The 288,358-nt window shown below is 37.9% G+C and overlaps 2 protein-coding genes and 1 pseudogene across 2 annotated transcripts; 2 read left to right on the plus strand and 1 right to left on the minus strand.

The window, feature by feature from the left end:
* Positions 1-8,741: 8,741 nt before the first annotated feature.
* Positions 8,742-9,587, plus strand: LOC145983748 (histone-lysine N-methyltransferase SETMAR pseudogene; annotated as a pseudogene).
* Positions 9,588-20,873: 11,286 nt separating this feature from the next.
* Positions 20,874-195,388, plus strand: LOC145984176 (nucleoporin NUP188-like). The gene is made up of 20 exons (XM_083117667.1): positions 20,874-21,075; positions 38,365-38,583; positions 48,515-48,775; positions 49,244-49,371; positions 50,083-50,275; positions 56,949-57,236; positions 66,691-66,912; positions 90,225-90,382; positions 92,570-92,831; positions 100,974-101,268; positions 108,415-108,548; positions 113,032-113,187; positions 121,480-121,767; positions 130,189-130,340; positions 141,583-141,721; positions 149,745-150,001; positions 156,548-156,708; positions 165,245-165,489; positions 185,812-185,894; positions 190,565-195,388. The coding sequence occupies exons 1-20, from the start codon at positions 20,890-20,892 to the stop codon at positions 190,566-190,568; spliced, it is 3,831 nt and encodes a 1,276-aa protein (XP_082973793.1). The 5' UTR covers positions 20,874-20,889; the 3' UTR covers positions 190,569-195,388.
* A 2,978-nt stretch (positions 195,389-198,366) lies between these two features.
* Positions 198,367-217,142, minus strand: LOC145983749 (uncharacterized). Its single transcript, XM_083116798.1, has 4 exons — positions 217,016-217,142; positions 212,219-212,326; positions 207,682-207,795; positions 198,367-198,714 (listed from the first exon to the last, which is right to left on the minus strand). Exons 1-4 carry the CDS (start codon positions 217,140-217,142, stop codon positions 198,569-198,571), a joined length of 495 nt encoding a protein of 164 aa, XP_082972924.1. The 3' UTR covers positions 198,367-198,568.
* Positions 217,143-288,358: the final 71,216 nt, after the last annotated feature.

Genomic DNA, 288,358 nt, shown 5'->3' on the forward strand with positions numbered 1-288,358 from the left:
CCCCAAAAACTAACAAAGATGGTTAATTTTTCTGGAATATAACTGACTTGCATAGTCAGTCAAGCATTTGTGCTACTTTAATGAGTAACGAAGTTTCTTTTTCAAGCTATACCTTGTAGTACGTGTAACATGCTTGATCTGAGGCAGGCTCTCCTTGACTTGACTGGATGTGACCCTCAAAAGTGAACACTAATTTTAAGTCAGTTATAATAAACGTCTATTTTTAAATATTGAAATATAGAGATAAAATTAATATTGATCCTCTGTAGTTGAAATACGACATCATACAAAATATTTCCTCATTGCAAATGTACACACATGACTATTAACTTTTCAAAAACTTTTTAGTAAATAATTTTTGTTCATTATTAGTGAACTTTTTACCTGAAGAAGTAACAGAAGCAGAGTTTCTTGTTTCACAAAGTAGTTACTTACAGATACTTGACAAAGTAACAATTATTTGTAACTTGTTACTAATAAAAAACCATGGTTGAACTTGCTTCAGTGAGAGTAAATTTGTACCATCAAACCTGCACACACACACACCTACAAATTTGGTCAATTTTGAAATTTTTAAACACTACGTGGATTAGATTTTTGGGGATCTTACAAAGGGAAACTCACAGGAGTGTTAGAATATTACTCGCACTATACATTTTGGCAATAAGACAAACAGTTTAGATGGGGTGTGTGGCTCTAAGGCTACAAGTCACCAATTTTGTGCCCATGATAACTGCAGTAAATGTAGATTCTTTTAGCTGGAATTTTCATGGCTGTTAGATATTCTGTACGATGATTTGCTACTGAATTTTGACAAAATCAGTTGAGACGTTTGAGGATGGCAGACTTTTAAGACCTACCTAACAACATTTTGGAAAATATGCTTTGCACGTTTGATGCACAAGACACACATTTTTGTCCATGAATTTGTTTTCCGTGTCTCAAGAAGAATGTAGCAGTCTGATCATGACCCTCAAATAGACAAATCTTTCTACGCTGGTAGTATCCAAGCATAAGTGCCAGCATCGAATAACATGGGTACCTGGGGGAAACCCTGGGGGGTAAAGGCGGTCAGGGGCATGATGCTGATCACATCACCCTGACTCACGACCGGATCAAGAAAGTGTGGGGCGTTACCCCCACATCCCCTATACGCCTTCATGGCGTGGTGCTATGCACAGGGGAGCACTTTACCTTTTTTTTTAAGTGAAACACTGGGATAAGTGCATTAGTGTAGAAGGTCAGGAAAGTTAAAAAAGTATTTTCTGTATGTCTAAATGTATTTCGTTATTCTGAAAAATCAAAACTCCCAGTTTGACGTGAACACCTCTTGTAGTTCATAACATAATTTATTTACGAAAACGTAGAGAAAATGGAGTGCAATATAAAAACAAAAGTAAAGTGCCCCCCTGTGCTTTGCACCATGACATGAAGGCATATAGGGGGTGTGGAGTTAGTGCCCCACACTTTCTTGATCATGGTGAAAGGTGGGGGTGATGTGATCAGCACCATGCCCCTGGCCACTGTTACTCCCCAGAGTTTCCTCCAGGTACCCATTTTATAAGATGCTGGGTGGGTGCCGGAGCTGCTTGAACAGTTGGAAATGAATCTCAGTTCTTCCCCACTGCGGATCAAACCTGGGTCTCTTGCATGGCAGTCAGATTCCCTACTGACTGAGCTACTGCGACTATATGCAATATGTTCTTGTCATTTACATATTATAGTCTCATAAGTACAATTTATAACACAAAATGTTCATGCTTCCTACACTAATAAGTAAGCCATATTTTGGTTGACAATAATCAATAACGCCATTCAAAATAGACTCAACTAGTCTCTGGTTCAAACCGTGTGTGGTTTTGAAAGGTATTCCATACATCCTGAACAAGTGTTTTCCTTGGATACATATAGTGACAAAACGAAAAGTAGCTTTGGTTTCATCTCTTCTATTTGTGCCTCATCAATTCTTCTTCCCTGTCATATCAAAGTATAAATATTCATCATTAGCGAAAATCAAAAGTAAAGTATTCCCGGTGAAGAGCCACTCCTGTAACTTGACAATTGTAGGTCCAGTCCCAGTTAGCCTTACTGTGCATAAAGTAGACTTAAAACCAAATCAATCAATCAAATCAACCTACCCTAACCTAAATCTAACATGACTCCGGATCCCATTGACCCATTTTTAAATTTTGTATTCTTATTGAGTAACAGTGTATGTATGACACGTAATTTTTTGAAAAAAAATTATGAGACCAGTTTTTGAGAAAATGGCTACCAAAACTTTCTTTACACCACCTTCAATTGTTTTTTTTTACCCTGGCATAGGTATGCTATACTTGGTATGGAAGAGCCCTTCAAAACCCTTCCAACACCATCTGTATCACTTCTAAGGGTGCCCTGGTTGCCGAAAAATTGCACTTGAAAGGAAACAAGATGTTGGAAAAAATGGTCAAAATCGCAGTTTGCAACACTGTAATTTCGGAAATGCAAAAAATATGGATTTGCAAAGTTGCATATTTTCCTACCTGAAGTGGCCCTTTCAGTATGCCAAATTTCTAATGAATCAAAATATGTGAGGTTGAAAAGTGCCACTTCAATCTTGCTTTCTCTACTATTGTTACAGAAGTGAAAACTTTGCAATGCTAAACACAGGGGAAGGAAGTGGCATGGGTTGATGACTCATTGTATACACAAGATAATATTCTCCTCTTGGTCTGCATAACAACAGTTGACTCATTGAATAGGTATTAAGTCATTCACTCTTGATCGACATAGCAAGAGCTTTGGAATCTACAACTGAGATAGCCATGTCTTGAACATGAATTGTACTGCGCATAATATACTAGATATAATTGTTTGTTGCTTTTCCTAATCATAAACCAGGTGCACATTATACATGTGTAAGTACAGTACTTCAGACTTTTAGTGGTTACTTACTTACTGTGTCTTGCCTTTCTTTTCGGTGTTTAGGTGATTGATTGATTTGGTATTTTAAATTCACTTTATCCACAGTAAGTGTAATCGGGACTGGGTGTACAGTTTAAATTGGGATCTGAATCAACATGTGCATCCATCGGGTATCGAACCTGGAACCCCTTGATTACAGGCCGATGATGCAACCACTGTGCCATCAGGGAGCCCCCACCCAATAATGTAGAGCAACCACTATTCACACAATGTTCCAAAATATTTATGATGGCACTTTTTGCGAAACTTGGTTCGTACTCATTTACAGGTGTCAGCAGTGACGTCGACTAGGAGGGGGGTGGGTTGAGCGAGAGTGGTCAGTTGCCCCCCCCCCCCAACACTTTTTGCCATGTTTGCCCCTGCACCATACAATGTCCTTGCCCCTCCCCCCAATTTTTTGTACATTGTCCCCTCTAGTTTTGGAACCAAATCGCTGCCACTGGGTGTGCATGATACAAATGTTTTCTACAGGGTATTCCATTTACAATGCAACCCGGAGTTGGGGATAGTACAACTTTTGAACTGGAAGTGGTACACATAATCCTTATATCAAATTGAAGCCTTGTTCATGGATATATTTTAAATCTGGGGAACAATGATAGGATTTCATTAGTGTCCATGCAGTGTTGCCAGATATAACTGGAAATGTAAATTAATTTTTTTACAAAGCATGAAAAATGGCACATAATTTTCAGTTTGGTTAGGTGGATTAGCTCTGCATCTATGGCAGTGAAAAAAGAAATGTTCATTTCTACCGATAGCCAATCGGATGAGGCATCTTTAACCTCTTGAATATTGAATACCACTACGTACGGCCCGTACTTAGTCGAGCCTGCATGCTCACCTACCACTATGTACGGCCTGTTTGTAGCTGATACTATTGGCCGACAAGGAAATATTCTTGCATGGTAACGGCCAAGAAAACGTATGAATGCCTCTGGTTGGGAAGGAACAAATTCTACATGTTGCTGCACTTCATTTGAGCACGTGACTATCGCAAGCAATGAGCAAAGCACACTCATTACGCTATCTGTTGCTGAAAGTACAACCATGCTATTGAGGAGACCTGTGTGTTTTTGTTTTGTTGCATATTTTGTAAAACAAAAGCAGAAAAATATGGAGCAGTAGGATAGTAGTTAATCGGATTATGTTCCGGAAGAAGAGGATAGTGACTGTAGTGAGTCTGAATATTCAGGTATATCCTGATGTGGAAGACGAGGCAAAGTTTGTCGGAGATTGGACATGCGTGAATGATCCTTTCAGTGACACACGTGAAAATTCGTCATGTGTTTTTTTAAGACAGAAGAATTATATGAATAATAGAGTTAAAAAGAAATAATTGATTGAGATTTAATTTATTTTACTTGCCTTTTCTGCTATTTTTGGCGAATTGCGTAGATTAGGAGGAGTGATAATATTGACGAAGGGACGCTCACAAAGAACACTTATGGCCAGGTGCAGGGGAGGCGATTGGTTCCAAAACCTAGGGAGGAGGGGGCAAAGACAGTATATTTCCCTTTGTATATAAGATTTAGCATAGTGTTTCAGAAAAAGTGGAGAAAATGGAGGGGGAAACTGTCCCTCCTAGTCGCCGCCACTGCCCAGGCAGGGAAACTGTCCCTCCTAGTCACCGCCACTGCCCAGGCAGGGATACAAACCTGGGGCCCTGGTCATCGTTGTGTGCTGTTATAACCAATCCGCAGTGGAGGTTAGGATTAAAGAGAAATAAATACTAAGTGATGATCATGTTATCCATTTCTTTAATGTGGGAAACATTTACGAGATTGTTATTGAAGTATCATGGTCCTGCTCTCTAGCTACAAACTGGGATTCAAGGGGTTACATGATGTATACATCATGCAATTACTGAAAACAATAAAAAAGAAACTTGGAAATTTTCTTGAAAATAGTGTTACTTACATGCACCTGGCAACCATGTGATGCATCAGGAATGGAATTTTCAGCTTTACAGCAGATACTGGAAGTGCCTGCCATTTTCATCCAAACACAGGTTCACCCGTTTCACCATATTGGCAGCAACTGCACGATGAGTAGAAATGTTAATGTTCTCAATGGCTCCGCGAATGTTTGTTTCTAGGTCTTGTATAGTTTGAGGATTATTTTTGTATACCTCTTGCTTTAACTAGCCTCAGAGAAAAAAGTCCGGAGATGTTAAGTCAGTGGCCATAAGTCTTTACTTATTATCTGGTCACCAAAAAGTCTTTCAACATGTCTAATGTTTCATTTGACGTATGAAATGTTGCCCTCATCTTGTTGAAACCAACAATCACGTTCATCAATATCCAGCAAAGAAATAAATTGTGTGATAAGCTGAGCTAGGAATTTTAGGTGCAAAAATTTGCCAATAAAGGTGCAAAAAGGGTGCCAATTTTTGTACCAAAAAGGTGCTAAAATAGGTGCTAATTTTCAGATGTAAACTTTATTGTGAGCAGTGCATACATATATGATTCAACTTGTCTGGATAAACACATAGAGTATTCTCTGGTTTTAAATCGTTTAATATAACTAAGCAAAGAAAATTTTCTGATACATTAGAAAGCGACATAAAGGAAAATATGCTTCTTCTTACTTGTTTAGAATTAGTCATCTAGAAAACTGTTAAAATAGATTACATTCAAAATTTCTATGTTCTTCTGAGTGAGGCTACATCTGCGGTCACTAAGCAGATACTTGTAAGTTGAAAAAGAACGTTCAACGTCAACAGACACAATGGTGCATATTTTGTTTTCAACCGGTAATCCACATCCTTGTTGTAGATTGTAGGGTTTGAACAATTCGTAAACAATACAGCATAGGACAAAAAAGCACAACTTCTAGCAATTGTAATGCCTCATTGTTGGCACTGTTTAAAGTCCTGTGCTCTTACTACTTTAACGTCCAAGAATTGAAGAAAGCGGATTCATTGTTGTGCAGTAAACAAGAATCGCGTGCCTCGAATGTGGGTGGGGTTAAACAGCGTGCGAGTTGTATTTAAAAAAATGATAAAGATGCAAAAAGGGCGAAAAGGTGCAAAAGGTTCTGAGATTGTGAAAAAGGTGGAAAAGGTTCTGAGATTGTGAAAAAGGTGGAAAAGGTTCTGAGATTGTGAAAAAGGTGCAAAAAATTCTGAGATTGTGAAAAAGGTGCAACCTAAACACCATGAGTAGAGTTCAATACATGCTTATTTTGGAGATGAGTTACTTTTTTACCCATTTTCACACAAAATAATTTAAGGTGCAGCACCTAAAATTCCTAGCTCTGGTGATAAGTTCACGGTATGCTGTGCCATCAACTGTAGTGTGGGAAAAAAAGATTGACTATTCGGCGCCGTGACATTGCGCACCACACACCTACCTTTAGAGGATGCCTGTTATTCTTGCAGTTGACTAGTATCTGGAATTCTGACTGCTGTTGTAACCATTAAGATGAAACCAAGCTTCATCGCTGAAGAACACCTTGTCCAATACATTGATTCCTTGGTCTTGAATAAAAGATTTGAACAAATGGCAATATTTCCTTCGGGAATCCAAGTCTGGCATCTTAAGTTCTTGAACAATCTGTACCTTATATGCATGAAGGTGCACCATTTTTAAATCCCTGTAAGTCGTTGTTGGCAAATTTGCTTGTGCCACAAGTTTATGTACAGATTTCCTTGGTGATTGTGAAATACCATATTTACTCATGTATAATGCGCACTTCTTTCCCAAATTTTTACCCTCCCCAAAACTGTGGTGCGTATTATGCACGGAATAATTCAGACAGCCAACATGAAACCGAACAGGGTCATTCCATGATTTTGGGCCACTTGCATTGATTTTTCCTGTTTATGGAACCCTATCATGTTATATATCGTTGCAAAACTTTAATCCTGCAGTTTCTGAATATGGAAACAGTATTCCATTCAAGATCACAATATTAATGTGAAATGTGATTGAAATAAGTTCATCAAAAAATGAAGAAACGTTCTGATTTTTATGGTACTTTAGATGAAAGAAAACATGAGGAAGAAGATAATAAAAATTAAAATGTATTACTGGCCACATAATATGACATACATGGAGTGTGTAAATTCCTTAATGGAAGAAATCTTGTGCTGCTAACTGCTATTTGGAAGGTCCTGAATGTGCCTCATATAAATGTTACATTAGTGACTGAAAGAGAAAGTATATATTTTGAAAAAGAAGGAATGAGCTATTGAATAGGTACGATGTCATTCACTCTTGATCAGCATAGCAACAGCTTTACAACCTACAACTAAGAAAGCTATTTCTTGAAACTGGATTGTACTGCGCATTATATAAGAGATATAATTTTTTGTCACTTTTACCCATCCAAAACCAGAGTGCGCATTATACACGCACTATACACGCTTAAATACGGTACGCTGGTGAACAGTTCCAAGAACCTCTTTGTGTAAGAATATACCTTTGTTTATAGTGTTTTTTTCATGTACAGATCCCATCTGACTAAATTTTGAAACTAGTCTACATATTGTTGACTTATCTGGAAGACTAGCATTGGGAAACTGTTCTTGAAATTCTTCTCTCACTGTAGTATATGAATTGGAAAGAAAATAATGTTCAATAATGAAAACAAGAATAACTTAACAGTAAATCAATAAACACAAAACACAACACAAAATTAACCTTACAAGGAGACCAACAACACTCAATAACAATAGGCACTGCCGACCAAACACAGCTGGCCTTTCCTCTCTTTCCTTCCAAGCGGGGGAAAATGTAATCTCATCGCATGGTTGCCAGGTGCATGTAAGTAACACTATTTTCATGAAAATTTCCAAGTTTGTTTTTTATTGTACCTTTTGTGGCACTGAAACACCAGCAGTGTTGCCAATGCACAGTCTTAATTTCTAAAAACAATGATTTTCCTATTTCCTCCTTAAAGATGCCTCATTCGATTGGCTATCGGTAGAAATGAACTTTTTTTTTCACTACCATAGATGCCGAGCTAATCCACCTAATCAAACTGAAAATTACCGATGTCATGTCCGTACATGTGTGTTATGTGCCATTCTTCATGCTTTGTAAAAAATTTCATTTACACTTCCTGTTACATCTTGCAACACTGGGTGGACACTAATGAAATCCAATCATTGTTCCCTGGTTTAAAAATACCGTGCGTCTATTTCGACCTTCAGCCGAGAGATCGGGAGAAGCTTGGCGGGCGGCGCTGATGGAGATGCCGACATTTGCGGCCTGTTTTTATAGACAAATGCAATCATTTATATAAATATTGCAAAACGAGCACTAACCTGTGTTATAACACACAAAAGTTCTTCTGTAATTCATCCAAGTTCTGCTCTTATATACACAAATAAATACGCTATAGAAACTATGTTAAGAGCCACAGATAATAAATCATTTTAATCATAGTTTTGACCAGTAACGTCCTGCTTAAGTTTATATCCCTGAAAGAGTTTTGTGGCCATGGGAATCGTTTGGAGGTTTTGAATGTGCAACACTGTATCAAGATAACGCTGCAGACGAAACCGTTAAAAGTGAATGGTTTTCGTGAGTTTCCTTGCAATCCGAAATATCAGAGCTAGAGGTTTTTTGTTCCTTCGCAACTACCAGGTATCCAAAAAAGTTTGTGCCGCTGGAACGAAAAGTGAAAGTCAAACGGCATGTGTCGGCAATCCTGTCTTGATGACATCAGAAGTTTACATTCCCGGTAACCGTCAGTCAGTGCAGAGTTGGGAGGCGTGTCGGTCGCATAGACAGCAGGTCTGTAGAAACTACAATCCTGAAGGGAACATGTCAGTGTCAAAGGACGTTTTACAGCCGTGTTTACTGTATGAGTTCAAATTTGGCAGCAATGCTGCAGCCGCTGCTCGAAAGATATGCTCCGCGTTTGGAGAGGCATCAGTGAGTGAGCGCACAGCGCGAAAGTGGTTCAGTCGATTTGCATCGGGCATTGAGAGCCTCCAGGACAAGCCTCGAGCTGGACGCCCCGCCACTATCGACGAAGCCCTGCTGAAGGAGCCCATCGAGCGTGATCCACAGCAAACGTGCAAAGAACATGCACGAGGGTTTGGAGTGTCGGAGGAAACCATTCGATTGCATCTGCACAACCTTGGGAAGACTTGGAAGCTCAGTAAGTGGGTTCCTCACGGTTTGTCCGAGGAAAACAAACGGCAGAGGCTCACCATTTGCGCATCATTGCTGTCACGCCACAAGAAAGCCCCATTCCTGGACCAGATATTGACATGTGACGAGAAATGGGTGTTATACAGTAACCGCAAAAGAAAACATCATTGGTCGTCCCCTGGTTGTGTTGCATTGACCCCCAAAGAAAACATTCATGAACAGAAGGTACTGCTCTGTGTTTGGTGGACCAGCGCTGGTGTTGTGCACTTTGAATTGCTAGAGCATGGCAAAACCATCACATCGGAGGTGTACTCGTCCCAGTTGCAAAGGGTTGCAGCTGCACTGCGTCCGAAGCAGCCAGCACTAGTCAACAGGAAAGGAGTAATCCTTCTTCAAGACATCGCTAGACCTCATACGGAGAAAGCGACCAAGGAGGTAATCAACACACTTGGTTGGGAAATTTTACCTCTTCCTCCTTATTCCCCGGACATTGCCCCATCAGACCATGGATAACCATTTGCGTGAGCAACAGTTCCTAAACCGAGATGATGTCACGCAGGTCATAGGACAATTGTTTTGCTCCAAGGGACCAGAACTTTTACAAATGCGGGATTTATAAGCTTGTATCTCGTTGGGATAATGTAATTGAAGCTGAAGGAGCTTATTTTTCTGAATAAAATACATTTGCCAGAAATTACAGTGTCTTTATTTCTCACTGCAAAATACGGCATGAACTTTTTTGGATACCTGGTAGATGAAGACAGAGTTGTGAATATAGTGGCGAGCAATGTAAACCAAGAGCGTGTTAATTTCGTACTGTGCGCAAGAGTGTTATTCTTGGTTACTTGCAGTTACTTGTTTGTGTTATTGCAGTGTGTATGTGTGTTGTGTCAGTGAGATGATTCAAATGCCAGCCCCAAGGTTCACGTTTGAACAAAGATTTTTTATGCATGACACGTACATGAAAACAGACTCGTGTCGAGACGTGTGTAGGCAATTTGTACAGAAATTCCCAGACGTTTCAACTCCTCACAGAGATACGGTTAGACATCTTGTCCTTAAATTACAAGAAACTGGATTGTTAAATTTTAAAACACCTAAGCAAAAACGACGGATTCTAACCGAAGCAAAACTCGATGATATTGGTGCAGCGTTAGAACGTTCTCCAAACAAACCTCTATGCCATGTTTCACAAGAGGTGGGAGTGTCAAAATCATCGGCACATACAGCCACTAAGCTACTAAAGTTAAAACCGTACTCAGGTTAGTGCTCGTTTTGCAATATTTATATAAATGTCTGCGTATGTCCATAAAAATGAGCGGGCATTACAGACCACAAATGTCGGCATCTCCATCAGCGCCACCCGCCACGCTTCTCCCGATCTCTCGGCTGAAGATCGAAATAGACGCACGGTATATGCATGAACAAGGCTTCAATTTGGTATAAGAATGGTATGTGTACCACTTCCAGTTCAAAAGTTGTACTATCCCAAACTCCAGGTTGTGTTGTAAATGGAACACCCAGTACCATCGATTAAATCTCTGCAATTTCATATTAATAAATGTGATGGACATTTTAAGTACTCATTCAACAGTTTAGAATCTATTAGTTATCAATAGTAACTGCTTGACTTGTGTATCTAGAGATGGTGCAAACCTGGAATGAGTGTTCGCTGCAGATAAGCAAGCTGGATCTTACAAGGTCTGCAAGTTACCCGTGGACTCTCTATACTTCATGGGTCAAACCCCAGGCTTACAGTTTTACTTGCTTACTCGCCAGCCAAGTGTGCCTAGTAAGCAAATCTTGCCTATGTGCAGCTTTTTTGTTCCCCACCAAGATTTTTTTTTTTTTACCAGAAATCCACCATGTTTTTAAATCTTTTAAGCAAGATAGCATTGTTTGATACAACAAAAAGCTATATTTTGCATCATTACCATTATAAATTCCTTGCTGGTAATTGCAGACCAGGATCTGTAGTGAAACGTTACATCAGAAATCTCTACTGTTTTCTTTAAGCAGAATATATTTCATCTACAGACACCAAATTTCGAATTGAATTGTATTTGATTTTTGACGAGTTTTTGGAAGGGAATATTTAATCATCACATCAAGATTTCAAAACTTTTTAAGTTTGGTGAGGTGTGCTTCATATAGCCAATCAAATAAGTTGTGAAACTATGAACACATGATTATTGAAAAGCTGCCTTTTGATCCAGAACTATTTGTAATTTTTGTTCAGATGTGTAATCAAAATTTCCTCTCATGCAACATTGATCATAACAACTTCATTTACAGAGTATGATTCATGGTAAGCTCACATTTAAAGAAGTCCACAAGTTTATGAATGCGAAGTCTGCTATGGGACTTGGGCATGGGAAGTGTAATATTAATAACTTGCTTCTCTGTTCAAATTCCATTCCAGCTAGCAAAAGAATCGTCTGGTGAGCAAAGGACTGAAAATAAACGTCTTGACAATTAGCCAAGTTTGCGAATGTTGGAAATATTTATTTAAACGTAATGTGTAACAATATTTTGAGATAGAAAATAAGGCAGGTGTGATTATGATAATATTTACATGTATTATTATGTATGGACATCAACACAACCACACAATATGTGAAAAAGAGTATCATCTCAAAAGTTTCAGTTGTCCACAAGGAGTTCAACTTGGTATTTGCATTGTTTTGGTGCATGAATGAAACAATCGAAAAGCTGCTTATTGGCTCGTGAATATTGGGAAAATGCTTATGTTGTGTTAAATATTATTTTGCTCTAAGTATGCATGATGGGTGTAAATAAATGTACAATGCTGTTTTTGCAACTCGTGATTCTCAACCTTAGTGAGACCGTGGCCTGGTAATTTTTTTTTATATATAAAAAAAGGGTCCTGGTTCCAACAAATTTATTCATAAATACCTTTCCATTTTTAAATATTAATATTGTTAAGTATTCACAATTATTTACATATTTTATATATTGTATAATACATATAATTAATTATATCATGAAATCTGACAAATATAAAATTACATTTACATTAGTTATCAATCACTGGACTAATGTAATAAGGTATCGTACTGTACTTTCCTGAGGTCAACATCATTAAATTAATTTGTGTTGATTTTTTACATATCCTATTCTGATCAAAAATTTATAATATTATTCAGTGTAAAATTTTAGTGATGTTGGTTAAGAAAAACTATACTATGAAAAAATATTTAGGCATTGAAACCCACCAATGGAAGTCAGTGGAGAACGGGAGGCAGCAGAAGAATACAAACTTTTCAAGCAAGACATTTTTTTTCATCAACACACACACAAAATATTTACATAGACTTAGTATGAAATTAGTCGGTAAACACTAGTCCCGACACCAATTAATACTTTGAATTTAAAGTGAATCCAATTACATGGACCACATAATCAAAGCAGTTATCCACAGAGAAAAGGAAAACCGCAACAGGGACACAGGGCTCGAACTGGACCTGGCCTGGCTGGTGATAGAAGACTGGGAGCATGGATGTTGTGGAGATGACCCCCAATTGGAGCACCACCCACACCAAATACATAAAGACGATCTCATACACATTTCTTCATCCCTGATGTAAGAGTGGCATTTGCTGTCAATAGCTTGGAAGCATATCTGGAACTGACCTGACTGATATTCTACTAGAATCTCTTCATTCTTAATTCTTAGTTTTACAAATCCTACGTCAATAACCATACATTACCACATTTCATAAATTTTATATATAATCTACAGTTGTCAATACAGAGGATTTTTTTTTTGCTGTTTATATGTAACCACATATGAATTACTTTAAAATTGTTTTTAATTTATTCAGATTCACTTTATGATATTTATTTCTTTCATTTTCAGAACCAAGTTATTTATCATATGTGAAGTGGGGAGGATATAATGGCATTGATGTGAGTATATTTTAAAATATTCTGATATTGGCTGGAATCAAAGTAGAGTAGTGTATGTTCAGATATTGGCTGGGCACTGGCTAAGACATAAAGAATGGTTAATGGAGAAAGGATGCAGGGAAGATGATGATATCGGATAGTACATAATATTAATTCAGTGGATCCTATCCTGACATGAAATGTAAGGTGCAAGATCAGAGGGCCTGAAGGTTGTAGTGAAAAACCTACCTTATTAATGAACTACCTTTGTGTAACAGCATAGATTATTTTCATTTCTGCTTATTTTTCTTCTCTACGTTAATCCAATGATAATGATGAATGAAATACATGAAAATAAATACAATGAAAACATCTGTGCCTTACATAGTATTTACCTAGAACCCAGTTGTGTATTCTCCCATGTTATCTGCAGAGTGGCTACTCACGGGGAATTACTTGAATTCCGAGAATTATGCATGTATTATTGGCTCTGGGAATAATGCGTGAATTCTACTTCAATTTTTCTTCATAGACATGAAAAATTGCAACTCTCATTAAACCAGATCCCATTGAATTCATTCGTGTTTATTAATGCCCTGAGGCAAGTTTTTCACAGTTTAGCTTTTATTTTTATCAAGGAATGAAAAGAAAAAGCTTCGTGGAAAATAAAACAGACTTCTCTCAATCCGTTTGCCTTTTAGTGCCCATTGCAGAACAAGCAATCTTTCAGACAGACGGAAGATTATTGCAAGATAGCTTAGAGTTAATTAGGTAAATTTGAATTTTGAATTCTTATAATATTAACTAACAATTTTTCGTAGATCAATATATCCCGTAACATTTGTGACTTGTGTTTGTAGATGTATTTAGAGTTGGAGTATGTTAAATGGCAAATGTAAAATCTGCAATTTAAATTAATTATTACATACACCCACCGTTTAATTGAATTTTTTTTGATAAACTGGAATCACACAGACCCTTTATATTGTCAATATATTTGTATGTGTGTGTGTGCGGGGAGGGGGGGGGGGGCGGGTTGAGAGGCGGTAATACATAAGGTTGAAATAGAGAAAAATCTACTTGCACCCTTGAATTTTTGGAAATTTCTTGATGTTGTCAGAGTTCTGTGTACTTGCAAGCTTGCATTGGTGTTATATTTATATTTAATTAAATAAATAAATATGTGCAATCTATGCAATGAATAAGAATTGTTATGGTAAACTGGGTCAAGTCTTCAGGCTTCATAGCACACTATGGTAACCTTTTTGTGGTGAAAATGGAAATTCCCATCTAAGGTGATCAGAAGTGTAGTATCATGTGTCCTGGGTGAATGGTGGTAGGTAAAATGAATAAAAGAAAATATCACTGATGTATCATTTTTATCAGTTCGATTAAAATTTAAATTCTTTGTTTCCTTTCTCAAGGTATCCTTTGCTTGTCTGCATTAATCCAATTTCACCTTTTGTCAGTGGCATCTCTTGGCCTCAAATTTGGCCGGGGCTTATTTTTTAAAGAATTTAAAATAGGCTATGACAATTCACATGAATTACAAAAAATAGGTATTTTTTTCTTCTAGACTACAAAAATGGACTTACTTTTTTGAAATAATTTAAAATGTAATGACAAATTACATGAATTACAAAAAAACGGGTATTTATCTTCTAAACTACAAAACTGGACTTATTTTTTTTAAAGAATTTAAAATATAATGACAATTCACATGATTACAAAAGAAACAGGTATTGTTGTGAAACATACCTTTCTACGAACGTTGACTCCTGTTCTTCTGCTCAGCAAATTTTGTTATTACTTTTTCGTTGAAGCCCTCTATGTTTGAAATGTATTCTTTCTCTATTGTAAGCACGTGCCAAGGCATTTGGTCTGTCTTGTCCCATTGCATTTCTTAAGCAGGTTTTAATACGCTTCAAGGTGCTGAAACATCGTTCAGATTCAGCTGTTGCCACTGGAGTTATTAAAACTATGTTTGTCATTTTTACTGTTTTGAAAAGGTACCCTCTAAATAATTTTAAATAAAAAATGAATGCAATCTACTGATAGAGTTTATGTTTTTCAACTCTTCACTACAATAAAGAACACAAAGTTACCTCTTCTATGAAGGGGTAATAAATCTGGAAGATGCCTCTGTTTAAAGATTGTTCTCTTTCATTATGTCCTCATAGAGCAAGTTCATGTCGACCACAGAATTTTAAGCAATCAATAATTATATTTAATATATGCCTATTTTTCCGGACAAATTCATTGTGTCTTGTAATTGACTGCCTATGTCCTTCATCAATTTGTGTTCGAACATCAACCCTGCCAAACTCACTCAAACATAGCGAATGAAAGCCACCACAACACTACAGAACAACACGTGAGATTGAACGCGACGCGAAGGAATTAGCCCCGAATCAGCACTCAAATCCATTGGACTCTCCCCCTCTCTCTGCTAGCATGTGACCTTCACTGTAGGGTAGGTGGGTGTAGGCAACGCCTTCCTTTGCGACGTGCCCCAGAAAATGATAATTGACATCAATGCCGCTAGGAGCGCTGTCGTATCCATTGCAACAGACGATGAATTTACGTTGTTAAAAATCGCCTTTTAAAAGACTTGTGTGATAGTTATGCATTATGGTGATTGATAATTACGTGAATACGTCCGTTTTTCTTTAGGGTCTAAGCCCCGGAAGCCCCAAGGGACGAGACGCCACTGCCTTTTGTTCCTTCTTCCTTCTTGAAACTAAACTGCTCTTCTAACTTGGTTAAAAACAAAAACACTGTACATTACACAGACAAGAGGAATAAATAAAGCCAAATGAATGTTATGTAGCATATTAACTTTTTCCAAGGACAGTGATCATTTAGTGAACTTTGCTACAGTTAGGAAACAAAGTTTTTTTTTTTAAATTTTGAATTTTTTGTTGTTACAGAGCACTTGAGCTTGAGACAAAATATCATTTTTGCTGTGAATTCCTTATGAGGTCAGGTTGGGGAATTGTGCATGAAAAGTAAATAAATCTGAGCTCTCTTTAGCTCCATAACTACATTGACTTAGCCTCATAACTACATTGACATATACCCAACGTAGTGGTTATGGATTTTTAAGGAACTGCTGATGAGCATGATCACACCATTGTAACACTTGTAACATACTGTGAAGGTATTAACTGGATGCCGCACACATTCAGAATCTCAGCCATTTCTGAAGGTGATGTGGTCAGCTCTTCACTCCGGCTGACTTAAACCTCCTCCCTAGGTTGTCTACAGTACCTATTTATCAGAGGTTGGATGAACCCCAGAGTCACTCTATGTTGTAACACTCCTAGTGCTGTAAATAACAAAACTGATTAACTTTTTTTTAATATCTTACTGGTATTTTACACAAAATGTGTATCTGCTTTTGTTTATTAGCAATACATCACTATAATGATTGCTGTCAACTGTTTGACTCCTAAATCTTCCATTATACTTAAACCTGCTCTTACTTTGATCCCATAAAATTATATTTTTGTACCTTTTATTTTCTGAGTAATCAGCAGATATTGAATGGTTCAGTTGTAGACCTGAGCAGACAAATAAATGGATCAATCTGATGTTTTGTAGAGCAGTAGCGAAGCATAGTCTTACGAAGGAGGCAAGCAATGTTTCAGTACAACAAAACGTGTAGTACAACGACATGCCGAGGGGAAAGATTCAAGGTTTATAGCCTCATTTACCCAGTCGCTGGATTTGTCAAAATATCGTAATAAAGTGACTGTACTAAAAATATACCATATGATCCGCAAACGTCACATTTACTTTTTTAAAAAATCCAGGTAACGTTATTCATATGATATTAAATGTTTTGCATATGCGAACTTTTCGCATACGACTAAAGGGAGACGGAATTTCTTACTTACTTATTAGTACCTTTATTTGTTCATTATTATTTAATATGGTCAAACGGTGACAAAACCAATTTAGATAAAAAAAAATGGGAATCATTTGTTTATTTTATGCTGCATGATGTAATTTAGTATTTTTGGGCACCCTAAAAACTGCATTGGAGTAACTTAAACACTAAATAAAAAGTTAAACACAAACAATAAAAAATTCATTTCAAAGCAAAGAAACACATGCATAGACTATGTACTCACCACAATAAATTTCAAACTCTTGGTGTTGGTCGACCCCCTTCCACGATTTTCATTTTAACACTTATCTCTCTCGAGCTAAACGAAGCAATTTTCAGTTGCTCAATAATACACCCGCACTTCACATCAACCGTTCCTAAATACGCGTTCATTCCGATAAATTCACAGCACAAAACACGAAGCAACAAACACTCACACTATCCCACACGCTTTCCACAACTGCAAATGCAAGCATCCACACAAGATCACTTTGAAAATCTCTGAAACAACAGAAAGTGATACCAACCTATTTCCTTAATTTTATCCGTCACAAAGGAAAGATATATCAGTTTGGAGATAAAAATTACGCGGAGGAATCAGAATCATTTCAGCAGAACGAGTATGTACATTAATATTTAAGTAATAAAGTGTCATTCAATGTCGTGCCCGGGGCGAAGGGGGGGGGGTGGATGGTAGACATAACCCCCTTTTGGCCCAGTATATCTAAGAAAAAACGTCAAAGGAAGGAAAAGATGACAAAATGGGGACCGTAAAAAGACCCTGGGAACACCACTTGCGTCATAATAATAGAACTTAAAACATATTCGGGCCTCCCCGATGGCGCAGTGGTAGTGTCGTCGCCTTGTAATCAAGGGGTTCCGGGTTCGATACCCGGTGGAGGCACAAGTGTTTCAGATCCCATTTTAAACTGTAGGTCCAGTCCCGATTAGCCTTACTGTGCATAAAGTGGAGTTAAAACAACAAATCAATCAATCAATCATTAAAACATATTCTTGTGCTCATAATATGCAGAATGTATACGATTTACTTCTATGCCATGTACAAATATCAGTAGATAGTTCTTTCTCAGATAGCTTTATTTTCACCCCAAGTTTTATTCAAAAGCAGTCAATTTATTGATTGTAAAATTTGTGAAAGAGCTCACTTGAATTACTGCGTAAATAATTTGGCAGTTGCAAACACTGGTAGCGGTCAACACTTCTGGCGTAATTTGAGCTGGACCGACCAGGAAGCAGGGTGCAGGACCAAGGTCCGTCCAATCTTCCCTCCCTCCCTGAGAAAACTCTTCACGGGGGTGCAGAAATTCCACTGCCCCAACTCCCAATGTCAACTTTTTTTACGCGTTTAACATTTCGCGAAATCTAAAATAATTTGTAATATAATATGATATATATGGAATTTAGAACAGTGATAATAACTTCTTTTAGTTATTTTATGACTAACAATTATTATTATATTTGCGATCTTGTTTACGTGTTCATGAAGACAAATATTCGTTACTAGTTTTTGCTGGCAACGTACCCATAGATGAATCCTTCTGCTTTCGGTTGAACTCGGCTATTTTCGGGAATCACGCAAGCTCGGAAAGCACAGCTTTTTGTAGAAGCTTTGTGGACGGGTTCCACCAGAATTTCACGCTTCGCCATGTGACTCCTTCGGAGGCCTTATTTTCCCGCAGAACGGCTGCAAGCATTGAGGCTGGTGCTTGCTACAGAGCTGCTGGGGGAGTTTGCGGCCGCATTTTTTCGCGAAATAGAGTGCGATGGAAAGTAAATACGGTTAGAACATTAAGTACATTAAATGATATTCGAATTATGCAAGCAGTGCTTGCATTGCTTGTACTATATCTTCGCCTCTGTTGTAGAGTTCATTTGATATTTTTTATCATTGTTTTGGTGTAAAATTCAGTGGTGGAGGCACCAAAATCTGTTCTTGGCTATGGTGTAGAAATATTGAGCTACAGCTGTGGTATACCACTCAACTCTCTTGACTAACAAGATGTCTGTGTGAGACTAAAAGAAAATTTAGAAGAAAGTTACCTACTAGGGTAATGCAAGGGAGGCTGGCTAATTAGTAAAGAATACATACTTTTTTGCAGCAGTGTTAAAGCTCATGAACAAATTGAAAGACAATTTCTGTTCTTGACAAAATTCTTTAGTCATTTTATGTCGTACTTTCCAATGTATGTTTTATAGGTCCCCTAATTTTTCTAATATTTTTTGGCTCATGTATTCGGAGGATGGGTATGGCCCCATCAGCAAACCCCTTTGTTACACTCTTGTGTGAGATTTTGTATTTGAGTTGCTGTTTTAAGTCCACTTTATGCACAAGTAGGCTAATTTAGACTGGACCTACAGTTTAAAGTGGGATGCAAACCACTATGTGTCTCCACCTGGGACCCCTTGATTACAAGACAATGACATTACCACTACACCATGTGGGAGTTCCACACACTTGTCATAACTAAGAGTTTGACAGCATTACACTATGGTCAGCATGCATGCACGGACACACGCATACACACAAAACGCACCTGATATACGCATCATTGTCAGGGCACAGGAGTCTGTATCACTCACGAGCAAAACAAGCCTATTTACTTAGAAGAAGCTACCTCCCTCCTTTCATCCCTCTCTTCCTCCCTCCCCCTTCCCCCTTCCTTGTTACAGATAAAATGGAAAGCTTCCTTCTTTCATTTCGTGTAGATATTGAGTTCAACATGTCAAATCCATATGCATGCTTGTACCCTTTGCATTAATGTGATAAACAAGTACAGATCTTCCTCCCAACCTCATTGGTTTTGTTTTATTTATTTATTTATTTCATCTTGTTTTACATGGCGAAGTTAAGGTTATGGAGCCTTTTCTTGCACTTGACAATGTATACACAGTTTTTGAATATGTAAGTAGTATACTTGGTGACATGATTAATTTCTGTTTCTGTAAATGTAACAAAAATCCATCACAATTCTTATGTTTTATGTCTTTCCTTAAAAGTGTAAATTAATACCTCGCCTCCATGACAGAGTGGTTATCACAAAGCACTATGATACTAGGGGCCCTGGATTTGAATCCCAGGCTAGGCATTGGTGTTCTTTGCGAGTGCCCCTTCATCATCGATGCCATCACTCGTCATGATTACCCAGAAGTGGCAGAAAAGTGATGTAAAAGAACCTAATTTAATCAATCCATTCTACATCCATGTTTATGGTGTGGCATATGTCATTAATTTTGTTCACAAGAGAGTGAATGTTTACATGTTCAATACGTGTACAGTACAAAGAGGGTGGGGATGGATTATCCAGGGTGGATTTTTTTTGGAAGTAAGCAAGGATGTGACACACTTGACTGTGCAATGGGTAGTCAAGGCAATGGAACACTGAATAATTCCAAAAGTTTATTCACTCAGGAACAGCAACATTTGACATAAGATACCTAATGAAATCTGACAATGAGAAAATTCTGTGAATTGAATCCAGATCTAGTTTCTTTTCTATGATACTGGTATGCATAGCAAAACAAGCACTACACATATTATTTTCCAGAAAATAAAAAGTTTGGTGCAGGGGCACATGAGGATATTGATAAAGTAATATATTGATATGTACACACATTTCGTTGCACAAATAATGTAAACAGAAAATGAAACTGGAGCACCTAGAATTTTAATTTCCACACTTCAATAAAAATAATGCACTTCCTGTGGATAACATAGAAGACACTTGGTGCTGTCCCAAAGTTGTTTTAGCTGCTGCTAATGTTTGGCAGATTCCATGTGCCATGACTTCCGTTTTATCCACATTCAAAACAGATGTTTGGATGGTATCAATGCATGGAGCCAATAATAATAATTGAAAATACATTTTTTCCAATGCCCCTTTGGTTTATTTCAATTGTTGTAATTTTTGTCCACTTAATTACTATATGGTGCTTATTGATTTGGTACAGAAAATATTTTTCCTCTTTTTCAGATACGTTAAGGACCTATGGTCCATGATATCCAACAAAAACTCTTTTGCTTCAAACAGTACAGTTTTTGAAGTACTGAGTGCTGCAGAACAACAGATAATTCATGGTTTGAATGCGTATCAGCCTGCTTCAGATGAATCAGAGAAGAAGTTGGAGAAATCCTTGAACGAAACTCAACTGACATTTATCATCAGATTTGCTAAGTATTTGGTAAGATCTTGGCACATTCTTACTGCATCACAAATTCTCCTTATTTTAGGAAGTCATTGTCAAGGCCATCACTGAAATAGTGAAGAAAGTAACAATATAAACCTGCATTATGGTATTGTAGGTGCTGTTACTTCTTCACTGAAGATTACTGTAATTTATTTCTCCCTTTTCTGAATTTCCAGTGGTTCAGGCAATATATTTTTAAATTAATAATTATACATTGTGAAATATCAATAGGGAAGGATTGATTTAAGAAGATGTAACCATTGGCTAGGATTATGTGTGTAACTAATCCATGTAATGGTAAGTGGAAAGTTATCTCCCACATGTGGTGATTGTGATAAACTTAACATTTTTGGTGCTTGTAAATTATAAAGGTAAGTACAAAGGAGATTTATTTCCAGTGTACTGGATTTGGAATTTTTCAGTTGACATAAACATAAGAATTGATTAATTAGGATCCCTGCAAAAATAAATTGTAGTTTCACATGATTTTTTCAATTACATTTGTATGAAATGAAATGAACTTTACAATAGAAGAAGATTGAAACATGCATGAGAACTTCAGTTGGTATGCAAATTTTAGAAAAATATCTGAAGATTATTTGACATTTGACATTTTTAGACATTTATAGACATTTTTCAGACTTGCTTCTTCCTACTTATAATCCTAATTTGTGTGCTGCTGTTATGAGACTGAAACTTGTTTGGATACCTCTATGTAATAAACATTTCATTATCAAAACTATCCTTCATATTTATTATTATTACAGATTGATGTATGACTTCTCTCAGACAAATTAGGTGACTGGTTTGTGTATATTAATCATTGCTAGATTTCTGGTTACAACTCTCTTGATTTCTCTGATTGATAAAACAATTTTTCTGTAGGCTACACAAAGTTATACCTTAAAGAAATATGCTTTCGTTTTTTTAAAAACTAATTCTTTCCTTAGAATTTTGAAAGAATATATAGTCAATTCAAGACATTACTAATAAACATGCCAAAACAGATTTTGAACTAATGTTAGCTTCTTATCCTATCTCTATGGCATCGGTCATCTTCTACAAATATTCCACAGCTTACCATCATGGCCTACATTCCATTGAATCACTTCAACAGTAGACCCAAACCACATAATCCAAGCACTCATTCCTGACTTAACTAACCCACCTCATACCAACATACAATAACTTTAGTGTATTATTTTCTGGCTGCCAAAAGGCTGGTCTTACAATGGAACTTAACCTTCGAGCGGGCGCGCCTGTGCAAAATTTACGTCAAAAGTAATTTTCTTTAATTTTCTTGTGTTTCCTTTGAATTCGTTGACCTATGCTTTTTATGTATTCCTCAAAGAGGTATTTTGTGTTGCATATTAGCAGTCATTGTTACTAATCCATATGTTATACTCTGTCAATTGTTGTTTATTTCAGATCAGAACACAGTGTCGTAAAGTTTGCACTTCGCGCCTGTTCCTGTTCTGTAATTTTTTCGTCCTATTATTGTTGAAAATGAGTCGACAAAACGTAGACGTGAGCGAAATTCAGTGAATCCTTCAAGTTTCTTCTGATGAAGAGGGATCACATGAATTGGACAGTGATAGTGACTTAAGTGACGAATATATAGAAGTCAATCAATATGACAGTGAATCATTTAGTATCATTCATTATGAGCAAGGATTTTTATAATATAAACATAAATTATTTTGGGTCTACATTTATTTATATATAATATCTGAGGTTAATATAAATGAAACATGTTAAAATACAAGTTAGAATGCTGGAAAAAATAACTTGTAACATTTAGGTTTTCAGCAAGAATATATGTCGTAAAAAGTACGACACGCGCCTGCTGATGAAAAGCGTGGTGCGCTATAAATATGTAATAAGTTACGTACTGTATTTTTGCTATTTGTTTCAGCATTCTAACTTGTATTTAAATATGTTTCATTTATATTAATCTCAGGTATGATATAACTAAAGGTAGACCCCAAAAAAATTATGTTTATATTATAAAAATCCTTGCTCATAATGAATGATACTAAATGACGTAAAAAATGCGTCACGCACCGCTAGAAGGTTAAGAGGGGACTGGAGTTTGGCGAAGGGCACCGCGAAAAGCTCTCATATTTAACATGGGCTTTTACACATTAAGTAAGATATAATATTGTAAGGCACTTATTTGAAGAAAGGCACACAGTACATGCTTTAAAATCAAGTTAACCTTCTGGAAAATCACAAAATTAGATACTCTAAATGTGTGAATATGTCGTAATTCCTTGCATATTTTTTAAAATTCCCTTAAGGTAGTAGGTAAATAAACACAAAATGGAGAAACGATTTGTGGAAATTGCAATTGAAAAATGCAATGATGAATCATACAAAGGAAATGCTCGATGCGTCATGCAAGCATCTAATGTAGGGTTTTCTTTCAAAGTATGCTACTACATCGGCAGGTGTCAATGTAAAAAAGTAATGTTATTTCCTTAATGAAATCACTGCAAGGGCAGAAGAATTGCATGTGGACTGAGTTCAACGTTCTGCCACCAGATGTCTCCCTCTGATTTTTGAAAACCGCCTTACATCCCTTCCCTTCTCCAGATCTCGGACCCTGGCCACTACCTGCCAGCTGACCGTAATAAATCTATTGGCATCAACCTTTTTACCCTCTGGAAGGCAAAGACTGAACACTTTCCTTCCAGTGCAGTTAGAGAAGTTGAAAACACTGACTTCATTATAATTGCAGATAGCAATTTATCTTTTAGCCAAATAGGCTATTATTAGTTGTGCAATTTATTATTTTTTAGACCATCACGCATGTGTGTATGAAGAAATTTATAGAAACAATTTGTTCTATTACGTTGACGTAATATTATTTTTGTGTGTAACTGTAGTTGTTGAAAGAACTGTCTGTTGAAAAGAGTACACTCATTCTCGTTGCAAGGTACAATCAATGTGCGAATTAACATGGGGGGGGGGAGATGTCGGGGATTTCCCCCCACAAAAAATATCCCCCGTAAAACAAACTTGCCAAGGATGTTTTCATTTTCCTTAGTATATTTTACTGGCTGTTAACATATACAAATTGGCATACCCCCAAAAATGTACCCTACGAAGTGAAATTACAATATTCTTCCCCCCCCCCCAAGCAAATGCTTAATTCACACAGTGGGTACAATGTCTCCATCGAGAATCAGACACGTGAAAGGAAATCTGATGAATTAGAAATTGAAAGTAACGGGAGTAGAGGTTAGTACGTTACCACTATGCCATCAGCAAGGGTCAGTATATTACCACTATGCCATCGGTGAGGGTTGAACATAAACTTCTTACTTCAATGTTCGGTTACAATGTATTGGTATTCGATTTATCATTTCGCATCAAAGTTTATACATAAAAGTGCTCTTAATGATTCACAAACAGAAATTCACCTTTGCGGGGAATCATCAGTTAAAGTAATTTTTACAAAGAATTTGTGCTAACAATTGTGTTATTTGAGGAAATGCTCCTGCGTGCACAGTTGTTGACTAAAAACAATTTGCACTCTTTTAACCAAAAAATTATTTAAAAGATGTTCCAATTAAAATTTCTCTGAAAAAGTAAACTTTCAAATTACACACAAATGTTTCACAAACAATTGACAATATGTAGTTTGAATTAAATCCTTATTTGCAGGGAAGCTAGAACAATATAACCTGGTTAATTTAAGTCATTTGCATTATTTAATTTTTGCATGAGTACATGAATTATTTATCTATGAATGTGCATGCAATTTTAGAATAAATAACATCGTTTGACTTAGTGTAAATTCTCTCTGTTTACAGTGCAAGGCCATTCAACTAGGTTTTTAAGATTAACATTGTTGTATTTAGAGCTGAGGTAATGTAAGATGATGGCTCATCACAGTGTTCATTGTTTACCATTTACCCTTTTTTTTTTTTTTTTTTTTTTTTCAAAAAGTGCAAGAGGTAGAAAAATAATCCTGTCCGGGAAACATTTTTCACAGTAGCCAGAAATCACATCAGTCACGTAGTTTTGAACAGGACCATTATGTAAAACTTTCTCATGTGGGAAAGGAATATTAAATTGTAAAGTAATTAAAAGTTAATATTATATCCTTCATATAAGCTTGATAGTTAAATTACTTTTTCTGTCAAAGGCAAGACAAGCTACCCCAGCAATCAATTGTTCAATTAATACACATTTGGTCGCCTTGTTCTTTTGCATTTTGAAGCACATGGTATCTTCACAGATAACTGCCTTATCCCTTTCACATGCACAACAAAGAAAATGAGCTTCCAGGTAGAAAAAAAAAAGATGGGGGCTGTTGTCGTTGTGACAGAGTATAAAGCCAGCTTTAGACTAAAGCATTTCCTTTAACATTTTTGCTAGCATAAATGCTACGTAAATGCTTCCAAAAATCTTATAACCGATAGTACTTTACACGAAAGCATTTTATGGAACATTTCAGTTAGCTGTTTCAATTACAATGTACCATACATACAGCACAAAAGGCATGTAGAGTTACACCGTCAATGCTGTGTGCACGGTATTTACAATTGAAAAAGCTAAAATATTCTTCCATACGTGTTCAGTAAACATTGTAAAGTATGTATTTAATCAGCGCCATTCTTTTCTACCTAAAACCATTTAATACAAAGCGATATTCCTCTTGATTAAATAGTTATAGTCGTTTAAAAGTGTGATGTGATACGTTGTTTACATCTCAATGTGACCGCCATTACATTTGCACTCATGACCATGAGGTCACTTCTGATTGGTTATGCTACAAAAAATGCTATGGAAATAGAGCCAGGTCTATCCTTGTGAAATGCAATGAAATATGCCATGGTATCTGAAATGCCATAACATTTCTCACTTTACATGGTAGCTTTTTGGTCATGGCATAAATATTAAGAAAAATGTTAAGAGAAATGATTTTGTCTAAAGCGGGCCTAAGTTAACAACCAGTTGTCCAGTTTGCTTACCATGATTAAGTGAAATTTAGAATTTCCAATGATCTGACATTCCTTGTGACTCTCAATCTGGCGAATACCTTCAATACAAACAAAGATTTACAGTACATTCTTCAATGTAGGGGAAGTAACAGGTGCATTAACAAGTTGAACTAAGGGGAAATTTGCAGAATAGGTAGTTTTAGGTACGATTAAGCAAAATAGGCACTAACCCTCAAAATAGACATATGAGGGGCATGTAAAAAAAGAAGGGCTGATTGGTTATTACAGAGAATAAAATCAAGCGAGAAAATTTTTATTTTGATGCTATGCAAGTGCATACCCTGGCTGTTTTTCTACATAGTCACCATGATGCTCTAAACATTTTTGGTACCATAGAACAAGTTTACGTAGACCCTCTGCATAGAAATCTGTTGCTTGGGATCTCAGCCAGTCTAGAACTGATGTCTTGAGAACTTCATTATCATCGAAACGTTGCGAAGCAAGCTACTTTTTGAGGTGATGGAACAGAAAGTAGTCACTTGGGGCAGGGTCAGGACTGTATGGTGGGTGATTAAAACGTACCCATCGGAATTTTTTAATTGTCGCAACAGTACGGTCAGTTGTGTGTGGGTGGGCGTTTTCATGAATAAACAGAATTCCAGACCGTAACATTCTTCTTCGCCAGATTAGGATGGCACGTTCCAGATTAGAAAGTATTTGGCAATGCACACCTGCTGTGATGGTTCGTCCCAGTTTCAGAAATTTGATGAGAATTACACCTTTTTAGTCCCGAAACACGATTGCCATGATTTTGCGATGTGATTGTGTTTGCTTGAATTTCTTCGGTTTCGGTGAACTGGAGTGACACCATTGCATGGATTACTGCTTCGACTCACCAGTGACGTACGATATCCAGGTTTTGTCTCCAGTCACTATGTGAGAAGAGTCCCACCCTTCTCCCAGCGGGGCAAAAAATCACGTGCTGATTTCATTCTTTCATGTTTGTGAGTGTTTGTCAACATTTTTGGCACCAACCTGCACACAGTTTGCGATAATCCAGATTGTCCGTTACAATTCGGTGCAATGTTTTATCAGACACTTCAGGAAACTCCTTGCCTAGATCAGTAATGGTGAAACTGTGATTGGATTGCACTTTCTCATGAAAACGTTGCACAAGGTCGTCCGTCTGAACACTAGGTCTGTTGCTCCGCTCGTCATCATGAACATTTGAACGTCCTTCCCGAAAAGCACGACACCATTGTCTTACCTTTCCTTCACCCATTACTGTTGGTCTGTAAATGGCACAAGATTCCTGATGAATGTCAGCTGCACTCAGTCCTTTTCCTTTGAGAAATCTAATCACCGACCTCACCTCGCATTTGGTGGGATTTTCTATTACGGCAGCCATTTCAACTTCCTACTACTCGCACGTACACACCCTCACACTGAGAAATATACCTCTGTTGCAGGCACAGAATACTAAAGCATTCTTCCATGCTCACGTAGCTTTGTCAGTGTTCCCAGACCCAAGTAAAAAATTATCGGCCGCTTTTTTTGACAGTGCCTCGTATTATATAGGCACTATAAAAATGTATTTTAGGACTAGGAACGCCATGATAAGGACTTGAAACATTAAAGCCTAAAGCCGAGGGAGGATGTCTGTTGTCAATTGGAAGGTAGAAGACAACCAAACAGTTAGTGATCACAATCTGATTAGTTATAATATCCAACTTATGAAAAGACACACACTTAATAATGATAACATCAAGAGAATCTGGAGTACCAGAGATCAAGACCTTCTGAGGTCACTGGTCACGAATCAGCTTCAGCTAAATCCTATGAGTAAAGGAAGACTGGCTGAGGATATTGCAAAAACTATTACAAATGCTATTACATCAGCAATTCGATCAATTCCCAAATCCACCAAAAGCTCACCCAAGCATGAGTGGCCCCAGTATATATTGACACGTAGGAGTGTCACCCGTCGATTGAGAAAGCGCTACCAAAAGGCTGCCACAGAAAGAGACAGGTTGTTCCGTTTGGAAAAATATCGGAATTCCAAGCGCATCTACTCTTCCCTTATTGAACAGTACAAAGTGAAATCATGGTCAAGGTTCGTTCAGCAGGAGATTGAAAGAAATCCTTGGGGGAAACCATACAGAATGGCCTCACAGAGGAGCAGGCAAAGGTTTGCTCCCGTCCCAATGAAGAAAAGTGAAACTAGTTATACTAAGACCTGGGACGAAGCCGTTTCCTACTTGATGGAAAAGTTACTTCCGTTGGATGATCCTCTTCAAGACACTCCAGAACAGCGGATCATAAGAGCGAATGCAAATAATAACTACAACAATCAACTGATGGTAATACCCTTCGCTCAAGAGGAGATTGCACTTATTATCGATAGATTGAGAAATAGGAGTGCCCCTGGTCCTGACGGCATTTCAAATGAAGTCATCAAGATTTTGAAGAACAACTTACTTGGTGACCTTCAGCTACTTTATAATCAGTGTTTACTCCAGGGGATCTTCCCCAATACGTGGAAATTGGCCAGACTTGTGCTCTTTTTAAAGGATGCTAAAAGGGACCCAGTTCTCGTCAAGTCATACAGGCCGATATGTTTATTGGACACCCTGGGTAAAGTTTTTGAGAGACTTATTGCCAAACGCTTAAACGAGAGATTAATCCTTAGCAACAACTCTGAACGGCAGTATGGCTTCCAGAAGGGACGCTCCACTGAGGATGCAATCAATATGGTGACACAGATTGTACAACAAGATCTCAGGAAATATGTCCTTGCTATAACTATTGATATAAGTGGAGCGTTCGACAACGTCTGGTGGCCGTACTTGCTTGGAGAACTTCAAAAGCTTCACATACCAATGGCTTTATATAATGTTATAAAGGATTACTTAAGCAATAGGAGTGTCCAATACACATGGGGTACAGCCAGTATAAATAGAAATATCAATAAAGGCTGCCCTCAAGGTTCCGTATTGGGACCCATACTTTGGAATGTCACGATGGAGCCAATTCTGGTGGAGCTCATGCACATGACTGACGTAACTGATGTAGTTGCATACGCTGATGACCTACTAATTATCTTCAGTGCCGACAATCGTAGAGACCTTGAAACGAAGACGAACAATGTTATGTTAAGGCTTGAAGAATGGTCATCGAAAAGTAAGCTAACAATAGCTACCGAAAAAACCCATCAGATATTGTTAAAAGGTAAACTACAGAGATCTCCAGTAATAAAGCTTGGAAATTGTTCTATTCGAGCTGCCTCGGAAGTCAAGTACTTAGGAATATTAATCGAGACACAACTGTGTTTTCGCTCTCACATAGTTAATGTCTTGACGAAAGCAAAAACCACTATGCATAACATTATGAGCATGGGTAATTTGGCGTACCGGCTGCCTTTTGACACAGCAATGCTATATTACAGAGCGGTGTTCGTGCCGACAGTATGTTATGCATCCTCTACCTGGGCAATGATGACCCTCAACCAATATGTGAAAGTCAAGTTACGGGCAGCACAGAGGAATATCTTCCTGAGAATATTGGGCGCCTTTCGGACGTCCGCTACAGCTGCTGTAATAGCAATTGTCGGTGTTCTTCCACTCGATTTCGAGGTTCAGAGATATGCAGCCAGATACTGGCTGAGGAAAGGGCAGCATAATAAGATCGTAGCCCTTCTTGGTCAAAACCTCAACACATTTCAGGACATCGATCAACACTTAGAAAATGCCTGGAAGATGGAATGGGAACAGCATCCCGGTTCCCGACGTACCAAAGGATTTCTGCCGTTGGCGAAGATAAGACCTAAAAACTCCTTCTTCCGACCATCAAAGGGTATTACTCATTTCATTACAGGGCATGGCCCTTACGGTTCCTATTTAAAGAGGTTCGGACTAAGATCTGATGATAAGTGCCAGAAATGTGGAGTAATAGATACACCGGAACACGCCCTTTTAACTTGCGAGAAATTTGACGACGTCCGAATTCGGCGTCTGAGGACCAATTTAAGAAGAGGCTCATTCCAGCAGATGGCGAGCTGCCAGCAGACCTTCAATATCGTCAACAAGCTTGCGGATATAATATCAAGCTATGAGCATTTCGAGTATAGAAGATCAGACCCCACAGAAAGAGATACCACTCCTGGCTCTACTATACGTGGGACTGTCGCAGTTCAGGATGTACTTAGGAGATCAACTCGGGTACTGAGATCAGCCATTACTGTGACCACTGAGGAAGATCATCAGCAAGAAGAGATCAGGTACTACGAGACAGGACAACTTCCCTTAATAGAGGACGTTTCTTCATAACCTCCATTAGAGGAAAACAGTCGGAAGAATTCGAAGCAGATTCGTAGTGCAGACCTGATTCCAACACTAGAGCGGATGTTGTGGTCTTCATTAAAGGGCACTCCAGTTTTCTACGGGCCCTATTGGACCCTGAATTATTATTCTCTATATTTTATATATTATATATTATTCTATATTTACCATTTGGATCTTATTCTATATTAAACCTATGCATGCTTCTCGAAAACTTCTCTAGATTCTCAAACTCTAATTTCAAACATCTCGGTTTTATTTTAGGTACCGAGATTTATATTACTCGCTTATCTTCTTATTCAAACTGGTGTAGAAGCGGACATTCCCAGAACCTAGTTAACCACTCCAAAGTATATCCTTCACTCCGGGACACGAAGAATACCGTACTCAGCAGAAGCACCAACGACAAACGATAGCTGAGTGAGAGGGTATAAGAAGTGAGAGTGGCGAGTGGTGGCGGAGGTTCGCACCTTCGTGTCCCCAAAAAAAAAAAAAAAAAAAAAAAGTCTAATTAAAGCCTATGATTTATTACACAGGAATAAAGAAGGTAAATAGGTGGAGGTTGGTCATTGAAGATAAAATACTGTGGGTGGGGAGATTAGTAACCGAAATAATAATTACATGTCGGGGGTTAGAAATTTAAAATAACGGGGGTAGGAGTTAGTAGTTGAAATTAATAGGTTGCATGGGTTAGGAATGCCATAAAATGGGGTGGCAGGGGTTTGTAAATTAGAATAATAGAGTGGTGGGAATAAGGGACATTCACAACACACATACGAATGATGCAACAGAGTTCCACAGAGGATTACACTGGCAGTGGGCCAGGCACCAGGCCCTCATTAACCTTCAAAATTGCAGTCACTTCGGTGTAGAGTGCAACACACATATCTTTGCCGTTGCGCAGATCCCAATTTTCGTTCCGTTTCTCTCTCTCTCAACATCACATGTTCTACCCTGCTCGCCAACCTTCGCCATTGTTGCCATATTGTCATTCCATTCCTAGACACACTTGGGCAAACATCATTGAAAACAATTGAATAGCACTCCAGTTCGTGGTTCACACCGTTCGGCAGGGATGGTAATGTGGCAATATTGCATGGCATAGTGGTTGCTTCTTTTATGCAGTCCATTTTCATTGGCTAGCTAGTGACTAGTGTTGCGAAATGTAAACATGAAGCACTATTTCTGTTACAGAAGGAGAAAGGCAAAATGACTGTGAGTTTTGTTGGATTGTAAACACCATATTTTTATTTTAAGTATTTGACTGGTTTGACATTGTGTGCGTGTATTGCGTGTGTGTAAGTGAAAGTGCATGTGTTTGGTTAGTTAACGTTAAATTCCATAATGCCTAAAGTACTATTGTTCACATTTCATCACTTTAGAATTGCTCAAAATAAATACATTATATGGATGCATGAGCATTTCAACATTCGGCTCTGGCACCGGCATGTATTCTTGTAGGAATTGTATGATGGATGCTGTTATTTTTGCTGCTTAATGCAATCATGTTTTTTTTTCTGTTAAAATTGGCATGTTTTGATGGTTGACAAGGTCATAACAAATGAAAAAGCCATGCGGCTTATTGTCTGGTGGCAATATATGTACGTCTTATTCTTGTTGCGGAAGCCGGCATCGTTTGTAAATGTACAACAAAGGCAGCCAACTGTCGGCCATCAGAGATACAATAATACTGCTTAAGGAGGAGTGTTTGTTGTCCAATTGTCGCTGTTTAACACTTTCGCAAGTTACACTGTTCTACAAATTTTCACTTTTTTCTGTTACAGAAAGGAAAGTAGCTCTTTCTTACTTAAATTGACCTCCTGAACACAAATACTAATTTCATTTTCTAAGATTGGCTCTTCATTTGAGTTACAGCATAATTCATGTTACCCATAAGCAATGCCTTGGCTCTTATTTTCAAGATAGCATAATTCATGTTACATAACAATTAATCATAATCAATGTGGGCATAACTTTATAAATATATTAAGAGCGCCCACAAAAGGAGGCCAGGGGGTCACTTGGGAAGAATTAATACAATTCAAATTTTGAAATTAAAGCGTGAAAATATAGATGAGAGACGCCGTGAAAGACAGATGCAAATTAACTTAATGCTGGTGATGCTTTATGATAATTCTCTTAACCCATCCGAATACCATTTCATTTCAATATTTTGTCCTGTGAAATACCATTTAATTCCGGCCTCCGACCATGGAAGTTGAAGGACAGTACGGAACTTTAAATTTCTTAAAAACTATTCAACTAATTTACATGAAATTTTAGATTGTTACAGTGGAAGACCATTAGTACATGTTAGAATAAACAAATTAATTGTAAATCTAATATAAATTACCTAATAGTTCTGCTTTTGTGTGGTATAGCTTGAAACATTCCGGCATGTGCAGTGCAACTTTACATTTCTCACACTCCCAACGGCTACTTGACTTCTTGTTTTGTGCAGAACACACTTTGCACTGTCTTGGTGGATTCTGTTTTATAGCATTTGGAGGGATTTGCTGAGGGAAATGTGCCCAATTGGCACACATAGTCTCATAGGTATGTCTCCGGAAGGGCGTCCTCTTCGGGCATATTCTGGCAGGGCAAGTTCCTTCAAGATTTGCTCTATTACCAGAAGTCTGAATTCATTAAATTTGAAACCCTTGATAGATGGCCTAATCTTCTTGTATATGACATATGCATTGTAGAAAGCTAAGTCTAACATATAGAAAAATATTTTCTTATATGCCTTCAAGTAACAACGCATGATTGGAAATGATGCCAGCTGCTTCCCCTGCACTTCACAAGACTTTCATCAATTGCAATGTCTTGTTCAGGTGTGTAAACATGCTGGAATCTACTACTGATATACTCCATAGGTTGTCTGATTTTGGCTAGCTTATCTTCTGGATTCAAATTATTGTTATTTACAAAATGTAAGTACCTCATGATTAAAACAAATCTTTTGAATGGCATGACAGTAGCAAAAAATGGAGTTTCTGAGAGTTTTCTAGTACTCCAGTAGCTTTGCAGGCTTTCTTTTTTTACCTGGGACTGAAGGACACACAGACAAATAAATGCTAAGATTTCATCTGGTGTTGTGTCAAACCATTTAGATTCAGTACTATTAGATTGTTGATCACCATTGAGTTCTGCATTGTTTATTTTGCTTTGAGCATAGATGTTCGTTTCCCTAGATATACTAGCCCATAAATCATCCTGAAGGAACTTTTTCACTACATCGCAAGCTCTGGGAGAATCCCCTAATGAACGCAGAAAAATGTTATTTACACCAGGCTTACCTGAAAATGGTAATTTCTTTGGTATTTCATTTTGGGGACACGATTCCGACCATTTCCAGTCTTCGAACTTGCTTCTCTTGGGGGTTTCAACAATTTCCCCCTCACTTTCACTACTTTCACCAGAAGGACCACTATCACTACTTTCACCAGAGGGACCACTTTCACTTTCACTAATGCTACAAGAATCACTCTCTTCATTCCCCTCATCAAAATCCACATTTTCATCTTCGTCACTATCAAAAAGCAAATCTTCTGTCAACGAATCTTCAACAAATCTTCTTCGCGACATGTTTCCAAGACGTAACAAACGAAGGTTTGTTTATATGAGAAATTACTGAAGAAAGCAAGCTTGAATCGGTATGAAAAATTTAGCATCACAAACATAGACGTCACAGATTCAACAGATCATACAACCTCTGCCATCTATGAGCAAAATAAGAAAGTACGTGATGAAAATCGGGAGGCCGTCGATTCGACGGCTAGGTATGGCAAGCAAACTTCAAGTCGGGCTGTCGAATCGACGACTAGGTATGCAGATGGGTTAACCGGGGGAAACCATAACTCTGTTTCTTCCACTTTAAACACCAGTGGTAGTGTGAGTCGTGTATCACATGTCATTGCAGTTCCAGTACCAGTGTGGACGGCCTTATTGGGAGAGAACAGTTAAAATGCCACCAGGTTTATTAATGCAATGAAAAAATAATAAATTGTTTAATTTTGTTTGAAATCACTATGAAGAAGTCTTCTTTACATCATTTTGGGTAATTTTACACAAGGATTAGTCCACATTTAGCAGTTTTAGTCCATATGTATGTACATATAAAGCCACTTGTTAGCACATATAAATCCCAGCCCTAGTTATAATGCATGGCGTTTAAAACTCGACGTTAGATAGAGCTGAGTTCTCTAATTTCCTTGTTCTATGATCAGCTGTGCCTTGGTACACTGTAGCGATTTTTCTATCGAGCAGATTAGCAACACTGTTTTCCTGTTTTTCATTGCCTTCTCAGAAGAGCACCCCATTATACCCCATGTGGTGGGAAATAGCATTAGGCAGTAATTGGTGGGAATTAGCAACTGATCATAATACGGTGGTGGAAATTATTAGTTGTGAGTAATAGGGTGGTGAGGATTAGTAACTGAAAACAATGAGGTGGTACTATTGATTGATTGATTTTGTTGTTTTAAGGCCACTTTATGCACAGATACGCTAATGGGGACTGGTCCTACATTTTAGAGAGGGATCTGAACCATTGTGCCATGTGCCTCCACCAGGTATCTAACCTGGGACCGAGGTGGTACGAATTATTAATTGAAAGCAATGCAGGGTGGTGAGGTGAGGATTGGACTCATGATAATGTTGTGATTGAGATTAGTCATTGAAAGTAATAGGGTAGTGGAGAATGATAATTGGTAAGCAATGGAAATGTTGAAATTTGTTAATTGAGATATACAAATTTGTGGAAAAAATCGAAAATGTACTTGTTATAATGATTATTTATTTATTCCTTTGTTTTGCACCAAGTCTGTCTAAGCGTGAAGGAAATGTTATAAACATTTTTCATTACATTTTATACTTGCCAATTGTGTGAGCAGCAAGTTAACGATAAAATAGTGTGTCAGCATGTCTGAAGGTTAGAAGTCTTCCATTGTATAAATATTCTATCGCTTTCACTGTTAAATATTGACCTGTAGTCAGTGGTCCCCAGTTGTGCTCTAGGCCGGGCAGATTGGAATTTTTTCGTTTCCAGATAAAACTGGTACCATGTCTCGAGTGACCTACATTTGAAAAATGTGTAATTTGTAAAAAAACAAAAATAAAACAACTGAAAACGCCAATTTCACTCTCATCTTGAGTAGTTGAAGACAGGTTTGTGTTTAGTCTGCTGCTTTTGCGTTTGTTATTTCTACACATATAATAAGAACTTTAAAACCCTTCCACAGGCTAATTCTGTTGCTCATGTTCTCCGGAGTCCTTCCCCTACTCCAGGTCACTAATAAGATGGATAGAAATCCCACTAGGAAGTTAGCTATTAACAGTTTGAAAAACCGCAATATTTCAAGAATAAAAATAAAATACAGTAACTCAAAGTTTGGTATAATGTTAGAAAAATCATTGTTAGCACTCATCCAAATTATAATTATTCAGTTCACTGATAACCGAGATGATCGTATCAAATTTGGTATTTAGACTAAAGGAAATCTCTCAGCGAGTCATATTATGAATTTATAATGCACGTTAATAACTGTAATGAATGATAATCTGATGAAACAAAGGCCACAATGAATACCCGAATTCTACCAGAAGCTTCACAACACATTACAATAAATACTATTCACATGGCTGGGTAATTTTCAAATGGAATACTTGGTTTTTGAAGGAAAAATACACAATTTAGGAGAAATTTATGGTGGCATCAGCCTCAGACCATCAAATATACATCTTATGTCGAAACAAAATGTTTGTCGTTCAAAATGTTCTCAACACGATGTATTGTATTCATTGAATTGATATTTTTAGTCCACTTTATGCACAGATAAGCTAATCGAAACTGGGCCTACAGTTTAAAGTGGGATCCGAACCATTATGTTCCTCCACCAGGTATTGAACCGGGGACCCCTTGATTACAAGGCAACGTCACTACTACGCCATATTATGGTCATCACTTATATAGGGATACACTATTTCCAGTTTTTGCTAATTTCTTACCAATTCAGTATCCAGTCCCAGTGCAGACTACATTCTTAGTGAGTACAATTCAAAACTTACAACCATTTTAGAGTGTTGGTAGGGGTATAACTTTACATAAAGTTATTTAATTTTAGTGTGTTTAGAAGGGCCATGGAGGCCAAATTCAAATTTTGTTGCCATGGTATTGATAGTTAATTTATAACTTTTGAGCTGCATTTCTTATAGCCATTACATATCCTTCTTGACTGATTGGATATTACATTTCAGCAAAAATCAGGTGTCAAGATGGCAGAAAATAAATAGATTTTCAATGTTTTTTTTTTAGCAGTTAGATACGTTTGAATATTGATCCAAATTTCCACTTCAGTCTATTTTAATGCTACTGACCTACTCTAATCAGAATTCGAAAATACACTTGGTGTGGTTGATGCACTGGTGAGAGAATCATAGTGGCAATGGAGAGAAAACTCCCATTTTTACCAGAGTTTTTTCTTTCACCACTGCCGAAATCTGGACAGGGGCAGTTGAATGAATCGAGGAGAAAATGATCCTTTTCTTGCCTACGCTCAGGTTGTTGCAGGGCAGAGACTGTGTACTGGGAGAGGGTGACACAGGACAAGGCTGATGGGGCTTTCTTTCTTTCCGAAGGAACTGTTTTTACCAAAAATCCCGCTAGGTGGCTTGTTGTCGAGTCAGACGGCAAAGCACAAACCTTACCAACATCCAGTACATTCTTAACTAGTCAGGTTATCTAGCCTGATTAGATTAGATTACCCTTGAATAAAATCCTTTGCAAGGTCCTTGGTTGGGACAAACCTTGATACAGTTAATAAATGTAGGCTAGGGTAATAGCGGAGTGATAAGTTCACATATTTCAATAGGAAAAAGAAATACACACTGCAGTAAGAAACTCTCATCTTTATTCTACTGAAAAGAGTAAAATAGACACAGTAAAACAAAATTCAAATGATAGATCACATGGTGGACTAGGTGAAATTCGCATCTAAGAGAAGTTGGATAGTTGTTATTTTTCCTGACCATTCCAAACCCCAAAGGGAGAAGTGCCTACTGATAATGGTATTGATAGTTGAATAATTCATATTACTCTGAATGTTCATGTTAGTTTCATTATCAAAAATAAATTGATTCGTGATTATGATTTTGGCATGGAGTTGCTCAAAGTTTGCTGCATGCCACAGGATACCCTGACTTCAAAATTGTATAGACTCTTAGCAGTGGCAAAATTTGATCTAGAGTTGAGCCAACACCAATACCAATTTATTGGTCAGACACTTTTCTGGAGTGTGGATATCTCATGGTATCCACAAAAGTACCATGATTCTAAAGAAAAGTTCAGTTATCATTTATTTTACACAGGTATTTTACTATTCCAATGTAATTCTATGAATGTTTTAAAGCAATACTTTAGTAAATTGAGATATTGTTATGAGATTATGAGTTTTTGTTTTCAAGTCCACTTTATGCACAGATGGGCTAATCAGTATTACTGGACCTACAGTTCAATGTGTGATCCAAGTAACTTTGTACCTCCATTGGTTATTGAATATGGGACCCTGTGTTTACAAAGAGGTGGCATTTCCACTAAGCCATTGGGGAGGCCTTTAGTAAATTCATGTGTAATATACAGTAGTTTGCTTACTCAAGTAAGTAAAACCCTACCTAACTGAAATGTAAAGTTAGACATGTATGTAGGGAGGGCAAAATCCAGATAGAATTTTATTGTGATTATTTTTCATCCAGATATTGGATATTTGCATTTTCAATATTTAAAATTTTTGTAGTTATCTGGAGAATATGTGTCATCTGGATTTGAATAGGTTTAGAATATTCTGAACAACTTTTAATTGCTACCAACAAGTAATGGCAAGAACATTGTCATGGGTATGGGTGGTTGGTTTAAAGTGGTATTTGCTCATCCTTAATTTGAACTGATTCATCCTGATTGACCAATACTAATAATGATAATAATTTTTATTTTTTAGGGTGTAGATCCTGTTCAATTGTGGTACTTCGTGCAGAATTACTTTCAACATGAATTTCGAGGATCTTGTGAAAGTTTAGAAGAGCTCATTTCCACAGACGAACATTTCTTTTTCCTAGTGAAAGAGATACATTCTTTCTACTTGTCTGAACAACTCTTCCTTTTGCAGACAATCAAGATCATTTTGAGCAGTGTTGAAATTAACAACCATCCATATGAGGTGAGATAATCATTTAAGAAAAGGAAAATTATAATTTCATAAAAAAAGAGAAAAAAATTGCTTCTTTCATGTATGTTTTTTTTCTTGTTAACACAGTAGAACTCCATTTCATTCATGAAATGAGACATGGTAGTAAATAGATATAATGAGCTGAAGTACTCATTTATTCATGCAACAAGTTTTGGTTAGTGTTCTACTAATTTTGGTGGCCACCATCCTCATTGGATCTTGCTGCACTGATGCTTCGTGATGAGCATCTATTGTCTTTGGTTTGCAGAATGCCACTAGCTAGGTATTACTTACTTGCATTTGCATCATCTACTCATCCACTTGCATTTGCATCATCTACTGTTCCTTGGTGTTAACTTGAAGTAGTAGGGGGATCCGCTTGTTTGCTGTCGATGATTAATTCATGTGGGAAATGCATGATGACATGTGTTTCTTTGATTTTAGTGTGTCTGAGAGTTTGAGCTGTGTGTCTGACATGTACTTTCCAATTTTGTGGTCATTGTATCTGATGAAAAAAAAGAGGTAGAAAGGGAAAAAAGCCCAATTCACCACCAGATTTTGTAAGGATATCAAACAAAAAACAATAGAAGTTAGCCAAGCAACCGTGCATCATGTTCTAATGAGGATGGTTGCAGAGGCCACCGAAATTAATAGATCACTACCAAAAACAGTTGTGCAGATTAGCGAGTACTTAAGCTCTTTAAATCAAATTTCATATTCTCAAACTTTACACTATTCTGCATTATACATTTAACCTTCCTGATACTAATACAGTGGCTGCGGTACCTCAGTCGGTAACGCGTCTGACTACCATGCTCGAAACCCGGCCGGTTCAAATCCAGGAACTTTCCTAACGTTTGAAGCAGCTCCGGCGCCCACCCATGACATGGGTACCTGGGGGAAACCTGGGGGGGGGGGGGGGGGGGTAAAGATGGTCAGGGGTGTGATGCTGATCACATCACTCCCACCCATGACCGGATGAAGAAAGTGTGGGGTGTTACCCCAACACCCCCTATACTCCTTCATGGTGTGGTGCTAAGCATGGGGGAGCACTTTACCTTTTACCTTTTTGATACTAATACAATGAAATCGCAATTATACGTTTCGTGATAGTACATTTTTCTTGTTAGTAGGTTTTTTCTGGTGGTCCCTGCCAATTCCCCTAAGGCTGCATGCTATTATATTTGTTATACAATTTTCAGATATACGATTATTCCAGTTATACGTTCAATGACGTTCAGACTCTCGACTTGGAATTCTATTTGTGTCGCTTGCATCGGAGGGCATGGAATGGTCAATGCACTCTTGAACCAGATTGGCCTGTGCTAAGTAATCCTACTTTTGTTCTTTGCATTGTGGTGGGCAAATCGTATCTGCCTAAAGCAGATCGGAGATTGATATCTTTCAAGCTGTCAGACAAGTCACTGGTGCCACACTTCCCTGCCTGTCATAAACATTACAAACAAGCTGAAGAAAGGGATTGGGAGTCAAGAGCAGCCAGCAGAGGTGGGGTAGTTCAGTTGTGTCTTATTACTGGGTCATTCCATGCCAAACCATCCAATAATGATTGCATGACCATTTTAGAAAAATTTCATTTTTAGTACATAGATTTGTACATGTTTCTACATATCAAAACCAATGTTCAAAAAAAAATTATTTTCTTTAGTTCTCCTGGGGCAGACATTTTTCCAACATGGCGCATGACTTTTTTTGCTCATGTAACAGTATACAGAAACCTTAATATCTCAAAAACCATTAAAGCTAGAGTCCTGAAACAAAATTCATTTTGTAGCTAATGAAGTATACTTCCTATGATATTCAGGTATGTTTTGCTTGAAATTGCATCGTAAGTATGAAAATTATGGTTGAAAATGGGGTAACAATAGTTAAAAAATTGCATTTTTAAGCCCGATTTTTTTTAATGAAGGGGTTTAGTCTAAGGCTTGATTTTCTTTTCATGTGTAGACCTACCTGCAGGGTGTCTGTAAATAAAATATCATTGCCTAGAAATGCACCCCTTTTTCACAGCATGGGCTCAAACATGGCCGTTCATTGAATTTTGACAGTTTTCGGGGTTAAATATCTCCCTTTAAAAATTCTGAAATTTGGCACATAGGAAGCCCTTCATGAAACCTAACTAACAGTAAAAATCTCAACTTTTAGATTCAACTCGTTTTGGTCAATATGAGGTAACCTATGTCACCTAATTTCTGACGTTGCAAAGTGAGGTTAAACTACATCTCATACTTAGAATAATGAAGTATTTTCTTTTTCTTTTTTAAATTTGGGTTAAATAAAGCCTCAGGAAATATAATAACATAAGGTTTTAATACTTGACTTACCAGAAATTGAAATTACAAGATATGACAATTGAAAATCTGCAAAATTTCATTGCAAAAGGTTTGATTTATTAGGTACCCACGACCAAGCCTTAGACTAAACTCCTTCATTAAAAAAATCGGGCTTAAAAATGCAATTTTTTAAACTATTGTTACCCCATTTTTCACCATAATTTTCGTACTTACGATGCAATTTCAAGCAAAACATACCTGAATATCATAGGAAGTATACTTCATTAGCTACAAAATGAATTTTGTTTCAGGTCTCTAGCTTTAATGGTTTTTGAGATATTAAGGTTTCTGTATACTGTTACATGAGCTAAAAAAGTCATGCGCCATGTTGGAAAAATGTCTGCCCCAGGAGAACTAAAGACAATAATTTTTTTTGAACATTGGTTTTGATATGTAGAAACATGTACAAACCTATGTACCAAAAATGAAATTTTTCTAAAATGGTCATGCAACCATTTTTTAAAGATATGGTTGATTTGAAATGGAATGACCCTACTGTCATATTTAAAGATAATATGGTTGTTGAAGACAGAGAAGTTGCAGATCTTTTTTTGTGTAAAATGAAATTGCAAATAAACGAATTATTGAACACTGAGACTTATTTTTACCATTTGAATGGTTCTGAAGAAAAGCAGCAGTTATACTAAACACTGTGTGCAATTTTGTTCTGCAAGCACCATTTAAAAAAGTACTTTGTTTCCCTTTTCGTTACTATGGGATAAATTGAAGATTAAAGGCTATAAGTGCTCAACTACTGCATCTTTTTGAAAAATTTAAATTCTAAATGTGAGAATGAACATAAAGCAACAATTTAAGAAACATCCGAGAATTAAGGGTCCAGGGGAGAAGCGGGGCAAAAGCCCCAAGTTAAGAGTTATTCCAAAATTATGCAAAATTTCTGAATGCCGTAATTTTCATCTTTTTTTGCAAAGTTGTGGTACGAGCATTACAAATCCTCATAGAGAGGTCTTTTGTCATACTTCCTTCAAAATTTGGTCCATCTAGCATCCATAGGTCCGACACTAGAAGTAAAATTCATTAATTATGCAAAATTTTCGAATGTCGTAATTTCATCCCCCCCCCCCCCAAAGTTGCGGCACAACTATTACATATCCTCATAGAGCGGTCTTTTGTCGTGCTTCCCTCAAAAATGTGGTCCATCCAGCATCCGTAGGGCCAACACTAGAAGCAAAATTCTTTAATTACTCAAAATTCCGAATTCCATAATTTCAGGGTTTTTTTTTTTTCAAACTTGTGGCACGAGCATTACATATCCTCATAGAGTGGTCTTTTGTTGTTCTTTCTTCAAAAATTGTTCCATCCAGAGCCCTTAGGGCCGACACTAGAAGCGAAATTCCTGAATTATGCAAAATTTCCAAACTCCGTAATTTCATCCCGCCCCCTCCCCCCAAAGTTGCTGTGCAAGTATTACATATCCTCATAAAGCGGTCTTTTGTCATGCTTCCCTGCAAATGTGGTTAACCCTAATTATTGGGAGGCACAATGTATAAATTTTAGCTCCATTATAAGCCCTATTGAGAAAGAAAACAAAAGCAATTTACTTCTCTCTGCGACAATCTCGAGTTTCGATGTTTTTGTACGTGCATCAATTTTGAAAAGTGCATGCTTGAAAAGGCACCGGCTTCAACAGGAATACAGGCATGAGAGACTCTGTCTGCTAAAGGTTTAATTCAACTTTATGCACAGAATGCTAATCAGGACTGGACGTACAGTTTAAAGTGGGATCCGAACCACTATGTGCCTCCACCAGAACCCCTTGATTACAAGGTGAAGACATTACCACGATGTCTTCGGGGAGGCAAAAAAAAAGAAATGTATACGTAATTTCACCTTGAAAATCCTGGGCATGCCACTGGCTCTAGTGTTCAAAGGGATTAATCTTGTGTTATGTGCAAGATAAGAATTATGGATTTGTATATCAGAAGGCAGGGCAAGACTGAAAAGATGCATCCTTTATGTTGGATGAGTCATTGCTGTCAAATGCGATATCTGCAAGGGACTACTTTGGAAAATATAGTCATAACACTGCCTCCGGTAGCAGCCTCCTTCCAGACAGTCTGGCACCAACATGCAGGTGGTGGAATAGAAGGTCCAGCAAGTTTTAAAGATAAAGCGCTTGTTGAAGGCAAGAAAAACTGAACTACAGCATTCATTTTTTATTTTTATTTTGGGCAGCAGGGTGCTTATTCCTGAACGAGCAATATTTCCTATGCAGATATCTGCATTAAAAAGAAGGGTGCCTCATGAAATTATTGCACATCATAGCTCTGCACAGCAGTTGCAGATTAATTCTTTCTAGTGAAAGGAAATTAGAGACTTTTTTTACTCATTCATAAACCAATATAGGATAACTGGGGTTGGCAAATTCTCCTTACTTCCTTCCCTGCAAACAAGAAGAAAGGAAAGTGTTCCAAGCAAGTCCCCCCCTCCCTCTCCAACATACTAGGAAGAATTAAGTAAAAGTGATTGAGCCATGTTCTCAGTTGTCCACATACTTTTTTTTTGTGGAAGGGAGAACAAAGACACCTCAATCACACATTTAGAATGTGTCAAAACCCTAGAGAAAGCAGCATTTAGTGACTATCGTTTTGACAATTGTGCATTTGTTCCCCGATTGTAAGGCAGGAGTTCAAGGTTGAGGTTCAAGGTGTTATTCCTGACAGTATTTCACAATGTAGTGGGTGGGGAAGAAAATACACTATTGCACCGGAACCTTTTTGTATATGTAAACTCTTTTTATACTTCTCTGATTCAATTGGGCCACACTCAGTCTATCATATACAAAACTTTTTATGCTGCTTTATGTTACACTTGAATATGTGTGTATCAACCCCATTCTGTGAGAAATCCAGTGCAGCCAGTAAAATTTGTTTAATTTATTTAATAATTTCAATCCATGTGCAATACATTGATGATGATTTACTTCATTCATGTAGTTTATATTAAAATGAAAAATGTGTGGTAGCATATTACCATATTTTACCATATAATTGTAGCAGATTTTATGCCAATTTTCTTTGCAAAGAAACTAAGTGTGACCATTATGTGATTTTTTTTTTTAAAAGAAATACTGGTATTACCAATACTTAATCATTTGTCATTTTACTGTCTTTGGTGCAAGATTAAGATGCACAGAATACTCATGAATATATGTTAAAATTGAATAGTCCAAATTGACACACCTCATTTCTTCAAAACAGTTTAATGAACATTTTTCTGGTGAAAGAAAGTTAACAAAATAGTTGTTATTGATTTTTGCATTGTAGTAAATATTTTACACTTCAGAAAATTCACTACAGTGTTGTGAAGTATGGACTTTAAAAAAATCTAATCTTCTGTGTCTAAAGATTCTGCACGACTGTCATTGTTTTTGTTATCTGATGCATGATGCAATGATTATGCAATGAAAGGTTATAAACCAATTTTTCGACTGAAAGAAACAGGATGTGATAATTATGTGGCTAACATAGTGATAATGTGCTGATTGCTCACAATTAAATACAAACTAAAGGTTAAAAGATTAAAAATCAGTAACTTACGTGTGTGAGCATGAGATTTATCAAACTACGTTTCGAAGGTTATACTACCTCCTTCTTCAGGTTGAAATGATGTTTTCAGACACTGACATGGTGCCTCGTGGAGAAAGTGTTGGTTGAGGATTTAGGTTAAAATGGTACAGGAAAGACACTTTCTAAAAAAAGAATGTAAAATACACATACTAAAACTGCGCAATACTCCTAATTTGACTTGTGTCGCGCCGAAAGACTGTGCAATGACGAAAAAGAGAAAGAAGAAGAATGGATAAAGAAAGTGGGTATAAAGAATGGGTATACTATCCGCGACATGGAAAAAGTAGCTAGGAAAGCAAAAAAGATTGTTAGACAAGAAATATCACAAAATGATAAAGATGAAGATAAAACGGAGGTAGGAAATGGTGAAAGGAACATGTATTTTGTCGGGATTCCATATTTTAAGGGTGTTTCCGAGAAAATTTAAAAATCCGTAAGGGTGAGAGCACCTCGGAGCATTGAAAAACACTTCACGTCTTATAAGAAAGGGAGGGGAGATAGGCACAATAACCCTGAAGAGCAAAAGGGAGTGTACAGGGTTTTGCTTTACTTTTGTCAGCCAATTTATTGTTTGTAATTTGTGTAGTTTTCTCAGTGTTTACACTGGTGCTAACAAGCAAGGGAGGGGAAGGGAGAACAGGGAAGTTACAATTATTTAGTGTAATTGTTTTGCAAGTGACAAAAAAAATGCAAGCAATTCTTCTTGTTTGTATGTTGACAAGTCTTACAAGCATTGTGATTATTTCATACTATGGGAATGAGAGATGCAGTAATAGATAATTAAGGTACTCACGTTTTCCACGAAGCTGTTTTACATTATTTTCTATTAATCTCGGTAGCCACTGCCACCATCTTCGTTGGAATTCGTTGTGTTGTTGCTTGGTGCATTTCTGTTTTTTTTTCCTAAATTGCCACTAGGTGTGCTGCTGTTGCCTGTATGTCTGTGTATATGTCATCTGCTGTTTACAGGTGTTAATTACTGCAGTAATGGAAGCCAGGTGTGGTGTGCCTGACCACTATCTATGTTCAGTTCATGGTTGTAGTGCATGATGGCGTGTGTTTCTTTAATTTTCTATGAGAGTGTGTGCTTTGTATTTGACATGTACTTTCTCAATTTTATGGTTGTGGAATTTGATATGCTTGGCAAGTCCGGTGGTGGGTTGGGCAGTTTTTGCATTTGATAGGTGCTGCTGAATTCTCTCACTGATGGACCTGATGGATCTGCCGATGTAATGAGCCTTGCACTCGCATTCAGTACATACACCTGGATTGTTGAGGGGGAGAGGAAGTACCATTTATGTTTGTTTAGTTGGTCAGCTATTTTGGAGGTTGGTTTGTGTGCTATTTGTATGTTGTAGGGGCAGAGTGCTTTGCTAAGGTGGTTGGATGTGGTAGGATGGTAGGGAAAGGCAAACCACTTGGTTTTGTTACTGGGATCTGGTTGCGATGGTGGAGCGGGTTGTGTTGAGGGTGCAGGTTGTCTGACTTGGATTTCAGCTTTGCTGCACAATGTGGAGAGTTGACATTCAGTATATCCATGTTTTAGTGCCAGTTCCATGATGGTTGCTATCTCGTCCATCAGATCTTCTTCTCTGGAACAGTAGGAGAAGGCTCTCTGGGAGAAGTTTAGCCATATGTTGGCCTTTTGCTTGGGTAGATGGTTGGATAGGCATGGATACATTGGTTGCCTGCATCTGGTTTTCTGAAAATTGTGATTGTGAATTTGTTGCCCCCGCGGCTGATGGTGAGGTTCAAGAAATTGATTTTGCCCTGCTTTTCATGTTCTATGGTGAATTTTAGTCTGGGGTGGATGCTATCTAGTTTTTCCAACAACAGGTTGATCTCTTCAGGTTTTTTGTATATGGCTATGGTGTCATCAGCGTATCATCCATATCTGATGAATTTGAGTTCTGGAGTTTGGAGTATGCTTCTTTCAGCCAAATGAATTACTATGTTTGCTATGGGAGCCGATAGTGGCAAGGCCTTCAGATTGCTCATAGAAATTATTTTGAAATTGAAAATAATTGTCTTAAGCACACTTCTAGCAAATTGGCAGTTTCAGCTACTTCCAGTGCGGGGACTTTGTTTATGGTCAGCCACCTTTCAACTGATGTTAGGGCTAGGTTTATGGGTATTGAATTATACATGTCCACTATGTCGATGCTTGCGATTTTAGCACTATCTGCTTGCATTATGGATGTTATCAGGTTTTTGACATCGGCACTGTTGTGAAATACATATAAGAGCTTGTGGTTGAATATTCTGTTTTTGAGCCAGTTGGTAAGATGTATGGTAGGGTGTTTGAAGCCAGCTATTGTGAGGTGCATGGGAATTCCTGGTTTGTGTGTTTTGGGGTTGCCATAAGCAATGGCAGGTGAGGGTGGGGGTGAGGAGAAATTTGTGGTCTTCCTGTCTAAGCATAGCACTGCTTTTCACTGCATGTTTCACTATTTTTTTGTATCTATCTGTGGGGTCCTTTGCAATGGTACTGTAGGAGTCACTGCAGACATACAGGGGACAGCAGCACACCTAACGGTGATTTAGGAAAGAACAACAGAAATGCGCCAAGCAACAATACAAAAAATTCCAACGAGAATGGTGGCAGTAGCTACCGAAATTAATAGAAAATTATGTAAAACAGCTTCACGGAAAACGTGAGTACCTTAATTATTGTGATTATGTTGTACAAGCTTGTTTAAGATGTAAAGTACTAGGGAATATATTTTTTCACCAATGCTCATGATTTTCTTCATAGAGGTATGTGCAGCTACCATTAGGCCATATATTTCTGGTGCAGCAAATTAATACCATATCTAACTGAAATGCAAAATTGATATTTATTGTACATGGATATAGGGATGGCCACATACAATTTTATTGTGATAATTTTTCATTCAGATATTATCTATTTTTTTTTTTTGTTAAATGATTTGATTAGATTAGATTTATTTTATCCATTATTCACATGTTTGCATTTGGTGTGATCTCGGACATGTCAATTTGTGTTCACATTACAATATAATAATAAAATGAAATACAATAATATAATATAGTGAGTTAATGCAATGGAATGATATCTTAGCATATTTCGGTAACACTTTACTATACCTGAGACAGATTTCTTCAAATTTACAGGAGAAAGTACTTACGCAAATCATTTTCTGTAGCGTTGTTGATGTTCGGGAATGTAATTTTGATTCATTTTAATGCGAATGCATGTGTTTTTGTACGAAAATCTATTTCCGACGCGCTATTGCTGCTGCCGCCATTTGCTTCCTGCATGAGAGCACAATACGCTCTCGTATTGTCCGTATATGCTAAATTGAACGAAAGGAGTGCTAATGGAACCAAACCTAACAGGCCTAACCTAACCTAGTAGGCATACCTCATCCCCGTGATGGTTTGTGATTCCCAGGTGATTCCCAGGTGTCTCAGGTATAGTAAAGTAGTACCCATATTTCAGTTTTATTCTAGGAGTGTACTTGTATTAGTGATACAGTCTATTACATAAAAGTAACACCAGTAAAACATGTTGAGGTTAGAATATAGAAATAATGTGTGTGTTCTGTAATGGATTAAAATATTAAATGGAATGTTGTGAGACAATATAAAGATAAGACTTATAACATCATAAAATGATACTAAAAATTTTATTCAAGTGACCTAACAGGTATGACATGTGAGATGGCATCCAGCCTATTGTAGGTTTATGTTGGAACTATTGATTACATTTTCAATTGGACTCTTGTGGATGAATCCGTGAACCTCCAATCCATGAAACCACAAGTGGTTGACGGATTAGGGAATGTTATTTATCTAGGTTCCATGAATATCTGTCATCTGGATAGGCAGATTTTCATGTACAGACATTATATTTTTTTATAGTATGTAAATGAAATGCTAAGTGATTAAAGTTGTGTTTTCTCCGGTATTGTAAAAATATTTTCACTGATGTTAATTTAATGTATCTTACTTTTTTAGGCTGCTTTCAAACAGTTTTTGGCAGGTATTGACATGAATAAGTTAAAAGAATCACTCATCCTCCAGCTGGATAGTGCTGCATGTAGATCTGTGGATATTGTGGAAGGAAAGCTAAGTGGTATTTCTGAGGATTATGTAGTGGCATGGTCCACTTACACACTCCAGAAACAGTTAGAATTATCTCAGATACTACTGTACTACTGCTACCATAATGATGGAACCACTGTGATGGATGTTTGGCATATTTTGGAAATTTGCCGAGTGAGTGTGTATATAATATATGGTAAAAAAATATATACAAATAGTAAACCATTTGACAAATTATAATCATATTATTATTTAATGCAATTTTTTCCTTGCCATATTATCTTTGCTTGTGCCAACATTTTTGAAAATCATATTTTCCTTTTCAAAGAATACTGTTTAGTTACATATTACAAAATGTCAGATGTTGATCATAGGTGTTGATAGGGGTACTTCATAATGAAAACAATTAAAATTACACTTTCAATTAAATCTTTTAGCTGTGTTTTTATTATAATAAACAGGTCTGTATTAAAGTTGGCTACTCGTGACCTAGTTTGAATAATGAATAATTTGAAAATGTTTTAAAAAGTTCATACTTCAGTGGGCGGCTATTATTATACATATAATTTATTTTTCCATTTCTCACACCAGTATATGTATGTGCATGCTCGTGTGTCTAATCATGATTTTTTTTTTCTGCAGGAGTCACAGAATGGACATGATGAACTAAGCAGACAGGGTGGTAGCATTGAGCAAATGCTAAGAATTTGCTATGTTCAGACACTCCTGATGTTGTATGCGATTGGCTTTGGAGTTAATGAAGGTGGAATGTGAGTATGTAGTTGTCAATGTATGGTGTAGAACTGTGTAATACTTTATGGAATACATCCAGTACTTGAATTGAGGGGGATGCAGGGATGGCATTCCCCCATCTAGCAAATTTTTTTTTAAAGCACCCCCACCCCATCCCTCTTGCTGTCTCAATGTCACCATATTAAGGCTCGACTGGACCTTTGGCAGCCGAATGGGCGATTTCTTTTTCAAATTCTCCTCTCCATTCGAAAAACAGCTGTGATATTCCAAAATCTGAAAAATTACATCAGCTTAGAATTCCTTCTAGAGCATTGATGTGAATTTTCGTGTAGTTTGCTTTCACTGCTATCTAGATATTATCAATAGTTTAATAGACTTCCATAATTGTGAAAGTGCAAAGTTTTTTGAAACATAAGTTTTCATTGGAAAATCAAGTTTTTAAAAAATGACTAGTTAATTCATACATGCAACTGCTGGGAGGATATACTTTTTTGACAAGGAGCCAGACATGAAACAAGTGAACATGATATGCTATCTTCCTTGCTTTATTATGTAGCATTATACATTACTTGAATTATTATTGTTTTTTTTATCATGTTACATTAATTTTCCATGTTCCTGTTTTGAATAATTTTTGTTAATTTTATTATGTTATTTTTTTCACTTGTTTGTAGTTTTGCAATAATTTTAGTGGTTGCTAATGCACTAATCACTACTTTTAATTTCAGAACCATGGATGAATCTGATCGAGTTAATGCTGCAAGGCAGTGCTTAGCTGAATTGAACTTGAAACCTGGAGTTCCAGGTTCATTCAAATTAGTTTGGAATCTTGTTATGGCTAATCAAATTCCAAGCAGTAACGAAGATACAATTGCTTCACTAGCCTACTTGCATGCAATGATAACGGATTCTTTATTTATGGTGAGTGGAACAGCAGTAACAGAATGAAATTAATAATAAAGATCATACTTTGTGACATTAGTTTTTAACTTAAGTTAACTTAAGATAAATGCACTAGTTCAACCCCTTAGTGATGAAAATGACCGTCTGTGCTTTTTATGTTGGGTTTTACGTTTGCGGTTTGTTTGCATACACCCTGTCCTTCAGTAAGCCTCGTGTATGTTACTAGCTTTAAAGGACAACATTTCAGCTGAAACCAAGAACATCACCGGAGAAACACTGTGGTGAGTCACTGCGAACATACAAATGCAGGTGGAGGCATTCCTTCTTGAAAACGGCAGACACTTTCAACACATGCTCTGATTACAATCAATGGCACACTATCCAAGGTATGTCATGTATGAATTACGTTAATATCGATATGGTATATTGTATGTTACAGCTCATTTTGTCAAGCCAGTTTTATAAGAATCACCCTTTATTTTATAACATTGCTGTTTAGGGCATTAAAAACCACTGAAACTGTGATTATCTCGTAGCAAGTTTTCATTTTTCCATTTTCAGGAATAGGTAGAAACGCACTCTTAGGTTGGTTTGTTGGAATGGCAGTCTAGTTTGAACTTCAATAGAGATATGCTTGTTTAACTCTCCTAACTTTTAATTGTAAATCTTTAGCAGAAAATGATGTTTGTAAGAGCTCATTAAAGTTGACAAGCTACGTGAAAGTGGGGGACTGACTCTGCGCAGAGAGACTGCAGTCACCATCTACTCACCATTCAGGGTTCTCACCAGCTCTTACAAAATATGAAACAACAGTGTACATTCGAACAATTGTAAATCTCTGCATGCCTATTATTGCAGCAATCAACACCATTTCTGCATTAGTCTTTTACAACACAATCCTTCTGGAAGGTGAGATAAGGCAAAGTTTCCCATGTATATAGCACCATGCCAGGAATGCACATTTTGGGGATGTAGGGGTAGGGGACCACACATTCTAGATGTCTGACATTTTGGAGGTGATGTGATTAGCACTATGCTCCCGCTGCCTTTACCCCCCCCCCCCCCCCTCAGTGTTGTCCTCCAGTATCATTGATTTGAGGCTGGGTTAGCCTCAGACACACTTTCTGCAGGGACAAGGCCAGAGAAATTCCAACCTCAAATCATCCACTGTGGGAATTGAACCCAGGTCTCCCACATGGAAGTTGGATACCCTACTGACTAGACCAACATGGTCCCTCTTTTCTCACTTTCTATTTCAGCAATTTTATGTTATTTTCCTTCCTCTTGGGTTAATAGTTGCAGTGGCAATGAATGATGAACTGATGGGATAAACATCATGGTTATGCCTTGCCTGGCCTTCTAACCTGGTACTTCTGGCTTTGTAGCATGTTACATTGACCACTGTACCACTTGGGTCAGCATTAAGATATTTAAATCCTCTGGGAACACAATGAATTCTGTACTAACTCAGGGTGGCTGCTCACCAGGAATTCCTTGAATTCTGGGAATTCAGCATGAATTATTGGCTCCGGGAAGTATGCATGAATTCTGCTTGAATTTTTCTCCATAGACGTGAAAAATTGCAACTTTTATTAATCCAAATCATATTGATAAATGCCCTGAGGCGAGATTTTCACAGTTGAGTTTTTATTTTTATCCAGGAAGGAAAATAATGTGTGAAAAATCAAAACAGAATTCTCTTGATCTGTTTGCTTTGTTACTGTATTTTGTAGAGCAATCTGACAGATAAGATTTCTTGAAGATTATTAGGTAGATTTGAGTTTGAAATTCTTAACACAATTAACAATTTTTCACAGGTTAGAATACATACCATAACATTTGTGCGACTTGTGTTTGTAGATGTATTTCGAGTCTGAGTGTGTGAAATGGCAAATTGTAAACTAAGGACCTCAAATTAAGTGTTTTAAATATACTGTTTATATATTCCTTCTTTTTCTTTTTCCTTTCCTTCTTCTTCCTTTTTACTTTTCTTTTTCTTTTCTTCTTTCTTTTTATTTTTCTTTTCTTCTTTCTTTTTATTTTTCTTTTTCTTCTCTTTCTTTTTCTTTTCTTTCTTTTCTTCTTCTTTTTCTTACCACCACCACCAGGTGGTTATAATTAAAGTGACCATTTTCAGAGTGGTACAGCACGGGCTGTAATGAGAGTAGTAGTATGCTAATGAAGCAATGCGCTCACTAATTATGCAAAAAAAAAAAAAAAAAAAAAAAATGTACCAATTCTTGCCACCAGGGTAAAAAATGGTGCTGTAAGCAGTCAAGATGTGGTATAGTTACAGGTGCGATCCGCGAACAAGAAACGAAAGGCGAAAGACGTTGTCGTCTACGTGGCTGGTCCAGGGATCCGTGCCTCCAGGTTACGTTGCCGCTAACAGGATAGGTGAACCTAACCTACTCACCACCTTTGGGCTTGAATGAATTTATAACCTGGCTATGTAACCTGGACGTACTTATCCCCATGCAGCTCTACGCTGTCCTCCCGTGACCATATACATGGAGGATGTCCCCAGTTGACCAGCATCCATTCCGAGGAATGATTGCTGGTTTATCATAGGGACTTTCAGCCTATTTAATCCGGAGCGAGAAGCACGCTTCCCGGACTTATCCACCCAAATATGAATTAATAAACCAAGATGTTGGAAAGACACATTTAATAATCTTGGATTTCTCACATTTAATTATATACAAGCACTGAACAAACTTATAAGGGTGTTTTTACATATATAACCAACAAATAGGTAACAAGAGCATGGTACTTACATAGTCTGCTTCCACTTCATCACACATGGGCCTTTGTGCACTTCACTTACCACTCCAACTATGAATGGGGGGGGGGGGTTTCCTCAGAATTTACACTAAAATATGACCGGGTCTTAAGGCAGATGGTTATTTACTTGCAAATGCACTGTTCTAGGGAGATATTTGACAAAGGATGTCCTGACTAAATGTGGATGCTTTTGGATGCCAATCCCCTTGGTTTTCTGAAGGCCCTTTGTCCTCACCATGTGGTTTGGAATTGTTCCGATTTTTCATGGATTCTGGTTCCATGCACTATAGGCCACTTTAACCCTGCAATTTGTCCATTTTGTACACTATTGGACTAGTTCTGTGCACTTAGTAGGTATTCCACACTATTGGACACAATGGCCTACTCTGGCTCAAACTGCTGGAGCGATGTGTACTGCTTCAGATCTAAACCACAAGTGAAGTTCAAGATGGCGTCCTCTCCAGGTAAATACTATCTCAGTTCTATTGTCTGGAAGCCACACCCAGGAAGCCATCTGATTGGTCCACAGCACCTTGGGTTACTTGTCTTCATCAAGTACCTTAAAAACTCCACTAGATGGCAGTCTAGTCAGGGCTAGTTCCACTGGCTCTCACCAGATGGCACTGATGCTGTGAGACGGATTGTCTTTTGTCAAAAACATCGATTTTTTTATGTTTTTGGGGTTTATTTGTGCTAATAATTGTGACTTTGGGTTATTTTCAGGGAAGGCAAGTTAATTTGTGCTTGCACAAATGTTATCCCGAAAATCTATCTATTAATAAAAAATTTGCATGAAAAGCGACATGTGCTCATTGGATTATGCCTACACACAAAAGGTTGTCATTTTGATAACCAATGAATTTTGGTCAGGGACTTATTCTTTACTTAATATTTTGATGTTTTATCATACTTTTACTACTTAGGCCTAATTCCTGCTAATCTTAATACATCTGGGAATGTCTACTCCTGTTAATTTTATATGGAGTGAATTAGCCTTGTACTTTGGTTGGAGTGGAGTGGTGCCTGTATGTATTGGGGATGTATACCCAACTTTTGGTTGGTTATTCAGGAGAAAGGCAGGAAAGATCAAACACATGAGAACAATGTTCTGGTATGTTTATTAGGAACTATGGTTACAAGACATGGTCGACGATTGCTCGCAGCATGTCTGGTGAAATCTGAGCGACATGTCGTTGTATGCTAGCCTTCAGATCAGGCAGAGACCAGACATGTCCCTGATAGACACGATCTTTTAAATATCCCCACAGCCATAAGTCACGTGGATTAAGGTCGGGGTATCTGGAAGGTGGGAAACTGCCTAGAGATGATGCGGTCATTAGTGAAGGTTTCTCGCAGCAAATCTTTCACGTGGCGAGTGACATGTGTTGCACAAGGAGGTCCCTATAACGTGTAGATGTCACTGTACACCTACAGTGTCATCTCCTCAAAGAAAAATGGACCAAGAATGAAGGAGCTAGTGAACCCACACCAAGCAGTCATGTAAACTGAGTGGGATGGTTGTTCCTGCACATGTGGACAAGTGGAACCCCATATGCGACAGTTCTGAGTATTCACTGCACTGTCCACAGAATATTCCCCGGCACTTCCATGCGTGCCAAAAACCGGTGACCAAACTCAGAGCATTGTGGAATATCTTGGGGTTTCAATTGGTGCATAGTTTGAATCTTGTAGGGATACCAGTGTAAAATGTATTGCTCCCATTCTGGTAAGAAATAGCCATTGCTTTTTACACGAAAAAAATCAAACTTTTAATGTTCGGTGAACATTCATATCACTAAAGGAAGAAAAAGCAACAAGAGTTACCAACAACAACCAGGGAGCTCACAATGGTTAGGCAATGTCACCGACTTTGAACGTCAGAGTTATGGGAAATTCCACGTTTTGACTGCTTACAGTGCCATTTTTACCCTGGTGGCGAGAATTGGAACTATTTTTTTTTTTTTTTTTTTTTTTGCATAATTCGTGTGCACATTGCTTCATTAGCGCTACTCTCATTACAGCCCGTGCTGTACCACTCTGAACACCATCACTTTAATTATAACCACCTGGTAGATTCCAAACCATCATTTGAGGAACATATAATTGAAGTTTGTAAAAAAGCTAAAAAGGTTTAATATTTTTTATATTTTTTAATTGGACTTCTTTTAATAAAATTGAAAGTTTTAAATTTCTATTTATAGTTTTGGTTCGTCCATTATTGGAATATGGAAGTGAATTATGGAACATAGCAGCAAATAGTCACACTGAGAAAATTGAATCAATTCAGAAATTATTTATTAGGTTACTTTGTATAAAAATGAAGAAAATTTACATGTCACTAAAATATATGGAGTGGTTGGAAATTTTTAATTTAACAACCTTGAGCTTAAGAAGAAAAGATAAAATGAAACATCTTGTCAAATAGGACTGATAGTGAATACTTTAGAAATGCAATAAATATAAAACAAGAAAAAATGCATTATTATCAGTAAAATTGAAAAATGGTGATGAATTTATGAAAATATTAATTGATGATTTCAATTATGACTTCCCTTAAAATATTATATTTAGGTATAGCATGTGATTTTATGTAAAAACCATTATGAGTTAATCCTTTTATATTACTCTTGGTGACATGGTGCTGCATGAAGTTTTTGTACACGCATCTGGTACATGCATATGAGTGTTGAGAGGTGGTAATACACAAGGTTGAAATAGGGAAAACATCTGCTTGTGGCCTTGAATTTTTTGAAAATTTGACTTGAAAACCGGGAATTATACTTGAATTTTATCGTGGTCCTAGAGTAGCCACTCTGTAACTGTACTTTGTATATCTTCCATTCATCTAACAACAAATTTTCACCATCATTCACATTTATCTTCTCAATGTAACATTTTCTCAGATCTAACATATTTTTTTGTTATTTCTACCAAAAACGTTAGATCTAAAATTCACTGTTACATTAACATTTAGTGGCCAGCTGTGTACCAGCACCATGAGGCAGCAATTAACATTCCATATCTTGAAAACTACACAATGATATTTCTGTTCTGTCTTTTTGGTTTATTAGTATACATATGACATACTTGAATGACAAAACAATATATCCATTATTACTATTATTAACAAGCACTGTTTGAAAAAGTCCTTTGTTTCCATTTTGTTGCTATGGGATAAATTGAAGATAGAGGGCTACAACTCCTCAACCACTGCATTTTTTTAAAACTTTAAATTGTGCATGTAATAATGAGTAAGGAGCAACACTTTAAGCAAGATGCAACAATTAATGATCCAGGGGAGACACTGGGGAAAAGGCCCAAAGTTTGAAGTTTTCGGAAATTATGCAAAAATTTCCCTACATCGTAATTTCCACTTTTTTTTCCAAAATTGGGGCACATGCATTATATATCCTCAAAGAGTGGCCTTTTATCATGCTTTCTCTAAATTTGGTTCATCCAGCATCCATAAGGCCAATTGAAACATATTTGAAAGGAGGTTATGTGTAGTTATTTTTGTAATTTTATATTATGAATAAATATGTCAGACTTGTTTAAATAGGATGTAATGACATGTGATATTACAAATTTTAACATTTCATATGTGTATGTGTGTGTATACAAAGTACGTTATGAACCAAAGCAAGCTGTAAAAAGAGTTGGTGAGTACCACATTCAACAAGTTTGACATGTTTATTGTAGCGGAATTAGTTAGTACATTTTTTTATAGTTAGTGTTTGTAAAATTATCATAATATTTTACCAACTTTAATTCCTCAAAATGAGAAGGTACATATTTGTAAGAGGTATTCTGTGTCACTGCTTGAAAGGGAAAAATTAAGATAACATTAAAAATAAATTAAGATAACATTAAAAATGAAACAAACTAAACTTTTATATTTTATTTTCAGGAGGAAAGCAAACTCAGGGACATAGCCTATGAAATAGTCTCCAATATATTTACAATATTGCTCACCAGCTTAGATGCAACATTACTGCTGAATACTCCAAGTCTGTGGAATTTAGGGAAAGCACTGTTGAAACATCCCATGGTTGCAGCAAAATTCTGGAATAGTGATTCCCATTTTGGTCTGAGGTTGCTTTTTGAAGAATGCAGGAAGGTTTTTCCTTTACATTCTCATTACTTCATGAACTTGTGTGCAGCACTAGCTGAAGCTGGAGCACATAGCATAAAAACGGTATGCATCATTTTTTAACTTTTTAAAAAATAAAATATTTCGTAGGACTGAGCCAGTTACCACATTGGAAAATGAAAGACATGATAGCAAATTAATACACTGAAATGAAGTATTCACTTATCTGTGAAATTGGAGTTTTTTTGTTCTATTAATTTTGGTGGCCATCTCTTGGGAACTTCAAGTTCATCATTCACACTATATATACAAATTGATAGAATCCAAACACACAGACAGACACAAACAGTTTCACAGATAAGTGAAAGCACTTTCTTTTTATGTATAAGTTACTTGTACACATACCAAAATTTGTAAATTTTATCAAATTAAAAATTATTCTAAAATTATTAGTTTCCCCATGAAACCCAAATTTCAGTGTTGACCCAGTATTGTGAGGTCAATGGAGATGCTACTTGAAAAGAGGTTGTGGGTTCTGATCAAGAGTGCTAGATATCAGTGGCAATTGCACTTTATGTGCAAACCATGTGTCATCGAATGATAAGCTGATTGGCAAACCTTGGCTCCTTAGTGGTACTGTGTACTGTGGTACCATGATTGTTAGATAACTTTTTTGCTAGTATAATTAGAAAAAGACAAGCAGTATTTTCTAAGATTTACTGGTCAAAGAAAAGGAGCAGGAATTTGGGTGGCCCAGTGATGCACCAACACTTACCACCTGATTCCTGGTGGTAAAAGTGGCTGCCTTGTTCACTTATACAAAATTATCTTGTAGCAGTCCTAGTTTATGTAGCAGCCCATGCCCCATCCTTTTTGTAACCACTGAGATAATTTGGTGTTTAGACCAATATTTAGTATATTTGGACTCTGTGAAAATGTTCCATGATAATTTGTGGATGCCACATGACACCAGAATTCTGAAAAGTATCTGCTGGTATAGATGATTAAATTCCAACTGATGCTGATACCATTGATTCAGGCAGGGGTCAAGGAGGCGGAGACCCCCCCCCCCCCGCCTTGCATTGTCGACTATTGTATAATTTGTTTGCCATGACAAAGTGAAAATTTATAAACTGGAAATTATTTGCTCATAATTTGAGGGATGAGCAATTCACAGAAGAAGTGCACCTTCATTCATCTTGCTTATGAACCAAAGTCTTTAGAAGTATTTAGAAGGTTCTCTAAGAGTTTAGAAAGTTCTTACATTGAGAAGCTATATCGTCGATGTTTTCACGAACTGGCGAATGTCAACTCCCCTGCATCACGAACTGGCGAATGTGCAAAATTTGACATTTTGAGTTTTTGACGCTGTATATGTTGGAATAACTTGTACTTTGCTCTCACAAAGTTTCAAGTTTCTATTAAATATTGCTTAGGAGATAAAGATGGACAACGTTTTGATGAATATGAAAACTAGTGTTGTGATAATTTCACGAACCGACGAATATGGAATTTGCTGCTTCGTGGAGAAAAACATGATATCATTTTACAATCCATTCAGGATGTGTCAGTTTGACTACATTTTGCCTAACAGATGCCTCTGTAATAAAATGTTTTATATTTAATTTTTTTCATAAGAAATATAACCCATTTGTAAGATATCAGAAAACATGTAAGGCACAGTTTTTTGTGTTTCTATTGGAACAATGTACAGTCTATATTTTGAGACTTTCAATGAAATTGGCAATCATCTGGTTTACTTCTTGCAACTAAATTATTTCAAATTGTTTATAAATGAAATGCCATATTTCTTTGATATTATTTTGAAGAATAGCCTTCTAGTGGTGTGGATCGTTGTGTAATTATTCAGAAGATATGAATAAGGACATGCTTGTGAAGTGGACTGATGGCAGTACTAACATCGTCAGAAGCCAAGAACTTACACTCCCCCATGGAATGAAGAAGTTGCAATATGGAGCGAAAGTAAAAGTGTGGTGGGATCCTGAGCAAATTTATTATGAAGGTGTTGTGATCGGGATGGAAGAAGATTCTGAAAGTGGTGATACAGGTGATGAACTTCCTCTGTCAGTGCCAAAGAAGAGCTCAGGTGGTGTGATCAATGACTCGAGTGCAGTAGTTAGTGACGTTGACAGTTCTTCAGAAACATTAGCGGATGATGAGGACAAGGATCCTGATTTTCTTATATCTTCCAGTGATAATGAATCGTCTGCACATTCCTCACCGAGGAATGTTCACGCTGTATGTAGTTCCTTGCATTGTGAAGAAGAAATATTTGCTGTATGCGTAACGTGTCAGGATTTGGTTTGTTACAATCACTTCATTTTGGATTGCGCCGAGCACAACAGACGTGTTAGTGTACAAGAGAAAAACAACCCTCCGGGATCAAGCCACACAGATTTTAAAGTAGATGGTTCTCAAAAGGAGGATGTTACTCCAGTAAAGCAAAGGGTTCATGAAAAGGAAAAGTAAGAAAAATGTAAAAGTCTGTCGTTCTTTGGGTTATGAGTAGGGAACGGAAGTTTAGGTAAATAAATGTTTTTTCTGCGATAAGACAGAGACCCTCGTTTTTGCCAAAATTCTGATCATAGCCTTATATGTCAACTCAGCAAATTTTATTTTACATAAAAACACATATTTTCCAGTTTTCCGTATGTAAATACATATTTTGCGAATTTTTATTTTACATACATAAAATCGCTCATTGACTTCAGCTACCTCGAAATCTTCCAAGGAAAAATGTTTATTATCCGCACCTCTTTCATATCGAGAGTGCTAGGTTTGTTTTGTCTTTGAACAAGCTCGCTGGCAGACTTTTGGCACCTCGTCTACGATTTTACTGGGGGAAAATATTACCCAGATGAGGCAAATGCACAACGTAATGCAGAGCTTCGAGAGTGTTTCTGCTTTTGTCATGTCCTGATTCGGTGCTTGTGCAGCAGTAGGTGTTTTCTCGTACGATATGCCAAAAGTTAAGGCAAGTGTTTCATCTCGTTTGCAACAGTTCTGTAAAGAATATAAGGATGTGTTTTCAACTGATGGCAAAGTGTTATTTTGCCAACCGTGTGGTAAATCTATTGCAGCTGACCAACGTTTGCAAATTACGCAGCATTTAGGTAGCAACAAGCATGTTGTTGCTTCTTCACGTTTGAGCTGCAGACAGGCACTTATCGGGCAACAAACACCATCTACTTCTGGGGAACCGTCGAAATTGTCCGCGTTTTCAATGGACTTGTGCAGAGCTTTTGTGTCCGCAGATATTCCACTGTTCAAATTAAAGAACCCTGATTTACGAAACTTTCTCTCGAAATATACGAACTTCGAACCGCCTGATGAATCAACGTTGCGAAAAACGTATCTGCACAGGTGTTACGAGCAAACCTTACAACATATTCGCTCACAATGTGCGAATCAAAATATTTGGGTATGTATTGACGAAACTACAGACTCCACCGGTAGAAAAGTGGGAAATGTGAATTGTGGGAGTGCTACATAATGACGTAAATGTCTCAACGATAAATTATTTGCTAGTGTGTAGAGAGCTAGCTGGGGCTACACATGTAACGATAGCAAGGCTTTTTAATGAAGCAATGCAGCTATTGTGGCCGGAAGGCATAAAATTTGACAATGTTCTTCTCCTAGTGACAGATGCTGCAGCTTACATGAAAAAGCTGCAGTAGGCCTTGCCGTTAGCTACCCCAAAATGGTGCACGTTACATGTGTGGCTCATGCGTTGCATAGAATATGTGAAAAGATAAGAGCTCTTTATCCCAACGTCGATAAACTGGTTTCAAATGGGAAGAAAGTTTTTATCAAGTCGCCTAGAAGAATAGACATTTTTAAACAAAAATGTCCTGAGGTTCCCCTTCCCCCTACACCTGTAGTTACGCGGTGGGGCACTTGGTTGGATGCAGCTGTATATTATGCCCAGAACTTTGAAAATTTTGTATCTGTTGTAAACGATCTCGACAAAGAAGTCTATAGAAATTCTGCAAGAACTGTTGAAGGATCCCTCCTTAAAAGTCGAATTGACATACATCTCAACAAACCTATCCTTTCTCTCTAATTCCATACGAAAGCTTGAATCGTCCGCGAACACTTTGGCAGCTTCCGTGGGTGAAGTCCGTATAGTAGAAACGAAACTGGAAGAACTCACTGGATCTAATTCACAAGTGCTAATGTCTAAATGTACGGAAATTTTTGGGAAAAACCAAGGTTTCCAAACTTTGTGCCAAATTGCACGTGTTTTGGAAGGTGAAGTAGAGGAAGAAGAAGCTTTGGAAAACTTCAGCGTTAGTGACATTTCGTGCTTCAAATATGCAAGAATTGTTTCTTGTGACGTGGAGCGATCTTTCTCACAATATAAGATGCTGTTTAGAGATAATCGCCACAGATTTACAATGGAGAATTTGGAGAAAACTATGGTGATTCACTGCAACTCTTCCAAAAAATAGCTCGCTAAGAGGTAAGCATTTAGAAACTGATTTTAGGTGTTTAAAATGCATGTAATATTTTGTTTTTGTTACCAAATGTTTTTCATTTTTATCACATATTTTCCTGTTTTTATCACATATTTTCAACATTTATGACACATAAAAAATAAATATTTCTGAGTTTTTTAGCACATAAAGTTCCGTTCCCTAGTTATGAGTGTGTAAGTGAAAAGAGTCATCAAGTTATTCCTTCTCGCAGATTGCTTCGTCCACGTTGTCAGTCACGGACATGCCAAACAAGAGGATTGAAGTGCCACAATTTTGATGACATCACAAGAATGAAAGTTAATAATGCATATTATAATTTAGGAAATGTTTCCCGACAACGAGAATGGTTGAGTAAGTTCATCGCTTCCAATGCTCCTGTAAGGTCAACGAAGTCAGAAGACAAAAAGAGGAGGGAAAGAATGCTTCATTATTTTTTACCAGATGACCATAACGTAAGACAAAATGTCGTAAAATGTTTCTTAACACACTTGCAATTGCTGAGAGACAAGTAAGGACAATGCTAATGAAGTTAAAGAACCAGTGCATGGTAGAAGAAAAAAAGAGAGGTTGACGTCAGACAACGTTAAAAGAAAGAGACGAAAAAATGCATACAGATATTAAAAAGCACATAAATATGTTCCCTAGGATGGAATCTCATTTTTTGTCGCAGAAGTTCTAGCCAACAGTACTTGTCGTCCAACTAAAGTATTGCAAAGATGTATGAACTATTCAAAAAATAATTTCCAAACAGCTCGGCATGTTACTCCTTATACAGATCAGTTTTTAAATGTATGAAATTAAAATTTCGTTCTCCAAAAAAAGATTTTTGTGGTTTGTGTGAGACGTACAACTCATTGAAATCAGCTAATTGTTTATCTAATCATTCTGACTTGATTGAAAAATATAACAGGCACGTACAGGAAAAACAGAAGGTGAGGGAAATTAAAGGTGCGATGAAAAATACAGCTGTACAAAATCCACAGGAGTTCGTGGCTGCTTGCTTTGACATGGAGCAAGTCATAAATCTACCACAGAGCAAACGAACTGAACTGCATTACAAAAGAAAATTATCAGCCTACAATTTTACAATTTATGAATTAACTAGTAAAAGCGGTCATTGCTACGTTTGGCACAAAGGATTAGCGAAACGTGGTCCGAATGAAGTTGCAACAAACTTAAGGAAGTTTCTGATGATGAAAGATGAACAAGATGTAAAACAGGTAGCGTTCTTCGCTGATGGATGTGCATCTCAGAACAAAAACAGTATCCTGCCTTCTATGTTCATTTATTTTTTAAACAATGAAGAACAAAAAATCAACACCATACATGTTTTCATCTTCGAAACGAGTCACGGACAAAGTGAAGGTGATGCTATTCACAGTACAATTGAAAACGCACTTAGACGGAGTGAAGATATCTTCATCCCTGCCCAACTCATCCTGGTAATCAGGATGGCAAGAAAGAAATAACCATATGCTGTTCATGAGTTGCATACTAAAGACGTCTTAGATTATAAACAATATTCACAATACCTTCATATCCTAAAAGTTAGAAACAACAAATGAGGATCAACCCGTGGACTGAACAAAAGTCGTGCAAATTCAAGTGCGCAAGGGTAATCCCAATATATTTATAAAAACATTGCATAACCTAAACACACACTCAAGTATATCACTTCCTAATCCACGCAGTGCTAAAGAGGACAATTTACCACCAAGGGCTTTTACTTCAAAGCCAAAACTGCACCAGGACTTTCTATCATTTTGTCAAGGAGTAATACCAGTAATTTCTCATCCTGATTATAAAGACTTCTATGTCAGATTACCTCACTAATTGTACAACCATTTTGCGTCTATTAACTTTGTATTTGATAACAGACTAGTGTTGGTCAATGTATTACTATTTTGTTCCTTACATTTTATTTCCTGAATTTTATTATTCTTGAATTTTTTTTGCGGCTACGTCTAGTGTTGTGTGAATTTCTGTGTTTCTCACTGTTACGTATTAAACTGTTATGGTGTATGTTATGATTAGTGTATTAAGGATTGGCCTAATATTTAACTCCGTATAAATATCCAATAAATAAGTTGAAAGTTTTAGCCTTGAACTGTAGAATTCGCAGTTTTAGTGAAAATTACAATGACGAATCAAGCTAAAAATATTCCATTTTTTTTTGTTTTCACAAACTGATGAATAGATTCAATGAAATCCTTTGTTCATTTATTGTTCATTAGAATTCTTTCTACGGTGTTCTTTCTCATGTGAACTACCTTCTCACACAGCATTTATTGTTATCTCGAATATTTTTTTTAATGATTCGCAAGTAACGCAAAATTGGCTACTTTCAACTTTGTTTTTCTCAAAATCAATATTTTGCACATTCGCCAGTTCGTGACGCAGGCGAGTTGACACATTCGCCAGTTCGTGAAAACATCGACGATATACCTTTGCTTCCCCTGTTTCGGCCTTACCTTGTGAAAGATCCTTCCACATCTGCATCACAGGTCAACAGCTCCCTAGTTTTGCAAATGAAGGGGAGTTTTTTTTTTTTATTATTGTCCTGGCCGGGGATGGAATATAAGGGCTTGCTCATGCCTGTTGGGGACAAACATTGACAGAGACACTTTGTTTAGTTCTTCATTCGTGTGAAGAAAGATTTTGAGTTTTCACATGTGTTATGTTTATGTTCTGCCATTCAAAAATACAGTTTATGTACTTGTTTTCCATTATTAATTAATGTGAAATTGAACGTTCAATTTCGAAGAACCTTGTTCTCTCACACAAACCTCATGAGGATTTTCAGAACCCCATATACTACAATTGTGTTGGTTAACATGACCGCTAACATGGAAGGTGGCCTCATCCGAAAAGCAAATACTATCCAAGAATATATCATTCTGATCAATTTTCCTAAGCATTTCGTTAGCAAATTGAACCCTGACAGGCTTGTCACCAGGTTTTGCATTGATGAAGTTGAATTTTGTATGCATGAAGGTGCAGTCTGTTGTGAAGTACCCTGTGTATCGTACATTTAGGAATTTGCAGTTGCCTGCTAGCTTGGCTTATGGATTTCCTCAGACTGGCTAAATGAGGCACAAACACGCTCCACATTCTCATCAGACACTTTCCTTTTTGAATGCTCACCTCTTATCAGCAACAAAGAACCGGTTTTGCATAACTGTTTTTCCCATTTCTTCATTGAAATGCACGATGGAACTTCTTCTTTAGAACCCAAACCATAACGTGCACGAAATTTTCTCTGCACAAGTGTCACAGACTTCACTTCAGACAACGTTAAAACACAAAACACCTGACGAATGGCTACTGAGAAACTGATAATATCAGTTTTCAAGACATTCTGGCTACTGCGCATGCACAACTAGGAGTGTGCGTCAAATCTTCTGCATATGGCGATAGCCAATAGCAACGCACTGCAGCGGTGCCATGTTGAAATCTCGCACGGAAAAGAGACAGCGTAGTTGAGCGGAATAGGCAACGCCACACGTCTGTGATTCGCTAGTGCTGTTCAGCCATTCAAGGCCATATGCAGGAGATTTGACGCACACTCTACCACTGAATGTGTTGCTAAAAAAAATAATTTTGAGTCATTCCTTAAAATGAAATAACAATCACATCATTCTGACAGTTTGTTTGAAAGTTATGAATTTTTCTTTTATTATACATATAAGCGGGACACGCTGTACATATTTATAAATGTTCTGTGGCAAGTTTTTCACAGTTTAGCTTTTATTTTTATCAGGAAAGGAAAGGAAAGCTGCATGGAAAATAAAACAGAATTCTCTCAATCCGTTTACTTTGTTAGTGTCCTTTGCAAAACAATCTATCTGACAGATGTAAGATTATTGCAAGATAGGACATCTCGAAGTTGATTTCATAAATTTTAGTTTGAAATTCTTTTACAATTAACAATTTTTCGTAGATTAGTATATATAGCCCATAACACTTTGACTTGTGTTTGTAGATGTATTTACAGTCTGAATGTGAAATTGCAAATGTAAACTCTGCACCTTAAATTAAATATTTTAAACATAGTACGAGGTACCGTTTAATTGAATTAGAATTTTTGGATACATTGGAATCACACAGGCCCTTTTTATTGCTAATATATTTGTGTGGATGATGAGCATCGGTAATATGTAAGGTATTGTATCTGCTTGTACCTGTGAATATTTGGAAAGTTTGCCTTGAAAACCGGGAATTATACTTGAATTTTATCATGTTCCTAGAGTGACCACCCTGTAACACCAACACCTTGTTCTCAAGGGACTCACGATTCAATACCTGGTGGAGGCATATTGCACAGTGGTTTGGATCTCACTTTAAACTGTGGGTTTAGTTCTTATTAGCCTATCTGACCATAAAGTGGATTTCATAAAACCTTTGCCAGAATAACATTAACTGTCCAAGAGTATCTAGTAGCTTTATTTTTAAAATGTTATTATAGAACTTTAGCCCTATAAATACTGTTCAAGTATTGTGAATTTAGTTCCTTACACCCACAAAATATATTCTAAACTGTCTTGGGTGCATAATGTAGTGAAAATCTGTTTTTTTTTTGTCACCATCTTGAAACATATCATCTAATTTTGCTCAAATGTAGTGGTGTACTTCTTTTCAAGGTATCATGCTGCAGATACAGTTTTATCTAGCTAACTCTAAATTTCCAATCGCTATCATGTTCACAAAACTGACAACTTGCCTGCTTGTAACTGGCATAGACTTAGATGGCATCATATTTTATATGAAGATGAATTTATTCTTAGCCAGTTCTCATTCATCCAAGCAGCAATAATGCAGCAAAATTATGAGCAAATTGCATATTTAATAAGAACCACATTTACCTTTCTTATTTGGTGGTAAAATAAATTATTGTCGATGTACAAATTTTAAGTGAAATATTTTGTTTGCTTTTTTTCTTATAGCACTGTAGAAACTTACAATTGAGGATTCCAAAATGTAATTAAAGTCAGTTGAGATAATATCACCCCTTACTGTTTACAGAATACAGTATATAATAATTATTTTTGTTTTTGTTACAGCTTCTTCATGAACTCAAAAATCAGACAACTTACTGTGAAAATAAAACTGACAGTGTTATGTGTAATATCCGTTTTGGAGACATGGAAGGAATTGGATATTCAATAAGAAACAGGAGCGTCTTACCATTTGAAGCACTGATCATTCCTGAACATACAATGTGCAAAGTAGGCACAGAGACTGATGACATCGTGGCATGCATTTGCTGGGATATCAAATTTGATGTATGTCTAGTGCTAAGAAATAACATATTGGTACTCCTGAGTAAGGTAAAAATGAGTTGAACGCATGTACCATTTTAATAATATCAGTGTTCTTTAATTAGCTATCCTTTGTAATTTTTAAAACAAAGGAAAATATGATCCACATGATCCAGAAGTCAGTCACATTTGTTGTGACAAGAGTTGAGTGTGTTAAATGTTCCAAATAATAATGTCCTAAACATATTTGTTGCTTACATGTGAAGACAGTTCCTTCTGTTCTGATCTTTTGGCATATTCATTGTTGTTTCTGTTGAAATGTTGGTCTTCGAGAGACTTCTTGAAAAAGAGGAACACTCAACAGTCTTGGATGTAGGGGCAGGTTGAATTTTCTGTTCTCGTGAACTTTTGAGTCTAATTATAACACCATTAAGCCTTGATTCCATGATATGAAAAACTCAATATGCTGACCAAGGCAGAAATTTATTTTATTATAAGACATAAACTAAACATAACATTTCAACCTTCTAGCAAGGTCTTCTTCAGACTCTGCACAGTAGTGGAAGTGCACGGGTTCTGCAACAGAAAATGAGGCTCGCCTTAATGGATTTCTCTCGTAAGGCATGAGCCTCATTTTTTCGCAGTGTTGCCAACTTCTTACTCGAAAAAATCACCAAGGTTTTTTTTAGTCTAACGTAACCTAAAGCAAGGAGCTGGCAATCTTGCTTGAGGCTCGTCTTAATGGTTTGTTTTTGTAAGGCATAAGTCTTATTTTCTCGCAGTATTGCCAACACCTTACTCGAAAAAAATCACCAAGGTTTTTTTTGGGGGTAACCACCTAAAGCAAGGAGCTGGCAACGTTGCTTGAGGCTTGGTTTACAGGGGCATAAAGCAAGGTTGCCAACCTGGTGGTTTTGCCATAGCTTTTTACAAAAAAAAAAGAGTGTGGAGAGAAAGAGAGGGAAGAGATAAACAACCGACAGCTGCCAACACCCACCCTAACCTAACCTAACCTAACCTAACCTAACCTAACCTAACCCACTCTAACCTAACCCAACCCAACCCAACCCAACCCAATCCAACCTAACCTAAAGCAAGGAGCTGGCAACTTTGCTTGAGGCTTGGTTTACAGTGCATAAAGCAATTTTTGCCAACCTACATATACTAAACAAGGAGAGTTGGTACTGCCGTAAAAGAGAGAGGTGGGTGGGTGGATGGCAACACAAGCGCGCGCGCGTGCGTGTGTGCGTGTGTGTGTATAATATGTAACATTATTAACTAGAGTGTGTTGGCAATTTACTTCCAACTAAAAAAAATAGAGATGCCAACGTTGCTGTAAGATGAAGAGAGAGAGAGAGATTTATGGCTGGCAACAGTAATAAGCGAATGCGCCATATCGTAATTTTCCAACTTCGTATATCGTGATTTTTGTAAACCTCTCTCGGGGAAACGATGTGCCACACACACACACACATGCGCGCGCGCACACACACTTATATTATAACACAAACAAACAAACAAAATAATAATAATTGTTGTTTTTAGGATTCCTGTCCTCCATAACCCCGCCAGGAGTGCGTGGTGCCCAACCAAAAAAAAAAGTAAAGGTTTACAAATAGGAATTGGCAACACTGACGAGGCTCGAATTATTATTTGAGGCTCGAAATTATTATTTGATGCTTGTTGGTGTTGCCTACCCACAGGAGGAGGGGGAAAGAGGGGGGAGAGGAGAAGAGGGGGGAGAGAGAGAGGAGGTACTATCAGCGCCATCTATTAGCAAACAATAGAAATAAAAAATAGGTCAAACTTTTTCAACACCCAAACATTTTAAACGTCTTCACGTAGTAATACGATAGCTGAAGATGTTTAAAAGAGTACTCTTAGTCGACGAAGCTAATTGCTAGGGCTCTTATATTACTAAAATATTTTTTGATTTGCATATTTCTCATACCGCCATATGTTGTTCTAGTTGACTTCTTCCAAAAAAATGCTAATTAGCGAGAGTTAATTAAGCAAGGCAAGTAAAAGAAGCAAAATAGAACATATGTGCCGGCGTGAAAATATGTAAAAATTCGATTCAGAAGTGGATCGAATTAAAGTTGGGGGGTATTTTGTATTTTTTCCCTATAATGTACAAAACATTTACCGTACATAATTTTTTCTATTTACAACAGTATAAAATAAGAGGAATGTGTGACAATATCCATATTAATTAGGAAAGTATGTTGTATGCTAGGTTAGCTAATTGTGTCTTCTACAGCTTCACTGTATAGAGGGAAGATGGAAAAGAGAGCTCTACGGAAACTGACGCTCTTGACAATATTGTACGCCCGTGAAAATTATATATAAATAAGACTTAAGCGTATTATCTGCTTTCATGTCAGATTTTACCAACCTGTAAACTGTAGTGTTTAGGTGACAAGCGACCTGCTCAAATATGATACTGTTGACAATATTGTACGCCGCCGTGAAAATTACATATAAATAAGACATAAGCGTATTATCTGCTTTCATGTCAGATTTTGCCAACCTGTAAACTGTAGTGTTTAGGTGACAAGCGACCTGCTCAAATATGATACTGTTGACAATATTGTACACCCGTGAAAATTATATATAAATAAGACTTAAGCGTATTATCTGCTTTCATGTCAGATTTTACCAACCTGTGAGCTGTAGTGTTTAGGTGACAAACGACCTGCTCAAATATGATACTGTTGATAATATTGTACGCCTGTGAAAATTATATATAAATAAGACTTAAGCGTATTATCTGCTTTCATGTCAGATTTTACCAACCTGTGAGCTGTAGTGTTTAGGTGACAAGCGACCTGCTCAAATATGATACTGTTGACAATATTGTACGCCGCCGTGAAAATTACATATAAATAAGACTTAAGCGTATTATCTGCTTTCATGTCAGATTTTACCAACCTGTAAACTGTAGTGTTTAGGTGACAAGCGACCTGCTCAAATATGATACTGTTGACAATATTGTACGCCCTGTGAAAATTACATATAAATAAGACTTAAGCGTATTATCTGCTTTCATGTCAGATTTTACCAACCTGTAAACTGTAGTGTTTAGGTGACAAGCGACCTGCTCAAATATGATACTGTTGACAATATTGTACGCCCTGTGAAAATTACATATAAATAAGACTTAAGCGTATTATCTGCTTTCATGTCAGATTTTACCAACCTGTAAACTGTAGTGTTTAGGTGACAAGCGACCTGCTCAAATATGATACTGTTGACAATATTGTACGCCCGTGAAAATTATATATAAATAAGACTTAAGCGTATTATCTGCTTTCATGTCAGATTTTACCAACCTGTAAACTGTAGTGTTTAGGTGACAAGCGACCTGCTCAAATATGATACTGTTGACAATATTGTACACCCGTGAAAATTATATATAAATAAGACTTAAGCGTATTATCTGCTTTCATGTCAGATTTTACCAACCTGTGAGCTGTAGTGTTTAAGTGACAAGCGACCTGCTCAAATATGATACTGTTGACAATATTGTACGCCCCGTGAAAATTACATATAAATAAGACTTAAGCCAACCTACACACACTAAACAAGGAGAGCCGGCAACAAACATGCACTGCCGTAAAAGAGAGAGATGGGTGGATGGCAACACAGTATGTGTGTGCGTGTGTGTGTATAATATGTAGCATTATTAACTGGAGAGTGTTGGCAAACCACCTGCAACTAAAAAATAGAGATGCCAACGTTACTGTAAGATGAAGAGAGAGAGAGACCTATAGCTGGCAACAGTGGTGAGCGAATGCATCTTATCGTAATTTTCCAAGTCCCCGGGGGACCAAATGTTTATATATTGTAACTTTTGTAAACCTCTCTCGGGGGAATGATGTGCCACACGCGTGCGCGTGTTTTTTATTATTTCTGTATTGTGACGCAAACAAACAAATAATAATTGTTGTTTTTTTAGGATATCTGGCTTCTATAACCTCGCCAGGAGTGCGTGGTGCCCAACCAAAAAAAAAAAGTAAAGGTTCTAACGGCCGCGGTTAGATAACTACATACCTCTGTAGAGTTTCATGTGTTTTTTTTTTTTTTAAAAAAAATCCTATGGGATACCTCTGTTTATCAAAAATTCGAGATATATTTGCAATTTAATGCTGTGGACTTGGAAAATTTTCGATTGACGAAAAATATTGGTTCTATGACGACCTATGTTTATTTTGGTATGGGAGGACAGAGGACACCGAGATTCGACCGACACACTAAACCCGACCTCTCTACGCGTACTCTACGTCACCAAAAAAAATATCTCCTCTTGTCGATAAGTCGTCACGTTGTAATCAAAGGGCCCTGGGTTCGATACCTACTGGATTCCGATTCTATTTTAAACTGTACGCCCAGTCCCCCGATTAACCTATCTGTGCATAGAGTAAACTTAAAAAGTCGGTCAATTATTGTCGCGATTAAGGATTAAAAAAAAAGAGGGGTGGGTGAAGTTAGATTCAAAGAGAATGCCACGTGATCACTTTGATTCAATAGCTCCGTCTAGTTTGCTGCATTTTTTGACTGCACTCACGCGTCTAGTTGGTTACACGGTGCAACCTATCTTGTTGATTTTGGGTGTCATGTAGTGTATTTGGTGTCTGCACCACGTCTTGGAGAGGTGTAATATGTGGTGTGGTGTATGACCACGTGGTGAGTGGTTAACTAATCAAATGAACGTTTAAAGCAGCAGACAGGTATTTGTTGAATCTTCTGAACTTGAACACCACTATTCGTCTACTTGGTTGAACGTTATTTATTTTCACCAACCTGACACCGGGATACACCTACACTGCATCTAATGTCAAAGAAGTGCAGCGTACTAGACGAGGATATTAAATTGCTCTGTTGTAAATGAGATGCATGATGTTCTCTTGTAAGTTGTTAATATGAATTGATGTTACTGTGAAAAAACTGAAGGCAGAATAATGCCAACGCTATCTGGACTCGCTTAGTTAATTCAAGATAGTCGCGACAAACGTAAACGGGCTGTACAGGACTTGGAAATTTTTTTCGATTGATGAAAATTTGGTTTTATGATGATGACCTATACTAAATTTTTGGTATGGGAGGACAGAGGATACCGAGACTCGACCAACACACTAAACCCCAGACCTCTCTATGGCTACATGTTCGGAAGTTACGAGTGATTAAAAGTTTTGGGAGGGTGTGTGCAAACATCTCTTACCCTTGAACTCAGGACCACCAAACTTTGGCATACATACGCTACATCACGTTTCAGACATGGACGCGAATATAATGCCATGATAATTAGCTGCTGTCCAAAGTTATTGCATAACTTAAAATATTTATATATAAAAAAGGATATTTATTGTACTGTGTTTTCTAGCGAAGGTATTATTGTAAACGATATTGTTTGTAAATGTGGAAAGTTAGAAGCTCAGTCCCCGGCCTATCAATGATAAAAAATTTCATCACGGACAACAACCAAAAAAAAAGGGTGTGCACGTTACAAAAGTATTGTCATATGGACTGACGATTATTATTTTTTTTTTAAAAAAAACAGACCTAGTTACGATGGGTTATAACCTGTGCTGTCTTGCAATTGTTTTTGCTTATTTCAATGTCAGCGAGCGTGATATGAAACATGCATGCGAAGAAGGGAGGGAGATCATAACAAAATAATTCACACTTCGATTTCATTATTTTTGCTAGTCATGTTTCACCTCCTATCTAGAAGGATACTGGACGCTATTTTATTTGAAGATGGCTAGAAGTGAGGGAAGGAGAGAAATGTTATTTTTTATTTTTTTGCCTGTGTGTGACGAAAATAGTTTTACATGCATACGGCTGTATCGTGATCTGCTTGAATTATTATTACGTCTGTGAGTTTTCAGTATTGCTGAATATATTTACATATCAACCAACGGTTATGAATTGCGTAGAAATTGGCTTTTGTTAACGGTCCAGTGGCGAAGTTGGAAACTGAGAGCGGTCACATCAGACAGGTGCTCCTGGTATCTAAAGAAATGCCCCCTCTTACAGAAAAAAAAATGGAGTGTTAGAAAGGAAAGATGTTATACCCGAATGAACGGGGAGTCTCGAGCATCTTCCAATCCTCATCTTCGCGTTCAGCTAACGAGGAAAAAAAAGAAAACTTTACATATGGGGGACTCAACAGTTGCTGTACGGTATTGTCCATGGATGTTAAAACTTTTGTTTTTTTTTCTGAATAGACGGACATATCAGTGTTGTAATCTCCAGATGAGACCGGAGCTTATTATTATTATTATTATTATTATTATTTTGGACAAGGGGGATCAGATCAATGTATGGACTAAAATTTTTTTTTACATCAAAATAAAACAGAGGATTTTTTACTCCACTGCTTACTTATTATTGTAAAGAATGAGGTGCCGCGTCTTATTGTATAGTCTTCCAACAGCACACCTCGGGGCGTAAATTTCTGCTTCTTCATGTATGCAAAATGCACTTAACTTCTGTTGTGAAGCGAATGGAGAGTTTGTTTTGCTGCTGTGATTAAATACTAAACCAAAATCTTATTACATAACTTTGAAGTATATTTGTTAATACGATCTATATTATATCATCGCTATAGGTGGTCCATATTATGCGCAGGAGAATTTTTAAAAAATGTCTTGTTTCTCGAACCTGTGACCTGCAGATTTGCTTTTGCTGGCAACAGAAACAGAAAATGGAACTATGTTATTCTATACTGATACAGGTGTACTGTAATCATAACAATTTTCTAGTAACAAAACAACAACTATGTCGGAAAGAAGGGGTCTTATTAACTACTTCACATCTGTACCCGCACAACTCATCGACTACAAAGCAACAATGTTAGGAAGTGTGTGCATGGTCCCAAAAATACAAATTTAAAATCACTAATAAGACATGAACTCTTTTCACTGGTGTGTATTTGAATATGTGAAAATGAGGTACTTTGAATAACCACAAAAAAGCTTGCAACGGTATAGAGAAGGGTCACAACTTCAAACTTTAGACGATTTTTTGTTAATCTGCAAAGGGCCAGGGCGTACGGTAAATTGATTTTATTGAAAAGTATGCAGAAGCAGTGTTGGAAGCAGTTTGAAGACTGAAACGGCTATGGAAGGACACTTATTATAATGTTAATATTTCAGTATAATGTTTTCAGAATTGCTTTTCGATAATGTTCGGTACTTAATTTAATCAATTGTTAGACAAAACACACATTCGAATTCAAGGACGGAAAATATGAACAGCGAATGAATGCTTTAGAGTAGATGTGATATTTAAAGGAGGTGATTATTTTTTTACTTTCTCAATTCAAAACAAAAATTCATGAATATTATTATCATTGAATGGTTGGTTAGGTGCTCGGTTTACCTTGTCCCTCCGAACGAAAGATGGAATGTATACAAGCCTGTGCCTCCTAAGTTTATCGCGGCTATGAGGATGAATCGCGAAATGAAACGAACTGGAAACTTTCAATATATATATATTTTTTATAACATGCTTCACTAAGGAGGTCAAATGACAAGTTGGATTGCTATCCTTTTTATAATTTGTTAAATTTTATTACGAACGAGGAAAGAATGCATGGTACTTAATGCTGTAATGTTATTGATTAGATTATCGTTTATCTTGTTCGCATCGATTAATCTTCTTATGTTCTTCTTTTTCGTTTTCTCGTCGCGTCCATCTCTTCTGTTATCACAATCGAGACTTCTAGATTATCATTTTTTCTCCCTGCAATTTTAGAAATGTAATTTTTCATGATCATCCAACGAACGCCTGAGACATTTCAGCAAAATGTCGATTATTCAATGGATGTTGTAAGGTTCCATGTTTTTTTTTTCACTATCTCTTGTTTGGTCGATTTTGAATTTGGGAGTTATTTTTTTTTATTTTGCCTTTCGCGACATGTTCGACTAATCGTGACAATACGTTTCAACCTTTCTGTATAAACGTTGAAACGAAAAAGAGGAACATAAGAAGATTATTCGATGCGAACAAGATAAACGATAATCTAATCAATAACATTACAGCATTAAGTACCATGCATTCTTTCCTCGTTCGTAATAAAATTTAACAAATTATAAAAAGGATAGCAATCCAACTTGTCATTTGACCTCCTTAGTGAAGCATGTTATAAAAAATATATATATATTGAAAGTTTCCAGTTCGTTTCATTTCGCGATTCATCCTCATAGCCGCGATAAACTTAGGAGGCACAGGCTTGTATACATTCCATCTTTCGTTCGGAGGGACAAGGTAAACCGAGCACCTAACCAACCATTCAATGATAATAATATTCATGAATTTTTGTTTTGAATTGAGAAAGTAAAAAAATAATCACCTCCTTTAAATATCACATCTACTCTAAAGCATTCATTCGCTGTTCATATTTTCCGTCCTTGAATTCGAATGTGTGTTTTGTCTAACAATTGATTAAATTAAGTACCGAACATTATCGAAAAGCAATTCTGAAAACATTATACTGAAATATTAACATTATAATAAGTGTCCTTCCATAGCCGTTTCAGTCTTCAAACTGCTTCCAACACTGCTTCTGCATACTTTTCAATAAAATCAATTTACCGTACGCCCTGGCCCTTTGCAGATTAACAAAAAATCGTCTAAAGTTTGAAGTTGTGACCCTTCTCTATACCGTTGCAAGCTTTTTTGTGGTTATTCAAAGTACCTCATTTTCACATATTCAAATACACACCAGTGAAAAGAGTTCATGTCTTATTAGTGATTTTAAATTTGTATTTTTGGGACCATGCACACACTTCCTAACATTGTTGCTTTGTAGTCGATGAGTTGTGCGGGTACAGATGTGAAGTAGTTAATAAGACCCCTTCTTTCCGACATAGTTGTTGTTTTGTTACTAGAAAATTGTTATGATTACAGTACACCTGTATCAGTATAGAATAACATAGTTCCATTTTCTGTTTCTGTTGCCAGCAAAAGCAAATCTGCAGGTCACAGGTTCGAGAAACAAGACATTTTTTAAAAATTCTCCTGCGCATAATATGGACCACCTATAGCGATGATATAATATAGATCGTATTAACAAATATACTTCAAAGTTATGTAATAAGATTTTGGTTTAGTATTTAATCACAGCAGCAAAACAAACTCTCCATTCGCTTCACAACAGAAGTTAAGTGCATTTTGCATACATGAAGAAGCAGAAATTTACGCCCCGAGGTGTGCTGTTGGAAGACTATACAATAAGACGCGGCACCTCATTCTTTACAATAATAAGTAAGCAGTGGAGTAAAAAATCCTCTGTTTTATTTTGATGTAAAAAAAAATTTTAGTCCATACATTGATCTGATCCCCCTTGTCCAAAATAATAATAATAATAATAATAATAATAAGCTCCGGTCTCATCTGGAGATTACAACACTGATATGTCCGTCTATTCAGAAAAAAAAACAAAAGTTTTAACATCCATGGACAATACCGTACAGCAACTGTTGAGTCCCCCATATGTAAAGTTTTCTTTTTTTTCCTCGTTAGCTGAACGCGAAGATGAGGATTGGAAGATGCTCGAGACTCCCCGTTCATTCGGGTATAACATCTTTCCTTTCTAACACTCCATTTTTTTTTCTGTAAGAGGGGGCATTTCTTTAGATACCAGGAGCACCTGTCTGATGTGACCGCTCTCAGTTTCCAACTTCGCCACTGGACCGTTAACAAAAGCCAATTTCTACGCAATTCATAACCGTTGGTTGATATGTAAATATATTCAGCAATACTGAAAACTCAGACGTAATAATAATTCAAGCAGATCACGATACAGCCGTATGCATGTAAAACTATTTTCGTCACACACAGGCAAAAAAATAAAAAATAACATTTCTCTCCTTCCCTCGCTTCTAGCCATCTTCAAATAAAATAGCGTCCAGTATCCTTCTAGATAGGAGGTGAAACATGACTAGCAAAAATAATGAAATCGAAGTGTGAATTATTTTGTTATGATCTCCCTCCCTTCTTCGCATGCATGTTTCATATCACGCTCGCTGACATTGAAATAAGCAAAAACAATTGCAAGACAGCACAGGTTATAACCCATCGTAACTAGGTCTGTTTTTTTTAAAAAAAAAATAATAATCGTCAGTCCATATGACAATACTTTTGTAACGTGCACACCCTTTTTTTTTGGTTGTTGTCCGTGATGAAATTTTTTATCATTGATAGGCCGGGGACTGAGCTTCTAACTTTCCACATTTACAAACAATATCGTTTACAATAATACCTTCGCTAGAAAACACAGTACAATAAATATCCTTTTTTATATATACTGATAATGTGCGAATTACTCACAATTAAATATAAACTAAAGGCTAAAAGATTAAAAATCAGCAACTTACGTGTGTGAGTATGAGATTTTTCGTACTACGTTTCGGAGGTTACACTACCTCCTTCTTCAGGTTGAAACGATGTTATTCAGACACCTGACATGGTGCCTCGTCGTGAAAGTGATGGTTAAGGATTTAGGTTAAAATGTTGCATGAAGGACACTTTCTAAAAAAGAATGTAAATTACACATCTAAAACCGCGCAATACTCATAAAAACAAAAGAACGTCCAAGGCTGAAGTCTCCAGGTATGGGCTGACACTGTGCATTCGCCTACCCCGAGCACCGGTCGGCAGTTCGCCGACTTCAGCCTTGGACGTTCTTTTGTTTTTATGAGTATTGCGCGGTTTTAGATGTGTAATTTACATTCTTTTTTAGAAAGTGTCCTTCATGCAACATTTTAACCTAAATCCTTAACCATCACTTTCACGACGAGGCACCATGTCAGGTGTCTGAATAACATCGTTTCAACCTGAAGAAGGAGGTAGTGTAACCTCCGAAACGTAGTACGAAAAATCTCATACTCACACACGTAAGTTGCTGATTTTTAATCTTTTAGCCTTTAGTTTATATCCTTTTTTATATATAAATATTTTAAGTTATGCAATAACTTTGGACAGCAGCTAATTATCATGGCATTATATTCGCGTCCATGTCTGAAACGTGATGTAGCATATGTATGCCAAAGTTTGGTGGTCCTGAGTTCAAGGGTAAGAGATGTTTGCACACACCCTCCCAAAACTTTTAATCACTCGTAACTTCCGAACATGTAGCCATAGAGAGGTCTGGGGTTTAGTGTGTTGGTCGAGTCTCGGTATCCTCTGTCCTCCCATACCAAAAATTTAGTATAGGTCATCATCATAAAACCAAATTTTCATCAATCGAAAAAAATTTCCAAGTCCTGTACAGCCCGTTTACGTTTGTCGCGACTATCTTGAATTAACTAAGCGAGTCCAGATAGCGTTGGCATTATTCTGCCTTCAGTTTTTTCACAGTAACATCAATTCATATTAACAACTTACGAGAGAACATCATGCATCTCATTTACAACAGAGCAATTTAATATCCTCGTCTAGTACGCTGCACTTCTTTGACATTAGATGCAGTGTAGGTGTATCCCGGTGTCAGGCTGGTGAAAATAAATAACGTTCAACCAAGTAGACGAATAGTGGTGTTCAAGTTCAGAAGATTCAACAAATACCTGTCTGCTGCTTTAAACGTTCATTTGATTAGTTAACCACTCACCACGTGGTCATACACCACACCACATATTACACCTCTCCAAGACGTGGTGCAGACACCAAATACACTACATGACACCCAAAATCAACAAGATAGGTTGCACCGTGTAACCAACTAGACGCGTGAGTGCAGTCAAAAATTGCAGCAAACTAGACGGAGCTATTGAATCAAAGTGATCACGTGGCATTCTCTTTGAATCTAACTTCACCCACCCCTCTTTTTTTTTAATCCTTAATCGCGACAATAATTGACCGACTTTTTAAGTTTACTCTATGCACAGATAGGTTAATCGGGGGACTGGGCGTACAGTTTAAAATAGAATCGGAATCCAGTAGGTATCGAACCCAGGGCCCTTTGATTACAACGTGACGACTTATCGACAAGAGGAGATATTTTTTTTGGTGACGTAGAGTACGCGTAGAGAGGTCGGGTTTAGTGTGTCGGTCGAATCTCGGTGTCCTCTGTCCTCCCATACCAAAATAAACATAGGTCGTCATAGAACCAATATTTTTCGTCAATCGAAAATTTTCCAAGTCCACAGCATTAAATTGCAAATATATCTCGAATTTTTGATAAACAGAGGTATCCCATAGGATTTTTTTTAAAAAAAAAAAAAACACATGAAACTCTACAGAGGTATGTAGTTATCTAACCGCGGCCGTTAGAACCTTTACTTTTTTTTTTTGGTTGGGCACCACGCACTCCTGGCGAGGTTATAGAAGCCAGATATCCTAAAAAAACAACAATTATTATTTGTTTGTTTGCGTCACAATACAGAAATAATAAAAAACACGCGCACGCGTGTGGCACATCATTCCCCCGAGAGAGGTTTACAAAAGTTACAATATATAAACATTTGGTCCCCCGGGGACTTGGAAAATTACGATAAGATGCATTCGCTCACCACTGTTGCCAGCTATAGGTCTCTCTCTCTCTTCATCTTACAGTAACGTTGGCATCTCTATTTTTTAGTTGCAGGTGGTTTGCCAACACTCTCCAGTTAATAATGCTACATATTATACACACACACGCACACACATACTGTGTTGCCATCCACCCATCTCTCTCTTTTACGGCAGTGCATGTTTGTTGCCGGCTCTCCTTGTTTAGTGTGTGTAGGTTGGCTTAAGTCTTATTTATATGTAATTTTCACGGGGCGTACAATATTGTCAACAGTATCATATTTGAGCAGGTCGCTTGTCACTTAAACACTACAGCTCACAGGTTGGTAAAATCTGACATGAAAGCAGATAATACGCTTAAGTCTTATTTATATATAATTTTCACGGGTGTACAATATTGTCAACAGTATCATATTTGAGCAGGTCGCTTGTCACCTAAACACTACAGTTTACAGGTTGGTAAAATCTGACATGAAAGCAGATAATACGCTTAAGTCTTATTTATATATAATTTTCACGGGCGTACAATATTGTCAACAGTATCATATTTGAGCAGGTCGCTTGTCACCTAAACACTACAGTTTACAGGTTGGTAAAATCTGACATGAAAGCAGATAATACGCTTAAGTCTTATTTATATGTAATTTTCACAGGGCGTACAATATTGTCAACAGTATCATATTTGAGCAGGTCGCTTGTCACCTAAACACTACAGTTTACAGGTTGGTAAAATCTGACATGAAAGCAGATAATACGCTTAAGTCTTATTTATATGTAATTTTCACAGGGCGTACAATATTGTCAACAGTATCATATTTGAGCAGGTCGCTTGTCACCTAAACACTACAGTTTACAGGTTGGTAAAATCTGACATGAAAGCAGATAATATGCTTAAGTCTTATTTATATGTAATTTTCACGGCGGCGTACAATATTGTCAACAGTATCATATTTGAGCAGGTCGCTTGTCACCTAAACACTACAGCTCACAGGTTGGTAAAATCTGACATGAAAGCAGATAATACGCTTAAGTCTTATTTATATATAATTTTCACAGGCGTACAATATTATCAACAGTATCATATTTGAGCAGGTCGTTTGTCACCTAAACACTACAGCTCACAGGTTGGTAAAATCTGACATGAAAGCAGATAATACGCTTAAGTCTTATTTATATATAATTTTCACGGGTGTACAATATTGTCAACAGTATCATATTTGAGCAGGTCGCTTGTCACCTAAACACTACAGTTTACAGGTTGGCAAAATCTGACATGAAAGCAGATAATACGCTTATGTCTTATTTATATGTAATTTTCACGGCGGCGTACAATATTGTCAACAGTATCATATTTGAGCAGGTCGCTTGTCACCTAAACACTACAGTTTACAGGTTGGTAAAATCTGACATGAAAGCAGATAATACGCTTAAGTCTTATTTATATATAATTTTCACGGGCGTACAATATTGTCAAGAGCGTCAGTTTCCGTAGAGCTCTCTTTTCCATCTTCCCTCTATACAGTGAAGCTGTAGAAGACACAATTAGCTAACCTAGCATACAACATACTTTCCTAATTAATATGGATATTGTCACACATTCCTCTTATTTTATACTGTTGTAAATAGAAAAAATTATGTACGGTAAATGTTTTGTACATTATAGGGAAAAAATACAAAATACCCCCCAACTTTAATTCGATCCACTTCTGAATCGAATTTTTACATATTTTCACGCCGGCACATATGTTCTATTTTGCTTCTTTTACTTGCCTTGCTTAATTAACTCTCGCTAATTAGCATTTTTTTGGAAGAAGTCAACTAGAACAACATATGGCGGTATGAGAAATATGCAAATCAAAAAATATTTTAGTAATATAAGAGCCCTAGCAATTAGCTTCGTCGACTAAGAGTACTCTTTTAAACATCTTCAGCTATCGTATTACTACGTGAAGACGTTTAAAATGTTTGGGTGTTGAAAAAGTTTGACCTATTTTTTATTTCTATTGTTTGCTAATAGATGGCGCTGATAGTACCTCCTCTCTCTCTCCCCCCTCTTCTCCTCTCCCCCCTCTTTCCCCCTCCTCCTGTGGGTAGGCAACACCAACAAGCATCAAATAATAATTTCGAGCCTCAAATAATAATTCGAGCCTCGTCAGTGTTGCCAATTCCTATTTGTAAACCTTTACTTTTTTTTTTGGTTGGGCACCACGCACTCCTGGCGGGGTTATGGAGGACAGGAATCCTAAAAACAACAATTATTATTATTTTGTTTGTTTGTTTGTGTTATAATATAAGTGTGTGTGCGCGCGTGCATGTGTGTGTGTGTGTGGCACATCGTTTCCCCGAGAGAGGTTTACAAAAATCACGATATACGGAGTTGGAAAATTACGATATGGCGCATTCGCTTATTACTGTTGCCAGCCATAAATCTCTCTCTCTCTCTTCATCTTACAGCAACGTTGGCATCTCTATTTTTTTTAGTTGGAAGTAAATTGCCAACACACTCTAGTTAATAATGTTACATATTATACACACACACGCACACACGCACGCGCGCGCGCGCTTGTGTTGCCATCCACCCACCCACCTCTCTCTTTTACGGCAGTACCAACTCTCCTTGTTTAGTATATGTAGGTTGGCAAAAATTGCTTTATGCACTGTAAACCAAGCCTCAAGCAAAGTTGCCAGCTCCTTGCTTTAGGTTAGGTTAGGTTAGGTTAGGATAGGTTAGGTTGGGTTAGGTTAGGTTAGGGTGGGTTAGGTTAGGTTAGGTTAGGTTAGGTTGGGTTGGGTTGGGTTAGAGTGGGTTAGGTTAGGTTAGGTTAGGTTAGGTTAGGGTGGGTGTTGGCAGCTGTCGGTTGTTTATCTCTTCCCTCTCTTTCTCTCCACTCTCTTTTTTTTTGTAAAAAGCTATGGCAAAACCACCAGGTTGGCAACCTTGCTTTATGCCCCTGTAAACCAAGGCTCAAGCAACGTTGCCAGCTCCTTGCTTTAGGTGGTTACCCCCCAAAAAAAACCTTGGTGATTTTTTTCGAGTAAGGTGTTGGCAATACTGCGAGAAAATAAGACTTATGCCTTACAAAAACAAACCATTAAGACGAGCCTCAAGCAAGATTGCCAGCTCCTTGCTTTAGGTTACGTTAGACTAAAAAAAACCTTGGTGATTTTTTCGAGTAAGAAGTTGGCAACACTGCGAAAAAATGAGGCTCATGCCTTACGAGAGAAATCCATTAAGGCGAGCCTCATTTTCTGTTGCAGAACCCGTGCACTTCCACTACTCTGCACCAAGTACAAATGTAACAAGGTACAAAACAGAACGACGATATATATACATAAAAATTACTCCCCTCCAGACTAATAGAAAGTTGTTTTCCTGGAACATTCCAGCTGGTGGCTTTCCCTTGTCAACTGTACTTTCACCTGACAGGCGAAATGTGTGGAGGGGAGTAATTTTTGTGTATATATATCATCCTGTTTTGTACCTTGTTACATTTGTACTTGGTCCAGAGTCTGAAGAAGACCTTGCTAGAAGGTTGAGACGTTACATTTAGTTTGTTTTGTAATAAAATAAATTTCTGCCTTGGTCAGCATATTGAGTTTTTCTTTTGAGTCTAGTGAATACACCAAATAATTACTATCACTCCTACCATTTTGACCATAATCTTAAATTCACATGTCTGTCTAAAACATTTCAGCTAGTTTCACATTTCTTACATTGTTACTTTCACATTCTCACAACTTATGGATAACATCAAAATAGCAGCAGTGTTGTCTTCAGACAGGAATACAAAATTAATACTGCATTGTGATAAATTGAATGGAATCTCAGTTTTACGTTTTTTAGTGGACAAAATCTGGGGTAAAAATTATCATATTTTGCTCACTCTATTGGATAGTGATGTTCCACAATATGGCTGTGCGGTCTAAGGTGTCATGCTTTTGGACTCCAGCTACAGTATGTGTTAAGGTTCTAGTCTCCTGGGGAAAATGTAACAACTTTTCACCTACTATCTGTGCCAAAAATATTGAGCCCTCTGTTTACATGCTTGTAAAATTGTACTCCGTGGGAGGAAGAAAGTCAAATATACCTCATTGGAAAGCTACAAGTGTCTACTTTTAGAAAAAAAGCAAGACAAATTGATTTTAGCTCTGTCTGCTCTCTCTTCAAGCAAAAATGTTTGTAAAAGTGTAGTTTTATGTAAGTCGAATTCAATCGTGTGTAGCTTCTTGAAAACCAGTCGTAAAAATATGAAATTTCTTGTGATTGAAGCTTGTTTATGTGTAAATATCTTGGCCATATATAGTGTTGCTATCATTTGTGGAACAGCCAATATTAATGTTTAATAACAGTGTTGCAATCTCAGTAATGGTCAGCCCAATGGTGATGCAAAGCATATCTAGATAATGATCATGGAATAAAAATCAATTTTTTATGGCTTATCTTTTATCTGCGAATTGAAAATGACAGACAGAATTGTTTCTCTTGGCAACTCGCGCATTTTTCGTCTTGTTGCTACGACGAAGTGCTCTTTGTCGCCACATGCCTCCGCAGCCCTTTAGACTTTGCGTTCAGCCAGCAGCTTTGACATGGAGAGTAAGCTGAAAGTGTAGGTTACAAAGCGAATTGTTGTGCACAGAGAAGCATTGTTCAGGTGCTGTAATTGATGAATTCAGATTTTATTTTATCACACTTGTGTTCCTACCATGTAGCCTGAACTCGCACACATACATAAGATCCCTTACATGCACTTTTTCTTGCTATTTTTTTGTTATGAAGTTGCTGTTGCTGTACATCACAGGCATGTTATTTTTTTTATACAGAGGAGACTGCGAAGCCAGCAATCACGAGTGTGAATATTTGGTAAGATATTTCATTGCCTTCATCAAATCAAGCTCATTGTTGCACTTACTCTTTTTAAATGAGCGACAAAATGATGCGGAGAAAATGACATTCGTATAAAGATTGGATAATAGCTAGAAAATATAACAATAACTAAAGTATTCAAATAAAATGTATTTAATTCATAATATGATAAATTGTTTATTCATTATTTTACACTGTCGCAATGTTTTGGATCGGGCCAACGGAACACACTTCCAGTATTCCCGCGAAGCGACAACACTGTGCAAGTCACCTGCAGCCCGCGGAGTCTGAGATTGGCTGCATCTCACCATACATCATCCATGCATTTACCATATTAGGAGTGGTCAATAATAATTTATATCTGTGGTCATACTTGAGATACACATGTTAAACTTCTGGATTTGGATCAAATGTGTCATATAAATGTTTTTTTTACAATTTAATTGAATTTGCAATTACCCATTTCAAGATTGCATGTTTGCCTAAAATTTCAATTTTTGAAGCATCTAGTGAAGATCTACATTTGACTTCTTCCACAGAGATGCAAGAATAATCCATCTTCACGTACAAAAAATCTCAATATTATATCAATTGTGGATTATGAACTGTATGATGTTCAGTTCCCCGTTCTTGCAAACTGGAAAAAAACCTACACTTTTTAGTGAATTTTTCATTATAATACGAAAATGCAACAAAGAATAATTTTTAGATGACGCTTATTAAAAAATAGATACTTGAAGCTTTTCAGTGAGGTATATTTGACTTTTTTCCACCCACGGAGTACAATTTTACAAGCATGCAAACAGAGAGCTCAATATTTTTGTCACGGATAGTAGGAAAAATGTAACAACTTTTAACCTGAGCTTTTGACCTGTGTATGGGACCAGAGGCCACCCATCATCATGAGGAAATTGGGGAGCTACAAATGAATAGCGTAAACTGGTCATGGAATCCCTATGATGATTGGGGGTTTGTCGTACTGACCACACATCACCCCGTAACTTGTTGGATGATCTTCCATCTTGGTGAGTGAGTAGAATCAGATGGGAGTGAGGCTGGCAGCCTGGGTCCTCAATGAGATGTTGCGCCACAGGTTATTTATTGATTTATTTATTGGATAGTGATGATAATAGTACAGATTTTGCACCCTGCAGCTGTTGCATTTGTGAGCAGGCGATTATTGGTTGTGGGATGAAGGGGTATTTTGTACCAGAATGCTTTGCTCACAAATGCAATCATCAAGGTGCAAAACCTGCCTCATTTTCATCACTTTCCCCTACCCTCCTGATTCACACTGCCACTGGCATTGACACTGGCACAGGCACATGTACCCTCCACTCTCCCTCTCTCTAAGGTATGACATACTTGAAATATAAGTATTGTATGCTTCTCAAAAATTGTTTTTAGTAATATATGAATTTGGATATCAAGTTGTGAGCTTTAGGGAGATATCAGACCAAAGTGACAAGAGACATATTGGTTGGGAGGAAGCAAATCGACAGCAACATTTCATAACGTAAGAACAAGACAGGCTGGACAAGCCTGCTTTTCATTGGTGAAATCCTCAAGTGGAATGTGTTGCCTGTCACTTCGGTGTGAAATCTCCCTTACAGATCTACAGTTAAATGCAAATAGAAAAAGTAGAGAACTATCTGTTGTAGAGTTGACATTTCTATAATTTTGGTGGGAAAGATCCTTTACAGAAAGTTGAAGTTTAACAGGCCACTTACCAACAAGTGCAGTTAAAAAAAACAACAAGTGCAGTTAAAAAAAAACAAAAAAAAAACACTTTTACGCAAGGAAATCCTCATCAGTGATCCTCTGTGGTGCCCATAATAAAGCATAATGAATGGAAAATGAAAAATTCTTTGATGTAGTGCTGGGTCATGTGTCTACAATCATGCAAATTGTAGTTGAAAATTATTCTACAGTTCATGTTAAGAAAATAATTACAATGTATTTTGCAATACCAAAATACACTGGGGAACACAGTTTTTGGCACATAACACTTATATTTCGTTTCTAATGTAAAATTTTATGCTGAATTCAAATATGCACTCTAAAGTTTTCTATCACCCACAGTTTTTGTACAATGACATTTTTGAAGTATTGCTTCTTTCCAATTTTAGGCATTTTTCTGTGATAAGCAATGTATGTAAAACAAGTTTTTAAATGATTACGAACTGAAGGTTGCACAAACAATTTAACCTTTATGAATGCACAATGATGCACACAGGATTTTATTTTGGAAGAGGGTTGAACGACATGGGGGGGGGGGGGGTGAACCTCCTATTTGATGTGAATTCAACGAAAATGGCATAGTTTGAACCACGAGATGGTTCATCGAACTGTAATTTCTGTATCAGAAAGAGAAAAGGAACACGTAGTAAATTCAAATATACAGTAAAGTACCCAAATTTGCCTTCTGCTATGAGGTCAATACCTGTCCACATCCCTCTACACATTTAACTATGGAATATAAATGGGGAAAAAATGCAGCTACCGAAATTCAAAATGAGGAGCAAGATCATATTACTTTCAAAGCTCCTTCTTGTGAACCTCATCTGTTACCACAAGGTGAATTACACTACCTTGTTCAGGATTTGAAATTGGGAAAAAAGGCAAGCCGAACTTTAAGATTTAAAAGTAATTGAGTTGTTAAAGGGTTTGCAGCTTGGCTATACTAAATTTTGCTGTTTCTGGTGTGAATGGGACAGCAGGGACAAAACCGTAATCATTGCAACAAGAAAGAATGGCCAAAGTGTGAATCATACACTTGGCCAGAAAAATGTTGTGTATCCCTCACTAGTCAACTCATATGTTATTCTTCTTCCTTCACTTTATATCAAGTAGGCTTTTTCAAAAACTTCGTTAAGGCGCTGGCCAGAGATTGTGTTGGATTTCATTATTTGAAGGAAATATTTTCTTGTGTAAGTACACTAGAATCAATGGAGGAATTTTTTATGTGCTCCCAAATTAGAGCTTTGATAACGGATAAAAAAATTAAAGGTCCGTGAGGCAAAGTTGGAAAGATCAGTGGTGTTAATTTAAAAGCAATGTGTATAAACATTTTAGGAAATCGTAAAGCTCCTAACTACCGTGAGATTGCGGGTGAACTGTTACAGTCATACAAAGGTATGGGGTGTAATATGTCCCTCAAAATACATTTCTTGGAGTCTCACCTGAATTTCTTCCCTGACAATCTTGGTGCTGTCCGTAACGAACACGGGGAGTGTTTCCACCAAGACATCTCTCATGGAAAAGAGGTGCCAGGGACAGTAGAGTGCAAGAAGAGGGATGCTCCAGATGCAAAATACAGAAGGAAATCAACAACCCTTACATTTTAATTAAGGTACTCACGTTTTCCGCGAAGCTCTTTTACATTATTTTATATTAATTTTGGTAGGCAACTAGGATGGTGGCAGTGGCTACCGAAATTAATAGAAAATAATGTAAAAGAGCTTCGCGGAAAACGTGAGTACCTTAATTATCTATTACAGTGTCTCTCATTCCCATAGTATGAAATGCTTACATTTTAGTTAAGTTCAATAGTGCCATGTATGTATGTATATGCACAAAAATGTTTCACAATTAACCTGGGCATCACAAAAAAAAAAAACTGTAGGTGATGGAGAAGAACTACTTACATATTTCAATTCAGCTTAAAAAGTGCTATTAAGATCAGCTATTTTTCCTCGTGTGCCAAACTTGGAAACTCATTGTTTTACTGCTTGGCAGGTTTCCTGTTTGCCTTTATTTTCTAATAGCTAGTAGGCGAGTTACTATAGTCAATTTATTTGATATGCCATTTGCAACCATTGGGTACTTGTTGATTAACTCTTACAGCAGAGAGACCCAAATTTTGTTCACCTGCCCATTGTCATTGTTTAATTCATACAAAAAATGCATTATGGCGTGTTCTACTTCCATTTTGGTGTTGATTTATTTTATTTATTTATTTATGCTAGTATTATCCTGCTGAAAAACAGCTGGCTGGCCTTAGTACAGCAGTACATATACATGTAAATACAAAAAAGTTGTAAATTTATAATACAAGATTGAATGATATAGATGTGACTGTACAAAAGAAATACTAAATACAATAAGAGGTACAATAAAATATAAATGATATATGCATTAAAGTAAACATGATAAGTCATTAAAATAGGCCTGATGAATGATTAAAATACAATTGATCGTTAGGATCGTTGGAACTCATTATAACTACTGACTATGGAGTTTAAAAACTCATTATATTTATAATCTGTAGATGTTGTCAATAACGACCCTTTAGTGCGTACTCGATACGGCGTAGCTCGTATAGATATTCTGGATAAAAGCGTACGGACAGAGTAGTAACCTTCTAAAATTTTCTCAACGAATTTTATATCATTTCTGTTTCTTCTAGCTGAAAGGTATTCAACTTTTAACTTGTTCAATAGGTTGTCATAACTATAAAATAATTTAAACAGTTTAAATCTAAAATATAAATAGGAAAGAAATTTCTTTTGTATATTCTCAATGATGTCACATTTTCCAACACCACAGGAAAAATTCCATGTCACAGAACTGAATTCCAGAATGGGTCTGATAAACGCCATGTACATAACTAAGAGAAGGTGGAGGTTGTTCAGACCTTGCCATTTGTTTATCATATCTGACATGTGCTTTTTTTATAACATGATTGTTTTACTTGATGTGTGTGGCCAGTCTGGTGGTAGAGTGGGTTATCTTAGAATCTGTCAGATCCTGTTGCTAGGTCTGTCAATGTAAGATTCTTTCTTCTGACACTCAGTGTCATACACCACTGGGTTATTAGGTGGCACATTGCACATCTTTTCAGAGTTTATTGGCTATTTTCATGGGTGGATTGTGTGCTATTTTGTTCTTGAACAACCACAAAGGTTTGACTAAACACTAGGTTGTGGTGAAATGGTAGGGGAAAGCAATCCACTTCTTCTTAACACTGGTAACGGGACATCTGAGCTAGTCCAAACCTGTTACTGGTTATCATAACATCCAACTATCCCCACAATAAATGCAACCAGCAGCCATTTCCAATCAACATGCAATTTCTGTACAAATTACACATTGACAGTGGGTGGGTACAGTATATTTGGATCCCATTATTGCGACAACTGATGCTCAATTGTTAGACAGCATTATTGATGTACTAGCTACAGTAGGCCATGTAATGGCTTGCAGTAAAATGACATAAAGTAGAAGCCTCCCTAGCAGATAGAAATGAGTTTATATGTGTGTGAGGACTGGCCACTGAGGTTAATCAACTGACTAAGAATCAGTTACTTCTGGTCATATACATATTACATATCTTAGGATCTTAGTATTTCATTGCAACTGTATCATATTCATCAACCACCATTACTTAATCATAATATCCACTTTTTTCCACACAATATTGGCACAGAATTAATGAAGTTTATGCATTCCCACAATATTTGGGATGTGTGGACCATTATTGTCTGGTTTCAGTGATTCAAAGATATTGAGGGCCTCCCCGATTGTGCAGTGGTAGCATCCTTGCCTTGTAATCAAGGGGTCCTAGGTTCGATTCCTGGTGGAGGTACATAGTGGTTCGGATCCCACTTTCAACTGTAGGTCCAGTCATTACTGTGTCATTACTTAGAGCACCAACTCAATCAATCAATCAAAGAGTTTCTGATACAACAACCGATAAAGTGACCAATACCTGTCTTATTAGTAGTATAGCCTCCTTGACAATACACTGTCGAAAGCTCCTGGGTTTGGTTCTCTATGGACACACACATCAATGATTCAGACCCTACTATGAACCTTAGGTCTAGTTCCAATGAGGGAGCATAAAGCTGAGTCAACACAACCTTTGATATTAGCTCCACTGTAACCAGAAATAGTTGAAATTGATCAGTGATGACCGAATTTGAAAGACTAACAGTTTTTATTTTAACATTTTCAGTTTGAACTAGGAATGCATTTAGACGATGAGATGTTGGAGACTGTCACGGAAATTCTTGCTTGTTTGACATTTATTTTGAAGAATGAAAAAAGTAACATCCTGAAGTATTTTCCACAAGCAAGATCTACTGTTGATCTCGCATATTACATTGTTGAGAGGTAATTATATATTTTCTTTCTTTTGAAGTTTATGATTTAAATTTAAAGCAATTTTATAATCTTTCATGTTGACTGTGACTAGTTTTTAAATTAGTTTATCAGTAAAAATTTAGAAGTTTTAAAGATCCAATGCTACTAAAAGAGAAACTAATTGAGGGCACAGTTATGTCATTCTGTTATTGTTTTTATATGAAGGTATAATTAGGGCTGAGCTGATAACCACCTTGAACCAATGAAAATTGTAACAATTAAAAAATATTCCAAATATGCATTAATATTAATATGTAAGTATTCCACTGCAATATTAAAATTTCTTGCGTATGTAATGTCCATATGGTTTTTAGGTCCATCATGGATTCATGTCACAGGTGCACATCTGCACATTTTCTTTTTCTTCTTATGATTGACTTGTGCAATGGGATAGTGTTGGGGGCAGATTGCTCGGCCAGTTTCTACCACAGGGAATCTATAGAGAAAGGCAGGGTCGCGAAAGCGGTAGGTTAATTACCCCAGGGGTGGAGCTCGGAATCGGCGGGAAATTTAGACAGCAATTGTCATGACATTTCTTAGGGTATAGCCCTGAAAAACCGACATTTACATCCGTCCATCGGTACATGTGCAACAAAACTAGCATGGTCGCAAGTAGAGTATGTGTGCTACGAAACTAACATGGCCGCAAGTAAACTTCCACCTTGCAACTTCAAATGGCTACATCGCAACTTTAAATGGCTGTACAGTCGTAAATACTTTTTTTCCGTGCTCCAGAATTTTGTTCTTCGCAATTGTAAACACACAATATTCATATATATAATTTTTAAAAAAAAAAAAATCCTTGTGAAATCGAGAGTGTAGAATGTGCGCACAGACCCGAAAATTGCACTTATCTTTGTTGATTTGGCATGGAATGACTCTTATTATGTTGTTTCATTGAATTCTATGTAATTCATTTCCTGCATGTTCAGCTAATTTTATGTGCCAAGAAATGCTCTCTTGAAACATAATGTTAGAATAAGTACAGTGAAAGCAGCAGCCAATGGATAATATCCAATTTACATTGTATGTTTAAGAACTATTGTCAATTTACATACATATAAGTTGTAAATTGATAAACTACTTAAGGCTTGGCTGGATCTTTAGCCATCACCAGGGCAGCTGTTTTCAAATTTTCCTCTCCTTTCAAAAAAATAATATGATATTCCAAGATAAAAAAAATGCATCAGTAGAGGCACATATTTTTGGTAAATAAAAAAGCAAAATTTAGGTACAAAAACAGAGTAGATTTCGGGTTCAAAAGCAGTAAATAAAATAAAATTTCGGTGTTATAGTGGTGAATAATCACATCAAAAGTTCTATATAAAATGACATTTTGGTTTTAAAATTGTGAATATTATCCTAAATTTGATATAAAAGCAGCACTTATTACACAAAATAAACTTATCCCTTCTAATAGCACATTTATGTAGTTACCAGAGTATTAAGTTTATTCGTGTGTAAAGGGGTCCATTTTTGCTTCTCAAATGTTTACAGCAGAATTAATCAATTTTCCTTGAATTGCATAACTCACAGGATACTTCAGACTTCAGAAAGTGTCTCGTCGCTATATAAATGGTAAATTTCGTGTTTAAGAGTATATTTCACATTTTGCAGTTCATTTCGCATTATTTCATGACAAAACAGGGTAGAAAAATGCACCTCACACCTTTCAGAAACATGAAAAATGAACATTGCAGCATGTTATTTCATATTTCGTGTTTTCGTCAAAAACGAAATTTGCATGCCTCTATGCATCAGTTTGGAGTTCCTTCTAGAGCATTGATGTGAATTTTCATGTGGTTTGCTTTCACTTTTATCTGAATATTATCAATAGTTTAATAGACTTACGTAATCATGAAATTGTTGAGAATATCTGGATAAGAGGGAAAGCAAACCACATGAAGATTCATGTGAATTCTCTGGACAGAATGCTAAGCAGATGTATTGTTTGGATTTTAGAATATCACAGCTGTTTTTCAAAAGGAGAGGAAAATTTATAAACATCTGCCCTGGTGACAACCAAAGGTCTGGTCGAGCCTTAATTATGCATTAGGGGGGGGGAGGTGGTGCAATACTTAAACATAATGATAATCAATTCAATAAATGCTATTATTCATTAGAGTTGTAGGAAACTGTGAAATTTGAATATTACAGGTTTGTTCGAGTCGCTCATTGTCCACCTCCAAAGATATTATCATCATGCTTGGATATCATTGCATTGCTAATACCAACAACAACAGTGGAAAGGTTGCAGAAATTTATGAAGAGTGGATTAATTCCTGTCATAAAAACTGTTGATGGGTTGACAGTATTTGATGATGGACATCGAGGATTGACATTGCCGAATGAACACACCATTTCTGGTCAATATAACCTGCTTAAATCTTACTTGAATTTTATCCTGTGTGTGATCAAGGTAGGTACACTATTGATATTTCTAGTACTTTTTGTAATTGATTTCAGTTTTTGTAAATAATAATCAAGTAAAGGTATTATACATAACTTATAAATAACTAATTCTTCATGAGAAATGTGTAATTGCAGAAAACAGGGAATAATGAATCAAATTAGAATGAGTAACATACATAAGTTCATGCAGTCATTTGTAGATGATCACAGATAGTTCAGTTCTCCGGAAACATCATATTGCCTCTTGTGTATCAGTCTGAAATTGAGTTTGTCACATATGTTTCAAAACAAATTTAAACAGAACTTTCAAGATGTAATATATTCCACCATTGAAGTGCTGTTGAACAAGAATGACAAGAAGAACATGTGAAAGTACGTACTAAATATTGCTTGCATATAGGTTGCAAATAAGCCAGTAAACTAAAGAAGTAGCTTCTGGCACATTGATTATGATTATACAGAAGCTATTACTTAAAAAGTGTATTGTATTACATTATAACTACTGTTGTCAGAGTATAAATTGTCTGAAGAAGTTCTCTCGGGATATCAGGTGGTGGGCCACCTGCACCTTACCCCTCCCATAGCAATACATAAAACCATACCCTAAACTTTTCTCTGCACTTCAATCCCTGAAGATGAGAGTGATGTTAGCTCCCGAAAGCTCGGAAGCCTATCCAGAGATCACCTGGCTGATATCCCGAGAGAACTTCTTCATCATTCGCTGCCAGGAAAGCTTCAATAATTACTATAAATTGTCTCTACATAAAAGTTCAAGATTGGAGTACAGACCCTTCCACATCAAGAAGTGGTAGTTAATTCAGAATTGTGTGTAAAGCAATACAGGAGAACCTTGTTAATACAATATTGGTTAATATGAAGTACCCTTTAATCCGAAGTTCTTCCCATTCCCCAGCCGATAAGATAGGATTTATAATTTATTTCAGTATGGATACGAAGTTTATAATACCCTTCGACAAAACTGATTTTGCTTAATTCGAAGTAGACACGTGCATAAGTCTACAAGAGAAGATCGAATGTGGAAAGAGCTTGGATGTTATTTTAACTTGATCTTGACATGTTTCCTTGTCCTAAGAGTTGCTGACAACTCGAGGGAAGCAGCCAGAAATGCCCGCTGGACTTGCATTATTTGTCGATGTGCATTGCAGGTCAAGCTCTTTCACCACTGAATGCGTCACCTTGAAAATATTTATCAGTGCCAGATGAGAAATGTGAGATAAGATCGCAGGAATGTTCGAAAATACAAGATGTGTGCTAGAGATTTGGCAGTTTCCCGTGAGCGAGCAACTCTGCCTGGTAGCCGACAACTTCCGGTAACCAGTTTAATCAATAACATGTTCTTTGTGCCCTGTAGAACTTCATAAGAAAGGGAAACTGTTACAGATAATGAAAGCCACATAAGCCAACTAAAGATTGTCAACCCTCTTAATGCATTGTCATCTAGGTTTCCGCAAAAGTTTACCTCGATCTTACGTATGTTGTAACTCCCTTTTCCTGCTTCATACGTTTCCCAACTGTGCCGGTCATAAAATTTGCCTAACAGTTTTCTGTTGGCTGAGTGACTCCCTCTTTTCCTGTAAGCAGGGGGAGGGGGGTTCAATGCTAATTGTTTCGGCCATGATTTTCTTGCTCGTGTGTGCACACGAGCTGATTCCAGGCGAGGGTGGGTCCCTCCTCCTTTCCTTTGGCATCTAAAATGAAGCAACCAGTTCTGAATATGTTCTTCAAAATGAACAAAAACCATAGGATAAGAAATAAAGTGACCCCTCTCCTCCCTTCTCCTACAACAGCTCATTCTCCACCACTGGTGAGCATGGCAATGCGATAATTGCAGAATTCAGGTCCCTCTTTCTTGTTTGAATGCAGCTGTCTGGATAGGAAATATTGCCCGTATTATTGTCTGTTGCATGGTAAAACATAAAGCAAGGATCATTTCATTCTTTTTCACACTGCTGATAAAACTTCGGACTTCGACAATTGTGTTATCTTTAAAATGCAGAGGATTTCCCTTCTGTCACCTGCTTCTCTAACTTCCAGGTGGTCTCATTCTGTTTATGCTGCAGCTGGTGCCAGTGTTTCGTCTAGTATCTGCAAAGCTGTCGATTGTCAATAATGGCAATGACTCATCCAGTGCAAAGGAAAAAGCATCATTGTTTTGAATCTCGCAAAGCTGTTTTGATTTGACGATAATCAAATTCTATCTCCAGAAAGAAAGACAAGAGTTAAAACAACTTCATGATGCGCATAAAATATACAGGGTGTCATTTTAATGGTGCCCACGGACCACAGATTCGTGTAGAGGACATCAAAACAAACACCTTTTCTCAGTAACATTTTTCTCATTGGTGCATCAATTCGATGCTACAGCCGTTCAAAAAAGACCGTTTTGCCGCCTGGATGCTGGCAACCCAACACAACATTTGATCGTATCTGTGACGTCATTTCCTGCGGCGAAACAGCGTACGGCAGTGTTGCAAGGAACACACAAAATTTGTGAAAAATGACAAACTACCAACCACATTATTAGCTGTAAAACGAAGCGAGAAATGCGTCCAGTAAACCGAACATCATAGCCTACCAGCCAGAAGATCAGCAGTCATCTTAGGGGAAGGGGGAAGTGAACCAACGATATGAGAAATGGTAAAAAACGTATTGAAAATGAAGTGTCATTATCGGATTTTGTCTGAGCCTAAATGTCAAATATCAACAACAATAAATTTTATTATACTTACAACTTACATGTGGCTGTTTACGACCAGGTACATGTCAATTATATTTGCAAATCTCGTTGCACGGTTGATATCTACAGGTTTGTGTCTAGATGCTTGTGGTACTTTTGTGCTGATAACGGAAGTGTCTGAGGTTCACGTTACATTACGGCTAAAACACGTACAACCACAGTAACAATCTAATGATGAATCAGTAGCGAATATAATGCCCTATTCAGTGTTGCAAACTATTACATGTGTATCCGGTGCGTAGATAAACACAGTCGTCGGAGAGTTTGTTTTACTACTATTTATATCCCTGTATTTTCAACAATTTTTGTCACTTGCCTCATAATGCCCTGAATATACATATTATGTGTTGCTTTGAGTTCTTTCATTTTTATTTAGTCATCTGTTCAGTGTGTCACAGACAACTAGTATCAGAAGGATGAAGTGGATAGACTAAATTGTAGATATCAACTTGGTAACTAGATTTGCAAATATTTGACATGTAAGCTAGCTAAGACAAAATTCGATATGACTGCTTCCACTTGAATTCTATTTTCTTTCTACCATTTTTTGTATCGCTTGTTTACTTCCTGTTAGGTTACAGAACGTGTTTTCTCGTTTTGTTTTATGGTACATAATGTGGCTGATTGTAGCTATGTCATTTTTTACAGAATATGTGTGTTCCTGGCAACCCTGAAATGCATTGCCTCACGACGGGATATGACGTCACAAATGCAATCAAATGTTGTGTGTGGTTGCCAGCATTCAGGCGGCAAAATGGACTTTTTTGAACAACTGTAGCTCCGAAACGATGCACCAACGAGAAAAATGTTACTGAGAAAAGTTGTTTGTTTTGATGTCCTCTATACATTTCCGTGGTCCGTGGGTGCCATTAAAATGACACCCTGTGGGTGTGTGTGTACACACACACACACACACACACACACACACACACACACACACACACACACACACACGAGGTCGTTTCACGTCCATGGTAACAAAGTTAGAACTCACCTCACCTTAAGAAAAACCATGACGTCACGAGCGGTAGTGCTCCACGTGATACCCCTGTCTTGCAGCAATGGCCCTGCAGCAGAGTTTCCATTGGAGGAGACTGCATTGAAGAACACATTGGTCCAAACGATCATATTCCTCCTGACAAGCTTTCCAAAGACCCTCAATTGTGCGAGGCCGTCTGCTTCCCAAGGCTCGTTTCAACAACGGAAACCCACAAAAACCCATGGAAGAGGCATCGGGGGATTTCACAGGAATGTCTGTAAAGGGGATTGCATGAATGCCCGTTTCACGTGCCATCCAATCCATGTATGCCTGCGTGGACTTTGCCGTATGACTGGAAGCCTTGTCCTGGTGGATGACAACACGAGATGTGTCGCTGCCATAGAGAGAAGGAATATTATGTCTGTAAAGTGGCTCCAAAATATTCGTCTGGTAATAGGCTGCATTTATGTTAGCTTTTTTTCCCACTCTGCGCAGTGGAAGTTTGCCGTTATGGCGGTAACCACCAACTACCATGAACCAGCGTGGAAAACTTTCAGCACATTCACGTACCCACTCAGATCGACCTCTTGCATCACGTGGACGATAGTAGATGGCCCTTTTTTTTACCACATACCGACAGATACAACCATGCTTCATCCAGGACACCACATACTTCCAGCGGTCCCCTGCCAGATGGCGCTCGTAGAGCTTCCGACTGTTGGTCTTCCTCTCCTGGACATGTGAGGCACGCAACTTATGAACTTGAGCCTTGTGCTTCCGCACAAGTTGTAAATCTTGGGCTATGATGCGATTCACAGTTGCAGGGAAACATTGCACTGCCTGTGCAATCACTCTTTGTGTTGCAGGGTTTTCACATCGCACCAAGGATCTCACTTTCCGCACAACATCGGAGGAAAGCTTGGGCTTCCGATATGTGAGAGGCCCACTTTGACTGGTTCCAGCAACAGGTACGGTGCAAGCTTTATGGCACTTCAACACTGCATTGATGCCCTTCTTTGACACATGGAATGCTTTCATGTGGCACTGTTTAATTATCTGGCAATAACTATAACCAACGTCAGAAAGGGCACAGATGTACCCCTCCCAAAAGACTGGAATTTTTGGTGCCATATAAACACTCACTCACACACCAACCATCGTCTTTGAAAGTCAACATACAGTACTTTCGTCCTACTGGCTCTGGCTGCTCTGTGCTGTGCCTACGTGCTGCTCCCTGGTGATCGAAATCGTTACCATCAACGTGTAACAACCTTCTGTATATATAGGGTGATTGGTAATTCGACCTATTCCTGGAAAGGGGTAATACTAGAGCACATTCGCAACAAATTTGACCCTATGCACCGGGGATCGGAAATCAATGGGTATCGAGTTATTGAAGTTTGTAGATTTTCGTGAAATATTCCTACTTGCGACCAGAAAACTAATAATTGTGAAAAAACTACTACACCATGGACACTTAATCGACACGTTGCTAACAGCTGACGAATGAGTGACTACTGGGGAAAAAATTCATGCTCATAATTCCCATACCCACAGAAATAAACAGTCATTGGTGCACATGTCATGAAGAAATTTGGAAATTATCGTTTAAATCGAAGAGGATTACTCAAAAAATTGATAACACACTTAGCGTAAAAATTACGGAAAAAACTTAAAAATATACAAATGTTGTCAACTGGCACACGGGTTGGGGGAAAAATCTGAATAAAAAGCGCAGAAGGCGCATTTTAGACCTCTTTGTAAAGTGAAAAGAAGTTGTCGGTTGTGAGAAATAAAGGAACGAAAATGAGTGAAATAATAATGTTATTTAACATTCTCATGATTCCAGGTTGTCATAATTAACTATTACAAAAACTACAAATCCTGTTAAAATTGCCTCCCCCGGTTACGTATGCAAGCAAGCAGCCTGCGGCCTACTTCAGACACAGCCACTCGCGTTGACACTCTGTTTCTTATGTCTCAATTCTCTCTCTCAACTCTTCTTGGGAATCCACTGATAGCTAACAGATAAGTGGTTTGTTTAGAAAAAAGTTTTTCCCAAATAACAATCACATGTAAGTAACGGCTGCTTCTAAACTTACAAGTGATGATAAAAAAATGCACTCTTAGTTTACTTGGCAACATATTAATAACAAAAATGGTATGACACAAAGCGTACAAATTACTTATATTACTTCCTTGTGACAACTGCTATCCAACAAGGTACAAATGTTGCTAACATTCACATTTGTGTACAAGAAATAATACTTCATTCATTTTCATGTGAATGGAATCAATGAACAATACAATTAAAGAACATTACACAACTTGCTCAAAGTGGGCACCTCCGTTATGAATGCACATTTGGTCTCTTAACTCGTGAAATGATGGTGTCTTTGATATGTTGACCAGCTGTTAAGATCCTCTCCATGAGCTCTTCTTGCGACTTTACCGGTGTCTTGTCATGTGGCTCCAAATGTAAAAGTCGCAAGGCTTCAAATCGGGGGATCGAGCCGGCCAGAGAATCGGGCCACCTCGGCCAATCCATTTCTTTGGGTAATTTCATCCAGCCACTGTCGCACGCCCAGGCGTAATCAACAATAATTTGATCGAGCCATTTTTCCTGCCCCAAATCTTAAATGGCATCACTTATGAACATTTTTTGAGGACAGGAATGGCAATGTTGTTGGAGGATGTGCCTCTAGCTATTCCACCACTCTAGCCATCTCTATTCCACCTTAGCAAACTGTTTACATGAGTTGATCCCATTGGGTACGTAACAAAGGATACAGTAAACACTTACCACACGAAAAGAAATAGTTTGATATTTTGCGACATATGCCTCATTATCAAGGAGAAGAAAGAGAAATTGGTGTTATGTAGTGTAGAGGCACAGAATACTGATGGTAGCATCTCTACGGTCAGTGTTGCCAGAAACAGGAGATAGAAAACAATTGTACTTTCACCAGTGTTTACTGCATGGTGGGTGGGTAGTTTCGGGGAAGAGGGGAAAGGGTTATTGGTTGGCTAGGTTGAGTCTGGGGGTATAGTGGCATATATATGCTGGAGGTGGAAGTTGACAAAGGCTGTATTTCTTTTGACACGATGGGTCTACCAGGGTTGCCAGGTTTGTGGATTTTGGGCAGTAGGTAAAAAGTCTGGGGTGAGCATGGATATGGTGGAGGCTGTCAGGCCCTCAGGGGGTCCTCGAGTGTGGATAGAGTCCTGAATTTTGTCAAGGTGTGTGGCTGAAAGGTCAACCGTGGTGGTTTTGTAGGTGGACTAGTCTGCCAGCTGGCGAGTGGCTTTCCCCAGGTAACCTTGTGAGTTCAAGACCACCGTGGTGAACTCCTTGTCAGCTGGGAGAATTTTGATGGGGCAGTTCTGGGTTTGTTGTGGAGGTTGTCAAGAAATGAACTGTCAGTGATGGTGGAGATTATGGCAGTGATGTATCTTTCCAGGGGGTGGTTGGTGGGCAGGGGGGGGGAGTTTTGGGAGGATGGTGTGCAAAATTGGAGGAGCCTTAGGTGGGTTTCATTAGTCGTCATCTGGAGGGAGGTTTTTTTTTTGGCCAGAAGTGTTGCCATCTGAGGTGTCTGGCAAAGGTGTGGATATCGAAGAGGAGACTGAATTGGTTGTGGGAAGTTGTGGAGGAGAAGTTGAGGCCTTTGCATAGAATATCTATTTCGGCAGAGGTGAGATTGTTGTTGGACGAATTTAGTACAGTTTGGTTGTGTTGAGGTAGGTTAGGGTCATTGGGTCTGTTGTTTGCGGGTCTGTCTATGGACTGTTTTTTTTTCCATGGTGCGAGAATTGTGGGTGCAGCTTTCGTGTTTAGGGGGTTTTGTAGTAAAGGCCTGGTGGCAGAGGTTGGACAGTTGTAGGTGTTTGTTCTTGAGGTCATTTGTGATTGAATGGGCTGCATGCCAGAAAGATTAAATTATTTAGTAGCAGTCACCTGGGGTCAACAAAAGGATTTTTGTTAGGGATTAGATGGACAATGACAGTTCCTGGGCATGATTAAGCTGGGATCGGCACATGGTGTGGGTTAATTCAATAGCAAAGCAAAGTATAGTATCTCGCTAGTGGGAAGATCGTGGGTTTTATACTTGGGTTCATAGTGGAGAAAGGCAGTTTGGGTGTGAGGGTTTTAGGTGTTAGGCCCAATAGCAAGCATGAGTGCAGGAAACATGCATGGGACATGGCTTTGGCATGAGAAACAATGAGGGATCGCAGGTGGTTCAGTTGAAGTGAGTTGTACTCAAAGGGATTCATTCCAAAGTCAGAAAAAATGGATAAAAGGAAGGAGGGCCACATGTGTATATGTATCTATGTATATAATTTAATTTACTTAGCAGAATGTACATTAATGAAGTAATATATATGCATGTGTTTATTTCCTTTCTTTGCAGCATTCACATGTTGAAGAAATGTGTCTGTTCGGTGGTGTATTGTTTGTCTTGTTGGAAGTGTTGCCAAAATACCAAACCTGGAATTATAGATGTGAAGATGACAAATTGGAAATTCATGTCATGTGTTTAGAAATAATTCATGAATTGCTGCCCAGCTTACATGCTTGCAAGAAACTTACACGTGAATTGCTACCCAGTTCATCACTGACTAATGCTCAAGAAGTCTTTGTGACTCATTTGCTGAATTCCGAAATATCACAAATTGTACTTTCTCTATTTTCTACAATAAAAACAGGTATGTTAGCATATATATGCAGTTTTGTGATAGAGGTTGATATCATTTTGTTTGTTGTGTTGTGTCGGCGGCCACCTTGAACTTACAACCAGTGAAGAGGAACAATTTTTGAAATTTTGCCAAAATTTGTATGAAATACATCATTTTGAGAAGTTGAACCATTTTTTTTATCAATATCAACATAGGAAATGACAATTTATATTTCTAAATTATGACTGCATAGTGATATGCATCATTTTGTTCCTATTGCCATGTAGTATCAGCAGAGTAATGTTGTCATCTTTGACTTATAATTTGTTTTTATTTGTTTTAGAGACTTTGAGGTGGTGATTGGGCCACTTACTTCTGTCCTTACTCTAAATGTGTCCATAGGCATTATACAGTGTGTTCAGTTTGGCTTTGGGCCAAGATAGCACATAACTGCATAAGCAAGGCAGGTCACAGATGCCGGTATTTTTTATCTGTAATGTTCCACTTATTTTCACGCATATATCTTTAGCATGCAGACAATTATATTTATGATAGATGCAGTAAACACAGTTTAAGTATTACCTGCATGAAGTTTTGTGTTTCCGCATTGCACAATTGGATAGTTTTTGTTTTCTGATTACAATACACAATTGGATAGTTTTTGTTTTCTGATTACTTTTGAATTCTAACTGCCTTCATTCACTAAGGGTACAGCATCTGGAGTGGAGACACCATACCCTTAGTGAATGAAGGCAGTGAGCTTTCGAAATTAATCAGAAATAAAATCTATCCAATTGTGCAATGCCGAAACATAAAACTTCAGGCAGGTAATTATATTTATATTGCATAATGAGTACTAACCTGTGTTATAAGAGTTGTTCAAAGTGGTGGCTAACTGCATTCACACATTCCTGGCATGTTTTGATGAAATTTTGATCGACATATTTGTTCGTTTCGCAAATTGTTTTCTTGCCATTGGTAACCTGGCAGGATGTAAGGACACAAATGCTTGGTAAAACAATATCCAGAAGAAAATTGCTTCTTAAGTCTGAATTTTAATTGTTTTAAAGCATGTAATTTGAAATGCCTCCATTGATTAATGTATAATTGTATTATTTTTGAACATTTGAATTGAATTGCACAATTGATAAAATTGAGAAAATAACAATACGTTGAAATACCAAACTGAAACATATGAGCACGTGTTGGGTGAAATTTTACTCCGGAGGCATTTCTACTGCCCTGTGAGGAGAACTAATGAACTAACCGATAGCTGATTCAAGGTCCTGACACTTGCAAAGGTTCATTGGAAAGATACTGAGAAGGGTGGCCTCAGACAATAATCGGAAGTGATCAAAAATATATTTTAAGATGAACTGGGTAATTTTTAAGGGTTAAACAATACACACAAGTTGTCAGCACAGTTACTGTGTTGTTGTTATTGATCATTCTGAGAAAGAAAATGCCATCGCATTGACATGCAAAAGTTGAAAGTTTAGGCACTAGAAGAGCACAAAGTTACACTTTCTGAAGCTCATGTTGCCGTCATAATTGTTGCTTGCTTATCAGTAGTGTTCTGTTTGTTTTAGTGTGGCAGTGTAATTTCTCTCTGTTTAATTTCATAGTGTGTGTGCCTTTTTCCAGTGTGATAAGTTTCTCATAGACCATACACACTACTTTCAGTGTTAGTTTTTTAGTTAGTGTAATTCCAGTGTGTGTGTGTGTTTAATAAGATTGTGAGACCATTGAAATGTGAGAACCAAAATGTCAAAATGTTTGTAGGCAATTTTCACAGAAATTCCCTGGTGTTGCAACTCCAGGTCGAGAAACAGTTAGGCAACTTGATCTGAGATTAAGAGAACAGAACTTACAAGAATTATGGAAGATCAACTTTTGCATGTCGATCAAAATTTCATCAAAGATGCTATGAATGTGTGGATGCAGTTGGCCACCACTTTGAAGAACTCTTTATACATAGATTAGTACTGTATTTTCCACCATTTTTTTGTAAAGATATGTACACTGAAATAAGCGGGATGTTGTGGATTGACTATGCCATGCTTCTCTGTCTGCAGTCATGCACTATCTGGGCTCTCAACCAAATTGAATTCATTGTACAAGTAAGAAATTCACAGCTGAGGCACTCGGTACTCTCTTAGTATTAGAATGCCAATAAGTGTCACAATTTGCATAAAAGAAAGCCATATGTAACCCATCTGCCTGACACCACACTGAAATTTTATTTTTGCATTTTTTTAGATTGGCCCACATGCATGTAGAAAATTACTAGATACATTACTGGAATCTTTTACATTTGAAAGAGGCAAAACAATGCTCCCCCCTCCTTCCTCTCTGCAATATTTTTTATTTCATTGGATATAATTATGTAATATACTTACTCAAGGTATAGACTATTTTTTTTCTTAAATGGCATCTCTAGCTAACAATATAACCTTCCAAACTGCGAGAACCTTTTATGGCTTTAGCAATGTTGAATATGATGAAGACATGATTAACCATGCGAGGTAAAACTAGTTCATATACATATACAAGGGTCGGTCATAAAGTCTTTATTATCATAGTGATGAAACTGAGCTGGTGTCATGAATGCCTGGGGTGGGGTTAGTTCTTCTCTACATATGCATCAAACAGAGCAACGCACTTCTCCCAATGGTGGATGAGCTGGTGGAAGCTCTGGTTGTAGAAGTCCCCACTTTGGCTGCCGAAGAACTGTTCCACCTTAGCAATCACCTTGTCATCATCCTAGAAACACCTTCCACACAGTGGGGTCTTCATGCGAGGGAAGAGAAAGAAGTCACTGGGTGCTCAGTCAGGTGAATAGGGTGGGTGGGCAGAATTTCTAAACCCAACGCAACTGTGTGTGTCTCACTGTCTGCTGCGCATAATCAGCTGGTGCATTGTCATGGAGAAGACGAACACCCTTGGAGAGTTTTCTGTGGCACTTTGATTTGACGGCCTCCCGTAACTTGGTCAGGAGGTCTTGGTAGTACCTTCCTGTGATCTTTTGACCCTTCCAAGTGCAGTCTGTGAGGAGCATGCCCTGGCAGTCCCAAAAAATGCTCAGCATCACCATTCCCGATGACCTCTGCATGTAGCATGTGCAAATTTCATGACATTCACACAACTTGAGAAATTATAGTGCTGAAAATGTAGGTTAGGTCAAATATAAGATCAATGTGAATGACCCATTATTTTATGTTTTTGTTGTTGGGACCTGAATGTCTGAAGATATGCAGATAACATAAAATATGGTCATGCCATTTCACTGTACAGCATTTTGATTATAAACACTGAGTAACATACATTAGTTAGAGAGCCATTCATGCTCTTCAAATAATGTTATCATTTTTATTTTGTTGGATCTATAGAATATTGTTTGTTGGTAACAGCAAATATTATATCTGTACTTTTTTATTAGCAGAATTGGTCCTTCCTATTTTTTGATTAACCCCTTAAGTGTAGAGTGCGTATATATACACCCTCCACATTGTGCTGCTGTAGTGTGGAAGGCGTATATATACGCCTTATGCTTGTTTCAACTATATTCGATTTAGTGTGGCGTATATAGTCACACAGACATTTGGTGAGATAGTTCTAGCTGTAGTAGAAACAAACAATAATAGCAGGAGAGAAAAAGACGAAATAGAAGAAGACTAGTATATATACATCCTCCGCATTGTGCTGCTGTAGTGTGGAAGGCGTATATATATGCTTTATGTTTGTTTCAATTATATTCGATTGTCACAAAAAAGAAGAAGACAAAACTAATTTTTCCCGTTTTCTTTCTTTTCTTCTTCTTTTTGACTTTTTCCTCTCTTGCTATTATATTTTGTTTCTTCTACAGCTAGAACTATCTCACCAAACTACTGTGTGACTATATACACCACAGTAAATCGAATATAGTTTAAACAAACACAAAGCACGTATATATACATACGCCTTCCGGTACTGCAGCACAATGTGGAGGGCATATACTGAATTTGACGATAAAGCTACATTTTCCAGTAGCGACTTGTTCAACAAATTCCACACTTAAGGGGTTAATGAGTAAAATTGCTTATAATTTTATTGATCCAGTTAATCTATAAACTGCCTAATATATATCATTCCATAATTCTGTCATTTTATTGTTTTTTCTTATGAATATAACTGCAAAATTTACACACACACTCTCTTTTAACCTCTAAACACCATCTGGGACATATCCCAGGACCATGTGAATGTAATGGTCACGCCATTTCTTAAAAAATACTGTTGATATTTTATGCTTTTTTCTTTTTCATTTACCCCCTCATAAAAATCATGACATACTTAAATTAAAATGCAGTTCGAAAAAAAAACTGCTTTAAAAGTATATTGATTTGAAATTCACAATGCACGATTTTCAGGTCTTCAGATAATTGCAAGGAAAATAATTGCATTAACTAATTTAATGTTTGTCGGAAAGGCTATAAACTTTTACTGAAAGTGAAAATTTAACATCCCATCTATCAATGAACGCAGTTAGAAGATGAAAAGGGACTTTACACAAAGAAATCCCCTTTGATCAGTGCCTGTGGTGCCCACAGTCACCTCCAGTGAATAGAAAAAGTCTTGGCTGTGGAGCAGTTGTGTGTCTACAATTGTTTAAAGCCAAGTTGAAAGAATTTCCATAGTTCATGGTAAAAAGATAAAATAATTAAAATGTATTATGCAATACCAAAAATAAGCTGTACTTTTAGTCTTTTTTTTATTCTCAGTGCAAAGGAATCTTGTGGCAACTTTATGAATTGAATATGCATATATCTATTAACTTTAGAAAAAAGTTCCAAGTGATATGCAGATTTGATTTTGAGATATAACTTTTTCTGTTAAGCAATTGCCTCCCACCATGGCCTCGTTAATGACAGATCGGCGCAAAATTCTGCAACTTTAGCCTCCTGTTTCTCAATAACTATGAGGTCTACAGAAAAAAATGCATGTATTCATACCTTGGTAGTATACGTATACCAGTGGTTCTCAAACTGTGGTATGCATCCCCCCAGGGGTACATAATCTTCTTGAAGGGTTTACGCAATCAGCTCTAAGAGTTGTTTTTCATCCATGGTGTACCTAAGAAACAAGTACGTGCAACTAGACATCAAGGAACTGCATCAGGCTATGCAGGCACACCTTCTCACTCTCACTAGGATTTACAATAAAAACTCTAAAATTGTGCTTGACACTTTGTTCTCTACTTTTTTTCAATAACTCTGGAAAAAATATATGTAAATTATATATTTTTAACTTGTTAGCATACATGTTTCACATTTTATTTTTGTAACTAATCATAAAGATTGTAAATGTAGGAAAACCCAATAAAACAATGAACGTGGAATTCTAATGTTTATTTATTTTAGGGATGGGCCGATATGAAATTTTGGCCAATACCGATAAAGTACCAATATAAAATTTACCGATACCGATAACCGATATTCTGCCGATCTGATATAAAATTAGAAATGGTCCATGAAGAACCTGAAATGTTCATTGATCTCCTTAATAAATGTGTGTTTTGAGGTGACTGCAGTGCAAAAGAAGTTGAATATTTAGACAATTACTTTTTTAAAAAGTAGGGCATCGAGATTGTCCATAAAAATTACAACAAAATGCTAGAATTTTGCAATAATTAGAAGATATTTATCGATATATCAGATCGGTAAAATAATCTGTAATTTTACCGATAAACCGATATGCCTATATCGGTCGATACCAATAGAGAACCGATTAATCAGTCCCATCCCTAATTTATTTGTTAACCATCTAAACCCAATGGTGCAGTGGTAGCTTCATCGCCTTGTAATAAAGGGGTCCTAGGTTCGATACCCAGTGGAGACAAAAAGCACTTCAGATCGCACTTTAAACTGTAGGTCCAGTGCCGATTAGTCTTACTGTGCATAAAGTGGACTTACAATACCAACTCAATCAATCAATCAATAAACGCCCTTTCCAATTAGGCAGCCAAAAAAATCCTCAAAACCCAGTATTCGAAGAAAACCTATAGACGCTTAGTTAAGACTAAAGGGTACAATGAGAAAAAAAGTTTGAGAACTACTGGTATAAACAAATTTGTGGATTATTGTGCAAGAGATGGTGAACATTTTTTAATGTTTGATACCAATCCTGTCTGATGAATTCATCGACATGACACATCAGCTCTTCAGTGATGACAGTTGGGTGCCCATTTATTTATCATCATGGACAGTTTCCCTACCCACATTAAGGTTTTGACTAGGGCTGAGCAGATACCACTTTGAACTGATACTCCTACCGATTCTCACCAATTCCGATACTTGAAAATTGCAATAATTAAAATATGTTAAAAATATTTATCAATATTGAAGATTAAATTTTCTATGCATGAATTTATCAATAAATTTACTTTAGAATATTCAAGAATTACATCAGAATATTAAAATAGATATTATGTAATAAAAAATATATTTTTCGTGCAAAATATAAAGAAGTTTGAATTTGGCATAATTTCTAGGATAATTAGACTCTGTAAAAGTGTCACGAGGCATTTTTGCAGATCCCGTGACTGACCCTAAATGCCAGAAAAGTATCGGCTGGTATCTGTAGATGAATTCCAACTGATACTTTCTGATACCGACACATCAGCATTGGTATCGGCTCAGCCCTAGTTTTAACATCATCATGCTGTTGATTCATCAATCATGTCAGCATAAACTTCCATAATTTGACAATGATCATGTGTTTCTTTCATTCATAAATCAAATCGCAGATCCAACTTCACGTGTGGTGAGATTGTCAATTCTCTTGTTCATTTTAATGAAGTACAGGATAACCACATCTGCTCCCAGTGAGATGCAACTCCTCCTGTAGTATGGCAATGTGATGCACAAACATGTACTACTCTCCAGATAAACCTCATAATCGATTTTCTATATTATATTGGATGTTTCTGCTCTCACTGTAATGGTAATATTAATGATACAATTTTATTGTGTTACTCCATTAGAAATAGAATTAGTTGAAATAATTTAAATTTACCCAAAGAAAAAAATTAAGGGGTGACCATTTTTTTGTTACACACTGTAACTAGTAATTACTAGTAGCATTCAATATGTCCATATATCATATATATATATAAATTTGTTATTTTGCTTCCTATAGGTGATGATGTACTTCAGGCAAGAATGAAGAAAGAAAGCAATTGGCTAACTGGGAAAGGTAGAACCCTCATCACTGCAGTGAAACTGTCTCTTTCCATATTCAAGAGAGTGCTGATGCTTAAGACCTTTGTAATGGTTAGTGTGTTTTTCTTTACATATGTTGATATATAGTTGTGTGTTATTTTATTCTACTTGTGAACATGACCCTTGTAGTTGATTGTATTGGTGTTGTTATTCCATGTACAAAAGTCATCTGTGTTGTATGTTTTCTGGAGCTAAATTTTATAAGTGTTCACACATTCTCTTGATTCTACAAATGGTCTGTACTAATTAATCATAAAATTTTGCCATTTCAAAAATAAATGAAGAACATACATGTTCTACGTAGAACATTTTTTTTTATTTTATGTCAGCCTGGTACAATATCAGTTATTGATATTGGTAAGTTTTGTATCAATACTTTAGTATTGGTCCATATCCATATAAGTCCCATTGTAGCCTTGTAATCAAGGTGTCCCGGATTTGATTCCCGGTGGAGGCACATAGTGGTTTGGATCGCACTTTAAAACTGTAGGTCCAGTTCCAATTAGCCTTACTGTGCATAAAATGGACTTAAAACACCAACTCAATGAATCAGTCATACCATATCAGTCCATCTCTAATAAATGTTAATTGAGTGAAACCTCTATATTTTCAGGGAACTGTGGCTAAATAACTTATAATTCAGGAAAATGTATGAATTGCAGGAGAGTCTTTGTTAAAATTGATGTATCTGCAGTAGCAAAATTTCTGTTTCCTTGTAGAAATAGATAAAAATATAGAATTGAATGTAATTTCGACTAGAGAAGTTTTTGTTGCAGTATTAAATATAATAAAGTCCTTATACAAGTAAAACATCAGTGGACAACTTTAATTAGTGAAAACAACTGAACTTCTAGAGAAGTTTGTTATGGCTATTGGCAAAAATGAGATTATAGAGAAGTTTGTTTTGTTACAACAACAAGAAAATGAACTTAATTTTGAATTCATCAAGAAAAGAAAGCAGTGTCAAACTTTTGAAAATTTATTGGTCAGAGAAAGAATTAATAGGCATAATGTTAGAATGTATAAATCCTAAAATTAATGAGAAGATGCTCTCGTGAAATACCTAGAAGTTTTGTTCATTTTGAACATGTCTTACACAAAATAGAATGGTTTTCAGCTATTTCATGAGATTTTTGCAGAAATGTTGAAAGAAAACAAAAACCTCCTGCTATGAATGTTCTTCCACAAAACAAAGATGAAAACACTAAATGTTGTTTCAAATGTTCATTTATTCATCATGTTAGAAAAAACTGCCCATTAATCGAGCTGAATCTTAAACTTATGTTAGAAGGAAATGAACATCCAGATGCTGTTTGTGTACAGTGTAGGCTTAATTGTGTCCCAATTTTTCTGTATTATACCATTCATGTTATTAATTCTACCTAGGGTGGTGTTAAGTTTTGATTCAGACATTATGCACATTCATTTATCCATTGACATAAGCTACGATTTCATGTACCAAATTTAATCTTCAAAAACAACCTAAGGGAATTGCATGAGAGGTCCTTTAGTTCATAGATTCATCCTTCTTGCTCTACCAATATGTTACCCAGTTTTCATCTTCCTGCCGAGAAAAACTTGTATATCATCAATTTCCATTATTAAAATCCTTGTCTCCATCAATGAAACCCATACAAATATATGCATAGGCTATTCGGAAATCAACATCTGGTTGGATGGTATGAGCACATGGCTTATTGCAGTGCTGCGGCACATGTGCAAAATAAGCTGTCACATGTTGGCTCACCCCATGCCAAGTGGTTGGTCGCTGTGTTCAGTGCTTGGTGCATAGTGAGTGGAGAATGATGGCTGGTACAATAGAAGCTCCTGCCAAATGTGAGGTTTGTGGTGTAATTCACATTTTTACAGGCGGAAGGCATAGCGCGGCTGAAATCCATTCAAAAACGAGTGCTCTCTGTGGAGAGAAGGTCATGAGTGAAAGTTGTGTGAGGGAATGTGCTGGAAATTTCGAGAGGTGCTGCTGTGCATGATGAAAGTGGAAAAAGAAATCCATCTGTTGTGATGACCTTGTCGAACTAGTAGATAACATGGTTCATGAGTGCCTCTGCTTCACTATATCAGAACTGTCTCAACAATTTCCTGAAATTGAAACTCTCTATGAGATCGTGACTGTGAAGCTGGGTTATCCCTGGTGGCAACCTTTTTCAATGATGGTATACAGAAGATGGTGCAACGCTATGACAAATGCTCGAATTCAGGTGGCAATTATGTTGAAAAATGGTTCAGGTGTGTGCAACTTTCGTGTATAATAAATATTGGTTTTCCTTATTTCTGTTTTGTTTCATGCCTCTCGGAAGTTTGATATTCAAATAGCCTACCAACCACATACAGTACTTGGCTCTTTGGTCCTCTGAGAGCCTTGGCTTCCTTCAGGATCTTCGCCCATTCTTATCTATCTGCTAATCTCCTTCTCCAGTTTCTAACTTCGAGCTCCTTCAAATCTCTCTCTACATACTCCAACCATCTCATTCTAGGTCTTCCTACTTTCCTTCTTCCTCCAGGTGCTTTAACAATCTACCTTCATCCATCCTTACAACATGTTCTAACCTTTCTTCTTCTTCTAATATCTACTATGTTTAAGTCTTTGTATAAATTGTGCAGTTCTCTGTTTTTTTTTATTCTCCAGCATCCATCTCTACCACTGATCCATAGACTCATCTTAATATCTTCTTTTCCCGTGTGTTCAAAATCATCATATCACTTTCTGTTAGGAACCATGTCTCACTCCCACACATCACTATTGGCTTTACCATAGTCTTATATATTTTTATTTTAAGAGTTTTACTGATTGTTCTAGACATAAAAATTTGTTTTGGATGATAGTGTAGCTTTTATTACCTGCTACAAGTCTCATTTTGATTTCTACTTTTATTAATTTTGTTTGCTTCTATCAAGGAGCCCAAGTATTTCGAGCTATTAACCTCTTCAAACTGCATATCATTTGCATTCAATGTTTTGTCTCCTGGATTTGCTTTTTTGACTCTCATGCATATAGTCTTTTGTTGATTTGTCAGTAGTCCTGCTGTTTGTGCTACTTCTTGTATTTGAGTGGTTGGTTACTTCTTCAATTGATTTCACTGATTGTCCAAGTATCACAGCATCACATCATTTAATATGGTTCCATTTGGATTTGTTACTATGTTTATTACTTTTTCCACGACTAAATTAAACAGAATAGTTTCTGACTTGGAATACTTCAGACATCTGTCCATGTATTTTTATTTTGCTAGTGGAATTGTCTAATGTCATTTGTGTGCAGGTATATGTTGGTATACTTTGATTAAGCTTGTTGTAAAAAAGTGTCCTTCACATTTTTCTTCTTATCTTCTGTGTACAGATATGTACACATACTACTGTCATATTGTTGAATTTTCCTTCAACCCTTAATACACTGTCTTTCGTCTATGGCTTCAAAGTTTATTACTAGCTGTTTGTATTTATTGCTTACTAATAAACCTGTACCAAAGATATTGTTTATGTGCCCACTATAGAACAGTGTGAAGTTACCTGTGCCCATTACCCCTTTCCCTTTCCAGCATATTCTTTAATTGCCACTGTGTCCTCTTTATATTTCTACATTTCCATTTTCAGCTGTTTTAGCTTCCCTGCTTGATGTAACCTTCTCACAAACTTCTCACATTCCACATTGCCACCATGTAACCTTTGTCCATTTTCTTGCCTTGTCATACATCCTTTAAATCAGTGTGGTGCTTGCTTATCTCTTGGCTTCTCAACTCTTAGTACTCTTTTCAAGCATCCTCCAACTGTCCGAACATCCTGGTCCACAATACCCCTTCACTCCACAATCAATACCCCCTGCTCACAAATGCAGCCACCCAAGTTGCAAAACCTGCCTCATTTTCATAAATGTACCCTCCTCCCCAAAAAAAACTTGTCACACCTCAAATCTAATACAGATTAGATGCTCACCTGCAACATCTATGTATGGTGTCTTTTACCTGGGGGAAACGCAGCCCTCAACCTCAGAACGAACAACAACCACTCCTCCACCCACAACCTGAACTTCACTGTTTCTGTCAATACCAACCTTCACAATATTCCTTTCAATGACTGCTTCACCACCATGAAAAAGATAGGAGAGGGCCTACATATCAGCCATGAGTGTAATCACACCCCCTGGCCTGAATAAGGCCACCCAGTAACTTTCCCAACCAAACTCATCTCCACCCAACCCTCCCTAACCCTCACTTTACATTTCCACTTGCCCCCCCCCCCCCAACCCCATCATTCACAGTTTGTGATGAGCTTGACAAGAAAACGGAGTTCTTCTGGACCGCTACATCTTTAATCCTGACCTGGCAATGCTGCAGGTTGAAAACTTTTCATTTCCACCAACTTTTTTCTACCACTGACGATGCTCATGACTGAAAATTTGAATTTTCCAGTGTCTGGTGAGGGTTTCCTCTTTCCATTTTTACTTTTTTCTACCTTAAATATGATTTTTATATTTGTTTCATTTCAAAAATGATTAATTCTATTTCTTATTTTTCAGGATTCTGAAGATGCTACTTTGTTAGACTCACTTGTAAATGAGAAAAGTGAGAACTTTGATGGAGATTTTGTTATAATCATCTGCCGTTACATCAGCCACATATTTGATTCAGATCTTCCCATCATGGCTGTGGAGACACTTGAGACACTTGTTTCGGTAAGAATATAAAGTTTTCTTTGTAAGAGAGATGCTGTGATTACCTCATGCAGATAAAATATTAGATTATTAGATATGCCATAATGCCCAAATATTTCTCATTTGAAAACGAAACTGGTTAGTCAAGAGTGTTTTGAAATTAAATAAGCTTAGCGTATTTTAATATATATCTAAGCATACTAACACGATTTATGGTTGGTGCTGAATATGCAGTATTGTGTAAGTAAATTTCTGTGTTTCTATGTAGCTGTAACATTGAAACACAGAACTTTACCTGTGCTATACACACAAATTTTCATGTCTGGTAGTGTGGCTTGTTCATTTCCTGAGTTTCTGCTATGGGTTAGCTTTAATTACTCATAACTAACTAACGAAAATCATATAAGGTGACCATTTGTAATCATGTTGAAACTGAACTACGGTGCATGCTTTTTTGACCTTTGTGTCAATTACAGTGCATGCTAAGCCCAGCGACAAGTTAAGTTTGCAGCAACTTTTCACCTATGTAGATCCAAACGTGCGCGCAGAATATAGTTCCGCTGCAATACTACTGATTTTCTCAATGTCTGTGATACGAACAGTTCGGCGGTAGAGGATAGACTCGCACGGGAGATGCTGAGCGCCGTTCTCGCGCGGTTTAATACATTAAACCTGCTGCAAACTTAACCTGTCGCAGGGTATACACACTTAGTAGGCACAATGTTAAATTTTGTGGTTGCCATGCCTAATGTGTGTGCAGGGTGGCTACTCACTGGGAATTCCTGGAATTCTGCAGGAGTTATTGGCTCCGGGAATTCTGCATGAATTTTTCTCCATAGACATGAAAACCTGCAACTTTTATTAATGCAAATCTCATTGAATTTATAAATGCCCTGAGGCAAGTTTCTTAGTTTAGCTTTTATTTTTATAAAGGAAAATGAAACATTATCTCTGAATCTGTTCACTTTGTTAGTGTCCTTTGCAGAACGATTTATCTGACTGATGAAGATTATTGCAAGATAAAGTATCTTGAAGTTGATCAGTGAATTTTTCGTAGATTAGTATGCTCTGTGCACAACATTTGTGACTTGTGTTTGTAGATGTATTTCGAGTCTGCATATGTGAAATGGCAAATTTAAACTCTGCACCTTAGCTGAATTAAAGATTTTAAATATTAGGGCTATACCGTCTAATTGAATTGAATTAGAATTTTTGGATACATTGAAATCACAGACATTTAATATTGTTACTACTATTGTGCATGAGGGGAGGGGGGTGGTAATACGTAAGGCTGAAATAAATAAGACATTTGCTTGTACCCTTGAATTTTTGAAAGTTCGCCTTGAAAACCAGGAATTAAACTTGAATTTTATCATGGTTCTAGAGTGGCGAGCCTCAGCTACTGGACAGGTCGCAGGTGGTGGATAGTGAAACCTCCCTCAGATATGAGGGGAAGCTGTGAATAAGGGGAAACCCAAATAGGCAGTCCCGTACTGAGGCAGTAAGGCTATCAGGGTGTGGATGGTGTCCATATACCCATCGACAGCCTTGTGTCATGGCGAATAAACACCACCATAAAAGTATTTGCCTCCACTGCCTTGTGGGTATGGAGGGATCCAGAAAGACTAAGGGAGTTGGAACCCTGACAGAAGAACAAGGATGTACCTGAGAACCCACAGGTGGCAGCCCCACCACCCACCACTGCCGAAAACATAAAAAAATCAAAGAAAGAAAGAAGCAAACCGGACTGGAAATTGGAAATGACGTGGGCTACATATAGTGACATTGAATATTGGAACACTTACAGGAAGGACTGAAGAAATTGTGGATCTAATGGAAAGAAGAGGAATCAATGTCTTTGGAATGAGCGAAACGAAGTGGAAAGGAAGAAGAGAAATGAAATTGAGGAAAGACCACAGACTGTACTGGGCAGGTACCGAAGAGGGCAGGAGAAGTGTGGTTGGATTTGTAGTCAGAAGTGGAATAAGTAAGGAAGTAAAGAGGTTAAATGACATCACCTTTAATCTATAGTGCATAGGCATTCTCATCATATCCATGGATATTTTCAGCTCTTCCAAAAAACCTCCGCTGATGTGGAATTTATTTCTCCGGTAAATTTGTTCAGAGTTAATATCCGACATTCTAAAGAAATGTCCAGATTGAGATAGAATGTGAGAAACATCAGGAGATTTATTAATATGTTCCCCAGATATCCCTTTTCTACTTTGGATACGTCTCCTTCTCTTACGGTTCTTTTTAGTCAACAATTCAGCAGAAGATATAGATTCTGTTGAAGACATACCAGAAAACAAAGGGCCATTATCACACCTCACCTGTAGACTATTTTCCACAGATCTGCCAGTATTTCTAGCAGTCATTTTTGGGTTTCCTTCAACAGATTCCGAATGTAATATGAAAATCCAAGACTCAGCCATTATCTTTTGTTTCCTTTTAACGTTTGTTCAAGCACAGTAATTTGAAATGTTTAGTTGTTAAAAAACAGTAATTTCACTTCTTGCTTTAAAAATTTGCCATATGCAGGCCTCAGTGACGGAGTGGTTAGTACAATGCATTACGTTGCTTGGGGTCCCGGATTCAAATCTCTGCCTTGGCATGACTGATCTTAACGACTAGCCAAATATAGCAGAAAAACGAAGTAAAATACACCAAATAGATCAATCAAATTGAGATACTTTGATATATATCATTAACATGTTTTAACCAAGCAGTTCTACTACCGGCATCTTTTCTCATGAATAGGATAACAATTAATAACAGTTGTGTTAATGAATTAAATATAAATAATCAAGTACAACTGTGCAATTATCAAGATGAATTTAACTTTGAATGTTATCATTTTTATCGTCAAACTTATCAATACCGGAAACCCTGGGGGGTAAAGGCGGTCAGGCACGTAATGCTGATCACATCACCCCCACTCACGACCGGATCAAGAAAGTGTGGGGCGTTACCCCCACACCCCCTATATGCTTTCATGGCATGGTGCTAAGCACAGGGGAGCAGCACTTTACCTTTTTTAACTTATCAATACCTTTCTACCAAATAAAACAATAACATGGAAACGCTACATGCAAGTATGATAAAAAACACAATTTCATTCCATTTGTACTAAAAGTCACAGAGAAATACGATATATGAACTTACCTGAAAAGAAATGTTCACCCCACCGCCCTGCACTCTTTTTGTTCATTAATGTTGGCACGATTTATTTTCGCCATGTCGGCGTATTCTAATCAACAATCGGAAAATTCTGTGCCGTGAATAACACCTTCTGTTCTTTCTCAGAAAATTCTAAGATAAACGCGAGTTCCTGTTAGACCTAAACAACCTAACATTGCACAAAGTATACCATCGTAAACAAGGTTCAAATCTTCCGTCCATCCGCTTGATTTTGGAATGTTTACAAGAACCCACCACAATCATGGCTGCTCAATCCCACAATGCAACAGTTTGTGACATAGGTGAAACACAGCTATAGGCACCATTGGAACTTTTTCAGGATGCCCCTCATATATGAACTTTCAGAAGCTCTTATTAACAGAGTGTTCCTGTTTTAATGTGTGGTTAGCTAAATCAGGTACCTATACAATGCAATTCTATAAATTCCTTGTGTTAAATTTCTAATACCTACATAACCTTATCGTCAGCAATAATGGTATAACTGAAAGTTGTCAGTTTCACATTACTTCACTTGGATGTACTGTACTGAAGCAGAAATCCCATTGATAATGTAAGGAAATATGACATTTTCTTTTGTACAATTCAGTTGTTCATTTATATGCAAGAGTTAAGTTGTTTGCTTTACAGAGAAGAGAGAAGTAGCTTTATGCATTAAAAAATGAGTCCGTGCTCATAGTTCTTGCAAGCAGAGGGTTCCAAACCTCTGTGGAAATATCAACATATAATACCAAGAATGTATAAGGACACTGATAAATTACAAATTGTATTTCTTAATCACTCTTCACTCTTATCTCATTTAGTCTTAACTTTAAAAATAATCAAGTATTTTATTTTAACCTTCCTGTGTATGATAAAATTCCGTAATCCTTCCCTAGCTTGTGAATTGTAACAATTTTCCAAATTCACCACTTTTCTGTTTGAATTCAAATCATAGAGAATAGAGAAATTGAGTCAATTTCATAGAAGATAGTATTGGTATTTAACCCAATCCATACCTGGATCTGTATGAGTTTATTATTTCCATTTGCAAAAACATAGATTTAGTTTAGTTTGTAATTGTCAGGGAAAAATGTAAGTTTTGTCCTGGAAAACCTGGAAAAGTCAGGGAATTTCATTTCTCCTTGTTTGTAGCCACCCTGAATCACATTTCAATAAACTGCGGCTTTTCTTTTTTAACAGTGTTTTTCACAAAATTTGCATCATCTCACACAAAATCCAACTACTTTTAGTCCTTTTACACACTGTTGTCCTGGCAATGGTTTCAATAAAAGATGGGACAGTTCTACAAATGTCTAGAAACCACCGTTATCACTTTTAATCACACACAAATTAAAAACTATAAATTTGATAACACAAACCAATAAGAACAGATTAATGTGAAAATAAACAAACAAATGAAGCATGTACATATTAAAAATAAACAATGCGTATCGCAGTGAGGAAGTACAGAGACTGCTTGGTAGTTGAAATGAGGAAATCAGAAGAGCAGGAATGAAATTCAGTGCAGAAGAGAGTGAGGTGCTAATAACAGCAAGATACAGAGCCAGAAATGAACCAAGAATAAAGATGGACACGGAAGAGTTGAGGGTAGCAGAGAGTTTGAAATATCTAGGAAGCATAATTGAGAGAAGTGGAAGAATAGATGAGAGGTAAACAGAAGAGGACAAATGGGTGGTGGACTCTATCAAAGTGTTCGAAGATTAATATAGAACAAGAAGGTAATATATAACAAGACCTCGGATTTTTAAGTTCTAAAAAGTGTGCTTTTAGGTTCCTAAAATAGGCTCTAAAAGTCCTAAAATAGGTTCTAAAAACCTTAAATTAGGCTCGAGAAATCCTGAAATAGGTTGCAAAAAGACTTAATTTGGTACAAAATTCCTGAAAAATACTGATTAGATACAATCCTTAAAAGCAAATTTTCACAAGAACCATAATCACCAAATATTAATTTTCTAAAATTTCATTTCTTCATATCATGTTCAAAATTATCTACAAATTGTTATAATATTGCACTTGTGCTGTTCAAAGAAAAGTTACTTGTTGATATGAAAAATGAATTACGTATTTATAATTTGCTGCACAATATCAGGGTGGCTACTCACCTGGAATTCCGGGAATTGCACATGAATTATTGGCTTCGGAAATAATGTGTAAATTATTAGCTCTATAAATTATTCATGAATTTTGGCAAAACATGAAAAAAGGTAAAAGTGGATGTTTTCTCTATTCCAATTTTTTCTCCGCAGATGTGAAAAATTGCAACTTTTCTTAATCCAAATCCCATTAAATTTATACATGTTTATAAATGCTCTGAGGTAAGTTTCTCTCAGTTTAGCTTTTATTTGGGCCTCCCCCTTGGCGCAGTGGTAGCGTCATTGCCTTGTAATCAAGGGGTCCCGGGTTCGATACCCGGTGGAGGCATAAGTGGTTCGGATCCCACTTTAAACTGTAGGTCCAGTCCCGATTAGCCTTACTGTGCATAAAGTGGACTTAAAACAGCAACTCAAAGCTTTTATTTGAGAGAAAGCTACATGGAAAATAAAAAAGAAAAATATTCTCCATCTGTTTACTTGGTTAGTGTCTTTTGCATAACATTCTATCTGACAGATGGAAGATTATTGCAAAATAATATATCTTGAAGTTCATTACGTAAATTTTTTGTACATTGGAATCATACAAACCCTTTACATTGTTAATATTTTTGTGTGTGGAAGGGAGGGTGCGAGTCATTAATACGTAAGGTTGGAATAGAGAAAATATCTGCTTTTATCCTTGAATTTTTGGAAAGTTCGACTTGAAAATCAGGAATTATACTTGAATTTTATCATGGTCATGATGACGACCATGAATCTTTTTGCGTTATCCACACTCAAACTCCGCCTTTTGTCTGTGAGGATCATTTCATGTGCTGAAAATTATCTTTCAACAGGATAGTGCAAATTTGAATGCTGAAACATTAGTTCGCAAAGCGTGAATGACAAAAGGGACCACAAGAGTGAGCTAGGCCACACAGATCAGAAGTTTACACTTGGGACTGTGCAGGCAGTAGAGACGATTGGGTGCCAAAACTGTGAATGGGGAGGAGGGGGGAGGGGCAAGGACAATTTACTTTATCTTAGTAGGCAAGGCTTAGCATTAAGAGTCTATAGTGTAGGGGTAAAAGGTAAGGGAGAACTGTCGCTGCCACTGTCTGCAGGTAACAGTGACGTCAGAATTTTTTTGTTTTGTTTTAAGCTTTGATAAACATCATATACTTGGAGGAAGGGAAATCGACAGAAAACATGTTTCAAACACGCCAGTCATTGAATTATTTTGCAACCAAGCCTAGTAAATACCTCTGTGATATATAAATATTCTGTAAAACCTAAAAAAAATATAAAAACCTAAAAAAAGGTTTAATTTAGGCACAAAAACCTAAAATAGGTTCTAACAAGCATAATAGGTTATTTTAGGCACTATAAAACTTCGTCAGTTATTTCTTTTTTAATGAAACGCTGATATAACTTGTTGTTTCTTATTTACCTGCAAAGGAAAAAATAGGTTAAAAACCTAAAATCTGAGGTCTATATATAGCACATACAATGTTCCAATAATTACATACGGGGCAGAGACTGGGCAATAACAGAGACAAAAGAAAGATACAGGCAGTCAAGATGAAATTTTTAAGGAGTATATTGGGGAAGACTAGAAGGGATAGAATAAGGCAAGAGAAGATCTGACAGATAGTCGGGGTAATGAATTCAGGACAGGATAGATCAGGCACTAACGAGATGGTTTTGGGCACATCAAGAGGATGGATGCAGAAAGACTACCAGTAAGAGCTTACAATGCACAGGAAATGGGATTAAGGCCAAGGGGGAGACCAAGATGTCAGTGGGTTTAGTAGTCCTGTTGGAAAAGAATTGAACCCACTATTCTTTTGGAGGATATTTTGCACCAAACTCCGACATTTGGTGGGTGAACTGGTGCTTCATGAAGAGTGTGTGGCCGACCCCCATGGCAGAGTGGTTAGCACATCGTGCTATGATGCCAAGGGTCCTGTGTTTGACTCCTGGCCTGGGCATGAATGTTTGTAAGTGTCCATTCACCAACTTCATCACATTATCACTCATTCCCATCTTTGCAAATTAGCCAAAAGTGGCACAAGAAGCAAAGTAAAATAAAGCCAATCAATCAATCAATGAAGAGTGTGTGGATGTTATGCAGACCAAATGCATGTGTTATGTGAGTTGAGATAGCCACACAAATGGAACCATGTCTCATCTGCGAACCATGTGATAAACAGTGTGCCAGGATCGTGAGCAACAAATGCCTGAATCCAATGACAATGTTACACACTTTCTTGCTTATTTGACTGCATCAACTGCTAAACAGCAATGACCCATATGGCTTTAGCTTGGCTTTATTTGCAGCTTGCCGATACATGGAGTATGAGTACTTAGTCCCCTGCTGCAAATGCTTTCAGAACTTATGGGGTAACTGCTGCAGTTGTGCTTCAACAGCTGTCAGCAGTGCAGATGAATGATGCTTGCTTGACAAGTGCCATTTCAGAGTTCCCTTGAGGAGGTTTGTGAACGTCAAATTCCCTCTGGTATGCCCTTTGTGTAGCTGTGATCGAGTTTGTAATCCAGGAAGTTTTCACAAGAAATACCCATTACTGTAGCATGTACTGCCTCTTCACAGAAACTGAGGCAATATGGCGATGACAACTACCAAATTCTGCACAGCTGTGCACTCTCTCAAGGATATAATAATCTACCAGCATTAATGATTAATCTTCCTGTTTACACAAAAAGAGAAAGAAGTTTGTTAGTTCCATTTGAATCACTCAGTGAACATGATTGTCCTACATACTGGGACAGTATGCCCTACTTCTTGCTTATAATGATATTGTCCTTTGGCAAGGGGGATCAACTGTTACCAAACTAGTTTTCACATGTTCTCACTTAACCTTTTTTTTCTGTTTTAAAAATATTAATTTATCTCTATAGTTTAGTATCAGTTCTATCTTGTTAAATGAAATTATCCTCTTTAGTTTGATAATGTTATTTATATGGATTAAAAATGGTGGTGAAATTGTGTTTCTAATCACACATTATTTATCTTTAATAGGTATATCCCATGCATTTATTTGAACACTTGAAGGGAAGAAATTATTTTGTTACTGAGATGTTCCTCAACAAACTGGATTCAGATGACGTTGATCCCAATTTGAAAGTAGCAATTCTTGAGTTTATTATTGCCTGTTTTAAGAACAAACCAGAACTGGCAGTAATGTTCATGAATGAATGTCCACTGTCATGGAGATCAACATTTCTAACCAAGGATGTGAGATATCGAGCCACAGAGAAAGGTGGCTTTTTGAAGTTTGTTGTACGCTTTTTGAAGAATGCATGTGAGGTAAGATAATTGTAAATGTTTACATTATAACAGTTGTTTATTTTTGTTTTTTTATGTTGTTTTGATCCTACTTTTGAATAATTTGTGATGATCAGATGAATTCGTTGAAGGGACACTCACAAATTCCCTTGACCATCATTCACATATTTTTTTTATTACATTAAATTCTCGTAATTAGAACAACAATAGTAAGAATAGACATAAACTTTTTCAGGCTTACGTATCAAAACTAACAGTTTGTTATATGCAATATTTAGGTACATAGGCTTAACTTGGTAAGGGCAAGAGGTGCACTTTCTCCCCAAAATTTGCATGTTTATTAAAATTTACAAGCTAATAGCACTTTTGTTAACCTGGACATGAAAAGCAAAGTAATGAGTAATTTTTATGATTTTGCAAATGTAACAGTTAAGCAAAATAGTCCTAGATGCTTCTTTTATGGGATAGAAAACTTTTTGATTCAGTCCCCCCTACCCAAAGTTAAGCCCTAAATTTGATTCTGCCCATCCCCAAAAGTTAGGTCCTAAGCAGGGGTTTATCCAGAATGTTACATCAGCATCCAAGGTTTCAATCCTGGCCTTTGTGTGTGTCATTTCATCATTTTTTCACCAATTTTAATCTGCGATCAGAAGTATGCGAAGTACCTGAAAATGAAGTACAAGTTTGGGCCGCCCTCCGTCGGGTACACTGGCAGTCAATACGGTGTTGGCCCACCCTTAGCCTTGATGACAGCCGTCACTCTCGCAGACATACTTTCAATCAGGTGGCAGAAGGTTTCCTGGGGAATGGTAGCCCATTCCTTGCTGAGTGCCAAAATGAGAAGAGGTATTGATGTGGGTTGGTGTGGTCTAGTACAAAGTCAAGAGTTCCAAAACATCCCAGAGATGTTCTATGAGATTCTAGTCAGGACTGCACAGGCCAGTCCATTAGTGGGACATTGTTGTCATCAAACCGCTCCTCCACAAGCCTTGCAGTATGGACGGGTGCTCGGTCATGTTAAAAGACACAATGGTTATCCCTCATCTGGTCTTTGTTGGTAGGCAGCATGAAAGTGTCAACGTAAGCTTGTGCCGTGACATTCCCACATAAAGCAACAAGGGAGCAAAGCCCCGTCCAGGAGAAACATCACCACACTGTAACCCCACCACCCCCGAATTTCACTGTCAGCACTATACAGGCTGGTAGATGTCGTTCACCAGGCACTTGCCACACCCATACCCTACGATCGGATTGCCACATTGTGTACCATGATTCATCACTCCACACAACGGTTTTCCACTGTTCTATGGTCCAGTTTTGACACCACACGAGGTGGCATTTGGCATTTGCCTGTGTGATGCTTGGCTTATGGGCAGCTGCTCAGCCATGGAAACCAAGTTGCTGCATATCACACCGAACAGTTATGGTGCTTGGAGTAGATCCTGATGCAGTTCGGAATTCTTGTGCGCTGGTGGCGATGGACGATTGATGATTATGCTGTATGACCCTATTCTACACTCGACAGTCTCTGGAGTTTGACATGGGAGGTCAGCCTGCACACTTCTGAGTTATACACATCACTTTAACATTGGAAACAGTGGACCTAGGGATGTTTAGGAGGGTGGACATCTCATGCCCAGACTTCTTACACAAGTGGCACCCAACCACTTGACCATATTGAAAGTCCACGAGTTCCTCAGACCATCCCATACTGCTGTCTCACACTGTCTGCAGACTATTGAGATCGCTGACCATGTGTTCCACCTGGTAGATTGCAGTACTGTGTCGCCCCTCTATGATAAACACACATTTCGCAGTGTGTTCGGATACTTTTGATCACATAGAGCATCCTCATTCCTCATGATTAGCCAAAAGTGTTAGAAAAGCAATGGTAAATAACAAATATATATATAAAAAAAAATATCATCACAATGCACAAGAAATAGTTACTGAGTTACAGGGGAGTGGGCGACAATGTGTCTTTCTGTATCGCACAACACTGCTGGAACCTTACCTTGTTGATGTAATCGAATACAGTGCCTTTCACATTCAAGTTGCCCATGCAGTGGTAACTAGCATGCTGGGCAGTGATAACGCATCAGCCGGCAAACTGAATGCAACATCTGTGTAACATAACTGCTAGCTATGTAATGAAATAAGTTCATACAATTGCATTGACAGTTGCAATTAAAATGAGCACGTACCTTGTTTCAAGAGGTGTTGGAAATGATGTCCTCCTGCATCCACACATTTACGGCATATTTATAGGAAATTTTCACTAACACATCAGTTCTTCTTCCGAAATTACTTCAATTTCTCTCCTGATATTTTATTTAAATTCTTCTAATGTATGGCTTCAGGTTTAAAAGCTTGGTAGCTTGTCATGAAAATGTCTGTTTCTTCTGTAAGGCACCGGAGGGATTTTTGAGGAGTATGTTCCAATCGTGCTCTTGTCGTCATCTAGTTTCTCCTCAGTAAGCACACGCTGTTTCACGCTTCGCTTCATATTAAGAACAGACCCTGTTTCCCTAAATTTGTTCACAAGTTTTCGAGGAGTATTTCTGTGTGGAACAGGAACATCGGAGAATTCTGCTGCAAGACATATTCTAACTTCCCTTCAAGAATGCGTAATGGTGTAAGAGTCATACATAAAAATTCGGTGTTTTAAATTGTACATATCATATTTACGCGTGTATAATGCGCACTTTTTTCCAAAATTTTTGCCCCCCAAAACTGTGGTGCGTATTATGCATGGAATAATTCGAACACCCAAAATGAAATCACACATTTTTTTTCACTATGTCACTATGTATAACATGTATGTATCTACAGATTGTCTTTCTTTAGCAATAATAATTGTAAAAAATAACTTTTAAAAGTGAAATGACCATTTTCCATGAGTTTTCACTAAGTATTGGAAAGTTTTGCGACATCGAGAAAAGAAGAACCGTTCTGGCGGCATTCAAGCACGCGACTCCCGTCACACGGGAGGCATATCATGCGGAATTTTTCGCTGGAGAAATAACTTCCACAAAAATTGTTTTTTGCACTCATTTTATTTGCACTCATTCCCTTCACAAGCACTCTACTGCTCGCAAGTGGGTCTGATCTAAAAATAAACACCAGACCATGCTTCAGTGATATCCAATAGCACTTGACCTCTGCCCTTCCCTCCCCCAAGTGCACCGCAGCCGATGGCCACTACCCAACATGCCAGGCTTGTTTTGCCATTGTGATTTCGTTTGCTCTTGAATGTGCGAGAAGAGATCGAATATACTTGGATGTTATTTTAAATCGACCTTGTAGTGGACAACTTCCAGTAACCGCTTTCACTCAAAACGTGTTTTTTGTTCCCTGTAACACTTCATAAAGAAGCGAAAATGTTAGAGATAATCAAAGCCACACAGGCCAACTAAAGATTGTCAAACCTCTTAATGCATTTTCATCCAGGTTTCCGCAAAAGTTCACTTCGATCTTACGTGCATCATAACTCTCGTTTACCACTTTATACATTTCCATAACTGTGCCGATTTCCTAATATTTGCCAAAAGTGCTCCGTTGGCCGAGTGACTTCTCCCTCTTTTCTTCTCAGCAAATGTTTAGGGGGGGGGGGCAATTGCTCATGTGTGCACACAGGATGATTACAGGCAAGGGTGGAAGTGGATCACTCTTCCTTTCCTTTGACTTCTAAAATGGGCAACCTGTTCTGGATGCATTCTTGAAAACGAATAAAAACAATAGACAAGTAAAAAAAAAAGGTGCCCCCCTCTTCCCAGCTCATTCTCCACCACTGGTCTGCACGGCAATGTAATAATTGCAGAATTCAGGTCCTATTTTTCTCTCTCTTTTTTTAATGCTATTGAAATATTGCCCGTATTATTGGCTGTTGCAATGTAAAACGTAAAGAAAGGGTCATTTCTTTCTTCTTCACACAGATGATAAAAGTTCCACCTTCGACAGTTGCATTATCTTTGAAATACGGAGGATTTTCCCTTTGACCATCTGTTGCTCGAACTTCCAGCCGGTCGCCTTGTTTTTACGCTGCAGCTGGCGCCAGTGTTTTGTCTAGCGTCTGGGAAGTTGTCGCTTGCCGATAACAGCAATGACTCATCCAGCGTGAAGGGAAAAGTCATTGTTTTGAATCTTGCCAAGCAGGTTTGATTTGACGATAATGAAATTCGTAATGAAATTCGATCTTCAGAGAGAAAAACAAGAGTTAAAACAACTTCATGTTCTGCACCTTCTTATAAACAAAACTGTAAATTTTATTTTACATCTGGCACAAGGATAAACTTCCTGAACACTCAGAGCAAGGAAGTGCACACAATATAATCGCTGCTTATCTTCAGAACCATTCATGGGGAGGAGGGTGCTCAATGTGTAAGCTGAGAACGATTTAAAAAAAGGATTCAATGTATAAGCTGAGACCAATTATCGTCGATTAATGTGAGAGTAAATAACGATCTCCCATTTTGATATCTGAAAATGCGCAGGTTTCATAAAGCTTGTTTTGTGTCCATTTTATGCTTTTGGGCTAATTGGGACTAAATATACAGTTTCACTTTAGTGAAATCCAATTTCAAAAGAAAATGATTATCGAGTGCGACACTGTTCAATGTGTCTTAGAATACGCATTGGGTGCAAACAGATTGCAAGTTGCGTGTGTCCTTTTTCAGGCTGACTTACAATGCAAGTCGAGGAAGAGTATGGACTGCTCCCTGGAATGGGGTGGGGGTGAATTAGAAGTTGGTCGAAGGAAGGAAAACAACATTTTTACGATGTATTTTACATAGCCGAACCAAAACAAAATTTACAGCCCCACTTTTTTTTTGTGCCTAGAAAGGTAAGATTTTCCGAGAGATCTTATCTTACCAGTTCATCTTGTAACAGACAATGCTCTAGTAGACCCGTATTAAATCCAACATTCATTCTGCCCGATTATCTCCCGATAATTGTTATTGGTGCAAATTGCAATAACGACCCCTTCGAAATAACTACCTTTTCCCCGGGAACTGTGAAAGGTCATTGTATCGAGAGTTGACTGTAACAAATATGAAGGTAAAATAATTACGTCAACACTTAACAAATAGAAATAACTACTGTATATTTACTGCACTATTGCAGCTTGACTCACGTAAATAATGTTTACACTTAATTTCGTCATTCACTCCCAGTTACTAATACAAGCTGTCTGAAATGTCCTCACTTCCATCCATCTTGTTCGATATTCCCGTTACCTTAAAACTTTGGATCACCATTTCCAGAGAGATGGAGTTCCATGCCTCACGAACCCATTCACAAACAATCGGCAGCGACGTATGTTTCACCCTCCCGCTTGGTGAGAGTTCATGCTGCGTTGATGTCATCCATCTATTGTAAGCATCACGCACTGCGACCTTGAAAGGGCGGTTGATAACTTTGCTCCCTCCTCCTATGAAAAGCCTAACATCTGGAAGTTCAAGGTAGTATGGTGAATGCAGCAGCTACGAAAGCAAGGAAAATCTCGTTTTTATGACCTACTGATGAATTTGAAATGAAATACGTAAATGTTAGTCCGACACTGAGAAAGCCATTTCTGGGACCTGAATTGTACTGCGCATTATATAAGAGATATATTTTTTTGTTGCTTTTCCCCATCAAAAACGAGGGTGCGTATTATACACACGTAAATACGGTATATGGTGAAATTATTATACTGAAGAAAAGTGTCAGTAATAAGTAGTCTGAGACAAAACAATCTAAAACACTTGTTAACACCATAACACTTCACAAACACATGCAAACTGGATACCAGCTATCTGGATACTGAAGAACTGACATGTCCAGTGCGAAAGTCAGCATAAAGCTATGGGTCTAAATGCTGGCAGATGTGTTCTCACTGCTCCACGTGCTAGCTGCCGCTGCACGGGTGACTTGACCATGAAAGGCACTGCATATTGTCAAATGACTTTTCCTTGAGCTACAATATGATTAAACAAAAATGTCCTTTGAGTTCAGATATATGAAAGTGGACTGACTGCATGTGACAACTTCAGAAAAAATAATATGCTGGCAACCATGGAGGGAATGGAGACAAGAATATTTCATGAGAGCCAATCACATTTTCACTTAAATATGCATTTTACATTAAATATTTGAGGCAGGTCATCATTTCAAAACTGCTCCTTGTCTGTTGTGGGGAAGGATATAAAAGATGGGAAATGAATTGTCAGACTGGGTGGATGTCACATTCTTCTGTTCCCTTCTAGCATCCTCATTGTTGTCATGTCACTATTGAGAAAGTCAACTTTTGAAATGTTTCTTGGAAGTGAAAATGCTATGATCCCAGTGGTCCCGGGTTTGAATCCCAGTCTGGGCCTGGATGTTCTTCATCAATTTTATGATATCACTACTTATCCTCATTGTCATGATTAGCCAAAGTGGCAGAAAAGTAATGGTACATAACAAAAATCAAATTAAAAATGTTAGAAGGAGGTGAGAATACATACTGTATTTAATTGTGTGTATCATGCGCTTTTCTTCATAGTGTGGTTGGAAACTAAGGAAAAATAAATGACAGCTTTAAGAACACAATTCTCATTCTCATTGAGGCCCATACCAGTGTACAGCCTGAATGGTGCATGCTACGTTAAAAATTGAAGCACATTATATTTAAAACCTCATATTGCCAAGAACTTTACCCTCTTTCCATTTTTTGCCATCTACACCAATAACTCAGTTGTCCTATTATCAGACTTTTGAACCACCCTGTATATTCACAGATTGTCAAAAAGTGAACTATTAATATTATTATTATTTCATGGGTTTATTCTGACACTATTTTTGATTCCACCATTGAGTTCTGGTACCTCCAAAATATAGGGTTTGATGCTAAACATGATCACATAGCTGCAAGTGTTATTTTTAGACTTTTCGTGACCATATTGGGCACCATATCTAATATTATGGGATAAAGTGGATCTTTTTAATTTCTAATACTCTTGTAAACTGCAAATTATGTGAAAATAAGATGCCATGAATGATAAATTTTTGCTATGAATTAACATTTTGATGACGTCATTACAGACAAATGAGTTCTTAAAAACTTGGGGTCTGTGCCAATTTAGGTTCAGTAATGAATGTAGTATCCACCCCAAAGGGCATGTTTTCTGCAGGAAGTGAAATATTTTCTGGCAATTTGCCACCATTATCATTGCCTTCATTCTATAGAATGATGGGATCAGAACCAGTCACTTTGCAATTAATTGCTGGGTGATGTAAGCTATTCATCATTCATCCTCGATGATGAGAGCATTCGTCATTAACATGATGAGTTAATGCTTGGCAGTGCGAAAGGTACAAATAAGATTTAGGAACTTAACAACTAGAAAAGACAATGGTTACTTGTTGGGTTTTATGAACCTTTGAACCTGAATCATGGCTGGGTTTAGGATAGTTACGATGAATAAAATAAACTAAGTCCTCTTGCCTTCTCTATAGGTTGACCAGCGCATCGTCTCACTTTTGCTCCCCTGCTCTCCTAACCTCTTCTCTCTCCTCAATTCCAATCCAAAGTCAGTCCCTTCTCTGTTTGTCTCACCTCTATATTACCCAGGCCATGGAGCCCTTCCTCCATGCCGAATCGTGATTTTAATTGTCACTATGCAAACTGCTGACTCCATAGGCAGAAGAAACTACCTATTTCCTGAATACCTCAGGAGGTTTGCATAGCACAACACTGTGCATTGTTTACATGCCTCAGAGGTTGAGACAACTGAGATAAACAAGTGAATGCCCTGGTCAACATGAAGCATTCAGAGAGGCTTTTAAAATAAAATACAATCTTATGGATTGATACAATTGTCTTTGACTCTCTATCACAGTTCCACTGTACACACTCACTCGGGTTGATTTCTCATGAACAGTTAGATTGGGAGGTACTTCTATTGATACAGAGAACACACCAGTGCCCTCTGCAGGTTGCTTGAAGCAGCTGTGTAGCCACTGTAAAGCTTAATGTAGAAAATTAATAATTATTTATTATTTCCTAGCAGTTGTCAAAGCAGTGTACAAAAAGTATCTAGTATGAAAAAGATTTTAGGAGTAGCTTAAGCTCATCAGGAGAACCATGGAAAGTGCTTCTCGAAAAATCTAGAAAATACATGTAATGTGTGCCGTCCCACGTGGCAGAGTGGTTAGCACATCACACTACGATGCCAAGGGTCCCGGGTTCGAATCCTGACCAGTACATCATCACTCATCCCCATCTTTGCAAATTAGCCAAAAGTGGCACAAAAGGTGAAGTAAAATAAAGCAAATCAATCAGTCAATCAACATGTAATGTGTGTTTTCTCTAGCCAGTTATTTAATTATTCAGTATTTGTTAATTTCTTTGAAGTAGCTAAATTGAATTAAAGGCAATAAAATGCATGCATTGATTGTTCATTATTTTTAATTTTTCAGGATCCATGCCTTATCCAGCAAACTTTGTATGCAGCTTGTATCACTATGGTTGAGACTTTGTTGATAAGTGCTAAAGAAAGTGCTCTTGAATTCTTCAACAAGTTGCCTACATTCTGGCATGATTTTTGTCTTATACTTATTGTTGATGAGAGGTATGTTTTGTTTGTTGGTGTGTCTCTCTCTGCCTCTTTCTTTCTCTCTCTCTTTCTCCCTCTCTTGCTCTCTCTCTCTCTCTCTTTCTCCCTCCCTTTCTCTCTCACTCTCTCTCTCAGTGGAAATCAGAGTGTATATAGATATAAAATTTACTGGCCGTGATAACTGATATTCTACTAATCTTAAAATAATTAGCAAATATTGCATGATAAACCTAAATGATTCATTAGCTTCATTAACTTGTTTATTTTTTAGTAGGTAACTGTAATTTTGGTCCACCCTGTTGGTATAGTCGTAATGCAATTGCCTTGTATTAAAGGAGTCCTAGGTTCAATCCCCAGTGCAGGCACATTGCACAGTGCTTTGGATTACACTTAAAACTTTCAGTGTAGTCCAAATTAGTTTACCTGAACATAGAGTGGACTAAAAACAAACTTTTGTGTCTGCAATTACATTCATCTTTGGTGCTGCGCATTTAGAAATTTGCTTTACAAAGTCATAACCATAACAATTTTACTCTTGATCACAGGCTTTTTGTAGAAATAATAGCAGGAAGTAAGCCAGTAAAATTATAGCCAATATAAAAATAAAAATGTAATTTTATCACACCTTCTCACTTGAGGCAATGGATATATTATCAAGCATATTCATTGCCATATTCTCTATTAATAATTCTACTTCCAGATATAATAGAGATGATTGATTAAAGTTACCTTACATGGAAAGTATGGAACTTCAAGGGCAGTGCTAACAGGAAGAAAAAGTGCCCTTCACTGATACATATCTCACAACTTTTTTTACATTACTTACATTCATACGGGTGTGGATCAGCACTTTTAGCAGCCAGATGCATTTTGAATCATATTACTTTTTTAATATCTCATGTTGGTTAGTATAGTGTACTGTGAAGCAATGGTCCCTGAGATTGAATCCTGGGGAAAATATTGATGGCTACAGTAGCGTAATAGTTCTCGGATTGAAACAAAGTAGTCTGAGAAACATCATTTTTTTGGGGGGGTGTGCCGAAATGCATGGAACATTTTATGCAAGATTTCTGAGAAATGATTGTTTTTGGCTTTAAAAAGTTGTCCACACATCTCGTTTTTGCAGAGAAAGCTCAGCGTATTTTGGGGGCAGAAATTCGAAGATGTCACTTTCAAAGATACACACATGTATCCTATATTCTGAAAACTTAAATGTTCAGATTCTTATTTATTAGTATGTTAAATCAAAAAGTTCTACATTGCTAAGTATTGGTAATGGGATAGAAAGCAGTTTAGAGATTAGTAAATATGAGACTAATAAACGGGAGACAGAAAATTGGAAGGTGTCTTACTGGTATCAAAGTAGGAGACAACCCCCTAGTAACTCCGGTACATATTCAACCAGAATGTCTAAATTCATGGTTAACCTTCATCAGCACAATTTACCTTGAGCGCTATAAATATGACTTCAAGATAAATAATAAATGAATACAGTAGTCCAAGGTAACAGCAATGTGGCAGGTACTTTCAAATATTTGTCTGTCAAACAGAAGAACAAGCTGCATATATAATATCTTGTTTTCTTTATAATATATATGTATGTTGTATATGTAAAGTGGATGAAAGGAAGGTGGGCCAGAAGGGCTAATATAAAAAATGAGAAGGAGATAGGAAACAATCACCAGACATGGGAAATGCTTGAATTTCCATGGCTTCAGGCTACATCTTCAGCTGTATGTAAAAGATGGCAGAAACTTAAGTTTGTGTTGGACCTGGTGGTGGTGAGAGAACCATGTTTATCTGTGCCAACTGTCCATATTTGCTGTGGATCTTTTATTTTCTTCAGTGAAAATGCAGCCAAGCCACGAAATTAGAAACTTCAATTTTTTTAAGTGTTTACTGTTTCCATCTCATATATAAGATATGTATGCATGTGTAGTTAGCTGTTTATTTGGTAACACTGTGACTGAACATGAGCACCAAGTTATCTTAACTAGTTTTTCTTGATCATCTGTGATAGCCTTTTTGGTTGAGGCTATATTAATGCTTATATTCAAGCATTCTGTGTTTGATCCTTAGTGGAGGCATTGTTCAGTTGCTCAGATGCCACTATAAACTCTTACAGGCTGTATGATAGTTCGCTCTCTCTTGCAAAACATTATTACATTTCACAATTCTGATGCGTAAAGAATGTGAAACTTTGATTTATGATATTCAACAAAAAAGTTATTGTAATGTTAAAATAGAGAATCATACAATCATACAACCTGTAGATCCAAACTGACCTTAAAATTGATTTGATATAAGCTTTGTGTAATCTTTTTGTACTTAAAACTTTCATGTCTATTGAGAATATAAAGATCTTTGCTGAAGGTTGTTTCTGTATTGAACAGGGCTTGAAATGTTCTAATTTTAACAAGAAACTCAATATGCAGACCAAGGCAGAATTTATTTTATTTTAAAACATAAACTAAACGTTGTGTTTCAACCTTCTAGCAAGGTCTTCTTCAGACTCTGTATCAAATACAAATGAAATAAGCTACAAAACAGGAATATATATATATACACCAAAATCACTGCTCTCCAGACACAAGATTATTAGAAAATTGTATATCTGGAACATTCCTTTTCAGGTGGTCAGTTGAGTTTTTGGTTATCATGGAAACAAGGCTTAATGGTGTTATCTAATTTTAACTTCAGCAATACTTTATATTCATGACATTCATATTTTGAGACACACAAAATGTATTTCATACACTCAGACTCTTATAGTTTGATTGTGTTTGTAGGCCTTCTCTGGTGTGTTTTAATTCACCATAACCTTTTAGTAACTACTAATTTTATTAGGTCTATTCATTCTGTTGATCATCAATAATTACTTGTTCATTTTATAAATTATTTCATAATGGTTTGTGCAAGCACTCGGCTAAACAGGTTTGCTATTTTAATGTTGTATAGCCCAATAAGATGCAACATTAATCAACATATCATTTTCCAGAATCAAACCTCTGTAATATTGAGGTACAGAAGTTACATTCACATATTTGTTAAAGAAATAAAAATAAGTGTATTGTACATTATGTCCATGTTTCTTCTTTTTTGTCACCTATTATTTTCAAGGACGGCAGCCTGCATTATCTCAGTGTGAGCTGATGTCTAGGATGCAGGCTAAAGTTTGCCACTACTTCGTAAGTATAATTTTACAAGAATAGATTTGGTGTTTGTAGCAGTTTGTGGCACTGCTGTGTGGGTGCATGTCAGCTGGCTGTCTCATTCCACCATTTAGTTGCAATATTACTGGAGACTGTGTGGAGGTTTAATCTTTGCATTGGAAGTCTCTCCTTTCGTTTGGGTACCTTTGCTGATAATTTATTTTGCTCCATGTTCAATGCCTTGTGAATGAAAATGAATGGGGTGGGAGGTTGGATTTTGAGCATGGTGCAGTGGAATGCACAAGTATTACATGGTAAATTGTCCATGACTACTTTCATTAATTTTTCTCTTTCATCCTAAGTGTTTTTAAGGATTGTACTTTTACTTATGCTGGTCCTGAAGTTGTAAGCAGCTTATTTGGCATTTTGTTTGAATTCTTCAAACTATCGTTGTGTAAAACAAAGAGAATAAACATGGTGAGGGACAATTTGCTTTTTAATCTTGTGTATCTCACTGTACAAAGAGAAAGGTGTTGGGTTCACATCCACAATCACACAATTGTAGTTATTTGCTTGCTGCACTCTTAGGGAGCTTTCAGACCCAAGTGCGACAGGCAACAAGCGACATGTGTCACTTGGAAACGAACCCTCAGACCCAAGTGCAACAGGCAACAAGTGACATGTGTCACTTGGAAATGAACCCTCAGAAATCAATGCAACCTTTTGAATTGAAGTGACACAACAAGCTGCACATGTCACTTGTCACTTGCATATTGCATGGACTGGGCCATTTTCTGAATAACCGTGCATCATGTTGCCTTGGTCTGTTGTTCACACATAGCTGTGAATGCTTGCATGTAGACAGAAGTGGCCTGTGTTGCTTGTCATGTCACTCCAGTCACTCCTTTTTCATGTGTCACTTATTGCCTGTCTTTTGTTGCTCTTGCCTGTCACATGTCGCTTTGGTCTGAAAGCTCCCTTAGAAGAACAAGTGTGCATAGGTCTAAGATGCTTGTAGGTAATAAGTAGTGCCCAGTGAACTTTTTAGCAAGATTTAGTTTAGTTGTGTAACTAATAATAACATATGTACATGTTTATTATTATTATTATTAATCACTTTCATGTGTCTCTGGCTGTGACCACATGTATATAAGTGTGTAACAAACACATTCATTTAAATAAATATACACCAGAACACATTTGCAACGTCATGCATGCACAATCTTCATAATAAAATCACACTAACACTTGTAATAAGTAGCTATTTTTTCTCTAAACTAGCAGGGAGTTCACTACAGGGGGCTAGGGGAGGGGCTGAAGCCCCCAAACCGACCTCAGCCCCCCCCCCCTGTAGCCCCCCTAGATTGTTGTAGTACAGTAGATGCATTTCCACCGAAAACTTAAAAAGTAAAATTTCCATTTTCCATTATGAAACTTCCATTGGGTCAAGTACAATGTTCAAGTACATTTTCTAGTTGGGGTAGATCGTTCTGAAATCAATGGGCCACTGCTCATTCGATACTAACAAGTAATTTGCCAATTATCAGTTGCCAAAATTGCTTTAAAATCTGCTGCCTGCCTGAAAGATGGACGTATTCAGTGGCTGTGAGATTGTTCTTTGACAATTTTCATTATTTAGCAACACCAGTGCACAAGAAAATGGATTTTGTTATTAAATATTTTTAAATATTTTGTAATTATCTAATCACATGTCCATGAAATTAGGTGAGTGGCAGAAGTTCGTGCTGTTGCCACGGAGCACAACTCCATGTGTTCGGAGGTTTAAGAGCAGTCTGACGTGTTGATATGGGACTCCATTTCTGGAACCTTTCAATTCACATGATCATCAACTCTGTATTGACTGGGACTCAAAAGTGCCCCAGAGAGAGGCCAGTCTGACACTTGAACAGGGCAATGCAGCATGATTGACATTGCCACACAGTGTGCAGGGAACCTGCGACTTTTGTCTTTCCTCATTTTGCTTTCCCATATGTGGCACCAGCGCAACTCTGCCCAGCTGCCTATTTTCATGGTTGTGCATTTAGCGTGAAATTGTGAATATGTTAAAGTTAAGAAAATTGAGTTTGGCTTAGTTCCAGTTATATTGTATAATTTATAAATATTTTGAAATACTATAAATTGTTTCAATTTCCAAGTATCTGTATTGCATCAAAGTGGCATTGCCTCAGCTCTAATTTTGATGTGAGGAGACAATCATTATGATATAAATAGTCCCTTCGTTCCATAATATGGTATAGAAACAGGCCTTTTTTGTTGTTCCACAATATGGTATAGAAATGTTAAATTTTAAGATTGTTCCACAATATGGTATAGATATGTTAAATTGTAAAGCATTAGAGGGTTAGGCTGTATGTTAGGTATAGACTACAATGTGGTTTACAATTTCATACTCATAATAATGTATTTTATTCCACATTATATATACACACCATTTTCCTTGAATTGGAGTAGGAATTGTAGAATGCCACTATGACATTTGGCTGTTAATTGTTTTGCTCTGGTGTTTCTACTCACATTTGCCTCGGTTACTGGTGTGTTTCCTCGTCCTGGAACACCACAATGGGTGCCCACTTGACTGACGTCCATACTCAGCTCCATATCTGTTTCCTTTGCACGGCTTATAGTACACTCTGCACAGTGAACGTCTGACAGGATGAAGGATTAAATTCATTACTGCACACAAATCATTTCCGATCACTACTCGAATGCGCATGCGCAATAAAACAGCACATTCATCCTGTGTCTATGCCATATTATGGAATGGAGTGAGTACTAGAAAATTATGTAAGAGTATAAGGGGGGATTGGTTTTATTGATTGGGGGTGCTTTGTCTATATTATATTACGTTGCTTTAAAGTTGGTTTTACAAAAGGTTAACTTTAAATATATATAATATATCAAAAACAGCAAAAACAAAAGAGAACCACGCTTTACGCGGCCACACGCAGACCCTATTCCACGTGTGGTGTTCCGTATAGTAACAGATATCCCCTGAGATATCTGTTAAGCAACAGACGAACTTTAGCCTAACTTTAATAATCGGTAACTAGAGGAGGGCTTAATAGGCTTATGATTCACTAAAATGATAGAAGGTCAGACACCTTTAAACGACATATTTATTCATTGAAAAGAACATCGCTTGTGGCATAGCTGCCACCAAACATGAGCACTTCACTGTACAAGACACAAAAAAGATATACAAAAGATTTTGTACTTACATATCAGCAGTTTTCACACTATATCAATCCTACCTGGGGCCTTACACACGCTATTTCACTCTTTATCGCCACATCCCGACACATGGACAAATTTGTGGTACACCACACTAAAATATTAATATTATGTGCTTCCTTGGTGTAACAAAGGCTTTTGGGGGTGATAAATGAGTTTTCCTGGCTTTTCTTGGATGGATGGCTAAGGACAACTTGGATATTCTCTGATATCCTATGGATGCTTCTATGGCGTCAGTCCTGCCGACCATGTGGTCTGGATTTCCACATGGGATGAGGGACACAAAACTCGCTATTTTGCTGAATTTTCACTGGGATCCTTAAATGCACTTGTGGACACAATATCCCACTTGGTCACACACACTTAGGCCTGTGTTTACTGTAACAGGACCTTAGATCCCTTTTCCCTTTATGTATCCTTTGTTGCTGGCACAGGTGGCCATTCACACACTGGATTTTACCAGCAACTTCCAAGCTGACCTGCTCTCAGGTGGGTCTGTAATACAAGCGAGCTTGACTAGCAAGCTCAGAACACAATAGGCCATCTGAAAGTCTCCTCTGTGACGTCACAGTCTTGACGGCTTCTCATTGGCCAGCTGGAGTCCTTTGAGATCTTTCCTTGTCTTTGGGAGAATTGCCACTTTCTCCCACCAGATGGCAGAGTTATCAATTGCTTAAAAAGCATAAACAAAAGTGTTTTTTCAGCTTTTCTGGCTTAGTTATGCCAGATAATTGCAAATGAGTTTACTTTTAATAAATTAGGCATGATTTTACCTATGGGTGAGTGTTATCTCTGATTTTCAGTAAAGAATAAAATATTTAGTAAACATGTGATTTGGAGCACATGGTTTTTGTTCTCCAAAATGGCTACTGTTAACCTAACAATGGTTTGTTCCTTTATAAATAAAGCATTTCTACCCCTCCCATGAGTGACAACTGGTTGGTAAACATGACCCATGATTCTAATTGGGGGTGGGGGGTATAAGTTTCTGGGAAAATAGCTCTCACAAGCTTTCCCTGATGCCAACCTAATGGCCCTTGTACTTAGGTTGGCCTGTGGTTATTTGTGTGTGGGCATGTATGCCCAATGCTGATTGGTCATAATAGTGAGAGAATGAATGTGTGTGAATGCATTGAAATTACTAGTTTGTTGTTCTCATGCTTGTGGATTTTGACTGTTACCTGTTCAAGAGTTGCAGCATCAATCCAATATGCATTTGATCAAATGTTGTACTATTCACCAATGTGTTTATGTATATGCTATGTTATGCACAGCACAAGTTGTTCTTTCTGCTTGCTGTTTCTGCTTTGGAAAAATATTTCTCACGTGGATTTATTATTTGGGAGGTTACAGGTTCAAATTCTATAAAGTTAGGCTAACCATGCTAAAAGTTCTTGGCCAAATGTTAGAACATACCAACTCATATCTTGCGCGTGTGGGAATTAGTCACTTAGTAGAATATTAAGTATTTAAAAATATCAAAATATAGCTTAACTTTTTTTTGTGAGTATGTACAGTATGCCAAACTATGTTTTGGGAGTTAACTGCTCCCTTCCTCAGGTTATCTCCTTGGCTAGCAAAAATTGCTTCATGGCCGCATCAAATAAAAGTGAAACAAGGAGTAAGGTAAAAGGTATTTCTGTGGTAAAAAAAGGTTTCCTAACAACTGGCCTATTCCTGACAAAACTCTCATGCCCACATTTTTTTTTTTTTGTAAAGCTCCAAACTTGTAAAGTGTCAAATATAAAAAGCTTAAAACTTGAAACATTAAAAAACACACACACGCGACTCCATGCTCGCCCACGAGGTATCTCCCGAAACGTAGTTTGGCATACTGAACATACTCACACACCGTAAGTAAGCTATATTTTGGTAGAACATACCATTGGGAAAATGGCGATTTTGACTGTTGTGCCAAGATTGGGCCAATTGGTGGTTTTCACCGTGAGCCAATGTACTGAGAACAAAAGTAGAGATATGTTTGTGTTGTGACACACATAATTTATTGTGAAGTAAAATATAATCTTTATTCATGTTAGAGGGAATAAAAAATGTGGTTGATAATTAGAAGACGTAAGTGAGTACTAAAGAGATTTCCGCATACAAGTAAGTTTCGCAGAAATCTCTTTAGTACTCACTCATGTCTTCTAAATGTAATCTTTTTATAAATTATTTCTGTAAAATAAAATTTTACACAACTTGCTCATTCAAATGGTAACTTTGTTTTCAAGGTACCTTTGAGTGGTAGCAAAAAACACTTTCTGGAGAGTTACTTAGTTTTACACATTTCAGGGAATTTAATCTGCACACAGCAGTGTTTATTTTATACATGTGTGTGCGCGCGCGCGCGCGCGCACACACACACACACACACACACACACAGACACAGACACACACACAGACACAGACACACACACACAGACATACATACTTACTTACTTACTTACTTACTTACTTACTTACTTACTTACTTACTTACTTACTTACTTACTTACTTACTTACTTACTTACTTACTTACTTACTTACTTACTTACTTACTTACTTACTTACTTACTTACTTACTTACTTACTTACTTACTTACTTACTTACTTACTTACTTACTTACTTACTTACTTACTTACTTACTTACTTACTTACTTACTTACTTACTTACTTACTTACTTACTTACTTACTTACTTACTTACTTACTTACTTACTTACTTACTTACTTACTTACTTACTTACTTACTTACTTACTTACTTACTTACTTACTTACTTACTTACTTACTTACTTACTTACTTACTTACTTACTTACTTACTTACTTACTTACTTACTTACTTACTTACTTACTTACTTACTTACTTACTTACTTACTTACTTACTTACTTACTTACTTACTTACTTACTTACTTACTTACTTACTTACTTACTTACTTACTTACTTACTTACTTACTTACTTACTTACTTACTTACTTACTTACTTACTTACTTACTTACTTACTTGACCACTTTCATAATATCTGTAAGAATGTTCTTGTTCTACTACAGCTAAACAAACAAACCATAAGCCATTCCCAACACAGAAATATCATTCTTTGATGGCAGCTGACAAATGACTATGAGTGCCTAATGAAATATTATATTTTCAGTATGTGCTGCGAAATGTTTTGGAAAGGAACTCTGTCACGTGTAATTTAGTTTACACTCTAGAATTTACAGCATACCCTTGAATGTGATATTGTCAAAGGAGAAAATAGTTTTTAAAACTAATTTTGACATGCTTTTCCATGGTTGGGGAAGCGAACAACTGTTGCAATGACATAAGCCCAACTTCAATCTGTCAACCAACGTAAACCCAACCTTTCTCATAAAAAATCATGTTGACCTAACAGTTCTGGTTTCTTTGGCTATCCCTCAGTCACTTTAAATGAATGCTAGGATGTAGAGCCCAGATTTCTAGGTTCTAAAAACTGCCAAAATAGATAAGTAAAAAGGCACTACAGATGTGAAAAATTAAACATGGTAATAGGCACTTAAATAAAAAAAGGCATATAATAGGCATTCACTTTCAATATTATGAATAATGAAAAGCCTCAAATTCAAATTCCCTCATCCAAAATTTAGTACTTCATAACATTAATGACTCTAATTTCATATTGCATGCAGGGGATTTCATAATAATTGTATACTTTCTTATTTAACGGAAACTGTATTACATCTTGATACATTATTTATTCATTTTCAATCTTCTAACCTCAAATAATAAATATGTGTTATAGTGCAAATCGGCAAATGATCTGCATTCATGATAGCATGGTGTTCACAAAGGAACAGTCATATCCAAGTCAGGATTCGAACCTGGAATATTCAGTATTGAGATTGTAGGTTAGGCATCCTCCATCATTCATTCAATGAGCTTGGTCACAAGGGCAGACAGACTAGAAAAAGCAGTGACAAATGGGCTTTCTTTCAAGGCATGGGAGGATGATCTTTTTTCTAATTGCACCCTACTGTACGTTAAATATGATGTGAAGGGGACGGTTGCACTTTATTCTCATATTGTGTCATGAATTAAATCAACTAACTAGCAAACCATACTTCTCCTGAAAACTGATGTAATTTACGAGGAAGTGGTAACAGCTTTCAGGTGTGGGTTTGCTTCATTCATGGATATTTTTGTTATGTTGCTGTGTCCTTTCCTTCTGGAAAGGGTTACATAATAAACTACATTTTTCTATTCGAACTACTACAATCACATCACCACAACTACTGGACTGACTTCTTTCCAGAATACTGTATGTGGAAAATAAATGCTGCATTGTTACAACTCCTATTTGCAAAGGAACCGAGTGTGTTGCTGCTTAGCTTCATTCAGCTATGTTCATTTATCACATGTGTTCTAAAAACAAAGAAGAATGTACTTTTTTAGTACTAATCATTTGTGCTGTCTCTGAAACAGTTGTGGTTTAAATTTTGGTCTCCTTATTTCTTATTCTTATCTCTCTGCTTCTAATTTTCTGTTTATAAATTTTTTATTTGCCTAGTGAGTTCTATGTTAATATTTGAGTTCATTTTTCGTTGTATGAGAACCAGAGGGATGTAACTGCAAAAAATGCAGTTTTTATTTGTGTTGAAGGAAGACCTCTATTTGGAGTCCAATTGACCCATCCCAATTTCTAATCTGTAACAGAGTAAGATGGAGTCGCATATCTCCAATTTACTGACTCTTTTATTAGACATCTTCCTAAGAGTAAATTATTTCTTCTCTCCTGTAAATTTGATAAACAGGAATTATGTCCCTCTGGTTCTCAAGCAGTGATTTGATAGTCAAATGATCAAAGCGAGTCATTTTATTTTCCTTTTACAGTGACAATTTGGAAATCTGTGCACATGTTCTGGATTCATTAACCAGAATGTTATTTGCAATGGATACAGAATTGCCAGAGCAATTGAAAATTGTACTCTCAAGATTTTTTGATTCGCACATGCTCGTCAAGTGGTCAAAGGTAAGCCTTATAATTCTAAAATGATAGGGTATCATTTACATTTTTCTCCCCAGCTAATTATATTTCCTTTTGTTGGGCAAGAAACAAGAACACATCTTGTTTATTACTTACTGCAAACAGTGCTGAATCATGTAAGTGTCAAGTTCTTAGGATGATAAGATTTAATTCTTTAGTAATTAGTTTGTGTTTGTGACAATACGTATACTTGTTCTGAGTGGATGAATGTATTCCACATTTTAGAAACTATAAACTGTTATTTTTATCAGACACACTAGGTACTAGGGATGGACTGCTTTGAGACTTTTGCCAATATCAATGAAGTACTGATATACAATGGACTCTTAACTAAGAACCAATAATCTACCGATGTGATTAAATCTCACAAATCTTCCTTGAAGAACATTAATTATTCCTGAATGCTAGGAGGATAGAACCCATCATTTTGATGATTGATGTTATTTATTTTGAAATTTTGGCAATGCAAATTTTACTCTATGGCTTCCATGTTCTGTGGCTTTCAATAAATATTTGTACTCTGTACTCCTAGAAAATTTCTTGCTGACATTTTATTTTCAAATTAGCAGAAAAATTTACTGCACCTTATGTTTTGAAAAGAAAGCAGATCCCTTCCATACCAATCAGCGTACTCCTGAGCTGTGATACCACAAGACTTGCCAGATAGGAGGCTGTAAAGTACAGTACAGCATGCATCTTATTTACTACTATTATGGAAAGTTATATTAGAATACTGTGGACATTATATACTGTGACCTTGCTGTGCTACCAGAAACTTTGTAACGTTCTACTATATATTTTCAAATATTCAACATGGAGGGAAGCTTGAATATTAATTTACAGAGACCGAGGGATTTAATTTCTTTGATTCTAGTAGAATGTACAAGTGCAAGGGGTGTGAGGTATTTGCCCTGTTTTTCAGGATGCCTCAAAGTTTCTGCGGGAACCTCGTGTTTTTGGGCCACATCAAGCAAAATACATTTCATGCAGATCTCAAGAATACAATTGGTGTTTTCTAATATTTGGTGTAATGATTGTCATGGTATGCTGTCATTGGCTGCCCTATTTTCTATTGTAAGAGGCTACTGATTGCTTTCTTTTTCGCGACGGAGGGGAGATTTGTAGCAGAGACTTTGTAACGTTCTACTATATACTTTCAATTACTCAAGAGGGGGGGAAGCATGAATATTAATTTACAGAGGATGGGGTTTTTTATTTAATTGATTCTCATAGAACGTACAAGTGCAAGGGGTGTGAGGTATTTGCCCTGTTTTTCAGGATGCCTCAAAGTTCCTGCGGGAACCTCGTGTTACTGGGCCACAACAAGCAGAAATACATTTCATGCAGATCTCAAGAACTCAATTGGTGTTTTCATTGTACCTCGAAGCATGAAATACCTGCAAAACAAAATATCATTGCATTCACAAGTTAATACACAGATCACCAATCCACCACGATTTGCTCAAATTATTGCATGTTACGTTCAATTTCATCACATCCTAATTATACTTCAATAAAATATAAGATACGGATTTAGTGTAACCAATTATCAGCAATCATTGTATTTCAATTTTGTGCATAGATTCAACATCGCCTGTAAGTAATCAGGTGGGCTTACATTCATTTCACACCTAGCATAATTGTAAGCAAGCATTAGAATATTACCTTTCAACTTTAACAATAACTTCATGTATTCTTTCACTAGTAACCAACCTTTTTGTTCACAGATAACATAACGTTGACGTCAACGTAGATAAATGTTTAGAACAAAACTTTGCAACAATTCCATATCATTCATATTCAACCAGATATAATAACAATAAAGCGAAAACCTGCTTTGCTGTTTGCGTTAAGTTCATTTAGACAATTTATAAATAATTCAGTACCATCCTGTGAAACGTAGACATACTTCCTTTTTAATAATCAAACTCTAGTTTTTTTAAACTTACACGTAGCATCATGTATGCACAATTTTACAAGCCTTCCAACAATTTTACAACGTGTAATTTATGTAAAATTCAATGCCAAGAACATTACGTCCACCTTAATTGCATTCTTGACTTATCACTACTTCCAATGGAGACACATCACGATGTTTTAATCAAGGCATTTGCCATGCAAAATTGCATAGTAATTTCCAAATTTATAGCACTTAGTCATCATAAGAACTTTTAATAATAAACTAGCATGCTACCCTAATATACCTAGTCTGGCCATAAATACTGTTACAAACTTGCTTGGACTGTACATCCAGTAGTCAGGCTCATGAACCATGCTAGTGCTGAAGTTCACTCCTGACCATTGTGTGTTCAGCTGTGAAAGAGCAATCATGTATTTTCTTGTGTGTAGCATGGAGTGGGGGGACTATGGAAACAGAGGAGCCGTAATTGCTCTGCATATGGTTGAGAAGTCACTCATTGAGATTTTCCAGCCCATAAGAATCCCGAAGATCAGCAAAAGGTTTGTGTATCAGACAGTCCAGAGATTCACTGAGACTGGTAGCATGAGAGATTGCCCAAGAGTTGGTCGACTTCACACTGTATGAACAGCAGCGTCTGTTAAAGCAGTGTTGGCTTGCATCCACCGAAATCCCATACGGAAGCAAGTGATAATGACACAGAAGCTGAACATTTCACAACAATCAATGTTCAGGGTACTTAATGTACTTAATGAAGACCTTGGAATTGGATCTTACCGGTGGAGTACTGGAAATTTCCTGATGACACAAATGAAGAAGCAGAGGGAACTGAAATCGAGACTGCTCCTGCAGCGGTACATTGCCAATGGGCATTGCAGGATTCTCTTCACTGATAAGAAATTGTTCACCACTGAATAAAGTTTTAACTGCCAACATGAAAGGGTGTATGCTTCAAACTCTCGAAGTTTGTGAGAGAGTTCCAAAAAATCAGAGATGCCACCAGTCCTCCTCAGTCATGGTTTGGTGGAGGGTGAGCTATGAGAGTTCCATCAGGCCTCATTTTTGAGAAAAGTGCTTAAAAGCTGTGCGAACGTGTATGTGGAAAGTGTCCTGGACCCTCTCGTAACACTGTTGAACCAAACAATGTTTCACAATGAATCCTGGATGTTCAAGAAATATTCTGCCCCAGCTCATAAGGCAAGGATGATGCGACGGTGAGTGGAGACCAGTGTACTCGATTTCATCTCCACTTTTGATTGGCCATCTGATAGCCATGATCTCAGTACCTTGGACTACAAACTGTGGCTCGAGCTAGAGGGGACTGTCTGTAAGAAGACGCACCCTATAATTGAATGTTAAAGGTGCTCCTCGATAGCAGCAGGGGCGGACTTTTCCATCAAGACCATCCGTGCTGCAATAGATGCCTGGCCAGGGAGACTTTGAGCTTGTGTGATGGCAAAAAGTGGGCATTTTGAAAACTGATTGGTGCTATTTATATGTAATATATGTAAGAGTAACATACTAAAAGAACATTTAAAAATCTGAAGCCATATTACATTTATTCACAGAATAGTGTGTGACAGTATTTATGGCCCGACTAGGTACAAGGTGCATCTGAAAAGTTCGGTGAATGGTCTCAGAAAATAAAGGAAACAAGAGTTACAAACAAAATACCTTTACTGGCCTTCAAAGCAATCACTATTAGCTACAACACACGTCTGACATCGGTTGTAAAGCTGTTGGAAACTGGCAGCAAATGCTTCTTGTGGAATCGCACGAAGCACCGTGGTCACGCATTGGATATCCGCAACGTCTGTGAAGCGGAAGCCTTTCAGGGCTAATTCAAGGCAGAGAAACAAAAAGAAGTCTGCCGGTGCCAAATCTGGAGAATACGGATGGTGTGGAAGAACAGTCACCTATCGTTGAGCGAGAAAGTTGACCGGGATTCCGGTTAGACATGTCGATGACATCTCCAGACATTTCCACCCGAGTTCACTTCTGCTCGTCTGTCAGCATGTGCGGTACAAACCGGGCTCAAATCTTTCGCTTTTTTAAATGTTCGTGAACAATAGTGCATACGCTGTCTTTGCTTATGTGCAACTCTTCTGCAATCATTCTCAACGACAGTCACCAATCATCCACAAGCATCTGTCTCACTCGTTCGATGTTGTCTGGGATTGTGCTTGTTGACGGTCGACCCGAACGTGGCTCATCCTCGACACCTTTCTTTCCGTCTCTAAAGCATTTAAACCACTCACAAACACTTTTTACTCACTGCTTCAACACCATACACTTGCACTAACATTCCATTAGTCTCAGTCACCGTTTTCCCTAATTTGAAGCAAAACTTCATGTTAACGCATTGCTCCATGTTGCAATGACACGAGTTCGCACACTCACTCCGTTAGCTTTGTCACAGCATGCACCACTGCTTCACTTCGGTGATTTGCACGATAGGGGCCGCTTGTTGACATGTCTCTCAATGCGCATGCGCGGGCACGTCATCCTAACCAGCGCAGTTTTTCAAATATGGTATCATTCACCAAACTTTTCAGACGCACCTTGTAACTACAACTTCCATGCACAATAAAAGTACTGAAATAGAACGTGTTGCGATTGACCTACTTTCGTCATGATCAAAATTACAGCATGTCACGTAACGTCAATCTTACAAGCATGCAAATTCAACTCACATGCTAAAATAACAAATTATGGTTGGTAATTAGCAGTAAAGAACTCGTGCAACGCCGGTACATGTTTTAAATCATTACTATCTTATCTAACGTACTATGCTAGTTCCAAAACTGAAAACCAAGTCAACTTTTTTTACACCGACACCTTGAATTTTACATGTGCTCATTCAAATCAAAGTTATCAAGCACTTATCACTTCTTTTATGCATTTTAGTGTAGCCACGTTACAACGTAACAACTAGCGCATTTTGGTTTGAGTTGGTGTCTTAAGTCCACTTTATGCACAGTAAGGCTAATCGGGACTGGAATCTACAGTTTAAAGTGGGATCCGAACCACTTGTGCCTCCACCGGGTATCGAACCCGGGACCCCTTGATTACAAGGCAATGACGCTACCACTGCGCCATGGGGGAGGCACAACAACTAGCACATGTCACTTTATGTCAATTTAGGTACTAACGCACATTATATGCTTTCACAGTCAAGTGAAAAATTCCTACATTTTGTACATTACCAACACGTAACAGTCAGGTGCAGCATACTCGTCAAATTTCCGTTGCAGAGTGAATTCAAACTATGCAAGCAACTGGAAGAATTAAACTAGTTTAGAAAATTGCCATAGGTTGCGTTAACATCAAATGAATCATACTATGTGCTGCCATCTGTTGAACATCCAGTCAACTACTTGGAGTCGCACAAGACTCAAGCTCTGAAATGCGAGAGCATTTACCAAAGTACGAAGATTGTAGAGATTTTGAAATCAATATTATTTAAAAAAATAGACAATTTACTGAAAATCGCTACATATTGTGGACATTATAAAATATATGTACAGTAATATCAGTCAATATATACATGTATAAAAAAGTGACAATTAGATATAAAACTGCAGCTGAAGAACTTTTAATATGGGAAAATTATAATCTGAGAAATTTTACAAATTTACTTTATTTGGTCCAAAAAGGTAAAAATTCAGGAATGTAAACTCAGTAATCTATTGTATTCATACGTGGGTTGTAAATTTAAAAGTGGCAACAATGTCAGGAAGAGGTGATAACACTCTGCATGTGCTATCATACAGTGAGCATTTTCTGTTCGGGCCCATGTCGATGTGCGGAGTACCAAAAGTGGTCGGTGCAGTGGGTGCTGTTGTGTATGTACGAGGTTGAAATGAACACCATTTTGTGAACCTCCCTAAATCATGTTTGACAAGGTAAGACAGTGATTTTGGATCAAAATCCAGGTGGCCCATGACAAAAATGCACAAGAATGTCATTAACTGACAATGCTCACTGTCTGATAGCACATGCACGGTGTTATCACCTCTTCCTGACAGTGTTGCCACTTGTAAATTTATGGGATGTAAGGGGTGACCCTCCCATGTAGTACACCCTGGACTGCATTTTGCAGACTAACAAAACTTGGCATCTGGACCTACAGCCAGTGTAATCCTCACAGGGCTGTGTGGATGTGTTGTCCTGTGTTTTGTCGTTATGTGTGCTAAGTGACCCTTTACAGCTTCTGCTTTTAACCCAAGTAAGAATATTTTAGTTATGGTAAGGTGCTGGACCTCATACGATGGGCACAAAATAGCCTAAGTGCTGATGCACCCAAAATTTCAAATTCAATCAATCATTTTAAATTGACAACCCACATGCTTTAGTTCTACATTTTCAAATTGTGTTTCTAAGAGTTTAAAGTTGAAATCAACAAGAAATGTGCCAATGAAGAATTGACAATACATGCGAGCCCTTTCATAGAAGGCTTTGCCAGAGAGCCATTTAACTACTCTTATTTTTCAACATAGTCCCCTGCAAGTTGATTGCACTTTTCCAGTCGATGGTCTAGGACTTCAATTCCTGCATGAAAAAATCTTCCGAATGCTCCTGAAACCATACTTTTACAAGCATCCATCACTTCAGAATCACTGCTAAAACTCTTCCCATGCAGGTATTTTGTAAGATTTTTAAAGCATGTCATATGAGGGGAACAGACTCCCCTACTGTCTTCCCGATATCATTATAAATGTCCATTGGTGACAGTTTTTTTTTCAGCAAATATTTGATGACTGCATGAATATCTGTTTTCTCCATCTTCTTTGGAATGCTTACATCTCTCACACTTCAGTCACATTTAAAACAAGAACAAAAAGCATGAGATCAAAGAAACTTGGGTGTTCCTAACTAAGATAGACTATGCAGCACATCATTTTTTTGCCTCCAAACTGGAAGTATGTCAGGCAGAGAATGCTGATCAACCCTCTTATATACATTTGTTATTCTTAAAATAATTTATGTATGCTACACTTACTAGCATGCCCCGGTGGCAGAGTAGTTAGCACATCGTTCTATGGTGCCAAGGGTCCCGGGTTCGAATCCTGGCCTGGACATGGATGTTTGTGAGTGTCCATTCATCAGTTTCATGCTATCACCACTCATCCTCACCTTCACAAATTAGCCAAAAGTGGCACAAGAAGCAAAGTAAAATAAAGCAAATCAATCAATGAATGCTATCCTTACTTGATATTGATTGTATGCTATGCCTATCCATTTTGTACAAACACTTGTCAATAATGCACTACAACTCTTTTGCTTCCCAAGCTTTTACTCCCTTGATATTGTAAACAACAGGTTTGAAGCAAGGTATACATTACTTTGTGACCAAGTCAGACTTACTCTACATATTGTGAGGGACCTCACTGATGGCACAGTGGTTTCATCGCTGCCTTGTAATCAAGGGGTCCTTGGTTCGATACCCGGTGGAGGCACATAGTGGTTCGGATCCCACTTTAAACTGTAGGTCCAGTCCTGATTAGCTTTACTGTACATAAAGTGGACTTAAAACACCAAATCAAGTCAAGTTTGCATATTGTGCAGCATGGTTCATGCATGTGCCACATACATTGAATTACTGGCCAAATCATTGACAGTGCTTTTCTTACTAAATTAATATATTTTGTGAATCTGTTGCTTTCAAATAGGGATGTGCCAATACAAAATGTTGGCTGATACCAATAAAACACCAATATAAACTTTACCAATAGTAATAACCCATTTACCTAGGTAAAATTCCAAATGATTTATTGATGTCCTTAATAACTGTATGTTAGCAGATGAATTAAGCTTTTGAAATGCAAATGAGGCTGCATATTTGGACAAAAAAGTATAGAATGGAGATTATCTGTATATGTCCATAAAAATTATAAGAAAATGGCACAATATTGCACTAAATTGTAAGATATTTATAGATATATTTTATCAGTAAAATTATCTGTAATTTTACTGACACTGATATGCCTAGATCAGCTATACCAATAGATTACTAATTAAACTGTCCCATCCCTACTTTCAAATGGTGCTGTTATTGACAAAATGTGAAGAAAGTTTATTGTTTTTCAGGTTGCAACAAGTGGATTGTCAGAGTCGATAGATGATGTAGGACCTGAGGAAAGTGAATTTTGTGCCTCGTGGAGGTTCTTCCTTGCATCAGCTTTCAGAAATCCACATCTTGGTCCAATACTTGCACGACAGTCATTCCTTGCAAAACATGCATTTTATGCCATTATGCGGGAACTTGATGAGGAGATCGACACTAATGTGGAATTTCTTGGGCACTTGTCGGAGATGTTCAACCTCTTTCTGTCACATTTGGAAGTGTAAGCTTTTTAAACAGTTTATTTTGTATTATTTGCTATAAGGTCAACAGCACAATTAAGATTGGTGGAAGGAGAAGAATGAGGGAAAAATAAAAAATCAAATATCGCATTAAACATTTGGAATTTATATTGTGAACAAGAATAACTTAATTACTAAGTGATCAAGGCATTCATGTTTTTCTCATCATACTTCAAATACATAGATCTCCATCAAGAAACATATTCAAGGAGAGAGTGCACAAAATGTTCTAACAATACACCAGAGAAATTAATGAATTGAACTCTTTTAAGTTCAGATGCCAAATTATTGTTGCGTTGGTACACTCGAGCGGTCTCCCTGACTGACACAGTTTATGTACAGGGTGAGGTAAAAGTCCGGCACCACCCTTTTAATTTGAAAATGACTTGACGGAGGGCGATGAAATTTCGGATATGGGTAATTGGGGTGGGAGCACACCAGATGGGGCTGGTGTGTATCATGGTGGCCATCTTGGAATTACATCCAGATTTTCAAATGGGAAGAGGATCATGTAGCATATCATTTGACATGTACGTTTTCTCAGAAATAAGAATATGCAGTTATTTTCCCCCTAACTTTATTTGGTGAGGATATTTTCACAGTTGAAGTTCACATTTGGCATCCTAGAAGATGTGCTCTATGTGTTGCCCATTCTGTGCTACACAAAATGTAAGACGTTTCAGCCAGTCCTCATGGACACGCAATAACACTGCAGGGTCGACAGAGTCACATGCTTGTTGGATCTGGTGCTGGATATGTCGGAGATCAGTGATTTTCTCTTGATAAACCATGGCTTTAAGATGACCCCAAAGGTAAAAGTCAAGGGGCATAAGGTTCGGAGAACAGGGTGACCACTCAGTGGGCCCTTTTTGACCAATCCAATGACCCGGGATCTGTTCATTCAACCACTGCCTGACACATAATGCATAGTGTGGAGACACATAACGCATAGTGTGAAGACATGCCGTCCTGCTGGAAATAGGCTCGTAATTCACCATTCTGGTACATCATTGAAGAGAACACATCTTCCTGGAGAATATTCAAATATCTCTCCCTATTCAGGTTGCCATGGTTGAGGACAGGTCCCACAATCCGGGTGTTCCATATCCCAGACCACACCATTACAATTGCTGCACTGACTTCCTTTTGAGGATCTGTCCACAGTGGGTTGGTATCTGACCAATAACAATGATTCTGCTTATTTACCTCACCGTTCACGAAGATATCGGCTCGTTGCTAAACAGAACACTTTCGGGAACTGGGGATTCTTGTTGCAACGAGCCAAAGCCCAGTCTGCAAACTGTAACTGCCTGTCTGTGTCATCCTCAGTTAAGAACTGCTGCATTTGAATTTTGTAGGGATGCCACTTGTTAGTATGCAACACACACGGAGTATGGATCTCTGACTGACTCTTGACACTGAAGCCAAATGCTGGGTACTGCATTTCAGGCTCTTGACCAAAGAATGTTGTTGCTGTTTCTTCGTCGGTAGCTGTTCTTGGCCATCCACTATGTTCTCTGTCACAGACGGATACCGTCCCCTTAAACTTCTGCATTACATGCATCATTGTGGTATGTGACATGTCATCTCTCTCTGGATGCCGGGCATTGAAATCTTCTGCAATGACCCTGGCACTGTGCTCCCCACTTATAACAACAATTTTGATTCGTTCTTGGTGGGTTAGAGCCATGTTAGATCACCTGGATCAAATAAATACCAACCCATTACATTACGCAAAATGTGAACTTCAACTGTGAAAATATCTTCACAAAATAAAGTTAGGGGAAAAATAACTGCATATTCTTATTTCTGACAAAATGTACATGTAAAATGATATGCTACATGACCCCCTTCCCATTTGAAAATCTGGACGTAATTACAAGATGGCAGCTTTCAAGATGTCCACCATGATACACACTAGCCCCATCTGGGGGGCCCCCACCCCAATTACCCATATCCGAAATTTCATCGCCCTCCGTCAAGTAGTTTTCAAATTAAAAGGGTGGTGCCGGACTTTTGCCTCACCCTGTATAATGCTCGATTTTACCATTGTTATCGATCATTGTCATTACATATGTCCTTAGAAACTAATTGATAAATATGCATGCTAATTTGAAGTGCAAATGGTTTTATCAGTTTTGTAGCAGAAAATACTATTTTGCGTCTCTTCCCCTGGAAATTGAAATTTTTGAAAAAAAAAAATTAAACTCTTTTGGTATATTTTAAGAATAAAGTCCAAGGACATTAATTATAAAAGAAACTGGATAAGAAAATTACATTTACTTAAAAATCACACCACCTGAAACTGGAGAAATTTAAATGCCATGTTGAAAGTTCTGTAAAATATTGAAGGAGAAAGTTACTTCTATGGATTCAACATGTATTGTTTAATCTTAATCTTTTATTACTAACTAATTACCTGCTATTGTTTAACAATAAATTGCTTTTCGTTATTGTTCAATGTGTACTCTTATACTTTCCAGATGGAACTGTATTCTTGTCTGACTCCACAAGGTGAAGTGATTATGCCACCTGCAAAAACTAAATAAAATTAACAATTGTTGCAGTACATATGCACATTATCTCGAGCTTAGTCCACACACATTTTCTTAGCACACTCCAAAAATATGGGGTGATACAAACATGTTGAACTGGCTTAGTGACACAAGGTCAACTTTCAATCTTGCCACCAAAGTTTCTCGGTTTGAGTTCCAGCCTGGGCATGGGTGTTTGTTGTTAATGTTCCTTCATCAGTTTCATCTAATCGTCACTCATCCCCCATTGTCACAATTAACCAAAAGTTGCAGAAGTGTGATGGAAAATAACTAAAATAAAAATAATTCAAAGGTGTTGTCTTTCTCTGGTTAATGTGACATGTATTCTTACCATGTTGACTTTTTTTGACATAGAACTTTCAATTCCTTCACTTTGCTGATCACCTTCTCCTCTACAACCATCATTACTACCTTCCTCAACTTGTGGTTCTGTGTTGTGCTCACTTTCCAGTGCTAGATCTCCATCAGTCTGCCTCTGTCTTCAAATTCCAATCTCTCTCACTGGAAATACCACCTTCGTCAAGACACTGGACAACAACGTATGAATAACTCAAATCAGACAGTGCTACTTTCTGAACATTATGGATACCAGGCCATGTTACCTTGGTACAAGGAGTTATTTTTTGGATACTTTTAGCCTGCGCATCCTATGTAATGCATATATATCAAATTTAATTCAAATACACTGACCCCAATGATGTAGTGCAATGTCATCACCTTGCATTCAAGGGGTCACCAGTGTGATACCTGGTGGAGGCACATAGTGGTTCAGATCCTATTTTAAACTGTAGGTCCAGTTCTGATAAGCCTTAAGTGGACTTGAGAACAAACTATAAACAAAACAAAAAGCAAATACATTAACTCCATCAATTCTGGAGAATTTTCCTTCCGTGCAGCATTTTTGTATTTTTGCTTTCTCCTTAATGGGGGAAAGTTGCCCAAAACACAACAGTTTTAAAATAAATTGGGCATATCTGCAAAACAAGTAACGTGACATATGTTTCTATACCAGCTCAGGTGCGATTTCGGCAACTGGCCTCCTAAATCGCACCACAGGAGCCCAAATCGCACCACTATTTAAAAGATTGAGAAAGAACATGTTTCAAAGGCTCAAAGACTACAGAATACAGTGCCAATTTTTCTATTGAAAGTATGTTCATTTAGAGCCACAATCATTCCAAACATATGTGATATATCAGATCTCTAGTATTAGAAATAACAAAGGGAAAATGATGAACAAGGAAATGTGGCATAAATTTTGAAGCTGGAAAAAGTAAACATAACATTGGACTGTAGTTTTTTTGCAAACCTCACTGCAGTTCCTCATTTGAGACGAATCATGTACCCATTTCTTTCACTTGATGAATTGTACCATGTTTTCTTCCACAGTTTCTTCACATAGGAAGCAATACCATCATGTGTCATTTTGAGCTTGGGTTGGGTTTTACCTTGGCTACAACATTTCAGTTTCTTAGATCTAAATGTAGGCCTCATGGAATTTTTATCTTCTGGAAGAGTACTTTTGGTAGGCCTGAGATCTTGAAATGTAGACGGAGATGCGGGTTGTTGTTTCAATCCTTTCATGTGTTTCTTTGTGTGCCTCTTTGCCTGCGATGAGGTTGAAGGACCATGTCTCTTTACAAGCTCAAGTCTTTGTAGAGTTTTAGTGAAATGCTAACTTCTTTTCTTCTGCATTCCCTCTAGTTTGTGCTTATAGGGACTGGATGTCAGCAATACCGCTCTAATTAGTTTTGTTATGTCCGGTCTTCATGTTGGCAAGGGCTTATTTCGGGCAGTTTTCTAAACATAAAGATTTTTCTGTCGCCATTCCAAATGTTGGGAGAGACTCAGTGTATTTTTCAGGGGACTCTGGAGCAGGGCAATTTCTCTGAATGTGGTCATACATTGGATTGGATTGATTTGTTGTTTCAAGTCCACTTTATGCACAGTAAGGCTAATCAGGACTGGACCTACAGTTTAAAGTGGGATCCGAACCACTATGTGCCTCCACTGGGAATCGAACCTGGGACCCCTTGCTTACAAGGCGAGGACGCTACCACTGCACCATCGGGGAAGCCTGGAATTCCATACATTTTACAACATGAATAAATCCGATTTTCCCTCCATGTATTCAACCAAAGTAGATGTCATATTCTCATAGTTCCATTCACCACATACCCTTTTCACCATCTCTCCCATCTTTTCTTCTTCCATTGCACTGGACTCTAGGAAAGGAAGAGAAAACTCAAATCACACCAGTGTGATTTGGGCAGATGCGATGTGGTGCGATTTAGGAGCAACCCACCATTTTGGAAAATGAAATTTTCCCTGTCTCACTGTGTAAGCAAACTGCAATGCAAATGTGGTTAAAGTTATTCTAACAGAATAGACAAATGTGACAAATAACAAAAGTTAAAAAAATATAACTCACTTGTCTCCTATATTCTTTTGAATAGCTGTAAGAAATAGCAGGAAGGATAGGTTTTTTTTGTTTTTTTTTAAATAAGCATACAACTTCACCAACAGCAACAACTGACATGTGGTGTTCTTGGGCATGTCTGAGATTGCAAATACACTATGTTGCCATTCGTCACCGGACACCCCATACCAGTACGTTAGTCTGGTCGCAGCACCACATCCGTATCGTGTAGGGCCACCTTTCGGTGCAATGACGTCCGCAACCCTTCGAGGAAGACTTTCCACCAATTTGCGATACATGTCGACGGGAATCTTGACCCATTCCTCCTGCAAAGCGGCAAACAGCTCAGTGGTGTTTTTTGGGCAGCATGGCCTGGCTCTCAAGCAGCACTCCAACTCTTCCCAAAGATGTTCAATGGGGTTGATATCTGGACTTTGGGCTGGCCAATCAAGTTTTTGCAGACTCATGTCCTGTCTTATCAACCACGTGTTGATAATTCCTGCTGTATGACATGGAGCATTGTCGTGCTGAAACAGGTATGGGCCAATACTGAATTGTTCCCACAATGTCGGTAGTGCAGAATTGTCCAGAACTTTTTGTTACGTATTGGCATTCATGTTTCCCCGAACTAAAACAAGAGGACCAAGACCATACCACGAAAAGCAGGACCACAGCATGATGCCACCTCCGCCAAATTTCACTGTGGGTACAATACAGTCCTGTAAACAGCGTTCACCGGGCATACGCCACACCCACACATGTCCATCGGTCCGCGCGATTCATCACTCCATAGGATGGATTTCCATTGTTCGAGATTCCAATGCCGATGTTCCTTGCACCACTGTAACCGACGGGTCGCATTGCTGGCTGTGATATGCAGCTTGTGAACTGCTGCGCGACAATGAAAACCAAGTGCGACGATCTCCCGGCGGACAGTATGATCACTTGTATGATCACTTGCAGCACTACTGGAAGGCAATCGAAACTCCTGTGCCACCATCTGTAACGACGCCTTCTGGTTTGACTTCACCACACGTTTCAAGCATCGACGGTCACGATCTGTTAATATTTTTGGTTTACTGGGTCTGGGTCAGCATGTCATGACCCCCTTTCGCTTCCACTTCATGATAACATCACTCACTGTTGACCAGGGTATCTGAATTTTGTTGGAAATCTCACAGGCGAAATGCCCAAACCTGTGGGCTTCAATGATCATCCCTCTTTCCGCCTCACTCAGTTCACGTCGTCTGTCCATATTGACTGCTGTAGCTGGTATGAGTGTATTCTCAACCGGCAATGCCTTTTTTTATATGTTGTATGACGTGTATAGAAGATCCCAAGCAATTTTTGAGGGGTGTCTGGTGACGAATGGCAATATAGTGTACATCTACTTGATTGCACCAATGTTCAGTATATTGGTTTTTAGTTTTTATTGGTGCAATTTGGAAACTGGTGCAATTTAGGCTACTTTCCCCATGATTTACTTTCCTAATATTGTAACATTACATATATCTGTTACTTGCTTGAAACTAACTTTGTGATTTTTTTTTCAGACTACGCTTGAATGAGATCACCACGGAAATAGGACATGCTACTAAGAAATTTGTCACACTGTTATGTAACGAGTATACAGAGCTCCCTAGCAGAGTCAAAGAACTTCTGTTAAAAATTGCAACTTATTTGGCCCCACTTGACGATGAGGACATTAGGGGTGGTTAGTATTTCTATGTTGTTCTTGCCTTCTGTTTTAATGAAATCTTAAGGATTTGTGGTTAGATAAAGCGAGTTATGGTTTCAAATATTCTGTTTATATTTTTGAACATTTACCATATTTATGCATGTATAATGCGTACTCTGGTTTTGGATGGGTAAAAGTGACAAAAAATTATATCTCGTATATAATGCGCAGTACAATCCAGTTTCATGAAATGGCTTTCTTAGTTGTAGGTGTAAATCTGTTGCTATGCTGATCAAGAGTGAATGACGTCATAACTATTCAATTGCTCATTCCTTCTTTCTCAAAATATATACCTTTTCTTTCCTTGACTAATGTAACATTTATATGAGGCACATTCAAGACCTTCCAAATAGCAGTTAGCAGCACAAAATTTCTTCCATTAAGGAATTTACACACTCCATGTATGTCATATTATTTGGCCAGTAATACAATTTAATTTTTATTATATTTTTCCTTATGTTTTCTTTCATCCGAAGTACCATAAAAATCAGAACGTTTCTTCATTTTTTGATGAACTTATTTCAACTGCATTTCACATTAGTGTCGTTATCTTGTATGGAATACTGTTTCCATATTCAGAAACTGCAGGATTCAAGCTTTACAACAATATATAACATCATAGGGTTCTGTAAACATGAAAAATCAATGCAAGTGTCCCAAAATCATGGAATGACCCTGTACGGTTTCATGTTGGGTGTCTGAATTATTCTGTGTATAATACTCACCACAGTTTTTGGGGGCAAAAATTTGGAAAAAAGTGTGCATTATACATGAGTAAATATGGTATAATACATGTTGACCAAGAATTTTGATAAATGTAACTTACGTAACTTTGACATTTAGACACTGAGCCTCTTTTCTGTGGTATTTGCCTTAACACTGTTTTGCAGTGCAAAATTTGAAATTATATACTGCTGTAACTAAAATGTGGTTTCTCTGGAAATATGAATACTGATTAAAGAATTTTACCTCATTATCACATTACCATATGTGTGAATAATTAGAATATTGATTGATTTAGTTTATTTTACTTCGCGTTTTGTGCCTCTTGGCTAATTTGCAAAGATGGGGATGAGTGATGAAATTGATTAATGGACATTTACAAACAACCAAGCCCGAGTGGGATTTGAACCCGGGACCATTGACATCACAGTGCGATGTGCTAACCACTCAGCTACAGGGTCCGGCAATAATTAGAAGAAGAAATAAAAGAAAATTATTATTTTTATTTCTTTATTTAATTACTGCCCTCAACAGAAGTAAAACCTCCAATAACAGTAGGCAGATAAACACCAATTTTATTGGTTTGTACACAAAAAAATACAAACAGAACAAATACAATTAGCATACACACAAACATACATAGATCGATAATAATCAAATTAATCAATCGGGATCTTTTACTTGTGTTTCACCAAAAAAATGAAATTTTTCTCCAACCCCCTCTAGACAATGCCAGCACATTAGTGTTTGAAATGCTCTCAAAATATTGGCTGCTATTTTCTTCACTCTTCTTCTACCAAGAATTGAACACTTATCACTTTCCCTTTCTGAGAAAAGAAAATGAAAAAATAAAACATGCCTTGACACTAAATAAGAATTATTTTTTTGGAAACTAAGAATATTAGTTATTAGGAATGAGACAGGCTAAACAGTACTCTTATCAGTAGGGTTTGGGACTTTATGCTATAACATATTTTTTAATTTGGTTTCAGATTGAATACTGGAGTGATATTACATATCTGATGAAAATGAGCCGAAATAGACAAATTTGATAAGGCATATTTTGACATGTTTTACCAATTTCATGTTTTTACAACATACTTCTTCAATTTTCGTCATCCATACAATTGGTTATTTTATAATTTTTTCTTCGTACCTTTGGAGCAGTGGATAGTTTATCTTTATATTATCGATGGCAGGTTAAGGAAATTATGGACGAAGAAATTAAAAGCAGATGCCATCTTTTCTTACCAACTAGTTCAGAACAATAACACCCCCCTTTTTTTTTTATCCTTCCAACAATTGATAGCCGTGCGAACATTATTGAGAAAAAATATTCTCAGTCCTCATTGTGTGATCACGAGAATCACTGGACAGGAAGTAAACAATTCTAATTTCTTTACATTTTTTTTTTTTTTGCAACTATCAGTTAAAAGTAAAAATAGAATTCGGTACATTACATCCCCTACTCTATCGGCATTTGAGTACGGGAGTTTCAAGATCAGATGTCATGTGAGTCTGGCACATATCAGTGTGTAACAGTGCGAGTGAATAGAATGCCAGGAACAGGGACTTCTGTTGCAAGTGCATTGTGGAACAGAAACGTATTTAGTGTAACTTGTTATAACAAAGAATTTGTAGGCTGATTTTCATATTCTATATACTTAAAATCCTCCTAAAATGTTGTTGGTGTATTGATTACTGCCACAAGATGATATATGCATTGTGGAATGGAAATAATATTGAGTGTAACATGTTCTAACAAAAATATTTTAGTCTGTTTTTCAGATTCTATTTAGTTAAAATCTGCATAAAAAAAGTTCTGTTTGTGGATTGATTGCATAGATTAACCAGAGCTGTGCAAGCTGCCAGTTATGTTTTATATTCCACAAAGGTGTAAATCTGACATAATAGTAAATGAAACTTAGGATAATTGCAGTGAACTTCACAATATTTTCACTATTTTCCCACTATATTCTTCAGTTAGAGAGATTCTGACTTCATTTAATACTCCACCCTAGTTGATCTTCCCTGGCAGATACTGACTTCCCGTGTAATGATAAATTCAAAAGGACTGTTGTGTTGTGCATATTTTTGGCTTTACTGGAATATTTCTGCATTTTTCTGACATATTTTTAATTGATTGATTGATTGAGTTGCTGTTTTAAGTCCACTTAAATCAGGATGGGACCTACAGTTTATGTAAAGTGGGATCTGAACCACTATGTGCCTCCACCGGGAATCGATCCCAGGACCCCGACATATTTTTAATTTTTATGACACGTTTTATTTTTTATTTTTTTTTAAATATGACATAATTACATGCATATTTTACAGTTTTATAGGACATAAAGTCCAAGTCCCTGCTTATCAGTATTGGCGGATACAGGCTTATTGATTTATTAGTAAAGTTATCAATAATTTTACTGATCCAATGTATCTACAATTCTTTACATATCTTATAATTTAGTGCAATATTCTGCCAAATTGTTATAATTTGTATGTATATAAGCATATAATTTCCATGCCCTACTTTTGAAAGAAGTAAATGTGTAAATATTGATGCAACTTCTTTTGCATTGTAGTCACTTGTTAAGATGCATTTATGAACCACTTCAAGGACCAGTTGGAATTTTATATTGGATCAGTAGAATATATGTTATCAGTACCTGTACCATCTATATTAGTACTTCATCAGTATTCACGAACATTTCCGATCGGTCCAACCCCAGTAGTTATAAACCATGTTGCTATTTTGTTCAACATAGATCAAACTAAAAGGATGTGCTCACCATCATAAATAACAGTTCTGCATTGCATTCATTCTTATATAATAATAATAATAATAGCCAATAGGGCCTGATGAGAGATCATCCGACCAGTTAAGAGTGATGTGTGGTCAGCACAATGATCCCCCAGTCATTATTGTTGGTTTCCATGACCGGGTAAATGCTACTCACTCGTAACTCCCCAATTTTCTCACAATGGTCCTACACAAGCTGAAATCTCAGGAGAAAAGTAATCGTGCTTCCCCAGGAGACTGAAACCTGCATGTGTCCCATAGCCAGAGCCCAAAGCATAATACCTTAGACCACACAACCTTTCTTTCTGCCTATTTATGACCTGTCTCATAAATTCATAATTTATTCTCATCATTATGATTAACCATGTGGTAGAGAAGCAAAATAACATAATGAAAGAACAAACACAATATTGAAGAGGTTTTCTCGGGCAATCAGCCAGACGATGGCTATCTACCTGATGACCAAGAAGACGAGAAGATAGCCATCGTCCCATACACCGGTAACACCTCTGCAGTCATCAGCCTCATTCTTTCAAAACACAACATCAAGATGATCCACAAACCGCCATCAAAAGTCAGAAGCCGACTTCGAAACCCCAAAGACGACCTAGGACAGATGACACCCGGGGTTTACCATATCGCCTGTGCCTACGGTAAAATCTACATTGGACAAATGGGGAGGACAATCGAACAGTGCTGCAAAGAACACGCCAGCTACATAAGGAATTTTCATTAAAAAGAATCAGGGTTAGCAGAACATTCAATCCAGGAGGGCCATAGAATTGATTTCACAACCACCGAGATCATCAATAAATCATCAAATTACTGGGACCGTCTCATCAAAGAAGCAATAGCCATACACGGGGAAAAGGACAACCTCAATAGGGACATGGGATTGGAACTGGACCCAGCCTGGTTAGCTATAGTCTACTGGGAGCATGGACATCGGAGAAATGCCACCTACACTGGACCCCTCCCACACCAAATACATATAACGTCACCCTGACTTATCTCTGCACTTCATTCCCTGAAGATGAGAGTGACGTTAGCTCTCGAAAGCTCGGAAGCCTTTCCAGAAATCACCTGGCTGATTGACCGAGAAAACCTCTTCAATATGCGCTGCCAGGAAAGCTTCAAGAATTATTTCAAATGCAATATTGTTATATACAGTTGAATCATTATTTTACATTTTTCAGGGAACTCAGGTGAAAGAATATAAAATCTAAGAAAACTTTTTAGATATTGCTTTTTTGAGACCATGAAAACTGAATGTAAAATGCAGGAAAATATAAAATCATGGAACATAAAATTGGGATTCCTCTGTATATCATGGGAAAGAACTGACATGGTGCTTTTATGTAGGGATGGACTGATATTAAATTTTTGCCAATACCGATAAAGTACCCTGCCTCCCCAATGGTGTAGTGGTTATGCTATTGTCTTGTAATGAAAGGATCTTGGGTTCAACTTCCAGTGGAGGCACAAAGTAGTTTGGATCCCATGTTAAACTGTAGGTCTAGTCCCAATTAGCCTATCTGTTCGTAAAGTGGATTTTAACTTGAAACAAATAAAAGTAATGAAATAAAATTAACCAATACCGATAACTGATATTCTATAGATCTAATATAGAGTTTTAAGGGTTTGTTAAAGAATGGAAATAAAGGTAAAAAAAATGTAAAGTGCTCCCCTGTGCTTGGCACCATGCCATGAAGGCGTATAGGGGGTGTGGTGGTAATGCTCCACACTTTCTTGATCCGGTTGAAAATGGAATGGATGGTCATCACAAAACAAAGAATGGAAATGTTTCAGTAAATTCTTTGTTTAAACTACATGATTAAGAGACTTCAGAAAGTTTTGACTTAGAAAAAGATACAAGATATTTAGACATTTACTTTACAAAACTAGGACATGTGAATTTGTGTATCCATCCTTAAAAGGTACCAAATTTTCAGAATTTTGCACTAAATTGTTGGCTATTTGTAGATTTGGTTTGGTTTGAGTTGGTGTTTTAAGTCCACTTTATGCACAGTAAGGCTAATCGGGACTGGACCTACAGTTTAAAGTGGGATCCGAACCACTTGTGCCTCCACCGGGGATCGAACCCGGGACCCCTTGATTACAAGGCAATGACGCTACCACTGTGCCATGGGGGAGGCCCCTATTTGTAGATTTATTGGATCAGTAAAACTATTGGGGATTTTTCCAATAAATTGATATACTGATATCAGCCAATACCTACACCTACTTCTTCCAATACTGATAAAATATGAATATAAAGTTTCCTAACACTGATAAGATATGGCACTGATCTGATTTAAAATGGGATACATTTCATTAACATGAATATCTCTTCAAGTAAAAGTAACAAACCCTGAAACAAAAATGAACCATTTCACTTTTATGTAAGTACATTTCATGTATATAGTAACTTGCTGTGCAAGTTCCTTTAATGCTTAGATGCCAAGGCTGTTTTCATGGTATTTGCATTGCTAAGTGTGTTTTCAGTGTGTAATTCCATAGTATGTCTGCACTCTTAAGAAATTCAAATTTTGAACCTTCCACTCTTCAGAAGGAACTGAGGTCTCCAATCTCAAACAAAGCACAAAAATACAAATATATGCAGATTTCTTTGTTCTTGACAAACCGAAAAAAGTAGCACTGCTAATTCAGCCCCCCCCCCCCCCCCCCTTCATGTCAGCCTCCTATTAGTCATTGGCTTTCTCCATCTGACAAGAAATGCCTGTAAACTAACAATATTCCATCTGCACACAGGAAAAAAAAACACTTTACTTTCGCAAAACTCATAGAATTGAAGAACAGAAGTGATGTTCTGAAAATCCATAAAAGAAATAGAGAGGAAAAACAAGCATTTAATCTAGAGAGGAAAAACAAGCATTTAATCTAGAGAGAAAATATAGCCAGATTCAAATTACATTTCACCATTGACTTCAATGCTCATGTGTGCGAAAAATCATGCATGTCTAATGTAATCTGATTCACAGTATGTCCAAAATGTCACATACCATGCGAGAATATTCCTGGGTACTTGGTAACACATTTGTGGCCATGAGTCACATCATCAATGGTAGAAAAAAAGATGGTGGAAACAGAAGTTTTCACATGCAGCATTGCTATTGGCCAGTGACAGTAGTAAGATGTTCACTACTTAAAGTATTAAAACTGGAAATAACAGGACCATTCTGTTTTCTTGATTCATGGTCTGGTCAAATCAACCGTAATTTGCATGCCAAAGCCTTTCGAAACAAGAATGTTAATTTCACATAAACATCATAACACTGAAAACCACCAAGTACTCCAGTCTCTAGATGTCTACTTCTTTTGCCAACACAAACTGTTTGCATGACATATGAAAGAGTACATACAACATGATGAGGAGCATGCCATCAACCTGCATGATAGAATCTCCATTCTACAAGTTTAATTCTTCTTCGACATATCCTGCATTATGCATGGAAAGTGTCAGGCTATTTGTTACAGGACAGGTTGTCACCATTCCATAATGTGCTGGAAATTAATTTTACACAGTGTGACATTTGCAATTTTGCTGGCTCTAATGTGAGTGCTGTCATAATACACTTCTGGTGCGAGAATCAGCTGTGTTTCCAGTATTGTTTTCTCACAACTCATTACCATGAATTGATTGATTGATTTGGTGTTGTAAGTCCACTTTATGCACAGTAAGGCTAATCGGGACTGGACCTACAGTTTAAAGTGGGATCCAAACCACTGTATGCCTCCACCAGCATTGAACCTGGGACCCCTTGATTACAAGGGAACAACGCTACCACCGCCATCAGGGAGGCCCTCATTACCATGAAGTACATAGCATTTTTAATTTTCTCATGATGTGACAAATGACATGTAGGCACCTTGTGTGCATAATTATTCATATCTCTTCTTTGCTGCAATTGATCTCTGTAGATATTTAGTTGCATTGAATTTCAGTGTTCGTTCATCTTTGGCTACATGTTGTTGCATATATTATAGACATGACCAAGTTCAAGAGGTTCCCATCAGTTGTGAAATGTCACAATGCACACTTGTAACTTTGGTCCCATTATTGTGCTATTCTGAAAGTTTTGTGATGATTCTCATTGAGACATTAGGGAACTTTCCTTGGAAGTACCTATGGTATTTGCACTACCCTCAATGTCATTACAGAACCTACGCAGGAGAAATGGAGCCTGAGTCCATCCTATCAGTATCTGTTCATGCCACACAATATGGTGTAGGAGGCTTCAGTGAATGTTTCAAATGGGCTATAATACACACAATGCCAACACTGGTTACTAGGGTTGAATGCCAAATCAATCCCAGTTGACCTACTTACTGTCATTTTTTTTCAAAAGCTCAGTACACATTTCGACACCAAATATTGTAGACATCGAATTTCTCTTGTTTGTGAACATAAGCACTGAATTGTATTATTAAAAATGGGCAGGTGCTCATGAACATGTACTCCAACAGTAGCAGAGTAGCTGCTGAAAAAATTAGTAAAGTGAATAATTTATTTTACGTTTTTCAAGGGGCAAAGTTAAGAAAACTTAGAATGTAGGAAAAATATAAAATCTGGGGAAATAACTATAACATTTAGTAAAGCAATTCAATCAATCATATGAATATGTGATTCCAAAGTAGTATCCAACCTAGTGATTTCTCATAGATACATGAACATTTTTGTGACCTGCTGCGTGCATATACATGTTCTCATTTGCATGCCCATGTGTGTGAACACTGCTCGATTTCTAACAACGTTGTTTTCTTTTTTATTGATATCCAGATGTGAGATGGTTTTCAGCCTTTTCATTCATACAGAATCTCTTTTCAATATTATACCTCAGGAATTCATCTTTTTACTTCTATACAAGATATACTATTTATTAAACTTGCTGAAATTAATTACATTTAGATAGATTTTTGAAAGAGGAGTGTACTAAATATATTTCTTTTGCTTTTCTTTTTCAGATACCACAGATATTGGTGCCTATTTTATGGCCATAGGTGATATGTTAGGTATAGAGTATGCCAAATTATATCAAAATGACCATATAAATGTTATGGATGTACTTACTAACAAGTGTCCATTGTTCATCGTAACATTACTTCGTACAATTTTATCAATTGTACAGAATCTGGATCATTGGGTTGAACCATTACATGTCTCAGGAGCAGTAGATACCATGATGCAAATATTACAACATGCACTTGTGGTAAGTAGGCTGCAATTCTTTGCTGTATACTTTTATAATGTCTTAATATTTTCAATGGTTGATTCCATGTCAAATCATGCAGGTGTCGAGTCTCTCCTGTAGGACTGCCTTGTTGCGACGAAGGGGCTTAGTAGGGAGGTCTTAATCATTTTCCCTATCACTAAGGGTCCTGCTAGAGTAGACAACCTTGAGAAAAAAGATGTCCCGAGGTGGTTGTTTCATGTGCCAGTGGGAGAGAGTTAGCTGCAGGGGTAGTTTCAATAGCAAATGTGGCTCCAGGGTTTTCGGCTTGGACCTTCCTTAGGGTGTTTTTTAAAATAGGACTTCCTCGGCATACAGGGTGTGTCAAGGAAACCTTTTATGGACCCTGCTTTAAAACTCTTTATGCAAGACCCCACCCCTGAATCTCCACCAACCCCCCTCACCTTGAGTATTGTTCAGACCCCCCTCCGTACATTCAAGGGTGGGTGGGTCTGAGCAATGATTTCAAGTCAAACTTGTTGCTACTTCGAAAGACAAATTCAAACAATTAGAAATCTGGAAAATGGGCTTCTTAAACCTATGCAGAATTCTCCAGTTGCAAGACCAAGTGCATCCCTCCAACATGTGAGACTACATTTGACATTCTTCCACATGGGTCACAGCAGCAAAGCAGTGGTTTGTGGGTTTGTGCCTATGCAAGAACTGGGCACTTTACGTTTTGAAAAAGCTTTGGCAAATTTGCCAATTTTCAGTCTTTGTGGACTAATCCCTCTTTCAGGACTCTCGCAGGCAAAATGGTCATTGACCATTCAGAAAAGAGCATGCAGACTTCAAGTTCAAAGCATTCGAGCAGGTATATTTCAACATCAGGGAACTTGATCAGAGAATCCTTTTTTCCCCATTCATTGTCAAGAAAAGACATTGACCATAAGTATATATCAAAAGCAATGTCACGCAGAAAGATCATGACTGAAGTCAGTTATCTGATATAGAATCATTACAATGGTAAGTTTTACTTCTCTCCTTTATACTATTTCCATTTTTTTTTCTCTTTTAAAGGATATATTGGTGTCTTGAGGCTAGTGGCGAAATAACCCTTCTCTCGAGGGAAGGAGAAGCAGACAACAGTCTCTTTATTTCCTTAGTTTTTAGACATCAGAGGGAGTTGTCGCCATCCTATCTTATGTTAACGGACTATTTATTTTTGGTTGGGAAACAGTGATTGACTGATCATTTAAAGATACTGTAAAGAACCCCTTTAGAGTTATTTAGGAACCTTACAGGTTCGGGGATGTTACCATTGGGGGAAGGTGTAGCTCGTAAGCACTCAATTTGCTGCATCCTTCATCTGCGGAGGTACCTAAATAAACTTAATCTACACAACCTTTTAAATGAATGGTAGCTCACACATTTTCAGGTTAAAATGACCTAAAGACTGCATTGGCAATGTTGGCTTGAGAGAAAAGCGTATTACCTGTCTCGTTCTTGAAGAGATGATCAATAAGAGTTTCAAAGTTAACTCTCACACACACACTGTTGTTAGTGTCTTAACTTCTCTGCACTTCTCTCCCGAACAAACTATTCGAACTGACATTAACTTTCTGTAATCAAGATTGACTGTCTTCCAAACTAAAATTGCCTCTTTCTTGAAGGCTCCCACTCGGCACTCTCAATCTAACAATCGCCTCTCTTCCCAAAATCCAAACCAACTCCTGTCTCCCCAAATCCAAAACCAACAACTGTCGTCTCAAACTCAAAAACCCTGACTGTCCTGTTCAAGATTCAACTTGCATCCCTTCCACCTAAGCTGCTCCTACTTTTCTCCGTCTCGCTCCACTTTACCTCTCCAATAACTGGAAAATGCATTATGCTGAAGTTAACCCATTCTTTGATGTTTCCTGCCTTCTACATGGCTAAGCGTAACTCGAAAATGAGAGGTACGCTACGGCGCCTGACTGGCCAAAAAAAAAAAATACTTTGAATTTTTTAAAAAAAATTATATAAAGTGCAGGTATGATGCCGTTTATGCCAATCCAGTATCTTAGAAGGTCGATTTATTAGCAAAGAAAAAATAAAAATAGTCCAATAAACAAATTGCCAACACCCTAGAAAAATAAGATAAAAACTAAAATTAAAAATCAAAATTGCAATCAAAACAGAAGTCCAATGTCACAGCTCGGTGAGTAAGGCATGAATGAAAATGAATGCATGTGTGTAGAATGCCTTTTGCTGAGTGAGATGAAACACAATTGCAATGCGTTTCACAGACAAGTTGATCAACACCAGCCAGCAGCTGTGACGTCAGCTCATGCTAAAGAACTTTGAGAGGTATGCTGTTATGTCAGAAACACAGAGACCAACGATCTCGGCCACAAGATTCACGTATCACTGTAAGTTGAACTGACGTCATAAGAGGCATGAAGTCAGAGGCTGTCACTCCACCCACATGCAGGAGAACAAGAAATAATTCTGAGCACTGAGGCAACAGAACAGGTCACAATAAATTGCAGATCAAGTTGCACTAATCACTAACGTAGCACTGACACAATAAAATCCATATCAATATATAGACAGCGAAGCACACGCATATCTTCATCCTTTAATCTCTCTCAGAGAATAATTTATGTATATATGAAAGTAGCATCATCTATTAATATGAATAAATGTCGAAAATATATATTATAGAATATTGAATAATGCTACACTGCATTGTGTACTAAAATGCCCAAAAAGGTTGTGCAACATCGTCCATTAAATATGAGTAAATATTGAATACACTCGTAATATGTGAAGAAAAAAAAACTTATTCCACTACAAATACATAATGGGTGGAATATTAACATTAAATGTCCATTATATGTGTAATATATCTTGGGTAATAAAAATTAAAAAAAAAAAAAAATCACACAGTCCTTGCTATGCGAGGAAGTGTTCCAAATATTTTGAAGACTCGCGTAAGCATGCACATGGAGGGGTGTAATGTTCCACTGCACTGCCATAGAGTATCGTGCACCCAAAAATGTGTCCAGGGGAAATCCAGAACAAGTTATATCACAATTCACTTCCCAATCACATGAAAGTGCGATCCCATTTTTGGCTATAGGGAACAAGAAAGTGTTCATTATTGTAGCACTGGATGTGAAAAATCTTGTAGAGTGACATTTGATGAGGGGAGGTTTAACCTTTAGGTGTCCGATCATCTCGATCGAGATGCTCTTAGGTAACCCTCGGGTGCCCGATCCTGTCGATTGAGATGCTTTGTCAAGGTCATAGTTTTTATGTTATAACTTCGCTATTTTTGGCTAGAATTCTGATTTTCTTTTCTGATATTGTTGTTAACACATGTATTTAACAGAAATGAATGTTGCACATTTTTTTTTCATGAAAATGGCAGGAAAAAGGAGACTTCTTTTTTGCGGATTTTTTCAAGGGAAAAATTTTGTTCTAAAGCAATGCATTTCCCTCACCTCTGGAAACTGCATTTGAAGGAAGTTTTGTTTATCGGTACTCTAGGTCAAAAAGAATGTTTTCCATTCTTATATTCAGGGGGGGGGGGGCAGGGGGAAACCCCAATTTTTTTTAAAAAAATATTTTTGGGGGATTCCCTTCCCCCTCCATATATACGCCAAATGTGCATAAATTTTATATAGTCTGAATTTCTAGTTCATTCCACGTACAACGGTATATCATTCATCTCTCTAGGACAATTAGCCTCTGAGCTACAGTCATTTCAAGGTAATGCTGCATTTTGAAACTTGAATCAGTGGCGTGCTGAACATTCCTTTTGGGGGTACAACTCACGTTACATTGGTCATACGATAATAATGCAAATATTTTTGTGTTCCTTACAAGCCAGCGATAATTTCCATGTGCAAGTCGACAATGTCATGTACTTTTTTCTTGGGGGGGAGGGGGAAAATTTTCCCGAAATTTTGGGGGTTCTCCCCTCGCCCCACCACATATATGCCGAATTTGCATAAATTTTATATAGTCTGAATGTCTGATTCATTTCGCGTACAATGGTATATCATTCATCTCTCTAGGGCAATTAGCCTCTGAGCTACAGTCATTTCAAGGTAACGCTGCATTTTGAAGCTTGAATCAGAGGCGTGCTGACCATTCCTTTTGGGGGTACAACTCGCGTTAGATTGGTCATACGATAATAATGCAAATATTTTTGTGTTCCTTACATGCCAGCGATAATTTTCATGTGCATGTCAACACTTGTCATGTACTTTTTTTCTTGGAGGAGAGGGGGGAAATCCCCAATTGTTTTCCGAAATTTTGGAGGTTTGGGGGCTCTCCCCTCCCCCGCCCACCACACATACACTGAATTTGCTTAAATTTTATATAGTCTGAATCTGTTTCCTGAAACTGCGTGAAACTCGTTTAGGGGAAACGTGACGTGAAAACTGCTCATCCACTGCGTTACTCGAGCTGGAGTGTAGTTTCAACTGGAACTCCGGCGAAAATTAGATAATGTACTTTTGGGAAGGGGCGTGTATCTGCTGCATCTTGAGGATCATGATGTAGAAATAGGACAAGACAGAAGGTGTGCATTGGTAGCTAGCCCAACTCCCCTCGACCAACGGTCGCTGTGAAGTCCTGAGTTCGATGAAGCAATGCGAAGCACTCGGCGCATGTATGGGTGCCGGGTGAAAACAGAAACAGCTTACTCCATGAACTGTGAAGCGATGATGGGCAGAATTGCTCTCTGAAGGTCACTGGCACGTGGAATTCCAACGTGGAAAGCTTTTTAGAAGGTCTCTGTAGCATAGATTACATGACATAATTAGGTTAGGATAGGTATGACGAACAAGGAATAGGTTACCAAATGCAGTCTTAAAATCAAATAAACCAGAGTGTGCCATTCAATAAATGTACAAAATTATATATACTAATCTGGGTCCAATGTTAAATAAAATACAATAATAATCAATAAAGGGAATGTAAATCAATATTAAATAACTGTATGACAAAAATGCTAAAAAATATTATGATGTGAGACATTACTGTATCTTGATTGGATTGTAAATGTGGTAAAACTTTGATCAAGATTTACAAAATTGCAATAATTGCCCCTAAATCTAAAGAGGTGATAATAAACATGAAGTAAATGATGGGAACAAAATTTTGAATTTATCTTTGATTGTTAATTATCTAGTTGACGTAAAAGGATTCGAAGTGATGCCTGGTTAGGGTCTGACTGAATGTAAACATGATTAGGTCTTAAAGGGGAGGGCATACAAGATTCTGCTTTGTTAATTCTATATATAGGTACAGTGTCTCTCAAAAGTTTTAGGACAACGACATTTTAAACTAGGCAACCCAATTTACACAAGCCGTTGGTGGGTTGCGTGCAGAGTTAGGCTCAATTTCAGGGTTGCCACATGCACAATAGATATTTATAAAATACGCGAAAGAAATATAAACCAGTATTAATCTATAAAATTATTAAAAATATCACTATTATATCGCAAATGACAAAATTCTTTCTGAAAGAAAAAAAATAGGTTTTCTAATATTTCATCGCTGATGAGTCTACAGTAAGGAAAAGAGGTGAGAGGAAACGAAAGGTTACAAAAGAGAGGAGAAGAGAAAGCAAAAGGAGAAGAGGAAAAGTAGAGGAGAGAAGAAAGATAGGATAGAGGAGGAGAGGAGATGTAGTGAGGAGAATGGAAAAAGATTCGAGGAGAGATGAGGAAAAAAGAACAAAGAAGAGAAAAGAGGAGGAAAACGAGAGGAGAGGAGACGAGAAGATGGAAGTGGAGAGTAGAGTAAAGGAGAGAAAAAGAGAAGAATGAAAAAAGAGAGAATAGTGCAGTGGAGTCGGAAATCTAAGACAGGAAAGGAGATAAGAGGAGTGGAGAAGAGTGGGATGGAGATAAGATGCGAGAAGAGTAGGGAAGGCGATATGAGATAAAAGCAGAATGGAAAGAGGGGAGAGAAGAAGGAGAAGGAACTGGAGAGAAGAGGTAGTTGCAGAAAATATCGTCTGAGCGTCAAGAATGGATGCGTTGGTCAAATTATCGACCTGAAACATTCAATAACATTTTGAAATGTACTGGAGAATATATTAGACCGGTGCGAAATGCCTTTTGGCTGAGTTCAGAGCAAATTAAAATCTTCCATGTAAGATCTTTGATTTTACCTGCGATTACACCACTAAAAAAATGAATGTAATTTTTAATATTTATAAGAATTATTCAATTTTTCTCCACTTCTCGGTTCGTTGAAATAGAGATTTTGTAATTCAATATTTCCCCTCCCCCCATCGTTAATTCCAAACTGAATCATTCCGTTTCACAAGGCGTGGACAATGAACACAATGGGATATGTCTAAAACTTATGAAAATTTTCTGCCACCGGAAGAGTTTGAACCTACGACCATCAGATTGACAATCCTGAACGGTAGCCACTACCCTACAAGCTTTAGCTCCTTAAACCAGGTAGAAGAACCACTACACCACGCCTTTACCTTCGAATGAAACAACAATTTTTTTTAAGTATTCTGTCCCTCCAATATTGTAAATGTCGTGTTATTTCTTCTAACTTATTATTGTGATTAGACATTACTAATGGAAAATAACTAGAGGCTTGAACATTACAGGACGATGTTCTTTTCCTGTGATACTGTAACAGACAAAATGCTTGTGTACTGATGCAAGTCTTGTGTCCAGAAGAGTCTTATGAAATGTATTTGCTGTTGCGTAAGATAACACGAAATAATTACACCGTGTGCGAACTACCAAATCTGTGCAACGTTATTTTATTCTATGATAATTCTATAAATTCTATGATAATTCTATGTTGCGTACTTAGAATTATTCATTCAATAAAGAACATGTCTAATTGTGAGTTAACAAAAAAAAAAAACAATAATAAAGAGACATTTTCGCATCACGATTGCAGTTCGAAAAAGTCGGGACAGGAATAGAAAGTAACGTACTGTCCTGACTAAATCGGTGAATCGGACGTCTGGTATTCTTGCATCAATGATTATAAAACTAAAACCACCCAATATTGCAGCTTGAAGACTTTTGCGCAAGAAACAGATTCATTTATACAAAAGCAAAATTGAAATTTTTACTCATTTCAAAAATCGACGATGTTATTTTCGTATTTATTTAGTTATTTATAGGTTCACATTTAAATATTTTAGGGTTCGAGGGGGAAGCATGGCCCACATGGCCCCTCCCCTGGGTACTGACCTTACGTAGACAGTGGAAGAGAAATTTTGGAGAACCTTTCTATTAAATTTAGTATTTACATTCACCTTATGCTCAGATAGGTTAAACCGTTTATTGACAATCGTGAACTTTTCGTTTAATAGATAATATTTGGTTTTAAACGACAGGAGAACATTGGTCGAATTTCCTTTCTTGCTCTTTTGAGAGAATATATACTTCTACAATAGCAATCGCGTTCGGAAACCATGAAAACAATGACTTGGTTTTCAAAGGCAGACAAGCTTGGTAGTCTAGCTTGCTCGCGATCAAAGTGACTCACTCACGCTATTCAAGGCCGCTTCTTATCGCAAAACACTGTACTTCGATGCACAGTGTTGGCACCCAGCACGTTACAAGTGACCAGAGTCGAATTTTAAAGAGAATCGGAAGAATGGTAGATTTCATCAGAGGCGGCTAGGTAGGCACCAGCTCAACATGCAATAGTTTAAGTGATAATTCCTGACAAACAAAAAAAACGTATTGAATAATTATTGGGATAGTAATACGTGTATCTGCTCCTTTTTAACAATGTAAGCTCGAAGACAATCTGTATTCCATTTATTTATATTGGCAACTTGGTCAACCGGAGGTTATTTTATCGCCTTCGATAATCGAATTGTCTGCTCGATTATTTTTTGTTTACCCAGGAACATGCCCCATAGGAGATTTCCGAGACCGGGTTACGCTACTCACTCGTAGCTCCCCAATTTCTTCACGATGGTGGGTTGCCACCGGTCCCATACACAGGCCGAGAACCTAGAGAGTGAGCATAGGCGGACTCGAATCCATGCCGTCCTGCAGTCGGAGGCCACGGAGGAGGACTTTTGTTATTTTACCTTTGGCTAATCACGACGATGAGGATGAATAATGAATAGAAAATTAAAGAAGGTCACGCACAAAGTAGAAAAGTAGAGGACGATCTTCAACCTCTTAAGTAACGAGTTCAAGCCCTAAATATGAGGATTTCAACCTTAGACGACCTCAATTTCAAAATTATAAAGAAAATGCCTACTTACACTAAACTTGTCATCAAGGCCAAAATAGTTTGTAACTGTGAAACTACCCCTGAATACAAATTGACATTTTTTTCCATGTGAGTAAGAATTAAATGTGTGGTATACAGAGATAGATGATACCTTTTGAGAAACAATTAACTGTACCCTGTCCCAGCATCTCTGGATCAAAGCCGCGCATAGCGGAAGAGATGTGGAGAGAGGGGAGAGGGGATCGAGTGGACAGAGCGAATCAGTGCATGCTGCTGGGAAGGCTGGTAACTGCAGTGGCTTTCCTCCCTCCACGCAATCCCATTCCTCTCACGTGTTCATCGCTACTCAGATACTTGTTTTCGTTCATCTGCTCCAGAGATAAGTGGGACAGAGTGTAGTTCGCATACATGTAGCAAGTAAAGAAACTTATCCCAGAATGAAAATTCCACATAGTTTTAAAACGTTTGTTTAAGCAATGAATAACTGGAAACAGATCACACATAATTCCCTTGCCAAAATCTAGTGGTCGAAAATTAATTTCAAGACATTTCATATCTATTCACCATATTCCAAGTTATAAGGAACTATTTCGTAGATGTTCATGAAACCGTTATAAAATTACAAATAAAATATATTCACAAGCTTAGGTATACTAATACGAAGAAAGAAATCCAGAGTTAAATTTCAAATGCATGTGTATGAAGTACTTCTTTTTTGCAGATAACGTTTACAATATTGAGGCGAAAGAATAATTAGGAACAGTAGCTCCAAGAAAACAAAGGGCGTAGTGTATTGGTTAGAGTTCTTGAAAGCATTGCGGTCCCACGTTCGATCCTCCATACTAGATGTTCCTTAAAAAAGAATCCCTTCCATTAAACAAGAGCATGGTAACATTATTTGTAATAGCAGTATATAGTGGCTACATTGTTCTGCATATGGAATTTATAAAAAAAAAAAATAAACAAATAAATGAATTGACACACGTTCAACGGGATATTTTTATATATAAGATCATGGATTATGATACTCTAATGATAATTGTGTACTGCTTCAAATACATTGACAAATATTAATGAAATAACTATATATGTGTGGTAATTCAGGACATGCTAATTTTACCCCTTTTCCCAATTTAGTTCAATGCAAGGATGCAAGGATGTGTAAAAATTTCAATTTTGCTCTTGTATAAATGAATCTGTTTCTTGGCCAAAAGTCTTCAAGCTGCAATATTGGGTGGTTTTAGTTTTATAATCATTGATGCAAGACTACCAGACGTCCGATTCACCGATTTAGTCAGGACAGTACGTTACTTTCAATTAATGTCCCGACTTTTTCGAACTGCAGTTGTGATGCGAAAATGTTTCGTTATTATTGTTTTTTTTTGTTAACTCACAATTAGACATGTTCTTTATTGTATGAATAAATCTCAGTATGCAACATAGAATTATCATGACTTTTTAATGGCGCTCGCACTATTTGCACTATTTTGTAATATCTGTCTGTCTGTCTGTCTCTCTCTCTGGTCTACGTCAATGACAGAAATGCAAGCAATATTCTTATTTATTTTTAACCCAATTAAAGGAAAGTGTAAGCATTTAAAAGAAATAAGAAAGATCATCACTGTTGTTCTTCGAGGAAGAAAAATTAGAAACATTTAGTCCAGCACCTTAACAAAGTGTCCCACGAGTCTCTCTTGACTTACACTGTCAAATGTGAAGTGATTTTATGAATAAAATAACGTTGCACAGATTTGGTAGTTCGCACACGGTGTAATTATTTCGTGTTATCTTACGCAACAGCAAATACATTTCATAAGACTCTTCTGGACACAAGACTTGCATCAGTACACAAGCATTTTGTCTGTTACAGTATCACAGGAAAAGAACATCGTCCTGTAATGTTCAAGCCTCTAGTTATTTTCCATTAGTAATGTCTAATCACAATAATAAGTTAGAAGAAATAACACGACATTTACAATATTGGAGGGACAGAATACTTAAAAAAAATTGTTGTTTCATTCGAAGGTAAAGGCGTGGTGTAGTGGTTCTTCTACCTGGTTTAAGGAGCTAAAGCTTGTAGGGTAGTGGCTACCATTCAGGATTGTCAATCTGATGGTCGTAGGTTCAAACCCTTCCGGTGGCAGAAAATTTTCGTAAGTTTTAGACATATCCCATTGTGTTCATTGTCCACGCCTTGTGAAACGGAATGATTCAGTTTGGAATTAACGATGGGGGGAGGGGAAATATTGAATTACAAAATCTCTATTTCAACGAACTGAGAAGTGGAGAAAAATTGAATAATTCTTATAAATATTAAAAATTACATTCATTTTTTTAGTGGTGTAATCGCAGGTAAAATCAAAGATCTTACATGGAAGATTTTAATTTGCTCTGAACTCAGCCAAAAGGCATTTCGCACCGGTCTAATATATTCTCCAGTACATTTCAAAATGTTATTGAATGTTTCAGGTCGATAATTTGACCAATGCATCCATTCTTGACGCTCAGACAATATTTTCTGCAACTACCTCTTCTCTCCAGTTCCTTCTCCTTCTTCTCTCCCCTCTTTCCGTTCTGCTTTTATCTCATATCGCCTTCCCTACTCTTCTCGCATCTTATCTCCATCCCACTCTTCTCCACTCCTCTTATCTCCTTTCCTGTCTTAGATTTCCGACTCCACTGCACTATTCTCTCTTTTTTCATTCTTCTCTTTTTCTCTCCTTTACTCTACTCTCCACTTCCGTCTTCTCGTCTCCTCTCCTCTCGTTTTCCTCCTCTTTTCTCTTCTTTGTTCTTTTTTCCTCATCTCTCCTCGAATCTTTTTCCATTCTCCTCACTACATCTCCTCTCCTCATCTATCCTATCTTTCTTCTCTCCTCTACTTTTCCTCTTCTCCTTTCACTTTCTCTTTCTCCTCTCTTTTGTAACCTTTCGTTTCCTCTCACCTCTTTTCCTTACTGTAGACTCATCAGTGATGAAATACTAGAAAACCTATTTTTTTCTTTCAGAAATAATTTTTCATTTGCGATATACTAGTGGTATTTTTAATAATTTTATAGATTAATGCTTGTTTATATTTCTTTCGCGTATTTTATAAATATCTATTGTGCATGTGGCAACCCTGAAATTGAGCCTAACTCTGCACGCAACCCACCAACGGCTTGTGTAAATTGGGTTGCCTAGTTTAAATTGTCGTTGTCCTAAAACTTTTAAGAGACACTGTACAAATTCGCAAAACTTCATTGTTATTTAATGAATAATGACAATCAATTTTACCTTAATTACTATTTAGTGAGTGAGTAATTTACGTCGTGATTAGGCAAACACACGAAATCTGTTAATTAACGCTAAGGAACATTGAAATTAATGAATGCCGTAACTTGAAGCGAAATGATGATATGTATGTGTTAAAATTTAAACCATATATAGAAAATAAATACACATGAAACTGAAGATATGAAGAATTTCTAGAGCTATAAAATGTGTAGGAGGAATATTCAACTATCTATCAAAGCAATAGCTGAGAGAGGGGGAAAAATATAACAACAAAAAAAATCTTGCTAATATGTGAGAAACATTCGTGCCATGCTCTCTTAATTTTGTCTAGCTAATGTATTATAAGTTGGCTTTGCTGAACTATGGTGCTTTGAAACTACTAATCATCATTGTGCTACCATGATGGTGTCATTCCTTTGACACAGGTACTCTCGTTCTTATTTCTTTAATTCTGTGTATACAAGTAAAAGCACTTCTTATTATTCCTAAACTAGAACATGTAATTAATCGAGCGGTTTATACTCTAAAAGAATGGAAGCATCACTCTAACTACATATGCGCAGTGTAGTAGCGGACATAGTTGCTACTCTATTGCCAGTAGTATAATTAGCATTTCGTTTCTTCACATGTTAACATATATTTTGATAAAATAATTTAGTCCTTAGTTAAGGTAATGTAAGGCAAACCGACTAACTCGTGAATTCCTTGACTTGCTCCTTAATCAAAGCTCCCTTCTTTGAGGGGCTAGGAGAATTTTGTCATTATGAATATAAATGAGTCGACCGTGGGACCTTGTTCATTCTCAAAACTACATTTATTAAAATGAATATCCTCTTTGCAATAATCTTAACAGTTTATAGCTCATACATTCTCCATCAGTTACAAGTTACTGTCAGTTTTGAACAAAAATAAAATGAAACTTAAAGAACTTTAAGTAATAATTATAAATTGACTCAGCAAGCATACTCTCTGCTGGACTCAGTGAATAAATACACCATAGTGCAAATGAGTCTGAGTCAAGACCAAATTATTTTCCTAGGTGATAACCTTACTATTCACTTTTAGTTAAGGATTTAATTAATTAAATACGTGAAAGGTAAAACAGAATGATGATCTGAGCAATTTTATCGGAAACGTTAAATGTAAAAAAAAAAAAAGGTGATGGAAGAAAACATTCTATTTTCCTCCGCATTGTATTGTGTGTGACTGCGGTGGGTGATTAGCCTATCAGGGTGGGAAGTGACTCAAATTTCAACATCTTACATAATTAATCATATCGTCGCTTCCAATTTCTACACAAAACTTTCAAGTTCACCAATGTGAATTTAGATAGTTCCAATGCATGCAATTTGTAATAGCATGAGTTATTGTTGATAGTGCACAAAACACTAATTAGTGAAATTTTCAATAAGAAATGAAGTTCCTGATGGTAAAGGGGTTTGCTGTTAATGTTTATTTGTGGGGTTGACACATTTTCATCACATCCCTGTTTTGTCAATACAAAGGCTAGATTGGGGGAAAAATTTACACTAATTTTTGATGACATTGCATACAAAATTTAAGAAAATGCCAGAGGTGGCAGTGTTCATTCATGTTGAAATGGAATAAATGAAATCTTGTACCATCAACACGTACTAAACCAATTTTCTTTTCTCATCGCATTTCCGAAACAAATGGATAAGAAGCCCAAAATGCACTCCACCACATAAAGAACCCCTTTAAGGTTATTTAGGAACCTTACAGGTTCGGGATCTTACCGTTGGGGGAAGCGGTAGCTCGTAAGCACTTGATTTGCTGCATCCTTCATCTGCAGAGGTACCTAAATAAACTTAATCTACACAACCTTTTAAGTGAATGGCAGCTCACACATTTTCAGGTTAAAATGACCTTAAGACTGCATTGGCAATGTTGGCTTGAGAGAAAAGCGTATTACCTGTCTCGTTCTTGAAGAGATGATCAATAACAGATTCAAAGTTAACTCTCACACAGACACTGTTGTTAGTCTCTTAAAACTCTCTCTAAAGTTCTCTGCACTTCTCTCCTGAACAAACTATTTGAACTGATGTTAATTTTCCATAATCAAGATTGACTGTCTTCCAAACTGAACCTGTCTCTTTCTTGAAGACTCCCACTCGACACTCTCAATCTCACAATTGCCTCTCTTCCCAAAATCCAAACCAACTCCTGTCTCCCCAAATCCAAAACCAACAACTGTTGTCTCCTCCTACTTTTCTCTGTCTCACCCCACTTTACCTCTGCAATAACTGGAATGCCATTTTCCCAATTAGAAACTGCTCCTTGGAATATTATAACTTTAAAACTGTGAATAGCCATGGTCCACATGTGCTGCAATTCTCCAATGTTTCTTCATAGGAAATTGGGAAAATTTCATGGTAGTTTGACGTGCACCTGTAATGGGTTTTAGATTTTTATTGTTTTATAACCACGCACCTTTTACCAATCCTATATCCTTTACTTATGGAGAGTTTGACGTGGTTATGATTTATACATAACCTGAGCAGCCTGAGAAAGGGAGCAGTTGCCTCCCGAAACGTCACAGGAGTTACCTCAATACTCGCAAAACGTAAGTTAATAATATATATATATATATATATATATATATATATATATATATATATATATATATATATATATATATACACACACACACACACACACACAGGAATAGGGTTGAAATGGTGCCAGAAGGGCGGATAAATACAAATAATGAAGGAGACAGTAAACACTTACCACACGAATAGAAATAATTCAATATTTCGCGATCTGAGTCGCATTTTCAAGAAGGTAGATAAAAGATCGACGACACTTTGAGTAGAGGCACAGAATACTGACCGTAGCGTCTCTACGGTCAGTGTTGCCAGAAACAGTTGAAAGGAAACACGAAATACTTTAGCCAGTGTTTACTGTAAGGTGGGTGGGTAGTTTCGGGGAGGAGAGGAAAGAGTTACTGGTTGGCTAGGTTGAGTCCGGGGGGTATAGTGGCGTGCATGCCTGCTATATAGGCCCTTTCCCATCACCTGCGGAAAGATGTGTCAGAGCAGGGGGGGGGGGGGGGTAAAAGGTGGATGATGGCAACACGGAAGCAGTTATTGAAGGTGGTGTTATGGCTGTTGGTGTGGATGGCAACTGTGAAATCGGAGTTTTGGGTGGAGGAACGGTGATTATTTATCCTTAGATTCAAGGGGGTGGAGGTTATATATATATATTAAACTTGTGAGTAATTTGCACAACTTTCATCATGAATAACTGGAAAATGCATTATGCTGAAGTAAACACATTCTTTGATTTTCCTACCTTCTACATGGCTAACTCGAAAATGAGAGTTTCGCTACGATATGTAAAGTTGTGAGTGGTGAGAAACTCCTGCTGCAACATCTTTTTTTTTTTTTTTTGCACCAAGTGTTGTTTTTCATCAACCAAAATATTGTTAAAATAATATTATATTTATTTTGCATGTCTAAGAATTGAAAACATTTTGTATGTAACTACAGAGAGTGAAATGTGTTTGGGAATCACGCGTAACTGTAGCAAGTGTCTACCAGAGAAAATATCCGTAGTTTGATGATAACGCAGTATCAGCGGTGGTAATTCCTTGATTTCTGGGAATTCTGAGTGAATTTTTGGCTCCAGGAATTCTGCATGAATTTTTCTCCGTGAACGTGGAAAAAATTTAATTTTCATTATTCCAAGTCCCTGAATTTATGCATATGAATGTCATGAGGCAAGTTTTTCCAGTTAACCATTATTTTTATCAAGGAAGGAAAAGAAAAGAAAGCTGCATTGAAAATAAAACAGAATTCCCTTAGTGCCTTTACTTTTTGTCCTTTGCAGAACGATCTATATAAGCAACTGAAAATTATTGCAAACTAATATATCGAAGTTGATTAGGTAAATTTTACTTTGAAATTCTTAGACAATTAACATTTTTTTGTAAATTAGTATCACCCGTAACGTTTGTTTGTAGATGTATTTCGAATCTGAGTATGTGAAATGGCAAATGTAAACTCTGTACCTCAAATTATATAATTTAATCTAGTGACAGAACTAGTTATTTTCTTAATACAATTACCAGCAAAAATTGGAGAATTTTTCCCACCATAATGTATCTCATCATCACTTGAATCAGAAAAGTCAGTCAAATTTTTGGAAGGACATTTATTGACACATTTATGCCTGCAAGGCATTCGATCATATGATCTTTTAACTTCAGCTTTCACTTCCGTCCGAGACACACCTGGCCATGATGAACTCATTGCCACTTGTTCCTGACCTTCACAATACATTGTGGAGAAAACCGGCTGTGTTCCTAATGCAGTTTGGCAGATCTAAATAACCTGTTTGGTCTAATGTTTGCAATAGGGAATTGGGGTCATCTACGTTCATCATTTCTTTTCTTTACAACTTACTTTGCAAAATATTACGTACTTTCCACATTGAACCAACCATGCTCTTCTCTGTCACCATCCTAATATTATCTCATATAATTTAGATTTGGACACCTCCCCGAAGGCGCAGTGGTAGCGTCATCGCCTTGTAATCAAGGGGTCCCGGGTTCGATACCCGGTGGAGGCACAAGTGGTTCGGATCCCACTTTAAACTGTAGGTTCAGTCCCGATTAGCCTTACTGTGCATAAAGTGGACTTAAAACACCAAATCAATCAATCAATTTAGATTTGGTCTGCAAAACGAGTCCTCTACAATTATATATACTATGGGTTGACAATTTGACTACCTTACTATTAAAATATTTTAGCAGAATCAGAGGCCTTTTTTAGGATGTAGGAAAAATAAATGTTGTTTTTAATAGTTTATTGATGAAACACAATGAAGAGAACTTTTAGGTATATACTAGCTGATTGCCCGGCATTCCCTTGGTATTTATTTATCCCAATCTTGTATTAGACAGGAAAAAAAGGAATTATAACTATAGTGTAAAATGAACTTGGAGTTGAAAGGCATTGGGATTGTCACTATTCATCTTAGCGACGTCGTAAACTATGGATTCCACATTAATATCGGTCGTTTTCGATTTTTTACATGTCACCCCTTCCCGCCCCCAACCCTAGGGGTGCCAGGGGTGCCTTGGAGTTGAACGGCATTGGGAGTGTCACTATTCATCTTAGCGACCTCAAAAACTATGGATTCCACACTAATATCAGTAGTTTTATGTGTCACCCCATTCCCACCCCCCAGCCCTAGGGGTGCCAGAGGTGTCTTGGAGTTGAATGACATTGGAAGTGTCACTATTCATCTTAGCGACCCCGAAAACTATGGATTCCACACTAATATCAGTCGTTTTACATGTCACCCCCTTCCCCTATGGGTGCCAGAGATGTCTTGGAGTTGAACGGCATTGGGAGTGTCACTATTCATTTTAGCGACCCCAAAAACTGTGGATTCCACACTAATATTGGTCGTATTACATGTCACCCCCATCCTACCCCCCACCCCTAGGGGTGCCAAAGGTGTGTTGGAGTTGAACGGCATTGGGAGTGTCACTATTCATCTTAGCGATCCTGAAAACTATGGATCCCACACTAATATCGGTTGTTTTCGATAATTTTTACATGTCACCCCTTCCCACCCCCACCCCTAGGGGTGACAGGGGTGTCTTACCCACACAGTATTTCTTTCCAGATTGCAAGGGATATGTGTACCAAGTTTGGTTGAAATTGCTCCAGGATAGCAATATCTCACCTTCTGTGTAGGCAACCAACTTTGCCGTGATGTGTAGCAGGAAGCATAACTTGCAGGATATGATACGAAAATGCCACACAACAGAATTCTATTTTATGTCCACTTCCCACCTCCACCCCTAGGGGTGCCAAGGGTGTCTTGCCCCCACAGTGTTTCTTTCCAGATTGCAATTGATACGTGCACCAAGTGTGGTTGAAATCGCTCCAGGCGTACGAGAGTTATGCCGGAACAAACAAACAAACACAAACACACACACACACAGAGATATATTTTATATATTAGATTAGATGTGTCTATTTGTGTCCTTGAAATTTAGGAAAGTTCACCTTGAAAACAGAATTATATTTGAATTTTATCATGGTCCTTGAGTGGCCACCCTGTTACTAAAAAAAAAAAATAATACCTTATAGATACACATTGGGAACATTTTATCAAATAAGGATTTTATGTTACTAGTAAGAAGTTGTCTTTGCTGCAGTTAATAAAAAAAAAAGATTTTCATTGTAGAGGAACGAGGAGCAGGAATGAAGTTCAATGCAGAAAAGAGTGAGCTTTTAATAACAACAAGAAACAGAGCCAGAAATAGACCATGAATAAAGATGGACATGGAAGAGTTGAGGGTAGTGGAGAGATTCAAATATCTAGGAAGCATAATTGAGAGAAGTGGAAGAATAGATGAGGAGGTAAACAGAAGAGAAGAGAACATATAACTCTGCCATCTGTTGGAAGAAATTGGAACCTCCACAGACAAGGAAAAGCCACATGTGACCTCAGTGTGTTAATGGCTGTGTAGGCCATGAACAGTGGACTTACACTGGAAATAGGCATGCAAGGCCCATATAAGTTAAATATGGACCTGAGTGGGTGTTGTCACACAGGATTTGGTAGTCAAGACCTCTTTTAAGGTTCTGAGTGCAATTTTCGCCAATGTACTGAAATCTGTGTCCCATACACAAAGTGGGAAATCCAGACCACATGGTTGGCAAGGAGGAGTCATAGGAACATCCATGAAGAATCCATGAGCATGCATGGTTATATTCAGCAATCCTTCCATGAAAAGCCTGGAAAGTGCGTCCATCACTCCCCAAAGTTTGTATTACCCCAAGGAAGCAGGAAATATCCATTCTTTTGTCTTATTATAACACCATTAAGTCTTGTTTCCATGATATGAAAAACTCAATATGCTGACCAAAGGCAGAAATTTATTTTATTATAAAACATAAACTAAACATAACATTTCAACATTCTAGCAAGGTCTTCTTCAGACTCTGTATCAAGCTCAATTACTTCGTACTTGAGTGTACAAGTACTTGTGTGCCCCATAAATTGCTAGGTGTTGGGATGTGGCTTGTGGTTGTGAAAAAAGTGTAGCCCCCAGGTATGAAACATATTGTGTGAAATTGGCTGATCTGTAAGTACCAAGTCTTTTGTATATTTATTTTTGTGTTATTTGTGTAACAGTGAAGATGTCCATGTTTGGTGGTGGCCATGCCACAGGTTATGTTCTTTATTGAATAAATGTGATCGAATGATATCATTGACGTGAACTGTAAGTCTACAAAAGCCTCCTCTGCATGTGGCAGCATAAAGCATAGCTCTTTTTGAATAAGTGTTTTTTTCTTTTTTATTCTTGGTTGATTTAGTATACTCCACCAAACCCTCCCCATAACAGAGTCACTGAATCTCTAAGAGTAGAATCATCATATTAATAATAGCAATACATTAACATTTCTTTAAACCCTTATAGACTAGAAGGGATAGAATAAGGAATGAGGAGGTCCGACAGACAGTGGGAGTGGGGAAGCTTCAGGACAGGATAGAACAGGCACAGATGATATGGTTTTAACTCATGAAGAGGATGGATGCAGAAAGACTACCAGTAAGAGCTTACCATTCTCAAGAAGTGGGAATAAGGCCAAGGGGGAGACCAAGATGTATGTGGAAAGAGCAGATAGCGGAGGTTGTTATGAGAAGAGGACAAGATTGGAACACCGTGGAAAGAATGGAGTGATGGAAGACCAGGAAAAATGGAGAGGCTTGACTGCTGACCCAGCCAGAGGCAGGAAATGGCAAAGGATGATGATGAGGAGGAGGAGGAATGAGTCCACTCATGAGTCTGTATGTGGGGGCATCATAGCCATCCCTGTCTCTACGTAGAGAGTGACTTATTCTGAACTACTACCTCCATCTTCACGCGATGCCCTTGCATCCATCATATCACATCGTCTCTGACAAGAAGGCTGGCTATGTGGCTATGTACTCTGTACATCATGTGACAAGACCAAATCTATTGAATCAATGGAATGCACCTTTGTTGTGGACTCCCAAAGTTACAGTTTCGCCCTACATCCTGCCTGTTCCATCTACATGGCAGAATTGTATGCAGTCCTAAAGGGACTTTGCTTTTGGATTTTGCTGATGATCACGCCCAAAATAAATTCCTTGTGTGCATGGTTCAACCAGTGTTCCGATGCTTTCAATATTGAAATTTGAATAGCAAGAACACCTCCAATTGATTTTGCTCATTTTTGGACATTTAGGATCTTCCATGTGTCTTATTAAAATTTTGTAGTGAGAGAGAAAATGCATTTTGAAGTTTTCATGTAGCATGCAAGACAGTTTGCAATTGTGAGTATACCAGTCTGTGCCTCATGCTACATGTTGCCATTCATTCCAAAATGTTATTTTGTGTTAGATAACAATTTATACAAATAACTTCTGAGTGAATACACCACCACTTCACCCATTTAACCCCTTATTCTGTGATTTTTTTGCCTGCGATGCTGTTTTAAGGAATCCTTAACAATGACAATTTCCTCCAGACTGTACAAAACTGCCTTCATTGTCTGCAGGTTAAAGACAGCCTCTTACCCTCTTGGTATATTACCATGTTTACCACACTTAATTACAATGTAGTCTCTTTAAATTTGGTTAAATGTGAACAAATTTCAAGCAAGTATAGCATATTATTCCATGGCAAACATAACTTCAAAGAATTTCTAAGGCATGGATCATACCAGAATAATTTTTTTTTTCTGATCTGGTCATACTTTAAGATTCTATTGTGTGATTATATGTGAATTTGTACATTAAGACTCTATTGTATAATTTCATTATTTGTCCTTCATTCAGGGTCATTCTTGTCCTGGCTTCATGGACGAGGCAGCGGCCACAGAACAGATACTGAGGAACTCAACGTATGGTGCACAGTACATGTAAGTATATGACATTTATTTATTTTCATGTATGTCATGAAGAAACTGACATGTTTGTCTTCTGAATCTATATGTAGATGAAATAATCAGTGAGAAATTTAACAATCACAAGTTGGTAAGTCTGTAGAACACAGCACCAACTTTTTCTTCAGTGAATTCATGCAAGAGACACCTTCAACATGTGGCAAATTGCTCCATCCGGTTGAAAGGAAGCATACATCCACTCCTTGGGTGTGAGTTGTGTACAAAACTGTTCAAAGATGTCCTGGTAGACTTCATGATGGTTGTATCAAAAAATATTGGGCCCAATATAATCCATGAACCTGGTACCTTGCACCAAACACTAATTTTGAGATCACGTAGCTGTTTGTGGTGAATCACATAAGGTTTATATGCTTGGTGTTCTAAGAGTTCACATACCCATTTAAATGGAACCAGGTCATTAAGTAATACAGTGGGTCCAATAATCCTTTGAAACCATGTTAAGGAACCATATAAATAATTCACATGTTTGACTATTGGCTTCCTTCAACTTATTGACACATCACAAAATGCACTTTCAAATGGAGAGATCACGGGACATTGTCAGGGCATAAGGGACCTTAGATTGCTAAATAAACTTTTGTTTAACTTCTAAACTTTCATTGTGATCAGGACCGGATTTACCTCTTTACTGTCCCTAGGCCAAAGAAGCTGTGCCGCCCCCATACTGTTTATCAAGAATGAAAAAAAATCATTATTTTCTGTATTACTATTAACGGCATGCAGTATTAATTAAATGATAGTTACGTACAAACAATGTAACAAAGCTATATGATATAAATTACATTTTAATATTTACCTTGTTTTTCAGAGAAGACTTTTTACTTTTACTTCATTTAAGTGATAGGACAGAACACACACTGGGCTCTTCAACGGCACTTTCCTCACTTTTTTCCTCATTACATTTCTGTATAAAGAAAGAACTGATTTTCGGAACCTTCTTCAGAAATGCTTCTTCCTGCTTTCTCTGCTTTTCTCTTTTTGTATTGTGACCCACTGAGTCTTACTCTTTGATTACTCATAATGAGCGTAATTACATTTTAAACTTACATCAACAAACGCACGTCGGACACTGACACGCGCGAGATGCATCACACCAGCTACTTATTGAATAATATTCTCGAGCAACTAACAGAAGAATAGTACAATGCGAAACCCCATTAATAATGCTTGCGCCGACAGTTTAATTCTCAACAATTTAACGCGAATCACATGCTTTTGATATGCAACCAATGCTGGCAGTAACAAGGAACGGCGTTCCTGAAATGAAGCCAAGCCGGTGTTGTCTTTCAAAGGCAAGCAGCAGGCTCCACATTCTTGCTGCAATCGCCAACCCAGCTCAGCACAATACTGTACATTCGAAACAACAACATCGGTAATTAAAACAACAAAATAGTAAACTAGTTCCGAGCCCTGCTAGCCTATCACTCTTAAGAACTATTCTTCGTTAACTTATATAATACAATTACATTAAGTCATTCCATTCGTGTGTCCGGAGAAAAAAAAAGAGGCAATCCAAGAATTAGGTATTCCTTATAAATTTAAAACAAACAATCGTGGTGCTCTAGGCCCGGGCCTATGAGGCCTATTGGGAAATCTGGGCCTGATTGTGATCCACTGTTGAATATCGGCAACCACTGCTGGCATGCAAATTGATGGTGTTCTTTGTCTCTTGAAATCAGTGGCAGAACCTGTTGTGCACCATGTCAGCATAAACTGCTGGATGGTACATTTAGCTGCAGCACCTCTGCCAGGAAACTTGTCTCTTTCTCTGTCCCAGGGATCTGTGCAGCAAGGCTGTACATATAAATAGAGAAGGGGAGAAAGCGAGTGAACAGAGTTTAACAGTACATGCTGCTGCTAACAGCCGGTATCTGGAAATAAATATTACAGTATTCTTAAACAATTTTGACAACTTTACTGCCTAAGGTTATATTTTTAGGTTAGAAAACTCTGGTTTGTGCAAAATATTTCCTCCTTGTATGTAGGTAACCCTGTAAGGTTTAATGTACTTTGAGCGTAATAGTGGCAAGGGAAAATCTTGTATACAAATTCCTCAGCCAGATCTATGGTCTCCATACATAGGCCCCCGAACAAGCAGAATAGTACATCACTGCACATTTGAAAAGCATACATCTGAAAATCTGTTTCAGGAAGCTTACAGGTGTCAAGAGTCCCCCCCCCCATCTGCTAAAAATTAAGTGGTTTGTTGAGTGAGGCAAGGAACGAACTATTCTGAGGTTACAGCATGTGCTGGTCTACCTCTGTCAATTGTGAACAAAGTTATCACATTTCAGTGATGAGGTCTCAGTTTATGGCACCTCTTTAAGAACTGTAGGTGTGATTTAGAGTAGCCAATTTAGTCATTCACTTTTAGATATAATTTACACCTGATATTTTATGAACTATAATTTATGCTGATGGAATAATTGAGGCCAGTAATTTATCCACATGTTTCCAACACCCTCTTAACAAGAGCTGAGCGAATCTGAGCTGATACTCATACCCATGTCGATAATAATTGTACCAATTCCCATCTATACTGGTATGGATGTTTTACAGAGGTTGTTTCTGATCTATGGTGACGATTTCAAACTGCACCTACTTTAAGAGAAACCATGTCACCACCATCGAGAGTGCTCTATTTGGTGGCCCTGCATCTTGGCAATTGCCTGACAGCGAAGTTTCCACTGTAGGAGACTGGCACGAAGTGTAGTCATGTCCAGGCTCAGCCACTCCTCCTGACAGTCTTTCCATAGCACTTCAATGGTGTGGGGTCTCCTGTGAGACAAGGCTCGTTTCAGTAGGCTGAAGGCACAAAAGTCCATCGGTGAGGCATCAGGTGACTTCACTGGAATGTCTGTGAAACGAATGGCACGAATTCCAGTTTCATCTGCCATTTTTGGAGGAAGAGGCAGGTTGAGCGATATGTGTGACTTGACACCTTGTTTTGAGCTTATGAACATGCCCTTTGCATCACTTTTCCAAACCCAAATCAAGGTGAATGATGGTGTGCAATGTCTTCAGTGATGTTTGTAGCCGGTTCGCGATACTTCTCTGTGTGGCTGGATTCTCCCTGATGACCAGTGCCCAGACATCCTGAATTGTAGCTGGTGTGCGGCTAGTGGCAGGCCGGGAGTTGGCCTGTTTCTGCCCCACAGGAATCATCCCACGCCCCGCTTTACCTGCCCCTTTCAACATCCATGATATGCCATTTTTGGACACAGTGAATCCACGCTCCTTGCACAGTTTTATTTATAATGGCACTATCACTGTAGTTTACGTCGGAAAGTGCAGATATGTAACCCTCCCAATATGCACTGATTTTCGGCGATATTCTTCCCGATATGCAATGACCACACCATGCACAGTCAACGGTCCAACGTGCCCACACGACTGGCAGCTTCGTTCTCTTCCCGCTTGGTGGTGCTGCAAGAGGTGTGCAATTTCGTCACCATAGATTGGAAACAACCTCTGTACAATTGTAACAATCTGTTCAAAATATTGATTAATATTTGCGAGTACTCTAATTATAAGCATAAATTTATCAGTTTTTTGCCTCAAAATATTAAAGAATTACACCAGAATATTAAAATATCTCTATGTAATCAATAAATAGTTTTCACACAATATTGGTGCAAATTAAATGGAAACTTTGAATTTTGCATAATTTCCAGGATTATAAAAAGCTCTGCAAAAGTACAACATGGCATTTTTGCGGAATCTGTAAAAGACCTAAATGCCGGAAAAGTATCATCCAGTATTGGTAAAATGCAAATGATACTTTCCAATACCAATACCAATACATTGACATCAGTATTAGCTTAGCCCTACACTTAATAGTTCCTAATTATTTTTGCAAGCAACACCTGACTGTAAGTGTTTGATTTCTGAATGCTGATTCCAATTCCAAGTTCATTTTTGCTAATTTTCTTGCGTCTGATCTCCAATCTACTTTAGTTCTTGTCTGTACAAACATGAAAATTAATTATTGTAATGAAAATAGAAATGCGTTATTGTAGCTTGATGTATGATAAAATTGCTACATAAAAAGTGGGGATTAGTGTTTGTTCCTTGTACAACTTTATACAATATCAACTTGTCATTTTATGTTTCAAAACAAACCACAATCCTTCTTCATCAGTCAATAAAAGGCTTTCCATTTATCCCAACTGTGAACCTTAAACAAAGGTGGGATAATTTTTCTCTGAGACACTTCTGTTTGATGTCTGGATAGGAAACCAGTCACATTGTCACAATTGTTTCCCCACTGTAGAGTTGAGTAACAAAGTCAACAAGTGTTTCCCAGTTAGGTTTAATATAATCTAAGTAATCACCTCATAAATTTTCCTTCATTGTTATTGAAAAAAGTTTCCAATTTAATGGAATGTTTGCATGATTTTTGTATGCAGTTGTAATTAGGATATCAACATTTATTTGGCATAGTAAGAAAAACAGACTAAAAAGAGATTCTTGATTTCCAGCATGCACTGTTGAGATATTCAGTAAATATTAATATTATGACCTCTTGTTATGTTTGACTCTGTATCTTTTAAAATGTATTTCATAAATGTGATTTTTTATTAGGCTTTTTTTTATTTATTAATAATTGGTGATTCTGTTTGCAGGTAAAAGTTCCTGAAAATCTTGATTCCTTTCTCGTTTAAAGAATTTTAATCTCAGAAGACCAGGTGATGATTTTTCTTCCAGATCTATTAGGAGAAATATAATAGATGTGAAGATGTGCATGCAGCATTCACCAAAAGTTTTAGTACAATGACATTTCCATTAAAGGTTTACATAAATTCCTTCATTTGTGTATTTCACACATATCTGTTTTGCACATGACAACCCTGTAATTGAGCCTAACTACATGCAACCCACCAGTGCCTTGATGCCAAAGTTTTTGTGATAAGTAATTCTGGTTGCCTAGCATAAAATGCCATTTGTCCTGCAACTTTTGGTGAATGCTGTACATATATGTATTTAGTTGTGTATTTGAAAATGAGTGATTTCAGTTTTGCCATATGTAAGATTGTTACATAAAATTTATTTTTGTCATTTGTGTCTGAGTATAGTCAAAATTTACACTGGTATCATTTGAATTCTCATTGTTGTTTTTTGCAAAATATTTGTTTCATAGAACATGTTTAATTTGTTTGCAGTAATAACTTCCATTGCTCTGATTGAAAGCATTGTTTCTCACATTGGTTGTGCAAGTCTGTGGGCTAGTAAGGGTATATTGTAAAAGGTCATTGCACCACTTAACAGCACATCATTTTATCACGTTTTGTCAAATTTTGTCAATTGAAAATGCCATCCAAAAGTTTCCAATACTGGAAAAACACTAAAATGAGAAACACTGAGACAGTGTCACTGGTTTAATTGCAGGTGGGAAGGTCAATGTTCTATCAGTGTTAGAAAAAGCATGATTGTAAAAGTAATTTTGGGGCTGTGGAAGTATATGCTTTCACTTTCATACTAATTCCCATTATTTGCATGTGTAAATTTTTATTTTAAGTGACTTCATCTGAGTCTGGTTTCAGTGCCATGTACACATGATGAGTGTTCCATGTGTTGAATAAACTGTAGACTCACTCAGACATTCAATTTCCATTTTGAATTTTAAAGAAAATAACATGACACTTGTTTTTTTTTGTTTTTTTAATGAATAATGTATGTTCCTGTAAATTTCCACAACTGAAGTTAGAGTGTTTCATTTGATAGACATATTTTTAACATCAAGTTCTTCTCAGTGATTAACGTCCATGCACACACTCCCTGATATTATTTAAATGTTCATTGTTTCAGAGAAGTGTGCAATATGTTGCATTGCATTTTGTATTGTGTGAATTTTAGTTTAGAAGACTTTTCCAAGTCAGTTTAGAGTTATTAATACTAATCACATCCAATAAGTAAGTAAGTGTGTGTGTAGAAATACAAAAAACTTCCACATATAATTTGAAAAATATATGTTACCATATATTGCCATATGTAGATATGAAGGTGTTTGGTTTATGTGAATTTTAAATTTGTTTTTGCTGTGAATGCTGTGATCCAGATGAAATTTATTTTTCATATAAAAATACTTGCTGATGTATAATGAAACACGCATCCACATTATTTTCAAAATTTTGAAGAGAATGTTTATCATAGAACATGTGATTTATTGTGGTTGTGATTTATTGTGATTGAGAGTTATTGCAGGAATGGAAGTGTAATATTATGTTATATATTCCCATGTTTACATTTTGTATGAGTTTTTGATACATGTAAATTTAATTTTACATGGCATTTCATTGAGTCAGCTTACATTTGTTAATGTTGTTTACATTTTACGTGTGTAATAATATATACTCTCATTGTCAATTTTCAAAGAATATTTGTAGCACACAGAAAATGTGTGATTTTATTGCAGTAAGGCAGGGTGTTTTTAGATCACAAATTTCAGAAATTATTCAGGATTTACTGTCTTTGTCAATTAAACTTTTATTGTGGAGGAATTTTTCTTTGCAAACAAGGAAATTCTTGATAGAAACTGTCTTCGTCGATTAAACTTTTATTGTGCAGGAACGTTTCTATGCAAAAATGATATTCTTGATAGAAACTAAGCAAACCTTGCTAAAAAATTGTAAAGTATTTAAATATTAGCTCTTTAGCATGTACTTACTAGAGGTAATATTTTAGTGAAAAATATGTCATCGTTTATGAAGTTTTTATATTATTACCCAACATTTCAAATTGGACACTTGCTCAGGGTTTATACTAGTGGACCTTAAGTCATTAAAATTTTCTAGTCTAATTAAATATATTTTTTACATATCATATTTCATTTTTAAAAAAACATAGTACTTCACACAATAAGTCATCAACATCATAAATTGCACTTTGTATTTAGTCGCAGTGGCCAAACAAACTGGGCTGTTCATCAGAGTGGCCAAAGGAATTAGCAATCCATTAAAAGATTACATAGATATTTCAGGTAAGAGTAAATGTCAAATAAAGACTTCTTGATGAATGAAGTTGTGTCCAGCCAGGTCCAGTTGGTAGTATTTATTTTTTTGCACTTTACTATTTGCATTTGTCACTAAAGCTGACTTTCCTCCCCTTTTTTGCTTTGGTTTGGCATATGTATGACAAAAAAAGGAAAGAGGAAACAATAGGTTTACCGCCACAATATACATATCACTCACAAGCACCAAAATCTTTATTTGTAGTATTTCACACCACTCTTTACAACAGAAAACCAATGTTTGGTTTGACTTTGACTCCTTTAATCTCGTGGGGGATATATGACCATAAAAATGAATCTCCAGCATACTCTGTTCTGTATCACCTTTGTAATCTCACCCTATATTTTTCTCGTGTGCTTCAACTCTGCCTCAATTGCCCTTCTGTATGTTGTCCTTGTTTCACTCTGATTCCTCTTCTCTGAAGATTCTCCTTGCCGATGTTATTTTCCCCATTTTTTAAAAAAAATAAAAGATGAAATATATATTTGTTTCGACCAACAGCTACTAGAAGAAGAATTGGGTATCTTAAAATACAATGTTGCAGAATCATAGGAAGAATGTTAAAAAGAGCTGAGAAGAAATCCAAATCAGAACAAGAGGAAAGTATGAGTGGGTTGTTCAAGTATTATCATTCAAAATGAGAAGAATTTTAAAAAAAATAGATAAAATAATGCTAAGCAAAATCTGTTACATTTTATCAAACTTTAAGCATTATTTTGTAGAAGAATTAGACAAATCTTGTAATTACAATCATGATAAATCATACATAGGTAAAAAAAAATCAGTTAAAACAACAGTTTATGATCACATGGGATGTAGCAGAGGAGAGGAGGAAAGTCAGCATAGTAACACACATACTAGACACTCAGCATGTAATAGTAAATGTGCAAAGAATAAATATTGCCAACTGTTATGCAGAATGTAATGTATAGAAAGGTTTATCAATAAACAGATCCAAGTATAATACTAATGATGAAGGCGATAATATTAATAAATGTTGGCTGTGATTGTAAAACCATATTTTCAGTCAGGAAGGAAATGACTTCCATTGACGTCAGAATTTGAATCGGAAGAAAAGCATTCGATCCTGTTAATACAACTCTGACACAATTTGGTGACAAGATCTGGCTGATCACAACTTTAGGCCTCAAGGAGTTTTTATTAGATTTTATGCTTAACTGATGCATCTTTTTAACCTTGTAATGGATTTGATAATTCCTTTTCATACTCTGGTGGTTCTGAAATTTTGGACTAAACATAAGGTGTTATGATATTAATTGTGCAATGTTACTATTCGTTTGCACCTTGAAGTAGATCTTTAAATAGCCTCAACGTAAGATAAAAAAATAGTCATCCTTCACCATCTCCAGTCTCCTGCTGGGATGGAATAGAAGTCAAGAATCTCAATTTTTGATCTTCCACCTATCCTTTCTTTCCACAGTGTTCCAAACCTGTACTCTTCTTGTGACACTCTTCACTACCTACTCTTTCCACTGACATTGTAGTCTTCCCTCTTCCCCACTCCTTGTGCATCCTCTTCATGTACCTGAACCATGTCATTTGTGCCTGATCTAGTATTTTCTAGTCTTTCAATACATATACAGTCGAAACCGGTTATAACGACTCTGAAGGGACCACCATAGCCGATAGTCGATATAACGGTCGTTATAGCCAATAGTCGCACTAACCCCCCCCTCCCCATAAACATTTCAAATCTGTAAGTTTTATGTTTTAAACTTGCTGTATGTGCTATCATAGTGATGAATGAAACATCCTCATTCCAGTTACTGTATTACAAAAATTTATTACAGTACAAAAATTAAAATACAGTACAGTACTCTATACATACAGTATTTCTTTGGCGACATCATGACAGGGATGCTTGCCTTGACTATTTAACAGACATACTGATTTGAAATCTACAATCTACTGAAAACAGGAGTTTGAAAATAAGCATTACATTGTTGTCGGCATTCCCCAAAAACGTAAAAAAAAAATCAACATTGGACGTTATAGCAGATACATTTCTTCAAAAATGTAATAAAAATACGTCGTTTTATGCGATATGTCGTAATAATCGATGTAATACTAAGATTTTTTAAATACAGTGTTTATGTAGGATTTAGACGGGACCATTAAATTTCGCCGTTATACCCAATGTCGCTATAAATGGTTTCGACTGTATATTGTAACTGATATGTGATATTCTACAATTTGTTCAAATTATGTTTTTTTCCCTTGAAATTGGGAATAAAATTGTTGGAAAAGTCTGAAATTGCTTGCAGCACAAGAGCAGCTACCCTGTAATAGTGTTTGAATGCTATATATTACTATATTAAAATGTATGTTACCATATATTCCAACATTATGTTTTTAAAGTTGTTTTTTTAAAGAATATTACATTCAGTATAAGTTTAAGTATATGCATTAACATATTTATTTTATATTATGTCACTATTTTTGTTTCACTTATATTTGTCATAAAGTACATACAGTGGAACCTCGATTTCAGGGGATCAGGTTGAAAAAACTTAAAATTCAGGAAAATGTAAAACCGATGAAATTTTTTTATCAATTTGCTATGTTGGGACCACCAAGATTGAATGTAAAATGCAGGACAAGGTAAAATTGAGGAACTTGAAATCGGGGTTCCACTGTATATGAATAAGTAAAGTAGAAAAATTGTACAATTTTCTTACTACATTTACATGTATAATATTAATTTTATGTCAGCTTTATTTTGCATGAGTTTTCACTAAGTGAGCTTTGGTTTTGTAAGAATAAGAGTTAAGTATTTGTGTTGAATAAGATACATATTCACATAAATTTGTAATGTATTGCACAAGAAGGAATATGTGAAATGCACATATTAATGGCAGTTAACTGCAGTTTAAAAGAAAGTGTCTTGTTTGTAGTATAAAGTACAATAAAGTGATACATGAATTAATGCATTTAATGTTATCATGATAGTCAGTTTTTTTATATCTGTGTTTTATATATATATTTCTATAATTATAAGTCTGTTGGAAGCAATAAATATTTCATTTGAAGTAAGATTGATTTTCCTTTAATCAAATGCACCTAGTTTCATAATTCCACATACCAAAAGTAGGGGTGTGTCCAGGATTACCATATTAAAGACAGTCATTCAACAGACTATAAACGACTACCTACCTACCTATCTATCTATGTATCTGTCATGTATATGTGTAGGTCTGGGTGTTTTTATTCACTATATATATGATGACTCATTTTAAAAATCAAACACATTTTCTGATTTATTATTTATATTTGTATTGTATCATATCAATACTGAAAAGTTTTTGATAAACCTAGAATTTTCATTTCATTCTTTTTTTAATTTTTTCATGCTGACTGAATGTATGGTAACTGTGGGTGTGTCAGCCCTTTTTTTTTTTTTTTTTTTGCAATTCAATCTTGTTATATACTCCTTATTGAAAGAATTAAATTTCAAAACAAGCTCTTGGACTGGTATGAAGTGTTTGATTTTTCTTGCAATATTTCTTATTCATTATATGTATATTTTATACTTATTGTCATTTGAAATTGGAATGAAATATGAATCTCAAATAATCTCTATTAATGGTTGTACAAATTTAGTTTATTTAAGATCATCTACAATTGCGTCAAGCATAAAACAAAAAATTCTCTCAGTTTGCTATGATAGCAAGGTTGATGGCAAGTGGTAATGCCATTGCCTTATAATCAAGGTGTCCTGGGTTTGATACCCAGTGGAGGTACATAGTGGTTTGGATCCCACTTTAAACTGTGGTTCACTCCAAATTAGCCTTTTTGCACATAAAGTGGACTTAAAACTCCGGCATAGAAAGCACGTGAGATAATTTTTCTATAATGAACAATGTTTAAGTGTAATGAACTTCCATTGACTGATTGATGAAACACAATTGAACAAGATGGACTTTTCTCCTAACATAAACTTTCTGTAAAAAAAAAAAAAAAAATAATAATAATATGCAAGACTCCCAATTAATCAGTGCCCAGTTCTGCCTGTCGATAACTAGGGGTCATTCCATGTCAATTCAACCAGGCCATGTCACCCACAGACATGGATTTCAACGAAATTTTGTACACTAGTAGCATTGACCTAGGTAAGAAACTGTATCATTTTTTTCTCTGGGCCTTATACTTTTAGTTACAGGAGGTCAGCATTTTCAGGATTTACTAATATATGTCGCTCCTGGCTCTTCATCACAGGAGTGTAGAACATTAATACTATTATTATATTTCAGCATGCAATCATCGTAGCTCCACAATATTTTTTTTTTCTGTCAGCCAATCTAAGTGTGCAGATTCAAATAAAAAAATGTCTGAAGACTTACATGTTTTTTCCATTGTTACAAATAATGATTTTTTATGAACAAAAACTGTTTCTTACTGTAAGAAACATCAATTTGCATTAATAAATATTTTGGTCAAAGGTGGTCCTTTGAACTTGTTGGTTTTTGTGTTTAACTAATTCTATAGGTACATTCTAACATATTATGAAAAAAAAGTTGTGGTTTTTTTTTGATGGCTTGTGTATAAAATTTATGTGAATTTATGAAACACACTTGAATTAAAAACACTGATATTGCACATTACAAAGACTTTCTGAATTGATTATAACTGTCCACAGAGTAACAATGACTATATTTATAACTATTACAGAAAACTAACTGCAAGAATATTCGTGCTAAAACATGTATTCAGAAGATTTACATGCATTTGCATACAGGGTGAGCCAATAGTTTGGAACCACCTCTTTAAAAGATGAAGGAGCTGATACAAAAAATATTCAATGTTGCAAAACATGATGTGTATGAGGTATAAAACAATCCAGGCCCATGCTACCAAGACAGCCACAATCTTGGAGTCAATGGTATTTTCTTAAATGGAAAGATGGTCATGTAACATAACAAAATGCACTAGAATTTGACGAGAAACATGATGGTGAACTCAGTTTTATCGTAACTCGAATCATTCTCACATAATGTTTTGTGTCGTGTGTCAATAGTTTGGAACCAGCCCTATAAAAGACAGATGGACTGAAACAAACCAATCCAATGTCTCAAAATTTGATGTGGGTGAGGGGTAAACCACGCCACGCAGGCTATGCTGCTAAGATAGCTGCCATCTTGGAGTCAACATCATTTTTTTAAATCGAAAGTAATATACATTTAACTCCCCCAAAATACAAGAAGTTCAATTTGCACACTGTCTTAGAGCACCATCATGATTTGTCTGAATGTCTGCACATGAGTCAACAATCTATCAATGTCTATATTTATTGATGGTGATTACACAGCTTCAACTTCTTTTCAGTCAAGAACAGCAGAGGGAAGGAAAAGACCAGATTTCACCATTCACAATTTATTAACATGAAGGCATAACTTTATTTATATTTTAAGAAATTAGATCAGAGTATTATCAAGGACAACATTGGAAACAAAGCTAACACAATGAGTGTTACAGTATATTTTAACATTATTTGAGGTGCATTGTGTTAGAGGTAAAATATGTGACATTAAGGAAACTAGTAGTAAAAGTGATGAGTTCAATAGCATATTTTATATGACTTTTTTATTGTAGTTTTCAGTGTCACTTCCTCCTTCCAGTTTCCATTAGTTTCATAAGAAGCCCTAAATAGTTCGTGAATCCCATGCTGCAATCTTCTGCAGTGACGCATTCCTTGGGCAGAGATGCTGGAATGTGAATCATCCGCTGAGCTCTTGATTGAAGCACATCTGCAAAGAAATTTAATACAAGTTAGTTTTATTTCTTGTTACCCTGTGCCAGGTTCAGTAGGCGTGGGCATAGGTGCGTACAAATTAGGGAAGCCAAAATTGACCTACTTGTGGTCCGAATGTTTCCTTTGCTTTGATTATTATTATGCAAAATAAAGAGAAACCCCACTGGACAGCACCTGCTACAACTTTGTTTGTAGTAATACACTAAATATCTCTGCTAAACATCAGCCACATTAAAACTTGTTTCCACTTATTTCACTGATTCAAATCCATATCTGTACTCTATGCCATGGTTAGCTTTAATAAACCTCAGTATCTCTCAATTTGCACAGTTTGGTGTGCACAATCTAGTAAAAATCAGTTTTTCATTCACAAAGTTGAAATGAGTCAACTGACTTTGTTCAATGCAATAGCACAGCAGCTTGCCATGGCATCTTTCCACCTTTAAAATTTTCACCTTGGAAGCTCAAAATTTATGATGGTTATCATTGACTTGCCTGCTTTCAACGCCATACTACTTCTAAACCACTCACTATCCTGCAAGTTTTTATTAACAAACTAGCTGATTACCCAACATTGCCCAGGTATTTATAATATAACGTCGTTCGGAAAGTAAGTTCCATCATGCAATAAAATGAAAAATATAAATAGTAATATTACGACCTTTATAGGGATGAGAATATATACATGGTACAACATTCACACATAATCACCATAAGAATTCAAGCACGCATCATAGCGAGATACCAAGTTCGTTATACCCCTATCATAGAACGTTTCCGCCTGAATGGAGAACGATTGGGAAACTGCACGTTTCAGTTCTTCGTCAGTACCATAATGTTTTCCAGCAAGGAATGCCTTAAGGTGGAGGAACAAATGAAAATCAGATGGGGCAAGATCAGGACTGTAAGGGGTGTGTGGTAGTTTTTCCCAATGGAAGGTCATCAGGAGTTCCTGATTTGCATTTGCCACATGCCAACGAGCATTATCGTGGAGGAGAATGACACCCCGACTGAGCATGCCACGTCGTTTGTTTTGGATTGCACGACGCAGGTTTTGAAGTGTCACACAATAGGTTTCGGCATTGATGTGCTGTCCACACTCCATAAATTCCACAAGCAATACTCCATGCCTATCCCAAAACACAGTGCACATGATTTTTTTTGTTTGTAAGCTTTGGTTTTGGTTGCGTTTTCCGTGGTGACGCGGAGTGCCTCCACTCCATGGTGCTTCGTTTCTGTTCTGGGGTTTCATGCAAAACCCATGTCTTGTCTCCAGTCACAATCTGATCCAACAACTCTTCCCCCTCCTCACTATACCATTTCAAAAACTCTAATGCACTTCCCATTCTTTCCTTTTTGGCATTTTCGGAGAGCTGGTGAGGGACCCAACGGTTACACAATTTGCGAAATTTCAAATTCACTGTCACAATTTCATACAGCACAGTTCTGGAGATTTGTGGAAACTCTAATGACAGCTCAGACAAAGTGAATCGTCTGTTCTCCCCAATCTGCTCTTCCACTAAACGAACCAAATTGGGATTCACAACAGACGGTCGACCACTTTGTTCTGCATCATGAACACTAACCCGTCCACCACGAAACTGTCTCACCCATCTTCTCACCATTGAAGCACTCATTATTCCTTCTCCATACACCTCACAAATCTGACGGTGGATCTCCGCAGCTGGAACATTACGTGCATCCAGAAAACGGATCACGGATCGCACCTCACACGTGGCGGGAGTTTGTATTGTCTGAAACATAACAACAACACACTACGCACTACTATCCTGACCAACCTGCCTCAGACTGACGTCTGCACTTCATCAAGGTTGTGGCTACACAAGGCGCATGCGCATTCACACTGCCCCGCTTGCAGCGCCACGGTATTCATCAGTGGAACTTACTTTATGAACGACGTAATATTTATCCCAATCTTGTATTAGACAGGAAAATAATGAATTCTAACTATAGTGTAAAATGTAACTAATTTTAAATGTGATCATGAATGTCACCAATTAGGTTAGCGACTCCGAAAACTATGGATTCGACACTAATCTAGGTCATTTGTGGCATTTTATTTTTCACCTCCCCCCTCTCACCCCCCATGCTTATAGGTGATGAACTTGAATTTGAACCGCATTGGGAGTGTCACGAAAGCTATGGATTCCATTCGCAACACAGTCTGAATGTTAGACAACCCAAGAAACACTATCGTTGTGCAGATTGCATAGTCACAGATGCCTGTTTGTGTGGAATTTAATATCGCTCGATCTCAATTATTTTTACATCTCACCCCTTCCCAACCCACCCCTAGGGGTGCCAGGGGTGTCTTACCCCAAAAATATTATTTCCAGATTGCAAGTGATACGTGTACCAAGTTTGGTTGAAATTGCTCCAGGCATTCGTGAGATATGCCAGAACAAACAAATATACACACACACACACGCACACCCACACACATACATCCATTTTTATATATATAAGATTGTAGTCCTTGTCAGTAATTTATCCACACACTCCTCAAATTTTTCCCAACACACCCTATTTTTTAATTTTTTATATTTTTTTTTCACAAAAACCTAAATTTGGCTCTAAACTTATCCATTTAACCTTCTAAATGTGAACTTACATCCCCTAGTTGGAAATTCCAGAATAAACCTCTGGTCCTATTCATGCCCTAGAATTACTGTTATGTAATGTAGACTTAGTTTCAGAAATACTTGAATTTCATGCAACATAAGGTAAGGTAAGTTTTTTTGTTTGTGATCTTGAAATACCTTCTGATTCCACTCAAATGTAAAAGAGTGGAAAACATGCCACCCTGTATAACAATGAAACTATGTGCTCACCTTAAAAGTAATCTCCATAGGTGTTGAGGCATTTGTCCCACTCTCCTGGCAGTAGGTCAATGGCAGCCTTGTAGAAGGTGGGTGGTTGCTGCAACAAACAATCACTCACTGCATCCTTCACCTCAGCATCCAAGTTGAACCGGTGACCACACAGTGCCCGTTTGAGCTCACCAAAGATGGCATAATAACATGTCCAGGTTATGAGGTGGATGCTGGAGTGTTTCCCACTGCAATCTGTGTAACAGCTCTCTGACAACATTGGTGATATGTAGACATGCATTATCATGCAACAACACCACCCTGGACGACAGAAAACCTGGGCTCTTGGATTTGATGGCCTCATCCAGGTGTGTCAAATTTTCTGTATACGGAACACCAGCAATGGTTGCACTTTGTCACAAAATTAGATAAGCAGGGGGCCCTTGTGGTCAAAGAACAATGCGAGGAGCACGTGACCACAGGAACTCTGCATAGCCTTCGATTTCTTTGGTGGTGGCGGGTGGGGGTCTTCCACTGCTTACTTTGCCATTTGGTTTCCGGTTCATACAGATGGCACATGGATTCATCCCCCATGAGAATTCAACATAGGAAATCACTGCCTTCCTGGTTGTATCGGAGGAGCATCTCTAGTGCCATTCCCATGTGAAACAGCTTTTTTCGGTGGGCAGATTGTGGGGAACCCACTGTACGCACACCATCAGATACTGGTGGCAGTGTTTCATGATGTTGAATACCATGCTGTAACTAGCTTCTGTGATCCGTGCAACATGCTCCACTGTACACCATCGATCCTGTTGAATGATGTCATTTACACGTTGGATGAGGTCATCATTTGCAACAATGACAGATGGTCCAGGTTGTGGATTGTCCTGCATTGACGTTAATCCTTCGCGAAACCTCCGACTCCATTCCTTCACCTGTGGCAAAGATAAACAATGTTCCCCATACACTGCCATCATTCAACAGTAAATGTCTTGCATACTCGCACCTTCCGCCACCAGGAAACACACTCCTGCTCCCTTTTCTTCCTTATTGGCTTCCATGATATGCCAGATGGCAAGTTTCTGCATGTCAGCACTTCACACTCGCACTGCTTCACACACACACCTGCAACGTGACTGCCATCTACTGGGTGACAATGAAACCCCCTTCCAGTGGCAGGAGTTTCATGGAGCCGCGGCATCTACACATCGAGATATACAAGGTGGCCTGTTTTCCACTGATAGACCCTTATAATATCGGACTAGTTATAAAAAATTCAGAGCAAAAGCAAAAGCTCGAAGTTTATGACAGGGTGGTCATAATATTGGTGACTTGCTACTTTTAACTCCTTCTTCCTAAACCAGGAACTTACCTGAACTGCAGCCCAAGAGGTACCCATAAATTCTTGTATGTTTCGTTCCTGAACTCTGAAAATGTAGTCTTGGCAGATCTTTGATAATAATAATAACAAAAAAATTGGAAATTTGTATTGTTACTGAGAACAAGGTCACAGATTCAGTGAGGGTCTTCAGAACAATGTATTTCCAACAGATGTCTTGTTTATACTCAATATCCATTTTGTAATCTTGAATCTGCTGGTGTGATAAACAGTGGCGTAGCATGGACATTTCGGGTGGGAACGCCAAGTCCGAAGGAAGAGTCGGCCCTTTCTTGCTTAATAATGTACTTATGGTATTAGTCGCCACAGGTATTGTTTATTTGCCTGAAGTCAGCTGGGTTTTCAATAAAACATCATCCATGCATGTTTTAGCTAGAAAATTAGATGCCTCACTATGCCACAAATGTTTTGAACTCTGGTGTTTTATACCTTTTTTTATATCTTTCTGCATGACGCAAGTAATTAAAAACCTACCTGAATCACAAGTGCCTCTGCACAACAGTAGACGTCATTGTTGTGGATGATCCAACTACTGATTGATTTGGTTTATTTTACTTCGCTTTTCTACCACTTTTGGTTAATTGCGAATACGAATATGAGTGATGATGATATTGATGAAGGAACACTGACAAAGAACACCCGTGCTCATGCCGGGATTCGAACCAGGGACCCCTGTCGTCTTGGCGCACTGTGCAAAGCACCCTGACACGGAGGTGGGTGGATGATCCAAATATCGTACACTCTACTGACGTAACAGTGCCGATTAGTAATTTAGACCACTGTTTATTACATCTTGAGAATGCTGATAAACATTTTAAAATAATTTTCTCCAGAGACAATTCGATGTTAAGAGTTTTCAAATGAATGGTAAACATTTCCATTGACACAATATTAAGCAGTTAGATAATAACGAAAAAAATAATAACAATAAAAAAAATAATAGTTTTGCGGGTTAAGTGGTAGAGCAGCCACAGGCTGAATTTCTACCATGAGGACTTTACCAACTTATTTGACAAAAACTGTGTTGATCTTTTAGTTTCAAATGCACATCGCTGTAATTGCGATAAATTATATAATGCAGTGATCATTAAGAAGCGGTATATTTGAGATTGGTAAAGTTACGTCAATCAATATTGCATATTGTAGCATCACATAACACGAGTTGCATGAGTGCAAAGAACCGGGTAGGAATTCTACCGCTGTCATCTGCTTCAGAAAACAGGAAGGGTCATATGAACCAATCACGGTAGACCTCTGCTGTAGCTCCGTACGAGAGAGAATTTACGTGCATACTGTAGACATCGAAGCTTTCCCTCCAGAAAGGCAGCAAGGAATATAGAGTCTTTTACGCCGAACCTGCTCGGCGTCCGGCCAGGAAAGGCATTGAAAAGAGATGCTATAGTCGTTTTCACATTCAGAAGACACAATGGGCTCTTATGGGCAATGCTTTTCTTATGGGAAATACGAGCATGCTGTTGTGAAATTTCTGGATTTACAAATTTAGCTGAAGTAAAATCGGTACCTGCAGTTTTGCAGGAAATTTTGTAGAGAATACGATGGTGAACACAAAAAACTGGTAACTTGCTTACATAATTTTAGATAAATTAAAAAGCAAATTTTCTGTGAAAACACAATTTTTACATTGTTTTCATTCCTAACGTTGAAACATGCCGTAAAATTGAAGCATTCATTATTAAAAAAATTAACACTGTTTTTTAATTGTCATAGGTGACGGTGGTGCTCAGAATTTATCAATACTTTAAAGCATATTTGCATTAAAAAATATTCAAATAAAGTATGTGGAGATTTTTTATATTCGTGCAGTAGAAAATGTCGTCGCTGGCCATTTTTTGTTCTGTAATTCCAAGTAAAAACTTCCAGCGACAAAGTTGTGGAGAAAATAATGAAATTATTTTTTATAACCACTCAAAGGTTCCCAGAAATATTACTTCCATGCATTTGGAGTTTCTTTTTAACTCGAACCACGCGCGAAGTAAGGAGACGTTGTCTGGCCATCTTGAGCTGACTCACCGCAGCATTCCGGCTAATCACCACCAAGTTTTCGAGTTGTTATTTTATTTCCATTCAGTAAAAATATGAACTTCATGCAGTTTGATATAATAGAATTGAAATGACTTAAATTGACAATTATTTCCAATGCTGCTGCAAATACACGTTGTTTTTGTTTACATTACTGTCGACATTAATACTGAAATGAAGATCACCTTTCAGTTTCCAACGTACACATAAATTCATAGACACCATATTAACCTTTGAAAGGCTTTCCAACACGTGACAAAATATGGGGCTTCAAGATAGAAATATGACATGCCTTGCTTGAGTCATTCACGTCTTATCAGTTCACGTGGGCCATAACTCATTTGTTTGTGTGGGTTGCAACTTGAATCTAACCCATGTGCCAGGTTCTCCTTACTTCAGTGAGAGATCTGCTTTGGTCTGTTTAGACTTTTTCCCTCTCTCGAAAAAAGTGTTTTCAGTTGTGTGAAAAATCCGGTTCAAATCCGGGAACTTTTTTAACGATGGAAGCGGCCCCGGCGCCCACCCAGCGTCGAATATCATGGGTACCTGGGGGAAACCCTGGGGGGGTAAAGGCGGTCAGGGGCGTGATGCTGATTACATCACCCCCACTCACGACCAGATCAAGAAAGTGTGGGGCGTTACCCCCACACCCCCTATACACCTTCATGGCGTGGTGCTAAGCACAGGAGAACACTTTACTTTTTAACCTTTTTTAATAATTACATATAATTATCATTATATATACAAAATATGTAACACCTTCATTGTGAAGGAAGGTCATCATTTCCCGGCGACATGAGCGAGCGCTGTATTGGCAACACTGTGCAGTTTCTACATAAGTGCCGTTATGTCTTCTGAACATGAAAACTATATTAGAACGAGTGTTGAGAGTGGAGCGTTGCAAGGGGATCGCAAAAAATAGCTATTATAATGCCATGAAGGTGAAACATATATGGAATTAGTCAAGTTTTACTTTATATTCACAGCATTTACGCATTTTTGAAATTTTAAATCTGGGAACGCTGGGCGTACGGGCATACTATAACGCTACGCCACTGGTGATAAATATGACAGGTGTCGGTAATGTCCCAGAGGATGCTAAGGGGTGAACATGCTCTTCCCATCCTCCAGTAGATAAAGAGAAACCTTGGTAATTATTTTAACAAGTTCTTCTCCCTAAGTAAATGTGAGTTGTCCCACATATTATTATCAAAGTGTTTGGGACTGATTCTCGCCCTCCCAGAATATCTTTGAAAAGATGGCCAGGTCTTTCTTGTACTGCCAGTCAAGTAAATTCCAATTAGATGGTTATTGGAAGTAGACAACATCTTATAACAATAATGTACAAGGATTTTTTTTATTTGAAAACAAGTAAAACTGCATACAAGGATTTATAACCCAGAATCTTTGATGGTGATTTGTTTGTTTGATTTGTTTTTAAGTCCACTTTATGCACAGCAAGGCTGATCAGAACTGGACCTACATTTTAAAGTGGGATCTGAACCACCAGGTATTGAACCTGAACCCCTTGATTCCAAAGTGGCAATTTTACCACTACACCATCAGGGGCATTAATTGTTTACAATTAACTTTACTGTAAAGTTTATTTTGTAGAAAATCAAATACCTTACTTCCATTTATCATGAACATATTACTAGAAGGTTTTTGTACTTGTTCATCTATGAACTCCATGAACTCCTCAGAGGGCGATTGCCTTAAGTGATTGACTCACGATATGACCGACAAAAGTGCCAAGTTTTAGCTCCTTCATCAATCTCATCATCTTTTATTCTTTCTCATCATGATTAGCAAAAAGTTGTAGAAAAGCAATGCAAAATAAGTAAAACACGAAAGAAAATTGTCATATCTGTGATACTTTTGAAAAAAAAAATATGCTTTATACAAGCTTATAGCTTTTTCCTCTCTTGAGAATCAATTCTAGCTATAAGCTCGAGGGTAGAGCAACAATTTGGCATGCTAGGACACCAGTGGTCTCGGGTTCAAATCCAAGCCGGGTGTTCTGTGTGAGTGTCCCTTCATCAATTTCATAATATTATCACTAATCCTCATCTTCGCAATTAGCCAAAAGTGGCAGAAATATGAAGTAAAATAAACCAAATCAATAAATCTTTCACTTTCACCTTTAGGATTCTCTTCCATTGCTTCTTGGGGGCTGCTGCTCTTTCATTGTAGACACTCCTATAATAGTAACCCATGGTGCAACAGGCCATTTAGGGCCCGGGCCTACCTACCAACTGCAGGCCTCACTCTCACCTGATCCTACTCACTCACTCCCCTGAGGTGGAAGATCCAACCAGTTATATGTTGTCAGCACGACGAACCCCCAGTTGTTGTTGTAGGTTTCCGTAACCAGGTTACGCTACTCATTCATAGTTCCCCAATTTCCTCATGATAGTGGGTGGCCACCTGTCCCATACGCAGGCGGAAATCTCAAGAGAAAACTTGTTACGCTTCCCCCAGGAGACTCGAACCTGTGTGCATCCCATACCCAGAGCTCAAAGCATTAATGCCTTAGACTGCATGGCCACAGTACAGGGCTGACACTCCTATGTTGAAGCTACAAAGACTGCATAATTGCTATGAATTTGAACATCTTAATATCAGAAGACCAAAATCAGAAATAAGTTACACGAATTGATAAAGATCAACTAGTATAAAATATTCTTACCTTCAGTGTGAAGGGGGTCCAGTCTGGAACCAATGTGTACCTTCCCTCCCGTGTGGCACAAACACTGTTTGGTGGGCTCTCCATTTTGCCCAATCTGTTCAGGCTGTAGTTGACCTGTGAAAAGTAAATTTACAAATGCTGAAAATAAAGTAGTTTTCAAGAAATTGAAATTTTCATGAGAAAACAAGTCGACTGTATTATTTTAATAGAAATTGAACATACAAGCCTGCATATCAAATAATATGATCATCATCAACCTCCCATTGATATTCTGTTAAAGCTAATAGTTCAATTCAGGATTTACTTGGGTTACATGTTCACAAAAGATGTTGCAAGCACAGATCAAGGTTCAGCATATATCTTAACACTAATCTCTTGGAACTACTAGGGGCAAGATGCAAATATTATGAACACGTGTGTCAAAAATTTATATAAATTATTCTTTAATTATGTTAGAGAATCAATTTTTTTACCAATATAATAATAATGTTGCTATTTGAGACACACAGCCACTGGAGATATACATTGAATAAAATAAGTACAGACTAAGTAGATAATCTTATGACAAAAAGGAATACATTCATATGTATGGGCTGGAGTGCAAGAGCTATAAATTCCACAAACTGATAAATTTCATAAAAATAATGAAAGAGAACTGGGTGCAGAAATTTGACCAACTAAACTGCAATGGGAGTAGTGTGATTTAAGGAATAGTATGAGCCACAACTTCTGCTGGACCTCCTAGAGGAAGTACTTTGTTCCTTTGTAAGGATGGAAAAACATAAGGGTAACTTCTTGGATGACTTTATAGTAATTTATTTTCCAAACATATTACAAACGATCCCACAGTTTTGAGCATCATTTTCTCAGTGAATATCTATTTGAAAAATTCATTGTAATTCTCCCAACTTTTCCTTTCCAAAATTTAGAATTGAATTTTTCTAGTGATTTGAGTTGAGAATACAGTGGAGAAAGTAGGGCTCTCTAGCTGCATATCTTGCAGGGGCATGTCCAACTTTCTAAGCCCTGCTGTAGTGGTTGCAAAGGACTGAAATGCCAAACATCACACCTATTGTTTTGTTTCCATGCTTGTCCACCCCTGCAAGTTTTAGCATTCATCATTAGGTCTGATCACTTCCCTTGTGGGACATGTTGAAATAACATTCCTTCTATCATCTATAAGTGTTTAACATGCTGCCTTTCATTAATTTGTGTTGTTTTTACTTTTCTAAAGTTAAGAGCATTTTGCCTTTTTGCCAAATTAATGTGCATAATAAATCAGAACTATTTTCAGTTTCCAGTATTTATTTTTCTGATTTGTTTGAGATTTTTTGTTTTAAGTCCACTTTATGCAGAGATAGGCTAATCGGGAATGAACCTACAGTTTAAAGTTTCATCTGAACCACTATGTGCCTCCACTGGATATTGAATCCAGGACCCCTTGATTACAAGAAGATGATGATTACTAGGGGTGTGCAGGATCCTGAAAAGTCAGGACCGGGATCAGGAAAAAAAAATCTCATTCTGATCCCGACTTCGGTTTGATTGATTTGGTGTTTTAAGTCCACTTTATGCACAGTAAGGCTAATTGGGACTGGACCTACAGTTTAAAGTGGGATCCAAACCACTTGTGCCTCCACCGGGTATCGAAGATCCCGACTTTGGGAAATGACTTCCCAATTTTTCGGGATCCTGAGCAGTCGGAAAATACTGAATGATCATTTTAAAAAGTCGTTAATTTTTTACGTTTTCTGCATTGTATGTGTCTGGAACTTATCGGAAATAGTTAGTTCTTATTCTAGAAATGCAAAAACAATCACTTAAGGTGAAAATGACGTGTATAAATTTGAGATTTTCAGAGCTTCGAACATTTCCCATCCTGAAAATTTCCCGACTTTGTTGGGAAATTACGAATTTTTCCAGTCCAGAATGTCGGGATTTAAAAAATTTCCCATCCCAACCAGAAAAAAACTGGCCCGCACACCCCTAATGATTACTATTAAGAAGCCCCTTTTCTCTCGATAACAATGTATGCTTTGCAAAAGATATGCAGCATTTATACAAAATTATTTCATCAGCCTTTTGTTTTATTTACAATGTAACATCTGAGGCAACCTATTTATAGAAACAAAATGTTGGATACAGGACGATATTTTCAATAGAAGTACAGAGCTAACTTTCAACTAATCAGAAAATTAAAGTTTAAGCTGAAAATCAGGGAGATCAAACATCCAACAACTGCTACATACTTCTAGGATGCATGTAGTTGATACTTTGATGTGTAAGCTTCCTAGGATATGCACAAGGTGAGCAGTTATAGTTTGTGCTTTCCATTGTCTAATAATAATAACATACTCACATATTTTTGTGGTCATCTTGGTACCAAATAGCTGTGTTACCATGACAACCTCTTATCTACTGTTATCCTCCTGGACCTTTAAAATATATCCAGGTGGACTCTGATTGATAGTTGGTTTTCTTAAAACCTTGTATAAAGGAAGTTATTATTGTAAAATTGAAATGTATGTTAGCAAAATCGTGAAAATATCATGTTTTGTTTCATTTTGTTTACAATAAAGCATATATTATGATTACCTAAATGAAATTATCTGCATAGAAAGTTTGAGCCCCCTTGGTTCCTGCCTGGCTACAGGTCTGTTTGTACTTCTAAAAAAGTCGAAGTAGATTCTGAGATAATGGTTTCATTTAACACCCACTCTCCATGGGAAGGAGGTTGAACCAGTCTACTGAACCCCCTGGAAATTAACACTGTTCATTCCAAGTTACAAAAAAGCAGAACATTTATTATTTTTATTGTTAATGACATAAATAAAGTTCAGTTAAATAATATTCAAAGAGAATAACCAAAGTGAATACTGGGTTTGATGAAGAAAATGAGTAGAAAATGAGTGGAATGCCAAGGGTGAGGCTGACGAAGATTATAGCCATCAATGTTGCCAATTTTACAGTCAATTTATATTTTTGGTATGTTCTATTTTGTGTATTTTCACTGCTTTAATGTTAATGAAAAATTTACCATCATTTCCTTTTCAGAACTACAATATCGTAGCGTACCTCTCATTTTCGAGTTGCGCTTAGCCATGTAGCAGGCAGGAAACATTAAAGAATGTGTTAACTTCAGCATAAAGCATTTTCCAGTTATTGCGCAGGTAAAGCGGGGTGAGGCGGAGAAAAGTAGGAGGAGCTTAGGTGGACAGCATGCAAGTTGAATCTTGAACAGGAGTTGTTGGTTTGGAAAAGGATGCGGTTGCGATTTTGAAAGAGAGTCGAGTGGGAGCCTTCAAGAAAGAGACAGGTTTAGTTTGGAAGATAGTCGATCTTTGTTATGGAAAGTTAATGTCAGTTCGAAAGTTTGTTCGGGAGAGAAGTGCAGAGATGCTAAGAGACAGTTTTAAAAGACTAACAACAGTGTGTGTGTAAGAGTTAACTTTGAAACTCTTACTGATCATCTCTTCAAGAACGAGACAGGTGACATGCTTTTCTCTCAAACGCCAACATTGCCAATGCAGTCTTAGGTCATTTTAACCTGAAAATGTGTGAGTTGCCATTCATTTAAAAGGTTGTGTAGATTAAGTTTATCTAGGTACCTCCACAGATGAAGGATGCAGCAAATCGAGTGCTTACGAGCTACCGCTTCCTCCAATGGTAAGATCCCGAATCTGTAAGATCCTTTACAAACTGTAGAAGCAGCCCCAGTGGCAGTAAGGTTCTTTACGATATGATACAATTTTCATTATATTGTGTTTATATTGTACAAGTTTCATGATGTGTTTCATTCTTTCCATTGGTTATTTTGTGTTGCCGTTCTACCTCCTTATGTTAATCTCAGTTATGAAGATGAATGATTATTAGATGTAATAAATAAAATAAGATGAATGAAGGAACTCTTTTCCTCTCAGATCCATAAAATTTGGAGTTGAGATCATGAAGCAAGCACTCAATATGTTCGACCATCTAACTTGGCTGAATGTCATTAGAAATGTGTATGTTTCATAAGTCAGAAGCAATAGAAGAGCTATACAACCAGTATGTATAGTGTCTGTCTACTGCATGAGAGATTCTGGTTTGATTCTCTACATGGACAATGTCCTTGAATAAGCAGTTGTGAGCCTCAGCCATCCTCTCATCAGTGGGTACATGGGCAGTCAAGGTGACATGGCCAAGATTGAGGATGAGGATCTCTTCTTCGTATTATGTTGCTTGCCCATTTAACTTATTCCACAAAACCTGAACTCTTGTGACTTCTTCAAACTATTGCTTTACATGAAGTCACGATGAGTAATTAACACAAACACCTTGATAATTACATGGATGTTTCTGATTAAATATAGTTCAAATTCCTAAGATAATCAAGAAGTTCTACCTAACATGTATTTTATTTTCATTCATCTGTGGGGTAAATTTTGCTACAAGAGCATCTTCCCTTATGGTTTTTATTTATGGAATTTGATAAACACATAATTTTTATAGTCCATGTCATATTACCATAGCCAATCACAATAAATTATGAACTTACCATAATAAGGCTCTCGCAAAGCTGGTTCCCAGTTTTGATTGTTTGGAAATGCAAAGCAGCTGGCTGCCAAGGTTAGGAATATTCCAAGAGAAGGCGAAATCATTTTTCCTGGAATGGAAAGAAAACATAGAATCAGGGGAAATCCATGTAAATTTAGTTACTCAGAAATAACAACTTCAATATGTATTAAATATTTCCACAACATTAAGTGGACAGCTTTATGTCTGTTGCATGTTACTTAATGCGGCATTTTTTCTACAATAGCAAGGTTTCAAATGTTTGTTGGTCAAAATTTATTATAAGTCCACTAAATGATCAGATAGGCTAACTGGAACTAAATGTACAGTTTAAAATGCAAATACAAACCATTGTGCAAAGTGGCTCCATTGGCTGGGATGGTTTGATTGAGAGTATTACCAATACACCATAGTGGACAATGGTAGTTTTGGTGGAGGGGCACAGGGCCCCTCCCAAAAGGGATGATTAAATATTGTGAAACATAATAGCATTATATTGCAAGCATCAAATGAAGTGGTAAATGTTAGCTGGAAGTTGTTGGCTCAAGCTTGGGATTAGCTTGGGGGATGATCCTATGGTTTAACATAGTGATAATGAGACAACTGCAAGGTAACCCCCCCCCCCCTCCCTTCCATATACTCTATTGAAAGGTCTTGACGTGCAGATTCCGAATCTGCAATCGCTTTCACTCTAGCTCAATTAGGGGCAGAGCGTCCCTTTGAATTTTTTTGGGGTTTTATGAAATTTTCCTATTTTTTTCGGGGGGGGGGGGCAAAAATTTAAAATCGCCATATTCCCGTTTCTATCTCCTCCGTCCCCCCAGGATTCCCACCGCCCACCAACAATCTTTACCTGAAAAATCCCCCCATCAAAAATTTCCGGGGCGAGAGTTTTTGTTATAACAAACAAAAGATAAACAATCACTTTTAATTTCAAATATACTTTACTAAGAATAATATCGAAAACACACACAAATTAGTTTAGTTGTGAGTATTGAATGCATTATCTCACAAGAGATTGTTAACATATCTACATCAATACGCACAATAAAAGTAAAACAAGAATGCAAAACAATAATAACTATGAAATCTAATTGATTTATATTAACATAAAGCACAAACTAAACAAAAACTTACACATAATAAAACTAAAGTTCATAATTTATTAACATCTTTAACCAGTTGGTAAAGAAATTAGCTTCTTTGCTATATCTGATATGTATAAAAGTAACAAATTAATTTATGTAATTAATAATAATATATTTTTAATTGAGTAATTTATTTTTACAACATTACAAATACATGTATATCGTATATTATACACATATGTTTGTGGGGGAGGGGGTTTGAAGATGAAGAACTTTCTCCCCCCACCAGTTTTCAATGATTTCGCACCCTGCCAGTAAGCAAACGTCTGTAGTGATGCACGAGTCTCCTCTTGGAAGCAAATAAAGGGTGTATCAGAAGTCCCTTACCACCCCTTGTAAAATCCGCAGTGATGTATTTTCATGGAATTTGATATGGGCCATACAAAATAGGCCTACGGGGACACCTTTTAGAGTATGTCACGGGGACGGCCGCCATCTTGGTTCCGCCATCTTGAATTCAACTTTTTTATTTAAAATGATATGTGGGCCATGTGATACATGACCATAGGCTAGAATTTCGTCAGGATGTCAAATCTGAAATCAGATGTCATGTAACTTAATTTGGTGAAAAGTTATTGGCAACTGAAAGTGATGCTTACCTGTTACAGAATGGGAATGTTCTCCACATGTTGTCCGTGCTGTGCAATGCACGTGGGCAGACGCTCCTCCCAATTTCTGTGGACACCGAGCAAGGTATCTGGTGAAATTTGGTCAAAAGCAGCCATGATAACGTTGTTCCAGATGACGAATTTTCACACCATACAACATAGCCTTAACGTGTTAGGTATGGTGATCGGGCAGGCCATTCAACTGGCCCACGTCGACCAATCCATGCCGCAGAAATTTGTTCATCCATGTACTGACGCACCTGGACGCCATATTAGGGTGGACCCTTGTTGAAAAAACCTGGGAAATTTACCATCTTCCGACATCAGAGTTGGCACTATCTGTTTCTGTAACATCCCCAGGTATCGTTCCGCATTTAAATTTCCTTGAATGAATAAAGGACCGATTATCCGTGTTCCCCACATGCCTGCCCACACCATAATTTTGCCTGCACCGGTCATTTTGGAGGGATCTGTCCATGCGGGGTTGTCATGCGACCAATAGCGCATGTTTTGCCTATTCACCTCCACATTTACGTAGAAGTTCGCTTCATCGGAATGGAGTATCTGCATAGCGACGTTTGGATTTAGCCGTAATTGCGCGATAACCAGGGTTGGCATGTTTAAAACAAAAGTGTTTAAAACACTTTGTTTTAAACGTTTAAAACACACGGCTTTGTTTTTTTTACAAATGTTTTAAACGTTTAAAACAATCTGTTTTAAACATGTTTTTTTTACAAGTGTTTAAAACACATTTTGGTGGTAGATATTTTATAGTCTGTGATAATTTTTTTGTTTGGCAACCCTGTTTTTCATTGAATCTGTGTCAATTAATCCGTTCTTTACAGGTCTCACTTATCGCACAACACTTGAGCAACCTTATGTTCTGACGTCACAGGAGAAAGCTTTATAATTTTAGGCTAAATGCCTATGTTGTTAGGTTAGGCAGGCTAGCAATGTATGCACAAGGTAGCAAGATTGTTGTGCGACAAGAAAGACCCGTGCTTTACTGTAGAAATCGAAACCTCTCAGTTCCTTGTTTCGTATCGTCCTGTAAGTTTGAGACTGGTGGAAGCTTGAAATGGAAACTAATATCTAAATACACAATGCGTGATTTTGATCGTGACGTGATTTTTTTTCTTTTGCGATACGATTCATTGGTTTGTATAACTGAATGAAGCGCAGATGCTTACTTTTGGAAACATAATTTTGTACTTTGAAAAAAATCATCTGGAGAATCTATTATGACACTGCAGGTTGTTTTCTGCTATATAAACTGTTCAGGCAGCAGGAAATATTTCACCGTGATTTTTTCAGAACGAGGATAGGAATTCTATAATATTTAGTTTCTTGAAATTTAGATGAATATAAATCCTAACCTACTTCAGTAGTGGCGGAAAAAGGGGGGCTATTACCCACAACTTTTGTCCCTGCAGTCACGGCCGCCGACTTGTCAAAATTATTGGGGGGGCTCTGATCACTGAAATAAATTATTGAATGACTCACTCTCTCCCTTTTTTAAGTTTTGGCCACAGTGTTCGGAATCTCATAAAAGTCCGATCCGGACTTCGGGAAATGATTTCCCGAATTTTCGGGATCCCGTGCAGTCGGGAAATACCGAATGCTCATTTGAAAATGTCGTTATTTCTCGACGTTTTCTGCATTGTCAATTTCTGGAACTTACCGTAAATTGTTAGTTTTTAATCCAGAAATCACTTAAAATGAAAATGACGTGTATAATTCGAGATTTTCAGAGCTTCGGGAAATTTTGAACATTTCCCGACTCAGTAGGGAAATTGAAAATTTTTCCCGTCCCGCACACCCCTAATAAAAGCCCATGAATTCCTCAAAAATGTCATTTTTTTATTCACAGTTCGAATGCAGAATATTAATTGTCCACGGTTGGATATGTCACAAGTTTCGTCAACCATAATAGCAAAATATTCCCGACTTTTATTATCTGCTACCACGGAGCGCAAAACAGATCTCCCTAATATATCAATGATCTCGTTCTGAATGTCATGCGAGAGCCATTTGTAGCCCGAACGTCCCATCCACTACCCTAGTTCATGCACATCGTCTTTTGAAACTCATGTTTAGTAAAAATTTTAACAATACTCATAATTACATACTTAGTATATACTAGTAATAAATCATGCGTTTTGCTGTCTCTGGTCATAGCCTCCCCAAAGTTGATGGTTTAGCGGTTTTAGTCCACCAAAGTTGATGGTGTAGAAAATTTTAAATGTGTATTAAAAGTTAAGTTCATGTGGCACAGTTCAGAGTAAACTTTACAAGAGAAGCAAAATAATACATTAGATCTTCTTAAGCAAAATTATTTGGGTGGCTCTGCCCCCACATTGTTAATATTGGGGGGCTCGACCCCCCCCCCTTAAGCCCCATGGAGTCGGCGCCTATACCTGCAGTAGAGGTGTGCGAGATCCCGAAAAGTCGGGACCGGGATCGGGAAAGAAAATTTCCGTCCCGATCCTGACTTTCCGACGTTTTGGGATCCCAAGCAGTCTGGAAATTCCGAATGGTCATTTTAAAACGTCGTCAATTCTAGACATTCTCTGCATTGTGGTTTTGTACCAGAAGTGCAAAAACAAGCACTTAAGATGGAAATTACATGTAGAATTCGAGATTTCAAGAGCTTTGGGAAATTTCGAACACATCCCGTCCCGAAAATTTTCCGACTTTTTCGGGAAATTGAGAATTTTCCCCGTCCCGACCCAAAAAATTCTGTACCCCACACCCCTACCCTGCAGTATGGTAAACCTTATCTCCAAAGGTAAATAAACTGTCCTTGTCGCCATTGTACTCATAAAAATGAGTATTTTTTCTCTTTGACGACTTTAACTATAATTTACTGGGAAAAGGTTGAATTTGTTTTGTTTAAAACATGTTTAAAACATGTTTTTTTAACTCATGTTTAAAACAAAAAAAAACATGTTTTAAACAAAAAAACAGTTTGTTTTCTTCTTTTTAAAAAAAACACAAATTTTGCCAACCCTGGCGATAACCCACTCCAAAACTGCACGCGGCGATCTGGATCGTCCTCCGAGAGGTGTTGCTGCATTTGCAACTTATACGGATGCCACTTGTGCCTCTGTAGCACCCTGTACACTGAACTGTGACTCATAGCACATTGCATTGCTATACGACGTGTGCTTCGCTGCGGTAACGTCGAGAAGGAGCCAGCTCTGCCGTAGCTGTTGCTTCATCCGTGACTGTTCGGGGTCGTCCACTACGCGGTATGTCCAAGACCCTGCCCGTCTCCTCGAATTTGGTTAATAATCTGTGCCACTGTAACATGTGACACAGGGTGGCGTTCTGGATGACGCAGGTTGAAATCGACAGCCACTGCACGGGCACTTCTCCCACCCCACAGTTTGACGATCTGGATGTGTTCCTCAGTTGTTAATGGCATGGTTCAGCACCTGCAGAAAACAGGTAAACATCCATCACTTTCCGTTGCCAATAACTTCTCACCAAATGAAGTTACATGAAATCTGATTTCAGATTTGACATCCTGACGAAATTCTAGCCTATGGTCATGTATCACATGACCCACCTATCATCTTAAATAAAAAAGTTGAATTCAAGATGGCGGAACCAAGATGGCGGCCGTCCCCGTGACATACTCTAAAAGGTGTCCAACTAGGCCTATTTTGTATGGCCCATATCAAATTCCATGAAAATACATCACTGCGGATTTTACAAGGGGTGGTAAGGGACTTCTGATACACCCTGTAGAATCCGTGGTGGAATAAGGAGTAAGGAACTATGCTTTAATGTTTTAGCAAGTACAATAAATGTATTACAAATTTTTACAGAATTCATCAAAGTGTAGAGAATATGTGTAACCGTACATATTACCATTAATATATATTATTACTAATTATGTTAAGTATAGGTGTATTCATATTATTTATTTAAGATGCATATTGCTCATATCCTCGTTTAGGGAAACTACTTCTCGTGGGAACTAAGCAGATTCTTGTCTCCCAGCTCTGACCTAAATTCCACATCTTCCGTCCAAAAGGGTGAATCTTCTGCCCGTCATCTCCCACCTTTTCAGAACAATAGTAGTGGCTATTTCAGCCCAAACTTTCACCACCACCTACCATGCTTGGCGACAGCCGCTTGCTGTTTTTTCAGCCAAAATAGATCCCTCTTCTCAGATAACGTTCATCAGGTTGGGTATGTCGGTAGCCGACAGTTTCTGGAACCTTGGCCTGCATGACTCCGTGGTTCAAATGGAAAGGGCCAATCAGAGCTTGCCCCTTTATGTTGATATTTTTGGAAGATAGGAAACCCGCGAGAGGGGAGAATAACAACAGTTTTGTGGACAATAAAGAAGAGGACAGTTCTAGCCGAGTGGTCGTAGAGAGCGGTTCATTGGAAGTGCTTTACAAGACAGTTTTTTTGACAAGTGCTCTTAGAGAGCAGTTCGCAGAGTTCGGGCACGAGAGTTCCTTGCAAGAGTTCGGACACGACGGTTCATTGCAAGAGTTCGGACACGACGGTTCATTGCAAGAGTTCCCTCAGTGATGTTGAGTTGTTTCAGTGGCTCGCAAGAGAAGGCAATGGAGTGCATTGGTGCGTCTTTCTGCCCCGTCCGATGACGCCGCGAGTAAGTGAGTGACTATTCCTGGCGTCGAACCGAGAGAACATCTGCATCGCTCGTCCACCCAGAGCTGACGAGCCGCGGCCAGGTTCGAGTCCCGGAAGTCGACACCGCAGGTAAGCGGAAGCAACAGACTTGCAACAAACAGTGCATCAGAGGTTTTCGGACAGTAGTTGTGCCGTAAGTTGGCCGCAGGTAAGCGGAGCAGAACTAAATGTGCGCCGTATCCAAAGAGGAGCAGTGCAAATAAATGTGAATAAATGTATATAGTGTATACGACGTCTCTCCATAAGAGCCCCTTCATTTTCCCCTGAGATCTGCGGGATTTTGTTGTGTTTTGGTCCCTGCAAACTGAGTCGGCCACGTTGGTGAGAATTATTGTATGTCGGCAATCTTCTCACTCGGCGTGGTCTGGCTACATTGTGGCTTCCAAACGCGAGACGGCAACTATATTTGAGTGGCGTCTCGGCTTGGTCGATTACATATGTAACCATTATTATTTAATTAGATTGGATTCTCGTTAGATTCCTTTGTGCGTAAAGATCTTGCATACTGACAACTAGAGGGAAACGTTATGAAGCACGATTTATAAAGGGCTCCCTTAATCAGCTCTGCAGAGAGGCTCAAAGCTGTTGGTACATATTAATCGTTTATTAACATTATAGATCTGTAAATATCAAGTAGATACAGTCCTGATTAGACTATTTATGTTAGTTAAACGTTATCTTTGTATTCTTTGGCAGTCCCGAAAGGTCATTATCGAAATATTATTATTTGATGTTGCTCGAACTTTGTTCGTTGGAGTTTCAAGATATCATCCCTTTCCTGTTGCTTATCGCTTTGGGGGGGAGGGGGGCAAGTGCCCCAATGTGACACAATATATGAAAGATTTGCCCCCTCTACTATTGACTTCGCCCCCCCTACTAATAATTCCTGGCTATGGGCCTGCAATGATGTTTTCAACCCTCAATATCCCTCCACTTGCTGCGGATATTATATAGTCTACATTATCTACACGCAGAATGCAGACAATCGTTGTTTACTCGTAGACACGCATCACTGACGTCAATATATACAGGGTCTCCGAGAATGACTAGTGGGGTTTGGTGAGGTTATTGGGAAAGATACGTTACACGGTGTTCATTGAAAGTTGTATTATTTGATTCAGCAACTCAAACAGTTTCTGCACATGTAATTCACAGTCCATGCAGCACCACGAGGCGGGGAATGAGAAACAAAGTGGAAGAACTGCAGTCTGCATTCATTGAGCACTACCACGTAGGGAAGCTGCTGTGTGAATTTGATAATTGTAATGCGATATACACCTTACAAGAGAAAGTTGCTTGGGTCCTGTGGCTGACGGAACACAAATCTATGATTCTGGTGCAAAAGCAGTATCTATCAAAAGGATCCGTCCCGCACCGTGGCCGTTCGGTCAAAGGCGTCAGGCTTTGGCAGGGGCGTAACGATGTCCCGGAGCCCCCAACGTAAAGGGGCCGAAATACTTTAATTGCTTTTCCTGGCTTATGTTTTTGTTAGACTGGCCGTATTAGGCAGATTATAGTGCCGTATGAGGTTCAAAGCTGGTGGTTTGTATAGTTGCACGTTTGCAGTAATCGTGCCATGATTTCCCACTACGCTAAGCAAAGAATACCAGCGGGGTAAAATTATGGAGGTTTTAACACAATTAAGTTAGGATACAATGCTGGCCGGAAACTTGGTATACGTAACAAAAAATAACCCAACAACTATAATTTTGCTTTTTTTGCCGAGAAAGAGTCCTATTTCTTTTTTTTAATGGTAACAGTATTCTGCGCTGCAAGAGTTAAAATCTTAGACAAGAAATGAGCAGAACCCAACTCTCAAAACACTTAATACAACACGACGGCCAGGAAGATAAGAAGTTGTGTATGCTCTTAAACAGAGGCTTTTTGAGGCTTTGAAAGTTTTTCTTATGTAATATTAACAAGCAAGAAGCCAATTTAAAGAAGTAAAGCTATTGGCCTTGAGGGGAAAATTGAATCTATCAGTTTCATTTTATTATTAACCAAAGTCTTGGAGCAGCATTCCTAAGTCATTACAAACAAAGTCGCTTGATATGGCTGCATATGATCTCTTAGAGAATGCTCTCTTAAAATTGACTGAGCTTTGTGGATCACACGAATCACTTGTTGAAATGATGAAAATATGTGCCAAGTAGGAGGATTTCAAGTGAATTGTTTGAGAGAAGAATCGAAAAGATAAAGAAGCACTTTGACGAACTCTTTCCAAAGACTTGCTGGTTCAAACTATCAATATTTTACCCCGTGACAGACACAATTTGCTCATAACTGAACAATCGTTTTAAAGGCATGAAATCAGTTGATTGATTGATTTGGTTTCTTAAGTCCATTTTATGCACAGTAAGGCTAATCGGGACTGGATCCGAACAGCTATGTGCCTCCACCGGGTATCGAACCCGGGACTCCTTGATTACAAGGCGACGACGCTATCACTACACCATCGGGGAGGCCCTATGAAATCAGTTGATTATGTTATATTAATCAGTTAATCATAATATTTGCTTACACCCTATATGCTAAATGTACGCATTTGTTTTGTATTCGTAGATCTAGCCACTGTAATATCAGTAACTGCCCTCCCCCATTCCGTAGTCTGCCCCGAGGCCTCCATGAGTCTCGTTACGCCCCTGCTTTGGCTATGAGACGCGCGAAGGTTAGAGTCTTCTGGGGGGAAGCGTAAAAACTTTGCACAAGCGAATGCTGAGATTTCAGCCAGTGTATGGAACCGGTGGTTACCCACCATTGTGAGGAAATTGGGGAGCTACGAATGAGTAGTGTGACCCGGTCATGAAAACCTACAACAACGACAGGAGGTTCGTCGTTCTGATCACACGTCACCCCATAACTGGTTCGATGATCTCCCACCTGTGCTGAGGCATGTGGGTGTCGCGGCTGTCGGTAGGTAGGCCCTGGCCCTCACAGGCTGTTGCGCTACGGGTTATTTATTTATTTTGTTATCAAAAAGATCCTCCACGCTAGCTGCCATTGAAAATTTGCTATAGAAATCCACTTACCGCCGTAGAGTTAAGCAACACACATAACGCCTTGCAGCGAAGCGAGTATTTCAGGATGTAGGTGGCCTAATTATTATTGCCGGTGACAGTTAACGGCAAAGATAATGGTAGGCAAATTGTCCACCACTATATTAATTACTCTTCTCTTCTACATTCTGTGTTGTTTTAAGGACTGAAACTATGTTGGTTCGAAGCAGGCATTGTTCTCTGCTTATTGACATCAGTATTTCAATTCATTGTCATCACAATGTGTAATACAGAGCGAATTGAAATGATGGTGGACAATTCGCCTACTGTTTCTTTCGCCGTTGGGTGTACGTGCATTTAATGAGACTACATACCGTGGAATGTCTGTCGGTGCAGGTATGAGTCTCGCAACTCAAAGGTGATAAGAAGGAAATTCCACAGGTAAATGTCCGGTAACTGCCGGGGTGAGCGAGGTGTGATTGCGGAATACGGACAGAACAAAAGGGACGGTGGTGATCGGAAAGGGGAAGATTAGAACAGAGCAAGAACTACATGCACGGGCAGGGTAAGTTTCATCTTTCCTTGTGTCTTAAGCTGCGCTGCCATTCTCAAACACCATGATATTAGGCTTATAAACTTATTTCATTTTGATTACTTGGTCAGGTCTGTACCTCGATCGCAGTCCCTTGGGGGGACATAAATGAGCTAGTGCCTAGCCGTTAGGGCTATGTCACGTGGTGGAGATTTGATGGCTTTCTTCGTCCGTTTCACTTCGAAACGCGATGAAGAATGAGACCTGGCCATGATAATCATCTATCAGAATGAGCATCACGTCCGATTCTTTGGGGATATTTAAAATCAATCGCTGGCAGTGATATTTTATGTCGATACTCGACATTGAAACCGAATTAAAATTGAACTCTGGACAGATTAAAGGAACTTGCTGAGAATGTTGTATTATCGTCCAGTGAATGGTTATGAAACTGACGTTGTGTCCACATTCGCATTAGTCAACAAGGATGAAACGTATATAAATAGAAACACTACTACAGTGCTACATCTCGAGCACGGCAGCCAACAGCCATTTCTGGACTGATCTACAAGTATAACCCACCTCCAATATCAACACTGATATCCTGAACATGTGGTGGTGTACCAACAAACAGTTTCTCCAATGTATTGATGGTTACACGCTCCCCTCCCCTCCAAATGGAAGTACACTCACTCTCATGGATTGGAAGGAACATTACTCAATGATACTCCTCCATTAGTGCATTTCCTGGACCAGTTTTTGAACAGTAAGCCCGAGTTACATTGCCCAATAAATAATATTAAGTAATGTAGTAACAGTTGCCTTTTATTTGGCTGAAGCATAAGTTAATTACAAGATTTTTAGGACATACAATTCAGTGGTGTTCAGCGAGAACCACATCCAATGTATGTATGTCCTCTATACGTTTCTGTAGTCCACGGGCGCCATTTTAATGACACCCTATATATATATGGATGTTGAATTTTGTACCATCCAAATGAAAACCGTTCCTGTACCACTGAACGAAGCTATGCACTGTCCAATTTTACAAGTCCAGCCCCCTCCCCCCTCCCCGAAAAAGATCCTGTGTACGGCAGGATGAGAAGACAACTTAGTCGTCTTGCAGTTCCGAGAAAGAATCCTACACCCCTGCGTTCGGTGTCCACAAAAATTGTTCCCACACCGTAGGCAACAATTGGACCTTTCTCAATCGACTGTGTGGCGTGATTCAGTTCAGGCATTTTTTTTTTAACCACCGAATCATTTGTTTTCTTACTTTAGAAGCTGAATTGCTGAACCTAATGAAACAATTGCTATTGAATATAATTAAAAATTACTTTACTTTGATAAGTAAAATAATAGTTTAACACACCAAATTTTGTAATTAAATATAATGAACATTGCATCAGTGGCACATAAGAAATGAAAAGAAACAATGTAAAAACTTTAATTAGCCTTCCATAATTCTTGCCTTTAACTTTCAAGATATTCTACTTGTTGTTTTTAAGTAATAATATGAAATAACTAACTAACTAACTCTCTAGCCTTCTTAAACCCGAATGTTCATGGCTGCAGCAACACAGGCCTTCCATCTGCCCCTGTCTTGAGCAAGATCTATATACTCTTTTCCATCTCTACCGATTTCCTTTAGGTCCATCTCAACGTTGTCCCTCCATCTTCGTCTTGGCCTTCCTATAGGTCTCTTACCATCAGGTTTCCCAACAAGAATCCTGTGAACTCCTCTTTCCTCTCCCATTCGTGCCACATGGGAATATATAAATTAATTGTTTGTTAAATGTAATAATGTTTATATTGTGATTATTATTGAACGGATTTTAAGGTGCAGCACCTTTCCAAAAATATAGCTGTTTTTATACCCATCGTTTGAGATTTGTATTTTAGGACATGAAATCAAGTACAATGAACACACTTTGTTGAACCTTTTTGCACCTTTTCGTGAGATTAGCACATTTATCCCCTTTTTACCCCCTCTTTGATGCTTCAGCATTCCTTTTCTGTCATGTTTTGTTAAAACATTGGACAGAAAAATAAATGATTTTCACTCTTCTTGAGCAGCTACATAAAATCATATACAGTAGTCTCATTTTGTAGAGCAGAACGAGAGCTATAAAATGGTATAATATAATCATTGCAGCCTCAATAGTTCCCAAGATAATGTAGCAAAACCCGCGAGAGAAAACACAAACTTCAACAAACCTATTCGGCAGAACCACAGTTCTCTATGCGGTCCGCGCGCATTACATACAGAAGGCGCAGAAAAATTAACTTAAATTGAATAGTGGCATTTTATCAGCACCTTTTCTTGCACCTTTTTGAAAACATTTTCAGAACCTTCTTTTCCCATTCCCGACCATAATTTTGCACCCTAAAATCCTTTCCCTAGTGATTATATAGGACACCTGTACTTCATGAGTAAGGAGTAAGGAACAAAAATCTCCGATTTTTTGTTGAATTTCCACTTGCTGTGACCTTTCTCAAATGCGACGTCGACAAGACACACTTCCTTTATTCAGGTTACAGGAAGTACTCGCAGCTTCCTCGTTAAAACATACGATCGAACGGAAATCTGTAACAAATTTAGTCTTAGCTGCGCTTCGCGTCCTCCTCCGCAGTGAATTCAAACGTAAGAGGAATCTTTGCGTTTGTATTTGAGTCTGTATGTAGAACATGATGCCAATAATCACCACAACCTACATACACATGCGATCCGATCGTAAAAGCTCACGTTATCTCTTTCAGCTATTCTTACTTTTTCCATATCGTGTGGGATTTTTTATGAATGGATACAGTATTCATTATGTTTTTGGCTTTCCTGCTTTCTTCGATTTTCTCCTTTGATTGTTCGATCTTTCTATTCTCCATCTCTTATTCCCTACTCCTTAATTAGTCTGAATTTGCATAACGAAGCTTGTGTAAGTGGTACGAAGATGACGATGCAATGTATGAAAGAATTCCAACCGCTGTTATAATCAAGGGCATTGCGTTATTACACCTACGCATGCACTGAATAGCAATTAATGTAGTATTTTTTTACAAGAAATATGTAATGGTTTTAGTTGCCTACTAGAGGAAGTAACCTGTCTTGGCTGTTATGCGTTTACTTTACTTCCTGAGGCAAATTGCTTTCATTACACAATCAAAAACTAACAAAACGGTTCGATCGATTCAAAAGAAATTGTATAACTACCATACAAAAATATAGGGTAAACTCAGTTCTTTCTTGAATAATAACCCAGACGTTCGGCTTAGGAATATATAAAAAAGACTATTTTTTAAATGTATACAAAAAATGCAAAATAAATTACCCCACATAAAACATGACATGATCAAATTAATGAGATACTCTAACTGAAATATGTAAAGAAATGTTTCGTGCGCTGGCCTAGACTAGCAGTACTAGTTCAAAATGTATTCAAGCTTGACACTTGCATACATGATTCTATCTCTAAATTTCCTCCCTTCCTTGATTATAAAAATAGCCGCGCAAAAAGAAGTTAAAATTTGTTTGAAAATATAACAACTAATGCGCTATTCTTACTTAAAACTGTCTTGATTCCCTTACCCACTGCCACTGTCCCTTTAATCTCATATTAAAGATAAATCAAGACACCTTCACAGTGTCGATCTACAACTTTCAACGATAATTCGCGGTACAAGGTACTTGGCTCGTCGCCAACGAGTAGAATTGTGTTTGAAAAATAAACCCATCCCTTAATCCAATCAGTTTCCGATTAAGAAGTCGCTTCCTTTCAGTGGCTCGAAAGATGTTTCTCTCTCAAAAAAAAACAATATCTCCCAGAAACTAAACGTTGGCTTTTCGCCAAACGAATCAAAAATTACGTGGACTGTCTATAAATTTCGGCCGCTAGCCATAAAGCTACAGCCATTCTACACAGAGAGAACCTTCAAAGTCTCCCCTCTTGCCCAAGAAACGTAAGAATGCCGACCCTCTTTGAATACCTTTTCTTCGAGCAGGCCTCATCTCCAGGAAGGTATTAACTCGGGGCAAGCCCTGGCACCTACCAACCTGTTGGGTCAGAATGAGTCAAGGCAAAGACTTTAAATGCCTTTTCCTGCTCCCTCAAAAATAGGCAATAGTTAGGCTGGAGAGTTCAATGAACGGGGTGCCTACCCCGCTATTCCGTGGGGTCCTTTACATAGGCCCTCCTAAGTAGACTGGAATTTCTCACTCCTAAACGACTTGGAGGGAAAAGATTATAAAATTAATACCTTCCACAACAGTGCTTCCAGTAACCTAGGCCAGCCCTCTAGTGAGTTAATTTGAAAACTACATAAAGAAAGGAGTTACATTGGTATTAAAAAAACAAAACAATATTGAACATGCATAAAAAGTAATGAAAAAAGGATCATGTAGAGATTCTATCATTACAAATAATAAAATGGTGTGTGCATTTGTGTTTTGGTTATTTTAAACACTTTTCAAATCACTAGGATTATTCAATTGTGATAGTGGTGTGCTAAAAATGTTACGTGTTGTCAAGCATGTGGGTTTTCTTTTTAAGGAAATCTGGACAAAGGGATCTAGGAAAGCCACTGATGACAATGGATGATGATGCCACCCTTGTAGTCGGGCGTGCTGAGCGATAGGTTCGATTTCGCTACTGAAAGTTCCGTGTTCGAGTCTCGGCCCCGGTAAGTATTCCTTTGTTGATTGATTGATTTGGTCCACTTTATGCACAGTAAGGCTAATCGGGACTAGACCTACAGTTTAAAGTGGGATCCGAACCACTATGTGCCTCCAGCGGGTATCAAACCTGGGAACCATTGATTACACTGCGCATCGAGGAGGTCAAGTATTCCTTTGTGAGTACCCTTCATCAACTTCATCTAACCCTCATCGTCGCGATTAGGCAAACGTGACAGAGAAGCCGGCAAAAAGGAAAATACAATTACGAGAATTAATCATGAACTGGTCGAATAGATAAAATCATTATAGTAAACTAAACATACGGTTATACGTTAAACATATCATTATCTTCGAGCTGGAAACAGTAACTACTGGAAGAATATGATATATGAAAATATAATATAATGAGAATAATGAGTAAATATTACTAATTAATATTTTGAAAAATGTATACATATTAGCATTCATTGTTTTTTCTACGAAAATATTTCACAGAGAAACTAGAATCAGAGGCCTGCACAAGACCTGGAGCAGACCCGTTCGCGAGACATCGCTCCTGAAATGCCATGCAACCTGCGCAACACCCTCGCTTGAGCAGCTTGTCTGACCACCTGCCCAGATCGTTCCTGGCAGGCATTGTAGACCCGCCGGGTACCCGCAGTCTTACGATACCTAGTAGGTCTCAGTTCATTCTTTCCATCAACTGCAGACCCCTCCCTCTGCATGACGTAGTTGCTTCGAGTAGAAACTGCACCGGGCCCACACCGTTCTGCGATGTTGCCAACTGCAATAGATTTTCACTACTTAAAAAAGGGAACTCAAAGCTTCGTAAGCCACATCACCAATGAAATGAGATTTACGAATGTTGCTACCCTCCCCACACACACACACACACACATTGAAATAGGTTTTCCGTGGCACAGGATCCATAAGTATATGTCGTAAACAACCAATATACGTATATATAGTGATATAGGGCAGGACTGAAACATGTCACGTTCGACGCCGAGGTCGCGAGTCGAACAACACACTGTTCTACTGCGAACACCAGGGCCGTAGCCAGCCAGGAGCATTGCCGTTACCCTCTTTTGGGGAGGGGGTTTCAAGTACTTGGATAAACGTGCCAACAACAACAATCACAATAATAGTAATAAAGTAGCATGAAAGGCATTATTATCCTCATAAATCACGCAAAGAGGGGGTAGAAGTCCGTTCTCACGTATTTGTGTTGAAACAGAGGATTAGAAATATTTTTTTTCAACACGTCAATTTCACATTAGCTAATAATGGAAAACAAGCACACAAACTGTTTTTGAAAGAAAGAAAGTGCATGATAAATGCATTCCGAACGTACATACATATGGCATGTAAAATTTCCATCTACAATATTTTCTTTTCACATGGAGCGACGTATTACATAATCAATTCATCCAACTCGTAACAAACCAACATTAATAGCAAATAATATCACGGGCCGCCATAGCATTCTCTGTTTTAAAACTTTTCTCACTTAGATCGTTCGGCGCTCAGGGCCGACTCCCGCTACCCCTTTGCTACGGCATTGAACTTGATGAGACTGTATAATATTTTATAACATATTTCTACTTTCGTAAAATTTGAAATCAAGGGGTTGCAATTACCCCTCCATTCCCCCCCCCCCCTGCAGGTGCCGTTGGCCGTCTGGAATGAAAATGCAAGAAAAATATGAAAATTAATTCCATCTTGAGTACCCTTTAGCCCTGCTACTCTTAAATTCTGCTAGCCTGTTTTTTCTTGTACTTTAATGTTTGACCCCCACCCTGACCCCTCCGCTAGACTTAATTTCCGTCCAAGGTTGTGAGCAATGCACCCTGCCCCCTCTGGTTGCGCCACTGCGTGCCTGGTTAAGGCATCATGCAATGAAAAACAAATTAGTTCAGTGAGGAGATTTTTGTTTGCTCGATCATTCATTTAGATAAATGAAGCTGTAATACTGCGTGCATTTCCTGGCAATAAGATAAAAACTGCTTACGCTGAACTGAAATTGCTAAGTATATAAATTCTCCTTGGAGGAGAGAGCTCCTCCTAGGACTTCGTAGGATTTAGGAGCTACGTAAGTAGGCAACACTGGCTGTAGCTGTCCACGTGGTGATGAAACACCTGGAGCGACACGCTGCCGGAGGGCTGTTTCCTTCCAGCAGGTTTTGCAGGCGCCCGGGTCTTGTTGAATGCCCAGTTACCTTGTAAGCGCAGAGCGCCTTGAAGACCAAGAACCCGGGTAAAGACGCAAGTCGACTCGTTGCCGTGGGCAGGCGAGCAGGTATACCTGTCCTCGAGGGCAAGCGGGCAGTGGGTAGGTAAAAGGCAGACAATGCAGTCCTCTAACTAGAATCATAACTTAAATGTTGTTGTTACATACCCATAGCTACGTACGCAAGTGATATATACTGTGTATGCCATCACATGAAAATTCATAATACGAGTTGAACGGTCGTATGTTGAAAATCCTCCTTGAGAGTGCCTATACAAAAAGAAAGTCCCCACAAGATAAGTTTGAAATATCCAACAAGGTGTCATTTGACCCCGTTTTTTCATTATTTTTTTTAGGACTTGCCTATACGAATGCAAAATTTCAAAATCCGACTGATCACCTTTCCAAAAATATAGCTGTTGTCATATCGCTTGAGATGTGCATTTTAGGACATGAAATCAAGTAAAGTAAACACACTTCGTTGCACTTTTTCATGATTGATTGATTGATTTGAAGTTTTAAGTCTACTTCATGCACAGTAAGGCTAATCGGGACTGGACCTACGGTTTAAAGTGGGGTCCGAACCACTATGTGCCTCCACCGGGTATCGAACCCGGGAACCCTTGATTACAAGGCTACGACGCTACCACTGTGCCATCAGGGAGGCACTTCCTTTTCGTGAGATTGGCACATTTGTTCCCTTTTTACCCCTCTTTGATGCTTCAACACCTTTTTCCTTCCTTTTCTTTCATATTTTTTTTTAAATTGAACAGAAAAATAAGTGATTTTCACTCTTCTTGAGCAGCTACATAATATCCTATAGTCTCATTTTGTAGATCAGAACGGAAGCTATAAAATGGTATAATATAAATTGTTCCATATTTGCCATAAATTATATTATTTGCTACAGAGTTGAATAAAGAATGTTAATATAAAAGGTTTAGACCTGAATAAAGGCATTTTATCAACACCTTTTTTGTGCACCTTTTTGAAAACATTTTCAGAACCTTTTTATTTCATTTTTCCAAACATAATTTTGCATTTTAAAATCCGTTCCCTAGTAATGACATATACTCTGTCACGGTTATCTCTGGAGCAAGGCCGCGCATAGCGGCAGAGAAGGGGGGGAAATCGAGTGAGCAGAGCGAGGCACTAGACGCTGCTGCAAAGGCTGGTAATTGCAGTTGCTTTCCTCCACGCAATCCCATTCCCTCTCACGTGGAGCAGTCTCGCGTCACTACTTGCGCAGAGACTTGTTTTCGTTCACTTGCTCCAGATATAACCGGGACAGAGTATACAAGGACTTGTTCAGTTGTTTTCCGTTTCGAAAACTTAAGCCTGTTATGAAATTAGATGCTTGTTGTAACTGTACAACAGTTTCTTGGTGCCAAGTTGAAAGCCGTGATCTAACCAAAAAATATATTTCTACGATAGAGGAGCAAAATATCACATTTCGACGTACCCCATGCCAGGGGTGCCCATCTCCCCCCCCCCCCCCAAGGCCAATGGCGCATCCCCCCAAAATCATGTCATGCTTCCCCCCAAAATCATATTATTCGCGCCCTTAAACCATATCGTAATCCGCACAAAGTATTTAATTACGACAGCGTGTCTACCGAAAGTAACTTTTGTCTTTGCTTTACTGAACACTATCTATACTTGATCTGCCCCTCCTCCCTAAACAGGGGACCCATCACTCAAGACCACCCCTAAAATCGTTCATCATAATTGAGAATATCGCTTGTCTCGTAATGCAGCTATATAGTATAAAAAAAATCACATTCACCTCATTAAAGCGCCAGACAGGCATCCTAGCAAAACATTATTGCGAGCGAAGCGAGCAAGAACATTTTTACATCCATTTCTTTCCAGGCTTTCAAGAATGTTAATTTAATAGGATGACAATACTTTCTTAGTCTTTTCCAGCTTCTCCTTTAGCACGTTCGGGGGCCTCCCCGATGGCGCAGTGGTATATAGCGTCGTGGCCTTGTAATCAAGGGGTCCTGGGTTCGATACCCGGTGGAGGCACATAGTGGTTCGGATCCCACTTTAAACTGTAGGTCCAGTCCCGATTAGCTTTACTGTGCACAAAGTGTAAATAAAACACCAACTTATGCAATTTAGCACGTTCGGGGTCGAAAACGTGTGGATACCATATCGCTAAATACAGTCTCCAAAATTTAATATTCGAACTCTCTCTCCTCCACTACAGAAATCCCTTGACACTGTCCCCCCCCAAAATTTAATTCAGAACCCACCCCCAGAATCCACATGTCAATTAAGGCCTAGTATGTAAAATTTGGATATCTCTCCTCCCCACCTTCGATAATACACTTAAACACTTTCTTTCCTTCATCTAATGGATTACATGTGGTGCATTTAAGGTGTAAAATCTTTACATATATTTTGGAAAAAGATATAAATGTTGAATTTTATATTATTTGAAGAGAAAAATCCCCCCAAAAATCCCCTCCTGTGGGCACCCCTGCCCCATGCATTTATTCGAAGTGACGTTGCTAGTTGGTGCAATGTATTGTCCGTTTGTAAACTATTAGCCTGTTTCAACGTTTCCTGTGTACACTACGCGCGCGCATGGGTGTTTGTTTGAGTTTTCGTTTGAAGTCTACTTTATGCACAGAAGGGCTAATATGTAGTGGACCTACAGTTTAAAATGTGATCCGAACTACTATATGGCTCAACCGCGCGCGTGTGTGTATGTATCCATATTTATGTAGAGCTATCCCAACCAACAAGAAGCAAAATTGACATTTTATGACATGAGAATAGCGAAAAGCTGGTACACGTATTCAGTGAGGTAGGAGAATGCTTCCCAAGAATCATGTAAATGTGAGTCATTTTCCGAGCACCCCTTTTTCCTTCTTCTTGTCCGTAATTTTGTCCGCGATCATGCTGGCAGTCCAGATGCACGTAAAACATCAATTACCAAATTCCTCGAGTGATTGGGCTAAGTGGGTTCGCTACCCCCTTCCCCTCCAACGAAACGCTGGGGTTTTGATGGTCATTACGTTGGCGTTCCGAAACTGGCCGCTGGGTAATAAATCATGCATGTGGTATTATGGCTCAATCACGTGGATTATTTTTAGGAAGTTGAACTGTTATTTTAAGTGCGCCGCTATCTTTTATTTTTATTTTTTGAATCAGTCTCTCGAGAGAATTTCGAAATGCCTAATTCAATTTCCGTCAGGCGAAACATAACTTTGATGTCATGCAATGCCATAACATTGACTTAGTCTTTTGGACTCTATGTATGCATATATGAAAAGGGGGAAAGTATTTAACATCGTGGCCAAGTTCTACAGAACTGTGCGTTCCATTAAGTTAATGAGACAACAATAGAAAGAAAGGGAACAAGAAAGATGTGGAATGAAGTGTTCGTGGCATTCGATAATGTAACATTCCAACATTCAGCTTGAATCACTGAGGATAAATGTAACGTTCACTTGCAGCTGGATTTGATCCCATCAGTTCATGAATACGAATCCTTGGAAAACTCTGAACACACAAAAAATCAACCATGTTCTCAGTGGCGGTTCAAGATAAAGTTTTCACCCGGCGCTACTACCCTGTTAGCCCCTAATTTTAGACCCTGGTCCCACTACTTCCCACCAACCCTCAAGAAGAATGTGAGGAATGTGTCTTAAAGAGGAAAAATAATACCCTTATCTTTTAAATACCTTAAGTGTTACTGTTAAAGAACACGTTTATTATTGGTATTCATTTATTAAACTTACATAATGATATCAAAATATAACAGTAATTTCTTAGCTTAAATTGCTTGGTTTTGAAATACGGTATGTATCTCCACTCCATTTCATAGCTGTACAATATACTTGGCAACGCTACATCACATGTTCTAACGTCACGCTGCGTAATATCGAGGCCTCGTGTCCGAGCCAGGAGAATTCCTATATAGAGGCAAAATACGTGGGGATGTCATATATCTTACGCAAAAATTACTTCATTTAATTTTTGTCTACACAAATCCAACTCTTTTTAATACAAATGGTCACAATTATATAATCAGAAAGGTTTTGGCGCTATTCAAAGGGGACACCTTGGTTTGGCATCCCGAGGGCGGCGCCCAGGGCAGTCGCCCGACCCTGCATGTTCAGAAGTTCATAGCGTGCATTTTCTCATCATCGTTTATGACCAACACGTGGCTTGTGAAGGGGAATATACCGGGTGGGTATGTATATTCTTATCTGTCTTTATTGTATTGCAAAGTAACACGTTGGTAAGGCGTTATTTTGGAAGGAAACTGAAGCAACTTAGTTGCATTTTTGTGTGTGTTTAAAACATTTTCAACTGGTCTCCAGTGATCGTTCATAGATGGCCAAGGTTTCATATATACCAGGCCCGTAGCCAGAAATTTATTTCGGAGGGGGTTCATCCCTTATCAGCAGCCGCCATCTAAAGGCGAAAAATGGAGGGGGGTTAGAACTGAAGATGAATTTCTCAATGTATTACAACTTATTATACAAGATGTTTAATTCTGCTAATGAAATAAATTAATTACACTGTACACTATTTAAATCAGATATTTGAAGGATTTCGGGGGGCGGTCTTCAGCCCCCTCAGTCCTTCCCTGGCTACGTGCCTGTTATTACCATCTAGAAAAGTAAAATACTCATCTCTTAGATCATGATTCCCCATCACCCATGACCCAAGCTTGAGAATGTGGCATAATTGTTCCTTTATTTTTCAGGGACCGATAAAATGGAACAAAAATGGCTTCTCTTTGTAGAAACAGAAAGAAAGCCTTTCTCTTTTGACAGTTATGAAGCGCGAACGAATATTCTTATATCGCCCGTGTGCAGAGGAAAACATTACGTATGCAACAGCACACTCGGGCAATAAAAGAAATTTCGCATCGACAGTCAACGGATTCCTAAATGTAAGCAGGGCAAGAAATGTAAGACGCGCATTTCCCCGATTTAAGATTCCGAACACACTTATACCAAGGCGTAAAAAAGTCACAGGGGCGCGATATTACCAACGTGTGCTTTCTCCGTTTAGAGGAGCTCAAGGAAATGCTAAGTTGTTCTTGGAAGAAGCATTAACACTTTTATACCGCGCAGCAAAAGAAGATAAATTGAGGATTTTGTATCGAGCTTCTGGAAAATGCTTCCAAATCTATATAATGCTAAAATTGCGTTGATAGTTCCTCCCGCTAGTACCGATGCGCCAGAAAATCCGAAACAGACAAGGAGAGCTTCAGTCACACTGAATGTGTTCATTTTAAATATCAACGAATTTCTACGTTTCTGTAATGGAGTAAGAATAACACAAAGGAAAGAAATTAATAATGAATAAACGATATGTACAGAAAATAGAACAGGAGAAATTGGGCATTGGCTTGAAAGAAATATACGTATATTGACATCATTGGATGCTTACTGGTATACGTATGGGCGCACCAAAGAGAAGTCAAGGGGGTTAGACTCCCTCCTCCTTTTGACTTAATTTTCTTGAAAAACAGAGTTATTATAATTATATAACTATATTTACCTACCCATAATGGCATTCAAAATGCTTTTAAACAGTTAACCACCTTAAAAAGTTCCTGGATCCTCTTACCACTATGTGTAGGGCCTCCCCAATGACGTAGTGGCAAAGTCGTCGCCGTGTAATCAAGGGGTCCCGAGTTCGATACCCAGTGGAGGCACATAGAGGTTCGGATCTCACTTTAAACTGTAAGTCTGGTCCCGATTAGCCTTTCTGTTCATAAAGTGAACTTAAAAACAAACTTTATCACTATATATATATATATATATATATATATATATATATATATATACACACGCGCAGGTATGAACACGAACCTAAAACCTCTTGCATACAATACATCATTCAATTGCTTTTATGGTTGATGTACAGATGTAACTGACGAAAAAATGATGTAGGTATACTACATGACAAAAGTAATTTACGGCTTCTAACATAATTTGAATTTGAATTTGAATTTTTGGGTGCGTCGGCACTTAAAGGCTATTTTGCACCCTTCACGTTATAAGGGTCCAGCCCCTTACCTTATCTAAATTGCCTGGAATGTCATTAACTATAATATTAATACATTCTGACTTCGGTTAAAAGCTGACGCTGTAAAGTGGCACTCAGCACAGCACCAATAAATACAAAACACAGACGCCAGAGCCTCATAAGTTCGCCAAATGCAGTCCAGGGTGAACTGTGTAAGTGAGATTGACAATTAGGGTGATCAGACGTCCTCTTTTGTCCGGACATGCCTTCCTTTTTAGGTGTCTGTCCGGCGTCCGGGTGGATTTTTTAGAAATCGGTAAATGTCCTCCTTTTATGGAAAGAGTATAGCATTGACCATAGCAAATGTGCTGACTAGATAATGCATCCACATGTAACGATTATCATTTAAGGCATATCACTTGGGGTGCGTTAAGTATTCGAGCAATGATCACCTAGCATCTGGGAGCTCAACACGATCACTTTCCCGACTGAGTCATTAATAGGGTGCGGATTTATAGGTACTAAAAACCTCTGAAATAGGCACTTAAAAAGGCACTATAAACTAAGAAAAGGCACCCTAAAATTAAAAAAAGACATTAAAATAGGCAATGAATGTGAACTTATTTCAATTTTCTTCTTACAATGCACAGACTGTATTAGCATTTCAGTTTATACATAAAGTGTGATAACAAACTATTAATTTTAATACTCTTTTGATCGAAATTCACATTTGCGGGGAAAAGTAATTCTCACAAAAACAGCTTGTGCTAACGACTGTGCTAATTTTAACAATTTGCACCATTGTAACAAAAATAATATTTTGAAACAATCTTCCAATTGAGACCCTCAAATCTGGTAAATACCAGATTTCAGTCAGTACATCATCAACAAAGCCTTACATTCTTCAATCTAGGGAAAGCCAAAGGCACATAAAAAAAAGCTGAAGTATGCAAAAGTCGCAAGGCGTCAAATCGATCGGGGGATCGAGCTGGGCAGCCATCATGCTGGTCACGTCTTGTAGCTAGAGGCACATCCTCCAACAACATTGCCATCCCGTTCCTCAAAAAATGTTCATAAGTGATGCCATTTAAGATTTGGGGCAGGAAAAATGGCTCGATCAAATGATTGTTGATGACGCCCATCCATACTTCTGCCTGGGCGTGCGACAGTGGCTGGATGAAAATTACCCAAAGAAATGGATTGGCCGAGGCGACCCGATTCCCTGGCCGGCACGATCCCCCGAATTAGACGCTTTGCGACTTCTACATTTGGAGCCACATGAAAGACAGTTTACAAGACACCGGTAAATTCGCAAGAAGAGCTCGGGGAGAGGATCTTAACAGCTGGTCAACACATCAAGGACACCATCACATCACGAGTTAAGAGAACAAATGTCCGTAAAAACCTGCGTGCCTGCATTCGTAATGGAGGTGCCTACTTTGAGCAAAACGTATAATGTTCTTTAATTGTATTGTTCATTGATTCCATTCACATGAAGATGAATTAAGTATTATTTCTTGTACACAAATGTGAATGTTAGCAACATTTGCACCTTGTTGGATAGCTGATGACAGAAATAAGTAATTTAAGTAATTTGTATGCTTTGTGTCATACCATTTTTGTTATTAATATGTTGCCAAGTAAACTAAGATTGGATTTTTTTTATCACCACTTGTAAGTTTAGATCCACCCGTTACTTACATGTGATTGTTATTTGGGACAAACTTTTTTTCAACGAACCATTTAATTGTTAGCTATCAGAAAACGCTGAAATATGTGCCATACAATGAGCTGTTTGTTTCTCAATTCGTATTTTTATGTGGAAAATTGTCATAAAAAAAACAATAGAAATTCGATTATCTCGAAAACTACTAATTTTCGGACGGGGTATCATATGGTCAAATTTATTGCAAATTGCTCTACTTTAACCCCTTTCAGGGAATACATCTAATCACAGGTCACCCTGTATGTACCCTCTACAGAATATGATAAAATAAGAGTTAACTAAACTAACTCTCTAGCCTTCTTAAACCCGAAGGTCCATGGCTGCAGCAGCACAGGCTTCCATCTGTCCCTATCCTGAGCAAGATCTATCTATATACTCTTTTTCATCCCTACCGATTTCCTTTAGGTCCATCTCAACGTTATCCCTCCATCTTCGTCTTGGCCTTCCTACAGGTCTCTTACCATCAGGTTTCCCAACAAGAATCTTATAAACTCTTCTTTCCTCTCCCATTGGTGCCACATGGCCTGCCCACCTAAGTCTTCTTGATTTAATCATTCTAATAATATCTGGACATGAATACAAATTATGTAGTTCTAAATTATGTAACCTTCTCCACTCACCTGTCTCCTCATCCCTTTTAGGTCCAAATATTTTCCTAAGGATCTTAGATAAAATGTCAAGAAACAGCAATATGAGGCCATGGATAAAATAAGAGTTACATGAACAATTAAAACAACTAAACTTAAGAGTGTGTCTCTCTTGTGGAATAGATTTGTAAATAGATTTACTCCTCAATAAGCACTAGTTTCAAATCATTTCTCGTTTACAAAACTGTTCTTGCCAGTTTTGGCACCCAATGTGGCACATTATTTATTCAACATATAAGGGAAGAATAAATGACTACATCATCTCTGATGAGCAGCGCTTGAAGTGGAAATTATCAGGTGGGAAAATGCTCATTTGGTTTAACATGATGACGGTGAGAGAAGTGGTGGATGTTTTGAGTAAATTTTGCTAGTTGTTGTGGGTTCCATCCACCGCACCCCTCTCAGTTCGAGATGAAAGATGAAAGGGAACCACCGAGAAAACACACCACTTATATCGGAACCTGCAAAAATAACAGGGATGTTACAAAACAAGCTCAGAGAAAACCATGATAATACTGGCCATGGTTGCCATCGACAGGGGCTCGTTAGCATGCATTGCGAGGAAGAGAGCTTTCAGTTGATAATGACATCATATCCCCTCTCGCTGTTACTCACAGGAAACCCCTTAGAGACATGTGCACAGTCCTCAGAAAGAACACAAAGCACGCAAAATACCAGACTTTGACGTGGGTGTTGAGCGTGTCAGTTCGGCGCCAAACGCGAACTTCGTTTTTCAGAAGATCTAAAAGAAAAAGGAAGCAAAACTTTCGGTTTTTACATTTTTTTCCGTTTTCCGATTCCCGGATAAGAGATCGTTCAAGCAATTTGGCAGAGATTTGTAAACAAGATTATCATAAAATTCCAGTTATATTGTGCGGATTTAGAATTTTAAAGAAATGCGAAAAGCATAAAAATAATTAAAGGAAAAATTTTAAGGAATCCATACTAAGTGTTTTCTCTGAAAAAAAAAAATGCAATCTATTTTGAGTAGGTTTGGGCATTAATGCCTAATTCTCCGTGCATGCTGAGTGTTACTTTCTTCCGAAATTTTTGACACTTAAAATTTCAATATCTGTTTAGCGCATTTTACTGCTGTCGTTGTGTGTCTGTTATCGTTTAAGTGAAAGCTGAGAAAAGTACCCTTAAGTGCAGGTCATGTCCGCCGTTTGTCCATTCATCCTTGGCAACTGTCAGTATCTCTGAATGCTGGCAGTTTCAAAGACAAAAAGGACATATGTGTACTTTTCTTATTCCGCGTCGCTTTTCTGACAATTTCGGCTAATCACGATGACTTACCAAGTACTAAAACCAAATAATGTAAATATACTTGTGTAGTATTTGTTGTATAATAGAGGGCTATTAAATTCCGCCAAACTTACTGGAGGTAAAGCATTAGATTGGGATCATACGCCTTTGAATGACAGTACCAAAGAAGATTTATGCACACTACTATTTATAATAATATGCATAACATATTAATCAAGAACTTTACTTTTCGTCAACTGGATCTATTGTTATTCAATAAATATTCCATTCTTATCTTTTTGGCATTAATTTCCTTGCCAGGGCGGTTGTTTTTATACAAATTGTGGCGATCTTAACTATACATTAGCTAGATAATGAATACGGGTTGTTAAAATCTCTATTCTTATGACGTCTTTTTACCTATTCATGTAATATCATAATAATGCAATATTAATTCATTTACATATTGTTATCAATAGACCTATAAATTATTTTTTCTGAGACACTTGGTTCGAACCCCCCCTCGAAATATATTTCTGACCATGTGCCTGATAATAATATACGAGTATATGCATGTTCATATAATGTACGCACGACACAACAAAGCATTTCAGACAATTGATTGATTGATTTGATGTTTTAAGTCCACTTTATGCACAGTAAGGCTAATCGGCACTGGACCTACAGTTTAAAGTGGGATCCGAACCACTATGTTCCTCCACCGGGTATCGAACCGGGACCCCTTGATTGCAAGGCGACGACGCTACCACTGCGCCATCGGAGAGGTCCACATTTCAGACAAATCTCACACCTAGACTGCCACGACTGTCTCCAGATTCGTCTCGCCATTAAGTTCTGATTTTCATTCATGCCTGCCTCCCTCCCCTCCAACACATACGTTGGGAAACAAGGATAAGCAAGAGAGCCTTGCGCCACACTTGAACAACAACAACAAAAAAATCTTCACCCTGCATATTTATCCAAGGAAGGCCAAAGCTTGGTATCAAATTGCAACATAAAACAACAACGCAGGTGTTTCCCCATCCTAATTAACGCTCCTAATTGCAGGTTTCAGATTTCTAAAATGGCGGCGCGATTCTTCACGCGCCTAACAAGGCGAAGAGATATGTTCATGCGCGTGGGCCTTAATATCATTTTGCGTACCTGGACAGATGGTTGTCTCAGTCAGGCCCGTACCCAGGGGAGGGGCCACGGGGCCACCCCCCCCCCCCGCAAACTCTGAAATATTAAAATGTGAGCCCATAAAAACCTACGAAAATAACGTTGACAATTTTTCAGATTGTGCAAGAATTTCGATTTTGTCCTTGCATAAATGACTGGGTTCTTTGTGGAGAGAGACAGGCTCCAGAAGTCTGCAGACTTCGACACTGAGTAATTTTAGTTTTATAACCAGGGAGGATCCTACTGATAAGTTGATTTTTTCCCCCCGTTACTTTAGACCATAACATTGCAAATCTACAATTGTACAACTAACGGTAAAGATAATAGGAAAATTGTCCATCACTATTTTAATTGTTTTCTTACTCTACATCTTGTGTTCTTATAAAGGATGGGATTATGTTGATACAAAACAGACGTTTACATCTGTTCGGTGGCGTTTTTATTTCAATCCATGATATATCACACTGTGAAAAGCAGACTGAATGAAAATATTAATGGACAATTCACCTACTATTACTTTTGCCGTTGGGTGTACGCTTAGTTCCAGCTGCTATACCACCATAACATTGGTGGTCAAATCTAATACTCCAACAGCATTTTGCCGACCGCCATGGCGAAGTGGTTAGCGCAGCGCTCTATGACGCCATGGATCCCGAGTTCGAATCCTGACCTGGGCGTCAATTTCAACTTATCACCACTCATCCTCGGCGTTGCGATTAGCCAAAGGAAAACGACGTAGAATAACATAACTCAATCAATCCGATGCATTTCGGATTTTGTCTTTCTTTCACATGTTCGGATTTGCACCTCTCCCCCCACTCAAAAAATCCTGGGTACAGGACTGGTCATACGCCGGTAAAGCAGATAACTGCGAGGACTCTTCGATAGCGTAGTGGCTGACGCTGACGCGCCTTTCAACCCCCTTTTTTGCGGGGAAATTCCAGCCAAATTTTAAGCGAAGAATGAAAAGGAGGGAAATTTGATGAAAAGTAAGAAAATTTCAAGGAAATTTGAAGACATTAGATAGATTATATTATTCCAGTTTCATATTCATAATTTTTGCTGTTTCCTTTTTGCACTACTTTGAGTATAAACCACGAGCCATTTCTATTTTGTTTAGTGTATGTCGCTTTTCTACACTTTCAGTTAACAACGACGATGAGGATAAATGAAGGTCTCGGGTGTAAAACATGGTAAATGACATTGTGGTAATTTTTTAGTTACAAAGTACAATGTGCCATCATCCAACTTTCGAGTGAAATTGCCATGCCATACAATTTGCATTGGACTCAGTGAAGCCTTCTGAAATTGGTAAACACAACACGAAAACAATTAATCTTCAGTATAGCTTCTAATAACCTTTTTCTTAATGAACTCGGAAGTGACCAAAATGTCACTTACCACCCGAGCCCTTCAAATGATGAATGGATTATTCATACCTGACCAGGGTTCAAATCTTGGACATCAGGAATTTATCACAATGAGCTATTCTCATTAACATTGACAGCAATTACATATTCGGATGAAGAAACAAACTTATCGCATGGTTGCCAGGTGCATGTAAGTAACACTATTTGCATGAAAATTTCCAAATTTCTTTTTTATTGTTTTCAGTAATTGCATGATGTATACAGTTTTGAAACACACCTCTTGTGGCACTGAAACACCAGCAGTGTTGCCAATGCACAGTCTTAATTTCTAAAAACAACGATTTTTCTAGTTCCCCCTTAAAGATGCCTCATTCGATTGGCTTTCGGTAGAAATGAACATTTCTCTTTTTCACTGCTATACATGCCGAGCTAATCCACCTAACCAAACTGAAAATTACCGACGTCATGTCCGTACATGTGTGTTATGTGCCATTTTTCATACCTTGTAAAAAAATTTCATTTACACCTCCCGTTACATCTGGCAACACTGCGTGAACACTAATGAAATCTAATCATTATCGTCCAGTTTAAAAATATATACATGAACAAGGCTTGAATGTGGTATAAAGATTATATGTGTACCACTTCTGGTTCAAAAGTTGTACTATCCCCAAATCCGGGTTGCGTTGTAAATGGAACACCCGATACTACTACTACTCCTACTACATATTATTATTATTATATGATTTCTTTAAATGAAGGGGAAAAAGAGATAAAATGGAAATTTTGTCTATATTGTCTACGCGTAGATGTAGGCTACGGTTGTTTACACCAGTAGCGTACGCAGGATTTTATCAAGGGGGGGGTTATTTCTAAAACTTTCTCCAAATTCAAATTACCATTGTTTTTTTATACTTTAATTAAATAATACTCATAATTAATTAATAATACTTATAATTAATTAATTAGCTAAATTACTACTAATAATCCTACTAATACCACTACTACTATTAAGTAGTAGAGATCTACATAAATATAGTATCTACGAAAGCAATAGAACAGTATCACTTTCTAGTCATTCGATTTTTATCAAATTCTGGGAGCATTTTTTTGTTTCTTTGTTACAAAATAATTGTCTGCTCAACGAGGTGAAACATTTTAAGTGTGAAGAAAAACAAGAAAATATATTAATAAATTAAAATAATCAAAGTATGGAACTCATCCAAGGAGCTGCGGTGTTCTGGTCGGTAGAACGTCTGACAACCACGCGGGAGATCCGGGTTCAATTCCCGGAATTGGTTGGAATTTTTCGGGCTTCTTCCCCTTATAAATGTTCCCGATAATTCACATCTGTATTGTCTCTCTGTTCTTGCCAACAAAACATTTTACAATAGTTAAGCTTATTGTAGTTTGAATAATTGTCTAGTCAACAAGGTGAGACATTTTAGAGACATATTCAAACATGCTGCAGTAAACAACGGGAAGCGGACTGGTGACTGTTCTTGTCCGCCTAGCCTTTGTCTATACATTAGCCGCTTAAAACGAACTAAGAACTTTCTTTAGTTAATTCTCATTGTTCACACAAAAAAATACATGTTCATTGAACACTGGCGTACATAGAGGGGTGGCTGATGGGGTTACAGCCACTACCGAAATTTGGAGAAAATCAGAATTTTCAAATAAAAATCCGTTAAGAACTTTAAAAAATCAAAATGTGTAAATGAAAAATCTGTCTTAAAGTGAGTCCCGATTACCATTTGTCTTTGAATACAATTTTAATAGACTGAAAAACTCCAAAAATACGAAATATTTTATGCATCCTGCCCTCCAAAACTGTCATGTGCTATCCACATTTACGATTTCAGCCCATCCCGAAAAAAAATCCTGCGTACGCCAGTGTATTGAACATTGTTGCAACTGAGATGCAAAACAAGTTTTCTCTTTTTTAAATCATAGTAGCCCTCATATTTTATTTTCAAGAATACTTGTTAATTTTCAAGGTTTTCTCTCTGAAAGACGCATGTGTTTGGAATGCTGTTCTTTTCTCCGTGGTGCATGGAAATAATAATTCAAGTTATTATTTTTATTATTATTAGTAGTGGTAGTAGTAGTAATAGTATTGTCCCCCAGATCTTTGACTGGGTTAAATTGGCCATTTATTTTTTTCTTCGGCATTTTTCATAACATTTCACAAGCTCAAGGGGGGGTTTAAACCCCGTAACCCCCCCTTGCGTACGCCACTGGTTTACACATAGAGGCACGTTACTACTTGATGCTTCAGACTTTCGCTTTCCAATATAGAGATGTAAAGTAGCGGTGTGGTCCACGGCGCCACATGCTGACCTCTATGCTCTCCCCGGCGGGTCAGCGAAGGCTCGAAGGAATGTACAGTGACCAGCAATTAAAATGGGACACCTAGATCCTAAAATGCTCGCTCCCCTGCAAGGCGTTAGGTGTGTTGCCTAACTGTACGGCGATAAGTGGATTTTAATAGCAAATGTTCAATGCCAACTTCTACCACCGCCGTAGAGTTAGGCAACACACATAAAGCCTTGCACGGAAGCGAGCATTTAATTTTCATGTTCCATTTTTTATTACCGGTGACTGTACGTTGTACTTGTTGCAAAGGTTCGGAGGAAATAGACTCAATTTTTATATAAACTGAGTTAAAGATGAAACATGATCCAAGGCTTTTGGCTTTTTAGAGGTAAACGCACGCAATAATTATTTTATTGTTTGTATTAATATTACAAATTGTTTAAAACACACAACGTTCGATGGAAAATCTCCACTATTATCAAATTCACCTTTCCAGATCATCAACGATCGTTAAGGAAAAGTCCCTTCCGAATTTCTCAACCCTTTTACAAGAAAACTTTCCGGAACTATCGAAGGGAGCTCTGAAGGTATGGAGGTTATTCGTAAAGGCATACTTGTGTAAAAAAATTCTGCTCTCGTATATTTGAATAACCTGTATAGAAACGGTTCGTAAACATTGAGTCAGATATCAAAATACAAGGTTCAGCTATTAAGCTTGATTATAACGAGAGACATGTAACTGAAATGCAGCACCAGTCTTCTCATTAAAGTAAAATCACAGACAAATGTATTAGGTTAGGTTAGGTTACATTTGTCTGTGTTAAAATATTGTCACTCACTGTTCAGTATTATTATTACTGTTATAAGAAATAGTATAAATGTAAGAAAAGAGCAACTTTACATTTTCTGCATATTAGGACTACAAATAGTGAGTTAAATCTTGGGGGTCTGCAACACCATGATATATTTTAATTTGGAGGGATGGAGTCAGTAACAGATGAAATGTTAAAAACCGCTGCTGCATCCGATTCCCGCGGAAAGCGTTTAGATGATTTTGATCCCACAGCATACTCAGTCCTGATTGCCCTCTTTGCTTGTTTCTTTAAATTGTTGTTTTAAGTCTAATTTATGTACATATAGGGTAATCTGGACTGGAGATACAGTTTAAAGTAGGATCCGAACCACCCTGCTTTCTCGAAGTATCAAAAACCCGGAACCCTTTGATTACAAGGCGACGACGTTACCACTACGCCATCGGGGAGGCCCCGATTATCCACTTTGTATAAGACGAACTTTAAACATGTGCTTCCAAACTCAATCTATTGGCGCTGTGCCACAATACTTACTCTCACGAACGTTAGAAAATTCTAATACTCTCGTATGTGCTTCTTTGTTTAATTACATGAAATCACAGTCTAGAAACTAAACTTGAAAAAAAAAAAAGAAACACTAAAAAGAAAAATGGACATAAAATGTAAGAAAATAATATAATAGTTATTTATAATATACTAAAAGGGAGGAATCGATACAAAATACCTGTAAAGAAGGAAGATCGTGGGAGGTGGTTGCTTACAATGCTTGAAAAATGGGGAATAATGCATTTGAAAAGTGTAAAAAAGGGGAAACAGGCCCTCACAAGTGTTAGAAAAGAACGAAATAGACCCTTATAATTCACAAAAAGAGGGAAATGAACGCGTAAAATGTTCAGAAGAAGGCGACACGGGGAATCAAAACTTTTGAAAAAGCGGAATATGCTTTCGTAACGTGGGAGAAGAGAAAATTGAATTAAAATGGACAAAAATGGGTAATTTGTCCAAAAATGGTTATAGAAATGAGAGAGACACTTAAAATATAAGGAAATGGGTGAATAAGCGGAAAGTGGACATGGCTCATGAGAAAATGTATAAGCAATAGCATATATGGCACCGTATGGCTCCAACAATCCAGAAAAATGTATTTGGGAACCCCGCGTCAAGTGATCGGCCAGTCATATCGGCCATTGAATCAATTGCGCAGATCAGCTGCTGAAGAAGACATCGCTCTCTTGGGTCCGTTACAGGCTTTCAAGCATTTGCCATGTGGCAGCTGTTTGAAGGACCTTTTATGTATTCACATTGGGAAGTTTAGTCGAAAACGCTACAAATGAAGCTAAAATCAAAGTTGAAGACGCCCAAAACGATGCTGAAAGTGTTACTGCTGCGCATGTGATCGTACACAAAGAAGTGCAGTGGGTTTTTTTTGTTACGACTTTTTTAGAAATGAACATAAGGAATGATGCACATACGATTACCTTCTTCAATCAGAAGTTTGTGGTATATAACTGTATTAATTTCACACAAAATTTAATTTTCCCTAAACAATACACGTGGTTATATCCACTTTAGGTTGCGCCCGTTACAATAAATTTTATACGGTTTTCTTGGTGCACTATTAAGTGTAGCCACATACCTTTCAGAAAATAAATACCTCGTTGAGTAAATTTCTACGTCTCGAATCTAATATTGGCTGGCTGAGACTACTAACATAAGCCTAAGGGTGCTATAAGAATTTTACATCCGTTAAGCTGGAATGTACGTACCGTAAAATTATTCTAAACAACCAAACTTGTGTAATTTTTTTTTTTATTATTATTTTTTGACAAGACACATGATGAGACACAAAGAAGATGACATTTATGTTCAGATAAGATCAAAATCTACGTGAATCACCAAGAATCGAATGCTTAACCATTCTCGGGCAACACTAAGAAAGTTATAAACTTCACGATATTGAATGCTAAAAGTAACATTTAGAATTGGCATGACGACAACCATGTTTTGCAATGGAGTATATTCAACTATAAGCCTTCTTCAGATAGCCACTTCACACAAACTAGCCAAACTTTTCCCTAACACCTATAAAATGACTACCCTATGGCCAGTATGGCCATACCCTCTTTTCTTTTTACGTTTTATTCCACAATCTCTGCATTTCAAAATTCATCATTTTCTACGTAACCTTCTTTTCTTAGATTTTTAACTTAATTTTGAGAAGGGAAAACTCTAGCTCTAATATGTAAATGTCAAATATATATTCTTAAATGCATGATAGGTATCCCCGATGGCGTAGTGGTAACGCCATCACCTTGTTCAATACCTGGCGGAGGCACATATACTCTATGGAATCTCTGGAGCAAACAAACGAAATCAAGTCTCTGCGCAAGTAGTGACTTAAGGGGCTCGACCAATGAACGCCTGAGAGGGGAAGTGGGTGCACGAAGAGGAAAATGCAGCTGCAGCAACCAGCTGTTAGCAGTATCGCGTACTGCTTCACTCCACTCATTCACTGTCTCCCCTTCTCTACCGTTATGCGCGGCCTTGCTCCACAGATTACCGGTACAGAGTTTTAGTGGTTTGGATCGCATTTTAGCCTATCTGTCTTTAAATTAGACTTAAAATAAACAACAACAAACAATATGATAACGGCTTCTGTGGCCTAACGCATTAAGGGTTCTTAGGTCAAGTCCTGACCTGAACATGGGTGAGCTTGTGAGTGTCTCTTCGTCAATTTCATGTAATTCTTATCGTCGTGATTAACCAAAACTGTTAGAAAAGCTACGTAAAATAAAAATAATAGAATTCTTAAAAAGACACCAACTTTATTCATGAGATTTGGCCCCAAAAGACTTTTCGACTTTCTGTTCTCAAATATGAAAAAAAAAAAATATATGCGTCGAAAATGATTTGGGAGAGACAATGAAGTGATGTGTGCTGTAAATAAGGTGTTACAAATGGACGTGCCGAGAGGAGGGGTCTTGAGGGGCTCAACCCCTCTGAAATATCTGGAATAGTAAAGCATGGGAAAGAAGCTTCCCCCTTCCATTTTATTCATAACGGAATATTTAAATCTCAAAGCTCTCCATTGCTTGCCTATAGATGGAGTAAAAATTGTTAGGTCCACAGCTGGCTACATGGTATCGTATGGAGAACTGTTTCTTAAAAAAATAAATCATATACGTAATTTGAAAATTGATCTAAAAGAACACTAGCTCTCATGCAAAGTAAGTGAAAACTAATTTGATTATGCCCTGCAAGTGACGCAAAAGAGTCCTCGGATACTTTTAAGTTTTTTGTAATCGCTACGTGGACCATGAATAGGACAAGAACAATGTTGCATCCATACTAAAAGTATTTCTTTAGTATCTTCGCTTGTAGAGAAATTCGTTGAGAAATACGTATCATCATTATGAGGACACGAACTAAAACGTACTACGTATATATTCATATATGTTTTCATTCATCTGACATGTTGTAACAAAACTGAATAGTGCCAACCTCCGTACGCAGTGTTCTGCGATGCCAGAGGTCCCGTGTTCGAATGCTTGGGCATGGGTGTTGTTTATGCGTGTCCCTTAATCAATTTCACCATATCACTCATGCTCTTCACGATTAGCCAAAAGTGACAGAAAAGCGAAGTAAAATAAACCAAACCAAATCAATCAACAACTGCATAATATGTTTGAGAAACACAGTTAGATTATCTCATCACTGTTTGATACAATTCGTGCACAACTGTTTTCCATTAATTTCAAAAATATTTCATGCAGCTAGTGTACTGACATTATTAGTTATTTTACTTGGTTCAAGGAAAGGCTTTAAAAGTTAAGGAGAAATTTTACTCATAAAGTTTATGTTGTGTGACCTATCATTAAAACTATATTTTTTGGAAACTTGTGGAACCATTTATTCTTTGGATTAAATGGAAGAATATGAAAATACAAGGTCTGTCTAAAAAGTAGTGGCAATGACTCTGCGACGCAAATTAAAAAGAGTTTATTAACAAAAATATTATTGTCATCATATTTATTAGATATTAACCTTTAAACTGATACAAAATTTGTATGTATTTGTTTAAATTTTGATTGTTTTTTTCGTTTTTTCCCACATTGACAAATAGCAGGATGGCCGAACTTACTCGAGAAAATCTTGAAGAACAAAGAGCTAATATTCAGTTTTGTTTTCTATTGGGTAAAACAGCAACTGAAGCATATGTTACAACAGTTTACCGGTGGTTTTCTGCTTTAAAGAGTGGCAGAACTGAAACAAATGACATGCCAAGATCAGGTCGCCCAAAAACTGTTCATACAGAAGAATTAGTGCAAAAGGTGAAAGAATGACAGGAGAATTAGTGTAAGGATGATTGCAGAAGCTTGGCAGTAAATAAAGACACAGTTCATCAGATTCTAACAGCGGACCTTAACAAAAAGAAAGAAGTGTTCTCGCATTGTGCCAAAGGTGTTGAGTAAAAATGAAAAGCTGAATCGACAAAAAAGGGTAACAGTCATGCCACACCTTCCATATTCACTCGATTTAACCCCCTGTGATTTTTCCTTGTTTGGTAAGATAAAAAGGGAGTTGAATGGCAAGAGATTTGAAAATTTGGAAGAAATTAAGGCGGCTACTACTGCCAAATTATCTTCCGTCACCAGCGAAGAATTCAGTTCTTGTTTTTCTGATATAGTGAAAAGATGGGAAGACTGTATAAAAGCTGATGGTGATTATTTTGAAGGGGACTCTTAGGACTTTAAGATAAATATGTTCATAAATATATTTTATTTTTTGAGTTATTGATCCATTGCCACTACATTTTAGACAGACCTTGTATAATCTGGTTCCTGTATATTACACTAATTTTTTTCGATCTAATATACCTTTTACTTTGGTTATTCTGTTCGATTAAATGGGGTAGAGTTATGTTATTAACAATAAAAAAAAACATTTTCTTCTGCTTTTTGTAACTTGAAATAAATTATGCCAATTTCCAAATGGGGTTGACAGATCCGTTCGACCCCCTCCCCCATCCCGACGCCCATGCTAGGAACAGTAGTAGTCACAGTTTGATAATTGCTCGAGAATGAAGAAATTCTAATTTATATACTTCTGAATTTAGTAGCAAGATAATCTTTCTCTGAATTAGAGCTGTTTTCTAAACTCTTGCTCCGACTTGTTAACCAAATCCACCAAACACAGAATTGAAAAATGAATTCAAGCGAATTTGATGCACTATTGGCACAGTTAAAAGTTTTTTTTTTTAATTGGTGGAATTTCTGATCTGTGCAATCGTTACATTTTCATTGCATCAAGTCTGGTAAAACTCATGAGTTTTTCTCAAACTTATTTTGATGCACCTGTCCTTTATTAGCATTTTACTCAATTGAATGCTACTGGAGTGGAGTAAAAATTTATGTATAACCTGTGTCAATTGGCTTTTAAGTGAGCCTAAGTCTAAAAATATACATATATTGTGTTAATTTGTTAAGCATGACCAGGATATTTTACACTCTACTATCCTCTCATCAGTTCTTGCTGATAAAATTACATTTTTCCCGGGCTTCCCCGATGGCGTAGTGGTAACGTCGTCGTCTTGTAATCAAAGGGTCCCTGATTTGGTACTCGATGGAGGCACATAGTGGTTCGGATCCCACTTGAAACTGTATGTCCAGCCGCGATTAACTTATCTGTGCATAAAGTTGACTTAAAAACTCAAACTCAAATCATTGTTGTCAAGTTTCCATTTCATTCAACAAGTGAAGTGTAGTCATGCACTAATTTACTTTTCCAGACTATTGTAACTAAGACAAGAAAATTACATTTATAAACATTTTCCTTGACATAGTTGGAAGTGCAGTGAACTCACGAAAGTGCCTCAAAGAATACACAGAACGTTTTAAAGATGATATGTCTGACAGAAAGTAGTAACTAAAGTCATAAAAATCACTCATACAGCATAGACGAGTCATGTTCATTACAATTACGTGTGCGTGTAATGCAACTATACACATTGTGATATCCAGAAATGTGATTGAGACTTTATATGCTGTACTTTGTGAACATGTACCGTGGCGAGGCGAAGACCAAAACCACCGTTTAAAAACCGAGCCAAAAGTAAGGCCAGACTTTTCGAGACTTCGACACGAGATCCGGAAGATGTATGCAAAATCGAGACGAGACCGAAACCTACTGTTTCAGAGTCTCGTTTCGTTCGGAGATTTGTTGTCGTATGATATTTGTTCAGATATACCATTATTAGATTACATATGGATACGCATCATACGATACATAGCTATGCTTTTTTAATGTGCAAAAAATTACGATTGTGTTTTGAAATAATAAATATTTTTAAACATTTTTGAATATACTATTTCGAGCCTCGAGACGTAAGAGAAATAAGAGATCGAAACTTTTCCTTGGAGACCAAGGCGAGAACGAGACTGGAGTTAGGCCTCCCGATGGTGTAATCGAGAGGTCGTCCCAGGTTCGATCCTCGGTGAAGGCACATTGCACAGTGGTTTGGATTCAACTTGAAACTATAGGCCCTGTTCAAATTAGCCTATCTGAGCATAAAGTTCGCTTCAAACAATCTTGGACGAACTTTTGAGACTGGAATTTAGTTACGGAGCAAAGATTGGGAACGAGACAAGCATTTGTAACTCGAGTCCATTCATAAAACGAGACGAGGCTAGGTAGTAAATCTCGTCTTGGTACAGTCACAGACACTTCTAGCTTGTAACAACCCCCATTTTGACTTTCAATGGGATCATTACAACACAGAAATGTCCGTGGCTGTATCATGTTTACTGAACAACTTCAACGGTCACGCACATACACGAAGAACCTACAAAATTCCACACAAGGAGACAGACAGGCAGACAGAGAAAGACAGCCAGAGAGAGAGAGAAGACGGAAAAAGACACACTTCCTTACCTGCGAGTAGAGAGGGTTTGACATGCAGGGCAGACGTTGCCAATGTTTTATAGGCGATCCTAAATTCTGCGCAGGTCTGATGAAGTAGAGAGAGAGAAAGAGAGAGAAGAGAGAGACAAATACATTGTGTATTTGAGAATTTGTCGTGATATAAGAGATTCACGTACCGAAAAACGATACACGCGAATCAACCAATGAGATTATTCCCTTGCACGAGAGAGTCGTTGGGCCCACGCAGGCTAAGGACCGTAACCAATGCCATCCCTCCTCAGCCAAGAGACTTCTCAACGATTCTATCTTTGTCCGCCTGGTGTACGCAATTATTGGTTTGGCTTGCTAACGAGCACTTGCGTGACTCCCGGTGGGACTGAACGGCCCAAAAATTGTTCCAAATATCCGTCATGCAAAGAGAGGGGGAAGCAAATAAGATTATTATAAAGATACTTTTTATTGACAAAAATCCTAGGTTGCACCAAGTTCTGTATTTCTTCTTCCTGTGCGCTGATGATCACGTTCTTCTATTTTATTTCAATTTTCCACTATTCTTCCTTGAAATCGTGCCCTCGACCAAAAAATGTATATTTAACGTCTTATAAATAGTCCTGAACAACGTAGGAAATATGCTGGCTTCGAGGAAAAATGGGGGGAATGAAACGTGGTTATATTGAATTGGCCATCAGATTCTGTAGAAGGCGATCGTTTTAAATTTGATATCTACTGAAACCATTGCTCAGAGGGGGAGGAGACAATCTTGCTTACACGTTGAAGGTTTTCTGACCGTTGCCTTAGGACATCGGCACGCAAATTGAGAGCATGACTTCCACGCATGTCAACAGGAAGTTTGTTTGTTAAAGAGAGCTTAATCCTATGGTCGTCACTTGTATCGTCACGAACATTTGATATTCTTGTTATTTTACGTCGCTTTTCTTCTCATTTAGACTAATCTTGACCATGAAGGTGAAATTCATCTACACCCTGCCAAGGCAGGGGTTCGAACTCGGAACCTTTGGTGGCGACATCGTGATCGGCCATCTGATGCAGTTACAGTCACGAACAGAAGTGTGTTTAATTGGGGAGTGGAAAATTGATTTTCTCTGATCTTATATTTTGAACTTAGAAACTCTTCAATTAGCTTCCCAGTTCAACCACATAGCACATACAGTATGTTGTTCATTATTCTAATGATCACGAACTGAAATATATAACTTGCATAGGGAGTTTTGCGTCACATATTTATCACTAATAAATGTTGAAGTTGTAAGGAAGTTCACGTGCACAAAGAAATAAAAATAAAGAAGGGGGGAATCACCGAGAAATGCCCTCCTCCACCCGCATACATTCAGAGGTATGCGTTATTGTGCCGGTGCCTTAAATTATACCGGAACGTCAGTGACGCGAAATAATTCCCGGATTCCCCCGTTTATCTTTATTCCTTATTTGTATTTTTTTTTTACATATAGGTATGATTTAAAATCATACCAGAAAATGGACCAATGATTATTCAGAGACCAGAATAATCATTGGTGTAAGTATGGTGAAAATGTTATTGTGTTAGATCTACAATTATTGATTTTAGGATCTTAAATTTAGAGAGAAAGGTTAGTAAGAATTAATACTAGTGTGAAGTGTATGAAATGGTGTGTATACACATACACAACTGCCGGGCCTCCTGCCGAGGTGGGAAATCATCACCAGTTACGGGCTGACGTGTGGTCAGCACGATGAAACCCCAGTCGTTGTTGTAGGTTTTCTCGACCGAGTTACGCTACTCATTCGTAGCTCCCCAATCTAATCATGATGGTGGGTGGCCACCGGTCCCATACACAGATCAAAATCTCAGGAGAAAAGTTGTTACGCTTTCCCCAGATGACTCGAATCTGCGCGCGTCCCGTAACTGGAGCCCAAAAACATATAAATGTTTGGTGTGCGTATTGATAAAAAGTGTTTCACCGATATAGTTGTCATTCTTCTGTTGCTTTCCCTGCTTAGCTGATTTCTATGTGTGAGTGCAGTTTTAATTATTAGAAACACAATTAAAAGGAATGAATTTATAATAATACAATAATAAATTTTACATTGAACAATATTACACATTTTTGATCAGAAAGAGATATGTAAAGAATCAGTTCAGATTAATTTAATGAAGATGGCCTGAGGAACTTATATGCTACTTTATTAGCTACATTAGTACAGTGATTTATAACTAATTTAGTTGGTTGGTTGGTTGCTTGATTTGGTGTTATACACAGTAAGGCTAGTCGGGAATGGACCTACAGTTTAAAGTGGGATCCGAACCACTATGTGCATCCACCGGGTATCGAACCCGGGGCCCCTTGCTTACAAGGCGACGACGCTACTGCGCCATCGGGGAGGCCTTATAACTAATTTAGATTCAATTTTATATTTGTCAGTTTTTTTATGATTGTACCATAATTACCTTTTAATTATCTTGTTAGTATGAACTTTTTAAAGTAATGGAAGAGCATTTACGAATAAATTTGTTGTGACTGGGCATCATCCTAAAAAAAAGAAGAAGGAGAAGAAGTAGAAGAAGAAGAAGAAGAAGAAAAGGTCGTGGTCTTGAAAAGGTTGGAAACCACTGGGAAAGAGTAACCTGCCATCTGTGTCCCTTGCATGGGGAGAAGAGAAGCGGCTACGCATTTTGTCAAGCTGCCCCTGTCCCCGCCAAAAATGGCAAAGATTCTTGAGGACGCAGTTCACCCTCCCCCCCTCCAAAAACACTGCCTGCCTGCTCGGTCACGTCGATTCTTGAAACATGTTTTGTTTACCCTGGCTGGAAATTAGGAAGAAGACGAAAGTGAGAAGCTGATCATTTCAGCGAGACAATTTAACACTGTTGCCAAACTTAATGTAATTAAAACCTATAATCAAACCGTTTGTGTTACAGAGAATTTGAATGTACAGATTACGAGATAGTTACGGAGAAGGAGTGGAATTGATTGTTTTTCATTACAAGTAAACGGTGAAAACTCCGTCTTTATGGGAAATGGTGAGGGATACGGTCGCGCTCGGGCGAAATGCATCATTTCCTCTTAAACCTCCGAACACACGAGGTTGTGCTCCGACGTGGCAACAGCGCGAACTTCTGCCACCCGCCTCATTTCATGGCCGTGCGTTTAGGCAATGCTTGACTCACGATCTCACCTCTGAAGATTCTGTGTTCGATTGTTTGATTGAATTAGATTATTTTGCGTTGCTTTTTGCCACCTTTGGTTAATCGCGACGATAAGGATGAACGATGGTACGATGAAATTGATGAAAGGACACTCACAAGGAGCATCCATACACAACCCGGCATTCACACCCGGGACCCTTAGCATCGTAGCCCGCTGTGCTAACCACTGCGTCACGGAGGTCGGCATAGCTTGCGTGTCGCATTGTGTTGATTGTTTCACTCGACATTAACGTAAAAGTGTGTTTAGCGGGGGAGATGAGGAAAAATTTCCCTATGGTTCTACATATATAATTTATGTAATGTGCCAATGCTTCCAAAGAAGTTGCTGGGATTTCCCCCACTGGATTTTTTTCAAATACTACACTGTGTACAAATGACGTTAAATAACCAAGCTATAAATATCATGCAATACAAGTTTCTCTTATATCATCTATATAATTTTCTCTCGGCTCCAGTGACGGCGCCAGGGAAAAGTGACTGGGGTGGCGGAAGGGGGAGCGAGAGAATATTGTAAGGGAGACAGTTACATAAAAACGCCCGAAAACACTAATTAATTATATATATATATATATAACACACACACACATGTGTATATATATGTATATATATATGTATATATATATATATATATATATTCATGTATGATGTTTTGTGTTTGTCCTTCTTTATGGAGGATGGGCGTTTACTGCCTAAATTTAATTCTTGATCAGGAGTTTATCTCCATACAATTCGTTTTAATAAAGGCTTTCGTTCTTTGTATTCGTGAGAACTGCCGTAAGTTGCGTTGTATTTTTTTCAGTATTGGGAGACAGGTTGAAAATGGTCTAAAATGGTTATCCCATTTATAATTTCATCATTCATCGTCTTTCTTGAGATGAAACTAGTGATATAAGTATTCAAGCTTGTCTAATTACAGCTGTGCGAAGGAAGCGTTCTGTGACATTGTCTGAAAATGGAGCCTTCTGAGTATCGCGTAGTGATAAAGTATCTTCTGAGAAAACAACTAAACACAAAGCAAATTTATGAAGATTTGGTGAATACGTTAGGTGACTCTTCCCCTTCATATTCAATTGTGAAGAGATGGTGTCGTGAATTCCAGCTTGGCAGAGAGTCATGTGAGGACGCACCACGTCCCGGTCGCCCGTGCACAGTGACTAGTGAGGAAAACGTCAACAAGATCCATGACATTGTTATGGTTGATCGAAGAGTGACTATACGCAAAATAGTAGAGGAGACTAAGTTGTCATATGGCACAGTCCAGTCAATTTTGGTCGATGTTTTACACATGAAAAAAATATCGGCAAGATGGGTGCCGCGAATGCTGTCTGTGGATCAGAAGAGACAACGAATGGTTTGTTTCCAAGAACTTTTGGCCAGGATAACGCGTAATCCAGAAACGTTTTATGGGCAATATGTAACCATGGATGAGACTTGGATCCATCATTTCGATCCTGAGACAAAACGCCAATCTATGGAGTGGAAACACCATGGTTCCCCATGCACCCGTAAATTCCGTGTCACACCCAGCGACGGGAAGATTATGGCATCGGTTTTCTAGGATGCTAAAGGAATTTTATTAATTGACTATTTGCCACGTGGACAGACCATCACGGGTGACTATTACGCCAACCTCATCCATGGACGTCCGCAGGATTTTTCCAGGGAGGGGCAAGGAAGGTATTTTTTTCAGGGGGGGGCAAACGAAGACAAATTTTTCCACAAAATAGTGTTGTACCCTAAAAAACATTGCTTAAATTTGAATTTATGGTGTTCATGCAATAATTAACACATATTATTGTGGCTAAAATGAAATTATATGTGTGAAATACATCTTTTTTGGTTGACTTTCATTTTCCAGGGGGGGCCACGACCCCCCCTTGCCCCCCTTCCGGACGCCCATGACCTCATCCGAACCTTGCGCGAAACCATCAAGAAGAAAAGAAGAGGAAAGTTGTCAAGCAAATTGCTCTTCCATCAGGACAATGCTGCGGTGCACAGGTCAACAATTGCAATGGCCGCCATTCATGATGCAGGCTTCGAATTGATACATCACCCACCCTATTCCCCAGACTTGGCCCCCAGTGACTTTTACCTATTCCCGAATTTGTAGGATCACTTACGGGGAAAAAGATTTGAGTGTGATGGCGATGTCATGTGTGTGGTAGAGGAGTATTTAAACAGCCTTGAAGATTTTTTTTCCCCAAGGGTATTCAGATGTTGGAACATCGATTGTCCAAGTCTATTGAGGTCCAGGGGGATTACGTTGAGAAATAAAATTAAAATCATGATCGTCTGTCTTTCCTTTCTACTCTAGGGCGAAAGGATGGCGAAAATCAAATTTCTCGAAGAGCTTAATTTTCGTGCATAATAAACATGACGCTGGAATAAAATAACTTTCTTAAGTATCGGAAGCAACGAAAGCCACTTAGTGAAGTGCAATTCTGCTATTCGTATATGCTTTGGAAAAGGTTTCGACCACCTTCGGTACGTCCAATACTTGACATTCCTCTTTCTCAATAGCAAAGGCAGCCAAATGAGACAGCCTAGCATCCAGCATTCTATTTCGAGCAAGGCTTTTCAAAGGTTTCAAACACGTAAAGGTTCTTTCACACGCTGCACTAGAAACTGGGATTGTTACAGTCATTACAGCTAGAATGTGAACCTCGTGAAATATCAATTTATACTTTGCTAGAAAATCGACGAAATCCTTTAAGTGGACTGCTTTTGTTCCATCTTCGTAACGCTGAAGAGTTTTGAGCGAAATCTGCATTCCTGATATCACAGGAATAAAAATTTGCAAAGAGTACAGTTATCTCACAATTCACGAAATATTCTGACTCTATACTCTGTCCCGGCTATCTCTGGAGCAAGAATGAGCATATCAGCAGAGAAAGAAGGTCGAGTGGGCAAAGCAAAGCAGTACACGCTGCTGGGAAGACTGGTAACTGCAGTTGTTTCCCCATCCACAATCCCATTCTCTCTCATGTGTTCATTGGTGGAACCGTCTCGCATCACTACTTGTACAGAGACTTGTTTTCGTTCGCTTGCTCCAGAGAAATACAGAACAGAATACACCTCTCACTACATCGTATGTTTGTACTACACAACTACAGGCATGTATGGAGTTCTTAGAAAGAAGTTCTTTGACATATGCAAAGAGCGAATCTGCATCTAATGATTGGAGAGCGGCGAATCTTAAAAAGCATTATTTTACCTGCCCGCGATACAAATATCGGACAACAACTGACACCTGTTTCTTCCTTGCAATTCTTTTATTTCATCTGTCATCATTGCGAATACTTTCGCCTCTTCCACTTCCTGGCTTATTTTGCTAAGAATAAGTGTGGACATTACACAGATAAATTTGTTTTGAATCAAATTGTGAGTATAATTTGCATTTTAAAGTCCAAGTTCAATATACTTCCGAATAATATCGTCGTATTTTGAAATTAGCTTCAAGAGTTCCAAGAAAGTTCCTCTGTTAAGTGTTGCCTCAGACTCATCATCATCATCTCGAAAAGCAAGTCTCTGAATAGTAAGATACCGCATTGCATCCACAACAACTGACATGTAGTGTCGGTTATCTTGAATCGCCTTTGAATGCCTTTCACTAATTAGCGTTGCCACTCACGATCCACTATTAGAATAAGTTGCACGTACTACAGATGAGATGATGTTTTTTGTTCCTCAGAATTTTCGTGATGTTTTAAGACCATCCACATTTAACTCTTATTTTAAGTTCTCATAGCTGGTTAAAACTTTGGTTTATCGACGATTACAGGACATAAATGAATGAGAAATCACCTGTGCCCAGGTCGGCACTGGAGTCTTGAACGAAAGTCACACACATGGTATTACAACATGAAGAATACGCCACTTCTAAAAGATGAAAATCACTATATACTCTTAGAAATGTGAAGACCCTCATTATTCGATGTTTCATTAACGTCAGTTGGGGGGGGGGGCAGAGTGTCTGACTGGGGAGGGAGGCTTCGTCCGTCCCGTTGCCTGTCCTCTGGCGACGTCATTGGTCGGCTCTCGTGTATAGATTCCTAAGTCATATAATCTGTAAGCCAATATACCTAGGTAAACTACACGTAGACTTCGTGCGGACAACACATGCAGATGTAGACTTATAAAACTCACAAATTCCAAAATCAGGGTATGCAACAGGTAGGGCTATGACCTTGGGGAAAATAGAACCCAAGACAAAGGTTTGAAGCAGGGGTGCCCACAGGGGGCATTCATGACGCGTCTGCGTCATGGGAATATTTGGGAGGGACACAATTTTATAGTTAAGCTAACAATTCTATATATCTTCACACAAACATGGGGGGATCGTTTCGTTTGATTGACTTGTCATTGATTCTAAGTTATGGTCATGATGAACAATTTTTCTACCTACCTGTGGGTGATCGCAGCGATGGGGTTGAAATGACACACCACCTCTTATGCCTTTAGAATCGGTTTGGAAAGGGAGGTGACTTACTGTGGAAACATTATTCACCTTGAGTCCGATATTTTAAAAGTGGTGCAAAATGACGAAATTAACAATAAGTTTGCTGCAACTACTTTGCATGTCAGAAGTTATTATCATTTACGTAAAGTGTTATTTCAATCAACGTCAAATACTAATACATAAAGTAACCATACATTGATAAAATATGTCTGTATTATAGCGTTCCTCAAATTTTGTGTGACCAAAGTAATTGAAGTATATAATTCGGCATAAAGGGAGGCGGGGAGAATGTTCTACCTTTGGGGGGGAGTGTGTAATAGAGCTTGGGGGGATGGGCACCCGTGGTTTGAAGTGCCCTCGTACATGAGTGCCCTCTTTTTCTTGTGGAGTGTATTACAGTATTTTACTTTTGGATTAAAGATAGCAAGTGCTCGAAGTGGAAATTCATAGCTGGTTGCGATTCAAAGAGGGAGGCCAGCGGGCCACGGCCTCACTCGAGCTATGAAATATTTTAATCTGAACATGTAAAAACCTATGACGACTTTTCAAATTTTGCAAGAATTTGTATTTTGTCGCATAAATTAATGGTTGTTTATGCAGGGATGCAGGCTCCAGAAGTCTGTAGTCTGGAATATTTGCTAATTTTAGTTTTGATGCAAGGTAAACCAGGCGTCCCGATTAAGTCGGGACAGTCCATTTTTTGTAATCCATGTCCTGACATTTTTCGAACTGCAGTCGTGATGCGAAAAGTTCTTCCAGGTGTCCCGGGTTCGAATCCTGGCCTGGGCATGGATGTTTGTGAGCGTCCATTCATCAATTTCATCATATCATCACTCATCCCCATCTTCGCAAATTAGCCAAAAGTGTAAAAAAAAAGCGAAGTAATTCTTCATTGTAAGAATTATTACTAATACGTACCATGTAATTTATAAATATTATTTTCTAAACATTATCATGGCTGTTGAATGGTCCTGGTATGAGAAAATTAAAGGAAATTTTAAAACATTGTTAATTTGCGGAATACAGTAATATTCGAATACTTCTGAGAATTCAATGTAAACAACAAGCACCAAGCTGTAACGACTGTGTTGCTTACTATTGTTTGTCGGGTCAGTTAGTGAGTTTAATTTTTCCATTACTTTGGACCATAATTTTACAACCCTATGCAATACTACCATAGCGTTGGTGGTCGCATCTAATACTCCAACAGCATTTCGGATCTACTCTTAGTTCAACATTTTCGGTCTTCTTCCCCCTCAAAATAAAATCCTGAGGATAGGTGGGGGATGCTTGTATGTATCAGCATGGAGGCTATGTTCGAGGACTGGAGAAAACAAAAATAGACACAGAATAAACGTCTCCTACATAGAACACCATAAAAGTGCTCATGCACAGATAGAAGGGTGTTGACATAAAGAGGCCGTTGGCGTAAGTACAAACCCACCACTTTATAACTCTGGCCTTCCGAAGACAGCCCAGAATATATTGATCAGCTCTGTAACCCTACACGGTGAGGAATGTGGGCTCTACACTGCACATTAAAATAACTCCAATTACAAGAGATCATTACACACAGCGGCGTAGTGGTGAGAGAATCGCAGCCCCCACTAGTCAAGATGATTTGTGAGAGGACAGGCTCTGGTGTAAGATTCCCCATTCGTAAGGAGCGTTGTGCGAGGTACCTCAAGGAGGAAAGCTTTGCAAATATATTAGTGAGCTTGTTGTTCTCTTGCATCACATTAATTAGGAAGAAGGCTTCGGTGTCCTCGGCAAGATGTTCATCAATGAACGCGGAGTAAAGTAGAGATGCGTTTCTTTCTAGCTGCACATGAATGCAATTTTTGCTGTATGTACTATTACAACTCAAAATTTGTATCGCTTCTATTTGGCTACTGATTGCTTCAAGTATATATCTGTCTGTTTCTTCTTGTATATCTAAGTTACCTTTCTCATATATTTGAAGTAATTTCTTTAAGGTTTCTTTCTCCACAAACTTATTGCTTTAGTACGTCCAGGCTTTTGTTAGCAATCTTCTTCGTCTGAACGTTCGTTCTTAATAACAGCATTTGGCCTCCCCGATGGCGTAGGCATAGTGGTAACGCTTTCGCCTTGTAACCAGGGGGTCTTGAGTTCGATCCAGGTCGAAACTCGTCACTTTATTCCCAATTAGCCTATCTATATATGAAGTGGACTCGAACTTTGAAATCGTTTATCATCAGTAGTACTGAAGGACAGTGGCGGCGACGATTAAAGAGACAGTTGTCCCCCACTTTTTGCCACTTTTGACCCCACACTATGCTAAACCTTATCTACCAATGGAGAGTAAACTGTCCTTGACCCCTCCCAGTTTTGGAACCCAATCGGCGCCATTTCTGAAGCAGTATTTAATCAACCCTGGACAGGCCCAAACACCTCTCACATTGTCACCAGTCTCAACAATGCATTTAATATTTTTCAGTGACACCACAGCTCCATATTTGAATATTCAACTCATGAACATGAAATCTTTTTCAAATTTATTGCCAAGTATCCGGTACGCCATTGCAAGTTTGACTACGTTGCCTAGTGGTTAGCACAGTAGGCTAGGGGTTCCGGGTTCGAATCCCGGCCTGGGCATGTTCTTTCATCATATCATCATTCATCCTCATATTTGCGATTAGCCAAAAGTGGCAGTAAAGCGAGGTAAAATAAACCAAATCAATCAATCAACTTCGCAGTTTTAGAAACATCGTTATCATCTATCATCCTCCAAAAAAATAAGGTTCTGTTATCTTACTTCGCTGCTATGTTATCATATCAATGTAGGTTTCTGTTAAGAAACACAAGTCCAACATTTTGAAAAAATTAGGGTCATCCAATTTTTCCTTTCCTCTTGTTTCTAAAATGTGTCCACAGCAATTTCAAAGTATCTTGAGATATTGACTACCAGAACAGATGCCCCTCGACGTCGTTGTAAGTGTAATTTGATTTTGAAGAGGGGGAAAAAAGCACAGGCGAAGAGGTGATAATCGCAAAATAAGTACAAGTACGTACAAAGATATTCTGCTTTGCTTTTCTGTAGGAATGAAGTTATATTACCCAAATAACGCGTCAGACTATTTTTCCTATTATCGTGCGAGTCCCACTTTTCATTTCATACAGATTGATATTGATTTGTAGAGGTCTTGCTCAAAATGAAAATTTCTGTACGTACAATCAGTTGGCCTGTAAACTGCTCGATCTTCAGTAATAGGTAACCTTAATCTAAAGAAAATAATATCGTATTTTTAAGCACCCTATATTTGAAACCAAGAGGAAACCCGAAGAGTGTACTTCTCGTACGAACCGAATATTTAGTGGTAGCCATCAATAGTCACAAAACTAACTCACTACTCGCTGCGCGTGTCCAGGAATTTCGTAAGTGGGAATATTGGAATAAGGGTGTTTATCACTTCGTATTTTTATCACTCTGTCCTATATTTTAAATTTTTTTCATGTATACGATATTATATTTCTTTACTTCAAGAAAATTCTCTGTGCCCCTTCTCCCTACACACACTTACACACTTAAAATGTAATATTCAATCAATTCAAACATTACAAATGTGATGTGTAATGATTGTTCATAAATGTAATCGCTGTTTTAGATTGAAAAACAAACGAGTACATTTTTCAAAGATTTTATTCTGAAATATGAACCCAAAAGGGGTTCAGTGAAATATTTAAAAAAAAACCTGAAAGTTTTCTTCAAACGGTAGGGACCAAGTTGTGACTTTTTACACACACACACACATTTGGTTCGATACATCATAGCGCAGATTGAGGGTGTTCTCTTTGTTTTGTTTTTTAAGGAACTAAATGATCTTTTACGTCGATTTAGTGCTTTATTATGACAAGGATGTTTACCTATTTACAGTTACTTTATGTCATAAATATTTTTACTCTATGTGAACGAACTACAGGAACGCTCTTCTTTGAATTTTCTAAAAAATATATATAATAAAACTAATGATGACGTTAGTAGAAAGATTTTTCGATCAACAAGTCCTCTAAATGATAATGTACTGAAGGCCAGTGTTCTTTAACTATCTTTCTGGAATGAAAGAATAAAAGATAACACGTCTCAGAAATAAAATCGCAAAACCAGTGCAACTTAATTCGTCATGAAACTTCCTTTTATATCAGAAACGCCTTGAATTGGAAATTTCACTCAATGACTAATTACTATAGGGGAAAGTTGAATAAATCGCACCCCCAGTACTATCTGGCAATGTACGGTTGCTGCTGCCACCTAACAAGAGTAGGCTCAAGTAGACAAGGTATCCACCATCATTCCTCAGTTGCCCTGTGGTTGTCGGAGACTAAAGAACACTTTACAACGTAAACAATTTTTCAGCTGCTGTTGATGTAAGGATTGGAACCAGCAGCATAAGGGATTCTGAACAGGAAGGTAAGAGTTCTGAATTATTTCTTGCGTAATTGTGAAGGGTAAATATTGCTAAGTGTTTTGCGGGTTCAATGTTTGCAGTTCATCTGGTGTGGAAACGCTGATAGTTCAATTTCGCCATTGTGGACAAGTATCCTATATCGCACCACAAGGTAGTTGCTGAAATCGCATCGATGCGATTTAAGCTACTGCTACTTCCAAAGTTCTTTTCCCCTTGTTTCTTGCAGATTATTTCATCATGAGTAAAAAGGAAATACGGCGTGTGGCAACAAGACGACATGAAAAAGACGTTGCAAATTTTTAAAGAAGGTAAAATAGGTGTGAATGAGTTCTGCAGGCAGTTTAAAATCCCCAAGAAAACATTCAAGGGACACTTGGAGGGTAAAGTGAAAAGAGGTGTGGACGTAGGCGATCGTTCCAAAACGCCAGTGAATGGAAGAGAGACAGATCTACCAGCAGACATTGAGAATGAACTTGTTCACCATATCTTGATGTTTGAGGAACCTTTATTCGGCCTCAGTATATCAGATGTGAGGAGACTAGCTTATCAAATAGCAGAGAAGAACAACTTGCCACACAGATTCAATAAGGACAAACAACTAGCTGGAAAGAAGTGGTACTACAGCTTTATGAAGAGGCACCCTACTTTAAGTTTGCTTCAACCCGACCGTACGTCTATTGCAAGGGCACGAGGGTCCAATAAAGAAAACGTCGATGATTTCTTCAATTTGTTGCAGAACGTAGTGGATCACAATAAAATTGATTTCTTACATATGTTTAATGTGGATGAATCAGGCTTCTCGACAGTTCAGAAGCAACCAGGAAAGGTACTCGGCAAAAAAGGAAAGCATCAGATTGGTATGTTGTCGAGCGGAGAAAGAGGAGTCAATACAACGTTTGTATGTTGTACCGGCGCTTCTGGAAGGTTCGTGCCACCAATGATAATTTTCAAACGCCAGAGACACCATCCTTCCCTTGCAGTAGGAGCCCCTCCAGGAAGCATTGTGGAAATCTCTGACAGTGGCTACATTAATTCACAGCTGTTTGTTACATGGCCACATCACTTTATAAAGCATGTAAAACCATCACAAGAAGATAAGGTTTTGCTGTTACTAGATGGACATATTACGCATTCAAAAAACTTGGAAGCAGTGGAACTTGCTAGAGAAAATGGAGTAATCATGGTTCAGCTACCAGGTCATACCACGAACCGCCTACAGCCCCTGGACGTGGTCATCTTCAAACCATTGCAGGTGTACTACGACCAAGCAATTAACAAATGGATGCGGACGAATCCAGGTTTGTGTGTTACCCAATTCCATGTGTGTGCACTTCTGTCAGAAGCTTACAGTAAGGCTGCAACTATTGCTAATGCAGAGCAGGGTTTTCGTGCAGCTGGAATATGGCCAGTTGATATAGGGGTGTTTACTGAATCTGATTTTGCTGCTGGCGTAAACCTCAACATCCAAGTCGACCTAGATCTAGAAGAAAATGCAGGAACGAAGAATGACACTAGACTTACAACACAGAATGAGCTACAATATATGGAGCATGAAGAAAATAAGGAAGGCGATACTGATAGGCCTGCAAGAAAACCTGACACTTCATCGACATCTCGTGTTTCTATTCAGTCAATATCCCCTCTTCCATCTCCAGGCGTAACTCAACGTTTTAGAAAGCGACGAAAAGCTACTGCTCAGAAAGCCATGATTCTGACAAGCAGTCCTCACAAAGCTGCGCTTACTGTCGCAAAAGTAGGCCTAAGAGTGAAGAGGAAGCAACACCAACTTGCAGCACAACGTGAGGCACTCCCAGGTACAAGTTCATCGACACCAATTATTGAATTAAGAGAACATGAGTGGTTTTGTGTGCTATGTAAAGAATCCCATGTGGAGAATATGGTGCAGTGTCAGATTTGTGACCAATGGCCTCATGAGTCCTGTGCAGGTTACGAGCCTTCAATGAAAGGTGTCTATGTTTGTGATTTCTGACTTGAAATGATGCAGAAGTTGTCTAAACCTGTGCCTACAATTTACCATAGCCATTAGCTAGCTACAGTTTCTTTGGACATGTCCGTATTTTCAGTTACAAAGCCAAATTTAAGTAGTTGAAAGTGAGAAAGGTGCCTGTATAACCTATATCCTGTATTTATTTTAAAAGTTGATGCTTAGTAGCGGTGAATAAATTTCAGTATTAAAACTTCTACAGAAGACGTTCTTCTTTTCCCGTCATAGTAGGTTTTATAACCTTAGTTTTAGTGGTGCGATTAAGGAACCCATGCAGTGGCGCAGGAACGGGGGGGTACAGGGGTACATTGTACCCCCGCAAATTTTTGAAGGGGGTACTGTACCCCCCTAAATCCGTAAATCGAGTTGTACCCCCTGTACCCCCCTTTGGTAATTTGACAGCAGACGGAAGGTGCTACTGTTAAAATTACCAATTATCAATTCGCCCAATAAAAAAATGTATTATTGTTTATAAATTTTAAGCATTATAGTCCTTACCACAGAAATTCAAAACATTTAATTGTAAACTTATTATACTACATTGTGCTTGCTAGTAGTTAGTTCATTGACCTATGTTCTTGGAAACCTCTTTAAGGAGATGAAAATTGTTTAAAATGTGTGTGGAACGATGGAATCAGTTTCACTCTCAGGCAATTACGCTGCAGACGATTGCTGCTTTGCGTAAGGGGGGGGGGGGCGGTGGTACACATTTCTAAAGCAGTGGTCGTGTCGATTCGAAGATAAGATACAAATCTTCATCAAAAGAGTATATGACTAACCCCATTTTCTTTTGAATATTTATAATGGAATTTTCCGAAACGGAACACTTACACGAACGAGACGACTTGGGGGGGGGGGATTACAATGCACTCCTGTACCTCACCCATATTTTTCATAAATTTGTAAGAGGGTGTTGGAAAAACTATACTTAAACTATATTAAGATATATATATATATATATATATATATATATATATTTAAAAAAATAGAGTGCCGATTAGCCTATCTGAGAATGAGGTGAATTTGGAATAAGTTTTCATAACTTCAGAGTGGAAACCGAAAGAAAAATAAGCACAAACAAGAACGAGAAGGACCTCACCACACAGGAGACGAGATGAGGCTGTGACAATTCTCGACTCATCGCATCGCGATATCATTCCTAGGTGAAATGAAATCTTTCCTAGATATTTAAACAGGGTCCAATTTGCGATTTTATCAGAGGGGGGGACTATTTTTTACCTATGTATTAGGTATACTTATAATTGGACATTAATTGCTTAAAATCTAATTGTGATATCGAATGCAACACAAACACAACGCCATTTTATGTTAAACTCTAGAGTCAAATTGTAAGAAAATTACATTAGTCAGATAAATGCACGAGATAAATGAGACTCACTGCAGGTTCTATTGGTAGATTTTGGATTGGATTTACAAGGTATCTGGGAGTACGATGGGAATATTTGATTGATTGATTTGGTTTATTTTACTTCGCATTTCTGCCACTTTTGGCTAATCGCGAAGATGAGGATGAGTGATGATGATATGATGAAATTGATGGATACTCAGAAATAACACCCATGGGCAGGCCAGTATTCGAACCTGGGACCTCAGGCGTCATAGCGCGCTATGCTAACCCCTCCGCCACGGAGTTCGGCGAGGTGGGAATGTGTTTTGGATTTTCTTTGTAGATGCGAAAATCTTTAACTGTGACGCGCACATGCTTCTGCTTACATTAAAGTTTACCTTTTCATATAAACCAGAAATTGACATGTCATCCTAAAACACACGCATGTATCTGCATTTAATACCACTACATTCGAAAATAAATCTTGGCCGGTTCTTCACATTGTCCACCAAAAATTGAAAAGAAAGAATAAACTTTTGAGCGTATGGCTTTCCTTACTACTTCTGAGAGCTGAAAGATTTCGGTTTTGTAAATGTAAGTGGCCGCGGTGGCTCAGTCGGTAACGCGTCTGACTACCATGCTCAAGGTTCCGGGTTCGATCCCCGGCCGGTTCAAATCCGGGAACTTTTCTAACGGTGGAAGCGGCCCCGGCGCCTACCCAGCGTCGAATAACATGGGTACCTGGGGGAAACCCTGGGGGGTAAAGGCGGTCAGGGGCGTGATGCTGATCACATCACCCCCACTCACGACCGGATCAAGAAAGTGTGGGGCGTTACCCCCACACCCCCTATACGCCTTCATGGCGTGGTGCTATGCACAGGGGAACACTTTACCTTTTACCTTTAAATGTACCGAATGATATTACTTTCAGTACTTGAAGAGCGGCATTAGGTACAGCTAATTATATTACAAATAAATGATTTGTCAAATTTTTCACAAATATTTCAAAGTTAGACTTCTTACGAGTTGATTGGGAACCATCTGAACTATTTTTTTTTTCTTTTTTAATACAACGCCCTATAGAAGTCTGAGAAAATACCAAATACATGGCTTCTAAAAGGCATTGGATGTGGTACACATCTGCCATAAATTGTTTAAAGATATTTTTATGCGTAGCTATGGGACTTTTAAAATTAGAATGAACGGAACGGAAGTGGAACTCTATATAATGTAGTTTCTATATCCAGTGGGTGGGAGATGATTATTCCTGGTTGGGGTGGCTCAAGATCCCCCTCACTCCTGATTTTCCGTTCCGTGAAATCCAAATAAGCCCAGAATGAGGTCCAGAGCTTAGTCTTATATGTTTCAGAATTGTTATCTCATTTTAAAATCTGTTTTTTATGTTTTTGTTTTTTTTGAAAACTTAAATTCTAACAAAAACAATGTAAAATATTTATGCATATTTTGCATTAAATAACAGGACATTCGTGTGTGCCGTTCTAAAAGAGAATATTTCTCATGGCTTCACATTATACCTAGGTATCAAGGACGTTTTTGTGGGGGTCGAGGGGGTCCGGACCCCTTCCCCCCGAAAGTCTTACCAAGTAGTAAAAGTAATTTATCAAAATATAATTGTTTAGCATTTGTTATACTCAATTTCCATCAATGCCAATACCATGCTTGAACAGCGTAACAATTACAAGTTAGGGTGCGGCAGAAATATCTCCCGGATTTCATTTGTGAATAACAAAGCAACGATAGATGTTATGCAAAACTTTATTGCACATTTGCAAAGAACAAAATGTTCCAATTATTTTTTGTCAAAATTTCCACAAGTCACCATTTTGAGTGACATAGTTGACTTTGATTTAAAATGTTATCGTCTAAATGCCGATCTGCACAGTGTACGCATTTCTGAAGTCTCGCCCTGAAGTTCTGCATTACCCTCCTAGTCATGTCTGGTCGGTATTGCCGCTCTTTCCTGTCTGGTACCATCTTTCAGATCATTGGCTGTCCTCGGCCTTCCTTGGTAAATTTCAGGTACTCCCACAGAAAGAAGTCGCAGGGTGCGAGCTCGGGGGAACGAGTTGGCCATGGAAGGTTACTTCGAAGTGAGATCAGACGCCCTGGAAACATTTCACATAGCACGTTCATCGATACGCGTGCTGAGGCACCATCCTATTGAAACCACACATCCAATTTGCCACGTTCGTTCGATTTCGGCTGCAGGAAGTTGCGTAACATCCATACATAACGGTCAGACGTTACATTAACTGAGTGCCGTCTTCCTCAAAAAAGTAGGGGCGTTCGTGGAGTTGTCTCGGTACATATGGGAAACAAAATGGTAATCCTTGTTCTTTCCAACTGTGAAATACAATTTTGCATAACATCTATCGTTGCTTTGTTATTCACGAATGAAATCCGGGAGTTATTTCTGCTGCACCCTGTATACTCGATGGTTTTCTCCGCTGAACTTATTGGAAGGCTAGGAATTTGGCTCATACGGCTTTCAAGGATTCCAAAGATTTATGCACACTACTAATGATAATATCCATAAAATATTAATCAGGAACTTTACTTTTCGTTAATTGGATCTAACTCCTTTTTTTGTTATTCAATAAATATTCAATTCTTTTTCTATGTGACATTAAATTCCTTGCCAGGGCAGTTGTTTTTGTGCAAATCTTGGCGATCTTAACTACACGTACGCTAGATAATGAATACTTGCTGTTATATTTCTATTCTTTTACTATATTTTACCTATTCATGTAATAATAACAATACAATATTAGTTATTGTACATATTTAATTAATTAATATATTAATTTAATTAAATATAATTATCCTAATTATTATTATTGCGACACTTGATTGGACATATATACGTATATATATGGGAGGCTGAATTTTGTACCCCCCCAAATGAAAAACGTTCCTGCGCCACTGAACCCATGTGATGCGATATAGGACACCAGTTGCTTAGATCGCACCTTTTGCGACATTTGTTTTACTCGCATTTATCGCAAGCGTATTACACTTAGGATTTATGAAAACTACCCAATATGTTGCAAATACTTCACAGTTATTAGAATTCGTGTGAAACTCAAATTAACTCTTGCCACATCAAGTAGAGATTGATTTTTCTCTTAGGGGGTGCGATTTATGCAACTTTCCCTTATATATTCTTTCAAAGATGAACATCTGAAGAGCACACAATATATTTGATGCATTAGCTTTCTGTGTGCAGCATATTTTTGAAAGATGCAGCTTCGTTCAAAAAGAAGCCGAGTTCCCTCGTTAACACGGCTATGTCTTGTTTTGTCTAAAAAGATTTGGCGTATTACGTTCATCTTTAACCTCAATCCATAAATTAAGAAACCAGACACTTTTTTAGATTCTTCGAAGTCTTCCAACGCCCACGTTAATACGAGTATAATGAGTTTTATATTCCGAATTCTAAGAAGATAATGAGACAATGTATCTAATGGTCCCGCTAGTGTCATGTTTTTTACGGTGATTTTTTACCTCTTGGGTTAATCACGGCAAAGAGGATGAACAAATTATATTGATGACAGGACAAACACAATGATTTATTCCTTGACAAGGGTTCGAACATGGGACCTCTGAATTCGCTGGATTTGATACTGGCCACTCCCCCACTGAAGCTGGTTCCTTCCCTTCCTATGTACTTCCTTTTTTTAAATGACGAACCATCTGTGTCTCTTCTGAAGCGTTATACTACGTTCATTTATTTATGTATTTTGGTATGTAATTTTAATTTTATTTTACAACCACCACCTTCGCTTGATGTAAAAATTGTGAAGTAAATCCCTGGGGATAGCTCAGGCATGCTTATGGTTCAACATAGTGACAGAAAAAATAGGTGAGGGATGCTTTGAGTAAGTTTTCCTAGTTACGCGAATCAACTACTTAAATAAGCATTTCCACCCATGTGTTCATAGTAGCTGTTTTTATTTTCCTTTACTTTCAAATCTAAAACCCATCCAGACATTTTTATTACTTTACATTTTGTTTACTAACAGCTACATATCAATATGGTGGTTCTTACTCTCAGCAGAACGTTCTCTTTTGTAGTTTTTGTTGTTGTTGATCGTGCCTTTCTTTTTTTAAAAAAAAATTGCATTTTAAGGTTCAAGATCAATAAGATTTCGAATAATATCGCCTCATTTTGAAATGAACTTCAAGAGTTCCAAGAGATTCCCTCTGTTAAGGCTTGCCTCAGACTCATCATCATCTCGAAAAGCAAGTCCCTGAAAAGTAAGAAACGCGATGCATCCACAACAACTGACATGTAATGTCGGTTTTCTTGAATCACCTTTGAATTTCTTTTACTAATTAGCGTTGCCACTGACGATCCACTGTTAGAATAATTTGCTCGTACTACAGATGATGTTTTGTGATCCTCAGAATGTTCGCGATGTTTTAAAACCATCCACATTTAACACTTTTTCCAGTTCATAAAACTGGTTAAAACTTATGTTAATCGCGACGTCGTACTAAAACAGAATTAATTTTTGTTAGTCAAGTTGGTATTGTAAGCAGGAAAAGTGATATCGTGCAGAATACACCACTTAGAAAAGGTGAAAATCGTCATACTCTTAGAAATGAACTCTCTTATTATTTGATATTTCATTAACGTCAGTTGGGGGGGGGGGGACGAAGTGTCTGACTGAGAGGCGTCCGCCCCCCCCCCTGCCCCACTCCGGCGTCGTCACTGCTCGTCTCCTGTAGCCTATTAATATTAAGATGGTCACTTACATCTAAAATCTCCCTGAGATTCAGATAACTATTGAATTTAGCATCATAAGACTGAAATCAGCCTATAGTATAATACTCATGAAATATGAAGAACATCCACCATACAAATCGAACCTGTTGTGCAAAACCTGAGACTTCTACCCAGTGTAGTATTTAAAAATTTCCATTCAGGGAGGGGTCGGAAATTCCAGTAACTACTCTAGAACATTCAGGATTTGTTTAATGTTTAATGATTGAAATGAAAATTTTGGACACGTCAGCACTTGTGTTATTTGCACCCATCACATTACCCGGGGTCATGCACCTTACCCTAACTACAATCAACGGACTAAAATCTCCTTACCTAGGTTAAAAGCTGAGGCTGTAAAGGGGCGTTCGGCACATATAAGGGCAAAGCACAGGACAACACAGAGCCCTACAGAGGATTATATTGATTGTAGGTTCAGACGCCAGAGCCTCGTTCGCCTGCATCATTGCAGTTACTGGGGCGTACTACATGGAGGTCAGGTTGACTTTTGGGTGGTGCCTTTTCTGTGAGGGTCATGCCTTACACCCCAGGATTATATAAATGGTGCCGCAATGAATCGGGCGACTTTATATACTCCACAGTTAAGACAAAATAATGGATAAAACATACAAAACATACATAATTAAGACAAAATGAACTAATTTAGTGACTGACTAAGAAATACTATAAGCAAATATAAACATAGCCCATACATTGTGATTTATTTGAAAATAACATACTACGATGACCTCCATTTCGTTCCAGACACGATATCAGTAAGGTAGGTATTTGAATCACCTCTTCCCTGATCCGATCTTTAAGTTCATTGAGGGTGCGTGAGGGCTGGTTGGAAAACTATTCCTTCAAATTACCCCTAAAGAAAATAATCACACATGGACAGATCCGGTGATCTGGCAGCCCAAGGATTATCCCCGTTGTTGTTTCTGTAATGCGCTTTTGCAGCGAATGCGCGCTGTGCCCCGTTCTACGACTTCATCATAACTAAATGGTAAAACAGGCTCTGCAAGATGTTACCTATAACGTGTCACGTGTTACCTATAACGCAACGACTAGCTATAATATCCAGTGTTGCGAAATCTCCCGATTCATTGCCGCACCCTGTATATATATTCCCCCAAGTGACAAAAATTAGCAACGAGATTTTTTTAAAATGTTTTAAGTACACTTTATGCACAGATAGGCTAATTGGTACTGGACCTACTGGATCTCAAGTGGGATCCGAACCACTACGTGCCTCCATCGGGTATAGAACCCGGAACCCCTAGGTTACAAAGCGACGACGTTACCGCTACGCTATCGAGAAGGTCCAGAAACCAGAAGGGGGGTGCAGGAACCAGAGGGAGGAAATCCCCTCCCATCTTTCCTTCCCAAGATGGCATCATCCTGGCTTCTACCTACTGCTTCTGATCAAAAGTTTCCTGGCTTACCATGAAAAACAACCCATCCAGATCACGGAAGTCTATTTTACGTTCATTTTGGCATGAAACGTTTTGTGTACATATGGTAGCATTCAATATACTTGTGTCAATAATGCCGAAGAATTGCGTAGGACTGGGAAAACAGCGCAAGCTTAAGCTAAGAAGAACGGGTATATGTATTCCGTGCACATGTCAATATATAGTCTATTATTTCGTACGTATCTTCCATTGATTCGCTTACTTCCTTCGCGTCCCGCGGCGTCCTTTGTTGTTTCGCAACCAAATGTCACAGCCAAAAAGAAAAACGTCATTGAGGAAGATTTAATGCGATGTTTGACTTTTATTAAAGTTCCCTTTATGTTTCCGAGCTGGTAGCGGAACCGATCTCTTTGGAGAGCTAATCCCATAGTATGCACAAGCAGTGACCTCTTGCTCAAATTCTGTTTCTCGTTGACCTCTTGTGAACCACTCAATTCAGGAACATATGTTTCAACGTTGCGCACGTATTCCAAATCTATAAATTATAATATTGGGTCAATTCATACCGAATGTTCCAGCACTGCTTGCTGGGCCATTTTTAAAATGTTCATATTTTTGTTGTTGTCACCCCTGTGCAAGGGTAGTTCAAAATGGACATTATTTTTTTAAAACTTGCCTTGGATTAAAATGTCGGGTTTTTTGTTTCATAACTTCCGGCTTTTTTGTCCTTTGCAAACAGTTGCGATAATTATGATAACTCAGCTAATTGATTTACTTGGTGTTTTAAGTCCACTTTATGCACAATAAGGCTAATCGGGACTGGGCCTACAGTTTAAAGTGGGATCCGAACCACTATGTGCCTCAACCGGGTATCGAATCCGGGACCCCTTGATTACAAGGCGACTGCGACTAAGGGGAGACCCAATAACTCATCTAAGAGAAGTGAGAGAAAGCTGGAGTAAATAACATTGTTTTCAGTACATTTCAAGCTACAATTTATGTTCTGTGCACCTTTTTTCACCATCTCTAATGCAAATGGCTGAAATTTAGGGATAAAACTTTAGACAATTTGGTTCGAATCCCTCGACCGACCGTCCTGGATAAGATTTTTCCTATTGATTTCCTTAGTTATTCGAGGAGGTGATCACCGTTTTCTAGACGTCTCGGAGACGATCACCCTCCACCTTCCCTCTTATTCCTCGTACGTTATATTAACTACACATTCCTTACCTGCTTTGTAGTTCAGACGTACAGTATCATTTAAATTGTGAAATTCCTGGAATTTACTAAAACTTTCCTTCTCAGATAAAATTCAATCGTCACACAATACTTGATTTTTCTTCTTAAAGGCCAATGAGAAACAAGATTTCTTCAACGGGAAATGAAATTTAAAGTTCATTATATGTAGCCTGAAGCGTGCTTACCCCAGCTCGACTTCAATTCAATCCAAGGAAGGGGAAAGGGAGATTAGGGAGAAGATTTGTTTTCTCCTTTATTCATTGTAACTTGAAACAATGACCTTTTTACAAGGTTAGCATTTCAAGTTGCAACACTTTATGGTAAACATATTTAAATACGTAGAACAAAATATTATTTCCGTTATTCATTCTTTTTCAAAAACTCAGTTTTCTCTTCGTTTCCGGTGATATTAATAGAATTTGCCACAATTTCGTAAGACGTAATTTGCGTCGGGTAGGAGTATATGACAAAACAAACAGAGCTGACCTGCTGACACTACTTTTATCCCGTTTTCAATCACTGATTCAAGCTATATTGATGGACTTTTACTCAAAATATCCTAGACGTTATTTTTATTCATATTTGCGTCAAGTAACCATTTAAATACCTTATTTTATGCCTATGAATGTAAGGTCGGTCCTTAATGACCTAGCAGATTATCAATGCTTGGTCATTAAATCATGTGATAACTTATGAATCAATCTGTCTCCTAATATTTAATTACATAATATCTGTGCAATTGAGTGGATAGAATACATAAAATGTATTTCGTACGTTTAATTTGAACAAATCTTGTCGTAAAAATAAACTGCAAATTTGTCAAAATGTAATAATATTTTTACTGCTATAACTCATCTCATATTTTAAAAATTCCCGGCCAGGGGCCTAGTGGCTAGCTGAATTCATGTGCACTAGGTTCAAATCCGACCATGCAGTGTAGGCTTTCTCACCTACAACACCAAATGAAATTCCTTCGAAGGAGAACGTGTTCAGTGATCCACTCAGACCCGTATCCATCGGAGAGGCCGTGGGGGCCATGCCCATCCCCCCGAGCCATGAAATGTTTCAAAATGAACCTAATATTTCTACATTTGCTCCTGACTATGGCCTCTTAATGCTAAGCCTCGTCTACGCAGATCCGGTGGAGGCACATAGTGGTTCGGATCCTACTTTAAACTGTAGGCTCAGTCCCAATGATTCTATCTGTGCATAAAAGTGGACCTAAAACAAAAACTCAAACTCAAACTTGTCTACTAACAGAAAATAAATTGTTCTTGCCCCCCAGTTTTGGCATCGCCGCTATACTGGCTACCAGGTGAAAATATCTTTCTCACTCTTTTTTTGGTGAACCGGGCTGTGGGTTAACTCACATTTAGAATTCTCTATTGTAATAATAATTGCCAATGCGCATAATTTAATTCATAAATATATTATTTTATAAACATAGAATTATCGTGGCTGTTCAATGGTTGTGATATACGAAAATAAAGGAAATTTTAAAACATTTTTAATTTGCGAAACTCAGAACTATCCGAATACTTCTAACCAGTATCGGCGATTGGGTGTCAAAACTGGAGAATGAGAGGGAGACCATAGTACGGGGGCAAAAGTGGCAAAATAGTAGGGGGCAACTACCCCCAGATCCCCCAAATAGCAGCAAATGTGTGTGGGGGGTGGTGTTTGTGTGTGTGAGCGTACACACACACACACACACTATATATATATATATATTTAAACACGGATCTGGCCCCTTTTTTTAAAAAAATATCCTGGGTACGGGCCTGGATCCACTCATTATCTCGATGCCAAAGGCTCTCGATTCGATTGATTGAATTGTTATTTTAAGTCCACTTTATGCTCAGAAAGGCTAATCGGGACTGGACCTACAGTTTAAAGTGAGATCGGAACCACTATGCGCATCCTCTGGGTATCGAACCCGGGAACCCTTGATTACAAGGCGACGACGCAACCAGTGTGTCATCGGGGAGGCCCTGTTCTCGATTCGAGTCTCGACCATTTGTGCCCTTTGTGTTTGTTTCATCTGACATTCAATCATCCCCGTCGCTATTAACTTAAAGATATAGAAAGGCGACGTTAAATAACTACACACACATACACCAACGTTTACTTTGTGTACATAAAGTTGATGTAGAATTGCCTGTGAATTGCTCTGGAAATCCATTTATTACTATTTACTCATATTGCATATTATTATTATTTATTGCCTATTGCAATCCAACTAACCCTCACTAAAGCATTTCTTCATTTACGCATTAGCCGGATCCTGTGGCCGAGTTGTGTCGGCCCCCGTGTCGGAGTGGTTAGCACATCGCGCTACGACGCCAGGGGTCCCGGTTTCGAATCCCGGCTCGTACATGGATGTTTGTGATTGTCTGTCCTGAAAAGTCCTGAAATTGAAATATGAATGAAATGATATGGGTGAATGATGTGAGATGGGGGAAGCTTCCGTATAGGGGCTTTCCTTTAATTAAAAAAAAGAAAAAAGTGGTTAGCACATCGCGCTGCAACGCCAAGGGTTGCGGGTTCGAATCCCGCTCGGGCTTGGTTGTTTGTGAATGTCCATTCATCAATTTCATCCCTCATCCCCATCTTCGCAAATTAGCCAAGAGGCACAAAACGCGAAGTAAAATAAACTAAATCAATCAATCATTCACGCATTAACCTCATTATATCTCTCATGATCCTTGAAATTTGGAATGGGTTGTCAAATTGAATTTTACATTAGGATGACACATTTTATTTTGGAAGGAGCCACTACAGGCGTGGAGCAAGACTTATCCTCTCTGAATGAACATGATGTGATCGGCACCACGCTCCGGCACATATCTCCGATGGAGGCACATTTCACATCAACTTGGTTCTAACTTAAAACTGTATCCGAAGTCCCGATTAGACTCCAGGGGGGGTACGATGGTACGGCCATACCCCCTGTTGTTTCACGGACGCCGGGGCGACATGAAGGCAGAACGTAACCGGATTAGGATTTTATTTACTGAATGCATCCTTTGGGGTAAACTTGTTCTTGTGCATATTTGTTGCTATGCAACTTCCACGTTGCAAAGTTCGGACTGAAACAATTTGGATATATACTGGGTGAGTCTGTTAAAAGAAGCTCCGTGGAAAATGTGCTCCTTGCATGTAGGCAACCCTGGTACACCGAAGAGAAGAGCGGGGTAAAGAACAATCCAGGATACCGGTACCAAGCAGTTTAAGCCTCGCGACCAGGGACTGCAGTTGAAACCTACTTTCAGTTTCAGTTTCAGTTCGGCTCGGAATGAAACATTGCGGTTCACTTTCAGTTCTCGAACTGAAACTGGAATGAAACCGGAGTATATATGTCCGAACCAGAACTGGAATGATCTGATGTTTTACATCCAGTTCGGGACGGAATGAAACCATTGGGTTCATTTTCAGTTCTCGAACTGAAACTGGAATGGAACCGGAATATATATGTCCGAACCGTAACTGGAATGATCTGAGGTTATAGTTTCAGTTCGGCCCGGAATAAAACCTTTCGGTTCACTTTCAGTTCTTGAACTGAAACTGGAATAAAACCAGAATATATCTATCCGAACCGTAACTGAAATGATCTGGGGTTTTAGTTTCAGTTCGGCCCAGAATAAAACCTTTCGGTTCACTTTCAGTTCTCGAACTGAAACTGGAATGAAACCGGAGTATATATGTCCGAACCACAACTGGAATGATCTGGGGTTTTAGTTTCAGTTCGGCCCGGAATGAAACCTTTCGGTTCACTTTCAGTTCTCGAACTGAAACTGGAATGAAACCGGAGCATATCTATCCGAACCGCAACTAGAATGATCTGAGGTTGGACTTCTAGTTCGGCCCGGAATGAAACCCTTCTGTTCATTTTTAGTTCTCGAACTAAAATTGGAACGAAACCGGAGTATATCTACCCGAACTGTAATTGGATGGTCTGAACTTTCACTTCCGGTTTGGCCCGGAATGAAAGTTTTCAGTTTTCAACATACTTGTTCACACATAAACACATGTGCAGATGTAACAAACAAGTTCTTATGGGTTGGCGACCATGGCAGGTTCCAGCTTTGTTGTTATTTGTTTTTTTACAATAGAGGATAAGGAAACTCTTGTTCTTTTTTAATTTCTGAAAGTAGCGTATGACATCACAGTACAGTAACCAAATTGTAGTTAAACAAATACATTTATGAAAGTAACGTATGTCATCACAGTACAGCAACCAAATTGTAGTTAATAAAACAGATACAATTCTATGTGAGCTGTGTCCATTTTCGCGCAAAACTACATAAATAAGATTAATACACATTAGATTTTCCTATGGCAGCAAATTTTCCAATTCATGGAAAATGGCATTTACTCTTTTGTATGTAATTACATAATTTTGTTTGGTTTTCTGAATTCCTGAAAATAGAAAATTAAAATAAAATAGTGTATGAACTGTTAATTTATGAAAAACGCAATAAGCATCTATCCTCGATGGATATTTTCACAACTACAAATAACCATGGATTAAAGAAAAATCACTTAAAAATATGCTTCACAAACTTTGATTGATTGTAAATGATACATGTCATAATTTTGTAGTACGAGTTCCTCCTCCTCGTATGTAACCTCGTATTTGCACTTTAACAGCTATTATTTAAATTTTGAATAAAAAAGGAAATTAGGTCATACATAAATCTTACAATGTTAATCTTTTAAATGTCTTTCCAAACGAGAATTATGAAAAACGACAGCAAACATGTGAGCATTAAAAACAATGACGATTGACCTTCCTCCTCGACGAACTCGTAAACACTACTGGAGCTAATAGAGGAACTGAAAGAATTTTCATCTTGGTTTAAGGTTGGCAAGTGCTGATCAGAACGCTTTTGGAATAAAGCATTCGTCCGCAAGACCATGAGATCATCAAGTGTTGGAGAGGAAAGGTTGTACCTCAAATCTGACATTACAAACTTCACACTTGAGAACAACCGCTCCACGCTTATTTGGGTGGCTGGTGCAGCCAAAACCACCGGTGTCGGGAAAAATGCGTCCGGGAAAAGTGCGCTCTCGCAATAAAAGTGGGAAAAATGCGCCCTCTCAAGAGTAACCACAATGAAAAGTGGGGAAAATGCGCATTGCACTTGCCTTCCCCAGTTACCCATTGAAAGAAAATGTATTGTGGTTTAAGCCGACAGTGTGTCGATCAAACTTCTTTCGTGACCGCAGAACCAATGACCACCACTCTTGGACAATGCCGATATGATAATTGTTTCTTGAATTGCGCTGCAGCTGTGGTGAAATACACGATTCCAATGTGGATTTGATTAATATCTTGTATGAACAGGGTTATTTATAGTACCTGGATTTAAACAGTTTGATGGCATGGCAGTCGGGTAGGAGGCCACGTGATTGGTTGGGAACGGGAATGCAATGATATGTAAGGCACTGTTGGAAAATACATACTTCCTGTTCCCTTCATACAGGTGGTGACGGAATAGAAACTGGACCGGACGGACGTAGTGACTAGTGAGTCACCTACTGACTATTTGAATCAACAATGTTATTTTTTTATGTTGTAACAATGTTACATTTATTTTGTTATAATTGAAATCTGGGCTATAAAATATGAAAAATGACACCAAACACGACCAAGATATACGAATTACAAACATATTGCCACTCAGAAGTAATAACTACGTATCCATATTATTATGTAGCGTATTGGAAGCAATGAGTTCGTGTTTGGTGTCATTTTTCACACTTATTTCATACAATGTTTAGGTATATAAAATATTGAGAATTCAGGGGTACACAGAAATATTCAATTATGTCAAGGGGGACTCTCAGGCAAAAAAATTGAGAAACACTGCCTTAATGGCATTTCGGATCTTATCAATTTCCAAATATTCGGATCTGGCAGCCCCCAAAATACCAAATTGTTCACTACGAACATTTCAGTTCAGGTTCGGGTGCGAACCAAAAGTGTTCACAATGAAGTTTCATTCCGGAACTGAACTGAAACTGAAAGTACACGGAAGGTTATGGTGCACCAGAATGTAGCGAAACATTTCAGTTCAGGTTCGGGTGCGAACCAAAAGTGTTCACAATGAAGTTTCATTCCGGAACTGAACTGAAACTGAAAGTACACGGAAGGTTATGGTGCACCAGAATGTAGCGAAACATTTCAGTTCAGGTTCGGGTGCGAACCAAAAGTGTTCACAATGAAGTTTCATTCCGGAACTGAACTGAAACTGAAAGTACACGGAAGGTTATGGTGCACCAGAATGTAGCGAAACATTTCAGTTCAGGTTCGGGTGCGAACCAAAAGTGTTCACAATGAAGTTTCATTCCGGAACTGAACTGAAACTGAAAGTACACGGAGGGTTATGGTGCACCAGAATGTAGCGAAACATTTCAGTTCAGGTTCGGGTGCGAACCGAAAGTGTTCACAGTGAGATTTCATTCCGGAACTGAACTGAAACTGAAAGTACACGGAGGGTTATGGTGCACCAGAATGTAGCGAAACATTTCAGTTCAGGTTCGGGTGCGAACCAAAAGTGTTCACAATGAGGTTTCATTCCGGAACTGAACTTAAACTGAAAGTACACGGAGGGTTATGGTGCACCAGAATGTAGCGAAACATTTCAGTTCAGGTTCGGGTGCGAACCAAAAGTGTTCGCAATGAGGTTTCATTCCGGAACTGAACTTAAACTGAAAGTACACGGAAGGTTATGGTGCACCAGAATGTAGCGAAACATTTCAGTTCAGGTTCGGGTGCGAACCAAAAGTGTTCACAATGAAGTTTCATTCCGGAACTGAACTGAAACTGAAAGTACACGGAAGGTTATGGTGCACCAGAATGTAGCGAAACATTTCAGTTCAGGTTCGGGTGCGAACCAAAAGTGTTCACAATGAAGTTTCATTCCGGAACTGAACTGAAACTGAAAGTACACGGAGGGTTATGGTGCACCAGAATGTAGCGAAACATTTCAGTTCAGGTTCGGGTGCGAACCGAAAGTGTTCACAGTGAGATTTCATTCCGGAACTGAACTGAAACTGAAAGTACACGGAGGGTTATGGTGCACCAGAATGTAGCGAAACATTTCAGTTCAGGTTCGGGTGCGAACCAAAAGTGTTCACAATGAGGTTTCATTCCGGAACTGAACTTAAACTGAAAGTACACGGAGGGTTATGGTGCACCAGAATGTAGCGAAACATTTCAGTTCAGGTTCGGGTGCGAACCAAAAGTGTTCGCAATGAGGTTTCATTCCGGAACTGAACTTAAACTGAAAGTACACGGAAGGTTATGGTGCACCAGAATGTAGCGAAACATTTCAGTTCAGGTTCGGGTGCGAACCGAAAGTGTTCACAGTGAGATTTCATTCCGGAACTGAACTGAAACTGAAAGTACACGGAGGGTTATGGTGCACCAGAATGTAGCGAAACATTTCAGTTCAGGTTCGGGTGCGAACCAAAAGTGTTCACAATGAGGTTTCATTCCGGAACTGAACTTAAACTGAAAGTACACGGAGGGTTATGGTGCACCAGAATGTAGCGAAACATTTCAGTTCAGGTTCGGGTGCGAACCAAAAGTGTTCGCAATGAGGTTTCATTCCGGAACTGAACTTAAACTGAAAGTACACGGAAGGTTATGGTGCACCAGAATGTAGCGAAACATTTCAGTTCAGGTTCGGGTGCGAACCAAAAGTGTTCGCAATGAGGTTTCATTCCGGAACTGAACTTAAACTGAAAGTACACGGAAGGTTATGGTGCACCAGAATGTAGCGAGACATTTCAGTTCAGGTTCGGGTGCGAACCAAAAGTGTTCACAATGAGGTTTCATTCCGGAACTGAACTGAAACTGAAAGTACACGGAGGGTTATGGTGCACCAGAATGTAGCGAAACATTTCAGTTCAGGTTCGGGTGCGAACCAAAAGTGTTCGCAATGAGGTTTCATTCCGGAACTGAACTGAAACTGAAAGTACACGGAGGGTTATGGTGCACCAGAATGTAGCGAAACATTTCAGTTCAGGTTCGGGTGCGAACCAAAAGTGTTCGCAATGAGGTTTCATTCCGGAACTGAACTTAAACTGAAAGTACACGGAAGGTTATGGTGCACCAGAATGTAGCGAGACATTTCAGTTCAGGTTCGGGTGCGAACCAAAAGTGTTCACAATGAGGTTTCATTCCGGAACTGAACTGAAACTGAAAGTACACGGAGGGTTATGGTGCACCAGAATGTAGCGAAACATTTCAGTTCAGGTTCGGGTGCGAACCAAAAGTGTTCGCAATGAGGTTTCATTCCGGAACTGAACTGAAACTGAAAGTACACGGAGGGTTATGGTGCACCAGAATGTAGCGAAACATTTCAGTTCAGGTTCGAGTGCGAACTATAAGTCGAACTGGAGCATGTTTCAGTTCGAGTTCAAATTCGGTTCGCAGTCCCTGCTCGCGACAGGCTAAGTTTGCGGCAGGTTTTATGTATTAATCCACGCGAGAACGGGGCTGAACATCTCCCGTGCCAGTCTTGCCCCAACCGCCGAACTCTTCATATCTCAGACAGTGAGATAATCGACAGTATTGCAGCGGAACTATATTCTGCGCGCATGTTTGGGATCTAAATATGCGAAAAGTTGCTGCAAACTTAACCTGTCGCGGGGCTTAGACAACTTGACGTAAACGTAAATTAATGAAACATCTCTTCTGTAAATACAGTACAGTGTGACAACAACTTACCTAGAGGAGGTGCTGGAAATGTCCTCCGTTGACCTCGAGGCACGTGTGCAGACGATACCACATGTTCTGAAAAGCACGGGCGAGGACATCCTGCGGGATGGCCTGGATAGCTTTGATAATGTTGTTCTGGACTTCTTCCAGTGTGTGAGGGTTGTTGCTATACACCTGTCCCTTTAGAGCTCCCCACAAGAAGAAACCACAGGGTGATAAATCTGGAGAACGAGGTGGCCAAGGTTGGTTCGTGCCACGGCTGATGACGCGATCAGGCGGGAACACTCACTCAATGCGCGTGATCGTTGCACATGCTGTATGCGCCGTGGCTCCATCCTGCTGAAAATAAGCGTTCCTTCTCTCATCCTCAGTCAGTTGTTCAACAAACACGTTGAATATGTTACTGATGTCGTCATTGCATTGTAATCAAGGGGTCCCGGGTTCGATACCCGGTGGAGGCACAAGTGGTTCGGATCCCACTTTAAACTGTAGGTCCAGTCCCGATTAGCCTTACTGTGCATAAAGTGGACACCAACTCAAACCAAACCAATGTTACTGATGTAACTAGCCGAGTTCAGTCTCGTGGAAGAACACGGGAATGATGCGGCATGACGACACGGTACACCAGACACCGAGTTTCTGGGTGTGCAGTGGAACCTCCATGAACACGTGTGGATTGTCACCTGACCAGTGTCGCGTGTTCTGGGAGTTTATGTAGCCTGACAGATGGAGCCATGCTTCATCGGAAATGAACAAATAACCATCCTGCAGCACCTCCGGAGCAATATTGGACAGAAACCATTCCCAAAACTGCACGCGAGCTGCCTTGTCCACATCCCGCACCTGATGCATCACGGTAACTTTGAAAGCGTGCAAGTTCTCCTGCTTCAGGATTCGCATAGCGGTTGACTGGGACACCTGCAACTGTTGTGCCAAACGCCGAGATGATTTTCGTGGATTGCGTATCATTAGCTGCGCTACGTCGCACACCTTTGCCTCGGTGCGTACAGTCTTTGGACACACCTTTGGCCTATTCAGCACAGATCCGGTTTCCCGCTATTTTGCAATCAGTTTTTGCATTACTGATTTGGTTGGGGCCTTCGCTGGATCTCCATTCATCGCGAACTCCGTCGTAAACAAATCTGCACACTGTTTCCAAGAACCGAGGCGTGCATACGTCTCGACAACAAAGATACGCTGCTGCACCGTTAACACCTTGCTGACCCACCGAAGCACACTCACAACTTTCCACGCCGCTCAACTGCACTCAACTGACCTGCACGCTGCCTGCCTCAGGTCACTACTGGACACTTTCTATTCAATCCCCCTCTATGTCATGTTGTCGCAACTGCTTGGCACCGATATCCTGGACTGTTCTCTACCCCGCTCTTCTCTTCGGTGTACCAGGCTTGCCTACAAGCAAGGAGCAAAGAAAGGAAAAAATGCCAAAACATCGTTCCTTTTGTTTGCTGCTTCAATCAACTGTCAACAATCGCGCGGAACCTGTCATCTAACGTCAACAATCCCTTATAAGATCCATTCTCACTTTTACGAATTCAATTGTCGGTGTTTCTCTTTCCGTTCACTGCTTCAGAACGCGGCAGGCCGCTGTTCGGAAAGGCAACTGGACGTTTTTGAACATTTTAATAATCCGCAACAATAAGCGGCACGATAAACGTTTTTTTTATATAGTATTGCTTCCCTTCGGATACTCAGTTGTGGTCTGGTAGTGAGTGAATCGCATGCATTAGAAGAGTACGGTCGTAACAATTTGCATATTTCTGAATTTTTCTTTCTGGTTTTCCGTTTTTGCATCCAATGAAAATGAGTACAGCAAAGAAAAAACTGTCAGGGGCAGAAAATAGGAAAAGGCAGAGAGAACGGGAAAAGGCTACCTTGCGTCAGTCTACTTTCATGAATAATTTTCTGGAACGTTCGAAATCAGGTGAGTTATTGAAATCATTGAAAAACGGTCTACTTCTAGCGAATCATTGAATCATTTTTATACACTTTTCCCGAACAGTATCATAGTGACAATTTTTTTGCGATTCGAGTTTCGAAACTAGAGAGATATTGACACTTGAATTTTGGATAACATTAGTTACGTCAGGTTTAGTGTTGTTTTTGTCTTTGCTTCTCTCCTGGCTTTTTCTTTTGAAATCACAATAAAATATAGCTGCAAGAATTGGACATTTCTTGGTAAAACGTATAGTCATTTACTAGGTACGGCTAACAACAACAAAACGAAACGTGAGTTAACCAACCTTCCGTCCGTGAAGGTAAGTTATTGAGAGACAATGAGAACACGTAACATTTCGCCCGTGAGAAAAAAAAACTTAACCAAATCATACGTTTTGGGTGAGTATTTGAATGAAGTAGTCGTACCTAATTCTATAGTTTCACCCATTTCTCATACTTCCTGTCGTCTTAATGATTCTAAAAGCAAGAAAAAAATATATTTTATTGTCCCCCAAAGAAAATCAAATATTAGGATTAGACATGTAATTATACTGTTCGGAACTCAGAAGTTCCAGATTTATTTTTCAGGATTAACACTGTAGCTAATGGGGAAGATGTTTGCAAAAATTATTATGCATTTCTTTAAATTTTCTTCTCAGGGGCAACAGGTTACGTGTTTTGATTGTCTCTCAATAAATTAAGGTTTAATAAATAATATTGTATGCGCATTTTGTATTTTGTTTAACCAGACACAAATGATCTGCGATAATATGTGTTATGTGAAAAAAATGGAGACGCGAGACCTTGACTTAGAATTTAGCATTTAAATGTCTGATCTTCTTATATTATTGTTGAGCAAGCAAGTGAAATGACAATTTAATGAAACACACGATTGGGCAGGGATTATAATGTATTTAGTACTAGAAGATAAATCCACGAGCAAATTTTATTGTACAAAATTATCAATGGATAATCGGAAAAGCAGGAAATTTTAAATTTATTGAAATTCAATGTGAACAAAAATAGGTTACGCACTTACGAAAAAATAGGTTTGCTTTTGCACTTGCTTCTCTTTTGCAGTAAACTCTACATTAGTCACGTCAATTGGTAAAGGTGTTGTAATATATAAAAAAACGGTGTGAAACTGTGTAATCGATTTTCATTCTCTATAAGTACAGGTGGCGCTGTTTTGCTTATCGTACCCCTTGAACACGAATCCTGAAACCGCCAGTGATAAAGAGGACTTAAATAAATTCTAGAGGCTCCGACAGAAAATCATATCGTGACCATTGAACACCTCGAACTTTGTTGTTATAAATTGCTCCATAGATGGCAGCACAATTGCAAACTATCTTATATGCATTTCAATTAAGCGATTTACGAGAAATTTTTCTAATATTTTCTATTTCTGATGCACTCAAAAACGTCCAATAAAGCGGGGACTTATGAAATCTGTAATTTAACACAATTCGAACAATTTCGTACATTAGTTTCATGTTACGCAACAACAGGGACGTAGCTAGGTTGATCAGTTTGATGGTGCCCAAACGTAAGATTTTTTCTATCAAACTATTTTAATAAATTAATAAACTATTTATACACCATATAGGCCTATGCTGTATACAGACATTATATATGTATGTATGTGTGTGTGTGTGTGTGTGTGTGTGTGTGTGTGTGTGTGTGTGTATACATATATATAGTCTTGGAAAGAAAAGGATCAAAGACCTCCTCGGTGGCGCATGGTAGCATCGTCGCCTTATAATAAAGGGATTCCGGGTGGATGCTCATAGTGGTTCGGATCCCATTTTACACTGTAGAACCAGTCCCGATTAGCCTTACTGTGTATAAAGTGGACACCAACTCAATCAATCAATAAATTGGAAAGGAACATCATTTTCTTCTGTAGTCCGCAACAGTCTACGGATATAGCCTACTCTCGTGAAATACACAGCCATTATTCGGGAAACTAAATGCAGAATGAACTCATTAGCTTAATGGCTTATACACCAAGAACAATGTTATTAGTCTTTAGATTTGTAAATTTGCTGGAAATAAAATTGAGAAGTAGATAAAACCCTTTTCCGTGGTTTTAGATATAAAGTGCTGGAACCAGGTTCACAAGTATTGGGAACAGTGCAAATATGAAATGTGTGCGTAATGAGTTCAAACAAAAAAAAAAAGTAAGAATCACGAACCTTCCGACCTTCTGTAAACAACCGTCTCACTTCGAGTAACGTATCACTCCACGCCAGCTGTTCGTGAATGGTGCGGCCATCATATGCTGCTCACTCGCAACCTTTAATTTTACGTAACATGGAAAAACGTATTCTTATTTTAACTGATAATCTATACATTGAAGTATAATAAATTTTCTACAAGTGATTAAATACGTGTTCTTGTTCAAGAATGAACATATTTTTCTACGCCAAAAGTTCAATTTATCTGACACTGGGTTAACAGATCCCCCTTCCCCCCTCCTCTCTCAGTATGACAGCGCCAAAGTTAAACAAGCGAGAGAGAGAGATATTCGTTTCATTAATTCAAGCCTTTTGGTTTTATTTTCACCAAATTATTGCCAAACATTGTTGACATGTGGAGTATTGTTTTCTCCTTTGTGCAACAAATATACTATAGCTAAACAAAGATAAGCCGGGGAATAAAAAGAGATTGTTTATCTTTCTCTCGGTTTCTCGTGCACTAGAAAACAAGAAGACGATAATAAGCACATTATTTACGCACGTCTCATGCAAGTAATGTATTTTCTTACCTTGATTCAGTACTTCCTTTTTGAACTTGAGGCATTTTCGGCGCTAGACATCATCCTGTCAGAGTACGGTCTGTCAAATTTGCTTGCCAAAAAGGAACTCAACGTGGCACAAGAAGCGATTTAACGCCGACTGCTAAAATTGGGGAGATCGTCATCAATCATCACTATCAACATCTTCTCCACAGTGGACAGGACGGCTCTTTGAAAGAATACGAAAGCACCTCGCGTTGTAATGCATTTATCTGAAAATCGGTGTACTTGTTTATACGAGCAACAACGTGTTTTTTCGCGGGACTCACAACTTGACCGGTCGTTTTAATTTCTTTCATCACACCGAAAACACAAAGACGCAGACACACAATTACACTTGGACACCAACTTCACTGCTTATTCAGGATAGCACCGACACAACGTCACATAAACGTTAAGAACAACCTGCTTCTTGCCACTTTTCAAACGGCTGTATTCCCGAAAGACTACTCTGAAAACACGGGAGACCTTCCTGCACGCATGGAAGTCGCCATGTTCGAAACTGGCGCTATTTTCTTGCTCTTCACGTGATAGATTGTAATTTATACAATAATCACGTATTATTATTATAAACAGAAACCTTTAATGAAAATATATTTTAAAATGTATAATGCAATGTAATTTACACGTTTTTCTTCCATTAGTGTACTTTCATAGAACGGACTAC

This window comes from Lepisma saccharinum, chromosome 2, assembly GCF_977018435.1.
Source record: "Lepisma saccharinum chromosome 2, izLepSacc3.1, whole genome shotgun sequence".
NCBI lineage: Eukaryota > Metazoa > Arthropoda > Insecta > Zygentoma > Lepismatidae > Lepisma > Lepisma saccharinum.

Coding starts and splice junctions, on each gene's coding strand:
- LOC145984176 (XM_083117667.1), top strand. CDS start 20,890: ATGATATCCAACAAAAACTCTTTTGCTTCAAACAGTACAGTTTTTGAA. Junction 48,776..49,243: donor ATATTTTGGAAATTTGCCGA/GTGAGTGTGTAT, acceptor TTTTTTCTGCAG/GAGTCACAGAATGGACATGA. Junction 108,549..113,031: donor TGCTTAAGACCTTTGTAATG/GTTAGTGTGTTT, acceptor CTTATTTTTCAG/GATTCTGAAGATGCTACTTT.
- LOC145983749 (XM_083116798.1), bottom strand. CDS start 217,142: ATGCAATGTGCTATGAGTCACAGTTCAGTGTACAGGGTGCTACAGAGG. Junction 207,796..212,218: donor TTTGCGAGAGCCTTATTATG/GTAAGTTCATAA, acceptor TACTTTTCACAG/GTCAACTACAGCCTGAACAG. Junction 198,715..207,681: donor GGACCCCCTTCACACTGAAG/GTAAGAATATTT, acceptor ATTTCTTTGCAG/ATGTGCTTCAATCAAGAGCT.